General features: G+C 43.2%; 1 protein-coding gene across 1 annotated transcript; it reads right to left on the reverse strand.

The window, feature by feature from the left end:
* Positions 1 to 55,756: 55,756 nt before the first annotated feature.
* RFTN2 (raftlin family member 2) lies at positions 55,757 to 219,657 on the reverse strand. The gene is made up of 9 exons (XM_073633126.1): positions 219,282 to 219,657; positions 180,931 to 181,114; positions 163,942 to 164,053; positions 145,283 to 145,550; positions 138,114 to 138,317; positions 127,228 to 127,349; positions 106,538 to 106,641; positions 66,203 to 66,287; positions 55,757 to 57,689 (listed from the first exon to the last, which is right to left on the reverse strand). The coding sequence occupies exons 1-9, from the start codon at positions 219,418 to 219,420 to the stop codon at positions 57,426 to 57,428; spliced, it is 1,482 nt and encodes a 493-aa protein (XP_073489227.1). The 5' UTR covers positions 219,421 to 219,657; the 3' UTR covers positions 55,757 to 57,425.
* Positions 219,658 to 239,933: the final 20,276 nt, after the last annotated feature.

Raw genomic sequence — 239,933 nt, forward strand, 5'->3', positions numbered from 1 at the left:
AACACCAAAATAATGTTGTCAGATGTGACAAATCAAAATATATTGAGGGAATCCCGATAAACAGTAAAGAAATAAGTTTGTGAGAAGTCTGTGTGAATATGAGCAGCAAAAATACTTAATTCTTGTCACATTATAAAGAAGAAGAGAGTGCGCTGTATTAAACCATTTTTAACATTGCAGCGTGACGAAAGTGCTGTATCAATTGCGAACGCTAATTTTACCAGACCGAGCTGTTCCGTGTCGGAATTTCTTCTGAGCATGCGTGGCCCTTTGTGCGTCGGAACAGGCCACACACGGTCGGAATTGATGCGATCGGATTTTGTTGTCGGAAAATTTTATAGCCTGCTCTCAAACTTTGTGTGTCGGAAAATCCGATGGAAAATGTCCGATGGAGCCCACACACGGTCGGAATATCCGACAACATGCTCCGATTGGACATTTTCCATCGGAAAATCCGACCGTGTGTACGGGGCACTACAGTATATGAAAGTATTAAAATGAGAACGGCTATAACACCTGGATGAGGAAATAAGATTTAAACATAATATGTATCAACAGTCTCCTGTTAAACAAGAGTACACCTAATGCAACCTACAGATAACATTCAGTGACCGAGCCTGATCATGGTAACATTTGTAATTAAGAAACCCCCATTTGATTTAAAAAGAAAAAAGAAAAAGTGAAAAAAAAAAAAAAAGATCCAACTTAGGACCGCATCCCCAGTATCCAATGTGTGCTCCCTCAAGGGGGAGAGGGCATCTGGTAGCATCCTAAAATATTAATCTCCCACGTCCTCAGGCAACTCACTTCGCCACAGGGCAAAAGCAACGCATTGCAGGAGTGAATATCATGTCTCAGCTTGTCCCATATGGTGAATTATCAGCCCAGCACCTACACTCCAAGGCCCCTCCCTCCACCCCACATCACCCGGGGAGGAGTGATTGATGGACCTGTTCTACAGAAGAATTGCACCCCTTAAGCTATGCAAGCCAGCCTAATAAACTCATATTATCAATAGAGGCCAGCGCCAGCTCCCCCTCCCCTCCTTCCGACACCTCATCCATTACCTACACCCATATCAGCCGGGTCAGCCAAGGAGGAAGGGGAAGAGAGCCAGCAGCATCACTGCAACACACACACCATCCGCAGAAATATACAATATCGGGATAGAGTCTGTCAAGTATGCCAATGCGTTTACATACTCGTAGTTTAGTCCGGTCTTAGCATTGGGAGGCACATGAATGAACAACCACTCAGCGGGCTTGCGAATGTGCGGTATGAGACCCCAAGCATGGGAGAAAGTCCCTGAAATCCTCTATTCTGTATCACTTATATCTCCCACAAGTCCGGCATGCTTGCTCATCTCCGAGCGCACTTTCTGCAAGGTTCCGAGGGCAATGGTCCAGCAATACAGTAGGCTCCGGCCACCTCCGCCAGTCTCTCATATCAGAGGACAGGCAGAGGCGTATCTAGTGAAAATGGTGCCTATGGCAAGAACTGAAACTGCGCCCCTGTCACAACATTTGAAACCTATCTTTCAGATAACCTTTAGGCCCCTTTCACACTGGGGCGGTAGGGGGCGTCGGCGGTAAAACAGCGCTATTTTTAGCGCTGTTTTACAGTGGTATTCGGCCGCTAGCGGTGCGGTTTTAACCCCCCCCGCTGGCAGCCAAAAAAGGGTTAAAACCACCCGTACAGCGCGGCTATAGCCGCGGTATTGCCACGGTATAGCCGCGCTCTCCCATTGATTTGAATGGGCAGGAGCGGTTTAGGAGCGGTGAATACACCGCTCCTTCACCGCTCCAAAGATGCGGCTCGCAGGAGATTTTTTCTTCTCCTGCCAGCGCACCGCTTCAGTGTGAAAGCCCTCGGGCTTTCACACTGAACAAACAGCAGAGGAGGGGCGGTTTGCAGGCGGTATTTTTAGCGCAATAACACCTGCAAACCGCCCCAGTGTGAAAGGGGTCTAACACAGTAACATTAGCACCCATAAATGCAGTAACATCAGCACCCATAAATACAGTAACATTAGCACCCATAAATACAGTAACATCAGCACCCATAAATGCGGCCTAACCAGCACCCAAAAATACAGTAACATCAGCACCCATAAATGCGGCCGAACTAGCACCCAAAAATACAGTAACATCAGCACCCATAAATGCGACCTAACCAGCACCCATAAATACAGTAACATCAGCACCCATAAATACAGTAACATAAGCACCCAAAAATACAGTAACATCAGCACCCAAAAATACAGTAACATCAGCACCCATAAATACAGTAACATCAGCACCCATAAATGCGGCCTAACCAGCACCCAAAAATACAGTAACATTAGCACCCATAAATACAGTAACATTAGCACCCATAAATACAGTAACATCAGCACCCAAAAATACAGTAACATTAGCACCCATAAATGCGGCCTCACCAGCACCCATAAATACAGTAACATCAGTACCCAAAAATACAGTAACATCAGCACCCATAAATACAGTAACATAAGCACCCAAAAATACAGTAACATCAGCACCCAAAAATACAGTAACATCAGCACCCATAAATACAGTAACATCAGCACCCATAAATGCGGCCTAACCAGCACCCAAAAATACAGTAACATTAGCACCCATAAATACAGTAACATCAGCACCCAAAAATACAGTAACATTAGCACCCATAAATGCGGCCTCACCAGCACCCATAAATACAGTAACATCAGCACCCAAAAATACAGTAACATAAGCACCCAAAAATACAGTAACATCAGCACCCATAAATACAGTAACATAAGCACCCAAAAATACAGTAACATCAGCACCCAAAAATACAGTAACATCAGCACCCATAAATACAGTAACATCAGCACCCATAAATGCGGCCTAACCAGCACCCAAAAATACAGTAACATTAGCACCCAAAAATACAGTAACATAAGCACTCAAAAATACAGTAACATAAGCACCCAAAAATACAGTAACATCAGCACCCATAAATACAGTAACATAAGCACCCAAAAATACAGTAACATCAGCACCCAAAAATACAGTAACATCAGCACCCAAAAATACAGTAACATCAGCATGATGATCAATATCGTGGTGACAAGTGCTGTACAGTACTAGTACCTGCTGCTGCTGCCTGGGGTGGGGTTCCAATTGTTTTTATACTCTCTGATGTCTCTTTCTTCTGGTCTCCAGCCTCCATATTCGGGTGTCAGCACGTCACACAGACCCGGCCCGAGAGACCCACCAGAAGAGAAGCTGAAGCAGCTGCGCAGAGGAGGGTAGGCGGAGCATTAGGCTCCGCCTCCCCCAGCTACTGTATCTTAGCGTAGAGTCCCGGGCAATCGCTCTGTGGCCAGACCAACTCATCTGCGTCATGGGGGGCGCCTCACCTGTCACTGGCTTCACTGTCCTGATTTCCTCATTTGCTGTGCCAGCGCCGCGCTCCAGCAGGCCGATCGTGCCGCCGGGGACAAGATTAGTGCGGGAGGCGGCTGCTAGAAGACGGGTGGGACTTTATATTTTGTGCAGGGGGGCGGCTTTTTTGCCGCTCCCCCCCCGTATGGCGCCCATGGCACTTGCCATGGCTGCCATACCCTAGATACGCCTTTGAGGACAGGTATCCCAGGGAGTGAAGAACTCGCACACCCGGGCAATACGGTTCCAGCCGTCAGGCAGTCAGTGGAAGTAAGAGCGCCATCAGCGCACTAACATAGGGGAGCAGTCAATAGGACAACAGTTCTAGGGGTAAAAGGAACCCACCGTGATCAGGCTGCAAAATGGACTTGTAACAGATAGATAGGTCATGACTCATGTGTACCCTCGTTGGAGGGCGCAGTGGGTCTTCTCCTGGAACGCTGCTGGCGGGGAGGTTGATTCCGCTGAGTGGAGGATCCTGGGCGACCCGGGGGACGCGGGACAAGAACCAACGAATTTGGAACTGAAATCGGCTTTGCCCCAAGAAAGGTAAAGAAGGCCGGTAGATCCGATGGGGCACGCAGAGTAAAAGAAGCAGTGGCACTCCGAAAGGTTACTGCCAAGGGGTATCCCCAGCGATATGTGCAGCCTTGTCTCCTGGCCAATTCCAGAGCTGGTCTCAGCATTGCTCTTCTTTGCAGTGTGGCTCTGGATAGGTCCGGGAGAATCTTGATCTCGGCGCCATCGAATGTCATGTCTCCCTGTTCCCAGGCCTTGTGGAGGATAAGTTCCTTCTGGGTATAGCGGTGGACCCTACGAGCCCATCCCGGGGTCTGTCCGGATCCGACGATCTAGGGCCAAGTGTCCTATGTACGCGGTCCAATTCCAGGGATGGCGGCGGAGCGCCCAAAACCCTCTGAAAGATAGCCACCACCGTCGCCTCTAAATCTTCAGCTCCTGTAGCCTCAGGGAGACCCTGCAGTCGCAAATTATTGCGGCGGCTGCGGTCCTCCAAATCTTCCAGATGGAGTTGCAAATCTACAGCCGTGGCTTCCTGGGTTTCCCGCGACCGCGCCAGTGCAGAGATCCGCTATGTGAGGGCAGAGATCGAGCCTTCTCCGGCATCTACTCGGTCCGAGATCTTCTGTAATTCTGCCCTGATCTCTTGGACGTCTCGAGTATGAGCCTCCTCCACTCGTTGTATGAGAGCCTCAATGTCCGACTTGGACTGAAGGACCTCAAAGTCCGCTTTAGTAGGAAGGGCCTGCAGAATGGAGATCATCAGGCATGTCGCTCATCTGCCGCGAGGAGCCTGTCATGTCTGTATGGAAGATAGCAGGAGGATCCGAGTAACAGTCCGAGGCAGTAGAAGGAGTTGAGGCAGGTAAGGACAGTGTGTCCGATTTGGCCGTGTAAGGTACACGTGGCACTGTAACAATGGCGCCCGGTGAACCCCTCTGTGAGTCCCGAAAATAGCTCCGTATACTGCTCCGTGGGGTTGATGTCGGGGTGTCGCTGACCGATGCTCTTGTCCTGTATTTCTTGGAGGTTGGCATGACTCATTGACATATGAATTAGCCGTCAGTTATGTGGGTAGGACAGGGGGAGGCCAGGAGCTCTCTGGAAACATTTCTTCACCCGTCCATTGTTAAGCCACGCCCCCCCCTGGTGTACCTTTCATCATAGGCCTTGTTGACTCCTCTCCAAATGTAGCGTTTATGGTTGTGGCCAAAAAGCTAAAATTTGGTCTTTTCACTCCAATTTACTTTTTCGCCAGAAGGTTTGAGGCTTGTCTCTGTGCTGTTTGATGTAATGTAAGCGGGATATTTTGTGGCATTTGCATAGTTTAGCGGGGGTCTGCTCTGCCACCACCGACTCCCGCACCACCTGATATCTCCGCCGGTGGCCGCCTTGCAGAGACAGACACAGGCGGTCAGCCCCTGCGCAGGTAATCTCCTCTCACCCTCTTGTTTCCCTGCGTGCAGAGTGACACTCTGCTCTTTCCCCTGCCTCCCTTTTGGCAGAGGTGAAGAGACAATCATCAGGAAGCAGCAGAAGAGAACTGTGGGATAGGAAGTCCCAGCACAAAGCAGCCTGACTGACTTTTAAGGTGACAGGACCGCAAATCCCGGGCTGCACTGCAGAGCCAAGAGAATTGTGGGAGAGACTATAAAAGTACAGGGCGGATTAGGCCCAGGTCTCTTGGCTCCCTGGATCCCCTCATGTGGAGGCCATGCTGCCACTGTGATAAGGGGATGCGGCCTACCACGCAGAATACCACATTCCAACCAGGATGAGAGGGGCCTAGCTCTGTTTGCTGTTCGTCTGACATCCATCCAGCATTACTCCGGTCGCCTGCCAACCTGTGTACTGAGCTTCACATTGGGAGCTCGATACAGCAGATCCGCTGCATGAGTGTCGCTACATGAGCTACTGTCCGGCAGGCATCATATCGGCTTGGTCATTGGTTAGAGGGCAGTCGCCCACCCTTACAAATCCTTTCTCACAGTTTCACTGGGACACTTTGCATAGACATCTCTACCTCAGGAATACTTTGCTGAACCTACTTTGAACACTGTGCAGAGACACTTTTAGCTTTCCTCATTTCAAGAAACCTATTGCTTGCTACTACACCTTATTGGATAAAAATTAATGAGCTCCTCCATGCCGGTAAATACAATCAGATCTGCAACGGGGACATTACTGTCATTGCTATAAGGGCCCTTTTACCACTCCCTTTAAGTCAGACCTCTCATTATAGTTAACCACTTCAGCCCCGGAAGGATTTACCCCCTTCCTGACCAGAGCACTTTTTACAATTTGGCACTGCATCGCTTTAATTGCTAATTGCGCAGTCATGCAATGCTGTACCAAAACAAAATGTGTGTCCTTTTCTTCCTACAAATAGAGCTTTCTTTTGATGGTATTTGATCACCTCTGCGGTTTTTATTTTTTGCGCTATAAACGGAAAAAGACCGAAAATTTTGAAAAAAAATGATATTTTCTACTTTTTGTTATAAAAAAAATCCAATAAACTCAATTTGAGTCATACATTTAGGCCAAAATGTATTCGGCCACATGTCTTTGGTAAAAAAAATGTCAATAAGCGTATATTTATTGGTTTGCACAAAAGTTATAGCGTCTACAAACTAGGGTACATTTTCTGTAATTTACACAGCTTTTAGTTTATGACTGCCTATCTCAATTTTTGAGGTGCTAAAATGGCAGGGCAGTACAACCCCCCCCCCCAAATGACCCCATTTTGGAAAGTAGACACCCCAAGGAAATTGCTAAGAGGCATGTTGAGCCCACTGAATATTACATTTTTTGACCCAAGTGATTGAATAATGATAAAAAAAAAAATTACAAAAAGTTGTCAGTAAATGATATATTGCTCAAACATGCCATGGGCATATGCGGAATTACACCCCAAAATACATTCTGCTGCTTCTCCTGAGTACGGGGACTGAGTAGTGTGGGACTTTTTGGGAGCCTAGCTGCATACGGGCCCCGAAAACCAAGCATCGCCTTCAGGATTTCTAAGGGCGTAAATTTTTGATTTCACTCCTCACTACCTATCACAGTTTTGAAGGCCATAAAATGCCAAGATGGCACAAAACCCACTCCAAATGACCCCATTTTGGAAAGTAGACACCCCAAGCTATTTGCTGAGTGGCATGTTGAGTCCATGGAATATTTTATATTTTGCCACAAGTTGCAGGAAAATGACAAACTTTTTTTTTTGCACAAAGTTGTCACTAAATGATATATTGCTCAAACATGCCATAAGCATATGTGGAATTACACCCCAAAATACATTCTGTTGCTTCTCCTGAGTACGGGGATACCACATGTGTGGGACTTTTTGAGAGCCTAGCCACGTACGGGGCCCCGAAAACCAAGCACCGCCTTCAGGATTTCTAAGGGCATAAATTTTTGATTTCACTCCTCACTACCTATCACAGTTTTGAAGGCCATAAAATGCCCAGATGGCACAACCCCCCCCCAAATGACCCCATTTTGGAAAGTAGACACCCCAAGCTATTTGCTGAGAGGCATGTTGAGTCCATGGAATATTTTATATTTTGACACAAGTTGCGGGAAAGTGACAAACTTTTTTTTTTTTTTGCACAAAGTTGTCACTAAATGATATATTGCTCAAACATGCCATGGGAATATGTGAAATTACACCCCAAAATACATTCTGTTGCTTCTCCTGAGTTCGGGGATACCACATGTGTGAGACTTTTTGGGAGCCTAGCCGCGTACGGGACCCAAAAAACCAAGCACCGCCTTCAGGCTCATAAGGGTGTAAATTTTTGATTTCACTGCCTATTACAGTTTCGGAGGCCATGGAATGCCCAGATGGCACAACCCCCCCCCCCCCCAAATGAACCCATTTTGGAAAGTAGACACCCCAAGCTATTTGCTGAGAGGCATGGTGTGTATTTTGCAGCTCTCATTTGTTTTTGAAAATGAAGAAAGACAAGAAAAATGTTTTCTTTTTTTCTTTTTTTCTTTTTTCAATTTTCAAATCTTTGTGACACAAAGTGAGGTCTGCAAAATACTCACCATACCTCTCAGCAAATAGTAGCTTGGGGTATCTACTTTCCAAAATGGGGTCATTTGGGGGGGGGGGGGTTGTGCCATCTGGGCATTCCATGGCCTCCGAAACTGTCATAGGCAGTGAAATCAAAAATTTACACCCTTATGAGCCTGAAGGCGGTGCTTGGTTTTTTGGGTCCCGTACGCGGCTAGGCTCCCAAAAAGTCTCACACATGTGGTATCCCCGAACTCAGGAGAAGCAACAGAATGTATTTTGGGGTGTAATTTCACATATTCCCATGGCATGTTTGAGCAATATATCATTTAGTGACAACTTTGTGCAAAAAAAAAAAAGTGTATTTTTCCCGCAACTTGTGTCACAATATAAAATATTCCATGTACTCGACATGCCTCTCAGCAAATAGCTTGGGGTGTCTACTTTCCAAAATGGGGTCATTTGGGGGGGTTTGAACTGTCCTGGCATTTTATGCACAACATTTAGAAGCTTATGTCACCCACTCTTCTAACCACTTGAAGACAAAGCCCTTTCTGACACTTTTTGTTTACATGAAAAAATTATTTTTTTTGCAAGAAAATTACTTTGAACCCCAAACATTATATATTTTTTTAAAGCAAAGGCCCTACAGATTAAAATGGTTGGTGTTTCATTTTTTTTTTTCACACAGAATTTGCGCAGCGATTTTTCAAATGCATTTTTTTGGGAAAAAACACACTTTTTTAAATTTTAATGCACTAAAACACACTATATTTCCCAAATGTTTGATGAAATAAAAAAGATGATCTTAGGCCGAGTACATGGATACCAAACACGACATGCTTTAAAATTGCACACAAACGTGCAGTGGCGACGAACTAAATACATTTTTAAAAGCCTTTAAATGCCTTTACAGGTTACCACTTTAGATTTACAGAGGAGGTCTACTGCTAAAATTACTGCCCTTGATCTGAACTTTGTGGTGATACCTCACATGCATGGTGCAATTGCTGTTTACATTTGACGCCAGACCGATGCTTGCGTTTGCCTTTGCCTTTTATTTTTTTCTTTCTTATCTTATTTTTAAACTGTTCCTTTAATTTTTTTATTTTTTTTTAGCATTTTTATTGTTATCTCAGGGAATGTAAATATCCCCTATGATAGCAATAGGTAGTGACAGGTACTCTTTTTTGAAAAAAATGGGATCTATTAGACCCTAGATCTCTCCCCTGCCCTCAAAGCATCTGACCACGCCAAGATCGGTGTGATAAAATGCTTTCCAATTTCCCAATAGCGCTGTTTACATCCGGCGAAATCTAAGTCATAAAATGCTCCAGACATTCTGGTCTCTGATTGGTCAGCTGACCGAATCAACGGCTGCATTCTCAGGTTCCCTGTTGGGACAGGAGAGCCAGAGAAAAACATGGAAGACGGTGGGAAGGTGGGGCATTCCCTCCCACTGCTTGTAAAAGCAGTCTAGAGGCTAGTTAGCTGCTAGGATTGCTTTTACATGAAAGCCGACCGCTGGCTGAAAAGAATGATACCAAGATGATACCTAAACCTGCAGGCATCATTCTGGTATAACCACTCAAAGTCCAGCAACATACCAGTACGTTGCTGGTGATTATTGGGCATATATTGTAAATTTTTTTTTCATGCAGCCTGTGGGCTGAACGAAAAAAAGAGATTGATTGGTGGGTATGCCCACCATTAGAATACCTCTCTTCATCCACCCACTTCTAATGATGGGCATACATGCACCGTTTATATATGCCGAAGCATGGGGGCATCCGCCCCAAAAGGTAGGAGCAAATCGCTCCTCCACCCCTGCTGCCCCAAGGCTTCGGTATATATGCTGTTTTTTTAACTGTGGTGGTGAAATCACCTCCTACAGTGCTGGAGTCACGGCTTTATGTATCGTGGAAGCAAACGCTGTTGCTGTCAAGATAAATGAATCCGCGCTGCAACTGAATGGCGTACCTGCTAAGCAAATGATGGTTAACAATAAAACAAAATAACATTACAGTATAACAGTAAGACTTACCATACCTGCAAAGCAAATACAAAAAAAACATAGTAAAAAATAAAACATTTTTTAACACAACCTGTGCCTAAAATATATATATGCCGAAGCATGGGGGCATCCTCCCACAAAAGGTAGGAGCAAATCGCTCCTCCGCCCCTGCTGCCCCCATGCTTCGGCATATATGCTGAAGTATGTAACTGTGGTGGTGAAATCACCTCCAACAGCGCTGGCGTCACGGCTTTATGTATCGTGGGAGCAAACGCTGTTGCTGTCAAGATAAATAAATCCGCGCTGCAACTGAATGGCGTACCTGCTAAGCAAATGATGGTTAGCAATAAAACAAAATAATATTACAGTATAACAGTAAGACTTACCATACCTGCAAAGCAAATACAAAAAAACATAGTAAAAAATAAAACATTTTTTAACGCAACCTGTGCCTAAAATATATATATGCTGAAGCATGGGGGCATCCACCCGCAAAAGGTAGGAGCAAATCGCTCCTCCGCCCCTGCTGCCCTTATGCTTCGGCATATATGCTGAAGTATGTAACTGTGGTGGTGAAATCACCTCCGACAGCGCTGGAGTCACGGCTTTATGTATCGTGGGAGCAAACGCTGTTGCTGTCAAGATCAATAAATCCGTGCTGCAGCTGAATTGCGTACCTGAAAACAAAAAAATGGTTAACAATAAAACACAGTAAACAGTAAAGTATAAAAGAAATTGCATATCTGAAAAGCAAACACGATAAAACATAATAACAATAAAACATTGCAGAATAGAATACAGTAAAAAGAGCAGAACAATAGAGAGAGAGAATAGAGAGAGAGAGAATAGAGAGAGAGAACAATAAAACGACAACTATTTTTGTTTTTTTTTATTCTATATATTTTTTTGTGTTTTTTTTTTTTTTTACACTTTTTTTTGTAACTGGTACCAGGTTTGGATCTCTCAAAATGCGATGGCATCTTGGGAGACCCTGTGAAAGTGTGCCTAGTCTGTGCAGTGCTGTACCCTACGCTAAAACTCAACTAGTGTATGGTAGCGTTCAAAACATTCACCAATGCAAAGACCAGGATTGTCAGGACAGGAGGGACAATAATAGCGGGTGTCACGCCTATATCCGCGCTTGCTGCAGACACGACATCTTCTTTGGGGAGCTCGTTGGGTAGGGGTACTCGGGAGGACATAAGGAAAATGCCTCTCATGCAGCCGGCTTACTGCATTTGGTTGGGGAAGGTGAGGTGGAGCACCGTCTGGAAACAGAAGGGCTCTGACGATCTCTTCCTGGAATTTAAGGAAGGATTCAGTCCGTCCTGAAGCTCTGTATAGCACATGAGCGTTCAGCAAAGCCAATTGAAATAAATAGACACTTTCTTGTACCAGCGTCTGGCCTTACGGGCAACTAGGTACGGCGCCAACAACTGGTCGTTGAGGTCCACCCCTCCCATATTAAGGTTATATTCGTGGACACAGAGGGGTTTCTCCACAACACCAGTCGCCGTAGGAATTTGGACCGTCGTGTCTGCATGAAGGGAGGTAAGAACGAAAACATTCTTATTATACCTCCACTTCATAGCGAGCAAATTATTACACTGCAAGCAGGCTCTCTCCCCCAGCCTAAGACGGGAATCTACAAACCGCTGGGGAAAGCCCCGGCGATTAGGTTGCACGGTGCCAAATGCTCCAATCTGATGATCAAACAGGTGACTAAAAAGTGGCATGCTCGTGTAATAATTGTCCATGTACAAGTGGTACACCTTTCCGAATAAGGGTGACACCAAGTCCCACACAATCTTGCCAGCGCTTCCTATGTAGTCAGGGCAGTTTGTCGGCTCTATGTGACTATCTTTTCCCTCATAAACCATAAAACTACATGTATAGCCTGTGGCCCTGTCACAGAGCTTATACATCTTGACCCCGTACCTGGCATGCTTGCTGGGAAGGTACTGTTTGAATGACAAGGGGCCAGAAAACTTAATCAAGGACTCATCAACGCAGACAACTTGATGGGACGTAAACAAGTCTGCAAAACGTTGGTTGAAGTGGTTTACGAGGGGCCGAATTTTGTAGAGGCGATCGTATCCAGGGTCTCCACGAGGACGACAGAGTTCATTGTTGTTGAAATGCATGAACTGCAAAATCTGCTTGTATCGTACCCTGGTCATGGAGGCAGAGAACAAGGGCATATGGTGAATTGGGTCAGTGGACCAATATGACCGCAACTCACTCTTTTTAGTTATGCCCATGTTGAGGGAAAGGCCCAGAAAGATCTTAAATTCGTAAACCGTAATTGGTTTCCAATCTCTGGCAAGGGAGGGCTGGGGAATAGTGGCGATGTGTTGACCAGCGTACAAATTGCTTTGGTCCACAATAGATCTATAGAGATCTTCGGTGAGAAACAGCGAATAAAAATCAAGTGACGTAAAATCAACTGTTTCCACCTGAATGCTGGGTTGGCCAGTGAATGGGGGAAGTACGGGTGCTGCAGAAGTGGTGGGTTCCCAATTAGGATTGGCGAATGCAGCAGGAAGGGCACTACGGGCATGACGGGCCTGTGTTCGTCTTCTTCTTGGTGGCAGCGGGACACTACTTGTGCTTGCCACCTCACCAGCTTGAACTGCACTTATGGGACTCGCCACGTCACCAAGTGTTACTGCAGTGCTGGATGTACGACCAGGGTGTACTAGGCCGCTGGTGCTTGCCAGTTCACCAGAAGGAATAACGGCGCTAGTACTGCTCTGCTCCATACGAGGGACCTGCGATTCGTGCACCTCAACAACAGCAGAAGAAGTTCGGGGTCTGGTACGCCTGACCTTGGCAGGGACCACAACTCCGTTGTCAGAGCTATCTGTCATGGAGTCGCTGTCCTCTACAGGATCGTATTCAGAGCCTGAATCTGACAGATGAGTGACTTCCTCTTCACTATCTGTCATGCTCAGAAACGTGTAGGCCTCTTCACTAGTGTACCTTCGATTTGCCATTTTGGGCTCTAAATTTAGTGGTACACTAGTGAGACTCACAGGTAAAAAAGCTCGTGATTGTTGGCAACTGTATCAAAACGCTACAAGAAAAACTGTTAGCGATCGCAGGGAACAGGCCTGACTCTGCGAACGCTGCAGTTATGTGTGTTTAGTGTTTTGTAAGTGAAAGTGATCGATCGATACTGCACTTGGGTAGGTTGGGCAGGGCTGGGCAGGGCTGGGCAGAGGGGCAAAACGCAGGTTCTAGCAGGTATCTGGGCTGATCCCACTAACACTGCGTTTTTGGGAACCCTAAACTGCTGGGGATGCTAGTATAGATCTGATCAGATCAGATATTGATCCGTTCAGATACTATACCACTAAGGGAGGTGTATGCTGCGTGCGTGGGTGTTAGCACTACTGGCACTAACCTGACGCTGCCTGGGGCGACGCAGACCCTATCTGACCCTAAAACTTAACTTATATCACCCGCCGGGCGATCAGGGGGTTAAACCTTTATTAGGTAATAAACGGCGGTGCCTTGACACTATAAAAAATAAACTAACTAACCAGCATCACCCGTAACAGTAATGCAGTGATCACTGGTGAAAGGGTTAACTAGGGGCCAATTAAGGGATTAAAACCTTTATTAGGTAGTATATGGGGGTCCCTGACGCTATAAAATGCTGATGGCGAACCTAAATACTTACCTCCCTAACTAGCGTCACCTGTGACACTAATACAGAGATCAGAAAAACGATCGCAGTATTAGTGTCACTGGCATGATCAAGGGGTTAACCTTTATTAGGTGGGGGTTAGGGGGGTATCTTAGACCTAAAGCGGGCTAATACTAACTGCCCTACCACTTATAACTGTCACAAACTGACACCAATGCAATAATCAGAAAAAAAAAAAACTGCTATTAGTGTCACTGTGACAGGGGGTACAGGGGGGTGATTGGGGGGTGATGGGGGGTGAAAAGTGTGCCTAGAGTGTTCTACTGTTAGTGTAGTGTTGGTGCACTTACTTGGATGTGTTCTCTCCTCGGGGCCGGAACGGAAAAGACCGACATGAGGAGAGATTACATCTCTTCCTCTGCCGTTGTTTGCGTTTCAGAGGCAGAGGAAGAATGTCATTGGGTGGGAGCGATCGCTCAGGGAAACATGCTGACTGCCTCGGGCATGGGGGGGTCCGATCGGACCCCCTGCCCGCGGGAGGCAAGTAACATACCCATTCTTTGCCTGCCTGTGCCATTCTGCCGACGTATATCGTCGTGAGGCGGTCGTCAAGTGGTTAATAGTTACGGTTAATAGTTTGGCCTGGGGTTCCCCTTTAGTATTAGTAATATCTACAAGTACTCAATAGTTTGAAGAAGGTATTTACGGATTATCTGTCACTGACTGTATTGAATGCTGTCATTTGCATAATTTTTTGAGCATTATTAAAATCACTTCAACGAAATTCTGGTTGTTTGTCCGGGATCTGGATGACCAATACCATTTTTTGAGTTCTTAATGTCTAAGTAAATTGAAAGAAACATTAATACTTGAACAGTGTAAGTGTGTCATTACTGTGGTATTCCATTAATCACATTGCCAGGTGTGCCAGAGGGGCTGAGGCCATTCCCGGGGTGTTGAAAGGCAGAGTAACGGACTGAACCAATTTAAGCAGCTCCTTCAGGGGTATCGCTACAGTAGTAATGGCTTTCTTCTGGCGACTAAATTATTGGGTGGGGCTGGGCATGACCCAGCTGTCTTGGTCCACATTGAAACAGTATACATGGAAGGTGGAGGCTCCTTAAGAATCATTTTAAAGAACTAGGCTGCAAGTTCAAGGGAAGGACCTCCAAGGTGATATTCTCTGAAATATTACCTGTGCCATGCGCAACACAGGAAAGGCAGGGGGTGATTAGAGAGCTGAATGCATGGCTAAAGACCTGGTGTAGGGAGGAGGGATTTGGGTTTCTAGAGCACTGGGCTGACTTTTCATTGGGGTGCAACCTATATGCTAAAGACGGTTTGCACTTGAATGGAAGGGGGTCTGCTGTGCTGGGGGAGAGGTTTATAGGAAGGCTGGAGGATATTTAAACTAGGATTGAGGGGGGAGGGTGAACTAGAATTACATCGGGCAGACAGGTCAGGTAGGGGTCAGACATTAATAAAGGGTGGAATGGGGATAGATGGGGGGAGGGTTATGGCAGGTGACAAGAAATTTCCCATGTTGCAAACAGCCATTGGAAACTATAGTGCCATTTGTACTACTAAAAATGATATGAAAAACACCAGAGCAAAATGTAATAATGCATTAAAGTGTTTGTACACCAATGCCAGAAGTCTGCCAAGCAAAATAGGTGAGTTGGAAGCTCTGGTGCATGAGGAGAGCTATGATGTAATCGGTATTGCTGAAACTTGGCTTCAATCCTCACATGACTGGGCTATTAATATTCCTGGCTATGCACTCTTTCGGAGAGACAGGGTAAAAAGGAAAGGTGGCGGGGTCTGTCTCTATGTGAGAAGTGATCTCAAACCAAGTGTGAAAGAGGACCTGGTTGATGGAGAGTGTGATGAGTCTGAAGCATTATGGGTGGAACTGCATATAGATGGGCGTAGTTCAAAGTTAATCATTGAAGTTTGTTATAGACCACCCAATGTTAACGAGGAGGTGGAGACTCAGCTCCTTGCACAGATGAAAAGGGCTGCAAAGGCTGGGACAGTGATAATAATGGGGGATTTTAACTACCCAGAAATTGGCTGGTGTAATGGCACTGCTGGGACAGTTAACCACTACAGCCCCTTAAGGATTTACCCCCTTCCTGATCAGAGCACTTTTTACAATTTGGCACTGCGTCGCTTTAACTGATAATTGCGCGGTCATGCAATGCTGTACCCAAACGAAATCTGCGTCCTTTTCTTCCTACAAATAAAGCTTTCTTTTGATGGTATTTGATCACCTCTGCGGTTTTTATGTTTTGCGCTATAAACGGAAAAAGACCGAAAATTTTTAAAAAAATGATATTTTCTACTTTTTGTTATAAAAAAAATCCAATAAACTCAATTTTAGTCATACATTTAGGCCAAAATGTATTCAGCCACATGTCTTTGGTAAAAACAATGTCAATAAGCGTATATTTATTGGTTTGCGAAAAAGTTATAGCGTCTACAAGCAGGGTACATTTTCTGGAATTTACACAGCTTTTAGTTTATGACTGCCTATGTCATTTCTTGAGGTGCTAAAATGGCAGGGCAGTACAAAACCCCCCCAAATGACCCCATTTTGGAAAGTAGACACCCCAAGGAAATTGCTGAGAGGCATGTTGAGCCCATTGAATATTAATTTTTTTTGTCCCAAGTGATTGAATAATGACAAAAAAAAAAACATTACAAAAAGTTGTCACTATATGATATATTGCTCACACAGGCCATGGGCATATGTGGAATTGCACCCCAAAATACATTCATCTGCTTCTCCTGAGTACGGGTATACCACATGTGTGGGACTTTTTGGGAGCCTAGCCGCGTACGGGGCCCCGAAAACCAATCACCGCCTTCAGGATTTCTAAGGGTGTAAATTTTTGATTTCACTCTTCACTGCCTATCACAGTTTCAGAGGCCATGGAATGCCCAGGTGGCACAAAACCCCCCCAAATGACCCCATTTTGGAAAGTAGACACCCCAAGCTATTTTCTGAGAGGCATGGTGAGTATTTTGCAGCTCTCATTTGTTTTTGAAAATGAAGAAAGACAATAAAAAAAAATTTTTTTTTCTTTTTTCAATTTTCAAAACTTTGTGACAAAAAGTGAGGTCTAAAATATTCCATGGACTCAACATGACTCTCAGCAAATAGCTTGGGGTGTCTACTTTCCAAAATGGGGTCATTTGGGGGGGGTTGAACTGTCCTGGCATTTTATGCACAACATTTAGAAGCTTATGTCACACATCACCCTCTCTTCTAACCACTTGAAGACAAAGCCCTTTCTGACACTTTTTGTTTACATGAAAAAATTCTTTTTTTTTGCAAGAAAATTACTTTGAACCCCCAAACATTATATATTTTTTTAAAGCAAATGCCCTACAGATTAAAATGGTGGGTGTTTCATTTTTTTTTCACACATTTGCGCAGCGATTTTTCGAACGCATTTTTTGGGGAAAAAACACACTTTTTTAAATTTTAATGCACTAAAACACACTATATTGCCCAAATGTTTGATGAAATAAAAAAGATGATCTTAGGCCGAGTACATAGATACCAAACATGACATGCTTTACAATTGCGCACAAATGTGCAGAGAACAATAAAACGACAACTATTTTTTTTATTTAATATATTTTTTTTTTTACGCTTTTTTTTGTAACTAACTTTTATAACTGTAACTGGTTCCAGGTTCAGGTCTCTAAAAATGCGATGGCATCTTGGGAGACCCTGTGAAAGTGTGCCTAGTCTGTGCAATGCTGTACCCTACGCTAATACTCAACTAGTGTATGGTAGCGTTCAAAACATTCACCAATGCAAAGACCAGGATTGTCAGGACAGGAGGGACAATAATAGCGGGTGTCACGCCTATATCCGTGCTTGCTGCAGACACGACATCTTTTTTGGGGGGGTTCGTTGGGTAGGGGTACTCGGGAGGACATAAAGAAAATGCCTCTCATGCAGCCGACTGCATTTGGTTGGGGATGTGAATGGGGGAAGTACGGGCGCTGCAGAAGTGGTGGGTTCCCAATTAGGATTGGCGAATGCAGCAGGAAGGGCATTATGGGCAGGATGGGCCTGTGTTCGTCTTCTTGGTGGCAGCGGGACACTACTTGTGTTTGCCACCTCACCAGCTTGAACTGCACTTATGGGACTCGCCACGTCACCAAGTGTTACTGCAATGCTGGTTTGACTACGACAGTGGTGTACTAGGCCGCTGGTGCTTGCCAGTTCACCAAAACGCTACCAAAAAACTGTTAGCGATCACAGGGATCAGGCCTGACTCTGCGAATGCTGCAGTTATTCGTTTAGTGTTTTGTAAGTGACAGTGATCGATCGATACTGCACTTGGGTGGGCTGGGCTGGGCCGGGCGGAAGGGCAAAACGCAGGTGCTAGCAGGTATCTGGGCTGATCCCGCTAACACTGCGTTTTTGGGAACCCTAAACTGCTGGGGACGCTAGTGTAGATCTGATCGGATCAGATATTGATCCGTTCAGATACTATACCACTAAGGGAGGTGTATGGTGCGTGCGTGGGTGTTAGCGGTACTGGAGCTAACCTGATGCTGCCTGGGGCTGGTGCATGCCAGTTCACCAAAATGCTACCAAAATAACTGTTAACGATCGCAGGGATCAGGCTGATTCCGCTAACACTGCGTTTTTGGGAACCCTAAACTGCTGGGGACGCTAGTATAGATCTGATCGGATCAGATATTGATCCGTTCAGATACAATACCACTAAGGAAGGTGTATGGTGCGTGCGTGGGTGTTAGCGGTACTGGCACTAACCTGACGCTGCCTGGGGCTGGTGCTTGCCAGTTCACCAAAACGCTACCAAAAAACTGTTAGCGATCGCAGGGATCGGGCCTGACTCTGCGAACGCTGCAGTTATGCGTTTAGCGTTTTGTAAGTGACAGTGACCGATCGATACTGCACTTGGGTGGGCTGGGCTGGGCCGGGCGGAGGGGCAAAAAGCAGGTGCTAGCAGGTATCTGGGCTGATCCCACTAACACTGCGTTTTTGGGAACCCTAAACTGCTGGGGACGCTAGTATAGATCGGATTGGATCAGATATTGATCTGTTCAGATACTATACCACTAAGGGAGGCGTATGCTGCGTGCGTGGGTGTTAGCGGTACTGGCGCTAACCTGATGCTGCCTGGGGCGATGCATATCACCGCCGGGCGATCAAGGGGCTAAACCTTTATTAGGTAATAAACGGCGGGTGCCCTGACACTATAAAAAATAAACGAACTAACCAGCGTCACCCGTAACGGTTATACGGTGATCAGTGGTGAAAGGGTTAACTAGGGGGCAATCAAGGGGTTAAAAGCTTTATTAGGTAGTATATGGGGGTCCCTGACGCTATAAAACGCTGACGGCGAACCTATATATTTACCTCCCTAACTAGCGTCACCAGTGACACTTATACAGCGATCAGAAAAATGATCGCTTAGTGACACTGGCGACAGGGGTGATCAAGGGGTTAAAACTTTATTAGGGGGTTAGGAGGGTACCCTAGACCTAAAGGGGGCTAACACTAACTGCCCTACCACACTAACTGTCACAAACTGACACCAATGTAGTAATCAGAAAAAAAAAAGAAACTGCTTGGTGTCAGTGTGACGGGGGGGGGGGGAGGGGTGATTGGGGGGTGATCGGGGGGGAGGGGGTGTATTGTGTGCCTGGCATGTTCTACTGTGTGTGTGTTTTACACTCACATTGCAGTCTTCTCTCCTCGGTGCCGGAACGGAAAATACCGAGCCGAGGAGAGATGACATCATTTCCTCTGCCTCTGTGTAGTATACAGAGGCAGAGGAATGATTCTATTGGCCGGGAGCAAACGCGAGGGGGGGGCCACGAATGGATGGCCTCCCCCTCACCTCCGATCGCCGCTGGACAAACGCCGACCGCCTCGGGCACCGGGGGGGGGTCCGATCGAATCACAGGTACTTGATTCTGCCTGCCCGTGCCATTCTGCTGACGTATATCAGCGTGAGGCGGTCGGCAAGTGGTTAAAGGGCAAAAATTTATAAACCAATTACAGGACAATTTTATGGTCCAGTTTATTGAGGCCCCATCTAGGAATGAAGCTCTGTTGGACCTGGTAATCTCAAACCATGCAGAGCTTATTACTAATGTCCAGATAAAGGAACAACTGGGTAGCAGTGATCATAACATGATTTCATTTGATGTTAGCTGTAAACAAGAAATACATACGGGAAAGATAAAAACACTTAACTTCAAGAGAGCAAATTTTCCAAGGATGAGGGATGCTCTCCAGGATTTAGACTGGGAGGGAATATTTGCATTGATAAACACAGAACAGAAATGGGAATTCTTCAAAAAGACTGTTTGAAACCTCACTGCAAAGTATATTCCCATGGGCAAAAAGTTTAAAAGGCTAAAAACAAAACCTATGTGGCTCACGGCCAAAGTTAAAGAAGCTATAAACAATAAGAAAAGAGCTTTAAAAAAATATAAAAATGAAGGAACACTAGTGTCGTTTAAATTTTACAAAGAATTTAACAGAATATGTAAAAAGGAAATCAAGGATGCAAAAATTCAAAACGAACGACAGATTGCAAAAGATAGTAGGACAAACCCCAAAAAATTCTTCAAATATATTAATAGTAAAAAGGTCAGGTCTGAGCATATAGGCCTTTTACAAAGTAATCTAGAGCGAGTGACTGGGGACAAAGAGAAGGCAAATTTATTAAATACTTTCTTCAGCTCTGTGTATACAAAAGAGCATGGGGGAGCTCATGTCCATAATGGGGGTGGTAGTGACACAGCCCTGAATGATCCACAATGGCTCAAAAGTGATATGGTCCAGAATTATTTAGACCGAATAAAGATGGATAAAGTGCCTGGACCTGATGGCATCCACCCACGGATCCTAAAAGCATTGAGCTCTGTAATTTCAAAGCCATTGTATCTAATTTTTAGGGACTCATTAATGACAGGAATAGTACCACTGGATTGGTCTTTACCAAGTAATTATAGACCTGTTAGTTTAACTTCTATAGTCGGGAAGATACTGGAGCGTTTAATAAAAGACCACATAGACGAGTTCTTGCTGGAAAAAAATATTTTAAGCAACAAACAGCATGGATTCATGAAAGACAGAAGTTGTCAGACAAACCTGATTGCTTTTTATGAAGAGGTAAGTAAAACCTTGGACAGAGGGGTGGCTGTGGACGTCGTATACTTGGATTTTGCAAAAGCGTTCAACACAGTTCCCCACACATGGCTAATGTTTAAGGTATAGTCTACAGGCTTGGAAATATCAGTTAGTAAATGGATAGAAAATTGGCTAAAAGACAGAATTCAGATAGTAGTGGTTAATGATTCTTACTCTGAATGGTCTAAGGTTATCAGTGGTGTACCCCAAGGTTCAGTGCTGGGATCCTTACTTTTTATTATCTTTATAAATAATATTGGGTCTGGGATCGAAAGTAACATTTCTGTCTTTGCAGATGACACCAAGCTATGCAGTGGAATAATGTCCTTACAGGATGTCTCCAATTTACAAGCCGACCTCAATGCACTGTCTAATTGGGCGACTATGTGGCAGATGAGGTTTAATGTTGAGAAATGTAAAGTTATGCACTTGGGGGCTAGGAATATGCATGCATTATACATGCTAGGGGGAGTACAACTGGGGGAATCCTTGGTGGAGAAGGATCTGAGGGTTTTGGTAGATCATAAGCTCAATAATAGCATGCAATGCCAAGCTGCGGTCTTTTCTTGTATTAAGAGAGGTATGGACTCTAGAGAGAGAAATATAATTTTGCCCCTGTTCAAATCATTAGTAAGACCTCATCTGGAATATGCAGTTCAGTTTTCGGCACCAGTTCTCAAAAAGGATATCGGGGAACTAGAGAAAGTGCAGAGAAGGGCAATCAAACTGATAAGAGGCATGGAGGGGCTCAGCTATGAGGAAAGATTAGAGGAACTGAATTTATTCACTCTTGAGAAGAGGAGAATAAGGGGGGATATGATCAACATGTTCAAATATATAAGGGGTCCATATAGTGAACTTGGTGTTTAGTTATTCTCTTTACGGTCAACCCAGAGGACACGGGGGCACTCTTTACGTCTAGAGGAAAAGATATTTCATCTCCAAATACGCAAAAGTTTCTTCACAGTAAGAGCTGTGAAAATGTGGAATAGACTACCGCCAGTAGGGATGAGCCGAACACCCCCCTGTTCGGTTCGCACCAGAACATGCGAACAGGCAAAAAATTCATTCGAACACGCGAACACCGTTAAAGTCTATGGGACACGAACATGAATAATCAAAAGTGCTAATTTTAAAGGCTTTTATGCAAGTTATTGTCATAAAAAGTGTTTGGGGACCTGGGTCCTGCCCCAGGGGACATGGATCAATGCAAAAAAAGTTTTAAAAACGGACGTTTTTTCGGGAGCAGTGATTTTAATAATGCTTAAAGTGAAACAATAAAAGTCTAATATTCCTTTAAATTTCGTACCTGAGGGGTGTCTATAGTATGCCTGTAAAGGGGCGCATGTTTCCCGGGTTTAGAACAGTCTGACAGCAAAATGACATTTCAAAGGAAAAAAAGTCATTTAAAACTACTCGCGGATATTAATGAATTGCCAGTCTCACAATACACATAAAAGTTCATTGATAAAAACGGCATGGGAATTCCCCACAGGGGAACCCCGAACCAAAATTTTTTAAAAAATGACGTGGGGGGTCCCCCTAAATTCCATACCAGGCCCTTCAGGTCTGGTATGAATATTAAGGGGAACCCCGGCCAAATTTTTTTTTTTTAAATGGCGTAGGGTCCCCCTCAAAATCTATACCAGACCCTTCAGGTCTGGTATGGATTTTAAGGGGAACCCCGCGCCAAAATGTAAAAAAAAAAAATGGCGTGGGGTCTCCCCAAAAATCCATACCAGACCCTTATCTGAGCACGCAACCTGGCAGGCCGCAGGAAAAGAGGGGGGGACGAGAGAGCGCCCCCCCTCCTGAACTGTACCAGGCCACATGCCCTCAACATTGGGAGGGTGTTTTGGGGTAGCTTATCGGAATCTGGAAGCCCCCTTTAACAAGGGGACCCCAGATCCCGGCCCTCCCCCCTGTGTGAAATGGTAAGGGTGTACCCCTACCATTTCACAAAAAAAGTGTCAAAAATGTTAAAAATCACAAGAGACAGTTTTTGACAATTCCTTTATTTAAATGCTTCTTCTTTCTTCTATCTTCTATCTTCTATCTTCCTTCGGTTTCTTCCTCCATCTTCTTCTTCTTCTGGTTCTTCTGGTTCTTCCCTTGGTGTTCTCGTCCGGCATCTTCCTCCGCGGCACCGGCGTCTTCCTCCCTTCATCTTCTCGGGCCGGTCCGCATCCAGCATGGTGGGAGGCTCCCGCTGTGTGACGCTTCTCCTCTTCTGACGGTTCTTAAATAACGGAGGGCGAGGCCACCCGGTGACCCCGCCCCCTCTGACGCACGGATTCTTCCCTGTCCGTCCCCCTCTGACGTCACGGGAAATGCCACAGGGAAGTCCCCGTCAAGTCCCCGTGCGTCAGAGGGGGCGGGGTCACCGGGTGGCCCCGCCCTCCGTTATTTGCTGGGGTTTTTTGCCTTCCTCTGGATCAACTGAGGGTATACAATTGGGTATATTGGATTGTACGCAATTTTTTATTTTATTTATTTATTGTTTTTAAGGTTGAACTGGATGGACTTGTGTCTTTTTTCAACCTGACTAACTATGACTCGACCACGCAGCCCATCTTCCTTCAAGTGCCTCCTTATCATGCATCTTGAAACAGCCACATCACATGTTTTCAGAAAGTCCTGTATTTCATCTGAAGTTATTTGTGAGGTTTTTTTTGCATCCTATACAATTTTCCTGGCAGTTGTGGCTGAAATCTTAGTTGGTCTACCTGACCGTGGTTTGGTTTCAACAGGACCCCTCATTTTCCACTTCTTGATTAGAGTTTGAACACTGCTGATTGGCATTCTCAATTCCCTGGATATCTTTTTATATCCCTTTCCTGTTTTATACAGTTCAACTACCTTTTCCCACAGATCCTTTGACAATTCTTTTGCTTTCCCCATGACTTAGAATCCAGAAACGTCAGTGCAGCACTGGATGAAAGATGCAAGGGTCTGTCAGGAGTCCAGAAACTCATTGACCTTTTATACACACACACTAATTACAAGCAAACAGATCACAGGTGAGGACGGTTACCTTCACCAGGGTATGTAAACTTTTTGGCTTCAGCCAAACACTAACCATGAGTGAAAGAAATGTTTTTGCATTATCATTCATATTCTCTGAAAAATGGCCAAGAAATCATAAATTCTGACAGGATATGTGAACTTATGAGCACAACTGTATATACCAATGTTTGTTTCTTTGATAAAGCATCCAGCTAAGTAAATAAATCATTATACCGTAATGCCCTGTACACACGGTCGGACTTTGTTCGGACATTCCGACAACAAAATCCTACGATTATTTCCGACGGATGTTGGCTCAAACTTGTTTTGCATACACACGGTCGCACAAAGTTGTCGGAATTTCCGATCGCCAACAACGCGGTGACGTCAACCACGTACGACGAGACTAGAAAAGGCCAGTTCAGAACCAAGTGCAGCACCCGTGTTAGTAAAAGTTTGGTGAGAGACGATTCGCGCTTTTTCAGATTCGTGGCTTTCAGATCGTTTTCTGCGGTTCAGTTTGTGCTTGTGGGTTTGTATCTGCTCTTCAGTGCGTGCAAGCAAGCTACGCGTGACTTGTCATTGTGTTCTTGCTCGTTCGTTACTGTTTTTCAGGTCGCTCTTCACAGGCCTTGCTGTTCTTCAGTGCGTTCTGTTACTTCGTTCTGAGCAGCCGACCGTTTTCTAGCCATGTTGCGTATACGTACTCCTCGTAGAGTTCGTGCTGTGTGGGGGCTTGGTGTTGGGGTCCTGACCTTGATACAAGTCCAGTCCATGAATAGGGTGGGGAGGAGTTCATGGACCAAGAATTGGTTGCTTCAGCGTGACCAGTTCTCTCATATGCCTTTGCTCCGTGAGATCCGTGAGAATAATCCTGATGATTTCAGGAACTTTCTCAGGATGACGGACCCCGTATTTCACAGTTTGTTGGCTTCGCTGACCCCCTATATCAGCAGGCAGGACACCTGCATGAGGCAAGCCATCACTCCGGAGCAAAGGCTGGTCGCTATCCTGCGGTACTTGGCGACAGGGAGAAGCCTGCAGGACCTCAAGTTCTCGACAGGCATCTCCCCCCAGGCTCTGGGGATCATTATCCCAGAGACCTGTTCTGCCATCATCCAGGTCCTGCAGAAGGAGTATATTAAGGTAAGATTTTTATCCTTTAATATCACATTTTATTGTATTTAATGTTTGATAATATATTGTATTTCTTTCCTCATTCCCTAATTACCATGATTGTAATATGCTGTGAATGTCCCCTTTGTTCTCATTCATGCTGGATTTTTTATGTAATTATTTTTTTAGTCCTTCATACATATCTGCCTTCACTTACCCCCCCAACATGCTCTCCTGGCCCTATATTCACCTCATGTAGTCACTTAACAATGTATTTTATCAGCTCCATAGTAGTGCTTTACCCCAAACACCCCCCTAAAATGTTTAGAAATGTGATTTGTGCTTTAAATGCAGGCAGAGTGCCAGAGGCTTTTCTTGTAGTGTCCCCAAATCATTTTTCTAAACCCTCCCTCCCCCCAACTGCTAAGTCAGCTGATCCCAATTCTCTATCTATCCTCAATCATCTATCTGCTGACTTTGCCAAACCCATACACACTATACCCATCTCTTTACTGGTCAGATTTCTGGATGAATTCCCCAAAGCATGTAGTGCAAGGGCCTGCCTGTATACTTTCCAATGGTACTGTTTAAAGTTTTTGTATTCTATTATTATCTTGATAGGTAATAGCAGAATGTCCAAATGTCCTCAAATGTGTACAGTGTGTATTTATATCTTTGTATTATGACACTTCTTACCTGTCCAGTGGGCTGCCAATAGTGTATCTAAGGAGGGGCTGTTCCAAGTAATACCCTGTATTTAGGCATTCATCTCTCAATGAAGTGGAGAGGGTTACCTGTCCAAGATTCCCCCCCTATAATGTTAGAAATGGCCCATGGGGGGGGGGGGAATATGATAGGTGTACCTTATACTTTGGTGTTGTTAAATTCCCCTTAATAAATGCTATCTGGAGGTTGGCCAAGAATGTTTGTGTCTAATCTGCTTGCCATGTTTATGTGCAAAAATACTAATTGATTTTTGTTTTCCTCAACAGTTTCCTTCCACGCCACAGGAATGGCAGACTGTGACCTCCCACTTTGCCCAGCAGTGGGACTTTCCTAACTGCGGAGGGGCAATTGATGGGAAACACGTTCACATCGTCCCACCACCCAACTCGGGGTCGTACTATTTCAACTATAAGGGGTTCAATAGTATTGTGATGTTGGCAGTGGTGTCGGCTAATTACGACTTCTTGTATGTGGATGTGGGGAAGAATGGCCGGAGTTCCGATTGTGGAGTCATCGCCCAGACGGAGTTCTACAGGCGTCTCCAGAATGGCAGCTTGGACTTGCCACCTCCAGAGGACAATGTGGAAGGACTCCAATTCGTCTTCGTTGCGGATGAAGCGTTTGCGCTGGGGGACCATCTTATGCGGCCATTCCCGATGAGGACCCTCACCCCGGAACAGAGGGTTTTTAATTACTGGCTGGCCAGAGCCAGAAGAGTGGTGGAGAACACATTTGGAATCACGGCCAGCCGGTTCCGCCTATTTCTGACACCCATCCATATGGCGGAGTATAAACTTAATCATCTAATCCTGGCGTGCTGTGTTCTACATAACTTTTTACGCCAACATTCTGCCAACTATGCTGGCTCAGTTGGGCCTGAGGCCAGAATTCTACATGATACAACCCTGACGGCGCTTGAAAGTGGCCGTCCTGGCTTGCCCTCCCTGAGTGCCCCTGATGTCCGGTTAAGATACCTTGAGTTCTTTGCGGGTAGGGGGGCCATCAATATGCCAGACAATTTGTGAAGCATTTATCAAATAAAAAAAAGCTAATCTTTGGTGACATTTACTGCTTGTGTTTGTTTTAGCTGACCCTGACAGCAATGTGGGGAGTCCTGAAAATGGCGTGATTGTGTAACCTTATACAAAGCACTGTTGGGTGTTATTTACTAAAGGCGTAGACACTTTTTATACTACAAGTGCACTTGAAACTGCACTGAAACTGCACTTGTAGTGCAAAGAGGATTTGCCCTTAGGAAATAACCCCCATTTTCACAGAAAACAGCAATTACATCACCACAAAAGTGTTGTAGCGTTGAGACAATAATCCACACATTCTTGATTAACAAACTTTTTAATACCTGCACAATCACATGTGCATTTAGAAAAGGTTTTTAAAACAAACCAACATGTTTGTTGTATAACAATTTTTGGGGTGGCATTATCAAAAATAGAAATGTCCATTTACGATAAAACAGGCCTGTGTAAAACCAACAAGACAAAAATCTTGAACTTACAAAGTTCACATATGGTAAAACTTGAAGGCAATATCAGACATGAGTATTTAGGAACTGTGTTTGATATTGCGTTCAGATGGGGTGAAGTCACCCCTTGAAAAGCCAAATTTGGAAGATGCACACCAATTTACGAATGTCAACATGTGCTAGCTGCCATCACGGGGGATCAAGGGACATGTTTTGTGGGAGCAACCCCTTCCTCACCGCTACTTTATTATTGAGGAAAGGGTTGCACCCCCAAAACGCGTCCATTAATCTCCCGTGATGGCAGATAGCACATGTTGGCACACTGTGTGCATCCTCCAAATTTGGCTTTTCAAAACATCGGTCAAAAATTTTTAAGATTGTAGCACACAAAAAAAGAAAGTGATTTTGTGGGGTTTTAAATTCGCCCCAAAACATCAATGATGTTATTATTTTTTTGAATAACATCATTGATTTTTTTCTTGAGGTTTTCCAATTCTAAATTACACCCCATGATCTCCCCGATCAGGATCTGTGCACTTTCTGATGTGAAGGGATCTCGATCCATAACATCAAGATCACCTAAAAAGAGAGAAACCAAACAAAAACAGGTATCAAAAATCTGCCAGCATCCATCTCTTACCTGAGTCTGTGGTCGCAGACACTCACCTGTTGTGGTGCCAATTTCCACCACATCTTCTTCCTCCTCCTGCTCAGCTTGTGTTTGGGGTATTTCCCCTTCTTCCAGAGGTGGGGGGTCTCTGGTCTCCTCGGATGAGGGGTGTCCTCTGAGTCTTCTCTCCCCTATGTAAAACAAAAATTGTATAATTAGCACACAGATATTTGATGGCAGAACTATAAATAGGAAACATTGCTTGGAAGTGGGGTACAATTGTCAATTTTAGCAGAGTTCCAAGATGTGGCTTTTTTATTGTCCTTTGTCAAGCTGCAATATTTTACCTGTTTTGTACAAGCTTCACAGATGGAGACCCCCCTATAGTATACACTGGAGCACCTGTTCTTGTGTCCCACACTAGTGCTCCAGTGTCCAGATGGGAAAACAGCTGCTGAGTGTCCTCTCCTTACACAGAATCTAGTTTGCATTTCATTCTAGTAACAAAGCCATCTACACAACCAAATAGTTTTCATACAAGTAGGTCCTAAAAAATGTAGGAAAATGCATATGGCCTAAACAATGGTGTTTTAGAGGCCGAAACAAAAATGTTTGATACGAACGAATAATGGGCCCATGAACATTAAAATTGCCATTTTAAACTGTACAACAATTAAGAAAAGCATATGGAGCAGCATGAACGTAATAAAGACAAAAAGAATAGGAACACAGCACAACTACTTACTTCTTTGCAGCACTCTCCGGATCTTTCTGTACTGCTCGGGCTCTCTTAATTTCAGGTCCGACCACCGCTTCCTGAGCTGATCTTTCGATCGTCGTACCCTGAAATTCCGGTGCAGACTTTTGACCACTTTCGCAATGATCTTGGCCTTTCTGATATTGGGGTTGGGGTAAGGTCCATACTTTCCATCATAGTCGGCCTTCTTCAGGATGTCCACCATCTCCAACATCTCCCCAAAGGACATATTTGTGGCCTTAAATCTTCTCCTTCTGGATCGGGACATGTCCGGATCCGGGCTTTCCTCCTCCTCGTTCCTGTAATTAGCACGCACCTGCTGTGTATCCGCCATGTGCTCTTCCCCCACTGCGCAGAACAAAAAGGGGCGGGGAATAGACTAGAAAGAATGTCAGGGGCGGGCGGAGTTACACGCATGCGCAGTGTGTATAAAGCTTACTACACGTGCGTATTACGTACAATCTGTGAGCGGAGGAAGGACCATTGGAGGCGCCGATCGTAAGAACGAAGGTAAGAGACATACTTGTGCCTATACTGCTTCTACATTGAGGCCTATATTGTAACAAGATTAGGAGAGTTTGGCCTGACATTAGGGTTTGTCTTGTGTTGTGTCTTGCAGTGAAAATGGATATCTTTCAAGATACTGACTTCATGGCAATATTCATTGACATGTTCAGGGAGCTGCCTTGTCTGTGGGAGATCAACCACCCACATTATAGGAACCAAACAAAGAGGAAGGCAGCGCTGGATCAATTGTTGGAAATTGTGAAGCAGGTGATCCCCACGGCAGACATCACATATTTGAAGATCCTAATTGGTGGCCTGAGGAGCACATATGTAAGAGAGCGCCAGAAAGTCCAGGTTTCGCAGAGATCCGGAGCAGCAGATGACATCTATGTCCCCAGGATGTGGTATTATGACAGGCTGCATTTTCTGGCAGGTGAGACTGAACCCAGGTCATCACTCTCCAGTCTTCCTTCCACGCTTCCTTCCCCCCCGGCTGAGGCTTCTGACGCCCAACCTGGGCCTTCCAGGCAGCAACATGTGGAGGAGCCCAGCTTGAGCCAGGTATAGCATTCCTCTAAATATTGCTGGTTGTCCAATCAATGATGTTAACTAGATGTTAGTTTGGAGTACTAATTTATGATTGTGATTGATGATGCAAAAACTAAAACCATGTCCCTTTTTCATACACAGGGATGTCTCAGCCAGGAGGTGGCCGGGCCGAGCAGGCTGCCTGATCTGCAGGTCCCTCCCCTACACCTGGAAAGAGAAAGTGGCATAAGGAGGAGTGCCCTAGAGGAGGCTGCCATAGGCCTCTTTTGGAGGGCTACAGAGGCCCTGGGAGCACCACACACCGTGGGGAGGACTTCGCTGCCATCATTGCCTGTAAAATGCAGAGGATGGAGGAGGGACAACATTTCATGTGTGAGTCCTTAATGTTGGAGGCCCTCAATAAGGGGTTGAGGGCCCAAATTACATCTGATACACACCTTTGTGAACTCACACATGGTCCTCCTCCTCCTCCTGCAGGTCCTCCTCCTCCTTCTCCTCCAGGTCCTCCTAGTCCTCCTCCTCCTCCGGGTCCTACTCCTCCTCCTGCCACATCTCCAACAGCAGAGCCAAAGCCAGGAAGGAAGCCTGGAAGGAAGACCAGAAAGTGAGGACCCTGGGTTCAGTCTGGTCGGCCAAAAGATGCAGGCTATTGTAGTACCACAGCCTGGAGACACAGATGTCATCTGCTGCTTTCTGGATCTCTGGGACTTCTGGACCAGACTGCCCTCCCTTACATATGGACTCCTCAGGCCACCAATTTTGATGTTCAAGAATTGATGTCTGCCATGGGGGTCCCAGGCTTCGCTAATTTCTGCTGTTTATCCAGCGTTGCCTCCCTCTTTGTTTGGTTCTGAGCCCTTAATAAAGGAATTTTGGTTTGAATTATACTTGCCTATGTGTGTTTTACTTCAAAAAGGACAGTTTGTTGGTGAGGATTCAGGTACATTTCAAAAATACAATGTGAAATTAACAAGGGACACCAACACGAAACAATCTCCTTGAGATTAAATAGTAAAAGATATCAAAGGTGTTGTCAGGCCCGGATTTACTCCCTTTGCCGCCCCAAGGCCGGGTCCTTCAATGCCGCCCCCCCCCCCCCCCCACACACACACACACACCACGTCCTTTATCGATGACTTCTACAATAGATCAATTAAAAATATATCTCCATACACGAGAACACTGAAAATAACTGGCTTTAATTGTACAGACTAAAAATACTTCAGGGTAAGCGCGCGAGGGGTAAGGATTTTTCGCAGGCAAATTTTCAAGGCAATGGCTGGTGTTAGTGCTTCAATCATCCCCAGCACCATGGTTGTTATGGTGTCAGGATAATTGAAACACATTATTTCTATCATTACATTGTAATATAAACTGAAATAGTTCAACTCACCATAATGCAGAATCATTGGGAGCCCTGAGCGTGTCACTTGCCACCATCTCTTGTCACTTGCCACTATGCCTGCCACCAGATGGAGATGTCACTTGCTACGCTGCCTGCCACCAGATGGGGATGTCACTTGCCACGCTGCCTGCCACCAGATGGAGATGTCACTTGCCTTGCTCCCTGCCACCAGATGGAGATGTCACTTGCTACGCTGCCTGCCACCAGATGGGGATGTCACTTGCCACGCTGCCTGCCACCAGATGGGGATGTCACTTGCCACTATGCCTGCCACCAGATGGGGATGTCACTTGCCACGCTGCCTGCCACCAGATGGAGATGTCACTTGCTACGCTGCCTGCCACCAGATGGGGATGTCACTTACAACGCTGCCTGCCACCAGATGGAGATGTCACTTGCCACGCTGCCTGCCACCAGATGGAGATGTCACTTGACACGCTGCCTGCCACCAGATGGGGATGTCACTTGCCACTCTGCCTGCCACCAGATGGGGATGTCACTTGCCACTATGCCTGCCACCAGATGGGGATGTCACTTGCCACTATGCCTGCCACCAGATGGGGATGTCACTTGCCACTATGTCTGCCACCAGATGGGGATGTCACTTGCCACGCTGCCTGCCACCAGATGGGGATGTCACTTGCTACGCTGCCTGCCACCAGATGGGGATGTCACTTGCCACCATCTCTTGTCACTTGCCACTATGCCTGCCACCAGATGGGGATGTCACTTGCCACTATGCCTGCCACCAGATGGGGATGTCACTTGCCACGCTGCCTGCCACCAGATGGGGATGTCACTTGCCACGCTGCCTGCCACCAGATGGGGATGTCACTTGCTACGCTGCCTGCCACCAGATGGGGATGTCACTTGCCACTATGCCTGCCACCAGATGGGGATGTCACTTGCCACGCTGCCTGCCACCAGATGGGGATGTCACTTGCCACTATGCCTGCCACCAGATGGGGATGTCACTTGCTACGCTGCCTGCCACCAGATGGGGATGTCACTTGCCACTATGCCTGCCACCAGATGGGGATGTCACTTGCCACGCTGCCTGCCACCAGATGGGGATGTCACTTGCCACTATGCCTGCCACCAGATGGGGATGTCACTTGCCACGCTGCCTGCCACCAGATGGGGATGTCACTTGCTACGCTGCCTGCCACCAGATGGGGATGTCACTTGCCACTATGCCTGCCACCAGATGGGGATGTCACTTGCCACGCTGCCTGCCACCATATGGGGATGTCACTTGCTACGCTGCCTGCCACCAGATGGGGATGTCATTTGCCACTATGCCTGCCACCAGATGGGGATGTCACTTGCCACGCTGCCTGCCACCAGATGGGGATGTCACTTGCCACTATGCCTGCCACCAGATGGGGATGTCACTTGCCACCATGCCTGCCACCAGATGGGGATGTCACTTGCCACCATCTCTTGTCACTTGCCACTATGCCTGCCACCAGATGGAGATGTCACTTGCCACGCTGCCTGCCACCAGATGGAGATGTCACTTGCCATGCTCCCTGCCACCAGATGGAGATGTCACTTGCTACGCTGCCTGCCACCAGATGGGGATGTCACTTGCCACGCTGCCTGCCACCAGATGGGGATGTCACTTGCCACTATGCCTGCCACCAGATGGGGATGTCACTTGCCACGCTGCCTGCCACCAGATGGAGATGTCACTTGCTACGCTGCCTGCCACCAGATGGGGATGTCACTTGCAACGCTGCCTGCCACCAGATGGAGATGTCACTTGCCACGCTGCCTGCCACCAGATGGAGATGTCACTTGCCACGCTGCCTGCCACCAGATGGGGATGTCACTTGCCACTCTGCCTGCCACCAGATGGGGATGTCACTTGCCACTATGCCTGCCACCAGATGGGGATGTCACTTGCCACTATGCCTGCCACCAGATGGGGATGTCACTTGCCACGCTGCCTGCCACCAGATGGGGATGTCACTTGCTACGCTGCCTGCCACCAGATGGGGATGTCACTTGCCACTATGCCTGCCACCAGATGGGGATGTCACTTGCCACGCTGCCTGCCACCAGATGGGGATGTCACTTGCCACTATGCCTGCCACCAGATGGGGATGTCACTTGCCACCATGCCTGCCACCAGATGGGGATGTCACTTGCCACGCTGCCTGCCACCAGATGGGGATGTCACTTGCCACCATGCCTGCCACCAGATGGGGATGTCACTTGCCACGCTGCCTGCCACCAGATGGGGATGTCACTTGCCACTATGCCTGCCACCAGATGGGGATGTCACTTGCCACCATGCCTGCCACCAGATGGAGATGTCACTTGCCATGCTCCCTGCCACCAGATGGGGATGTCACTTGCCACCATGCCTGCCACCAGATGGAGATGTCACTTGCCATGCTCCCTGCCACCAGATGGGGATGTCACTTGCTACGCTGCCTGCCACCAGATGGGGATGTCACTTGCCACCATGCCTGCCACCAGATGGGGATGTCACTTGCCACCATGCCAGCCACCAGATGGAGATGTCACTTGCCATGCTCCCTGCCACCAGATGGGGATGTCACTTGCCACCAGATTGGGATATCCCTTGCCATGCTGCCTGCCATCAGAAGGAGGAGGGCGGAACAGCGGTGCGGGCAATGAGAAATGTCATCTCTCTCCCCCGCTGCCGCACCACTGACATTACTAGCTACTCTCGATTTTTTTTAAAATGGCGCCAGGCGGCGCAATCACGCTACTGCGCATGCGCCGCCCGGCCGAGCGCTTACGAGCTTTCCCGAGCCCGGCCGGCTTCGGAACGGCGCATGCGCAGTTGCGTGGTTGGCTCGCGGCCATGTTTTCTATGGGCACTGGTGCCCATAATAGACTTAAATAGGCAGCACGAAAGGGGGGGCAGCCGCGAAGTTGCTGCAGGAGCGGCGCCGCCCCTACACCACTGCCGCCCCGAGGCCTGGCCTCGGTGGCCTTGTGGCAAATCCGGCCCTGGGTGTTGTGGTAACTTGACACACAAAACACACACAAAAATATTCTGGAGTAAAACTAAAAATAACATTAAACAAAGATCAGCCTTTGAAAAAATACAAACATAAAATCTAAAATAAAAATGGCTTTAAATAAAAAAAAAAAAAAAAAAAATTATTTATGTCAGATGTGACAAATAACAATATATTCAGGGAATCCCAATAAAAAAAAAGAAATAAGTTTGTGAGAAGTGTGTGTGAATATGAGCAGCAAAAATACTTAATTCTTCTCACATTATAAAGTAGAAGAGAGTGCTCTGTATTAAACAATTTTTAACATTGCAGCGTGACGAAAGTGCTGTATCCATTGCAAACGCTAATTTTACCAGACCGAGCTGTTCTGTGTCGGAATTTCTTCTGAGCATGCATGGCACTTTGTGCGTCGGAACAGGCCACACACGGTCGGAATTGACGCAATCGGATTTTGTTGTCGGAAAATTTTATACTATAACAAATACAGGGGAGATGGGGGGGAGGGGAAAACCCAATAAAGGTGGGTTTAAAGGGGTTACTCTGTGCAACAATAACAGAATCATTATAATAACCAAGATCTTCGATTATATTGTTGCACAGAGTAACCCCTTTAAACCCACCTTTATTGGGTTTTCCCCTCCCCCCCATCTCCCCTGTATTTGTTATAGTGAGCAATACGGTTACAGCAACAATACCCTAACGGGTTAAGCACAAGGTACTGGTTATCGCGACCATAGTGACCCAGTACAGGAGATACTCACGTTACCCTCTGTTCCCAACCCCCCAACCCCATTTCCCCTTGCTAACTTTCTTAATGTACTAATTTTTGTGACTACTAGGGTCACTTCCAGTGAGTTCTCCACAACGAATAAAGTGAAGTATCTGAACACATCTGTCCTAATAAATAGGGATATTGCATTTATGTTAGGTGAGGAGATTGATCAGGAAATAAGGACCGCTTTCCAGTCTGACCCAAGCCATTCACCAAGGAGACGAAATAAAAAATAAATTTAAAGAACATAAGAAGCTCCTGGTAAAACATTTAAATCGAAAGTGGGATGTGTCATCTCTGGAAACCTACATATCCCACAGAATAGTACCAAGAGGCTTAAGAGAAAAGACAATTCCAGCAGAACATCTCCATACAGAAAATTTCCTTCCTAAATGGAAGGAACTCTGTATTAACCACGGACTAGCCGTTATGCGATTAATAGTGGAGGAGGAGAATATCCAACTCAAAAGCATACAAGAACAGATACAGGAAAGCGCCCGTGGTTTAGAGATCTTTAAAGACTGTGAGGAATTTGTCAAACAAAACTAAATCCTTAAAAAAGAAATAGAAAAAACACAGCTCAATTTAAAGATCACTAAACAGGGGAAATTTCGCCGTGACCTGGCCGACTTTGAAAAAGACGAGGTATTTGACCTAACGACACGCCGAGCACGCAGTAGATCACAGAGGCGAGGACCCCGTAGGCAGTCTAGACCACCACGTAGTAAATCATACAGTGCTTCTGACGACGACATCCCTAAATCGGTTACTTTTTTAGATCAGGAGGGGGAAGATCAAACAAAAGAGCGGAGTCCACCCCCACAAACCAAAAAAGGACCCAGGAATACAAAACCCAACAAGGCAGACAGGGAACGGACGTATACCAGAAGCCAAAAGAAACAGTAACCCAACTACATACAGGACAAGTGGCCCACTACGGGGGGGATATGAAGGTTGTTAATTTATCTGACATGATACTAACCCCCGACCACATTAGCTTACTTCAAAAAGGCATGATCTTCTCTCCAGTTAATAACATGGACGAATTCATAGTCTTCAAGGACATTACACTGTTCTTGAGGAAAGTATTCTCACAGCAACAACGGCAACAATATTAGAAATAGATGACCAAAGAGCATTGGAGATCCTAAATTCTTTGTTGGAAGAGAATGAAGGACCACTAATGACAACCGCCCCAATACCGAGACAAGCCAACCTAAGAATAAGGTCACAAAAAATGCCCCCTCTATCGAAGAATAGGTGGCTAAAGCTTTTCTTGGATATGGTACAAACCGACTTGGCCAAGGTTGACTGGACTAAACGATCACCAGACAACCTGACAGCAGGTGAAAGGGCAGCCCTGATGGACCTCAGAAAAAGAGGTAACATCATAATAAAGAAGAGTGACAAGGGGGGTAATGTGGCACTCTTGAACCAACAGGACTATGAGAGGGAAGCAAAGCGCTTGCTAAATGACATCACCACTTACGAAAGACAGGATGGCAACCCCTTTCCAGTATTAGTCCTTGAATTAAATAGGAAACTATCGGAGGCAAAAGACGAGGGATTACTAACTAATTGAGAGTTTGAACATCTCCTAGTGAGGGAGTACAATGTACCCACCTTTTACATTATCCCAAAGGTCCATAAAAATTCAAAAAAACCACCAGGCCGACCAATCGTATCGGCCTGTCAGGGACCTTTGGAGAGAGTGGGACGCTATCTGGACTCCCTGCTACAGGACATGGTAAAAAACCTGAAATCGTTCGTGCAGGATACTAGACACGTACTGGCTAAAATCACTGAAATTAATGCGTCCGTGCAGCTGGAAGGGAAACTCTTGGTTAGTGTAGACGTCGAGTCTCTCTATACCTCGATACCCCACTCCAAGGGACTTCAGGCAGTGGAGTGGTTCCTAAAAGAAACTTATCCAGAGTCAGAACCACAGAATGAGTTTTTGGTTGAGCTCTTGGAGTTCACTCTGCACAATAACTTTTTCCAATTTTTGAGCTCATACTATCACCAAATACGAGGCACCTCCATGGGTGCCGCGTGGGCACCAGCCTACGCGTGCCTCCACTTGGGTCATTGGGAAGAGGAGGACGTCTATCCCTCTATGATGTACCACAGCCACGTACATACGTGGCTGCGGTACATTGGTGATGTCCTAATGATCTGGGGGGGCAGTCTTGACGACCTACATATGTTCATGAATTAACTAAATATTAATGACCGAAATATACGGTTGACGTACAACTATGATCTGAAGAGACTGTCTTTCCTAGATCTACAGATCACAATTGAGGAGGGTCAACTTGGTACCTGTACATTCCGCAAGGAAACGGCCGCCAATACGCTGCTGCAAGCAACTAGTCACCATCCCCATTGGCTAAAAAATGGGATACCAGTGGGGCAATTCCTTCGAATCAAAAGGAATTGCAGTAATGCAGCTGATTATAGACGGGAGAGCAACGAACTCTATATGAGATTTCGAGAACGGGGATATTCCCATAGGCAACTCAGAAGAGCAAGGAAGAAGGCAGCCATTAGAAGTAGGGAAAGCCTGTTATATGGAACTAAAACTACTGACGTGCAACCGGCCCAAATAAATGAACCCGTGTGAGTTATAACGGCTTTTGGGTCCCAGTGGAATAAAGTACATTCCATCCTTCAAAAACATTGGAGGATCTTGACCAATGCCCCTGAACTCGCCAAAATAGTCAGCACCTCGCCAAAGATGGTTGCACGACGAGCCCCCAGCTTGGGCGACATGCTGATCCAGTCTGAATTCGTTAAAGAACCTGACCCCACCTGGCTATCCCAATACCCACGTACAAAGAGGATGTATCCCTGTAATAAGTGCCATGTGTGTCCCTTTGTCCACAGAACCTCCAACTTCACTGATGCATTGAATGAGAAGACCTACGAGATACGGGACCTTATTAACTGCTCAACGTCACGAGTAATCTATCTAATAACGTGCCCATGCCCTAAGATATACATAGGCAAAACTAAAAGACCACTCAAAATACGCATTGGCGAGCACCTACGTGAAATCAACACAAAAGGGAAGATACCAGAAAAACCTCTTGCTAAACACTTTGCCCTATGCCACCGAGGCTCTTCAGAGGGACTGACAGTTAAAGGGATCTACGCATTGAAATTACCCACCAGACGAGGTGACTTTGACCGCATACTTCTCCAAAAGGAGAAGTGGTGGGTCTATAAGTTAAAGTCCCTTGTGCCGGTAGGGTTAAATACTGATGAATGAGGGTTGAATACTTGAATTTACAAGTGTTCTTGGAACCCTAAATATAACGCTTGGACCTCAAGGAGCACTATTAGTCCCTCTGGTTATAAATATTGGTGCTACCAGTGTTGTTTTCCGTTTGGTGCTTGGCCTTTGCCTGCTTTAGAAGAGATATGGGGGGTGGCATGACAAGGTAAAATAGAAATGAGGATTAGCCTATAGAATAAACTAATAGGCATGATATGATACAATTAACCCTCAATATTTATATTTTTTTCCCCCCTAAAAAAAAACTACTGTATGAGGATTTCTGATTTGGTGCTTGAGCTCTGCCTGCTTTAGAAGAGATATGGGGGGTGGCATGATTAGGCCAGATAGAAATGAGGATTAGCCCATAGAATAATTCAATAGGCATGACATGATACAATCAATCCTCTTTTTTCCCCCTAGAAACTTCCGTTTTGCTACTTTTTCAACTTATGAATAGACACAATTACTTAGAAGCAATACCAACCAGTCTTAAGCTAGCTAATTTGTATGCTAATTTGTACATGTCACCGTCTTGCACGTAACACTGCTGATCAAGCACTTCACCCTGTCACAGGAGATTTTTCCCACGGTACTTTTGTCTGTCTCGTCACAGTCTATTATCTCCTCACCTACCTTTGCCATTTAGCATTCTAGCCCTGATATTCACCATTTATTAGCGTCTATCATACGCGATGGTGTACCTTAATTTGTAATATCTCGGCAGCTGTTTCAAAATTAGGAAAACAAATAATCCTAATACCAGCCGATAGGCCGCAAGGAACAACCAACTATTACTTGATAGGACAATATCCCTTCGAGAGCCTTTTAAGATTTTTCATTGGCGGCAACCACCGAAAAATACACAATAAGAAGGGAGTGTGGCTAACCGTCCAATGAACGTCCAAGAGGAAGCTACGTCAGTGAACCACGGCGAAACGCGTTGACGTCACAACGCTCCCCGGTCCAGCGTTACGGGCTGAGAGGAGAGTGTACGGCGGCTTATCCTAGCTGGATACTTTAGCTAGCGGTGGGCTCCATAAGCGGCGGATACCAGACGGATACTATACTGACTAAAGGTGTCTTCCCAGTACCGGGATTACCGCAGCCAAAACCCCCCGAGGAACCACCATAATAGCACCGACTGTTGGGCCCAGCAGCCACCTAAGGGATTCCCAATGTGGGACAAGCGAAGCACCGACATCCAAGCCTGGTGGATCGTACTGCCAAGGAGTTTTGCAGTAATGGAGTAGATGGTAACGTACAGCCACTTTAACAGGATTGACAGTTTGCAAGTTACAATCACATACTGCATTATGTAACCGTCTCTAATAACACCTATTAAGAAGTGCTGATTGCAAATCCATGATCCTACTTTTCTGCTTGATTATTGTGTGAATCAGGAACCTGTATACTTGGACAAGGATTGACAAATGATTCACTAATTGCCATTCAGCCATTACTCACATACAAGAGGGATTTTTTGTTTGATTTTTTGATTTTTTGTTTCTTTACCCTCCTAACACGATTCTGGATACTGCTCTAACCCAAACCCAGATCCAATTAGATGTGAATAGGCTCAGTTTACCATCCCTCAGGTTTATCACAGGTGCTCCCACCCCATTGCACTCTCCTTCCACACTTGCATTATACCACGTATGACCTTAAAAGCCAAAATTTAAATGATATAGATCCATTGATCTAGGGGTACCTATACACCCCTATTCGGCTAATTGACAACTTTGATGGTCATCAGGGTATAGTGTAATACGCCCTGACCGGGTAGCTTTTACATGTTGTCCTTAGTAATGTTAGTCTTGTCTGTCTTGTTACCAGTGGCCGCAATCATATTATATTTGTGTTCAATTGCATTATTTATCCTTAAATGTGATTTTATATGTTTAAGATATTTGAATAAAACAGAATCATTTTAATAACCAAGATCTTTGATTATATTGTTGCACAGAGTAACCCCTTTAAACCCACCTTTATTGGGTTTTCCCCTCCCCCCCATCTCCCCTGTATTTGTTATAGTGAGCAATACGGTTACAGCAACAATACCCTAACGGGTTAAGCACAAGGTACTGGTTATCGCGACCATAGTGACCCATACTCACGTTACCCTCTGTTCCCAACCCCCCAACCCCATTTCCCCTTCCTAACTTTCTTAACGGAAAATTTTATAGCCTGCTCTCAAACTTTGTGTGTCGGAAAATCAGATGGAAAATGTCCGATGGAGCACACACACGGTCGGAATGTCCGACAACACGCTCCGATCGGACATTTTCCATCGGAAAATCCGACCGTGTGTACGGGGCATAAGTCCCCTACATATGAACAAGTTCTGTTCTGAAAACACGTTCATAAGTCCAATTTATTTGTAAGTCAAACAAAGTTAGCCTAGGTACCCAACTAACACAATCTGCCCAATAAATTACTGTAGAAAGTTTATAACGCATGTCAATAATAAATGGAAAAAGGTTGAAATTCAAATACAGTACGGTATACAGTAAAGTACACAGAACCATAACCACTAGAAATGTGAACTAACTCACACGATTGGACATGCAAATGCATTTTCGTATCTTTGAAAGTTTGCAACTTGAAGGTTCTTATGTAGGGGACTTACTGTATCATACAATCTTATCAGGAAATGTTCTGCTAAAGTGAATATTTAAATGAGTCCACCTGCAAATTGTTATATACTGCATATGTATTCCTATAAAATAATTTGTACATCCAAAAACGAACTGCTCCAGTATACAGTGGGGCAAAAAAGTATTTAGTCAGCCACCAATTGTGCAAGTTCTCCCACTTAAAAAGATGAGAGAGGCCTGTAATTGTCATCATAGGTATACCTCAACTATGAGAGACAAAATGTGGAAACAAATCCAGACAATCACGTTGTCTGATTTTTGAAAGAATTTATTTGCAAATTATGGTGAAAAATAAGTATTTGGTCAATATCAAAAGTTCATCTCAATACTTTGTTATATATCCTTTGTTGGCAATGACAGAGGTCAAACGTTTTCTGTTAGTCTTCACAAGGTTGTCACACACTGTTGCTGGTATGTTGGCCCATTCCTTCATGCAGATCTCCTCTAGAGCAGTGATGTTTTGGGGCTGTCGCTGGGCAACACGGACTTTCAACTTACTCCAAAGCTTTTCTATGGGGTTGAGATCTGGAGATTGGCTAGGCCACTCCAGGACCTTGAAATGCTTCTTAGGAAGCCACTCCTTTGTTGCTTGGGCGGTGTGTTTGGGATCATTGTCATGCTGAAAGACCCAGCCACGTTTCATCTTCAATGCCCTTGCTGATGGGAGGAGGTTTGCACTCAAAATCTCACGATACATGGCCCCATTCATTCTTTTATGTACACGGATTAGTCGTCCTGTTCCCTTTGCAGAGAAACAACCCCAAAGCATGATGTTGCCACCCCCATGCTTCACAGTAGGTATGGTGTTCTTTGGTTGCCCAGCATTCTCTCTCCTGCAAACACGATAAGTTGTGTTTCTACCAAACATTTCTACTTTGGTTTCATCTGACCATATGACATTCTCCCAATCCTCTTCTGGATCTTCCAAATGCTCTTTAGCAAACCTCAGACGGGCCCGGACATGTACTGGCTTAAGCAGGGGGACACGTCTGGCACTGCAGGATCTGAGTCCCTGGCGGCGTAGTGTGTTACTGTTGGTAGCCTTTGTTACGTTTGTCCCAGCTCTCTGCAGGTCATTCACTAGGTCCCCCCGTGTGGTTCTGGGATTTTTTCTCACCGTTCTTGTGATCATTTTGACCCCACGGGGTGAGATCTTGCGCGGAGCCCCAGATCAAGGGAGATTATCAGTGGTCTGGTATGTCTTCCATTTTCTAATTATTGCTCCCACAGTTGATTTCTTCACACCAAGCCGCTTGCCTATTGCAGATTCAGTCTTCCCAGCCTAGTGCAGGTCTACAATTTTGTTTCTGGTGTCCTTCAACAGCTCTTTGGTCTTCACCACAGTGGAGTTTAGAGTGTGACTGTTTGAGGTTTTGGACAGGTGCCTTTTATACTGATAACAAGTTCAAACAGGTGCCATTAATACAGATAATGAGTGGAGGACAGAGGAGCCTCTTAAAGAAGAAGATACAGGTCTGTGGGAACCAGAAATCTTGCTTGTTTGTAGGTGACCAAATACTTATTTTCCACCATAATTTGCAAATCAATTCTTTCAAAAATCAGACAATGTGATTGTCTGGATTTGTTTCCATATTTTGTCTCTCATAGTTGAGGTATACCTATGATGACAATTACAGGCCTCTCTCATCTTTTTAAGTGGGAGAACTTGCACAATTGGTGGCTGACTAAATACTTTTTTGCCCCACTGTATATACTTCCCAAAAGAAATGGCTACTTTGTTCTGAAATAATATTACACAATATACACAAAACAATGATACATTATTATAAATATGCTAAAAAGAGAAAAAAAGACGCTCAGTTATCCTCCTCCGCACTGTCAGTCACTAGCTCTCTGCTCTGCCCCTGCCCCAACTGTGTAGCTGAGAGGCTGAGCCAGCTGCCAGTCCAGACATCTGAGTGGATACTGACTGTAAAGTTGGGATCTTTTCCCAGCCACGGCTGGCTGAGTGACGTCAGCCAACAGCGGGTTTTAGCTTGCTGTCGACTGAAAATGGGTCACAGGAGTGCAGAACGAACTGCACTACATTGATTCATAGGAGAAGTAGGCCCAAAAAAGCTTTGCCCATACTTAACCCAAAACCAACAAAGTAAGATATTGCAATTTACCAAACATTCAATGTGGTGGCCGCATTATTTTTTTTTCTTTTTTTTTGTTTTTTTTTTTGTTGTTGCTTTTTTCCTTCTATTTTCACCTAGTGATCTGCCCAATAACACACCTCAGTAGAGACACCGTTAGAAAGCAGCATTGTCAGTCTGGGGGGAGCGGAGTGTTAGATGTACTAACAAATTTAGACACACTAACAAATCGAAGCCAAACTCCAGCTCACACTTTCTAAGCAGTTACAGCAACTGGTGTTTTCCTTTTGATATAAAGGTTTTACATAAATAACATCTGATCATTGTAAGCACCCCTGCCAGTGGTAAATAGTTTGTTTCAACCCTATAATTGCTACATTTGTAGGACAGTTTGTTCTTTTTTATGAACAACAGACTTACTAGTAGGATCACCAGGTGAAAAAAAAAGAAAGAAAGTCTAAAAATATAAACAAATGCAGCCACCACATCTAACAATTGGTAAGCTACAATATATTAAATGAATATATTAAATGTTTGCTTTTGGGTTTAATATCACTTTTGGAAGTCAAAAACATTTTTCAAAAATCCATAAAAGAGCTCCTGAACAATAACGAGCTGCTATAAAATAGGTAGGATTGTACAGAGGGAGAGGTCTATACTGTGGAGGGATGAGTCTATATTGAGGGGGAAGTAGACTGTGTTGAGAGAGGGGGACCTTTACTGAGGGGGAATTAAGGGCTGTGGGGGAGAATGTGTATTGGGGCTCCTTATGTTTCATGAAAAAATGTCCAGTATCCTCCACGACTCCCATGCCAAATTTCTTAAGGTGTGTTCCCCATGGTGGTCCAACACATTCTCTATGTTACATCCGACTAGTGTAGGACTCTAAATTTAATTTGACCCCCTCTCCAGCCTGGGGGACCTTTCTTTCTCTTTCCCACCTGCTCTTTGTCCCTCTTTCTTCCTCGTCCCGTTTCTGGGCCTCTTGCCCGCCGCTCTGTTCTACACCTACCCACCCACCCCCACTGTTGTGCGTGTGTGTGTCTTGTTTTTTTTTTTTTTTAGTGCTTCCCCCCCCCCCCCTTTTCATTTTTAAATTTTTTTTTTTTCTTTTTTTTTCTCCCTCCCCATTTTGCAGACAGCTCCTCTCCCCCTTGTCTACCTTAGCCCCTGGGTCTTAAGGCTCGGGCATAAAGCACTGACCCCCGGCCTAGGCTTGCGTAAGTTTATGATCTAAACCCTCATAATATGTTTTATTATGTATTTTTACATGAACTTCTATCTTATGTTTCATGTCTATATCCCCTGGGGGGAGGGGGAATTTATACTGGGAGGAGTGCATAAGTTTTTGTTATTTTCTGTACCCTGAACACTATGCGTTATGCACTTCTGAGCCCTGCACTCTCTGCATTAAACACTCTCCTAAGCCCTGCACTTTCTGTGATACACACTCATGTCTCCTGTGTTCTTTGAATTACACACTTCTGAAGCTCTGCACTCGCTGTGATGCCCATTCCTGACCACTGCACTCCCTGTGTTACATACTCATGCCCCCTGTACGCTGTGTAATTCATACTCCTAAGCCCTGAACTCTGGACACTATGTTGTAAATTGTATACTCCTGTCCACTGCACTCTGTACACTGGGCTTAATATGACATACTTCTGACCACTGCACTTTTTTTACATTATGTGCTCCTAAAGGTAGGCTGTGTGCAGAAAAACATATGTAATGGAAGAGATCCATTTTTTTTAATTACTGTTCTGAGATTTGTAAGTGACTGTTAGACTCTTGCCTGTGGCCAGGGCTGGCGCCAGCATAAGGCAGCCAAGGCGTGCCTGAGGGCACCAGGAGAGGGGGGGGCGCCAAAGTCAGGGGTTTCCCAAGAAGTCCTAATGCTGTGCCAGCCCTCCTCTCATCTCAGCCCTCCTCTCACTCACACAGGCAGGCGGTGCAGCAGAGCCTCGGGCGTTGTTAACTTCAGCTGCTGTCTCCAGACTCCACTGACTTCCACGACTGTAGCTCCTCTCCCGAGTCCCAGCCCTGCCTATTCCATTCCTCCTCCTTCTCTCTGACAGGTGCAAGACAGGAAGAGTAAGACAGTCTTCCTGAAAGACTAGAGAGCCCTCCAGGATCGCTATGGCAGCATAAAGACATTCCCTCCTCCCACCTGATAAGTGTTCCTATATACTAGGAACACACGATCTGTCTTCTCTCCCCTGAGAGGACATGGATATGTGTGTTTACACACACACACACACACACACACACACATCCCCATTTCTGCTCTGTCAGGAGCGATCGCGAGTGCACCGGCGGACATCGCGGCCGCCGAGCGAGTGCCCCCCAATCCTCTTAAAGCGGCCGCCATATAGCTACGGCGATTTGTGCATGGGAGCCATTCTGCTGCCGTCAATGGGGAGCTAATGTTCATTGAGGGAACCATGAATGCCAACATGTACTGTGAAATACTGAAGCAGAGCATGATCCCCTCCCTTCGGAGACTGGGCCGCAGGGCAGTATTCCAACATGATAACAACCCCAAACACACCTCCAAGGCGACCACTGCCTTGCTAAGGAACGCTGAGGGTAAAGGTGATGGACTGGCAAAGCTTGTCTCCAGACCTAAACCCTACTGAATATCTGTGGGGCATCCTCAAACGGAAGGTGGAGGAGTGCAAGGTCGTTAACATCCACAGTTCTGTGATGTCATCATGGAGAAATGGAAGAGGACTCCGATGGCAACCTGTGAAGCTCTTGTGAACTCCATGCCCTAGAGGGTTAAGGCAGTGCTGGAAAATAATGATGGCCACACAAAATATTGACACTTTGGGCCCAATTTGGACATTTTTACTTAGAGGTGTACTCACCTTTGTTGCCAGTGGTTTAGACATTATGGCTGTGTGTTGAGGTATTTTGAGGGGACAGCAAAGTTACACTGTTATACAAGCTGTACATTCACTATTTTACATTGTACATTGTAGCAAAGTGTCATTTCTTCAGTGTTGTCACATAAAAAGATATAATAAAATATTTACAAAAATGTGAGGGGTTTACTCACTTTTGTGAGATACTGTATGTAGAAAACATATGCATGAAAAACCTAATCGAAATACAACAATGTGTGTGTGTGTATATATATATATATATATATATATATATATACACATACACATACATACACATATTTACATACAGCGGGTAAAACAAGTATTGAACACGTCACCATTTTTCTAGGAAAATATATTTCTAAAGGTGCTATTGACATGAAATTTTCACCACATGTCGGTAAGAACTCGTGCAATCCATACATTTAAAGAAACCAAAACAAGTAAGTTTAGAAATATTGTTATGTGTAATAAAATGGAATAACACCAGAAAAAAAGTATTGAACACATGAAGAAAGGGAGGTGCAAAAAGGCATGGAAAGCCAAGATACCAGCTGAAATCTATCAGTAATTAGAAAGCAATCCTGCCTCTTGTCAGTACAAATTAATATCAGCTGGTTCAGTCTCAACGGATGGCCTTTAAAAAGGTGCCGCATTACCAAGGTATCACACAAGAAACATCCCACGATGGGTAAAAGCAAAGAGCTCTCTCAAGACCTTCACAACCTCATTGTTGCAAAACATACTGATGACATTGGTTACAGAAGAATGTTCCAGTGAGCACTGTTAGGGCCATAATCCGGAAGTGGAAAGAGCATTGTTTCACCATAAACCAGCCACGACCAGGTGCTCCTCGCAAGATTTCTGACAGAGGAGTAAAAAATATCAGAAGAGTTGTCCAAGAGTCAAGGACCACTTGTGGAGAGCTTCAGAAAGACCTGGAATTAGCAGGTAGAATAGTATTGTTTCAAAGAAAACAATAAGTAATGCACTCAACCGCCCGCCATGGCCTGTATGCACGCTAATCACAAAGGACTATATTGCTGATGAAAAAGCATGTTGAAGCTCATTTAAAGTTTGCTGCACAACATTTAGACAAGCCTGTAAAATACTGGGACAATATAGTCTGGTCAGATGAGACCAAAGTTGAACTCTTTGGATGCCATAATACACACCATGTTTGGAGGACAAATGGCACTGCACATCACCCCAAAAACACCATACCAACAGTGAAGTTTGGAGGTGGAAAACTTCATGGTGTGGGGCTGTTTTTCAGCATATGGTACTGGCAAACTTCATGTCATTGAAGGAAGGATAATGGAAAAACACACCAAGACATCCTTGATAAAACTCTGCTGCCATCTACCAGGATGATGAAGATGAAACAAGGGTGGACATTTCAGCAAGACAATGATCTCAACAGGACAGGGAGGGAAAATGGCTAATTGGGCCCAATTTGGACATTTTCACTTAGGGGTGTACTCACTTTTGTTGCCAGCAGTTTAGACATTAATGGCTGCGTGTTGAGTTATTTTGAGGGGACAGCAAATTTAAACTGTTATACAAGCTGTACACTCACTACTTTACATTGTAGCAAAGTGTCATTTTTTCAGTGTTGTCACATGAAAAGATATAATAAAATATTTACAAAAATGTGAGGGGCGTACCCACTTTTGTGAGATATTGTATGTAGTATAAGTTTTGGAATGCTCATGCGGCCAACAATATGTTGGTCGTACAATGCGTCAACTTGCATGAAAAAATGCATTGCAGAACATATTAAAAATATAGTATTATGATTTGAGCAACATAGCTTGTTATTGCATTTTAAAACAAAGATCCATTTAGCCTCCGCTTTTAGGGGATTCTCCTTCCTGGAGAAGGTCAAATATAGTGAGAGACCTCTCCAGAAGGGAAAACAAGATGGATCCATACTTTGGGGACTATGCATCCAGCAGGGTTGAATATTGAGTTAGATAGCAACTGTTTTAGAAGCGATAATAAATTGGTCTTGTATGCATTTTTATGTATCACTTTTATTATTGTTTTATTTATGGTTTATTGGTATTAAAAAGGATGTATTTAGATAAGGTGCTGATCTGCATTATAGTGTTTTTTTTGGGACAGTGTATAAATGTTTGAATATTATGAGGAAATAATTTTAATAATAAATTGGTTATAGTGAGAAGTGTTATTTTTGCATATGGGGATTTTTAAATATATATTTACATTTTTATAAATAAGGTTTTATATGTAAATATTTTAGCATATATATATATATATATATATATATATATATGAACTTTTTTGAGGTTTATATATTTATTGCCATTTATTAATATTCCTAATATATCTTGGGTACACGCTATCTGGATAAACTATTTTATGCTGCATGTAGGATATGTAATTCTTATTGAATTACATATTAATTAGAAAAAGAGGGGTTAATCCGCCATGTTGGGATGAGTTAAGATCCAGAGAAGAAGTAGTAAGAGCGACTGGCGGTTGTGACAGAACTGGAAGTGACGTCACATAGGTGGCCGAATGAGGTGGTGAGGGTCGATAGCTATCTGTGTTTGGTGTTGCTCTTATGTATTGGAAATCGAGCTATGTGGGTTTTACAGATGTGCCTGTGATAAGAAAGTCTCTAGTGAGATATGTTCTAGTAAAATAAAGGTTTTATTTAAGTTTTACTGCACTATGTGGAGTGTTTATTTCTTTCATGTGATTCCTGGCCATTATTGCCTGCTTTGAATTTGTGGAGTTCAATAGAGGAGAAGAGGTGTGTGGAGATTTCTATTGTGAGTGTGTATTGCCGATCTGATAAATGACAGACAATATTGTCTGGTGAGTGTTCTACCGTAATTGAGGAGTCTGCACAGCATGATTACTATTGGTGTGGTGGAAGAAGACATCCATGTTTATATTTATATTTGGTAATGTTCACTGTATATATTTGTTTATTGGTTTATATGAGTTATTCGTTATATATATATATATATATATATATATATATATATATTTATTAACTTACTATTGGTTACTCTTTGATTCTGCACACGGGTTTTATAGTGGCGGCAGTGGAGTAACATATATACAATTGTTATTTTTTAGCACATTTAATTTTTGGTAGGAGATTTAAGCGCGGAGTAGGGGTTGTTTTCAGATTAAAAAAAAACACTTGTTATAATACTGTTTACTGTTTGTTCCATGGTTACAGTCAAACTTTAACGCCTATATTTCTAGTTTCTTAATATTAAAAAATATTTATTTTTGCTATCACAGGATTTGGTATTTAAAAATGTGTTCCATAAGAAAGTTAACATTTAACTTGGAAAGGCTGACTGTGTGAAGCTGATTTATTCAATGGGTTGGGATTCTTCACTCAATAAATTGAAGTTTTGTTCATGTATTGTATTTCAAATCAAATGTAGATGGAATAGGTAAACTGGATTTTGCTTTTCAGCCAATTGTGACATTGAAGTGAATTTATTGTTTAAATATTATCGGCGCGGTCCGTGACTAGCAATGCCGGATTTGAGAACGTATTATTTTGCTTCACAATTAATTGATTTACATTTGTGTTTTTTCCCTCAAATCCCGAATGCGACAGTTGCAATCGAGGCAGCGGTAGCTACCTCATATGAAACATTACTCACTATTGTCTATAGGAAAGGGATTCCGGGAAAGTAGGGGGGCTGCATAATCTCATTACCAGGGTAGATTTTCCATTTATGTGCCCGTAACTTGGGAGATGCACACTTATACAGGTCCCCTAATAATCCGCTCTGGTTAAACCCACTGTTGGGTGAATTTCATAAACTGTAAGGAGGAGTGCTGTGGGCTTGGTATGGGATGGGATTAAATATGTCCATCAGTTATATGTGGACGGACACTTCTGCTTTTTTGAACATTTACGTAGGGTATTTGGGGTTCCCAGTATGTGGCACTTTTAAATATGCACAGTTGCATCACGCTGCTTCCACCCAATTTGGGGGGGCTTCTGTCCAGCTTCACAACTCAAATTTGGAAAGGGCTTTGTTAGATTCAGATCATACTAAATTGTTTTCTCGGTATTACACGGTCCTGGATACTGGTAATTCTGCTCTGATTGAGAGAGCCAAGTTCCGTTGGTCTGCCATTGTTCCGGAGTTGTCAGATGAACAGTGGAGTGAGGTGCTCTCTACATATTTAACCACAGTTATTGCCTCCACAGATAGGATAATTCAATTGAGATACTTACATCAGATCTATTATACGCCTGCACATCTTTTCCGCATGCGCAAGAGAGACACTGCCATATGTCATCAATGCCAACTGTATGAAGGTACTTTTTTTAATATGGTATGGGAGTTTTTGAAGGCGAGGCCTCTTAGGTCTCATGTGACAGAATTTTTTTGCCGATAACTTTGGCTTTCTCAATATATGTAGCCCCCTTCTTTGTTTACTGGCTGTTATTGAGGATGAGGAGTTGGACATGGCTACTAAATTATTCCTCCGACTCATCCTCTTCTATGTTCGAAAACTTATAGCCAGGAGATTGATATACAGGTAATCCTTGACCTTGGTATTGTAGAAGAAACTGATTAATGCAGAGCTTCCATTTTATAGAATGACATATGAGGCCTGCAGGTCTCCTAAAAAATTTAGGAAGATATGGTTCCACTGAATAGATTCTATGGAAACGTTGGCGGATGGCCTTGACATCTAGGTAAAAAAGGGGCAGTGTCATGGTGGGAGGTGGGGCTTAGCAGGGGGACTGGAATTGGAGATCTGCACACTCAAAAGGACTGCTGTAGTTCATTTCATGTTTTTTATTCTATACCTTTTTTTAGGGTTAAAGTAAAATACCAAAAATTACTGCTAGACTGGTTGGATGATACATGGTCCATGTCTGTCATAAGGGGCTTGGAGGGTGAGTAATAATCCTTTGTATACTATGTATTTCCCTCTTGTTATTTCCATTTGGATAATGCTTCTGCCCTCTTGGGTTTTTTTGGACCGATACTATCATATTTCTGTGAAGCTCTGTACTTTTTGTTGTCTAGTGTCAATAAAAATTTCTTGCAAAAAGATTCTCGGCTTCATTAGTGAATCAACTTCACTTAGCAGGGAGAGTTATCCATTTAGTACCTTTACATATGCATTGCTGTATAAATATTTCTTTAGATTTTGTTAAAATTGATTCCCACCAATGACATTTTATTCAGTTTTGTTCCATATACGGTCACATTTACAACTGTACAACATATTATTCCTTTGTTACAACTATTAGGTTTCCCTCCCAAGTTACTCCTTGCATTCAATAAGTGACAGAGGACTTGCAGTGAAAGTAATGGATCAATTTTCCATGGCTAAAGACAAGTTTGTTATCAAGCTAGTTTGTCTAAGGCTACATCTGGGATCTAAGTTATCAAAGCGGAGTTCCAGCTGCAAACATTTTTTTTTTTAAAGTCAGCAACTACAAACACTGCAGCTGCTGACTTTTAATAAGGACACTTACCTGTCCAGGGAGCCTGCGATGTCGGCCCCCCTGAGGCCGAACCATCCATCGGATCGGGTGCAAGCGCCGCCATACCAACTAAGGGAAACCAGGAGAAAACGCTGGTTTCCTACTGCACATGAGCAAGTCGCGCGGCTCTTCCTGAACGGCCCCGTCATCTTCTGGGACACACTGAGGTCTCAGAAGGCAGCAGGGGAGAAGAGGACGTGATTCACTGGGCCTTGGTGATGCTGGGGTGGAAGTACACAAGGTACTTCATAAAAGGTAAGTAAGGGAAAAAAAACTATCCAAAATTGAGTGGTGGAGGGGTTGTCATTCCTTTAAGATAAAGTTGTAAAAGTGGGTGGAACTCCACTTTAACAAGTGTCTAAAACACACCAGTTCAGGATATTTAGTTTCAATTCTCTAACCTTTAACAATTATTATTTGTCATAATGATATTTCTTTTTCACCAATAAGTGCTTAAAATATTGATCATTATTGCTAATAACACACACATTATAACTTGTCATATTGAGACTATTGTAAGAAACTTGTTTCATTTTCATAGAACACCTCTTCAAATTTTCCTGGGAGCGTCTGCCTACTGATGATAATTTTTACTGAAATAATGGATTTGCTTCTAAGTTTTTTTCCTGCCCAACAAATAGGCTTTTTGTTTAGAACCCATTCAGACCTTGGTGTCCTGTTTTTGGCAGTACAGCGCACTACAATGCTTAGTGTGTTACTGCACATTGTGGTGCGCCGCAACACATGTGCATGGAAGCTATGTTGCCTTAGTGCATTTTGCCCTTCAAAATGAAAGACACCACAGTGCAGTAAAGCATGTAACATGCATTAATGTGCATTGTGGTAACGTGTTACTGCTATGCACTGCAGCCATGCTACAACTTTCTAGGAATGACACAGATCAATGAATAGAAGACGAGTGGATGACTGATAACTCCACCCCCTCCATTCACAGATCCCATGAATCATAGACACTTTAGTACAGCTTCTATGAATGGCGGATCTGGCAGGAAAGGGTGGGCATAGTCGAGTCTTGATCAGAGTTCCTAACAGCCCCTTAGCTGTACTAATGTCTGCTGCACCGGAAGATTACAACGGCAGGGGCATAGGATGGAGGAAGATTTCTGCTGAAACAAGAAGAACCAACCCTAGGGACACATACTAACTGTAAGTTGTTTCCCTATTGTTGATGTTTATGTTTTTATATTTAGCCAAACTTGGGCTTTAAGAATTCATTTTAATTTAGTATAATGGAGCTTACCATGTCTCCAGCACAAGCAATTAGCATTGCCATGAATATAACGATATCTGTACTTTACTGTTTATTAATGTATAAAACAGGAAATTACTCTTCTAACAGTTGTTTTTTATCAGTTTGTTTCTCTGATGACACTAAAATATAAAACACAATGCTATGTGAGACTCTTCAGATGTATCGCTAAATGTATGTTTAATGTATAAGAAAAATTCCAAATGAAAGGCGTTAAAAAAAAAAAACAAAAAAAAACAAAAAAAAAAAAAACACTAGAGAAAAAGATATATGCTTATGTTTAAGTGCATGCTTTCTTGCGTCTGGAGCTGAAACAAGGTGTTACTGAACATTAGCTGTGAGACCATACATAGAGCATTATCCCCACATACCACAAAGTTCACATTCAACACACAGCTTATACATTTAGTACTTCACACCCATTCGGCCACACTACTGAGCCAATACCACAGCATCTGATTTCAATAAAATAGCAAAATGATGTAGTCTTTTATAAACCAGGATTTCTTTAAATTTTCTAAGTTTAGTTAACATCTTTTTACAAAAAGCTCTTGTAGATCGTTAAGCATTTGCAAAAATCATAAACATTTTGCAAATACTTAGTTGACAGCAGCTGCTGACATAAATATAGAAATTGCTTAGTTTATGTCCCATTTAGAAAAAACTAAATTGCATTTAGGTGGCATCAATTCCTTGGAAGGGTTTTTGCTTTTGGCGCTGAGTTGTGCTATTGGGCCTTGTTTATAGCATTTTTCTGATATTTTGCAAATACTAACAACAATCTAATCCTATGTGATTTCATACTAGAAAATTCACAATCTTACAGTTGGTTTCATCACTTATTCTTTCACTAAACAATATTGTGGAGTGTAAGGCCCCTTTCACACTGGAAGAGTCAGCCAGCGGCTCCTCCTGCTCAGCAGGGGATTTCTCCTGCGATCCTCACTGTGCAGGCAGATGACAGGTCTGTGTCCGATTTTGCTGATGCTAAGCAGACACAGACACAACTCACTGTTCTCTATGGGCTGTCGGATGGAAATGGACCATTTCCATTCGACTTTCATCCGATCCACTAGACAGATGGGGAATGGATCACCATCCACCTGTTTTTAGCAGACAGGATCGGATCCTATGTCGGCAGGTGTCAACCGACACATGTCCATTAACGTCCGCCGCTCCATAAAGAGCAATAAATGGTCTGAAAAACTGACATGCAAACTCGATCAGTCAGTCAGTGTTAAAAGGGCCTAAAGTTGACCATACACAGTTATTTTGAGTGAGCGAGTACAGCCACTGATTAAAATTTGGCTGGTTCCTGCTGAACTAGCCAAAATACGATCTGTATATCTTAAGGGTGTAATTGCTTTGAAGGCCAAAATACAGATTATGAGGATGGAGTGAGGGAATAACAAACATTAGTACAGCGTAAGAACGGGCAGAGTAATGTTGGTGAAATTTATTTTGCCAGTTCAAATTGCCAATGGTAATTTTTGCAAGATTTTTCTACAGCAAAATTAAGAGTTTTTTGAGGGGTGGTATTTAGGTAGTTTAGCTTATTTCGTTTAGTGTACTTGTATGCACTTTTTCTTTTTTTTAATCATATATTTATTGGTGTATTTGATCAAAAGTTGCATAATGCTATTTCATTTTTTTACTTTTCTCCACTGTCTGTTCATTTCTGTGAATAAAATGTAAATTACTTAGGATAATGAGCAGCAGTTTTTGGCAGAACAGCTCCAGGATAGTTTTTATAGCTAATGTGGTGTAGTCCCTTGCGCTATATTGAGTTTCCGGACTGAGTCAATATCAGAATAAAATAACTAAATTTTGAAAAATGGTAAAAGAACGTGTAAATAGTGATGATGTCTCTGTGGACTGCAGCAAAATCAAAAAAGTGTTCACATAAACTCAACATAATAATGATAATAAAGTGATTTCGCGCTTCAAATCTATCACATGAAAGCATAAAAGTACTTGTGCATACAACTTATAGTGACTATATAAATTAGGTGTGTTCTACGAATGTATATCAACAGTGCAAGCATAAAAAGTGCAAAGTGCTAATAAAAGTGATAATCCAAAGTGCTGGTGTGTATAAATGAATCAAAAGTTCATAATGTGTTTCATCCACTGGGATCAGATATTGGAGGGGAGGGGTGATGGTGATATCCTTTAAAATGGAGGGATCCGGTGAAACTGGGCTCTCTAAACTCTCACCTTAAGTAAGATGAACTTAGGCATCAAACAGGTTCTGTACTGAATGTTGTATGATGTGATTCAGGTGGGGCTTCTCTGATAGGTTTTATATATCGGGAGGATCATTAAAACCATCAAAAAGATGAAAGGGGGGGGGGGTTGCCCACCTGGGCTCCACCAATTCGGTGGGGTGTATGGGGAAGGGAGAGAAAGAGGCCTCCAATAGTGTAGTATAGTTATATAAAACGTTGAAGTCACGAGCGGTGACGTAACGCGTAGGGCGTGGCAGAGAGCAGACGTAACCGGAAGTCAGTAAGGAGGCGCCTCAGACGCCGCTCTTATCCATCATTTTGCAATTTATGCTGTTTTTATTCGTTTTTAATGTAAGAGACCACCCTATTACTTTAATAAACTCCGTTTTATATAACTATACTACACTATTGGAGGCCTCTTTCTCTCCCTTCCCCATACACCCCACCGGATTGGTGGAGCCCAGGTGGGCAACCCTCCCCCCCCCCTTTCATCTTTTTGATAGGTTTTATATATCGGGAGGATCATTAAAACCATCAGAGAAGCCCCACCTGAATCACATCATATAACATTCAATACAGAACCTGTTTGATGCCTAAGTTCATCTTACTTAAGGTGAGAGTTTAGAGAGCCCAGTTTCACCGGATCCCTCCATTTTAAAGGATATCACCCCTCCCCTCCAATATCTGATCCCAGTGGATGAAACACATTATGAACTTTTGATTCATTTATACACACCAGCACTTTGGATTATCACTTTTATTAGCACTTTGCACTTTTTATGCTTGCACTGTTGATATACATTTGTAGAACACACCTAATTTATATAGTCACTATAAGTTGTATGCACAAGTACTTTTATGCTTTCATATGATAGATTTGAAGCGTGAAATCACTTTATTATCATTATTAGTTTTTATAGCTGTTTATGCCTCTAAAATACACAAAAAAAAAACACCATTCTTTTTGGGAAAATTACAACAGAGTTTCACTAATCACTACCTCAGTGAAACAAAGAGTTGTCTACTGCAGAGCTAAACTTCAAAGTTATGAATTGCTTCCCAATGCTACTACCCATTTGTTTATTTATGAATTAGACTGAGTATTAGTATTACAGTATGGCAATGTCTAGTCTCATTCACACAATACTTCTCTTCCAGTTTCACATAGGTGAAATAGGTCACTTCTCCCATGATACTGTAAACACAAGGACCTGCACACCACATGTGACCAGTGATAAGATGCCTCTTTGCATTACATGTCAGAAAAAGTGTAATAAACAAACTGGCATTCACTTAATTGGGTGGCAACCCTTTTGTGCATCTCACGTGCTAAGCAGTCTATACATGATGGCAACTTGATTACATGATCCAAAGTTCCAGATAGTTCAGTCTGAGTTCAAGTCCTGAGTCTTTTTTTTTTTTAATTAAAAATACTTCTTTTGTCCTTCATTCCTTTTGCTTCATCCAGAAGCATTATAAATACTTGCTTAAATGTTCAATCCAGTTAAAATATTTATACAGTATATAATTCAGTTAATTATGTTGCCTTAGTCAAAGAGAACTTCTTTTAACACTTGTTTAAGTACATCAATATAAGATGTCTGAATTTGCTTTCATGCTTATTGTTTATGAAATAATGTACACATTATGAGCATCTCAAAAAAATAAACTCTAAAAAAAATATAGGAATTATATGCCAAACGGTTTGTAAAATAAGAGACATGGCAGTGGGAGAGGCACTTACAAAGCCTTGTTATGTACTGTGTCTCGATGTGAAGGTGGTTATTTTGTGGTAAAGGCAGGGTTTTTCATTTCATTTTAGAACATCCAGCAAGAAGAATAGAGAACAGCACAGTAGTGACATCACAGTATCTCCTGAGACTAGCTGTCAGATGCAGCAGTGCCTTGGATCTAACACTGCATTTATAGAGCTATGAGGCTGTATGTACAGGAGTGCCTAGCTACCCTCACCAGAAAATGCACCATTATTCTTCACGAGGAATTCAAGAGACACTTAATTTAGGGTATCGTTTAGGCACAATTAACATTTCTAAATGTTCCTTCAAAACTGCACTATTTTTTTTTTTGCCACTTTAAGTTTAGGCTGTAATGTACATGGAGCATATGACTCAGAAAAGTACAGCTGGCTGTGCAGAAGAATGCGCTATATTCCTCCTTAATCATATGTACTGTGGCAAAATGTGTATCCTATGTACTATAAAGCCCACTTTTACTATTTCCATAAATGCATATAGTAGAAATACAGGTACTGTATTTTGGTTGCAGCACTTGGAAGCATGATGAATCCTCTTAGATGCATTAACTATTTCGATATGCAAGGTTTATAATACTTCTAGATGTGTGATCCACCCTCCCCAAATTACTATGTGGCTGTATAAAAGGAGGAAGGTAAAAGCACCCCTTCAGGTTCTATAGGCTGTGGCAGCACTGTGTCCTCTTTGCACAGTAGCTAGCAAATCTTATGCGTGCTCTTAACGCTTTCTCTCCTGTTAAGCTAAATAAGTACTCCTCTCTCCAACCCATAAACTTTACAATGCAGGTGCTTTTCCAGCAAGCCTCTTTTCAAACTTCGGATGACATAAGTTAAAGAGCTGAACTAACGAACAATCTTTTGACTTCTGGGGAAATGGTTTTATATGTGATTTCTTTAAAGATACAAATCCTTTTGTTGTGGAAGGAGATGGTATAGAAAGAATTGGATTTAGAGCATGTATTCACATGCAGGTGACTTGGGTCACGGCTTCTTCTTGTTCATACTGCACATCATCCAGGTCTCTTAGCATACTATCATTACTGCTGAAACCAGAAAAACTTCCAAAATGCTGATTGCTGTCTGTATTCCAGTATTGCTTGGAAGAGGAAAGATGTAACTCATTTGATGGTTGCCCAATTTCAAAGCTTCCTGGAGTCTTCTGTCCAATGCTTCTGCTGGTTTTGTTATTCCTCTCTTCATTTACTGTGTGTCTCATCGGCTTTTTCTAAAAAAAAAACCAAAAAAAAAAAAACGTAAACATTACAATTCTCTGCTTAGTGAAACGAGAAGAATAAATGTAAAACAGAACATACTAAAACGCATTAAACATCTACTGTGGTTCTGGTTAAAACATTGATAACTGCCGGTGTAATCCAGTGCATGTACGTTCTGTGTGCATGATAATGATAGGTTTTGGATGGTCCTGGCACCCTTCTGGTGCCTGTACATACTGCAGCACTCATCCCTCACGCTTCTTTCACATCACTAGGTAGTGAATCCAGAATCAGGCTGACAGCCCCTGCATTTTTAAAAAAAAGTCAGCATTGGCAAAATCATCATAATGTAGCTGTAGCGACACACTTGAAGGAGCCCCTGGTTAAACTTTGGGTCCTCTGTCTTCCGCCTCGACCCCAAGAACAAACTCAGCCCCTCTGACACACCTGGTTAAAAGGGGAGACCTCTGCAACCACAGATATAGACACAATTGGAAAATACCCTGCACCTGGCTGTATGTTACTATAGTAAATGCACACACACCCGTTAGTGATAAGCATATACAGTATCTCACAAAAGTGAGTACACCCCTCACTTTTTTGTAAATATTTTATCATATCTTTTCATGTGACAACACTGAATAAATGACACGTTGCTATAATGTAAAGTATTGAGTGTACAGCTTGTATAACAGTGTACATTTGCTGTCCCCTCAAAATAACTCACACAGCCATTAATGTCTAAACCGCTGGCAACAAAAGTGAGTACACCCCAAGTAAAAATGTCCAGATTGGGCCCAATTAGCCATTTTCCCTCCCCAGTGTCATGTGACTCATTAGCGTTACAAGGTGGCAGGTGTGAATGGGGAGCATTTGTGCTAAATTTGGTGCTCTCATTCTCTCATACTGGTCCCTTGAAGTTCAACGTGGCACCTCATGGCAAAAAACTCTTTGAGGATCAGAAAAAAAGAATTGTTGCTCTACATAAAGATGGCCTAGGCTATAAGAAGATTGCTAAGACCTGAAACTGAGCTGCAGCACAGTGGCCAAGACCATACATCAGTTTAACAGGACAGGTTCCACTCAGAACAGTTAATAGATACCAATGTGCAATCTTTAAGTTTCACATTTAAAAATACAAATCATTCCCAATACAGCCCTTGTATTAGGGGACTGGGTAATAAATATCAAAAATGCAAAAAAAAAAAAAAAAAAAAAAAAAAAAAATGAAAAAAATAAGTGAAAAAACAGTCCCAATAATAGGTGCTTAGTTCAACTAAAGTAAATAGATTAAGTGTTGCTAGATGCGTGCTTGATAGTGGATCTCCTTCACCAAATCAATAGCAAATCACCCAACGTGAACAGATGTCAAGGCTGCTTACCAGATGTAGTTGACTTCTTTAATTAAAAAGAAAGTCAAGTACCGCTTTGGCAGGATAATGCCTGCTCCCGTATGGATAAGGCTGGAGATGCACAGGAAAACTTCACTTCCAGACCAGTTATACTGCTGCAGGTTGGCTCCCCTGTGCGAGCCGTCGTAGCTGTACGTCGGCTCGATGCTTTAGCAGGCCTGGTCAGGAAGGGGGTAAAATTCTTCTGTGGCCCGGGCAGGCAGCCCGGGCTCCCTCAGTAGCCAGTTCTGGTGCACGGTGTCCTCTCCGGCTGGAAGTTGTCCCCAAAGCACTGTGTACGTGTGTCACCTCTCCTCTACTACCTCCAGGTCCACACCCCTCCCGTGTCCAGTTCTGCCCTGGCCACGGAAGAATTTACCCCCTTCCTGACCAGGCCTGCTAAAGCGTCTTAAAGAGCCGACGTACAGCTACGACGGCTCGCACAGGGGAGCCAACCTGCTGCAGTTTAACTGGTCTGGAAGCGAAGTTTTCCTGTACATCTCCAGCCTTATCCATATGCGAGCAGGCATTATCCTGCCAAAGTGGTACTTGACTTTCTTTTTAATTAAAGAAGTCAACTACATCTGGTAAGCAGCCTTTACATCTGTTCACGTTGGGTGATTTGCTATTGATTTGGTGAAGGAGATCCACTATCAAGCACACATCTAGCAACACTTAATCTATTTACTTTAGTTGAACTAAGCACCTATTATTGGGACTGTTTTTTCACTTATTTTTTGCATTTTTTTTTTTTTTTTTTTTTTTGCATTTTTGATATTTTATTACCCAGTCCCCTAATACAAGGGCTGTATTGGGAATGATTTGTATTTTTAAATGTGAAACTTAAAGATTGCACATTGGTATCTATTTAAATTTTCATTTGCAAATATTATTACAATGCACTAAATGAGCGCCCCCTTGTGTGTATGTATTTTCAATCTAGGAGTGGCTTTCCACTTTTCTAGGGGAGTAGCCTAATTTTTTTTACCTATTTTTCTATTATATATTTTTTTATTTCACTTTGGCGCGGAGGGTCTTTGTATTTATAATTCCACTCAGAACAGGCCTCTCCTTGGTTGACCAAAGAAGTTGAGTGCACATGCTCAATGTCATATACAGAGATTGTACTAAGTAGTATTTGAGAGAAACTACTTAGGATGGCCCACCTAGATGTGCCATTAGGTGAGTTGGAGTCGCCCTCTACTAAATTTATAGGGGGAAGGATCAGCGTGTTGTGAGTTCTTTGAGTAGAGTACCGTAAGTCAGACTTTTTGGTGGGTGAATTGTTCGTTTTTCCCATTGCTCTTTGGGCTCAGATGGTTCTGGTATAGCAGCCTCTTCCACCATAGAAGGTTGAAGAGTCTCTGTGTCTTCTGCAGTTAGGGAAATCAGAAGATCCTCCTGGCCAATGACTGGCTCTGTGGTATGAATGCTGGTGCCTCAGGCCTGAACGTTCCAGTATCCACTTCTCTAGAAGAAAGAAGAGTGGCGGTTTCTAGACTTGCACAGCCAGCCCATGCCCAGTTCTTCATCCTCACTGTCTTCTTCATCTGTGTTCAGTGGCGCAGACTGAGACCTGGTTATTGGACATGATCTCTGAGGTAGTTCGCGTAGGCTGTGGATCTGGTTGATGAGGCACATGAACTGCTTCTGATAGTGGCAGTAGGCGATTACGGTGCCAGGTCTTTAGTGGGCCCGTACTTCCTGTGGGGTAAAGTCTTCATCTGTATACACCGTATGCAGGAGTGGCAGTATCTTTCAACTTCAGCCCGCATACAGGCCCAATAGAAATGGTCTTGCACCAGTTTGAACGTTCTTTCAGGCCCTAAATTACCATGGTTGTCATGTAAGGCAGTCAGTAAGTCTCTCTATGCTTTTTCGGCAGGAACTGCCGCCACTTATGTTCAGGATCATCCAAGGGGACCACCCCGTTGCGTAACTGCAGTCGATCTCATTCCTTGTTTACTAGTCATGATTCTTTTGGAGAGTCTGTTAGCAGTAGATCTGAGTGTTGGCCCTCCAGGGCCTTCAGTGTTAGACTACAGAGGGGATCTACCATCTGGTCCTTTAAGTCCCCATCTGCAAGCTTAGGTAGGCTGTCGTTCCTAACTTGGGACGTATTACAGTACTATTTTGGGACACCTGCCACTGAGACTGATGGCTTTGTCCTCAGTTGTTCCTCTTGCCTGATGTTCCACTTCCTGACACAAGGCTTGTATCCCTTCTGGTGTCAGTTGAGTCCACTCTTCAGAGGAAGCCCCTGCCTCATAGGGTCTCCTTAATAGGGCATCAGCATCCCAGTTCCCAACCCCTGGACTGTACTTTAAGCTGAAACAGAATCCTGATAGGGCAGCCAAACACCTGTGCCCAGTGGCATCCAGCTTGGCGGTGGTAACAATATATGTGAGCGGGTTGTTATCGGTCTTGACTTTGAAGTCTGCACCATGCAAGTAGTCTGCACCATGCAAGTAGTCATTCAACTTTCCACCACTGCCCACTTCAGAGCCAAGAATTCCAGCTTGTGAGTAGAATAGTTCTTCTCAGCAGATGCAAGACTTTGGCTCACATAAGCAACAGGCCTCAGGTGTCCATCGTGTTCCTGATACAGTACCCCACCTAGCCCGTCTCCACTGGCATCCATATGCAGTGCATGCAGGTTGGTTGGATCAGCATAGGCTAAAACAGGAGCAGTAGTTAGACTCCACTTCACATGCTGAAAGGCTTGCTCACACTGGTCGGTCCACTGCAAAAAACAAGGGGATTTGTCTGGATCACCGTTAAAAATATTAATTGTTAGAAACAGTTAGGCCGTCGCTAGTTTGAAAATTAATCTAATCCACATTGATAACCATAGGACGCAGTTCTAATCGCCCTAATAGCATACAGACAGACAATAAGAGAATGAAGTTCTCTTAAGAGGGCAAAATTAGACCACTAGTGATGATACAAACAAGCTTTATTAAACAGAGATAATCACAAGTAATTTAGAAAAGTTGGTTGGTCCACTAGTCTTGGATTGACTCCTGAGACTTCCTGGGCCCTCCGGGTTGTCTAACCGGCCTTGTTGGGTCTGGATCCTTGTCATCATCCTCATTTTCAATAATTCATTAAGGGGCCAAAGTATTTTAGCAAATCCCTCGATGAACCTTCTATAGTATGAGCAAAACCCCAAGAATGACCTAGGCTTCATTACGTCAGTCTTGGCCAAGAGGTGACAGCTTCCAGCTTCTGAGGGTCAGTAGCTAGTCCTTCAGCAGAGACAACATGGCCTAGGTAATTAACTGAAGGCTGGTAATACTGAAATTTTTCCAGGGTCAGCTTCAACCCCTCGTCATGGAGTCTCTTCGGGACCTTCTCCAGATGTTCTTCATGCTCTTCGAGGGTTTTGCCAACACAATGATATTGTCAAGGTATACCAGCACTTTGATCAGGTTTATGTCTCCTACTGTCTTTTCCATCAGTCTTTGAAATATGGTCGGAGTGCCAGACAGACCCTGAGGCATCCTGTCGAAATTGAAGAACCCTACTGGGGTGATAAACGCTGTCTTCCCCCTATCTTCAGGGTGCATGGGAATTTGATAGTATCCACGCTTCAGATCCAGCACACTAAACCACTTTGCCCCCAACAGGCTATGCAGGGCATCTTCTATCCTTGGAGTGGTGTACTGAACGGGGATGGTCCTCCTTTTGAGCATCCGATAATCGATGCACACCCTCAGGGACCCATTCTTCTTCCACACCACCATTATGGGGATGCATAAAGGCTCATAGACTACCTGATGATGCCTGATCTCTTCAATTCTGCCAGCTGCTCAAATTTGCTAGGTCCCCCTAAGGGACTCTTTCCCTGAATGTATCACGGGCAGCGCAGAAGCCAATGGCTGTGTGAAGTGAAGGAAGGGGAATCCTCATGATAGCCTGTTCGGCGGTCACCATGACAACACGTTTCACTCAATGGAGCCTTGTCAAGTCACATTGGCTTTGGCGCTGCCCATTACGTCATCCCCAGGTGCCTGGCTGAGTAGCCTTCTCCATCCTGTTCTCCCTGCGTCCACCGGGCAATGGGAGCCCTCTGTAAGGTTTTGGGCCTCCACTGTGGTTTCTTTGCGTCCTTTACTTTGGAGCTAACTGCTGAGGATGGGCACCAGGTTGGCTTCCTTACCAGGGGCCTTCTGAAGTTTCCCGCTGGTTTCTGGCGTTGGCTTTCAGACTTGGGTGGACTTGAACAATCACTTTGGTAATGTCCCATTCCTCCGCAGTTGAAACAATCCCCTCGATTCACTGGTTTCATGGTAGAGATAACCCAACGTCACCTAGACAAGCTGATGCTGGCCTGGTTGCAGTTTTCTTGCCCTCAAACATAGCCTCTTCCTCCCTCTCAACCCTAATGAGTTCAGGATGCTTTAATGACATGACATTAGCTGAAGTCTTTAGCTGGATCCAGACCAGATTGGAGCATAGAGAACCTCTTAGGATCTGCTGCATTCTAGCTTGATCTATGGTTGAAGGTTCCATTCCCTTCTTTAATACAATTTGGTTTAGCATTTTGTTTAATCACCAGATACATATACTCAGACAGGTGCTCACCCTGGCATTGGAGGGCATGCTCAAATTTGTAAATCAAGTCTGCAGCCTTCTCTGTTCATACAAACCCTTCCTGCAACATGGGGAGGTAGTCATAGGCTCTGCAGTGAGTTTGACTGAACTTAGCTTCTGCAGCAGCTCCTATCAAGCTCTCAGTGATGTGCTGTTTCTTTTGGGCTTCTGGCACATCCCATTCTTCCAGTGGTTTAACAGGACGGGTTCCACTCAGAACAGGCCTTGCCATGGGTGACCAAAGAAGTTGTGTGCACGTGCTGCCAGCATTGCTGCAGAGTTTGAAGGGGTGGGGCCTTAGCCTGTCAGTGCTCAGACCATACGCCGAACACAGCATCAAATTGGTCTGCATGGCTGTCGTCCCAGAAGCCTCTTCCAAAGATGATGCACAAGAAAGCCCGCAAACAGTTTGCTGAAGCAGACTAAGAACATGGATTACTGGAACCATGTCTTGTGGTCTGATGAGACCAAAATAAACTTATTTGGTTCAGATGGTGTCAAGCGTGTTTGGCGGCAACCAGGTGAGAAGTACAAAGACAAGTGTGCCTACAGTCAAGCATTGTGGTGGGAGTATCATGGTCTGGGGCTGCATGAGTGCAGCCGGCACTGGGGAGCTACAGTTCATTGAGGGAACCATGAAAGCCAACATGTAATGTAGACCTAATGAAGCAGAGCATGATCCCCTCCCTTTCGGAGACTGGGCCGCAGGGCAGTATTCCAACATGATAACAACCCCAAACACACCTCCAAGGCGACCACTGCCTTGCTAAAGAACGCTGAGGGTAAAGGTGATGGATTGGCCAAGCATGTCTCCAGACCCTATTGAGCATCTGTGGGGCATCCTCAAAGGGAAGGTGGAGGACTGCAAGGTCTCTAACATCCACCAGCTCCGTGATGTCATCATGGAGGAGTGGAAGAGGACTCCAGTGGCAACCTGTGAAGCTCTGGTTAACTCCATGCCCAAGAGGGTTAAGGCAGTGCTGGAAAATAATGATGGCCACACAAAATATTGACACTTTGGGCCCAATTTGGACATTTTCACTTAGGGGTGTACTCACTTTTGTTGCCAGCGGTTTAGACATTAATGGCTGTGTGTTGAGTTATTTTGAGGGGACAGCAAATTTACACTGTTACACGAGCTGTACTCTCACTACTTTACATTGTAGCAAAGTGTCATTTATTCAGTGTTGTTGCATGAAAAGATATAATAAAATATTTACAAAAATGTGAGGGGTGTACTCACTTTTTTGAGATACTGTACATACATACATACATACACACACACACACACACACCCCATTACAGTGTGGTTGTAAAGTGAGTCCGATTAGTACAGATCAGACTGGATTTCTCGGTCACCCTGTGTCCCTATTAGAGACACAGGCTAACTTGGACATAGGAGGTGCATTGGGAGCTGAAACAAGAGTTTCCCAACCACCCCAAGGGATTCTGGGTTCCCACTGGCACCCGTCACAAACAGTACAACGTATAAACTACTAAACTGTCTTACTGGCACTGCAGGGGTGATATCCCCACAGCCGCACTGTCCCCTGGCTCACAGGTCACAGCTTGGGGATCTGATCTCTCTCCCTTGCAGTAATGGCTACCTTCTCTCTCTTCCTCTCTCTCTCTGGCTGGTGATGCTGAGCACAATAGCTCTCTCTTCACTCTCAATCATGTCCCTCAGCACTGTCCTCTCGCTCCTCTCTGGCTGGCTCAACACCAGGGGCTGTTGTTGCATGGTCTCTCTCTCTACCTTACAAACCACCACAGCCTCCTCACACTTCCTGAAACTCCTTTTTTCCCCAAGGTCCTCTATGTCTCCTCATGTTCAGGAAAGAAAGGTCAGCATCTCCCTATCTCCATATCGTGGCCAAAAGGAGAAATTGCATGACAAATAGTCTTACATTGCTCAATAGCAAAATGCTTGTTACATATCCTCACAAGTTCACTTTAAACAAAAAAATAAGTAGCTCTAAAAAATTTAAAAAAGCACTTTTTCTGCAATACTCACCACCTCTGTGTACAGCATAGCTGGTCCTCTTCTGGGCTGAATAATGCCCAGCATCATTCAAACTACTTCCTGTAGGCCCAGGCCACCATGGACACCCTCCTTTGGGGTGTATCATTACAGACTACTGCATAGAATGTTGATCAAATGTCAGGCTCCACTCTGTACAGAAGTAAAGATCACCCACCTCCAACACCAGAGGAGGAGAGGAATAACTCATGGGGGGAGATTTACTAAAACAGGAGCACTCAGAATCTGGTGCAGCTCTGCATAGTAACCAATCAGCTGCATGAGATTCAGTGTGCACCAGTTATAGTAAATCTCCCCCATGATGTCAAGTGGCAGGTCTAACAAATGCAGGATTTAAGATATGTACAATGGGATGTTTTGAAAAATAGATGCATGGGGCTTCATGGGGGCAGGGTGTGTGGCTCTTAAAACTTGAACTTAAGCTTAAACTTGAAACAAGGAAAATGTGTCCTGGATTCAGTCACAAAATACAATCTTTACTTGGGTGATAACTTACCTCAGGTGACTGAACAGCTGCATGTGCATGTGGAATAGCTGATCTTTGAAGAAATATGATTTGTTTGGTAGTCAGATTTCCTTCACTAAAACAATAAATAGATAATGTTAGTTGCATAGCTCCCAACTGTCCCTGATTTCCAGGAACTGTCCCTGATTTCCATATTATGTGGGCCTGATCTATATAGTTGTATAATAAATGCACTATCATTCAAAAAGTTTTTCCCAGTGCTAAACTTCATCCATATTCTAATTTGTTGCATTTATAAATTTCAAAGGCCAATGTAAAGCAATAGTAGTGGTAAAAAAAAATTGTTTATTTCTCCTTTAAGGGGCATGACAGAGGTGTGTCCTATGCCTACATACTTTTGATAATAGGTGTCCCTCATTTCCCTCTCAAAAAGTTGGAAAGTATGTAGTTGCATAATATTTACATTACATAATAATTATTGTACAGTATATAACTAACTACAAAGGCTCTCTTTTTTTCTCCTCTTTCCTACCTCAACTGTCATGTAAAAATATACAAATGTACCCAGCTAGCAAATGAGAACGGATTTAAATCCTGCCTTTTAATTTAGATCAATAACAGATGTCTCTGACGCATTAACTTGCAAATACACATGGAAGCCATGCAATACATTGGAGGTGTCTCAGAAAGTGTGATTCCTACAATATATAACAATATGAAAAGCGATGAGAACATAAAATATGCATTACATAAATTATATACCACTGTGAATGCCCAAGTGACAACGTGTATGACAAATAAAGATTGGTCCATCCTGAAACAGTTCTAGATAAACTCTTCTCAAGAAAGATTATTCTTTCCACCATGAATAAAAAGTACTCTAGTGGTCAAACACCTCTCAGCACAGCAGATTTGGACCCACCAGACAGCAATGCCTCTCTTTTTACAGATTGGCATATAACGTTTATACAGATGGTTTCCACCTAATATGTCTTCTGGTACTGACTCTCCTGTGGAGCTCCCCATATGGTAAACTAGAAAGAAAAAGGGGCATCAATAGTGTAAAACTGTTTAACTAAAATGTGCGCTATTTGTAATAAAAACACTCACAAGAAGCTAAAACATTCCAGCATTACTAAAGTGACTCAGCCTGCATGATGTATTATGCCAGAAGGAACATTAAACAGTTTTTTAGTGTCACCCGATGTCTGCAGCATCACTTCCAATAGGTCACTTGTGGCACCATCGTTGACATCACATCCAGTTGCCACTCGACCAGAACCTCTACGTTAAGTCGGAATAGATTAAATTTTGGGTGCTGGTTGAGTGGCAACCAGATGTCACATCAGAGATTGTGCCAGAAGTAATGTATTGGAAGTGACACAGTGGATATCGGGTGAGACGGAGACTACGTTTTAATGTTCCTTCTGGTATAAGACATCATGCAGATTGAGTGACTAGTAATGCTGGAATGTTTCATCTTCTTGTAAGTGTATTTTAATACAAATAAAGCACATTTTGGTTAAATGATTTTACACTATTGGTGACGCTTTTTCTTTCTTATTTACCATATGGGGAGTTCCACAGGAGAGGAGAGTCAGAACCGGAAGCCATATTAGATTGAAGTCATCTATATAAGCGTTATATGCTAATGTGTTAAAAGAGCGGCATTGTTGTCTGGTGGGTCCTAGTCTGCTGAGCAGAGGTGTTTGACCATTGAAGTACTTTTTATTCACTGTGAAATTGAGAAAGGGGACCGATCCCCTGTTGGTCAACCCTAAGGCCCCTTTCACACATGCGGACAGTAGGTCCGTATTTCATCCATCCGTTTTCGGATGAAATACGGACATACATGCATCCCTATGGGATAGCAGGTGTCAGAGGATGTACATCCGCTAACACCCGATGTTGTCCGGCTCCGCTCTTGTCCGATACTGCGGACGGAAGAAAATCCTATTTTTCTATCCGTCTGCAGAGCGGATCGGAGGAACACGGACAGACGGTCCGTGTTCCTCCGATCCCCCATAGGGGAGAGCGGAGATCTGACAGGGCGGTCCCTGCACAGTGTGCGGGTCCCGCCCTGTCATCTGCCTGCTCAGCTGGGGAAAGCGGAGCGATCCCCGCTGAGCAGCGGATAAACACGGGGCGGATCAACACGGATCTGTCCCGTGTGAAAGGGGCCTTAGGCTAAAGGGCCATGGACTATCTCTGTACCAATTTAGACAGCAAATAGACAAGTTTCTAAAAAAATTAAAATTTTTATCTATACCAAACAGGATAAAAATAGGAAATCCCAATACATCATAACAGTTTCAGCAAAATTATATCAGAGCATTATAAAAATACAGGACACGATACTAGGTATACCCCACTAGGGAGAACCGAGGTATAGTGGCTCCTCACAAATCATGTATTCCTCAAAATGTTTTGCGGAACTCTACCGCTTCATCAGGACCATAGTATCTGAAATTGTTTAATAGGGTAAACATAAACATCAGAATCAAGCATGTGATAACATAATACACAATGTGATCATTGCAAATACATGGGGAAAAAAAAAAAAAGTTGAGCACTGCCACTTATCGAAAAGACCCACACACAACTGAGGTCAAGGTACCACCAATGTTCCCCTACGGTGAATGAGGGGGACTTATACATGTGGAAGGATATGATAACTGAGGTAAGAAATAATAAAACCAAAGATTCCAATAAATATGGGCTCATGAGTCAGTACAAAGGCAATAAAAATGGGAGAGAGAGGGGGAAAAAAAAAGGAAAGGGAAAGGGAGAGGGGAGGGGGAGAAATGGAAGGAGAGGGGGAGGGAAGAGGAAAAGGGGGGGTGGAAAGGAGGGGGAGGGAAAAGAGGGGAGGAGAGGAAAGGGGGAGGGGGTTGGAAAGGAAGGAAGGGGAAGGAAAAAAATGGGGAATGGGGAATGGGAAAAAAAACACAAGGAAATCCTAATTGCCTGGTTGATCAACCTTCTTATCCAATAGGTTAATCAATGATCTGCATCTAATGGGGGGGGGGACATAAAAGCACAGTAGTCCGATCAAAAAAGTATATTATATATATATACTTTTGTGAATGTAGGAAGAAAAAAGGAGCATAATAAATACACTATATGTGACTGTATAAACATGCTAAACCCACATCCTAAATAGGACAGTGGGCTAGTATAATGAATAATCATGTCACAGAGGTAACAAAAATGTACCCAACTGGCTAATAGAAAAAAACATTTCTGGAGCAGACTTCCAGTGCTAGAAGCCTGTTTAAATAGTCCCCAACCCCGAGCCATTCACACGTGCCGTACGTCGGCTATGTGTGACGTGATCGGGTCTGATTTCCTGCATTGCGCATGCGCAAACAATCTGGGGTATACCTAGTTTTCACCTATTAAAGTGTAATGAAGGTGTCCTGGGAGGACCATATTGCTGACTTGCAAAAAACCTCAGGAGACACTCAGCGCTGAGCTGTCCACAGAGCTGGCACTGCCCTAGTTAAATGTGTTCTTAAGACCTCCAAAACAGGATGGCCTTGAAGAGTAGGCTCTTTTAATTGTCTTAACAATCTAGGAGGTGACTGAACGTGTTGATGCTGACTGACCCTGCCTTAAGCCACGCTGGAACCAAGAACATATTTCAGCTTTCCTGAATGAAAAGGTAGCTGCCAAGCAGGTCACCAGCATTAGCTCAACATCCAGGGGGATGTGGTTCTCTCACTCAACCAAGAAAGACGGCAAATTGACTTCCTGGTTAAGTTGGAAGGAGAAAGACACCCCATGGATAAAAGCAGTCTGGAGTTTTAGGACTATTCTGTCAGGGTAGAACGTTATGTGAGGCCCCTTGAGTACAAAGCCTGCAGTTCTGACATCCTTTTTCACAGAGGTTGTAGCAACCAGAAATACGGTCTTTAGGGTTTGCAGAGTGTAGTCATGAAGACCTCTCTGGTTTTACACAAGGTAGGCACTACCTGCACTGAACATGCTTGACTTGGTAGCCACTGCCTCTCAACCTCCATGCCATCAAAATTAGTCTCTTGGAACTGGATGGCAAAACTGTCCATGAGAGCGAATCCGTCATCAGTGGAAGCGGCAGTGGTGATTCAATGCTTAAGAGTAGGAGAGAGAGACACTAGAGCCTCCTAAGCCAAAATGGTATATTTGCAATTATTGATACAGGAAGCTCCACTGACAGCCTAAGAATTCTACCCTTCCACTGCTGTCTAGGCACAGTACAAATCTTGGTCCTCTTGCTAAAAGGAGTGAATAACAGAAGTGCTTTGAACACTACGCGGTTCAAGAAAATTCAATACTATTCCTCATAAGCTTAACATCCCATGACTTTGAGCAGCCTGCTCTTTGAAATGCGTCCCCTAACCTTTCTAGCTGGGGTCTGATATGATAATGTTTCATCTGAAAACAATTGGTCAGTTACGAAGAACCAAGGATACTCCGGCACTGTTCTGCTGGAAGAGATTTCACTCCCAAAGCACCTTTGGCGTTCTCTATCAGAGGATGGAAATTCCCTTGCGGAAGTTCTACTGAATTTTTCCCGTCACTATTGCAGACAGTAAGACCTTGGTGAATGCCCTGGGGGGGGGGGGGGGGGGGGGGGGGGGGGGGGATGTACAGACCGAAGGGGAAGGACTCAAGCTGGTAGAGGAATTGAGGATGAATTGGGAAGTAGGTGTCTAATAAACCTACAGGAGAATCCAGTCTCCCAGATTTATGAATAATATAATTGATTGGAGGTTTTCCATCTTGCACGACTCCTGTGTTGCTTGTCAAAATCTTCTTTTTTTTTTTTAAACTTTAGCACTGGGCACAGATTACCTGGTTTTTATTTATTTTTTTTTTTTGCTAGGAACAGAGGTGAACCGAATCCTCGTCTCCTTTGGGTAACCAGAACCTCCACGATTGTTTGTTTTTTTTTTTGTTTTTTTTTTAATCCAGCTACAAACTGGACCAGAATTTTTTACTTTCCATCAACTCTGGTAGCCTGGCTGACTGGTAGAGATTGAAAGGTGGACTTCCCACCGGTCAATGTTATATGATCGTTATGCTCATTGAATTATGCCCCTGCATGGGTGAGTTTGTCATGATGTTATACTTTTTCAATAAAAATTATTGTACCAGAAAGGCGGACCTCCCTTAAACTTCCACCAATGTCATGCCAATATAGCTGATATGGCCCACTGATCCTGAAGGTTTCCCATCCAGGTGTGTGCGTAAAGCTTTGCACAGGCACCCCCTGGATTAGTGCACCCTTAAAAAAGGACTTCCGCTGTTCTCCTAAGACAGGAGCCTTAGATCGTTAAGGCTTCAATAATGAAGATTGGGTACTTCTCCAGTTCGTTTACTAATCTTCTCCCCAGTCCGTAGGATTTTGCCTCCTGGTATCTACTTGGGAGTCGCCACCTGTATGCTGGACCTTCTGGAATTTGTTTTTTGTCAGATGATATTCGCCCTGACCTGCTAATGGTCACCCTTGAGATGGCTGTATACTGTCTACACCCAAATAGATTGGATCTGTGTTCTGGTGTCTTGCACCATTTTTTTTTTGGCAGGATCCACCAACCATGGCTTCAGTCATAATGCACTTCGTGCCGTGACGACGGGGAACACCGCTCTTGAAAAACATCAATTGACGTCTGACACATCCACCACAGAGTATGCCGCCAATTTCAGCTCTTACAAAGCTGTTACCACCTTGTCTCTTCACTTCTTCCAGACGGGGTTATTTAACCACTTAAGCCCTGGACCATTTGGCTGGCCAAAGACCAGAGCACTTTTTGCGATTCGGCACTGCGTCGCTTTATAACTGATAATCGTGCGACGTGGCTCCCAAACAAAATTGACGTCCTGCTTGTATGACTGGTTCACTGATTTTCCCAGAAGTCTGCACCAATATAGGTGTCAGATTTTTTGGCATCCACTGCAATAAAAATGTCATATTTGATGCGATTCCCTATTGGGAGTATCTTGTCTAAAGGGATTGTGACAGACCTAGCCGGGACAGAGGCTGTTGGAGAGGACTGAATGCAAGCCTGTTGCCTTTTGATTATGGGCCCTAGCATTTGGGGGAATGGTGCTCTCTGTGAGCTGTATGCCTGGGGACCCTGGGGTTGGGGTTACTTTGGATTCAGCTCCATGTCCCCCCAAAACACACAGACTCTGGGAACCCTTTATATGCCATATTAGAATGATAAGACTGAATTATACTGTTGGGACACATCCTGTGAGGAGATGCTGGTGTCATCAACTCCAACTACCTGTGTTTATGTTAACTGAATGAGCTGATCACATTGTCCTCTATACAATGTAGGAGACGGGACGACTCCTATTGGAGCTGCTGCTATTGTGAGAAGGTGTCCTGTGATAATTAACTCAGTCTGGGCAAAAGGTCATGTCTCAATCACCTAGGCTGTATAAAGGATTAGTTAATTAGCTCATGTTAATTAGGTTACGTTTGTATTGTTAAAGTAATATTTTCTCCTGTATATAAGACTATATTCTGGTTCTGAATAAAGTGAGTTCATGTTAGCTACAAGCAAGTGTCGCCTTGTTTTGTGCTCAGAGAGGTTGGAATAGCTGATATCTGTATACAGACTGGGAGGAAGTGGTATATGACGGAAGCACTCAAGCGGAGTGTGGGACGTTCCATGACCTTGGTGGCAAGCAGCGGGAAAGCTTCCTGCAGTCTGGGACATCCAAACTTCCATCTGGATCCAAGGTCCAGATAGCAGGAGAGGTACAGATACCAGCCGCCATGGATGAAGAATTCAGAAGGAGGTTGCGAGAGATGCAGATACAGCACAGAGGACCAGTATCGGAGCAGGTCCTGCTGGGATGGTGTGATTCTATTCGCTGCAAACTCTGGAAGGAAGCGCTAGCCCGTGAGAAGTGACACCAGGGAAAAGTTCTCCCCTCCATCGAGGAAAGGTACTGGTTTTTGGGAGAAAGACCACACAAGAAGCAGACAGCTGAATTAAGCAGGCTGGTCTGGGCAGAGATAAAGCTGGATGAGAGCTACAGAGCCCTCCGGTGGCATGTATCCCAAGCATGTCCCTGGATAGCGGATGACAGCCCAACGGAAGGCTTAAGCTACGGCGGCTTGGGACTGTTGTATGTGAAGCTGACAGGGGACTCTAACTTTGGGAGTGATTTGGAGTGGCGGGTGGACGAAATCATGGATTTCAGAGAAGGGCTACTGAACATTTCGGAAGTGCACTGGGCACAGGAAGATTTGGAGTTTCTGGCCGTTCAGGAATGGGAGCTAGAGATCGCCTACAGACGGCTGCTAGACATTGCTCAGTGCCAGGGCTGGGCTCCCTTTGCCTGGGACTATCAGGAAATACCAGCTGACAACCCAGAAATCCTGGCTGAAGAGTCGGCAGTGTGGCAGAGCAATAGTGCGCTTTGCCAACCTGCCCCGCAGCTATGGAAGCAGAGGTCTTATGGCGGATGCAGCAAGTGCTGACTGACCTTGATGATCCTGTTTCTGCATGGGATGATCTTGGATGGAGGAATGTGCCTGTCTAGCAGCATGCCAGAGAATCTGCAGTGGAAAATCTGGAGATTGCCATCCCCAAACCTGAAGTGCTGACAACAGGGCAGAGCTCTGCTAACCTCTGCCCAGCACTGATAGCATCTTCTGGATTCCATGGACAGGAGATGGTGAACCTCCATCCCCAGACACCAGTTGCAGAGACAGGGGATTTGATAGACTTTTCTGCTGAGGAAGAACCATCGGGTGAGCCCCCAGCAGAAGAGTTGGGATTAGGGCCAAACTTCATTGCGCTCTGCTCAGCACTGATGGCATCTTCTGAGTTCCACGGACAGGAGATGAACCTCTATCCCCAGACATCAGTTGCAGAGACATGGGATTTGATAGACTTTTCTGCTAAGGAAGAACAACCTGATGAGCCTCCAGCGGAAGAGCTGCTATCAGGGCCAAAGTTCACTGTGCTCTGCCCAGCACCAACAGTGGCTTCGGCCTTCTTGAGAGAAGAGGTAGTCGGCCTTTCTCCCACAACACTGACAGGGACATGTGATTTTCTGCCAGCAGCATCTATGGAGTTACAACAAACTTCTCCAGCTGAACATCTGGTAACTGAACAGAGGGTCCAAGACCTTTGTCCCACACTTTTAGCAATTCCAGAGACTGAGGATTTGATAGACATTTCTGTAGAGGAGGAACCACCTAGCAAATCCCCAGCAGAAGTGCTGGCAACCGGACAGAAGGTCCAAGACCTTTGCCCCACACCTGCAGCAATTGTGGAGGCCCAAGTTGAGGAGGTGGCAGTCTATCGCGATCTGCAGATCAGGATCCAAGGAGAGAATGCAGTCATAACCTCACAACTGCAGCTTGATCTGGTGTCGGTGGATGGGGCTTCAGTTCCCACCTGTATACCCCAGGGATGCTGGGCAGTCGGCCCAGATCCCCAACAGCAGGATGGAGTGAGCTCCGTCCCCCTGTCTTCTCTCCAGCGGCAGACAGGACTCCAGGGAGAAGGGCCAGTCCAGGCCTCTCCCCAGCGGCAGATATGTTCTCAGAGAGGCAGAGGTTGGCTGGGTGAGTAATACTCTGTTTGGAATAATTTATTTGGGGTACTGTGGGTACAGGCAGAAGAGGACTGGAACTACTGACTAACTTCGGAGTCAACCCGTCTGGGGTCTCCTCCTGTGTTAGTCTCCTGACGAAAGGGGAGAAATGTGACAGACCTAGCCAGGACAGAGGCTGTTGGAGAGGACGGAATGCAAGCCTGTTGCCTTTTGATTATGGGCCCTAGCATTTGGGGGAATGGTTCTCTCTGTGAGCTGTATGCCTGGGGACCCTGGGGTTGGTGTTACTTTGGATTCAGCTCCATGTCCCCCCAAAACACACAGACTCTGGGAACCCTTTATATGCCATATTAGAATGATAAGACTGAATTATACTGTTGGGACACATCCTGTGAGGAGATGCTGGTGTCATCAACTCCAACTACCTGTGTTTATGTTAATTGAATGAGCTGATCACATTGTCCTCTATACAATGTAGGAGACGGGACGACTCCTATTGGAGCTGCTGCTATTGTGAGAAGGTGTCCTGTGATAATTAACTCAGTCTGGGCAAGAGGTCATGTCTCAATCACCTAGGCTGTATAAAGGATTAGTTAATTAGCTCATGTTAATTAGGTTACGTTTGTATTGTTAGAGTAATATTTTCTCCTGTATATAAGACTGTATTCTGGTTCTGAATAAAGTGAGTTCATGTTAGCTACAAGCAAGTGTCGCCTTGTTTTGTGCTCAGAGAGGTTGGAATATCTGATAGATGTATACAGACTCGGAGGAAGTGGTATATGACGGAAGCACTCAAGCGGAGTGTGGGACGTTGCGTGACAGGGATGCAGACCCTGCCACTTTCCTCAGAGTCCTGCAGGTGCAGCAGATGGTTGATAATTATGCAACCACTCCCATTAGACTCACTCAGCACACGGGCTGGTTATTGTTGGTGTGCCAGCATCTGCAGATGCTACAGTATGTAGGAGCACTTCAGATCTAGATCTAATTTTCGGACTAGAGCCTCCTTGAATGTGACATGTTTTGCCAGCTACATTCATGATGCATCCATCAACAGAGGAGACTGCAGCAGGTTGACCTTTAGCTTTTTCAGGGTATACAGTTTTGACAGCCTGTTTATAAGGGCATTTTTTTCCGACCCCATCAATTCTTCCTGGATTAACTCTTCCAATTGTTCAGTGAAGGAAATTAGTACTTTCTAACCTTGTGCAGAGTTTCCTCCATTTCAACCCAGGCAATTGCATCCTTAGCTGCCCTTGCAAAATTTAGGCAATCTTCAAAGCTTGTGGCCCCTTTAACGTTTTATTCTCATGACAAGCTTTCCTATTCGGACACCACCTACTGGCTCTGGTTGGAAGTGCTAGTCAATTCATGCACTGTAGCTTGTCAAGCAATGACGTTCCACCACGAATGCAGCAACCATTAGGGCTAGTAATCTGTGGTATTTGTAAACGGGGAGCAAGCAAAATGAGAGGTAAGATGATGACATTGATCAATGTTGCCTGTATGTCTGCGCTTGAACGGTGACTGTTCTGGCTTTTAGCAGGCTCTCTTCACCTTGAGGTCCTTGCAGGGCTGTATAGTACTTGTTTCAGGAAAATTTGACATACTAGCTTGGCAGGCAATGACTTTCCACAACAAATGCAGCGACTATTAGGGCTGGTAACTTGTGATGTTTGTAAACGGGGAGCAATGATAATGAGGGGTAAGATGATGAGCTTAATCAACATCGCCTGGATGTCTGTTCTTAGATGGTGACTTGTCTTGACCGTCAGAAGGCGCCCTCCATCTTGTAGTCCTTACAGGACTATAGATATTGGCTCTCTTTTTCTCAATCTTCACTACTTACCTAATCCCTATACCTTAAAGGCAATGGGTGGTCTGACTGGACAGCGTTTCCCATAAAAACAGAGCAAAGCAGCAGACTGAAGTGAAAAAACAGCATAATGCTAAGTCTCCACTATTGCGACCTGAAAGTCGCACGATTTTGCCGCAAATTTGATGTGACTCGAAGCAATGCCTGTGTATACTTGAGGTCTATGGACACACATATGAACGGTACTCATTGGAAATCATGGGTTACGGCTTGTCATGTGACTTTGCAGTGACAAGTCGTACAAGTGGAAACTGAGCCCAACACAGTGATCCCAGAGCAAAACACTGAGAAGGAGATAGGAAAAACACAGGTGAATGCCATAAAAAGGGAAAACATACCTGCAAACAATGACCACATAAGCATCCAGCATGCATGAGTAAAGAGCTCCACTATTTGTTGCCCTAAAACCATTTAGAACTTACATTTGCAATTAGTGATTATATCAGTGCCTGAGCATGTTCAGATCACCATCCTGGAAAAGCTCTAGCCAGGAAACACAGAGGCCGCATCACTTCCTGCCTCTCATGCTCAGAGTGTACTTGCACTGCTGCAGCCATCTTGGGAATAGCAAACATAACAGAGAGAAAAGTAGAAAAAAGCATATGGAAAGAAAAAGGAAACGCTGTCACTTACGTCAAAGCTTGTTTAAAGCTTTCTTTGAGAAGCCTGCACCACCAGAATGGGGCTCCAACCATATAGCTCATTTAGAGACTGTAGAGGAAGGACTTCCACCCAGGAGAGGCTGAAATATGCCCCCCAGACCACCAGAATGAGGTTCCAACCATATAGGCTCATTTAGAGACTGTACAGGAAGGACTTCCACCCAGGAGAGACTGAACCTGGCTGGGGCGACAAACGGTAAGGGATACCTCGCAATTTCAGTCCTGATCAGGTGAGGAAAAAAAAAGGGAGAATGCTGTGAGCCGGGTCTGTCTTTGATTTGTAGTTAACCAGTCCTATCAGGTTGTGGGGGCGGAGTCACAACCCATAGTTACATAGTAGGTGAGGTTGAAAAAAGACACAAGTCCAACCTATGTGTGTGATTATGTGTCAGTATTTCATTACATATCCCTGTATGTTGCAGTCATTCAGGTGATTATCTAATAGTTTCTTGAAGCTATCAATGCTCCCCGCTGAGACCACCTCCTGTGGAAGGGAAATTCCACATCCTTGCCGCTCTTACAGTAAAGAACCCTCTACGTAGTTTAAGGTTAAACCGCTTTTCTTCTAATTGTAATGAGTGGCCACGAGTCTTATTAAACTCTCTTCTGCGAAAAAGTTTTATCCCATTGTGGGGTCACCAGTACAGTATTTGTAAATTGAAATCATATCCCCTCTCAAGCGTCTCTTCTCCAGAGAGAATAAGTTCAGAGCTCGCAACCTTTCCTCATAACGAAGATCCTCCAGACCCTTTATTAGCTTTGTTGCCCTTCTTTGTACTCGCTCCATTTCCAGTACATCCCTCCTGAGGACTGGTGCCCAGAACTGGACAACATACTCCAGGTGCGGCCGGACCAGAGTCTTGTAGAGCGGGAGAATTATCGTTTTATCTCTGGAGTTGATCCCCCTTTTAATGCATGCCAATATTCTGTTTGCTTTATTAGCAGCAGCTTGGCATTGCATGCCATTGCTGAGCCTATCATCTACTAGGACCCCCAGGTCCTTTTCCATCCTAGATTCCCCCAGAGGTTCTCCCCCCAGTGTATAGATTGCATTCATATTTTTGCCACCCAAATGCATTATTTTACATTTTTCTACATTGAACCTCATTTGCCATGTAGTTGCCCACCCTATTAATTTGTTCAGGTCTTTTTGCAAGATTTCCACATCCTGCGGAGAAGTTATTGCCCTGCTTAGCTTAGTATCGTCTGCAAATACAGAGATTGAACTGTTTATCCCATCCTCCAGATCGTTTATGAACAAATTAAATAGGATTGGTCCCAGCACAGAACCCTGGGGAACCCCACTACCCACCCCTGACCATTCTGAGTACATTTATCACCACCCTCTGAACACGCCCTTGTAGCCAGTTTTCAATCCATGTACTCACCCTATGGTCCATGCCAACGCACCTTATTTTGTACAGTAAACGTTTATGGGGAACTGTGTCAAATGCTTTTGCAAAATCCAGATACACCACGTCTACGGGCTTCCTTTATCTAGATGGCAACTCACCTGCTCATAGACCCATATGTATGCTGCCATGATGCACCAGGAAAATATTTTTGGATCGAATGTTTAATCTACTCAGACGTAAATCACATTTGCACTTGCATATTGAATACTTTAAACAATATGTAAAGGAAGAAACCTGTCCCTTGGGTTTGAGAGTTCAGGTATTTCCGACCATAAAAAGATACACTCCCAGCATTTAAAAAAATCATGAGAGAAAATCCTCACCCAATGCAGCATCGAGGTGATAAAATCACTCATCATCCAATATACTGTTGATATGACATCACTTGATGGTGAAATTGATCAGTTAAATTCCCAATACAAACACCTCTTAGACGCCTCAAATTTCTCCACTACGTGGAAGTAACGGTTAGAGGTGTTAAATAAAGATATTATTGCCAAAATACAGTCCAAATTTGTCAAGGACAAACTTGCATTCCCTAAAATGGTAAATAGTCAGATAGAATGGTCGGGTATAAATGGTCGTGCAGAAATTTAGGTAAAAGGGGGCCCCCATGTGAGCCCCCCCCCCACCCCATGGTCTCATCCTAGATCATACTGAATCAGATTAATCTTTGTCCTCTTCTCTTTCCCAACAGACAGGTCCACGATTTACCGGCTCACAAGCATCTAAATCCTGACGTCATTTCACCGGCGGAATCCAAAAAGGGGAAAAAAAGCATCTACTAAAAACACATAAATCGATACATGCACAGGGTGAACACTTGCACTCAGGTAATCAGGTTACTGGTGGTGGTATTTCTCTCTCTTCTTCCACACTACATAGTGTAATTCCCAAAGTATTGGGATCTTCCTTATTAGCTTCTAAAACACTACATACTGACACTGACTTTTTTTTAGACCTGGCAACTCCAGACCCAAAAAAACAACAGAGCACTTCAATAACCTCACACACCTAAATATTATCAATCTCACATCTACTGAATTATCTCTGGATGAGATATCAGTGTTGCAATTGGGCTTAGGATTTTGCCCCTTAGATTCACTACATGTGACTGAGACTATAAAGGATCTTTATCTATTTGCAAGGAATCTAACTTTTAATTTCATCTTTGACAAGGACAGACAAAAAGCCCATTTAGAACGAGAACTGACAGAATGGACTAAACACTTCACAATGGAAGAGTTTCGTACTCTTCGGGACTTGATGTTGCTATATGAGGAGGGAGCCACTAAGAGTGACCCAGGCTCCACCTTGGTTGACTCTCTGGGCACTGCACCCTTTGACTTAGTCCCTGACAGCCGACCACAGCTTCAACCCACGACTTCCAAAATATTCAAGCCTAAATCACGTAACTTTCCAGATTTGATGACCTGCCCTGCCATTTGGGCGTTTTTACATCAGTCCATTAAGGACATAAAACACATAAAAATCTTCATTTACTTCCCGGGAGACCCATCGTCTCTGGGATTGGATCTCTGACTGACAATGCCAGTAAATATGTAGACAGTTTCCTTATGCCCCATGCTTTGGGTTCACTCTCATATATACAAGATAAAATTCCCAGATCCTTCTCCACTATGGGTTCCCCAGTTGTACTCCCCTAGTATGCATGATGCATGCATATTCTTATCCCCCAGGTGCATAACTTTACATCTATCAACATTAAACCTCATTTGCCACACAGTTGCCCAATTAAACAGTGCATTAAGGTCAGCTTGAAAGTTGGAGATATCCTGTAAGAACGTTATTTCACTGCATAGCTAGGTGTCATCTGCAAACACTGAAATGGTACTTTTAATCTCAGACCCTATATCATTTATAAAAGGTATTAAAAAGTAGGGGTCCCGGGGCGTGGCCTGACGCATGGAGTGAGAGGACGTGCTTTGCCTCAGCTCCCGGACCCCTCGGCTCTACAGGGCGTTTCTGACCCGAATCCAGCTGTTATAAAGGACTCCAATGGGTAAAGCTAAGTACCGGGACCAGCAGGGAACGGGGGGATCTCGTCCTGGAGGGGATTTGGGGAACTTTTTTACCCGATCTTCGGCCGCGGCCCAGCGCCAGCCGAGATCCAAGATGGCGTCGGCGCCTCCATCCCCAGCCCGCTCCGAGTCAGCCCTGGACTCTATGGCCTGCTCCCAGGCATCCCACACTCCCCCTGTGACTCAAGCCTCCCCTCCCAGACTCTCTAGGTACCGTTCCACCGCATCCGTGGGCTCTGAGGATGGCTGGGACCTAGAATCTCAGATGAGATCCCTGCACAGCTACATGCGGTCTCTCCCTACCAAAGCTGATTTTGAGCAGTGTGTACACCGCATTGAGAAAACCTACAAACAGGAGATATCAGAGCTTAAAAGGGATATTGGAGTACGTTTTGAGGATATTGAAGCCACAGCAGAGACACTCCATACTTCTGTTCAGAAGCATGAGGAAATACTTAACTCTCACACTACCATGCTACAGCACCTTGCGTTCCAGCAAGATGACATCGAAAACAGAAACAGGCGTAATAATATCCGCATACGCGGCATCCCTGAATCAGTAGAACCTAAGGACTTGAGGGCGGCAGTGACAGCCATTTTCAATCAGCTCTTACAATTACCCAAAGATAACCCACTTGAATTGGACCGGGTTCACAGAACCTCAGGACCCAGAAACCCTGATCCCTCATTTGTTCGTGACACGCTCTGCAGAGTGCACTTCTACAACATTAAGGAATCCATCATGCGAGCCGCCAGCACGCAGGACTCAATTCTTTTCAATACCACTCCAGTGATGCTGCTTCCTGACCTTTCACGTCTAACCTTAACCATGCGGAAGGCCCTGAAGCCTCTCACACAGCTCCTTCAATCACGCCAGATGAAATACCAATGGCGCTTCCCCTTTCAGCTGCGAGTGTTCCATGATGGTAAGACTGCCACTTTCCGCACGCTGGGTGACCTCCCTGCATTCGTGGGCACCCTGGAGCTGCCACAGGTGTCTTTGCCAGACTGGCCCTTCTCCCCAACTACACCAGGCCTGCCGTATATCCCTCAGTGGCAGAAACAAAGCCGCAAACACTGTCCTGGATCTTCACCTCGCATAGATCCTGATGATTGATGCCTTATGGTCCTGCTGGGTATTCACTCTTTTGCCTGTCTACATGAGCAGGAATACCTCCTGCACCACCTTGGATCTCTGAAGATTTTCTTATATTGAGCCTCTGTTGAAGGCCTTCACTCTCCCACGCCTCTTCTAGCAAGCAGCTCCTGTTACCGGTCTTTCTTCACCTGGAAGATGTTAACCTTTTCTCTCATGTTATGGTTATACACGTTCTGTGGATTTTTTTTTTTTTTTTTTTTTCCTCATATTTTAGAAGATACCAGGTTCCTCTGCAAAAAATTGCTTAATGGCTCACAAGCTATGTAAGGAAGATTCACCCCGGTCTCCTGGTACTGTTGCGGTCTCCACCTGCCCTGAAACTGCCCCCGCAGTTTCTCCTGTTTCTCTACACCAGTGATCCCGGCTTGCTACTTTTGAACTATCATTTTTCCTTTTTTTTTTTTTTTCTCTTTTCTAACCAGGGACTGGTACACCTGTTTGCATCCTACCATTGCTTTCATGGCACACTCAGTTTTATAATGTTGTATTAACCTTTGCCTTCCTCCATCCTGATTTTGATTATGATTATGTTATTTCATTATTTATACCTACTACTGTCTATCACATTCATATGTACAGCCTAGATTCTTTTTTATTTCTCCCACATATTATTGGCCCTGTGGTCCCCGGGGCTCCGGGAGCTCTCGCCATGCTAAACACTAACCCCCCCTTAGGAATACTCGGTGCTTTTACTTTGCACCGTACCATGGTTTCTAGATGTTTTATACATTACAGTTCTTTGTATTGTATTTCATTTTCTTTTTTTCAATTTTTGATTAACTGGTACCACCCTGTGGTTTACCCTACTTCCATCAGTATATTGTCTAATTTGCAAGGATCGGGGTCCCAGTCTCCCTTCTCTGCTCTTTCAAGGACAGATTGTGATACTAACCTAACAATTATGGATTCTGGGACCCTCTTCCTCTCCTCACTCTCTCTCCCCTTTCTTTCTCCTCCCTTACTCCTTTCTAGTATTAATTCTATACCTCTCACATCTCCCTCTGCTCACTCCCCTACACCTATCCCTTCCCCTCCCACTCCCCCCCCCCCCCTTTTCCCCTCCTCTGCTGGCTGGGGCGGTCTTACAAGGGACTCCCATGGTTTCTTTTTTCTCCCTTCCCCCATTATACCCTCCTTGATATGGCCACTACTCCACCACTCAGTCTAGCCTCCTACAATTGTAGAGGCTTTAATACCCCACAGAAACGTAGTCAGATCCTCTATCACTTCCACAAACAGAAAACTAATATTCTCCTCTTACAAGAAACTCATTTCAGGACTGATTCCATACCCATGCTGCGCAGTCGATACTACACCACCTGGTTTCATAGTACCAACCCCGCTGCAAAATCCAAAGGGGTTTCGATTGCATTCCATAAGTCCTTTCACCCTGAGGTTATTGACTCATATGTTGACGAACATGGTCGCTTTATATTTCTCAAATTAAAATTTAATAACTTTCTCTTTACAGTCGCCAATATCTATGCTCCAAACACAGATCAGGCGCGCTTCCTATCATCCACCCTCACCAGACTGACCTCTTTTGGAGGTTCTAGTGTTATCGTTGGAGGCAACTTCAATGTGGCTCTCTCCCCGTCTGCCGACACCTCTACTGGTAAGTCTTCCATGTCCACGACCTCACTTTCTCACATAAAATCTCTATTACATTCTTATCATCTAGTGGACGTGTGGCGTATTCATCATCCTACAGACAGAGATTACACATACTTTTCTATAGCACACAACTCATATAGCAGACTAGACTATTTTCTAATTTCCCAATCTCTCTTAGATACACCTTTACAAACCTCCCTAGGACATGCCCTCTGGTCTGACCATGCCCCTGTTTATCTGTCTTTCGCCCGACCCCCACACTCACGAAGGGGGCACTCCTGGCGCCTTAATGATAATCTCTTACGGGTATGCATCGCTGAAGTTACTAAAGCCATCCATAACTTTGGAATTGATCACGTAGCAGATACAACTTCTCCACTCAATCAATGGGAGACCCTGAAGTGTGTGGTCAGGGGCGTTCTGATCCAAAACGGTTCTCGTTTGAAAAAAATCAGGTCTGATGAAATCCGGCGCCTCCTGACCAACATTTCAGACCTAGAATCCCTACACAAGTCAAACCTAGACCCCTCCATTTTTGTTGCCCTTTCCAACTCCCGTAGGGACCTACTCCAATTATTAGACTCACACTCTCTCATAGCTAGGGACTGAGCTCGGAAATCCTACTACTCCATAGCAAATAAATGCGGTCAACATTTGGCACGGGTTATCCATCCCAGGGCTCCACGCCTCCCTATCCCTTTTATCACTAAATCGGACCAGACTAAAGTTTACAGTTGCAAAGACATATCCACCACATTTAAAGACTACTACGCTCAGTTATATAATCTCCCTCAAACCTCCCCTCATAGTTCTTTGCCTCCATCCCAAGACCCAATGCAGACCTACATAATGGAAACGGCACTACCTATGATTGACCCCCAGGTGTCCGCGGACTTGGATGGCCCCCTACTGGAACCGGAGTTCCTGGGCGCCATCAAGGAACTAAAACCGGGTAAATGCCCAGGCCCCGATGGCTACTCTCCGCGGTTTTATAAAACCTTTGCACCATTGTTGGTACCGTATCTCACTAAGGCTTTCAACTCCATAAACACCACCACGCTCCCCTCCAAAACACTCCTATCAGCTAATGTCTCCATTCTACCGAAACCCAACAAAGACCCTTCCCAATGCAGCAGTTATCGCCCGATATCTCTATTAAACATTGACCTGAAGCTCTTCGCCAAAATCCTGGCTAATCGCTTCTCTCCCTCTCTACCCGGGATCATACATAGGGATCAGGTGGGTTTTGTCCCGGGTAGAGAGGCACGGGACAACACTACCAAAACCATCAACCTCATTTCTTATGCCCAACGCTACCATCAACAGATCTGCCTTCTCTCCTTTGATGCCGAGAAGGCTTTCGATCGGGTTAACTGGCGTTTCCTAAAACTCTCCCTTGAGCAAATCGGGTTGGGATCCCCTTTCATCTCCAAAATTATGTCACTATATTCTCATCCTTCTGCTTCGGTTCTGGTTAATGGTACTTCTTCAGCAGCATTCGATATCTCCAACGGGACTCGTCAGGGCTGTCCCCTTTCACCCCTCCTTTTTGTTATAGTAATGGAACACCTTGCCTGTGCCATTCGCCAAAATGACTCCATACAAGGTATACACACTCCATCTGCACACCACAAGCTTGCACTATACGCCGATGATTTACTCATCTACGCGCACCAACCACATATTACCCTCCCTTCCTTGTTCTTGGAGTTTCAACGTTTTGGAAGTTTAATTTTAAACTCAATATCTCCAAGACGGAGGCACTTAATATCTCTCTCCCTGCTCTCACTCTGTCCTCCCTCAAATCCAATTATTCTTTTCATTGGCAGTCCAAAGGCATTAAGTATTTAGGCGTAATCATACTGACTAACCTATCACTTCTCTTTACACTGAACTACATCCCCCTCCTCTCCCGACTACGTAAAGATCTTGCCTCTTGGGGGGGGGGACAGACCCATACCCTGGTTTGGACGCATAAACACCCTCAAGATGGACATCTTACCTAAATTGCTCTACCTATTTCAGACCATCCCGACTGTAATACCCAAATCCTTTTTCTCTACTTTGCGCTCTCTTTCCATCCGCTTCCTGTGGAATAAAGGATTATCGAGAATCAATTTCAAGTTACTCACCCGGCCAAAATTGCAAGGGGGCACAGGTCTACCTGACTTTGAGCTTTACTATAAAGCCACATTAATAGCTCGTATCCTTGACTGGTTCCCACGACCTTCCCAAAAAGCTTCGGTCATGGTTGAACAGGATTTGTCCCCCGTGGACCTCAGGGCCCTACTCTGGGGCTATAAACGTAACTTATCAGCCTTGGTTGATTCATCACCTTTAACTACAGCTGCCCTTGTACTTTGGTATAAGAGAGGTTTATGCGAGATCCTATCTTCGGACCCATCTCCCTTATCACCACTCTTCGATAATCCTGCCTTTCCACAAGGCATAGGGGCTCATGCTATTGGCTCTTTCTCCCGCTCCTCATGGCTCAAGCACACTTCTTCGTTCGGTCGGACAATGGAACACCAAATATTCCTCCGGGAAATCGAGACTGGCTCACTTCCATCCACCTTTCCACCTTTACCAAACATCTTTTCACTTCCTCCCAGGTTCATCGCCCGTTGACTGACTTTGAACATCTCAGTTCACTGCAAGAATTACCTAGGCACTTGCTATCACATATATATATAGTCTTATTCAATCTCACACAGACAGACCTACCCACCTACACTAGAGCATGGTCGGCAGACCTGGGAAAGACCATTTCCAGAGTGGATTGGCAAACCGCATTCCACTTTGCTCATAAGTCCTCAATCTCATGCTACTCTCAAGAAAAAAACTATAAGGTAATGGCAAGGTGGTATAGGGACCCCGTCTCACTACGAAAAATTTTCCCCTCAACTTCATCTATTTGTTGGCGTTGTTCTCTCACAACAGGGTCGTACCTACATATCTGGTGGGAGTGTGATCGGATCCAGCCCTTATGGAATCAGGTATCCCAGGTGTATGAAAAAATTTACGATGACCCTTTACACTTGACCCCCGAAATAGCTCTCCTATCTATCTTATCAATAGCCTCTCAAAAACGCGATCTTTTACGTTTCTTCCTGTCTGCTGCTCGCCAACTCATACCCCTTTTTTGGAAGACGACTATCCCCCCCATTTACTCTCTGGACTTCCACCATGAATGATATTATGCGCATGGAGGAGATGCTAGCGCTTGACAATGACACCTACGAGAAATTCACGATATTGTGGTCAGTATGGCGACGCTTCTCCTCCTCAGATGCGCTGTCTTCATTGCTTCCCTCCTCCCAGATTATAGCTTCCCCAACAAATTTGAATATCCACTGATCCCTTGACCATGTCTGAGGATTTGGGGTCTCTCCTTTTCCGCCCCAGCCAGCGGAATCCCCCTACTATTCCACCCCTCCCTTCCCCCTTTCTCTTATCTGTTTCTTTCTCCTTTCTTACTTCCTTCTTTTTTCTGATTTTCTATCTAGATACTTGACATGATTTATTTATATTATAATTTACTTAATAACCATCAGCCTAGCTGTGGGCGATAGCCATTTTGCTCGCTGATTGTTCTCTCAATGTACCATATCTCATGTCAACTGTATTATTTTTTCTGTTGTTTATCACAATAAAAACATTTTCAACTCTAAAAAGTAGGGGTCCCAACACTGAACCTTGGGGTACACCACTGACAACCTTAGACCATATAGAGCAAAAGAATTAACCACTACTCTCTGAATTCAGTCTTTTAGCCAGTTATCTATCCATTTACAAATTGATCTTTCCAAGCCTTTAGACTTTACCTTACACATTAGCCGTGTGTGGGTAACTGTGTCAAATGCTTTTGCAAAATCCAAGTATACCACGTCCACAGCCACCCCTTTGTCCAAAGTTTTACTTACCTCCTCATAAAAAGAAATCAGTTTTGTTTGACAACTTCTGTCTTTCATGAATCCATGCTGTCTGTTGCTTAAAATATTTTTTCCAGCAAGAACCCATCTATGTGGTATTTTATTAAACTCTCAAACATCTTCCCAACTATAGAAGTTAAACTAACAGGTCCATTGTTACTTGGTGAAGACTTTGATCCCTTTTTAAATATGAGCACCACATTGGCTCTACGGCAATCCAGTGCCAATCATTAACAAGTCCCTAAAAATTAGAAACAATGGCTTTAAAATGAGAGAGCTAAGTTCTTTTAGGATCCTTGGGTAGATGCCATCTGATCCAGGTGCTTTATCCATCTTTATTCTGTCTAAATAGTTCTGGACCATATCACTTTTGAGCTATTGTGGATCATTTGGGGCTGTGTCAATACCATCCCAATTATGGATATGAGCCCCCCCCCCCATACTCCTTTGTATACACAGAGCTGAAGAAAGTATTTAATAAATTTGCCTTCTTGTCCCCAGTCACCCACTCTATGATTGAAGAATTTTTTGGAATTTGTCTTACTATCTTTTGCAATCTGTCGTTCGTTTTGAATTTTTGCGGCCTTGATTTCCTTTTTACATATTCTGTTATATTCTATATTTAGCCTTTTAATCTTATTCCCTTATTGGGAATATGCTTTGCAGTGAGTTTACATACAGTCTTTAAGAATTCCCATTTCTGTTCTGTGTTTATCGATGCTAATATTCCCTCCCAGTCTAAGTCCTGGAGAGCAGCCCTCTTTCTTAGAAAATTTGCTCTCTTAAAAGTTAAGTGTTTTTATCTTACCCGTATGTTTGTTGCTTACAGCTAACATTAAATGAAATCATGCTATGGTCACTGCTACCCAGATGTTTTTTTATATGAATATTGGTAATAAGTTCTGCATGGTTTGAGATTACCAGGTCCACTTCAAACACAAGGTAAACAGTACAGCAAACAGTACTAGACAGGGTACTAGGCAAGGCACCGAGAAAGGGAGGCGGGCTCCCACAACTTTTCCACAGGCTATCAGTACTCGGCAATCTCAGCGGACAGATCCCCCATGAGTAGCACACGGGTAGCACACGAATAGCAGGAGCATCGAGGCAAACAGACTAGCAGACTAGCTATGCATCAGGTATCAGGCATCAGGAGTTAGGGATTAACACCAGCCGTTGGACATCAGGCATTGATTGATCCGAGCGGAGCTCCAGTTAGTGCCACTCCCTCCCACTCTCACTCTATACTAGGGAGGTGTTACTGTTTACTGATGCCAAAGGGTTCTCGAGCAGCCAGGAAGTCGTTTGGCACCGGCCCCGTCATTCGAAGTGCTCTGCCTACTGGCTTCTATCCTCCACGATTGTCAGTAAGCTCTGAGTCCCGAAGTCTTGCGATACCTGCGGTGTCTGACACCTGAGCTACTGACTGTCGAGTCTCGCCAAGTGCAGAGTTTAGCCGAGAGCCGAGAGTCGTCGAGTAAAGCCGACTACCACAGACCACTACCGAATGCTGAGCGGATATCAGTTCTCTCTGGCTCACTGAACGAAGATACTGAAAACCCGCAGTATCCGACCACGAACACTGGGAAGGAAGCTGGTTTACAGACCTTCCAACAGACCGTCAGTCGCCAAGCACAGGAGGAGATCTGGACAGGTGAGCTTATTGGGGAGCCTACTGGGGTGCCCATACAGGAACCACAAGGAAAACATCAGTACATAAATTGGACACAAGAGACAAAAAAGGGGGTTAATAGTACTAATAGCACAAATACCAGTATGCAGACTGGGCAAATAGGTGATGGACTTCCAAACCAGGATAACCAGCTTATACATCAGTCTGCACACTACGCACATTGTACACTGGAACCTGCACCAACAGACTTTACAGGACTAACTGGTACAACTGGGCCTGTTGCTCTGGGTGTGCTATCTTTGCCAGCTGATCTGGGTACAAAATCCTTCCTATCCACATTGTCTACTAAGGCAGACATGGATCACATGACTGCTACTCTGCAGCAAGTGCTTAGAGAGGAGTTTAAGGAGGTCAAAAGAGTCATTGCATAGCCTGACCTTCAGGGTAGACACCATCGAGCAAAATCAGACTGCAGCAGAACAAAAAAGATCTTGGAGGCTAATTTAACAGCACAATCACATTTCTTATATACCATCCGACTCCAACTGGACAATTTAGAAAAAAGGAGGAGGAGAAACAATTTAAAAATCCGGGTTATCCCTGAGACCACAACAGCTAAAGAGTTGCACCGTACTGTTATGGCTATATTAAACAAGATTCTGGGAAGAGATCCAACAGCAGACATTGAGTTAGAGTACATCGAATACAGGGTATGGCTCCTCTGACCGAGGGATACCCTGTGTAAAGTGCACTTCTATATTATTAAATAAGAGATTATCCGTAAGGCATGGTCATCGGGTACTGTTGATTTTGACCGAGCAACTATACAGATTTTACCGGATCTTTCAAAATACACTCTACAGATGTGCAGTACCATGAAGCCTCTTTTAGATAAACTACGTGAAGAAGGTGCTACATACAGATGGGGTTTTCCTTTTTCCCTGTACATACAGAAAGGCCAACAATCTTTCGGACTACGTGCGCATGCCCAACATGTTCGCTAAACTGTCAATGACACCTATTTTGCTGTCTGATTGGACTGACACTGACACTGGATTGATATAGTATGATAGAATTTAATTTAACAAATATGCATTATTAGTAATGAATCCCAAATGATGCTCCTAACAATGTATCAAACTGTCTGTTCTTCATTCTTGTCTGCACTATAACTGTCTAAGAGGCGCTAGATCCGAACAGAATTGGATGCCAGAACTCCCTCCCCTCCCTCCCCTCCTCCCCCCCCCTATTCTCCCGTCACCTCATCCCCTTTTTTTCTTTTTTTTTTCTCCTTTTTTTCTGTGCCCCCATGTGCATTGTTTTCCTAGTTTCCCTCTCCCTCCCCCCTTCAGCCCACTTTGCCCACATTTTGGGTGGATGTGTGTGTGTGTGTGTGTGTGGGGGGGGGGGGGGGGGGGAGAAGAAAAGGGAACATTTTTGGTAATGACAATTCTAATAGGAATGGGGGTTGGGTCGAGAAAGGAGAAGGAAAATATCTACCCTGTTTCCCCGAAAATAAGACCTAGCGTGATTGTCGGTGATGGCTGCAATATAAGCCCTACCCCCCAAATAAGCCCTAGTTAAAGTCCTTGTAGGTCTTATTTTCAGGGTAGGGCTTATTTTCGGGGAAACAGGGTAGGGCTTATTTGGGGGTAGGGCTTATATTGCAGCCATCACCGACAATCACGCTAAGTCTTATTTTCGGGGAAACAGGGTAGACTGTACGGAAATGGTACAGATACATTTTTTTAATTTTTTTTTTTGGGGGGTGGCGGGAAATCAATGGGGGATGCTTTGATATTATTTAAATGGTGTACTATGAGGGAAAACGCTGTGAAAAGCTACTCCAAAGAAGTGAGAATATTGGAGGATGGGTATATATGAGGGGGAGGGATTTACCCAATTGGGGTCATTGGTTTTGACAGTATAGTCGTACAGCTCTTTTTTTTTTCTTTTTTTGACTTGTATATTCAAATAAATAAGAAATGGGTATGCCCTTATACAAATAGGAAACTAAATATAGGTAATCATATAGGTAACAATAGATGATGTAAATGGAGTATAAGGCCTGAATATTTAGGACCCATTATGAACCTATATAAGTACAATAAGGATAATAAGTCTTTTTTTTTTTTCTTGTTGGTTTGAACTGTGTGTTTGATATTCAATTTAAGTTGTGGGCATTAGGATAAAGAATCGGATGTGCCATCTATGTTAATATGATCTGAGCGACCTCCTTTTTTGGTGTCTCTCTCTAGTTCCTCCACATAGGAATTTTGCCTCCCAGTGCTATCCCTTCCTGGACCACTCTAGGAGGAGATTGCAGGGGTGCGCAGGCTCAATTAGAGCCTCATTAGTAGTTTGTTGCGTATATATATTCTGTGCTTTATTTTGTGTGTTTTGTTTTTTTTTCTTCTCTCTCTCCTTCCCCATATCCACCTGCACTCGCTCTGGTAGTACACAGGAGATAGATCTCAGATTTCACTATGACCAATGTGCGCTGTTTATCCTTAATTGCTAATGGATTGAATATACCGGAAAAGCGCACAATGGTCCTACGTGAACTCTGGCGTATGTGCACACAAGTGGTATTCATACAAGAAACCCATTTTCAATCTGGGAAGATACCAACATTTAAGGATGAAAGATATCCACAGGTCTTCCACAGCACAGCCCCAGACTCCAAGATGAGGGGGGTGAGTATCCTGCTTTCTGGGACTGGTGCCATGGTCCTGCATTGATCAGATGAGCGATCCGGAGGGACGCTATCTTTTTCTTAAGGGCGATTTAGCTGGCCGTCGAGTTACCTTAGCGTCTATCTATTTACAGAATCAGGCTCAGCTGAGTTGTCTGAACGGAATTCTCAATAATTTACAGATTTTCATGGAGGGTGGACTTATACTGAGTGGAGATCTTAATGTGGCTCTTGACCCTCTACTGGATGTTTCAAAATCCGCTACACATCTATCCTATCAATATGTTAGACGAATAAAAAAAGCTCTACAATCTATGTGACTTGTAGATGTTTGGAGAGTATAGCATCCAGTTGAGCGCGACTATCCTTTCAATTCGGCGCCACATAATAGTTATTCTCGAATTGACTATGTATTAGTATCTCAATCTCTACTACCAGCGGTGGTAAACTCCGTAATTGGGACACAAACGGTGTCAGACCATGCTCCGGTGTCTATAGATCTCCAGCTGATTAAGCCGGCCAATAGACCATGGACAAGGAAACTTAACGAATCGTTCATACAGGAAGGTCAATCTCAAAACAATCTTACCAGTGAATTGATTGGAATCTTTAATGAAAATGACACAGATGAAATCTCCCCATTTACTATATGGGAAACGCACAAATGCGTTATGCGAGGCATATTGATTAAAAAGGCGACGGAGATACGTAAAAATAACCAAGCTGCGTTTCAGGCTCAATTAAATTTGGTAGCAGATTCAGAAATTAAACAAAAAAAAAAAAAATCACTTTCACAATCCATAGCAATAGATCTTAGGCTACCGCGGGAAAAACTATCTTCCCTGATGAGACAACAGACCAGTATACAGATACTGAGAGCCAGAAATATACATCATGAACAAGGGAATAAATCAGGTAAACTGCTGGCCCACTCACTTAGGGAAAATTCACAGAGAAACTATGTCCCACATATAGACTCTGATGGAGGGAATCGTATCTTCGAATCTAGTAAAATTGCAGAGGTCTTTCGAGAATATTATCAGTCGCTATACAATATACAGATGAATATCTCATCAGATCAGATGGTACAAAAAAAACAATTTGAGATTATCTTGCCTCCTCAGGTCTACCATCAATCTCCGATGATGAGTCCGAAGCACTAAATGCGCCGATATCAATTGACGAATATATGAGCGCAAATCAGTATGCTTAAGCCCCATAAAGCTCCTGACCCCGATGGGTACACAGTAGTCTGTTATAAAGGCATTTGCTTCTATTCTAAGCCTGAGATTTATAAAAGCATTTAATTCCCTTTTAGAAGACCGACCTTTACCGAGAGATACCCTCAGGGCACATATTGCAGTTATTCCCAAGGAGGGCAAGGACCACGCCCAATGTAAGAACTATAGACCTATCTCATTATTAAACGTTGATTTAAAAATTTTTACATGGATATTAGCTACAACCTCTCCTTCAAATAGTCATCCACCCGGATGAGGTAGGCTTTATGCCTACTAAAGAGTCAAAAGATAATACTATTAGAGCTCTAGATATTATTCATCTGGCTCACTCTCATAAAATACCACTCTGTCTGTTATCTTCTGATGCAGAAAAAGCCTTTGATAGGGTGGATTGGATATTTTTGAAGGAGACGTTGACCCATATTGGAGTAGGGAAAGCATTTGGTAAATGGATAGAGGCTATATACTCTGCCCCATCCGCAGCAGTAAGAATCAATGAGGTGACCTCCTCATATTTTAATATGAGCAATGGTACAAGACAGGGATGTCCCCTTTCCCCAATGATTTTTATATTAACCCTTGAACCATTTCTGTGACATGTTCGACAAAATATTGATATTCAAGGCTGTGCGATCAATAAAATAGAGCATAAAACTGCGGCTTTTGCAGATGACAGTTTTTTTTACTTCACCAGAAACCACGCTACCAAATCTTTTAAATGAGTTTGATCGCTATAGCTTACTTTCAAATTTTAAAATCAACACTCAAAAATCAGAGATATTAAATATTACATTGTCAATTACACGCATACAGGCTCTTCAATCGTCTTTTTCCTTTCCATGGGTGTCCTCATCTTTGACATATTTAGGAGTCAAATTGACCTCCTCAATAGACAAAGTTTTTCAAGCAAATTTTCCACCGTTACTACGGGAACTCTCTTCCGATTTGGAAAGATGGAATAAAGGTCCCTATACATGGATGGGTAGGAATACTATCCTTAAAATGAATATTCTACCAAGCTTATTGTACCTTTTTCAGACTCTGCCAATATTGTAGCTATTCCAGCATCCTTTTTGAAATCATTACGTAGTGCCTTCATTAGATTTATTTGGGCAAAAAAACATCCCCCTCTTTTCATATATTGGCTATGTCAAAAACCCAGGGGGCGTATGGCTTTTCCAGATCCGATAAAATACTATAAAAGCAGCACACCTTGCAGGGTACTTGCCTGGTGTAGAGATGAGGGACATAAAATCTGGGTAGCGATTGAACAATCATGTACGGAGATCCCACTTCGATGCCTGCCATGGCTACAGCTAAGATCACTGGGAACTTTAAGATATCACCCCCTGATAGGGGCAACCTTAAAAGTAATCCAACAGAGTCATCTTTTTTCAAAATTTGATGGGGAAACCACTCAGCTTCATCCAGTTTTGGGAAATCCACTATTTCCTCCTGGCTATACAGATAGTCGTTTCAAACAAATTATGCGACATGGTACATTTCGATTAGGGGACTTTGTTGAAGCATCAAGGCTGAAGACCAGGGTGGAAATGCAGTCACTGTTTTGTCCGCCATTGGATCCATGGCAGATGCAACAGCTTACCCATTTCCTAACCTCCCTTAACAGGGGGGAGAGATCGTTTAAACACACATTTGGAAAATTTATGTTTGCTAGAAAAGCCCTCCGTCCATGGGGTATCTGAGGTATATAAAATACTAAATGCCGCGTACACATGATCGGACTTTACGGCATACTTGGTCTGGTGTACCGGATTTCGTCGGACGGTTCGATCGTGTGTGGGCTCCAGCGGACTTTGTTTTCTCAAAAGTTTGACGGACTTAGATTTGAAACATGTTTCAAATCTTTCCGACGGACTCTGCTTTCTAGCGTACAAACCGTTCGTCTGTGCTAGTCCGACGGACCCAAACTGACGCATGCTCTGAAGCAAGTACAAGACGGAAGCGCTCGGTCTGGTAAAACTAGCCTTCGTATTGAAGCTAGCACATTCCTCTTCTGTGAACTTTTAATACAGCGCATTCTTTTTTTCCTATATAATGCGAGAAGGAGGAAGTTGTTTTGCTGCTTATATTCACACAGAGTTCTCACAAACTACTTTCTTCATGATTTATCCTCATGCCATGACTAATATGATATTTTTTTAAAAGCCAGATCTCCAGAACTAAAGTAGCAAATTTTTTTTGGACTCATCTTTATTTTTTACAGATTTTAACAATATAGATTTTACAATGTGTGCTAAATTATACAAAATGTTTTATTTTATTTTTTTTTGTTTTTGGATTTTGAGTTTCAAGTTACCACAATAACCTTAATTGTTATTGTTTTAATGAACCTTAATGAGTTTGGTGTCCCTTGTTAATTAGACGTGGGGGGGTTATTTTAAAGAGGCAAAATCATTTTTCACTACCAGTGCAAATTGTACTTGGAATTGCCCTGAAAGAGCATTTGGAAGTGCATTCGCTGTGGATCCGAGGGGCACATGCAAGGAACCCCAAAAAAAAAAAAAAAATTCTCTTGCACATGATTGTATGATGAAATCAGCAGAGCTTCCCCTCAGATTTACAGTGACTGCACTTCCAACAAGTGCACTTGCAGTGCAATTTATCAAGTGCACTTTGCAACAGCAATTTGCACTTGAATTGCAAAATGATTTAGCCTTTTGTAAATAACCCACATATAGTCTTTTTGACCTGTACCTGCCTACTCACAAACCAAATGTCCTTTTTGAATCAAAACACATAGTCAATGTAAGGTAACGAAAATATCCATTTATTTTGGTCAAAACAGAAATGAGGAAGGCAACACTGGAGACACTTTTGGAATGTGTGAAGCCTTTTGTCCCCCAGGACACACATCAAGTTAGAGGACAATAAAATTGGTATCTTGCGACTAGGGAGCACAGTCAGAAGTCAGACCAGACAGAAGCCAGACAATTACTTTCGACTCTTCCGTGGAGCCTTCCCTGCACGCTGCCCTGCAGCCTTCCCTCAACGCTTCGCTGCAGCCTTCCTTGGAGGCTGTGCCTCTGGTGGTGTACTTGGGGCAGGAGGAGGAGTAGCAGGAGGAGTGGCTTCATCTGCTATATATGTTTTTGCAGTAAGCTCCCCTCTCAAGCCCTTCTGATACGCTTGAAAAATCAGACCGTCACAGAGGAGGCATTGCCCCTTTTCTAGTTCCAGCAATCTGGTGGCCATACAGGTTCCATACGCCTCTTCCGCATTGGGTGGTGTGCTGAGGATTTGGCTGGCTTCGCGAATGAGGGCTAGTGATTCCTCCTCTGTTCGGGTCATCTTTCTGGGCCTTTTGGTGGTAATGTGGAGGGGAGGCACCTGAAACTTCGTGAGGCTTCTACTGGGCCCAGCCACGGCCTCCTCCTCTATACCTCTGGGCACGGACTCCTCCTGGGTCAAAAAAAAAAAAAAAAAAAAAAAAAAAAAAAAGGAGGACATACCGGTAGTTGTAATTTTTGCTTACGCAATCACACACAATTTTCAGCTCATGACTTGCAAATATAATTCTAAACAAATAATAAAGGCTATCTTTTTGACCCCACCATTATTCTAGCTGCTCACCAATATTTGAAGTATATTTTTGGTCACTACTGTCTAGTGATATGTCTACATATTAATAATTGTGATGAAGTCATTTTTGGTGAAGCACTTCAAAAATGTTTAGGTTTACATCATTAATATTTACACAATCCCAAATTCACCAAAAAAAGTATACCTGGCTGAAGCTGGGCACATCCACTTCATCAAGGATGAAAGGGCCCAGTTCTTCTTGGGACTCCTTAGCTGGGGTGGAGGGAAGGCTGGAGGGAAGGCGCGAAAGTGATTGCCTTGCTTCTGTCTGGTCATCCAGAAATCGCATTTTTTGGTAGTACCACAGCTTGGGGACAATAAACCTGGTCTGCTGCTGCTCCGGATCTGCGCGATTCCTGGATCTTCTTGTGTTCCCGCCTGTACATGTTGAGCAAGATACCAATTTTATTGTCCACAAACTTAAGGTCTGCCTGGGGGACTCGAGTCTTCACAAATTCTAAAAGTGTGCCCAGTGTTGCCTTACTTACATCTCTATTAAAATACAATGGGTGCTTGACCTCCCACAGGTTTCTGTTTTCTTGATACAAATCAAGAAAACGTGTCAAAAATTCTTCCTCCTTAAAAAGGATTTATTTTTGCTGAAAGACAAGACACAAGATAAAAACTGTAATGTCAGTCCAAACTCCCAGTATTATATTTGGCTCAATCTAGGGTACACACATACACACAACACATTCACCAAACACACACCCACGTTTAATCTGACCTTCGTTTCTGACGCTCGCTACTTCCGCTCGGACATATGTAGGCCAGCGTAATAGCTTTATATACACTGCGCATGTGTCATGCTACGCCTGCGTCGCCCGCCCCTGACATTCTTTAGTACGATTTGTCCCCGCCCCTTCACTCTTCGTTGCGCAGTGGCAGGATATAGAGAAAGATGGTGGAGAGATTCTCTGCAAGTAGCGCGGAGGAAAGCCAGGAGCCACAACCATCTAGATCCAGGAGGAGATATAAGGCCACCATATTGAGAAGGGAGGACTACGGTGGCAAAAAAGGACCAAACACCCGACCCAATATGTGGAAGGACAAAATAATGTCCTCAGTTGTCACCGCTCTTGAACAAAAATTTGGCACTAAACGGCCTAAAGAACAATTGAGGAAGTGGTGGTCTGACCTCAAAAGTAGGGAGCCTGAACAATATTGGCGAATAAAGAAGCTACTTAAAAAAGTAAGTACTTGTTGTGTGTTCCGAATGAGATACTTAACTTGCATGCTGATCCATATGCTTTTCGTTTATATAGCATCGTTCGTAAAGACCATTCTTTTGAAAAAACATATGATACTAAGAAAATGACGGGTTTTTTTTTTGCCAAATATAATGGTACAGGGTTGGACATACATTTAGGTCTTGATATTTTGTCGTATTCCAAAAATGTGGTGATGTTGTGTAGATGTGTTTGAAAATATAATGCTGCTTCAAAAATGATTCAGTGTAATGTAAGGACAGGACACAGCAGCTGTTTCCACATCTGGACTCACGAGCACTAGTGTACTATGTGACACTAGAGAAAATTTTGGGGGGGTAATACACATAGGGGCTCCAGGGAATACTTGAGGTCTCTGCATCTGTGAAACTTGCATGAAAATGTGTATTGTTTGGCATTTTTGGGCAGAGTGAATCTTAATCCGGTCTTCAAAATTTTTGGTGCCAAAAAATGACAATTGTCCACAACTTCAAACGAACATTTCATATTCCTTTTTCAAGACTGAAATATCACTGTGTTTTAACTATACCTTTTGTTTAATTAAAAGACTCAGACAACAGTCCAAGGATCCCAGGACCCCCCCAAGTCACTAGCCTGAAGCTGAAATTATCCCAAGCCCCAGTCCAAGACCACGCCCACCCGACGAGCTGGAGGAAGGAGAGGTGGAGGAAATGTGCGATATTTCCACCCCACCAAGTGAGTGACTGACACCCCAGCTTAAGTTCATCTATTTAGGCATGCATATTTTACAATAATTTTTTATCCACAAATTTTAGGTGATGTTCTGGTTGTGGAAGGCCAAGCGGCGGAGCCATTTAGCACAGACAGTGCACAAAGACTCATTGGCCAGATAATGGTGTGGAATGGCCAAATTGATAGAATGCGTGACCAAATTGACAGCATAAGAAATTGGCTGGACAGCATGCAACAGGAAATGAAGAACATGATTGATTGATGTTTTGGGCAGAATCTAATAACTTTTTGCCTAAAAACATCAATCATGTTCTTCATTTCATTATCAAGTTTTATTTTTCTAAAACGTTTTAACTTGCTAAATACTAATGTAAAAATTTTGCAGATGTACACGGTGTGTCATCATGTGCTATCTTCCATCAGGGGATATCAATGTACTTGTTTTGTGTTTGCAACCCCTTCATCAGAATAATGTTAGTTTGTGAGATGAACAAAAGGATTGCACACACAAAACACGTCCATTGTTCCCCCATGATGGGAGATAGCACATGTTGACTTGAACCTTTTTTCACCAGAAATTGTGAGCATCTGCAATTTTTTTATTTTACATGGGTGACATCACCAGCACCGTTATTAACATGTTGAACTTTGTGAGTTCCTGTTATTTTTTGTTCTTATGGTTTTTAAAACCCTGTTGTGAAGCCAAATTTTGTAAACAATGTATATTTTCTACAAATATGCCTAAACTAAAAAAAATATTGTTAACAAAGGAAAAAAAAAAAAAAAAAAAAAAAAAAAAAAAAAAAACCCACACACGTTCAAACAAAATGCACCTTTCAATGTGCACACAGTAAAATGTTTTTACTACTACAATGTGTATGGCTTATTTATCAATAACAGTGACAAAGGGCCTTATTAACTAAACTTGCCACTACAAGTGCACTAGGAGACAGACAAAACTAAATGCAAACAAGAATCAAAACAAGAGATTGCTGCCAAAATTTTTTTTTTTCAAAAAATCTTAAAGATCTTGTTGCATTGCAATGGCCCCCCGACCATTAAAATAATTGACATATCTGTCACGCACTTCACGGGCGGTTTGGGGGGCCAAGCCAATACGGCCACTTTCCAGGCCTGTGAGTGGTTCATCAACACCAATTCCGGCCTCAGGCCCAACAGAAGATAGATATGTCAAAGAATGACGTCTCAAGAAATTATGCAGAATGCAGCAAGCAAAGATCACATAATTGATTTTGTATTCTGCTAGATTTATTGCGGAGAGGAACAAACGGAACCGGCTGGCCAGAATCCCAAAGGCATTCTCCACAGCTCTTCTTGCTCTGGCCAGCCGGTAATTAAACACCCTCCTCTCAGGGGTGAGTGTCCTTTGGGGGAACGGCCTCATCAAGTGCTCGCCAAGAGCAAACGCTTCATCAGTGATGAAAACTGAGGGCAGTCCATCCACATTCTGGTCATCAGGTGGCAATGCCAGGCCACCAGTCTGGAGACGCTGGCACAGCTCGGTCTGTGCAAAGACTCCTCCGTCAGACATCCGGCCGTTCTCCAATTGTGCCGAGACCACCGCCATCAAAACTACACTATGGGACCCCTTATAGTTGTAGAAATAAGACCCCGAATGGGGTGGTGGCACAATGTGGACATGCTTCCCATCGATCGCCCCGACACAGTTGGCAAAGTCCCAATGGTCAGCGAACTGGGAGGCCACAGTCTGCCATTCCTGTGTGTTCGAAGGAAACTTTGGAGTCAAACAAGAAAAAAAAATATAAGTACTTTTAAACATAACTTGGATATCAGATTACACAAAAACATTCTTGAACAACAGCAGTTGAACATTATTAATATGTGTTATTTTTAGAAAAAAATAAAATAAAGGCCCACTTATAAGATTACTCACCCCCTCTGATGGACCATTAATCAATTTGTATGTGGGGGGAGGGGTACTAATTGGGGCCAAGAACACACCTGACAGTTACAAACATTTGAGGGGGTGGGGGAGGGTAAAACAGTACAATTGAGCTGACAATATACATTGTTCAAAGGACTATAGGCTAGAGGTATAAATGGACCCAGGATTGCATGGTGGGGAGGTTATTGAAGGGAAATATGCATGTAGGCCAAAAAATGATTAAAGGTAAAAAAAAACAGGCATGCATGAAGATAAAGGAGACATTCCCAGCATATTCAAAGTATGGTAATTAGGTAACGAGGACATTTAGACAATACATTAAATACATATCATGTAATGTTAAAGGATAACAAACTTACCTTCATATAGTCCTTCTGCAGGACCTGAATAATAGCAGAACAGGTCTCTGGGATTATGATTCCCAGAGCCTGGGGGGAGATGCCTGTCGAGAACTTCAAGCCCTGAAGACTTCTCCCAAGTCGCCAAGTAACGTAAAGTGGCAACTAGCCTCTGCTCCGCAGTGATGGCTTGCCTCATGCAGGTATCCTGCCTGCTGATATAGGGGGTCAGCATAGCCAGCAGACGTTCAAAAACGTTGTCCGTCATCCTGAGAAAATTCCTGAAATCCTAACGGATCAAAGGCATGTGCGAGAATTGGTCACGCTAGCGCAACCAATTCTTCATCCATGAACTCCTCCTCGCCCTGTTCATGGACTGGACTCGGGTCAAAGTATTAACCCCAACACCAAGTCCCCATGCAGCAGGAACTCGAGAACGAGTACGTCCAAGCACCATGGCTTCAAAACGGTCGGCTGGTCAAACAAACAAACTTAGAACAAACGCACTGAAGAACAGCAAGGCCTATGAAGAGCGACCTGAAAATCAGGAACGAGCGGACCAGAACGGCCTGCTAGGCAGGTTACGAGCTGACCAACACGCACTGAAAAGCAGATACAAACCTCATAAGCACAAACTGAACCGCAGAAAACGATCGAAATAAGCTGAAGTGTGAAAAGCGCGAATTGTCTCTAACCAAACTTCTACTAACACGAGATTAGCAGAAGGAGCCCAAAGGGTGGCGTAGTGGGGCTTGAACTTCTTTTCTAGTCCCATCGTACATGCTGTACGTCACCGCGTTCAAAACCATCGGACTTTTGGAGTGATCGTGTGTGTCCAAGTCCATCCGTTTTTAAGTCCGGCGCACCTAGCGTACAAAGTCCGTTGAAAAGATCACCGGACCAAGTATGCCGTAAAGCCCGATCGTGTGTACGCGGCATAGTAGATCCCCCTGAAGACTTTGTTCCAAGATTCTTTTTGAAATGGGAGAGATTTAGATATTACATTTTCTAAGGAGCAACAGAGCTACATTTTATATTTTGCCCACTACTCCTCAACAGCTAGCAAATACCAAAAGTTAGGTTATAAAATTCTTACAAGGTGGTATAAAGTTCCATCACTATTACGAAAAATGTATTCAGAGAGGACGAATACATGCTGGCGGTGTGTAGAGTCAGAGGATAACATGCTCCATATCTTTTGGTCATGTCAGAAGTTAGTGCATTTCTGGTCTAAGGTGCGAGATACTGTAAGGCAATTAACAGACTACGACTTGGGGACTGACCCAACAAGATATCCTCTCCATTTTCTGACCTCTCAAAACGCAGATATCGGAATTCTTTGGATGCTCATCTTTTGAATGCGGCAAAGGCCTGTATCCCGGTCGTTTGGAGACAGGAGTCACCACCCTCGATCTCGCTATGGTTTAAAAAAAAAATAGCTGATATATATGCCATGGAAAAAGGTATTGCAATTATACAGGGTAAGGAGGAGAAATTTAATAAAAATGGAATCCTTGGTCTCTTTTGGTATGCACCAGGGAATACGGATGTGCGCTTGGAGAGGGGGAACGGGTGAGGTCTTGGGGGGGAGGGAAGAGAGTGAGAGAACTTCATTAAATCCTTTAGAAAAGCTTCTTTTCCTTTTTTTTTTCCCCTTTTCTTCTCTCTCTTTTTGTCCTCCTCCTCTGCTTATTTCTCTCCTCGGTAAAGAGCATCTGTGAGATAAGTGGGGGGAGGAGGAGAGAGGAGAGGGAAAACGTGTGCGTGTATGTATATATGTATATCTATATATCTATGTGTGGGTATATATGTATGCGTGAATGTAGTCCATTTCTTTCCTTTTAACCTGTTGGATAGGTTGGTCAATCAGGTAATTAGGATTTCCTTGTGTTTCCCCCCCCCCCCCCCTTTCCATCCCCCCTCCCCATTTTTCCCTCCCTTGCCTTTCTATCAACCCCCCTCCACCTTTCCTCTCCACCCCCCCCCCCCCCTTTCCCTCTTCCCCCCCTATCCCTCCCATCTTTTTTGTACTAACTCATGAGCACATATTTGTTGGAATCTTTGGATTTATTATTTCTTACCTCAGTTATCATATCCTTCCACATGTGTAAGTCCCCCACATTCGCAGTAGGGGAACATTTGGTGGTACCTTGACCTCAGTTGTGTGTGGGTCCTTTCGGTAAGTGGCAGTGCTCACCTTTTTTTCCCTATGTATTTGCAATAATCGCATTGTGTATTATTTTATCACATGTTTGATTTTGATGATTATGTATACCTTATTAAATAATTTCAGATACTATTCTCCTGATGAAGCGGTAGAGATCCGCAAAACATGTTGAGGAATACATGATTTGTGAGGACCCACTATACCTCAGTTCTCCCTGGTGGAGTATACCTAGTATTGGTGACACACATGTATAGTGTTCTGTATTTTTATGATGTTCTGATATAATTTTGCTGAAACTGTTATGATGTATCAGGATTTCCTATTTTTATCCTGTTTTGTATAAATAAAAATTGGAATTTTTATAAACTCGTCTGTCTAAATTGGTACCGAGATATTTCATAGACCTTTCGCCTTAGGGGTGACCAACAGGGGATCGGTCCTCTTTCTCAATTTCACTTCATATTTTGGATGGCACCTTTTTTCTACCCTTAGGTAACCAACTTTATTAGAGGCCAATGCTTTTGATACTTTTTATTCACGGTGGAGAGACTGAACTTTCTTGAGAAGAGTTTATCTAGAACTGTTGCAGGATGGACTAATCTTTATTTGTCATACACCTTGTCACTTGGTCTTTCACAGTGGTACATATTTTATATAACGCATATTGTATGTTTCCAGCGCTTTTCTTATTGTTATATTGTGTTACATATTTTGGGTATATTGAATTGAAGGTTGCAGCGATATTGCACATTGTATGAATATTATTTTTGGGCTATTGTATGTCTGTAGAGCTGAGTTGGGTAATTAGATTTATGGTTCCTACTATAATTTATTGGATTACCAGCATTTAGGACATATATAAGTTTTTATACTGACAGTATAATTAAAAGAAAACTTGTCACAGGGATATATTGAGGCTGTCATTGCTAATCTACTCCTGTAAGGCAAATACTGACAGATATTTCTGCAGTTAAAGGGGACCTATCATCCTTTTAATGTTTCAGAATATAGCTAAAAGAAATCAGCTTAGGGACAATCTTATCGAAAGGTTTTTAATGTATTAAAACTGTTTTTACGTATAGTTTGTAATTGTCGGTGTGCATGTGGATAGACATTTTGATCTTATCTCATTGCTGATTGAAAAAATAGACTCCTAGCAAAAATTGGTAGCCAGAGACCATGTGATCCAGGAGACCTAGGATGGGAGCTGGAAAACAGCATTTTTTTTCATGCAAAGCAAGAGGTATTTTTTTTACTCAAAATAATATTGTAATTTGGTAATGCAGACACAACGAGGTTGATATACTAAGGGGGTTGATAAATGCAGCTCAATTAATTTTAAGAATACTCACATTAGCTATTCAGGCATGTGAAAAGCAAAATCGTGTTCATGTTGAATTACCCAGTCATGTGAAGATGAAATGAGTAGTATGGGAATTTGCATTTCATATGATTAGAAAATTGATGTAATTTATCAGCCCTAAGTTTTAATAATCCAGGGGAAGTATGAATTTTATATCAGCAACACTTAAAGAAGCACGTACTGTCCTTCATGTTTTTGCATGTTGTTCCTAGAAATAAGTGGCAACTATCTCAACCAAGTTGGGCAACATTTTATCTTTAGGTTGAAGCTTTTCTGTGTGCCAGTAATAAAACAAGATTAGGTGAAACTACACAAACTGGCAACTTTTTTTTGTTATGGTTACTTACATTTATATAATTATTTGGCGATTTCTCTGTTAACTAAGAAAAAGACTGATGCAGATCATAAGCATATACTTGCAACACTATTTCACAAGAGGCTGATATAACAGTGTACTGTTAAAGTCTTTAGAATACTAATATACAGACACATAGACATGACAAAAAGGTTATCTGAAATTATTTTAACCTTTAGTGAAGCCATTGCATTTATTATGTATTAGAACTGATTTACTAAAGAAGCAAAGTGAATGCTCATGTAGCTTAGTGACTAAAAAGTAGTTTTCGTCTATTTGCAGGGGAAATATACAGCAATATTGCCTACCTTGTGAGCACTTAAGTATTTACTGTATTCACTTAAGATGGTCATGCATGGGAAGAATTTAGAAAAAAAAAAAAAAAAAAGGATTTTGTTTGATTTTCTAATAAATAATGGTGTCAAATTGACAGCCACTTTTTGGACTGACACCCGTCTATGAACAAATGAAATTCTAACAGTGAACATGGTTTTCGTTTGTGAAATTCAATTAATTCCAAAATCGAATGTTAAAAGCAAACAAACTTTTTAAGTAACTTCGAAAAACATTCATCAAGTCTCTGATGGCAGTATCCAATGTACTGACATGATTTTTTGTATGAACTTTTATATGAAAATCTACCATTGTATAGCCAGCTTAAGTTAAAGTGGTTCTAAAGGTAAAAGTTTTTTTACCCTAATGCATTCTCTGTATTAAGGTAAAAAAAAAAAAAAAAAAAAACTTTTAATAGTGGCTTACCCCTCAGCTCCCATAAATACTCACCTGAACCCAATCTCAGTCCAGTGCTTTGCACGTCTGCAGCAGCTCCTCTCCCCTCTCCTGGCTCTGACAGGCTTGTCTGAAAGCAGCTGGATCCATTGGCTCCTGCTGCTGTCAGTCAAACCTTTCAGCAGAGAGCGGGGTCGGGGCCAAGCCGGATTGTGTGTCTAAAAAAAAAAAAAAAAAAAAAAAGACACAAACAGCCCAGCTTAGGATCGAGAATGCACGAGTACCCCCATGGGAAGCCACTTCCTACAGGGGCACTCGGTGAGGGAGGGGCCAGAAGCACCAGCAGGAGACCTGAGAAGAGGAGGATCCAGACTGCTCTGTGCTAAAACCATTGCACAGAGCAGGTAAATGTAACATGTTTGTTGTTTTAAAAGAAAAAAAAATATGTCAAGCTTTACAAACACTTTAAGTGAACATATTAAACTTTAGCAGCAATGGATGACTACATCTGGTCTTGCCCTTATGGCACTGGTTAAAGATAGACCACTTTTGCACTAAATGTCAGTGAGCACCTCACAAACAAGGCATGTAAAAAGGTAATTTCCATAAAGGAAGGTATCCACTGTATAATTGGATGGAAGTAAACATAGAAAGCGCCGCCTCCCCTTTCCATCACCACCACCCCCTATTCATGCATCTGGCCCCTTTCAGGATGCCAGGCACATATTTTACAGTGGCAGGGTTTTTCCTCTAAAGCACGGAAGCCGCCGTGATCCACAGGAGGGGGAAGGAAGAAAGCTGACCACTTCATAGATGGGGTAAGTGTGGGACTTTGATGTTTCGACCGTCCTCCCGAGGGAGGGGGGGGGGCTGTGCTGAGTGACCCTGTGCAGATTACATGCACCAGCACCGTACATAGTGTTTAGGTGTGCCCAGACACACACCTAAGATCAGTAGGCATAAATTCACTTGGAGCCAATCACTGCAGAGCTAGGGGCTACATGTTCCTAAGGTTTAGAAGAGAGCGTGGGTTTGATTGCTAACTTTGTATTTGCTTGAAAAATCTCTTCCAATGTGACTCGCAAATATTAAACAAAACAAAAAAATCATAAATACAAACTTACCTGTTATATTTAATTATTGGGGTAGGTATGACACATGTAAGGTACCATCCAAATTCAGCCAGTGTATGCAGCAAGGGACCATAGTCAGCTTTAAGTTCAGAGCCCTAGTATGACATTTATTAATAAATATATTAATACATTTCACTTTTAACGATCCCAAGAAGAATGTGCATTCATAAAAACAGAGTATTTTTTATATCAAATAATTTTGGCCTTTTTAATCCTTTTCTGGATTTCAGAGCTCCTGATCACCTGCAACCTTGTGCTGTCATATCTAATACGGTGTACATCGATGCATGGCAATTCTCAGTGTGAGTTTTCTGATGTGACAATAGTAGACTACGACTGTGTAATGTTGATTAAAAAGGCCACGTGTCTCTATCCGAAGTGGCAGGGAAACAACACAGGAGGAAAAGAGAGAGACAGAGCAGTCACCAGATACCAGGAAGTGTCTGAACAAGGACCTTCATTGCAACATCAGCAGGTATTATTCAAATAAAATATTTATTTACCGGTATATTCAAAATTAATTTTGAAACTATTTAAACATGTTTAAGCCGATATGGGATTTTAACCACTTCGTCTCCAGGCCATTTTTGCTAGTTGGCACTGCACTACTTTAACTAGTGATTACGCAGTCATGCAACACTGTACCTAAATGAAATTTATATCATTTCTTTTCACACAATTAGAGCTTTCTTTTGGTGGTATTTGATCACCACTGGATTTTTAATTTTTTGCTATATAAAATGAAAAAACATTGTTTTTTTTTAAATGTTCAGTCTTTTTTCTTTCTATAAAACATAGCAAATACATTTTTTTTTACAAAAAATCTAATTTCTTCATAAAATTTTGGCCAAAATGTATTCTGCTACAGGTTTTTGATTATGCAAAATCACAATAATTGTATATTGATTGGTTTGCATGAAAGTTAAAACGCCTAACTATGGTATATATTCTGGAATTAAAAAAAAAAAAAAAAAAATGTTTATACTATTAATGGCAGCAAAAAATGACTTCTAATGGTACTGCAATAGTGCGTTGGGCAATCTGACACTAACTGACGCTGGGGGGAACCGACTGCCACTGACATCACCAGTGACATTAATACAGTGATCAGTGATAATACTATACACTGTGGCTGTACTAATGACACTGGCTGGAAAGGGCTCAACATCTAGGGCAATCAAGGGGTTAAATATGTCCTCAGCTATGTGTAATGTGTGTACAGTGTGCTACTTTTGCTAAAACTGACAGATTGCTCCCTCTGTGCAGAGCTCTGTGTTGTTTACCAACACAAGAGCTCTGGGCTGTGACTGCACACAGCCAATCAGCAGGTCCCGGCCGTGAATCATTGGCTGGAACTCCTGCTGTGTGCAATCACAGCAGGTGCCAGGCAGGGGCAAACATGAGCACGCCCCTCCGCTTTGCCTACAAATACATTGCGGGTGGGTGGTCCCTAAATGGTTATCGATAGTGGTTATATATACTTTATACTGTGTGGAAGTGATTTCAGGGATTAAAGTGATTGTGGGGGGGGGGGGGGGGGAAACAAAAACACCCTATCAGTTTGTATCAATTAAGGGAAAACTCAGTTAAATCTTATCCCTAAATCTTCCAAGGAATCACAAATTGTAGAATTTTTTTTTTGGTAAATCATATAAATATCTTCAATCACAGTTTGCAAAGTAATGTACATCAGTTATGGTAAATAATGGCTAATGAAAAGCAGTAGCTATAGTACTCTCCGAAACACATTTGTTTCTGATATACTACAGTATTTCCACACCTGTTTGGAAGACAATTTTTTTTTTTATTCAGGAAGAGTTTAAAAGGCAATATGAGGGGGTTAGCTCGGCAGCGGGCGTGTGTGACCCCCTAAATGGGTTCACCACACAAAATCAGGCACAGCAGACTGCATTGCAGGTGAAAAAAAACAAAGGTGTGGTTTATTTATGCTATATGCAGTGAAAAATATAACAGCAAAACAAAAAAAAAAAAAAAAAAAAAAAAAAAAGGAAGGAAGAAATCCTGGTCAGTTTGACCGCTTACTACACACATGGATTCCCTATCTAACATCTGGGGTGCCAAGGTTCACCATCACTGACCTAGGGCATACATATATTTTCCATCCTGGATGCAACCAGGTGATTTTACCTGCCTGCTGTTACATACACCCCCCCCCCCCCTCTTGTTTCGACCTTGGGGTTGGAACACATGCAGTCAGGCACACATGTACTCGAGACAAAGCATCCACATTCCCCATTTTAATGCCAGGGCGATGCTTTACTGTAAAGTTGAATTCCTGTAGGGCCAGGAACCACCTATTTATCCTTCTATTGGTCTCTTTGTTTTGAGCCATCCACTTTAAAGGAGCGTGATCAGTAACCAGGTCAAAGTGCCTACCTAGCAGATAGTACCGAAGGGAATCTAGAGCCCACTTCACTGCTAAACACTCCTTCTCAATCGTGGCATAATTTACCTCATGGGACTTCAATTTCCTGCTGAGGTAAATGACTGGGTGCTCTTCCCCGTTCCAGACCTGGGACAACACTGCTCCCAACCCAACGTCTGATGCATCAGTTTGTACAACAAAGTCCTTAGAGAAGTCTGGTGAGTACAACACTGGCTGGCTACATAAGGCTGTTTTTAAGGACTGGAATGCTGCTTCAGCCTCTGGGGACCATTTAACCATGACAGACTCTTTCCCTTTTGTCAGGTTGGTGAGGGGCACAGCCTGAGAAGCAAAATGGGGAATGAATCGCCGATAATAGCCAGGGATTCCCAGAAAGGCTTGTACCTGCTTCTTGCTGTTAGGACGTGGCCAAATCTGTATGGCCTCGACTTTATTGACTTGGGGCTTTATCACTCCCCTCCCAATAGTGTACCCAAGATATTTGGCCTCCTCCTGTCCAATGGTACACTTCTTTGGATTGGCCGTAAACCCAGCTTCCCGGATAGAGTCTAAGACTGCTTGCACTTTTGGCAGATGTGAGACCCAATCCGTGCTATGGATAATCACATCATCCAGGTAAGCTGCAGCATACTTCTGATGGGTCCTCAGAATCTTGTCCATTTTCTGTTGGAATGTTGCTGGTGCATTCTGTAACCCAAACGGCATTCTCTTGTATTGGAACGCCCCATCTGGGGTTACAAACGCAGTTTTCTCCTTGGCTGACTCGGCCAGGGGAATTTGCCAATACCCTTTGGTGAGATCGAGAGTTGTCATGTATCGGGCTGTTCCCAGCCAGTCGATCAACTCATCTATATGTGGCATGGGGTAGGTGTCAAATTTTGTAACTTTATTCAATTGTCGAAAATCGTTACAAAACCGCCAGCTCCCATCAGGTTTGGGCACTAGTACGATAGGACTGGAGCAGTCACTCTGGGACTCTATCACACCCAATTCCAGCATCCTTTGAACCTCCCCCCGTATTGCCTCCTGTCGGGCCTCTGGTATTCTATAAGGTTTTAGTTTTACCCTTTCTCCTGGCGGGGTGATAATGTCATGCTCTACGCCAGATGTTTCTCCCGGCTGCTCAGAGAAAATCTTTGTTGCGAAGTACAAACTCTTTAACCTCCTGTTGTTGGGGTTTCGATAAGGTGACTGCAATTCCAACCTCAGGAACTAAGCAATCAGACTGGGCCGGTGACAAAGTCTCTGCGACTAGGGATTCCCTATCCCTCCAGGCTTTCAGCAGATTGACATATCTGTTCCGGCTTTCGCCTTCCTGGATGTCTGACCCTTTATTTCACCTCGCTCACTTTTTCAATGATTTTGTATGGACCTTGCCATGAATTTGCTTTCAACCGTAGGGACTAGCACCAATACCCTATCCCCCGGGGAAAAGTACGGGTCTTGGCCCCACGGTTGTACACTCTCTGCTGTGCTAACTGCGCTTGGGCCAAATGTTCCTTTACGATTGGCATTACCTGTGCAATTCTATCTTGCATCAGGGCGACATGCTCAATCACACTCCTGTGGGGAGAACTCTCATTTTCCCAAGTTTCCTTGGCGATATCCAGCAGCCCTCTTGGGTGTCTCCCATAGAGTAACTCAAAGGGTGAGAAACCCGTAGAGGATTGGGGTACCTCCCTAATGGCAAACATCAAATAGGGTATTAGACAGTCCCAATTCTTTCCATCTCTATCCACCACCTTCCTTAACATTTGTTTTAGGGTTTTGTTGAATCTTTCAACCAACCCATCTGTTTGGGGGTGATACACAGACGTACGTAATTGTGTCACTTTGAACAACTTGCATAGTTCTTTTATAACCCGGGACATAAAGGGTGTCCCTTGGTCCATAAGCAGTTCCTTACAAATACCCACGCGGCTAAAAACAAGAGATAGCTCTTTGGCTATGATTTTGGCTGAGGTATTTCGAAGAGGAATCGCTTCCGGATAATGGGTGGCATAGTCCAATATAACCAAAATGTACTGATGCCCCTAGCTGACTTAATTATTGGATCTACCAAATCCATTGCGATTCTCTCAAAGGGGACCTCAATGATAGGAAGAGGTACCAGCGGGTTACGGAAATGTGGCATAGGTGCCGACTTCACAATAATTTTCTGTTTCCTTCATGACCCCAGGCCAATAGAATCTCTGCAATACTCTCTCTCTGGGTTTCTCTGTCCCCAGATTACCTCCAAGAATGTGCCCATGGGCCAATTCTAACACCATTTTCCTGTAAGGTTTGGGCACCACAAGTTGCTCAATGTTTTCTTCTGCCCTTTGAGCCACTCGATACCCATACTTCACTGTGGAAAGGGACCTGCTGTAAGTGCAAGTCTTATCTGGGTTCACTAACTCGCCATCTATTTTCACCATTTTCCCGTGCCTTTAGTAGGGTGGGGTCTGTTAACTGTTCTGTGGCAAAATTTTCCCTGTGAACCTCGAGATCCGAAAAAACTCCACAGACAGCATGTTTTCACCTGAGGATGTTGACTCCTCCCCAGTTTCTCAAGTTTCTCCCACCAATACCGACAAGACAAGTCCTCACCACTCTCAGAGGAATTCTGGTTATCATCTTCCTGGTCTATAGGGGCACCAGTGAGGGGCTCAGGACAATCCCAGAGTTCCCAGAACTTTGGAAAATCCCTTCCCACAATGGCATCATGTGGTAAGTGAGACACTAACCCCACCTGATGAGAGAGGTTACCTTTGTGGGTCTCAAAAAACACTGAAGTTACAGGATACTCTCGGGTGTCCCCATGCACACAAATTACAGCCACCTTGTTATTCCCAGAGACCTCTGTAGTAACTAATTCAGCTTTTATCAATGTCACCAGGCTACCTGAATCCAGCAACACATCAACATTTCTACCATTAATACACATTTTACATAAATGTTTCTCAGGTCCCCGAATGGCAGTGCATGCAACTGTCGCAAACAGCGACTGACATCTGTCCCTTACAAAGTCACATTGCATAGGTTCATCAACTGGGCAATTGGCTGCAATATGTCCCTCTTGCTGGCAGCGGTAGCAAATAATCTTTTTCGCTGCCTCTTGCGGCCTGGGCTGCTCCCACCAGACATTAGGTTGAACCCCCACCCTCTCACTCTCTCCACCCTCACCCCTTGGAGTCATCTAACCCACCACTGGGAATGGTCTGGTCTTAGGGTGGAAAGTCCGTGAGTCCCTGGAAGAGGTGGTCAAGTTCTCTGTAGCCAAGTACCTCTCAACCAGATCCACAAGCTTATCTGCAGTTTCTGGGTCTCCATGGCTTACCCACTTTTGGATGGCAGTAGGAAGAGCTCTCAGGAAACAATCTATAACAACATGTTCCACAATGTTTGGTGCGGTCAAAGTCTCTGGCTGCAGCCACTTCCTGCTCAGGTGAATGACATCATACATTTGAGACCGGGGGGGGGGGGGGGGGGTATTCCCAGCCAGAAAGTCCAGTTATGTACACGCTAAGCCCGGACAGCCAGGGTGACACCCAGCCGTGCCAATATTTCCATTTTTAGCACCACATAGTCTTTTGCTTGGTCGGGCTCTAGGTCATAATAGGCTTTCTGCGATTCCCCCATTAACAAAGGGGCCACCAGTCCAGCCCACTGCTCCTTAGACCACTTTGTGGTCAAAAACATCTCCAGATCATCCTCTCCAGTCATTTTTGTCAGTAAACGGCTCACACCAAAGCATGCAGTATTAGTGGAACCACTTGCCTCACTGGTCTGCGGACGTTGCTGCATTAATGTCTCCATTTGTTGTTGGAGTCAAAGAAACAAACAAAGGCGCCTCTAAGTGCAGAAGATTAACAATTTTAATGCCCCAAACTGGGTTAAAAACACTTACAGAATAGAAGTGGTAATCAGGCACATCATAAGTGAAGCTGCATTGGAAGGGGTCACGGTCAGAGGAAGCCTTCAGAGGGGATGGATGTAGTCACTGAAAACAGCGGTGTGGGACACAAGGAGCCGCTGTGAAGCCGGCGTCGTCAGCATGGAAAGACGGCGAACCCGGAAGTGATGTCATCCGCTGAGCGGCTCTGTAACCAGCCTGAACCGCAAACAAACAGCCTGGGCGAGGATGTGATGTCATCAATAAGGGACGCGTTTCGGAACCATCAATCGTTCCTTTTTCAACCTATGGCCATACTGATGACTGAGAAGGACATATATACACACCCACTAGTAGTGGATTGGCCGGGGGGCGGGGGCAGCAAAAGTTTAATAACGATGAGTCCATTTAATGCATATGAATGAGTGTGAATAAATAAATACCTGCAACAGCATTCTTAAAAACATTCTAAAAAACGGGGCAAAAGAAAAAGGAGAAGTATAATAAAATAAGAAAAGGAGTTTAGAACAATGGGAATTAAAAAACTGATCTATAAAATGTCTAACAGTGACCGGTCCTAGAACCTGCAATGCACATAACAGAATGTGGACAATGAGAGCAGGCAGGATGATATCAATATTAAGCTGTAGACCAAAGGGGGACATACGTGACAATAATACTATCAATAATTTATCGTATAAAAAAGTGTTTAAAATGGAGGGGTTCACATGAGAATAATAAGAAGGGATATTAGAGGAGAGGAGCCTAAATTATTATCTACAGAAAGGAGATGTCATGTTAAAGTATGGCACTAACTTCAAAATCCTCGTTTAACCCTCCAGGGGCTAAAACATTTAATAAAAATATCAAATACATTTCTCTGTGGCATAGGCGTCTATAACGTTCAGCAGGGGGGAGATCTTTTGGCATTGCCTCAATGATCCATACTTTAAGGCCACTCGTGGACTTATCGGTGTGAAGATAATGTCTGGGGACGCTATGGTTATCTAGTCCACCTTCAATTAAACGGCGATGTTCTCCAAACCGTTTCCGTAGTGGCCGGATAGTGCGCCCTACATAAAATAGACCACAGGGACATGTGAGGCAATATATGACATGGTCAGAAGAACATGTGTGAAAACCCCTTATTGGATATGTTTTACCTTTGACGTGAAAGTCTTTCTGGCCATGTATCACAAAGCTGCAAGTCTTGCAGAGGGGCTTACGGCACTGATACATCCCAGAAATAGCTAGAAACGTGGGCATGTGGTGGCCCGGAGGCAGAGGTTTGGCCCTGAGTTTGCTGGTCGCTACCTTACTTTTAATGTTGGGTGCCTTTCTGTAGGCAAATTGAGGTCTGCTGGGCAGAGTGGGGAGTAGATGTTCGTCTTGTAGTAGCAGAGGCCAATGTTTTTTGATAATATTTTCCATTTGTTTGTGTTGGGTATGGAATTGGGTGATGAATCGTAAATTATCTTTCTGAGTATTGGGACGTGGGTGAGGGTTCTCAATGGGCGATGTGCTCTTGTATTGTTGATAAGCTGAGTCAACAAGATCAACAGGGAAGCCTTTTTCGAGAAACTTAGCTTTCAAAATTTCACCTTCAGTGTCATAGTCGCTCTTCAGAGTACAGTTCTTTTTTAGCCTACAGAACTGACTCTTAGGTACATTGTTTAGCCATAGGGGGTGATGACAACTTTCATAGTGGAGGAATGAATTTCCAGCTGTAGGCTTGGTGAAATTTTTGGCATGGATCTCTTTACCTATCCAAAAAAGTTCAAGGTCCAGGAAGGCTAACTTATTTTGATCAATGACGGAGGTGAAAGTAAGGCCCATATTGTTGGTATTACAATATGTCACAAAATCCGAGAATGTTGATGCATTGCCATCCCAAATGATGATCACGTCATCTATATAGCGGCCATAAAAAACAATGTGGGAGAAGAAAGGGTTGTTGTTCCATATATATATATATATATATATATATATATATATATATATATATATATATATATATATATATATATATATATATATATATATATATATATATATATATATATATATATGTGCTCCCAATGCCCCATGGTGAGGTTCGCATACGAGGGTGCAAAATGCGCCCCCATAGCTGTCCCTTGTAGTTGCAGAAAGAAATTGTCCTCAAATTTAAAATAGTTATGACTAAGACAGAAGGAAGTGGCTTCAACAATGAAGGAAGCTTGTCTTAGATTTTGATCAAAATAAGTTTTTAAACACTTTTTTTATACGATAAATTATTGATAGTATTATTGTCACGTATGTCCCCCTTTGGTCTACAGCTTAATATTGATATCATCCTGCCTGCTCTCATTGTCCACATTCTGTTATGTGCATTGCAGGTTCTAGGACCGGTCACTGTTAGACATTTTATAGATCAGTTTTTTAATTCCCGTTGTTCTAAACTCCTTTTCTTATCTTATTTTATTATACTTCTCTTTCTTTTGCCCCGTTTTTTAGAATGTTTTTCAGAATGTTTTTCAGAATGTTTTTCAGAATGCTGTTGCAGGTATTTATTTACACTCATTCATATGCATTAAATGGACTCATCGTTATTAAACTTTTGCTGCCCCCGCCCCCCGGCCAATCCACTGCTAGTGGGTGTGTATATATGTCCTTCTCAGTCATCAGTATGGCCATAGGTTGAAAAAGGAACGATTGATGGTTCCGAAACACGTCCCTTATTGATGACATCACATCCTCGCCCAGGCTCTTTGTTTGCGGTTCAGGCTGGTTACAGAGCCGCTCAGCGGATGACATCACTTCCGGGTTCGCCGTCTTTCCATGCTGACGACGCCGGCTTCACAGCGGCTCCTTGTGTCCCACACCGCTGTTTTCAGTGACTACATCCATCCCCTCTGAAGGCTTCCTCTGACCGTGACCCCTTCCAATGCAGCTTCACTTATGATGTGCCTGATTACCACTTCTATTCTGTAAGTGTTTTTAACCCAGTTTGGGGCATTAAAATTGTTAATCTTCTGCACTTAGAGGCGCCTTTGTTTCTTTGACTCCAACAACAAATGGAGACATTAATGCAGCAACGTCCGCAGACCAGTGAGGCAAGTGGTTCCACTAATACTGCATGCTTTGGTGTGAGCCGTTTACTGACAAAAATGACTGGAGAGGATGATCTGGAGATGTTTTTGACCACAAAGTGGTCTAAGGAGCAGTGGGCTGGACTGGTGGCCCCTTTGTTAATGGGGGAATCGCAGAAAGCCTATTATGACCTAGAGCCCGACCAAGCAAAAGACTATGTGGTGCTAAAAATGGAAATATTGGCACGGCTGGGTGTCACCCTGGCTGTCCGGGCTTAGCGTGTACATAACTGGACTTTCTGGCTGGGAATACCCCCCCCCCCCCCCAGGTCTCAAATGTATGATGTCATTCACCTGAGCAGGAAGTGGCTGCAGCCAGAGACTTTGACCGCACCAAACATTGTGGAACATGTTGTTATAACCCAGTTTGGGGCATTAAAATTGTTAATCTTCTGCACTTAGAGGTGCCTTTGTTTGTTTCTTTGTGTCATTATAGAGCCTGCTTCAGTCTTTTAAAGCTGCTGCCCTTTTTGCTGAAGATCATGCCACCATCCCTACCAACACTTTCCTCTTCATTTTGGACTACCTACTTTTAATAGAGACACTATCTGGACTACGTTAGTCCTGTGCGCCCTATATACTTTTTTATTTTTCATTTGTTGTTGGAGTCTCTGCTCTTGCTTTTGTAACAGGTCTATGAAGCTGGCCTCAGATTGCTGCTGGGCTTGTTGCCGAGCTTCCAGACTCTGCAGGTGAGCTTGCTGCTGAGCTTCCAGACTCTGCTGCAAAGTTGCATTTGTCTGCTGCTGGGCTGCAAGGCTCTGTTGTTGAGCTGCAAGGCTCTTTTGCAAACCCGCCTTTGTCTGCTGCTGATTTGCATTTGCTAGAGCCAGCTGTCTCAGTATCTCCTCCATGATGGCCTTAAAAAAAAAAAAAAAAAAATTCTCCACCAACTGTGAGGGGGTTAGCTCGGCAGCAGGTGTGTGTTACCCCCTGGATGGGTTCACCACACAAAATCAGGCACAGCAGACAGCATTGCAGGTGAAAAAAAACAAAGGTGCGGTTTATTTATGCTATATGCAGTGAAAAATATAACAGCAAAACAAAAAAAAACATGAAAAGAAATCCTGGTCAGTTTGACCGCTTACTACACACGTAGATTCCCTATCTAAGAACTGGGTGCAGCCTTGTGCTGCCCCAGTCCCTATCTCTCTTTTAGAAGTTTGCCACACAGGCGTTAACTCACCACACAGGATAGATCCCACACTCCCCAGTCTACACACACAGAACTGGTTCCAGGATGGAGCCTCTCCCTAAGCATTCTGGGTTTTTTTGTATAGGTCTTAATGAGCCCACTCACTTCAGCTGGGCTCATTAACTCTTCCCCTGCAGGACTCCCAGCACTCCCCCTAGTGGTATAAGTCAGCATAAAGCCTAAACCTAGGGCATACATATTTTCCATCCTGGATGCAACCAGGTGATTTTACCTGCCTGCTGTCACAGCAAGCATATACGATAGATATCATAACAAAACAGATATGTCCCAGCATACAAGAAATACAGAGATCTAAAAGAATCGTCACTTCATCAAAGACAATCTAGCAAGGTACATATACAGTAATGCAAATAAGAGAAACAGTGCAGCTCTAAGAAGGTGTGCAATCACAGCAGGTGCCAGGCGGGGGCACGCATGAGCACACCCTAAACCAGGCAGCGATATACGGGTGCATCGCTTTGGCTACAGTGGCTGCCCGTCCGCAGTACATTGTGGGCAGGTGGTCCCTAAGTGGTTAATGATAGTGGTTATATATACTTTATACTGTGTGCAAATGATTTCATGGGTTAAAGGTACTATGGGAAAAACTGTATCAATTTGTATCAGTTTGTACTTATTAATTAATGGAAAGCACCCAGGTAATTGCTACCCCGCACCTCTGGCCACACACAGTACTGCATACACCAGCGCCCCTGCACCCCTGTCCACATACAGTATTGCATACACCAGCAGTGGTTGTGGAACAAATCAACTGAGTTTCTATTATTTCTTATGGGGGAAACTCGCTTTGATATACGAGTGCTTTGGATTACAAGCATGCTTCTGGATGAATTATGCTCGTAATCCAAGGTATTACAGTAAATGTCTTCAATCACAGCGTGCAATGTAATGTACATCAGTTATAGTCAATAATGCCAATGACAGGTAGTAATTATAGTAATCTGCAAAATACATTTGTTTCTGATATACTATTTTCACACTGTATGGAAGACATTTTTTTTATGGTACAATATTTTTATTGACATAAAGGAAAAAAAAGGAAACCAGATGACAAATAGTATGTTATAGACTAACACTGACTCTCAGGCCGGCGGTCCGTGCGTTATGCCAGAGCCTATAGACCCAGGGGCTAAGGTAGGTAAGGGAGAGCAGAGCTGTCTGCAATAATGGGAAAAGAAGAAATAAAACAAAAAGGGGGGGGGGGGACTACATAAAAAACGCACACGCACAACAATTTAGGTGAGCGGAGAGCTGAGTGGAGGCCCAGAAACTGAACGAGTAGGAGGGGGGCAAAGAGGAATATATGAATATAATCATTGGACAATTTCCAGGAACAGACAGAGTTCTCACAATCCTTAGGATTAATGATAAATGAAAAGGGAAAGAGAAAACTCCTTTCAAATAAGTAGGATTTTTATGGAGATATACAATATCATTCAAAAGTGAGTACACCCCTCACATTTTTGTAAATATTTTATTCTATCTATGTGACAACACTGAAGAAATGACACTTTGCTACAATGTAAGCAGTGAGTGTACAGCTTGTATAACAGTGTAAATTTGCTGTCCCCTCAAAATAACTCAACACACAGCCATTAACCACTAGAGATCCGTGCTATAGCCGAATGACGGCTACAGCGTGGACCTGCTTTGTCGGGACTACGTCCATTGATGTCGTCCCTTACACGAGCGGCCTGCGCGCCCTCTGCAGGGCGCACGCAGCGCACTCTGTGATCAGCGAGTCTATGAGACTCGCCTGATCACAGATCGGAGTCAGGGGTCGATCCCGACCCCTTACCACATTATCAGCTGTCAGCCAATGACAGCTAATCTTGTGATGTCAACAGAGCCAGTAATAGGCTATTTTTTCAAATTTTTCTCCTCGTGCTGACAGCGTGAGGAGGAAAAAAAAGCCGATCACCAGTGGCTGTGAGAGGGACATCAGTCCCGATCACGGAGATCTAACACCAGATCACCAGTGCCCACCTGTGCCCCCTGCCAGTGCCATCTAGTAATAGACAGCAGTGCCGCCTACCAGTGATCACCAGCGCCACCCATCAGTGCCCACAGTGCCACCCATCAGTGCCCACAGTGCCACCCATCAGTGCCCACAGTCAGTGCCTCAACAACAGTGCTGCACATCAGTGCCACCTATCAGTGCCCACCAGCGTCACCTATCAGTAAGGGCACTACCATCAGTGCCGCCCATCACTGCCTATCAGTGCCGCCCATCAGTGCCTATCAGTGCCGCCCATCAGTGCCCATCAGTGCCGCCCATCAGTGCCACCTATCAGTGCCACCCATCAGTGCCACCCATCAGTGCCACCCATCAGAGCCCATCAGTGGCCATCAGTGCTGCCTTATCTGTGCCCATCAGTACCGCCTTATCTGTCCCCCATCAGTGCCGCCATATCTGTGCCTATCAGTGCCACCTTAACTGTGCCCATCAGTGCCGCCTTAACTGTGCCTATCAGTGCCGCCTTAACTGTGCCTATTCGTGCCCATCAGTGCAGCCTATCAGTGCCCACCAGTGCCACCTCATCAGCGCATATCAATGAAGGAGAAAAATTACCTGTTTACAAAATTTTATAACAAACTATGAAACGTGATTTTTTTTTTTTCAAAATTTTCCATTTTTTTTTTTGTTTGTTTAGCAAAAAATAAAAATCCCAGCTGTGATTAAATACCACCAAAAGAAAACTCTATTTGTAGGAAAAAAATGATAAAAATTTCCTTTGGGTACAGTGTTGTATGACCGGGCAATTGTCATTGAAAGTGCATCAGCGCTGAAAGTTGAAAATTGGTCTGGGTAGGAGGGGGGTTTAAGTGCCCAGTAAGCAAGTGGTTAATGTCTTAACCGCTAGCAACAAAAGTGAGTACACCCCTGAGTGAAAATGTCCTAATTGGGCCCAAAGTGTAAATATTTTGTGTGGCCACCATTATTTTCCAGCACTGTCTTAACCCTCTTGGGCATGGAGTTCACCAGAGCTTCACAGGTTGCCACTGGAGTCCTCTTCCAGTTCTCTATGATGACATCACGGAGCCTGTGGATGTTAGAGCCCTTGTGCTCTTCCACCTTCCATTTGAGGATGCCCCACAGATGCTCAATAGGGTTTAGGCCTGGAGACATGCTTGGCCAGTCCATCACCTTTACCCTCAGCTTCTTTAGCAAGGCAGTGGTCGTCTTGGAGGTGTGTTTGGGGTTGTTATGATGTTGGAATACTGCCCTGCGGCCCAGTCTCCGAAGGGAGGGGATCGTGCTCTGCTTCAGTATGTCACAGTACATGTTGGCATTCATGGTACCCTCAATGAACTGTAACTCCCCAGTGCTGGCAGCACTCATGCAGCCCCAGACCATGACACTCCCACCACCATGCTTGACTGTAGGCAAGACACACTTGTCCTTGTACTCCTCACCTGGTTGCCGCCACACACGCTTGACACCATCTGACCAAATACATTTATCTTGGTCTCATCAGACCACAGAACATGGTTCCAGTAATCCATGTCCTCAGTCTGCTTGTCTTCAGCAAACTGTTTGCTGGCTTTCTTGTGCATCATCTTGTGCATCTTCCTTCTGGGACGACAGCCATGCAGAACAATTTGATGCAGTGTGCGGCGTATGGTCTAAGCACTGACAGGCTGACTCCCCAACCCTTCAACCTCTGCAGCAATGCTGGCAGCACTCATACGTCTATTTCCCAAAGACAACCTCTGGATATGACGCTGAGCACGTGCACTCAACTTCTTTGGTCAACCATGGCAAGGCCTGTTCTGGGTGAAACCTGTCCTGAAACCACTGTATGATCTTGGCCACCATGCTGCAGCTCAGTTTCCAGATCTTGGCAATCTTCTTATAGCCTAGGCCGGATCCTCAGAGATAAATGTATAAATAAAAGTGCAGCGCTGGATAGTAGACCAATATTTTAACAAGTGAACATAATGTGTATGCTTACACTAATGTAAAGTATATATAATTAATCATAATCAAAAATATCCAGCGAAAAAGTAGTCCATACCTAATTAATGTGTTAGAGAAAATACGTGCATAATAAAACACATAATGTGACAACAAAAATGTTCATAAGAGAAGGTGTCCCAATGAAAGAATTCCAATACAAGACCCTGGGTCTGTGTTCTCCACCACTTGTGCTGCCCGTCACCTTTCAATAGATAATGGAGGCTTACCAGAAAGCCTGCGACTGCCCTTCTCAGGGGGGTCAAAACAGGCTTAGTAGAAACGGCAGGGACACTGTTAAGGACTCACTTCCCTCACAGGTAACCAGCTGGCATCAGTAAGGAATAACTTCCATAGCACACTTCCAGGAAACAAGTTCTGTGCACCGATGGATGAACGAGGGGACAGGAGCTGCACACCGATGAATAGCCACTTCCACAGCATTCGATGGATTATCCCTGGTGGTTCAGTCACAGCTCCGCTCACAGTTCCCGGTCCCTTCCCAGATGTTGCTGTCAGGACAGGTATGCTTCGGGTCATTGTCCATCTGCACTGTGAAGCGCCGTCCAATGAGTTCTGAAGCATGCTGAATATGAGCAGATAATATTGCCTGAAACACTTCAGAATTCATCCTGCTGCTTTTGTCAGCAGTCACATCATCAATAAATACAAGAGAACCAGTTCCAGCCATACATGCCCACGCCATGACACTACCACCACCATGCTTCACCGATGAGGTGGTATGCTTTGGATCATGAGCAGTTCCTTTCCTTCTCCATACTCTTCTCTTCCCATCACTCTGGTACAAGTTGATCTTGGTCTCATCTGTCCATAGGATGTTGTTCCAGAACTGTGAAGGCTTTTTTAGATGTTGTTTGGCAAACTCTAATCTGGCCTTCCTGTTTTTGAGGCTCACCAATGGTTTACATCTTGTGGTGAACCCTCTGTATTCACTCTGGTGAAGTCTTCTCTTGATTGTTGACTTTGACACACATACACCTACCTCCTTGAGAGTGTTCTTGATCTGGCCAACTGTTGTGAAGGGTGTTTTCTTCACCAGGGAAAGAATTCTTCGGTCATCCACCACAATTGTTTTCTGTGGTCTTCCGGGTGTTGCTGAACTCGCCGGTGCGTTCTTTCTTTTTAAGGATGTTCCAAACAGTTGATTTGGCCACACCTATCTTTTTGCTATCTCTCTGATGGGTTTGTTTTATTTTTTCAGCCTAATGATGGCTTGCTTCACTGATAGTGACAGCTCTTTGATCTCATATTGAGAGTTGACAGCAACAGATTCCAAATGCAAATAGCACACTTGAAATGAACTCTGGACCTTTTATCTGCTCCTTGTAAATGGGATAATGAGGGAATAACACACACCTGGCCATGGAACAGCTGAGCAGCCAATTGTCCCATTACTTTTGGTCCCTTAAAAAGTGGGAGGCACATATACAAATTGTTGTAATTCCTACACCGTTCACCTGATTTGGATGTAAATACCCTCAAATTAAAGTTGAAAGTCTGCAGTTAAAGCACATCTTGTTTGTTTCATTTCAAATCCGTTGTGGTGGTGTATAGAGCCAAAAAGATTAGAATTGTGTCAATGACCCAATATTTATGGACCTGACTGTATATCTAAAGCTAAAACTTTTTTTTTAGTTTGTATGAGTAACTGGAACCTGAATTTTCTGTGTGTAAGTGTAGTGGCTGTTTTGACTACCTTTTATTTCGAGACTTACTGCCTAGATTTCATGGACTCAGAAACATTAACAAAAAATGCTATCAGAGTCTAGTGGGTGACACGTATAGACTTATCGATTAAAGCAAAGTAAAAATGTTGTGGTGTTTGTAAACTGCAGTTTACTTTGTCAAGCTGGCAGCTGATGAGAAGATGGCAAAGCAGCATATTCTACCTTTTCCCAGGAGATGTCAGAACTCTGGCTGATGCTTACAGAATGTATATTGCATCTCTGGCTGGGGATTCACAGTATATTTTTTGTCACTATAGGCAAGTATCCAGAAAAATTCTGACAGCTTTTGAAGTTGAGAACAAACATGCTGCTTAGCTATTTAGCTGCCTTTTCTTGATGAGTTGATAAGGTCAACAGTAAAGGGTGGTGTTCTTGCACTCAATGGTTTTCTCGGGTGCCGACATCGCTGGACCCCAGGACAGGTAAGTGTCCTTATTTTAAAAGTCAGCAGCTGCAGTATTTGCAGCTGTTGACATCTAAAAAAAAATGTTTCGCTGGACTCCCTCTTTAACTAGTGTAACTAGTGTAACTAATCAGAGTTCATGCTCTCTGAATAAATTGTGTATTGTAATTGTAGCACCCTGGTGTTTAGGCAGGGTTGCTAGTAAATGTAGTTTTGCCAGACAGTAGTTGCCCTGGTTAATGGTTAGTAGATCCACTGAATCCTCTCTAGTTCTGGACTTGCTACACCTTCTCTCTTCTGTCGCTAGGTGGCGCTATGCTGGTGACATTAGATAGACAAGGGCTTAGAAAGGTCAGGTTACGAATGGATGGGGTGTCTCAGCCAATGGTCAGAGGTTTCTTTAAGCCCCTTGGCCTGCTGGGAGAGCCTATTTATTTGGGTGGAGTCAGGGGATCGGGGTACTCTGCCACCTGGATGGCTGTCTGGGTGGACGTGTGTTATGCTGCCCCGGGCTGTTAGGCCGGAATCCTGAGGCCTATCCCGGGGACATCTGGCTGCTAGGCTGTCTGAGGGCCTATCCGGAAGCAGGAAAAGCAGCGCAGGGTTGGGACTGCAGGATTGGAGTCCAACTAAGAGTAAAGGTTTGGACGGGGAACCAGTTGTGGTTGGAGGCAGAGGGGAAGCTGTCGCCACTAACGGGCCATCCACCTTGTTACCGGCGATCACTGCGAGTAAGTTGAAGCCAGTACCAGAGCAGTCTTCTTACCAGCCATAGACGCTGAAGAAGTGGGAAAACTTCAGCAAGTGCCAAGCCAGGAACCCAGCGGGACAGCAAAGGTGACGCTTGAGGAGCATCAGTGAGTGCCAAGCCAGAGACCTAGCGGGTCAGCAGGGGTGACGCTTGAGGAAGATACCGAGTTATGGAAGTAGAAGAGCTCAGGGGATCCAGTGGCGATTGGATCTGGAGGTCTAGTGATAGATTGGGAGCTCAATGAGTAAAAGTCTACAATGAGAGACTGTAGAGTGCGAGGAGAACTATTGGTAACACAGAATAGTTAAGTACAATACCGTTAGTGACTGTTACAAGATTTGTTGCCATAGGAGACAACAGTCCTACCTATACAGAAGTGGTATCTGGCTTGGAAGCCTTCCACTGTATAGCTGTCTACCTATAGAAGTCTCTGAGTCTTATCATTGCATCTACTTAAGGGTGTCCTGGCCCTAACCCGCTCTCCCACAGTTCTATTAGGAGTCAATAAATCTCTTTTGCATTCAAAAAGTGTCTGGCACCCATCTTGCCTCACACCTACCATGCCTTGTAACTCACTCTACAAAGACAGATGTAAGCTATCCTTGACTCTGGAGGTCACCATTAGGCCTTTGGAGGTCCGGAACCTTGCTACATAATGATACTCTAAATGGTTGAATTTAGCTTGGCACTCCAACGCATTGCACAGTATTTTATTATGGTATTTAAAATTTTACTATAGCGTAAGTTGTGGTAAGCTGTGTTGTTAAAAAAGAGGATCATGCATTTTTTTCTTCCGTTTGTGGTGTATTGGCAGCTTATTCATAATGAATGGGCTACCTTATTGCAATGCACCTTAATGCATCCCAACATTTTAGCACTTCTCTATCCCCTACTGGCCATGCATGCTTCACACCATGTCAGTCACCAAAGAGTTGAATGGACCTCCTGATACTGCAGATTTTCTGGAGAAAGCCCCATTCATCAACGGTAGCCTACTGCAGAAGCAGAGCCACTAGGTCACGCCATGGCTGTCACATCTAAGTATGTCTGAATTTGGAGAATGTAGTGTATGTGCTCAGAAGGGTCGGGGTGGCATAGATATACAGTATCTCACAAAAGTGAGTACACCCCTCACATTTTTGTAAATGTTTTATTATATCTTTTCACGAGACAACACTGAACAAATGACACTTTGCTAAAATGTAAAGTAGTGAGTGTACAGCTCGTATAACAGTGTAAATTTGCTGTCCCCTCAAAATAACTCAACACACAGCCATTAATGACTAAACCGCTGGCAACAAAAGTGAGTACACCCCTAAGTGAAAATGTCCAAATTGGGCCCAATTAGCCATTTTCTCTCCCCTGTGTCATGTGGCTCGTTAGTGTGACAAGGTTTCAGGTGTGAATGGGGAGCAGGTGTGTTTAATTTGGTGTTATTGCTCACACTCTCTCATACTGGTCACTGGAAGTTCAATGTGGCACCTCATTGCAAAGAACTCTCTGAGGATCTGAAAAAAAGAATTGTTGCGCTACATAAAGATGGCCTCGGCTATAAGAAGATTGCCAAGAACCTGAAACTGAGCTGCAGCACAGTGGCCAAGACCATACAGCGGTTTAACAGGACAGGTTCCACTCAGAACAGGCCTTGCCATGGTCGACCAAAGAAGTTGAGTGCACGTGCTCAGCGTCATATCCAGAGGTTGTCTTTGGGAAATAGATGTATGAGTGCTGCCAGCATTGCTGCAGAGGTTGAAGGAATGGGAGGGGTCAGCCTGTCACCGCTCAGACCATATGTCGTACGCTGCATCAAATTGGTCTGCATGGCTGTCGTCCCAGAAGGAAGCCTCTTCTAACGATGATGCACAAGAAAGCCCACAAACAGTTTGCTGAAGACAAGCAGACTAAGGACATGGATTACTGGAACCATGTCCTGTGGTCTGATGAGACCAAGATATACTTATTTGGTTCAGATGGTGTCAAGCGTGTGTGGTGGCAACCAGGTGAGGAGTACAAAGACAAGTGTGTCTTGCCTACAGTCAAGCATGGTGGTGGGGATGTCATGGTCTGGGGCTGCAGGAGTGCTGCCGGCACTGGGGAGCTACCGTTCATTGAGGGAACCATGAATGCCAACATGTACTGTGACATACTGAAGCAGAGCATGATCCCCTCCCTTCGAATACTGGGCCACAGGGCAGTATTCCAACATGATGACCACCCTAAACACACCTCCAAGATGACCAAGCTAAAAAAGCTGAGGGTAAAGGTGATGGACTGGCCAAGCATGTCTCCAGACCTAAACCCTATTGAGCATCTGTGGGGCATCCTCAAACTGAAGGCGGAGGAGCGCAAAGTCTCTAACATCCACCGGCTCCATGATATCATCATAGAGGAGTGGAAGAGGACTCCAGTGGCAACCTGTGAAGCTCTGGGGAACTCCATGCCCAAGAGGATTAAGGATGTGCTGGAAAATAATGTTGGCCACACAAAATATTGACACTTTGGGCCCAATTTGGACATTTTCACTTAGGGGTGTACTCACTTTTGTTGCCAGCGGTTTAGATATTAATGGCTGTGTGTTGTTTTGAGGGGACAGAAAATTTACACTAGTATACAAGCTGTACACTTACTACTTTACATTGTAGCAAAGTGTAATTTCTTCAGTGTTGTCACATGAAGATATAATAAAATATTTACAAAAATGTGAGGGGTGTACTCACTTTTGTGAAATACTGTATATGTGCATTTATCAGAGAATAGTGTAATGGGTTTGTAGATAATTTCTTTCAGTTTATTGTGGTCAGGACTAAAAATACAATTGTAAAGTAAATGGATAGATATGATAATTAATATTTTCAAGCCAGCAGGTAGAGCTTTAGGCTTTTTAATATGTTCTTGTTTTCGTGTTTCATGTTTACAGAGCTCAAAGCATTGACTCATCCTTCTCACTGCTGAACATTGATGACCAAAGTTTCCATGAGAGACAGATGCCTACAGATGCACTCTACAAGCTGTATATAGAAATCACATAGTAGTCTGAAAATTCTTTGTCTAACATTCAAGTAGAAGAATGGTCAAAACTTTTTAGGCCATACTTCTCCTGGGGATCACAGGAATATACCTAGTTCGGCAAGTAGAAAAGACTACATATTTTTTTTTCTAAGTAATATAAAAGAAAATATAATATATGTATTACCTCAAATACAGTCCATTGTTCTACTATGATTGCATCATTTCCTTTGTTTTTCGACCCTGTTAGTTGGGCAGCTTCATCCTCATAGATTAATAATCCATCCAATGATTTTGGTGACAGGTCTCCTAGAATAAGAAAAAAGAGCAATTAGCTCTGGGGGTGAAACCGCCCAGTTTGTGGATACAGAAGAAGCTTTTGCGTAAAACTCACTGCTCAAACCTTCAAGATTAAGAACATCCCCAATTCGCCCTATGTTTTTGACCTACTTTGAAAAACTAAACTTTGGTAAGTTAATTGTAAAGCATGGAGACAAAACACATTTTAGGGAAACTTTATTAGGTCAGTTATATGAAAATATATGATCTGCCGAAATAGGCATTATTTTCTATATCTATTGTTTCTGACTTTCTGTACCAGCTATGTGCACTCTCTTAAAAAAACAAAAAACATTTACTTCACACAGTGATGAATTTGTTGTGTTACAATCACACTGCCTGTGATTCAGTATACCAGGAATGTACACAAATTAAGGAGCAAACCTAATTACAACAAGAAGGATTCTTATCAGGAAGGAAGCCAATAGTGGAATGTTACTGGTGATTTCTCTTCCTTTATTTCTCTTCACAGTACTATCAAAAGTCATCAGCAATGGTCTGTTAATGTTGGTAAATTGTATACTTGACATTTTTTTTGTCTGCTAAAGCATATAGTAGGGCAAAATAAAAAAAAAAAACATATGCAGTACATCTCTTCTATGGGGGAAAGGGGTGTATTTATAGTAGTTTTTTGCTCCATTTAGTGTTCTTTGTATTTTTCCCTTTTTATGTATTTAAAAAAAATCAAACCAAACAAAATCAGGTCTAGGATAGCTTAAAAGGAGCTTCCAACATATGAGCCATTTAAATACCATTTGAAAGCCACTACAAAACAGCCATGGATATAGACTGCTTGTGAGTGGTAAGCAAATAAAATTAAATTTGTGGGCACTGCTTAACCAACTCTTCCTTTCCAGGCCCTTTTTCAGTTGTAGTACTGTAATAGTTTGCCTGACAATTACTCGGTCATTCAACACTGCACCCAAATAAATATCTATATCCAAATTAATATCCTACACAAGTACTGTTTACATTTGTGATCAACAAGGTTAGAGGTAATCATAGATGCTCATGCTCTGTTAGCCAATGATTGCCTCTGTCTAATGAGGAGATATCTAAAAGGATATCTAAACCCAAAAACAACAATTCTAAATATTGCTGTTTACCATTTCTTAGATGTGGTGGATCCAATACATTTATTTTTCAGGCTAGGAACATTTGGAACAAGTACAGAAAATACCTGTTGATCTGCCAGAATGCAGAATCCTTGTCAGTTCCTATGAATTAAAATGAGATATCAAACAATGTTATCTTTCCTTCAAGCTATCTTCTGCAAACTACTAATTCCCCTGCCCTATATGTAATAGAGGTAAAGAGAGGAAGACATGCTTGTAGTCCTGCCTTGGGCTCAAATCATGGGCACCCCCATAGATACAGTGGAGGAATGAGTGAACCCCCCCACGAACAGGAAAGTTATCCCAGCTGGACTCTGCCAAATTTAGATCAGTGTATGGCCAGCATTATTCTCAGGATTAACAGGTAAAAATAAAGAGGGAAAAGCCGGATAAAGGAAAAAACTAATGCAGCCACCACGTCTAAGGACAGGTAAACTGTGTTATATTAAATGTTTACTTTTGGTTTAGATACATTACAAACAATAAGGATTTTACAGGCTAATTATACCTAGTAAAGAGATGACAAGCATAATCTTAGAAAATCAAACAAAGACATTTTGCATTTATGTAAAGGTTCAGTAACCAATAGCAACCTATTAGAATTAATATTTCATTAAAATAAAGTACATACAGTTGTGCTCATAAGTTTACATACCCTGGCAGAATTTATGATTTCTTAGCCATTTTTCAGAGAATATGAATAACACAAAAACGTTTCTTTCACTCATGGTGTGTTGCGTTTGTTACAATATGATTTTTTTTTTAATCAGACATAAGATACGTGGGACATAACATTACAATAGTGGTTGGTCATAGAGATATTGTCAGTTTTTTGGCTTGAGTAGATTTCTTAAACAAATCCGGTTTCATACAATGGGGTTAGATACCATTGTTGTATTACAGTTTGGACAGGCTATTGTCTCTATAGCTACAGTACACAAGTAAGAAATTTACTTGTTTGAGGTTTTTTCAGCTCTCAAACTGAAAGAATGACTGTTAGATTACTGTCAGGTGTTGGCTAGATTAGACAATGGGTACGTAGATACAGTTTTTAACAGTCCATTGTCTACACAGCTACAGTAAACAGGTATGTTTTCTGTTGTTTGGTAACTATGGTAAACAGCCTGGCACATAAAAGGGGGATTCAGGCATAAGCTAGGGACACACACACACAGACACACACACCATCATGCTGTAACATCAGAAGCCACCCATGATAGAAGAACAGTGCCTGATGTTCCAGAAGAATCATTGCCAATGGAGATCACGAACATACAGTAACAGAAGATAAGTAACCTTTAAGTGTATTTGTACTATTATAGACCATAGGCTGTTCAGTTTGCTAGGCATTTTCCTTGTTATAGATATCTGTCCATCTTGTATTGTATTCCTAATATTGTAATAGTTTTGTATGTACAGCATCTTTGTATAGTAAAAGCACATTTACACACTGCAGAAATCGCAGCTTCCTTGCTTATACCACAGAGTAACCTTGCTAGATAGACGCAAGCAAAACACATGGTTAGTGTTTGGCTGAAGCCATTTATTATCAGTCAACTGTGTTTGCTCTTTTTCAATCATAATCACAACAGAAACTACCCAAATGACCCTGATCAAAAGTTTACATACCCTGGTGATTTTGGCCTGATAACATGGGGGGTCCCCCAGGGTTCTGTGCTGGGACCAATCTTATTTATTTTGTTCATAAACGACCTGGAGGATGGGGTAAAAGGTTCAATCTCTGTATTTGCAGACATTACTAAGCTAAGCAGGGCAATAACTTCTCTGTAGGATGTAGAAACCTTGCAAAAAGATCTGAATTAATTGGGTGGGCAACTACATGGCAAACCAGGCTTAATATAGAAAAATGTAAAATAATGCATTTGGGTGGCAAAAATATGAATGCAATCTATACACTGGGGGGAGAACCTCTGGGAGAATCTAGGATGAAAAAGGACCAGGGGGTCCTAGTATATGATAGGCTCAGCAATGGCATGCAATGCCAAGCTGCTGCTAACAAAGCAAACAGAATATTGGTATGCATTAAAAAGTGGATAAACTCCAGAGATAAAACGATAATTTTCCCACTCTACAAGACTCTGGTCCGGCCGCACCTAGAGTATGCTGTCCAGTTCTGGGCACCAGTCCTCAGGAAGTATGTACTGGAAATGGAGCGAGTACAAAGAAGGGCAACAAAGCTAATAAAGGGTCTTGAGGATATTAGTTATGAGGTAAGGTTGCAAGCACTGAACTTATTCTCTCTGGAGAAGAGACGCTTAAGAGGGGATATGATTTCAATTTATAAATACCCTACTGGTGACCCAACAATAGGGATAAAACTTTTTCGTGGAAGGGAGTTCAACAAGACACGTGGCCACTCATTAAAATTAGAAGAAAAGAGTTTTAACCCTAAACTACGTAGAGGGTTCTTTACTGTAAGGATGTGGAATTCCCTTCCACAGGCGGTGGTCTCAGCGGGGAGCATCAATAATTTCAAAAAACTATTAGATAAGCACTTGAAAGACCACAACATACAGGGATATACAATGTAATACTGACATATAATCACACACATAGCTTGGACTTGTGTCTTTTTTCAAGCTCACCTACTATGTAACTATGTAACTATATGTAACATGCACCCAATTTGACACAAAGGGGTTTGAATGGCTATTAAAGGTAACCATCCTTGCCTGTGATCTGTTTGCTTGTAATTAGTGTGTGTGTGTGTGTAAAAGGTCAGTGAGTTTCTGGACTCCTGACAGACCCTTGCATCTTTCATCCAGTGCTGCACTGACGTTTCTGGATTCTGAGTAATGGGGAAAGCAAAATAATTACATGTAAAAACAGTGCAGCGCTGGACAAAATGAATAAATTATTATCAAAGTAACTAAATACAGTGTAAGTGAAATAGTGATAAAAAATCAACACTACATACAATAAGATGTGCTTAAATTACCAAGCCAAAAATAGTAAAAATGGTTCAAAAACAGTGAAAAAGTCCAAGAAAAGTCCAAACTTGATTGCATATATAAAGAGCCTGTTTAGAGGATCCCAGTATAGTATTCCAATTGAAAAGTGCTGCCCGTCACCAGGTGTAAGTAGTAGACAAACCTCCCCAAGTGGAAAACAGAGAGGACTTTGGATTGGCCTTCCTAACCACCTATTCAAGCCAACATTGGGCCATTAAAAGAATTATCAGAAAACATTGGCCAGTTTTAAAGAATGATCGGGTCCTGGGGCCTTTATTGTCAGATAAACCTCGGGTTTTGTTTAGAGGAGCCACCAACTTCAGACACATTTTGGCACCTAATGTACCAGACCCCCCCACACGTCCCAGTTTTTTGGGGACCTTAAGGGGTTTTCCCCATGTAGGAGGTGCAAGGTTTGTAGGGTTAATACATTAAACGATAGGAGGTTGACTGAATTCACCTCAGTAAACACGGGCCTCACATACCCTATCAAATCGCTTATCACCTGCACCACCAAGTGTGTGGTTTACTTACTAAGGTGTCCTTGTGGGCTAGAATATGTAGGACGCACCATTAGGATGTTGCACGTGAGATTAGGTGAACACATCACCAACATCAAACAAGGTTTTGATAAGCACAGTGTCTCTAGACACTATGACCTTGTGCATAACAGAGATCCCACGGGCACCACCTTTATTGGTATCGAAAAATACGTCCCCCATTGGCGTGGCAGTAATGGCAAGAGAGCTATTTCCAGATCCGAGACCCACTGGATCTATAAACTTGGCTCTCACGCCCCCAATGGTTTGAACATCGAATGGGACATCAACTGTTTTATTAATAACAGTTGATGTCTCTGCGGATGATTTCAACTGTTTTGCGGGTTATAGTGGCTGTCCCTATGGACGATAGGTTGATACACCATATGTGCTTTGCTCTGTTGAGATTATGTTATAATGATTATTTCCATATTTTCTATACCTTATATATCATATATTTTTTATATATATTTTCTATACATTCTTTACATATTTCCATATGTTATTTGGAATTTCTATTCATATCATTTATTCATGATTTATTTATATCTTGGTGAAGTGATCCTTCCTTTTTTAAGTAGAGGTGTAGGGCATTCATTCTGTTCAGTGGCTAGGAACATCAATAGCCCTGGTTACAGAGTGTAATGTTTGCCTACTAGTTACAATGCACGTTTTACTTTTAATTGTCCACTAGATGGCATCCGTTGCATTAGCAGGTCATACTGCTTGTTAAATTAGCCTTTACCTCGGGCAATTAATGCCTTGGGCTCTCTTCATTTTACTAGATAGGCTATGATGAGCCTGCAAGATGACTCATTGTATCTCTTAGCCGTGTTGTCTTAGCCAATAGCGGCGCTTTATGTAGCGCCGTTTGGCTATTTAATGCGCATGCGCATACGCGATTACGTACCCCTGATGACGTCAGTTGTGACGAAACGGCCATAGGGTCACAACGTGAACTCGTATCGCGCATGCGCGATTCAATTTTAAACAGCGAAATAGCTTTTTTTTATCTTTGATTGTTTTTTCTGCTGATTTTTACTCTGCATTTGTGCCATGTATACAGCATTTACTTGGAATTTTTTTTAAATAAACCTATTTGGCAACCTACACTATGAGAATCCCCCTTTTTTCTTCAATGCGGTTCACCTGCTGAAGTGCCTGAACTTTCAAGTTACCCTGTCACTTCACTGTCTGGAGCGTTCTCAGCCTCCACTAAGGACATTCCTGGGAAGGAGGAAGGAGGGTCGATGACCATCAGCTTATGCCTTATCGTGAATTCTTTGGTGATCTACTAAGCCTGTATTGACCCCCCTGAGTAAGGGCGGTCACAGGCTTTCTGGTAAGCCTCCATTTTTCTTACACCTGGTGACGGGCAGCACTTTTCAATTGGAATACTATACTGGGATCCTCTAAACAGGCTCTTTATATATGCAATCAAGTTTGGACTTTTCTTGGACTTTTTCACTGTTTTTGAACCATTTTTACTATTTTTGGCTGGGTAATTTAAGCACATCTTATTGTATGTAGTGTTGATTTTTTATCACTATTTCACTTACACTGTATTTAGTTACTTTGATAATAATTTATTCATTTTGTCCAGCGCTGCACTGTTTTTACATGTATCTATTGCTTCTTGCCCTTATATCGGGGTTATAGTGTCCAGCAGCAGGACCTCTATCACGGTAGAATTCATTTATAATATTCATTGAGTTTCATAGCACATGCACCTAGCGCAACCCTTTTTTTATTTTTATTGAAAGCAAAATAATTGTCAAAGGATCTGCGGGAAAAGGTAGTTGAGCTGTATAAAACAGGAAAAGTATATACAAAGATATCCAAGGAATTGGTAATGCCAATCAGCAGTGTTCAAACTCTAATCAAGAAGTGGAAAATGAGGGGTTCTGTTGAAACCAAACCACAGTCAGGTAGACTAACTAAAATTTCAGCCACAACTGCCAGGAAAATTGTTCGGGATGCGAAGAAAAACCCATAAATAACTTCATGTGAAATACATTACTCTATGAAAATATGTGGTGTGGCTGTTTCAAGATGCACTTTCAATAAGGAGGCACTTGAAGAAAGATGGGCTGCATGGTCGAGTCGCCAGAGGAAAGCCATTACTACACAAATGCTACAAAGTATCCCGCTTACAATATGCCAAACAGCACAGAGACAAGCCTCAAACCTTACTGGCACAAAGTCATTTGGAGTGATAAGACCAAAATGTAGCTTTTTGGCCACAACCATAGACGCTACATTTGGAGAGCAGTCAACAAGGCCTACTGTGAAACACGGAGGTGGATTGCTGATGTTTTGGGATGTGTGAGATACAAAGGCACAGGAAATTTTGTCAAAATTGATGGCAAGATAAATGCAGTATGTTATCAAAAAATACTGGAGGAACATTTGCATTCAACAGCCAGTAAGCTGCGCATGGGACGTACTAGGACATTCCAACATGACAATGATCCAAAACACAAGGCCAAGTCGACCTGTCATTGGCTACAGAAGAATAAAGTGAAGGTTCTGGAGTGGCCATCTCAGTCTCCTGACCTCAATATCATTGAGCCACTCTGGGGAGATCTCAAATGTGCAGTTCATGCGAGACAGCCCAAGAATTTACAGGAACTGGAGGCTTTTTGCCAAGAGGAATGGGCAGCTTTTCCATCTGAGAAAATAAAGAGCCTCATCCACAAATACCACAAAAGACTTTAAGCTGTCATTGACGTTAAAGGGGGCAATACACGGTATTAAGAACTGGGGTGTGTAAACTTTTGATCAGGGTCATTTGGGTAGTTTCTGTTGTCATTATGATTTGAAAGGAGTAAACACAGTTGATTGATAATAAATGGCTTCAGCCAAACACCAACCATGAGTGAAAGAAAAGTTTTTGTGTTATCATTCATATTCTCTTAAAAATGGCCAAGAAATCGTAAATTCTGCCAGGGTATGTAAACTTATGAGCACAACTGTAGTTGCAAAAAAGTATCACGTGTGGTGTGATTTTTTTGGAATCATTAGTATGACAAAAGTCCATGTATGAAGAGTATATATGTACTCTACTGTATGAAGCATGATTGTGATCTTACATGCTTGAAAATTTCAACAGTTAACAGATTTCTGTTTTGTAAACATCACATTCCCGGCTATCCTGTTAAAGGTCATTGCTGTTAACTCATTACAGATGATTATTTTATGTTATATACAGCCAAAAGTTTTTGAGAATGACACAAATATTATTTTCACAAAGTCTGCTACCTCAATTTTTTTTTTAATGGCAATTTGCATATACTCTTGGTATGGCCTGGTGTCAAGAAGAGCAGCTGAGGACTGAGGTAAAATCATTGACCCTTTTCGATTGTTTGGGGCATCCGGAAAAAACCTTGTCTGGAGAAGAAAAGGTGAGCGCTGCCATCAATCCTGTGTCATGCCAACAGTTAAGCATCCTGAGACTTTTCATGTGTGGAGTTGCTTCTCAGCCAAGGGAGTGGGCTTACTCACAATTTTGCCTAAGAACACATGACTAAAGAATGGTACAAAAACATGCTCCAAGAGCATCTTCTCCCAACTATCCAAGAACAGTTTGGTGATGAACAATGCCTTTTGCAGCATGATGGAACACCTTGCCAAAAGGCAAAAATGATAACTAAATTTTGGGTCCATGGCAAGGAAACTCCCCAGACCCTAATCCCATTGGGAACTTGTGGTTAAATGCTCAAGAGGCAAGTGAACAAAAAACCCCCCACAAATTCTGAAAAACTTCAACCACTGATTATGCAAGAATGGACTGCTAATGCCATGTACACAGGCTCAGACTTTTCAGCAACAAAAGTCCGGCGGCCTGTCCGACGGACTTTCGACGGAGTTACGACGGACTTTCGACGAACTTTCTAACGACCGGACTTGCCTACACACGATCACACCAAAGTCCGACGGATTCGTATGTGATGACGTACGACCGGACTAAAATAAGGAAGTTGATAGCCAGTAGCCAATAGCTGCCCTAGCGTCAGTTTTTGTCCGTCGGACTAGCATACAGACGAGCGGATTTTTCGACCAGACTCGAGTCCGTCGGAAAGATTTGAAGCATGTTCCAAATCTAAGGTCCGTCAGATTTTCGACCGAAAAAGTCCGCTGCAGGTCCGATGAAGCCCACACACAATTGAATTGTCCGCTGGACTCGGTCCGTCGGACCAGTCCGGTCGAAAAATGTCTGCTCGTGTGTACGCGGCATAACAGTCACGAAGTGGCCCAGAAGTTGATTGACAGCATCCCAGGGTGAGTTTCAGAAGTCTTGAAAAAGAAGGGCCAACACTGCAAATATCGACTCTTTGCATAAACCTAATGTAATTGTTAATAAAAGCCTTTGACACTTATGAAATGCTTGTAATTATACTTCAGTATACCATAGTAACGTGACAAAAGATCTAAAAAACACTGAAGCAGCAGACATATAAATTAATATTTGTGTAATTCTCAAAACTGTTGGCCACGGCTGTAACCATGTGACTTTGTAACCATGTGGCTGGTCCTGTGGGTCAAGAGAGACTAGAAGTAGCTTTAGCCCCCATTCACACTGGTGTACAGCTTTGAAATTGCACTACTTTAGCGCAATTCCAAAGCTGCACATCAGTGCAAAGCGCTGGCTGGTCAATCGGGACACCCAGTGAGACAGGAGATCCCGCTAAAGCCATGGAAGACGGCAGGAGGGGGGGACATCCACTCCCGCTGCTTGTAAAAGCAATTTAGCTAGTTAGGATTGCTTTTACAAGAGAGCCGACCGTCGGCTCTAATAAACGGTACTGGGATAATGTCTTTAGGCATCTCGGTATAACCACTTGAAGTCTAGTGGCATACAGGTGCATTGCTGGTCATCAAGTGGTTTACAGAAAAAGACCTTAAAGTGTACGGTATTAATGACCAGGCTATAAGCATTTAGTATAAAATATACCTTCCATAACCTTTTTATCTGCAGGCAAAAATGAATCCTCAAAGTTCACAGCAGAAGCACCAAAGTTTTTGAATTCATTCTCTCAACAGCTCACCCTGACCATGAACTACTATCAATGTTTCTTTTTTTAACTTCAGTTCAGCTTTAAAGCGGTTGTATACCCGCTGACATTTTTTTTTTTTTTTACCCCTGTAAGGCAAAAGGCATAATGAGCTAGTATGCACCGCATACTAGCTCATTATGAAATACTTACCTTAGAACGAGGCGTCAATATCTTACCTGGTACACGCCGAGGTAGCTGACATGTTGCCTCGGCGTGTCTTCCGGGTATCGCGGCTCCAGCGCTGTGAGTGGCTAGAGCCGCGATGTCGTCACTCCCGCGCATGCGCGCAGGAGATTTCTTTCCCGGCAAGGTCCGGCAGCTGCCGGGCCTTCAGCCGAGAATCCCCTGTGCGCATGCGCCACTGCAGTCAGCGGCTCATAGCAAGGGGAATATCTCCTAAACCGTACAGGTTTAGGAGATATTTTTTTTACCTACAGGTAAGCCTTATTATAGGCTTACCTGTAGGTAAAAGTAAAAAAATAGACTATACAACCACTTTAAAAGAGAAGTATAGATTTAAAAAAAAAAACATTTATGCTCACCTAGGTGGATGCATCATTGATCCGATGCTGCATTTGTCCCCTGCAGTGAGAACTGAGCAGAGAGCGGTAACTGTCAGTCACAGGGTCTCTGCTCTGCCCCTCTAGCGCTAACTAGAGCATTGAGCTGTGGAGGGGTGGGAGGGGCTGGCTCAGGCTCCCAGTGGATCTCTGAGAGGCTGAGCCAGTTGCTGGTTCGGGCATTTGGGTGGATGCCGACCATATGGTCAGGATCTTTTCAGAGCTTGGACCGGCTGAGTGACATCTGCCAACTGCGGACTTTAGCCTGCTGATGGCTGAAAATAGGTCATAGGAGTGCAGAACGAACTGCACTCCTGTGACCTACAGGAGAATTATAGACAGAAAACCTTTGACTATACTTCTTCTTTAACTTCCTTTATTGCTTGTTACAAATACTTGATTGCACATTGCTGCCCACAGTTACACTTTAAGGGTTTAAAAAATAAATTATAGACATAGAAAATAAGAAAGTAAAAGAAAAAAACACTTACCTCGTAATGTTTCCCAGTGAACAAAAGAATCAATTAAAGAAAAGCCTTGCTTGTAATAAAACGTTGTCATTTCCAGCCAGTCAGCTTCAAGTGCACTGATTGTCGGGCCTTTTCTACAGACCTTCATAGAGAGGTTGCCTTCAATGTATTTGTAGCAAGCTAGATCATCATCCAAAGCATTAAATACAGCATATAATGTTTTTCCTAATGAAAAAAAGGAAAGGGACATTTTCATGTATCCATTTTGTATTTTTTTAACTGTTTTGCATTAGACCTTCTAACATATTGCATTATTTTATGCTAATACACACATAGATGCTCTAACCCCAAAAGTCTTTAAGGTAACTGATTGGGGAATTAATGCTTAATTCTTTCCAGATATCCAAGCCTGTGAAGAGGACCACATAATTTCTTCCATCTCACAGTCTGGCAACAAAGTTACATGTAATGTATAGGGCCATAGTGTGTGACTGAAGATGCTCACAAGAATGTCTTATGCAAGTCTATGAGAGCTTACTGCGCAGGCATGGGCAGTAATGAGAATTGGAATCTTGGTGAAAACGAGGGACAGGCCACAGCTTTCCTACTTGGGTAAGTAAATAACTGTAGTTATGTGGGAGTTGGGGCTTACTATTACCCTCAGTAAGCCTTGATATGGAGCCAAGACAGACATTAGTCTTAGAGATCTGACAGATAGGCAGAGCAACAGGGGAGCACATGGAAGGTAACCATTCAGGGATGGGGGCTGGCATGTCAAGAGAACCTGTCACTGTGCTCTGAATGAGCACAGTAACTAACAAAACACCTTTGGGCCACACTAAATATTTCCAATCAGAAATGTTTTGTGAAGTAAAATTCCATAGACCATGTGGGGAATGAAGACAACTGTACCTTTTTCCATGTAATAAAGCAAGGCGCTAGATTATTTTTGCTGTGGCTTGATTACACAGGTTTTCCCTCATCCTTCTATATCTCTATTTTCTTCTCTGTTATTTTCACTCTTCTTTAGTTAACTTTGCCGCTACTAGATAGTACTTTGCATGTACCTAAGAACTATATACTTTTAAGCTTGTAGTTTTGAATAATGAAAATGGATTATCTTCTAACCATCCATTTATTCGATACATGATATAATAGTGATTCTTGCTCTACAGTAAGGTTCATAATGTGTTTGATGCAGGTCACCTATGTGACATGTTTTAAAAGAGATATTTATTCCCATATTACACATGCCATTTCTCGTAAACTTTGAAAACCAGTAAGGTTTTTTGTAACAGATAAACTGTTAAGCAGGAACTCCAGGTGCATATTTTAATAAATAGTTGAAAGTACCTATATGTGAGGTGATTCTGATTCAAATACCTCTTGCACACTACACAGCCAAAAGGGTACTTCCACTTTTTCCTGGTATATCAAATGTACTAAAGAATACAATTAATATACATGTGTAGCACAAATACAATAAATAACCAGAAAATATATTATATTATATTATATTATATTATATTATATTATATTATATTATATTATGCTCCTTCTCAATAAACTCCATTCCCTTGGCCTCCAAGATTCTGCTCAATCCTGGTTCTCTGCCCATCTATCACAGTGCTCCTTCAGTGTTACCTACAACTCTGTCTCCTCCTCTAAATTGCCCCTTTCTGTGGGGGTCCCCCAAGGTTCTGTTCTTGGACCCCTTCTCTATCTACACCTCCTCCCTTGGTCGCTTGACAACTACCCACGGCTTCCAATACCACTTATACGCCAATGACACCCAAATCTGTCTACACCTCACCTCACTCCTTCAGTTTCCTCTCGTATTACTAACTGACATATCAGCATGGATGTCACACCACTTCCTTAAACAAAATCTATCTAAAACTGAGCTAATAATATCCCCCCCCGCCCCTGCCCCCCTCCCTGACTTTTCTATCAAAATCAACAATGCAACCATCAGTCCTTCCCCTCACTCCAGGGTACTAGGTGTAATCCTAGACTCTGACTTGTCATTTCAGCCTCAAGTCCAATCGCTGTCAAAAGTTTGTAGAATTCACCTCCGTAACATCTTTAAAATTCGCCCCTTTTAACAATTGAAACCACCAAGCTCCTCATTCACTCCCTTGTTATCTCTTGCCTTCACTATTACAACTCCCTTCTCATTGGCTTGCCTCTCCATAGGCTATCCCCTCTTCAGTCTATCATGAATGCTGCTGCCAGACTTATCCACCTTACCAACCGCTCAGTGTCTGCCAACCCTCTCCTCCAATCCATACACTGGGTCCCAATCACCCAGCAAATTCAATTCAAAATACTAACCACAACATACAAAGCCATTCACAACTCTGTCTCGAGCTACATCACCAACCTTGTCTTCAAATATCACCCAAACCATTCTCTCTGCTCTTCTCTAGACCTCCTACTCTCAAGCTCTCTCGTCTCTTCCTCCAATGCTCGTCTCCAGGATTTCTCCAGAGCCTCTCCCATCCTGGAACTCGCAACCTCAACCCATCCGGCTATCCCCCACTCCTTGCTACCTTCAGGCGATCCCTGAAAACTCATCTCTTCATGGAAGCTTATCACATCTTCAACTAATCTTTTACCACTTCCATCAGCTCATTCCCCACAGCTACAACCTTTTGTACCACCTGCCCCACCCTATTAGATTATAAGCTCTTCTGAGCAGGGTCCTCTTAATCCTCTTGTATTATATTATATTATAACTGTATTGTCTCCCTTTTATATTGTAAAGCACTGCGTAAACTGTTGGTGCTATATAAATCCTGTATAATAATATAACCAGTAGTAGTTAACACACTATTACAAAATAAATTACCGCAATCCAGTTTAATGTGGGCATAAGAAAAATGGAGACTTTCTAAGCAATCACACATGAATTACCACTAGGGGCCACTTGGAACTATGGTTGAACAGGCTTACATATTGGAATATAACAAACTGCCCACTAGAGACCAAATGTTAGCATATTCAACATATGAGCAGTAGATATTCACCAGCCAGGAGTCACAATTTAATAATATATGCCGGCCACAAGAAACGCAGTATACAAGTTAGATTGTGTCAACATAGAATATCTATTAAGAAAGTCGCCGCAATCTAATTATAATCATGAGCTATGAGAAAATGGCGGCGATCGCCGCTATAAATAATATGGGAAGTACGTCAGCCAATCACAATTCCCAGAGGAAGTAAGCAAGGACTCTTGCAGCACAGGCTTAGGATGGGGTGAACGCCGGGAGCCAGGGCTGCAGATTCGGTCTCCAGGTAATGTTATCACCCCTCTTTCTATAAGCATATCAAGGCGTGTTTTTATCATGAAAAATGTGAGTGCAAATCTATGCGGAATTTAAGTTGCAATAAACCTATTTTAAATGTTATCACACTATTGCAAGCTTCTATTGTTTTCCACATGTGTTATATGTGAGGAGACTGCTGATAGCCAGGAGGAAGCAGTGGCTGTTCACTGCACTTTAATCAGGAGGAAGGAGTGATCCTTGTATCAGCATTTAAGCCAAAATTAGCCACCACAGGGGGAATTATAGGAGGATATTTTCAAGCTGATAATAATATTTATCACAGGCTTTTATATAAAGCCCTTAAGGTGAGGGTACATCTGGTGGAGGGTGTGTGCACACTGCATGAAGATATCATCACCATCAACACGTTTTATTTTTTTGTTTTCATAATGGACTATTGAAATATTATATTATTAAGGATTCTTGTGCAATACACGGAGCATGTACATTTTATTTATATATTTTTTTGGACATTTATAAATTACTCTTGCATCACAGGATATCTTTTCGGGTCATTTATTGTATTTGTGCTACACATGTATATTAGTTTTATAGTTATTTAATTTATTTTACTCCTTAGCGCCGCACATTTGTAATACTAGTTTGCATTGTCACATTATAGTTTGGGAAGTGCTGGCAGCTGTTTTTTAGTTTAATTTTAATTTTAGATTTTTACTTTAGGGGAGGAGTTTTGGCAGCTCACAAGGTATTACCCACTCCCACTTTTTCCTGTTTCATTTTTACATAACAATGAAGTTGATTCAATTTGAGTGGAGGGAACTGGAGTGGGGTGGGAACACAGAGTGGTGAGCCAAGAAATAGGGTTTCACGGGGCTGACTATGCAGTCTGGATTACAGGACAAAAAGCTAGAGTGATATTCCCATTCCCAATTCACCGTATTATAATTATTTACTGTAACGTCTTCAACAATACAGAACAAGTGAAGTTGAATGTGACTTACTACTACTAGCCAAGTAATGTGCATTTGTATTCATTGTACATTACTATTTACTTTACCAAGCACTTCCCACTTCCCATACTCTGTACTAAACCCATTTAATGATCAACAGATAACAGATTGTGCTGCTCGGACTCTGTATATTTTACTATGCCAACAAGTACACACATGCTTTAAAGCTGTATGCAGGAACCCATCGTATTTACTTCCTTGCAATTCCACTGCTGATAATAATTTTGGAAACCCACACAGCTTTTTACTATGTCACTGAAGCCATTCACCTGTATATTTTGCACTGGTAGAGGTTCTTTAAAATGATTTTAATCGTGTCCTGTGGTCTCATGCAAGTTATGTGAATTCTCTAGGCAACAAAGTGAATTAATCACCAATTTGCAAGATTTTTTTGTGCTTTATGAAGTGTTCCAAAAACAGTAGAGAAGGATTGTTTCTATTTGGTCATGGACGATTTTTATAACTCATTTTAAACTGGCTCGCCAATGGCAGCTGAGAACAATTACTGTAGGTATACATATATTCTAATTATTTAATCTAATACTTTTCAACTTATATGACTCTCACAGCCATGGCAATCCCATAAACTGTAATGCCGCATACACACGAGCGGACTTTCCGGCAGAAAAGGTCCAGTGGAACGAATCCGTCGGACATTCCCATCGTGTGTGGGCTTCATCTGACCTTTTCTATCGAAAAAGCTGACTGACCTTAGAAATAGAACATGTTTCAAATCTTTCCGACGGACTCGATTCCCATTGAAAAAAACATTTGTCTGTATGCTAGTCCGACGGACCGAAAACGGTAGCTATTTACTAGCTATTGAACTTCCTTTTCTAGTCTGGTCGTACGTCATCACATTCGAAACGATCAGACTTTGGTGGGATCGTGTGTAGGCAAGTCCGTTTCGTCGGTACTCCGTCGGAACTCTGTTGAAAAGTCCTTCGGAGTTCAGTCCAACGAGAAGTCCTCTCATGTGTACGCGGCATAAGGGTGTTTTCCCCTTTGACATACATAGACGTCCTTCTGTTTCAGTGGTTATATTGAGTTGATGCCTGCACCTACAGGCATCAACCCGGTATTGTTCTTTTCAGCCAGCGATTGCCTGCACTGTAAGAACAATCATAGTGGCAGTTTAGCCGCTTGATTGTTCTTACAGGCGGCGGGCGGGGACATTCCCCCCTCTTGGCGCCCTCCAGTGCTTCTGCTGGGTCGCCCGTGCAATCTGCGAGCTGGAGAAGGAATCAGCTGCCGGTGAAAGTTCACCATAGAGAATACCGGTGACCAGATGGTCCCAGGGAGTCTCTATGACTCTCGGAGATTCGGGTGCAATGTTATATCTGGACTGGCAGTTGTAAATACTGCCGTGTACTAAGCTGGAAAGCCGAGTTCGTTCCTTTTTTTTTCTTTTTCTTTTTTTTTTTTTATCTCATGCTTTTCACCCTAGAGGAGAGATGCTTGGGGACAGGATATTGCATATATATATTTTAATGTATGATAAATTGTACAGTTATTAACTCTGTTTTGTTTATACATACACTAGATGTGTTGAGTCACACACAGAGAATAAAGCCCTGAAGAAGCGGCGTATACCGTGAAACATGTTGACAGATCCCGTGTAACATGCGTGATACTGTATTTGATGTTTTTTTGATACGCATATGTGCCTAACGTTGCCCCTTTATTTTCTCTTTTGTATGAATATTGTATGAATTAAATAATAATAAACTTTTTATATCTTTATAAAGATGACTGATGTGTATATATATGATATACCGCAACATACTTATGGGGACCACCACTTAAAAGCCCATCTCTTTTACACTTTCTATTTTGAGGGATGTGGGGTCTTATTGACCCCAGATCTCTCCATAAAGAGGACCTGTCAGGCACTATTCCTATTACAAGAGTTGTTTACATTCCTTATAATAGGAATAAAAGTGATTAAAAAAAAAAACAAAGTTTAAAGGGAAAGTGTAAAGATATAAAAAATGAAAATATGCGTTTGCACACAGAAGCGAACGCATATGTACGTCGCTCCCGCATATTTAAACAGCGTTCAAACGAGACCAATAATTCTGTCCCACGAGCTCCTCTGTAACTCTAAACAGGTAACCTGTAAAAAAATTTAAAGCATTGCCTATAGAGATTTTTAAGTACCAAAGTGTGCACAATTTTAAAGCATGACATGTTAGGTTTCTATTTACTCAGTATAACATCATCTTTCACATTATACTAAAAAATTGGGCTAACTTAGCATTTTTTTTAATTCATGAAACTGTTTTTTTTCCCCCAAAAAATGGAGTTTGAAAAATTGCTGTGCAAATACCATGTGACATAAAAAGTTGCAATGACCGCCATTTTATTCTCTAGGGTCTTTGCTGAAAAATCATATAAAATGTTTGGGGGTTCTGAGTAATTTTCTAGCAAAAAGATGATTTTTACATGTAGGAGCTGAGTGCCAGAATTGGCCCGGATGGCAAGTGGTTAAAACGTGTGTGTGACATAAGAGAGCATGAGCTGGCAGCAGATTACACCTGCAGAGGGATGGGAGGAGGAGGTCACAAGATTGGATCTCAGAAGCTCATGTTGGGCTTGTTGTCCTCCACTAGTTGGGGGGGGGGGTCACGTCCGCATCTCTGAGGGGTTCAGGCTGGGACTTGTAGTCTGTCAATTTTGGGGGATATGACCCTCCCAAAAGTGAAGGACTGCAAGTCCCAGCCTGAACCCCTCAGAGCTGAGGATGTGTCACCCACCCTCCACCCCCAACTAGTGGAGGACAACAATTCTGCAACAAAATAAAGTAAACATTTTACAATCTATGCTGTTTAAATTGCGGTAAATGTTAGTTTTGCATTGCTCTGATTATAATAGAGGTAGACTTTACCTTGACATTTTCTTGATTTATGCAAACTGCCCTCATCAGAAAATACAGTGCCTTGTAAGTGTTCACTCCCTGGATGAATATCTTCATCAATTCCACTTTCGGAGGAATGGCCACTTAAAGTACCTTCTTTCCGATTTTTATAAACATCATCAGTACCATTTCTGTTCTGCTCTGCGCTTTTTACATCTGCCAAGGTATTTGTGGTCTGATGAAAGTGCTTTGTTAGAAATCCAATAAATCTCATGCCTTTTCGGGATGCTTCATTGACCTACATTAACATATGGTTGGAGAGGTTGATCGTATAAGATAAGTATGGAATTTCAGTTAGAACAAAGTGCAAAAGCAGATCATGAAGTGCAAAGTAGAAGACAAATACTTTAATTTCTCGCTAAAAAGATTTAAATCTCATTTAAAATTAGGGATAATCTATTATGTTGAAAGAATTTAATAGTTTCAGGTTACAAACAAACACAATTTTACAATTTAACAATCATTTTGAGGGAATGATCATTTTTGATTGCCAGCTAGGTCTTCTGCATACAGCGTCTCTTTACACTGTTAACAGAAAAAGGCCAACATTTTGTGCAGAAAGCTAGTTTTTAATCACATTAACAAACTGCATCAATATAGACAGAGAATACACCCCTGCCATGTCCCCATTTACACAGCTCATGAAGAATCAATACAACAAAAACTATTTGCTAATCCCACAAGGTTTTTTCAAATACTTTTCTGTATTTAGACTTGCCGAAACATTACTTTTGGTCATTAAACAGTACTTTTTGTTTTTAATTCTTAAGTTATGATCTTGTTGTTGACAGTGTTTATTTAACCTGTTAAGGACTGCCCCACGCAGATATACTGAGGCAGGGTGGGCGTCCATTGCGAAATCACGTACCTGATTTTGATGCATTGGGTCTGGGGCCCATGCTCCCGCTGTGATTGGACACAGCGGGAGCCAATCAGCGTGTCCGGCGGATGCGATGTCTGCCGAGACGTGCTGATCGTTCTCAGTAGAGGCAGAATGCTGTTCCGTGGGAGGGGAATATGGAGATCTTGTGTTCCTGCTAAGCAAGAACACAGATCTCTGTCTTCCCGTCATAGCACCTCCCCCACACAGTTAGAAAGCACTCCCTAGAAACACATTTAACCATTGGGTTGACCCTGATGTTAACCCCTTCCCTGTCAGTGTCATTAGTACAGTGACAGTGCATTTTTTTTACCATTGATCACTGTATTGGTGTCACCGGTCCCCACAAAGTGTCACTTAGTGTCAGATTTGTCCGCTGCAATGTCGCAGTCCTGCTAAAAATTGCTGATCGCTGTCATTACTAGTAAAATAAATAAATCAATAAAAATTCAACAAATATATCCCATTGTTTGTGGACGCTATAACTATACGCTTATTGCGATTTTTTTTTAACAAAAACATGTAGCAGAATACAAATTGGCCTAAATTGATGAATAAATTTGATTTTTTACATTTTTTCATTGGGTATGTTTTATAGCAAACAGTACATTTTTTTTTTTTTTTCAAATTTGTCGGCCTTTTTTGTTTCTAGCGCAAAAAAAATGTATTTGGGTACAGCGTCGCACTACCACGCAATTGTCAGTTAAAGTAATGCAATGCCGTATCGCAAAAAATGGCCTGGTCATGAAGGGGGTGAAACCTTCCGGGGCTGAAGTGGTTAATGCATACAAAAGTATACTCCATGATAAATAGTAATTTTTTCATAAAGTTCTATAAACCACACTAAAAACAAGAAAACTGAGTAGGAATGATGAATTTGCTTCAAACAGAGAGATTGTACAGCCAAATGAGGGACAGCTGGCATTAGCAACCTTTGTTCCGTCAGGTCCAGTGGCCAGGTAAGTAAGCCCAGTACCAGGATTTTTCAATTCAAAGGTGCATATTTTTCTGAAGCAGGCCTAAACCTAAATCCACCCAAAGTTTACAAAAACTGCTTTAAAATAAGAACTTATTCTGTTGCATAACCAGTGAACAAAATCTCTGCTCCAGTCTTCAGAGATCAAGCTATTTTCACTTTGTGCAACACCACCTTCCCTCTTCCACAGCATAACAAATGAGAGGCTAGGGCAGTGTTTCTCAACTCCAGTCCTTAAAGCACCCCAACAGGTCATGTTTTCAGGCTTACCATTATTTTGCACAGGTGATTTGATCAGTTTCACAGCCTTAGTACTTAACACAGCCGTTTCATTTGAGGGAAATCCTGAAAACATGACCTGTTGGGGTGCCTTGAGGACTGGAGTTGAGAAACACTGGGCTAGGGTGTCAATGGCATTACTTTCTGACATTTTTTGAGATATTCATGTGCTACCATGTGCTACAATTTGCTTATCAGCAACATCACTGAGTAGTCTATTAAAGAAGGGTAAAGAAGAAAGCTTTTGAAATTGCACTTGGAGAAGATTTAAAGATAGAACATTGTTTACAGCAGTGGTTCTCAACCTGGGGGTCGAATGACGATTTGCCAGGGGTCACCGAATCCTGGACTATTCCTGAAGCCCGTACCACTCTCCAGCCTTTTTGCAGTCACCCAGCAGGGCTGTCCCTGGAGCCCGCGGCCATCCAGCTGGGCTGTTCCTGGAGATCGCAGACGCCCATTGCATGGCTGGGAGGCAGAGACTAGAGGTCAACTGACTGGTGAGAAATGTGAAGTGGGAGGGGCTGGAGGATTTCTCCTAATTTCGGCATAGGTGTCACTGCTACGAGACACCACAAAGACACCACAAAGTCAGAGACATAGTGAAGCCGAAGACACAGTGAGTAACACTACCCGTGATTATAGTTGCCATTAAAAGTCCCCACTACAGTTCTCAGATCAGCAGATGACCTTGATCACGAGCACCTAAGTTGGCTGATCAGAACTCCCCCCCAACACTGCCACTGATTCCATTCCCTCCACCCCTCCACCAATGAGTAAGAGAAGGAATAAAAATTGAGAATACATGGAAGGGAGAGGAAAAGAGGGGGAGGAACCAAGAAAAAGGGAGGGAAAGAATAAGAGAAAGAACAAGAAAGACGGCTAGAGAGAGGGATGGGGAAAAAAAACAAGAAATTAGCATCGAGAGGGATAAAAGGGAAAGAGAGGAGAAAAAAGAAAGAGTGGTACATCCTCTAAAATGTACCATAAGGGGTTTTAATACTGTACAAGTGGAAGGGACTCAGGGAGCACTATATGTCCGTGGGTTAGGGGCGTCTTGCCTTGGGTGCTGACAACCCACGCTGCAAAAATAATTTTACTGTCAGGGGTCCCCACAACTCGGGAAATTTTATCAAGGGGTCACGGCACTAGAATGGTTGAGAACCACTGATTTACAGTATGTGCTTGGAAAATGCAAAATTCATGAAACTGTATAGAATTTGTATTCCCCTTTTTTTTATAGTAATTGCTAAATAAACCTACAGAAAGAGTGCATTTCTTTACATTGTTTTTTTTTTTCTCAAACAGAAGGTTTTATTAAAATTGAATAAGTGTATACAGTTCCAGAGCTCACACAGCAATTTACATGGCAGATGTCACATCTTACATATGTATTAGGATGAAGAACGAAAAAAAGGTACAAAAAAAAAAGGGGGTACATACTCCATTACATCGGATGAAGAGAAAACAAAGAGGAGAAAGGAGGAAACATAACCTCTCATCAGAAAAATCCTTCTGTGAGCTATCCACATTCCTTCAATGGATCATTTGCTTATCACCTCTTAGCATACTGGCTAGTTATATAGTGCATAACATATATCCCATAAGAATTGAGGCTAATAAGGGCCACCTTTAGAATAAGCGATCATATATCAAATCTATTGGCGCTAGACCTGGTGTATCCAACCATGGAGCCCATAGTTTCTCATATTTTTGTGTCGCTCCCCTGTGCTGGTATATAATTTTTTCCATACGGATTGTGGCCCCCATTTGTGTAATCCATTCTTGTACCGTGGGAGGACACGTGGACCTCCAGTGCCTGAGGATAAGCAGGCGGGCCTGAAACAAAGCTCTTCTGATAGCCTGTCTAAGGATATCCTCAGTCAGTAGATCATCCATAATCCCCAGCAAACATGGTTTGGGATCCAAAGGTATCACTATTTGGAAAACTCTATTAATGGTGTTAATGACCTCGTTCCAATAGAGGTGCAATTTTGGGCATCTCCACAGGAGGTGTATGAGATCTCCATGGTCTCTGGAGCATCTGGTGCAGGTGGGATCAGTGCCCAAACCCATACGGGCCATTCTAGCCGGTGTGTAGTGCACTCTGGAAATAATATAGAGCTGTGAGAGCTTTTGAGCAGCGTTTAATGAACACGTGGAAACCGCCAGCAAGGCTTCCTCCGACTGTTCCTCCTCAAAGGAGCCAACATCCTGTTCCCAGTGGGACATGACCCTCAGAGGCGCGTCCCCTAGGAAAAGGTTCAGAAGCATGGTATAGCAGTCAGATATAAATCCTCTATAAGTGGTTATGGCAAGTAGGTGGTTGAAAATAGGAGTGGGTTGCAGGTTCCAAATATCGGGGCCCCTTTGTGCATCTATTGCATGTTTAAGTTGTCTGTAATAGAAGAGCATAGAGCCCGGCAATTGAAAGGCCTCCCTGAGCTCTGAGAAGGGTCTCAATTTACCGTCTCTAAGTTTGTGGACCATATGGGACACCCCGTGCCGTTGCCATTTGGGTCCATAGGGTATTTTAGCTATTTCTGAATAGTGATTGTTTTCCCAGATGGGGCTATACCTGGTGAAGCCCTCCACCCCCTGCAGCATCCTGACCTTGTTCCAGATTTTCTGCATAAGTGCATAAGTTGGGAAAAGCTTATTAGATTTGTTATATTGTAAGGCCTCTAATCCATCCACTACCTCTCTCCTGGAAGTGAACCGGAGTATGTGGGCCGAAGGGTCTCTCAGGTTCATCTCCAGGTCCTCCCCGGGACCTATGGCTCTAGCAATGTGCTGTAGCTGGGAGGCCAAATAATACACCCAGGGGTTAGGCAATGCTAAACCTCCATTGTCTTTAGGACGTTGTAGCTGCTCTAGTTTAATTCTAGGAGGCTTTGAAAGCCATATAAATGAACGGAAAAGGGAGTTGATGATTCTAAACTTTTTCAGAGTAATAACCATTGGAGAATTGTGGAGCACATATAGTAGTTGTGGCATAAGAATCATCTTTATTAAGTTTATTCTGCCTACTTGGGACAGCTTTAATTTACTCCACACTTTGACCCGATCACGACATCTATTGATCAATGGGGTTAGATTAAGATTCACATAGTCCAATATATGGGCTGTAATCTGTATACCCAGATATTTGAAGGATGTCGAGACTGGTATGTCCTGCATATTTTGTTGGGTCGTGGGCGGGTCACGGTCCAGAAGCAGCAGAGAGGACTTGGTCCAGTTAATAACTAAGCCTGAGTATTTCCCGAACTGTCTAATTACTCTCATTGCCTCTGTCAGTGAGTTAGATGTATCACCCAGTAGCAGCATGGTGTCATCTGCATACATAATTACCTTCTCCTGAATGTCTCCGTATCTAAAAAGTTTTTGAGCATAGTACCTCATGTCCTTAGGGTGATCAGCGGAGCCATCCTTAGAGCCTTTCAGCTGCTTGTGCTGTCCCTCCTTCAGCTTGTCACGTTTCTGTGTGGACGGCGGAGCGGCGCCATGTTGAGGATCCATCCTGGAGCCTTCTCCTCTCTGTCCACGGGTCATCATGCCCTCCTGTTACACCGGAGTGGGCGCGGAATGTGCAGGGGGTTCAGGATCAGGATCACTGCGGGAGCTCTGTGACTAGACGTCTGCTCACATGCCGCGCTGGCCACGCCCCTCTTTCTTTACATTGTTATCACACTTTGTAATGGATGAAACTGTTGGTCACAATGATTCTGATTGCAGTACAGTCCTGACTGCCCAGGGGAGGCAAGTCACTAAAATGTTGCATTAGGGACAGATCTGAACTGCAGCACATTCTAGTACAAACAGAATTCACAGAGCTGTGTCCCTGTGTCTTCTTATGCATTACAGCACATATCCACCATAGAGATTTGTGCTGCTTTTGCAAAACATGATGGCTCTTTAAAAATGTATTTAGAATACATTCATCACCATCACAGACATTCCAATACAACTCTTGTAATGCCATTTCTATCAAAATTGCCTTTGACTGGAGAATCCACAGCTATGTAAAACACAGTTTAAAGCTGATTATTTGGTAATATGCAGAAGCCGTTATGGCTGATGATCAAGGGTCTCCAAATTTTCAAAGCAAAGGGCCAGTTTACTGTTCTTCAGGGTTTAGGGGGGCCAGACTGTGGCCAGTTGTAGAAGAAAATGCCCCAGGAGAAATAGTGCCCAATGTTGGTATCAATGGGAAGAATAGTGCCCAATTGATGGTGTCAGTAGGGGGAATTGTGTCCCATCATTGGTGGAATAGTGCCCCAAGGGCCAGATAAAGGCAAGCAAAGGGCCACATTCGGCTCCCATGCTGCAGTTTGGATACCACTAATCAAGACTCTAGATGGGAGATCTATCCATGAAGTCAGTCTTTGGATCCCTGCCAACTGTTACAATAGCATTTTACTTTAGGTCAACAAAGGTAGACAAGTTTATTTACAGCTAGGTACAAAGAGGTATTGTGTTTTTAACAAACTTTTTTCTATCCAAAACCAATGGAACTGTATTGGGAGGGCATAATGTATGCACATATATTTATTAAACTGTAATGAATTATGGGGCACCTGTGCTGCCTAAAGTGGAATTCCAATAAAAAAATTAAAATCTGCCCTTGCTTAGTACTGTATGTAGAATAACTAAGAAATTATAAACTGCGCTAAAACAAAAATCCTAAAAATAAAGTGAGATGGTAGTATAACCTAACATCAGCAAATATTTGAAAATATTTAAAAATAGTGATATAAAGTCCAACTCTTCAAAATGGTAGGATGTTCAATTTGAATGTGAGTAATAATCCAAATGAGCTATGATTGCTCTTACCAGAAGTATTAGTAATATGAGCGGATGGCAAAAACCCTGCCAGGGCCTTTAGAGTGGTGGACCAGTCAGCAGCGTCCGTCTTCAAATTAAAAACCCCTCAATGGATGCAGGAGAAAGAACAAACAAAAGAAAACTGGCCATAGTGTAGTATATCAAAATGTTAGGCATGGACAGACAGACATACCAAACACCCTGGTGTGCACATAACAACACCCAAAAAAAAGGAGGGGAGGGAAGTGAAAAAACCCCACCACCGTGGCTGTAGAATGTGCTTACCGACTCACGGTGATAAGCAGGCTTTATATGAGTTGGAAGCGGATCAAAAGTAGGTAAGGAACACTTAGATACGTCCACATTAGCCCGAAGTCCACATCATCAGTACACAACCCAGAATACAAATGATAAGCTTTCCATGGTGAAGTACGTTAAATCAAGTTTAATAAATAAAGTATTGCACTTACAGGATAAAAACACTTGTATCGCGTAAAGTATAAGTTGCCGGCCGGCAAACAAACATGGAAGCGAAGCTCGTCCTACTTCCTGGTCTCGTGGTAGCGTCGCTGCGTGCGTACCCAGACGCGTTTCATCATCAAAAGGACGTTCTCAATGGGGACGAGCAGCGCAGAGAGCCACCACCAATATATAGGCATCCAAGCCTCGTTCTGAGTCACAAGCACGGGGACGCCATCTTAGATATGGGCAAAAAGCCTTGTTTTCCCTAAAGTGTGTGCATGGCTGAAATTTGACAGGAACAAACTAGACCGCCATAATGGATATGGGCAATTGCCCTAACTATACCGGGACAAGCGAACAGCGCACCCCAATTTATACGCACAAAAAGGACAAACGTACCCGGGAACATATACAGCAATTCAGCCAAAAATAAAAAATTATTATCAAAGAAAAATAAAATAAAAATAAAAATGAAACCTATATATAAGACGCAACCGAATCCAATCTTAACTGATAAATTGTGACCCAAAAAATATGACAATAATAGGTCTCATAAAGAGAATGAATAAATACTATAAAGGTGTATTCACACCTTCTAGCAGGTGTAGTTAAATATAAGGAGTGAATAAAATAAAAATAAAAATAAAAATAAAAATAAATTTAAACAAATTTAATTAAAATGGGGTAAATCCAACCTCTAGTGTAAATTCTATATGAAACAAAAAAGGGGGGGGAAGAGTGTGGAAAAAAATTCCATTATTATATATAATACCAACCATGGTATATATATGTGCAATTTGGTTGCTATAAGTGACCACAAAAAGTGATAAAGCGTCCCTAACAAAAAAGGTAAATTAAAAAATATAAAATATAAAAATATAAATGAATAGTAATTTTCATTATTTATCTAAAAGTACAAAAAACATCATTATACAAAAAAAGTGAACCTAGCGTCCTCTAGCACGTATCTCAGAACGAGTACACATCTCATATACAGACGCATTCAGAAGTTGAAACATAAAATAAAGTAAAACTAAAAACAAACTTAAGAATTGTCTATAAAAGCGTTAACATCCGTATCGATGTTCAACCCATAAGGGGCATATGTCCTTAACCTATGGATCCAGCTCATCTCCAGCTGGGATATGCCCCTAATTACAGCGCTACCCCTCCAATGGGGTCTAAACCTATCTATCCCCAAAAAAAGGGTTTTTGAGGGGTCCCTATCATGTACTAGTAAGTAGTGCTTGGACACTGAATGATTCCTAAACCCAGTAATTATATTAGTGATGTGTTCATTAAGTCGCACCTGGAGAGGTCGCTTAGTCCTGCCCACATATTGAAGGCCACATGGGCACTGCAGCAAATAAACGACTCTCTCCGTGGTGCAAGTAATGAACGGTTTGATGTTATGCGTCTCTTGTGTGCTTGTAGAGGTAAAGAAAGTAGTCCTTCTATGGGAACATGCATTCAAAGTACAAACCCTGCATTTCCTACATTGGTAGAAACCTGTCAGTTGATCAAAGAAGGTTGGTTTGGTAGTTGGAGGATTTAAAATGTTGGGGCCAACTGGTTACGTACGGAGGGCACTCCCCTGAAGACGACATGAGGCCTATCTGGCAGGATGTCATTAAGAATTGTGTCGCTCTTGATTACATGCCAATGCTTATAGATTAGATTTTTAATGCTGTTGTGTTGTAAGGAAAAGGACGTAACAAAAGGGACGCCTAGACCAAAATGACCCCTACCATCAGAGCTCTTTTCAGCAAGCAGGTCATTTCTATTAACACGTTGAACGTTCTCAAGGGTTCTATCAAGGGAATCCTTAGAGTAACCCTTCTCCAAAAACCTCTCAGTAAGGACCTTAGTTTGTGCAACAAAATCCACATGGCTGGAGCAATTCCTTTTAATCCGAAGGTATTGGCTCTTTGGGATCGACTCCAGCCATGGGCGATAATGGCAGCTATCGATTGGTATGAACGAATTCCTATCGGTTTCCTTGAAAAAAGTGGACGTGATCAACTTATCACCATCCACAGAAATTCTAAGATCCAAAAAATTGATAGTGGTCTGGCTTATCTCATAATTCAATTTAATCCCAATAGAATTAGTATTAAGGACAGATAAAAAATTTTGTAAAGCCAGGAGCTCGCCATCCCATAGGAGGAGGATGTCATCTATATATCTGGCCCATAGGACCAGCTGGGAATTATCCTGGGCATAGATGACATCCTCCTCCCATTTCCCCATAAAGAGGTTGGCGAGACTAGGGGCGTACTTAGCCCCCATAGCCACCCCCACATCCTGTCTATAGAAGTTGTTACCAAACCAAAAGTAATTGTGAGAGGCGGCATACCTTAATAAATCAATCACAAATGATATTTGAACCTGAGCAAGATTAGAGTCCCTAATCCAATAATGTTCAACAGCCTGAAAACCCAATACATGTGAGATGTTGGTATACAAGGATGTCACGTCGGCAGTGACTAGCCACATACCTGTACAGTATTGGACCCCATTAAGTAACTGGATAATGTGTTTGGAATCCTTAACATATGAGGGCAACCTCTGTACTAGAGGCTGTAAGAAAAAATCAATATATCTGCCCACCCGGGACGTCAAAGAGTCAATACCACTGACGATAGGACGTCCCGGGGGGCAGATGGGGTCCTTATGTAATTTAGGTAAGTAGTAGATGGTGGGGGTACGTGGGGCCGTAGGTATTAAATATAGGCACTCCTTCTCCGTCAGAACCCCCATCTGTCTGCCTCTCTTTATCAATGATTTCAAAGTTTTCAGATACTTAGCTTTAGGGTCAGAGGGGAGAGGTGTATACGTGGTGGTATCATCCAGGATCCTGTGCATTTCTTTCATATAATCCTGTCGGTCTAGGACGACAATCCCCCCCCCCTTATCTGCTGGTCTAATGACCAAATCTTTGTTATTACACAAAGAATTCAAACCCTCCTGTAGGGTTTTATTAAGTCTGGCCTTCTTGACTTCTAATGCTTCCAAATCTCTAAGAATACCATCTCTGAAAACCCGTAAGGCCGGTGCCAGTGTGCCTGGAGGGTTAAACAAGGAGGCATTTCTCAACCCTGAGTGGGTAATCCCCATATCAGTGACCTCAACACTGCTGATGGGATGATTGGCCATATATCTTTTAATGCTTAGTTTCCTGACAAATTTATGAATATCCATAAAAGTTTGGAATTTATTGAGTTTAGTGGGGGGGACAAACTTAAGCCCCTTGTCCAATATAGCTTTTTCAGAATCAGTTAATATTTTAGAACTAAGGTTGAAAATCCCTGTACCAGCTACATTCTGGGCTTTTTGTATGGCTCGTATCCGCCTCCCCCCTCTGACTCCTCTCCTTTTTCCCCCAACCTTTTGATGCCTTGATTTGGTTTTTGAAAACCCCAACAGTTGGAATCCATGGGAGCAGAAGCACCCGTAGGGGGCATCTGTCCATTGGAGGTTGGATATGGCAAAGTGGGCGTGTTATCTCCATTTTGATTAGGGTTCCTGTCAGGGCCCTCTCTATCCTGCAAAGGGAAGAAAAAATTAGAGGTGGGTATATTGGCCTCCCATTGCGTTTCTGTCATCGGAAACTCAGGTCCTGCTTGTGGGTAATCAGAGTAACCCCTACCCTGAGTCTTACACACCTCATACTGATTCGTAGGGCGCCCTCTACCCCTTTGGTTATAGTAAGGGCCCCAACCCCTACCTCTCTGGGGAGGTGGTGTCCTGTACTGGGGCGCATACCCCTGCTGATACATCATGGGGTTATAATCTGAGGGTTGAATGTATCGAGGAGGTCCACTATGTCTTGGTTGTCCTCTAATGGAACCCCTATAATTGGCATTATTAGTCCTATGTGGTGACTGTCTATAGTGTTCATTCCCTAAATTAAAAGGAATTGCTCCAGCCATGTGGATTTTGTTGCACAAACTAAGGTCCTTACTGAGAGGTTTTTGGAGAAGGGTTACTCTAAGGATTCCCTTGATAGAACCCTTGAGAACGTTCAACGTGTTAATAGAAATGACCTGCTTGCTGAAAAGAGCTCTGATGGTAGGGGTAATTTTGGTCTAGGCGTCCCTTTTGTTACGTCCTTTTCCTTACAACACAACAGCATTAAAAATCTAATCTATAAGCATTGGCATGTAATCAAGAGCGACACAATTCTTAATGACATCCTGCCAGATAGGCCTCGTGTCGTCTTCAGGGGAGTGCCCTCCGTACGTAACCAGTTGGCCCCCAACATTTTAAATCCTCCAACTACCAAACCAACCTTCTTTGATCAACTGACAGGTTTCTACCAATGTAGGAAATGCAGGGTTTGTACTTTGAATGCATGTTCCCATAGAAGGACTACTTTCTTTACCTCTACAAGCACACAAGAGACGCATAACATCAAACCGTTCATTACTTGCACCACGGAGAGAGTTGTTTATTTGCTGCAGTGCCCATGTGGCCTTCAATATGTGGGCAGGACTAAGCGACCTCTCCAGGTGCGACTTAATGAACACATCACTAATATAATTACTGGGTTTAGGAATCATTCAGTGTCCAAGCACTACTTACTAGTACATGATAGGGACCCCTCAAAAACCCTTTTTTTGGGGATAGATAGGTTTAGACCTCATTGGAGGGGTAGCGCTGTAATTAGGGGCATATCCCAGCTGGAGATGAGCTGGATCCATAGGTTAAGGACATATGCCCCTTATGGGTTGAACATCGATATGGATGTTAACGCTTTTATAGACAATTCTTAAGTTTGTTTTTAGTTTTACTTTATTTTATGTTTCAACTTCTGAATGCGTCTGTATATGAGATGTGTACTCGTTCTGAGATACGTGCTAGAGGACGCTAGGTTCACTTTTTTTGTATAATGATGTTTTTTGTACTTTTAGATAAATAATGAAAATTACTATTCATTTATATTTTTATATTTTATATTTTTTAATTTACCTTTTTTGTTAGGGACGCTTTATCACTTTTTGTGGTCACTTATAGCAACCAAATTGCACATATATATACCATGGTTGGTATTATATATAATAATGGAATTTTTTTCCACACTCTTCCCCCCCCCTTTTTTGTTTCATATAGAATTTACACTAGAGGTTGGATTTACCCCATTTTAATTAAATTTGTTTAAATTTATTTTTATTTTTATTTTTATTTTATTCACTCCTTATATTTAACTACACCTGCTAGAAGGTGTGAATACACCTTTATAGTATTTATTCATTCTCTTTATGAGACCTATTATTGTCATATTTTTTGGGTCACAATTTATCAGTTAAGATTGGATTCGGTTGCGTCTTATATATAGGTTTCATTTTTATTTTTATTTTATTTTTCTTTGATAATAATTTTTTATTTTTGGCTGAATTGCTGTATATGTTCCCGGGTACGTTTGTCCTTTTTGTGCGTATAAATTGGGGCGCGCTGTTCGCTTGTCCCGGTATAGTTAGGGCAATTGCCCATATCCATTATGGCGGTCTAGTTTGTTCCTGTCAAATTTCAGCCATGCACACACTTTAGGGAAAACAAGGCTTTTTGCCCATATCTAAGATGGTGTCCCCGTGCTTGTGACTCAGAACGAGGCTTGGATGCCTATATATTGGTGGTGGCTCTCTGCGCTGCTCGTCCCCATTGAGAACGTCCTTTTGATGACGAAACACGTCTGGGTACGCACGCAGCGACGCTACCACGAGACCAGGAAGTAGGACGAGCTTCGCTTCCATGTTTGTTTGCCGGCCGGCAACTTATACTTTACGCGATACAAGTGTTTTTATCCTGTAAGTGCAATACTTTATTTATTAAACTTGATTTAACGTACTTCACCATGGAAAGCTTATCATTTGTATTCTGGGTTGTGTACTGATGATGTGGACTTCGGGCTAATGTGGACGTATCTAAGTGTTCCTTACCTACTTTTGATCCGCTTCCAACTCATATAAAGCCTGCTTATCACCGTGAGTCGGTAAGCACATTCTACAGCCACGGTGGTGGGGTTTTTTCACTTCCCTCCCCTCCTTTTTTTTGGGTGTTGTTATGTGCACACCAGGGTGTTTGGTATGTCTGTCTGTCCATGCCTAACATTTTGATATACTACACTATGGCCAGTTTTCTTTTGTTTGTTCTTTCTCCTGCATCCATTGAGGGGTTTTTAATTTGAAGACGGACGCTGCTGACTGGTCCACCACTCTAAAGGCCCTGGCAGGGTTTTTGCCATCCGCTCATATTACTAATACTTCTGGTAAGAGCAATCATAGCTCATTTGGATTATTACTCACATTCAAATTGAACATCCTACCATTTTGAAGAGTTGGACTTTATATCACTATTTTTAAATATTTTCAAATATTTGCTGATGTTAGGTTATACTACCATCTCACTTTATTTTTAGGATTTTTGTTTTAGCGCAGTTTATAATTTCTTTGTTCTGATTGGTGTTGTCGCACTGTTTACTGCTGCTTATCCCTATATGCTTCTAGCGCGGAATTTTTTGTTACTTAATGTAGAATAACTAAACCTTTTATATCATCCATTATCTTAATTGTCTAATTAGAAACAACAGCCTAATATAAACAATCAGCAATCTTCTGTGCTTTACGGACAATGGTGTGCCTGTGCAGCTGAATGCATACTTGCCAACTGTCCCGAATTTCTCAGGACATTTCTGGGATTTAGACCCTTTTCCCGATCTAATCGTTTCCCGGGAGATGTCCCGAGAAATTCATTTTTCCCCGATTTTCGCTCCCGGCCGCTAGAGGTCCGCGGCCGTCAGAGACGATGTCTCCGCCGGCCGCCATTTTCAATGAGACCGTAGGCTGGCTACTGATGGCTACAATAGAGATTGAGCTGCGGCCAACCCCCGGCCTGCTCTGCCCCGCTGCCAGTCTCTGGGACGGTTATGGAAAGGGGCGGGGGATGGGCGGCGCCTCAGCTCAATCTCTACTGTAACCATGCGGCTCCGCTCGACCAACTTTGGGGCCGTATAGTCTGGATGTCACAGGTAGGGGGCGGTCTGGATGTCACAGGGGGGGCCAGTCTGGATGTCACAGGGGGGGCCGGTCTGGATTTCACAGGGGGGGCCAGTCTGATTTTCACAGGGGGGGCCGGTCTGGATGTCACGGGGGGACAGTCTGGATGTCACAGGGGGGCTAGTCTGGATGTCACGGGGGGGCCAGTCTGGATGTCCCAGGGGGGGCAGGTCTGGATGTCACAGGGGGGCCAGTCTGGATTTCACAGGAGGGGCTGGTCTGGATGTCATGGGGGGATGGTCTGGATGTCATGGGGGGCCAGTCTGGATGTCACGGGGGGCGTATAGTCTGGGTGTCACAGGGGGGCCGTATAGTCTGGATGTCGCGGGGGGCCGTATAGTCTGGATGTCACAGGGGGTGGGCTGTATAGTCTGGATGTCACAGGGGGGGTTTATAGTCTGGATGTCACAGGGGGGGCCGTATAGTCTGGATGTCACGGGGGGGCCGTATAGTCTGGGTGTTACGGGGGGGGCTGTATAGTCTGGATATCACAGGGGGGGCCGTATAGTCTGGATGTCACGGGGGGGCCGTATAGTCTGGATGTCACGGGGGCTGTATAGTCTGGATGTCACAGGGGGGGCTGTATAGTCTGAATGTCACAGGGGGGCTGTATAGTCTGGATGTCACGGGGGGCGTATAGTCTGGATGTCACAGGGGGGGCTGTATAGTCTGGATGTCACAGGGGGGGCCGGTCTGGATGTCACAGGGGGGCCGGTCTGGATGTCACGGGGGGGCCGGTCTGGATGTCACAGGGGGGCCAGTCTGGATGTCACAGGGGGGGCGGTCTGGATGTCACAGGGGGGGACAGTCTGGATGTCACAGGGGGGGCTGGTCTGTATGTCACGGGGGGCCAGTCTGGATGTCACAGGGGAGGGCTTGTCTGGATTTCACGGGGGGGGGCCGTATAGTCTGGATGTCACGGGGGGGCCATATAGTCTGGATGTCACAGGGGGTGGGCTGTATAGTCTGGATGTCACAGGGGGGGTTTATAGTCTGGATGTCACAGGGGGGGCCGTATAGTCTGGATGTCACGGGGGGGCCGTATAGTCTGGGTGTTACGGGGGGGCTGTATAGTCTGGATATCACAGGGGGGGCCGTATAGTCTGGATGTCACGGGGGGGCCGTATAGTCTGGATGTCACGGGGGCTGTATAGTCTGGATGTCACAGGGGGGGCTGTATAGTCTGAATGTCACAGGGGGGCTGTATAGTCTGGATGTCACGGGGGGCGTATAGTCTGGATGTCACAGGGGGGGCTGTATAGTCTGGATGTCACAGGGGGGGCCGGTCTGGATGTCACAGGGGGGCGGTCTGGATGTCACGGGGGGGCCGGTCTGGATGTCACAGGGGGGCCAGTCTGGATGTCACAGGGGGGGCGGTCTGGATGTCACAGGGGGGGACAGTCTGGATGTCACAGGGGGGGCTGGTCTGTATGTCACGGGGGGCCAGTCTGGATGTCACAGGGGAGGGCTTGTCTGGATTTCACGGGGGGGGGCCATATAGTCTGGATGTCACGGGGGGGCCATATAGTCTGGATGTCACGGGGGGGCTGTATAGTCTGGATGTCACAGGGGGGGCTGTATAGTCTGGATGTCACAGGGGGGCTGTATAGTCTGGATGTCACGGGGGGGGCCGTATAGTCTGGATGTCACAGGAGGGGCTGTATAGTCTGGATGTCACAGGGGGGGCCGGTCTGGATGTCACAGGGGGGCCGGTCTGGATGTCACAGGGGGGGGGCGGTCTGGATGTCATGCGGGGCCAGTCTGGATGTCACAGGGGGGCCAGTCTGGATGTCACGGGGGGGCCATATAGTCTGAGTGTCACGGGTGGGGCTGTAAAGTCTGGATGTCACGGGGGGGCCGTATAGTCTGGATGTCACGGGGGGGCCACATAGTTTGGATGTCACGGGGGGTGGGCTGTATAGTCTGGATGTCACAGGGGGGGCTGTATAGTCTGGATGTCACAGGGGGGGCTGTAGAGTCTGGATGTCACAGGGGGGCTGTATAGTCTGGATGTCACGGGGGGGCCGTATAGTCTGGATGTCACGGGGGGGGCGTATAGTCTGGATGTCACAGGGGGGGCTGTATAGTCTAGATGTCACAGGGGGGGCCAGTCTGGATGTCACAGGGGGGGCTGTATAGTCTGAATGTCACGGGGGGCCAGTCTGGATGTCACAGGGAGGGGCCGTATAGTCTGGATGTCACAGAGGGGCACCAGATGTAAGGAGGACTGATGGGGACACAGATGTAAAGAGGACTCTGGTGATGGGGACTCAGATGTGAGGAAGGCTCTGCTGGGGACTCCTGATGTGAGGGGGGCTCCGCTTGGGACTCCTGATGTGAGGGGGGGCTCCGCTGGGGACTCCTGATGTGAGGGGGGCTCCGCTGGGGACTCCTGATGTGAGGGGGGGCTCAGCTGGGGACTCCTGATGTGAGGGGGGCTCAGCTGGGGACTCCTGATGTGAGGGGGGCTCCGCTGGAGACTCCTGGTGTGAGGGGGGCTCCGCTGGCGACTCCTGGTGTGAGGGGGGCTCCGCTGGGAACTCCTGAGTTGAGAGGGGGCTCCGTTGGGGACTCCTGGTGTGAGGGGGGCTACGCTGGGGACTCCTGATGTGAGGGGGCTCTGCTGGGATGACTGGTGTGAGGAGGGCTCCTCTGGGGACTCCTGGTGTGAGGGGGGCTCCGCTGGGGACTCCTGATGTGAGGGGGGCTCCGCTGGGGACTCCTGATGTGTGGGGGGCTCCGCTGGGGACTCCTGATGTGTGGGGGGCTCCGCTGGGGACTCCTGATGTGAGGGGGGCTTCACTGGGGACATCTGATGTAAGGGGGGCTCCGCTGGGGACACCTGATGTAAGGGGGGCTCTGCAGGGGACATCTGATGTAAGGGGGGGCTCCGCTGGGGACATCTGATGTAGGGGGGCTCTGATGGGGACATCTGATGTAAGGGGGGCTCCACTGGGGGCACCTAATGCAAGGACGGACTCTGCTGGGGGCACCTGATGCAAGGACAGCCTCTGCTGGGACACCTGATGCAAGGACGGACTCTGCTGGGACACCTGATGCAAGGACGGATGGCTGGTGGCAGGCGACGTGGCAGGTGACACACTCAGGGATCCCACTGATTCAGCATTATGGTGAGTTGAATGATTTCATTTTACATTACAATGTAATATTAGAAATAATGCACTCACTTCAATCATCCTGACACCATAACAACCATGGTGCCGGGATGATTGAAGTGCTAACACCAGGTGTTTGGAGTATCTTTATCTGCTGATTGTTAAACTTTCTGGTATACACATATTTCCATTGTTGTGTAGGATCTGGGGCTGCTGTCCCTCCATCCCTCTCCCCCCCTTTCCCTCTCCATCCCTCATTCATCTCAGACTCTAACCACACCCCCTTTGAGCCACACCCATTTAAGACACGCCCACTATTTCGCGTAAACCACGACCATTTTTCACCGTGCTCCGTGCGCCGCATTTTTACTTCCCCCTGTGCCACACCCACAAGCTCATGCCCCGCCCCCTGATTATAACAAGACTCCGCCTACAGCCAAAGAAGTGTCCCTAAATTTTTTTTTACAATGTTGGCAACTATGTGAATGTGGCTGCACACAGGCACTTCCTGAAACCGTTGTCAGTGTCTGAAATCATCACATCACATCTCCGATTAGCCCTACCAGCGCCCTGCCCAGCCAAGCACCATCGGTGATGTCATATGCTTGATCACAAAGGTCCTTAATCATGAGAGTGCTCCAATAGGAATGTGCTGCAGCTCCTTCTATCCTCATAGCTTTGACACACCCAATAGCCATCCAGCCTGAATAAACTGATAGTCATTGCAGTCACGTGACAAGAGGTGTTTTAGAGAAAATAAGGTAGAAAAAAACAGTGCATTTATGTGAACCATCCACATAGCAAAGAGTAAAAGTTCTGCTTGACATGCATTTTCATGAGTTTTGCTGCATCAGAAAGGGCAAGTGTGAATAGGCCCTTAACAATGCTCTACTTTAACTAAAAATAAAAAAAATAAATAAAGTGTTAGCCATAGATACACTGTCATTTTTTTTTTAGGTTAATACTAAGGTGATTACCATATTCAAAACTTCTTCAAATCTGCAATATCAAGTGAAGCAAAATAAGTTAGTGATTACCTTTTCTATCAGAATTTTCACACCTTCATTTGTGAGTGCTTCATACATTGACATCCATTCCTCAACAACAAGGCTTGCTCGCTTTTGCCCTGTGTGTGCGGTATGTTGTTGACTGAGAAAAACAAAAGTGAATTATTTATATATGTAGTTAAAGCTCATAATAATCAAATGTTATTTTTTTTCTGGCTTAGAAAAATTATATTATCCTGTTATCTTTATACTTTGTATTCTAGCATATTAAAAATATAATGATCCTAATAACATTTTATTTGTAACCATTCCAGTATGTAACCACCCGTAAATGGGTGACATTTGCCAAAGTAGTCTTATGCATGCCATTTTAATCATGGCAGTGTGTATGTTTGTTTATTGCACATGCAATAAACAAACATCTTTAAGCGCTATTTCCCTTTGCACTCTGAGCTATAAAAAAAGGTTTCTCTCTACAATCTGTAGATATAAACACTCTTCCACAGTTTACATATGTAGCATGCTTGAGTAGTGCTGGCATGTTGCATTAGCCTTTGAATATCTCTAGTGCTTTGATAGAGAGATCTTTGAACCCCAGAAACCAGCTCCACTTACCCACTGTATTAATTACAAAGGGTTTCAACCCAAGTGTTTAAATTATTCTACATAAGAAGGTTAGAGTTACAGTTATAAGGCATTTTTTCATGCATCTCTATGTGTTTTCTCATATAATTCATGAAGATTAATTAAAAAAAAAAAAAAAAGTAATCAATGTGCGCTACATTACTACACCAAAATGTGATAAAAACATGTACTGTATGTCTGTAGCTTATGTGTGTTAATGTAATGGAAAGCTTACTTCAGTGGACTGACCTAATAAAGACAACATATACTGATTGAATAGGGAGGTTGCCATTTCTGACCTCTCCTCTTTTAGACTACTAGCTACCTGGCTATCATTCCAGCCCAAAGACTTTAGTTATGCTGAGGAACAGACCTGGACTAAGTATGCATATCAGGAGAGCCGACTTCATTCTGACTATCGAAATGGCATTCTTGTTCTAAGTCAGTGACTCAAAAATACCGAACCCAGAGACAATCAAACAATTTAGAAGGGTACCAGTAATGACAGCCACCAAATTTCTGTCAGTACGGTGTCAGTTAAACCTGTGCATTTTTCTTTAGGTGTTTAGGTCACAGTCGCCCTCTCTCCTGGACTCCACAACCCAACTCTCAGTTTCCTTATGACCTTGCACCTCTACAGTTAACATTGCCATCCTGGGTGGGAAAAAGGGAGAACCCTGTTTTTGGGCCCCCTTTTCCTTCATGGGATTGCGGAATTGGCTGTTTTAATGCCCCCACTGCATCTTTGGCATGTGGGGCGGGGGGGCTCCGTTATAGGTAATGTGACTCCCAAGAATCTTCTAGAACTCTTGGGGGTCCCTATATAAAGAGACTTTTTTCCACAGGTCAAGACCAGTCGCCTGAGAGGTAATCCTCTGTAGAGCTCCCCACCTACCCTGCCTTGTCACAGCCATTATTACATAGACGTGCGCAAAGGGTGTACCAGGTGTGCCTGGGCACACCCTAATCACCCTGTGTGGCACAGATGCCCCCTGTTTAAACGCCTGATATTTCAGCAAAGCCCCCTAACAGGGCTTCTAATTTTTTTTTTTTTTTTTTTTTTTAGATTAAATTAAATTAAATTGGGGGGGCGTGGCTTGGACGTTTATGTAGGCAGACGTGCTTCACCTCAGCTCCTGCATCCTGGATTACAAATCCTGTAAAGAGCCACACATACCGCCGCAATAGACTGGATACTTCGCTCCCGGAGTGGAGCTACCCCCTCTAAGACACCCGGTCAGCATAAAGGCAAAGCAGGGATGCAGAAAACTAAACCGGAGAGTGATCCCGCCGGCGGAGCGGCCCAACATGGCGGACCTCCGTTCCAGCAACGTGTGGGGAAGGGGTCCTATGCCGCTGCAGCAGCTAAACTGGGTCAATATGCCCACGACGGCAGGGCAAGATCCGGACAACATTCACAGTCGCCCAGCGCTGGAAACTCGGCAAAGCACAGCTCTCCTGAGAAATCCACCTCAGCTAAACAACATGTGCCTGACAAGATGGCGCCGACGGCCCAGGGGAACGCAGTGAGTACACCAACCTCTCCTATTACCACCTCTGACCTAGCTAAGCATCCTGATATAGACTGCTCAGAACCCTCACTACAGGACATTCTCACAGCAGTGCATTCATATGGCTCTTCTATTACTGAATTGTCAGCAGATATTAAAAGTGTGAAAGAGGGTCTGTTGCATATAAGGCAGGATATGCAGAAGCTCAGGGAGAGAACCACTGCTTTGGAGGGAAGAGTGAGCTCCTTAGAGGATGAAGTACCCCCCATGGCCCAAGAACTGCATAATATCTCTATAAAACATAATGAAACAGCAGATAGAGTGGAAGATATGGAAAATAGGCTACGAAGGTCAAACATCCGGATAGTTGGTATGCCTGAAAAGGCTGAGGGGAAACATCCTACTGATTTCATTGAAACATGGCTGGCTGATACTTTTGGGAAAAATAACTTAACTCCATTCTTCTCAGTGGAAAGAGCTCACAGGGTGCCATCTAGACCACCGCCACCAGGGGGCCACGACAGACCATTTCTGTTGAAACTCCTACATTATAAGGACAGAGACATTATACTTCGTCTAGCCAGACAAAAAGTAGATATGGAAATACAGGGTTCTAAGATCTCTGTTTACCCGGACTTTTCAGCTGCTGTTCAAAAACAGAGAGCAAAATTTACTGAAGTTAAAAAAAGAATGAGAGCCATACCATTGATGTACTCCATGTTATACCCGCTAGGCTGAGGGTGGTGGCGGACGGAACAGTCCATTTCTTTGACAGCCCAAATATGGCTGTGAGCTGGCTGGATCGACATGAAAGACGCCTAAGAGGAGAACCGCGAGGTCAATCACCCGCCTAATGATTTCCTGGAAAATATATACCTATAATCCTTTGCTCATGATTGTTTATATAGGAGCTTAAGAAGAGCAATAACTGACTTTACTTCTTAATTTCTACTTTGCACCGTCACGTCTTGTGCCTTAAGATAAGATCACAGGGCCCTAGCCCTCACTACTACCCCCCGTGTAGCCCTGCGGGGCAACCACAAAAGTTCTCTTTCAGGAATGCCTGAGTTGGTTATGGGCAACATGTTTTTTCTTTATGGTTTTTATGTTTGTCCTACTTGTATTGACTACACTGTTTTTCAGTCTGGATTATTCGGACTGCACTTCCGCAAGTCCCCAAGCTGCATGCCTCCGTTTCATTCTGACACAGCCAGAAATAGCACATCTCTGCACATGGATGAACATTGTCCCCCATCATGTAACAACTCAGGTAACCTTCGGTCATGGTCGGGGCGGTGTGCTGTCTGGGTATTGAACACAGATAGGCGTGACCACCTGGTATTGTACCCCCCAGGATACAATGAGTAATAAGAGAGACACAATTCTTTCTTGGAACATTAGAGGGTTACATGATCCTACAAAGAGAACTGCACTATTTACTTACCTCTCTCAACAGAATCCCACTATCATTTTTTTGCAGGAATCACACCTTACCAGTGACAGTATACACTTATTACGTATGTCTAAGTTTCCGCAGCAATACCACTCTATTCATACTAGATACTCCAGGGGAGTGAGTATTCTGTTCTCTAGGTCCACAGCATTTAGTAAGCAAGACGCAGAAATAGATGCCGAGGGCAGATATATCTTTTTGATGGGTGTATGGGAATCTCAAACATGTATTCTTGCCAATATATATATACCTCCGCCTTTTACATTAACAGTACTGCAATGTTTTGCTAGATTTTTGTCTAAATACCCTCAGTTGCTGGTGTACGTTCTGGGGGATTTTAACAGTGCAATGGATTTGTCTTTAGACATACGTAAAAAATACTGTCCACAGGGACCTAGACTCTACACCCCGCTGGCTAAATTTATGGGAGAACTTGGACTGATAGATATATGGCGACGTTCGTCTCCTCTGCAGGCCCAGTTCTCCTGTCACTCGCTGACGCACTCAACTCTATCTAGAATAGATTATGCTTTTGGTAATGAGTTAATTTGTCGCTATGATCCGAAGGTAATATACTTGGCTAGAGGGTTGTCTGACCACTCTCCGGTGCAGCTTAGTCTAAACCTCCAAAAAACTAGTATGCCTGTACACTGGAAACTGAATCCATTCTGGCTCCAATTGTTCACAAATACTGAACATATGCAAATGAGCATTAGCAATTTTCTTGAGGATAATAAACATTCAGCTGCACCTGGGATGGTCTGGGACGCCCTGAAAGCGTTTATTAGAGGGATGTGTGTAAGGGAAATTAGTACAATCAAGACCAGGAGTAAACAATGGGCTGAGGATGTCACTAAAGGGGTAGACAGAGCAGAGGAGGTATTTCTGAAGGATCCTAACTCTGAAAATGAACGGCAGTGGATAGATGCGCACAAGTTATCCCGCTCTGTACACCTGCAACAAGCTAATAATAAAAGATTTTTCACAACCCAAACATATTTTGAGGAAGGAGAGAAAACTGGGCACATGCTGGCAGTGATAGCTAGATCACAAAACCCCTCTCAAATTATACATAACATAAAAACTAAAGCGGCATTAATAGTGACTGATACACCAGCCATACTGCAAGAATTTTCCTCCTTTTATCAGGATTTATATTCTTCCAAAGTTTCTTACCCAGAGGAAGAGCTGACACAGTTTCTGGAATCCATTACATTACCCAAACTCCAGAGTATAGATAAAAAACTTCTAAACGCACCTCTCTCCCTAGAAGAAATACAACTTGCTCTAGCCACGTTCCCCAACTCAAAAGCTCCAGGTAGCAAAGGTATACCGATCGAACTATATAAAAAGTTTGGAGGAATACTTTTGCCAGAATTACTCCACACACTCACAGAAGCAATTAAATCGGATTCCTTGCCGGGATCTATGTATGAAGCGGTGGTAGTGGTAATTTTAAAACCGGGGAAAGAACCTGATCAACCGGAATCATACAGACCCATTTCACTTCTGAATACAGATCTGAAATTTCTTACGAAAATTATTGCCATGAGGATTTCCAAAGTGGTGTCTAAACTGATACACCCGGATCAGGCCGGTTTCATACCAAACAGGTCCACGGCAAATAATCTAAGACGTCTCTATCTTAACATGCAAATTCCCACAGATAATCAGGGACAAAGAGCTATACTATCGTTAGATGCCGCTAAGGCATTTGATAGCGTGGAGTGGGAGTACTTGTGGAAAGTATTGGCGAAGTTTGATCTGGGAGACACCATAATCTCATGGATCAAAATGTTATACAAATCACCTAAAGCTTGTATCAGAATTAATAACACACTATCATCGTCATTTGATTTATACAGGGGAACCCGACAGGGCTGCCCTCTGTCGCCTTTACTTTTCGCTTTGGCGGTTGAACCACTGGCGGCGGCTATAAGGGAAAACACAGAAATAGTAGGCTTTAGGCGGGGAGAGACGGAGGAAAAAATAGCACTATATGCAGACGAAGCACTTTTATTCTTAGGTGACACATCCACCTCTCTGATTAAACTTATGGAACTGATTGGGACATTCGGAAACTTTTCCGGATTTAAAATAAATTGGGATAAATCGACAATACTACCCCTTGATCCACTAGTAGGATCCCTACCTCAAATAGCCGAACAAATTAAAGTAGTGGATAAATTTAAATATTTAGGCATAATCATACACCCTAATTTGGATCAATATATAAAACTAAATATAGACCCACTCCTTAAAAAATTTAAAGAGAAGCTTGTCAGTTGCACACGGCTGCCCCTTTCTGTGGTTGGTAGGTGCAATCTGATCAAGATGATCTGGAGCCCACAACTGCTGTATGCACTGCACAACGCCCCTATCTGGATCCCTATCCATGTGTTCCGAAGATGTAATACCCTATTCCAAGCACTGATTTGGAGGGGACAAGTCCCAAGGATTAAACTAGAAACACTACAGGAGATAAAGGACTCGGGTGGATTGGCGGTCCCAAATCCATTTTATTATTTTATAGCGGCTCAACTGCAACATTTAACGGGCTGGCTTCACCCTGAGTCTTCTGATCCTATTCGGAATATTGTGAGTACACAACTATCTTGTGATGGTCTTGTGGAGTGCATAGAAGCAGGCGAGTTAGGAGCATTGATACAGTTCCCCACTCTACTACTCATTGACAAAATTTGGAACAAAACCAAACAGCATCTCCAATATGACGGATACACAAACTGGTCACGAATATGGAATAATCGTAATTACCCAGAATTGAATAAATTGGAGAATTTCTCTAATTGGGGGAGAAAGAGAGTTCAATACATTCCACAATTATATTTTGGGGGGGTTTTACGAGATTTCCAATCAATACGCTCAGAATTTAATTTGCCAAACACCTTATTTTATCAGTATTTACAGCTTAGACATGCCATAACAGCACAAAGCAAAACTTCCAAATGGGAACTGGTCAAAACTGGGGTGCTTACACAACTAGTTACATCATCATCCCGGAAGGGACAAATCTCCGCTATATATGGCTCCCTCATTAACCATGTATCTAAGGCAATGACTTATGGTTGTAGAAGGGGCTGGGAAGAGGACATAGGGGAAATTTCAGACGAGGAATGGAGCAACATTCTGGAGAATGTACTTAAGGTGTCCCTGTGCTCCTCTCAAAAGCTCACTCAATTATTTATTATTCACCGTACATATCGCACACCCGAAAAATTACATAAGTGGCACAGGAGAGTTGATCCGCTATGTCCTCGCTGTCTTATTGACAACGGTACACTTATTCATATGCTATGGAAATGTCCAAAGTTGCAGAGGTACTGGGCTTCAGTGATAAACACTATTAACAGTATATGGAATATCAAACTTATAAATGACCCTAAACTTTGTTTACTGGGATGGTTGTGTCAGTACTAGGATCCCTTTAGGACCCAGCACAACTCACCTGACACAGCCTTTACCTGGGAAACAACAATGATTGGCCAGCTCACCTTTAAATAACTTGCATCAGCATTCAATCATTGCTCGTGTTAGAGTTTACCTTGTGTTTGATCCAGTTGATATCTGCTCTGTGTATTTCGTGTATGACCCGGCTCGTTTGACCCTGTTTGCTTGCTTCTGATTCGGTACCGTTTGGACTCTGATCTTCCTGTGTATGACCCAGCTTGCCTAGACTACGTTTTTGCCTGATACCACTAGTACCTTCATCTGCAGCGGTGAACTACAAGCACCAGACATCTATCCTCCACCTGCAGCGGTGAACTACAAACACCAGACACCATCAATCCTCATCTGCAGCGGTGAACTACAAGGTCCAGCAAACATCTACCTACATCTACAGCGGTGAACTACAAGTCCCAGCTGACCTGCTCTGCTCAGACCTGCTCATGGTATATGCTCTTGTTCTTTGAACTCTTTGCATAATCAGAACACCTGAACTGTTACCTGTTATATGCTCTAGCCTGACATTAACACGAGCCATACATAATAAAGGAAACCTATCATGGATCCTGAGCAGGCTCAGTTGTTTGCACAGGAACTTTGCCGCTTATCCCATCAAGTTCAGGAAATGGCCACAGAGCTCACCAAGGTGCAATCTCCTTCTATTACCACTGCTACAAAAACTCCATCTGAACCAAAAATTCCTTTGCCTGACTGGTTTTCTGGTGACCGTAAAGGGTTTTGCAACTTTAAAAACAGCTGCAAATTATATTTCAAGTTAGGGCCATCCTCGTCTGGCCCTGAAACTCAGAGGGTTCAAATCATTATCTCTCTACTACAGGTTGACCCCCAGGCTTGGGCCTTTAACCTGGAACCAAACCATCCAGCCTTGCTAACAGTAGATGCCTTCTTTGAAGCCCTAGGGTTGCTTTATGATGATCCAGATCGTGCTGCTACTGCAGAATCAACCCTGCGTAACTTAAAGCAAGGAACTACCACAGCTGAAATGTATTGCTCAGAGTTTCGCAGGTGGGCCCCGGAATCTGGCTGGAATGATGCAGCACTCCGCAGCCAGTTTAGAATGGGCCTTTCAGATGCAATTAAGGATGCTCTGGTCAACTTCTCCTACCCAGCCTCACTGGAGGAGGCTATGAGTCTAGCCATTAGAATTGACCGCCGCCAGCGAGAGAGGAGACGAGAACAAACTACAGCTGTGGCAAACTATATACCTCCCTTGCCGCCTGACTATTCCACCTCCAGTGCCAAATCTGAGGAAGAACCCATGCAGTTAGGCTCCACCCGGTTATCTGCCCAGGAACACACGCGCCGGCGTAACATGGGACTCTGCTTGTATTGTGGCCTCAAGGGTCATATGCTCCGTTCGTGCCCTACACGTCCAGGAAACTCCAGGACCTAGGTAATTGCAGGGAGGTTACCTTAGGTCTGCTCTCATCTCCCCAGGGGGACAATCGTATTCTTTTACCCGCTGTCATTCACTTTGGGACAGGGGCTCATGAACTGCTGGCCTTGGTAGATTCTGGAGCCGCTGAGAATTTTATTGATAAGACTCTGATTACCTCTTTGTCCTTGGAAACTCATGCTCTAGATTGCCCAGTCCGCCTGATTTCCGTGGATAATCGTCCTCTCTCACAAGATCTAGTGCTCCAAGCCACCAAGCCTTTCCAGTTACAATTGGGGGCTTTGCATTGGGAGAAGACTTCATGTCTTGTCATTGACTCTCCATCCACTCCTTTGATCCTAGGCCTTCCTTGGCTTCAGAAGCACAATCCTGTAATTGACTGGTGAACAGGAAATATTCTGGCTTGGTCCAATCAGTGTAAAAAGAACTGCATCCAGCACCCTGTTCGACTGGCTACCTGTCAAGTGGGAATGGAACAGATTCCACTTTGTTATAAGGACTTTTGGGATGTGTTTTCTAAAGGGATTGCTGACACTTTACCACCTCATCGCAGTTATGATTGTCCCATTGACCTCTTGCCTGACACTACACCTCCTCGAGGGAGAGTCTTTCCACTGTCTGAGCCAGAGAATCTTGCCTTGCAAGAATACATCTAGGAAAACCTAGCTAAGGGTTTCATCCGTCCCTCCACTTCTCCCGCAGGAGCAGGATGCTTCTTTGTCCCAAAGAAGGATGGGGGACTGAGACTTTGTGTTGATTACAGAGGTCTAAATAAAATAACTGTTCCCAATCGGTATCCTCTTCCTCTCATCACAGAATTGTTCTCTCAAATCCAGGGAGCCAAAATCTTCTCCAAACTGGACTTAAGGGGAGCCTATAATCTGGTGCGCATACGTGCAGGTGACGAGTGGAAGACAGCCTTTAACACCAAGGATGGTCATTATGAATGTCTTGTCATGCCTTTCGGTCTCAGAAATGCACCAGCTGTCTTTCAGAACTTTATGAATGACATTTTCCGTGACATGTTGGGTCGCTTCATGCTTGTATATTTAGACGACATTTTGATATATTCTCCCAATCTTGAAACACATCAGAAACATGTCTGCTCAGTATTGGCCCGATTAAAGACTCACTCCCTTTTTGTAAAGCCTGAGAAATGTTCATTCCATGTTAAACAAGTACCTTTCCTAGGCTACCTAATTTCTGACACAGGCCTCACCATGGATCCAGCCAAGATTCAAGTCATTTTAGACTGGGCACCACCTTCAGACCTGAAGGCAGTTCAGCGCTTCCTGGGCTTTGCAAATTTCTATCGAAAATTCATTAAGAACTTTGCCACCATTGCACATCCCATCACCTCTCTCACCAGGAAGACTCCAACTACCTTTAAATGAACTACTGAAGCCCAGGCAGCCTTCACTCAGTTAAAGAAAGCCTTTACCTCTGCACCAATCCTACGCCATCCTGTTCCTGAGCTACCTTTTATTGTGGAGGTAGATGCATCTGAATTAGGGGTGGGGGCGCTTTTGTCACAAAAGGATCCTGTAAATGCTGCCATCCACCCCTGTGCCTTCTTGTCTCGGAAATATTCCCCAGCAGAGCGCAATTATGATATAGGCAACAGAGAACTTCTAGCCATAAAGCTCGCTTTGGAGGAATGGAGACATTGGCTGGAGGGAGCTCGCTATCCATTCATAGTTCTGACTGACCACAAAAACCTTGAATACATCCGTTCTGCTAAAAGACTGAACTCACGTCAGGCCAGGTGGTCATTGTTCTTCTCCAGATTTGACTTCACAATTTCATATTTACCAGGACCAAGAAACATTAAGGCTGACGCCTTGTCTCACAGCTTTCTTTCAGAGTCTCCTCCTCCGCTTCCTCCACAACCCATTATCTCTGAGGATAGGATTTTGGCTTTCACCCAGACTGACATCTCTGAGGCCTTGTTACCTGCACAGGCTGAAGCCCCTCCCTCCACTCCCTCCGGTATGCTTTTTGTGCCCCTGGCTCTTCGTTTGCAGGTATTGCAGCAGGTACATGCATCAAAACCTGCAGCACATCTGGGGTTTAGACAAACTTTTGAGATTATCTCTCACAACCTCTGGTGGCCATCGATTAGGCTGGATGTCTTAGCCTTCGTCCAGGCCTGTGAAGTTTGTGCCAGAAGCAAGAGCAGTACCTCTAAGCCGCCTGGTCTCCTACGTCCTCTACCAATACCTACCTGTCCCTGGACCCATTTATCTATGGACTTTATCACTGACTTGCCTCCGTCCCAGGGATGTTCCACGATCTGGGTGGTGGTAGACAGGTTCAGTAAAATGGCCCACTTTGTTCCGCTTCCGAAACTTCCATCTGCTAAAGAACTGGCATCTTTATTCATTAAACATGTTTTCAGGCTCCATGGGGCACCAATCAACATTGTCTCAGACCGTGGCTCTCAGTTTATAGCCCAGTTTTGGAAGGCCCTTTGCTCTCAGCTGGGGATTAAGTTATCATATTCTTCAGCATATCATCCTGAGACAAACGGCCAAACAGAAAGGACTAATCAGACTCTAGAGAAGATGGTACGTTGTCTGATGGCCAATGATGAGGTGGAGTGGGTCAACGTCCTGCCATGGGCAGAGTTTGCCTTTAATAACTGTGCCAGCACATCTACAGGGACCTCTCCTTTCTTCTGTGTTTACGGATTGCATCCTCGTGTGTGCTCCTTTGATCTTCCACCCTCTGTTGTGCCAGATGCCAACACCACAATAGAAAATTTCTCCAAAATCTGGTCCGATGTTAATCATGCTATTTCTCGCTCTGTGCTGGCTTTTAAGAAAATGGCGGACAAGAGGCGCTCAAAGGCACCAGGATATAAAGTTGGTGACAAAGTGTGGCTATCATCCAGGAATCTGTCCCTGCATGTTCCATCTAAAAAACTTGGCCCAAAATTCATCGGGCCCTATGAAATTTCGGAGATTGTTAATCCTGTATCCTATAGATTAAAACTCCCCCCATCCATGCACATTCCAAATGTCTTTCATGTTTCATTGTTGAAACCTGTTCATTCCAGCCTCCAAGTAAATGAACCAGAACCTGTGGATGTGTTGGACAGTCAGGAATATGAAGTGGCATTTATTCTTGATTCCAGACGAGTGCGCAATTCCTTACAATATCTCGTTCATTGGAAAGGTTTCGGCCCAGAGGATCGATCTTGGGTCCCAGCTCATGATCTTCATGCTGACCGACTTAAGAAGAAGTTTCATCTTCGTTATGCAAGTAAGCCTGGGGGTGCAGGAGCAACCCCTCGAGAAAGGGGGGGTACTGTCAGTACTAGGATCCCTTTAGGACCCAGCACAACTCACCTGACACAGCCTTTACCTGGGAAACAACAATGATTGGCCAGCTCACCTTTAAATAACTTGCATCAGCATTCAATCATTGCTCGTGTTAGAGTTTACCTTGTGTTTGATCCAGTTGATATCTGCTCTGTGTATTTCGTGTATGACCCGGCTCGTTTGACCCTGTTTGCTTGCTTCTGATTCGGTACCGTTTGGACTCTGATCTTCCTGTGTATGACCCAGCTTGCCTAGACTACGTTTTTGCCTGATACCACTAGTACCTTCATCTGCAGCGGTGAACTACAAGCACCAGGCATCTATCCTCCACCTGCAGCGGTGAACTACAAACACCAGACACCATCAATCCTCATCTGCAGCGGTGAACTACAAGGTCCAGCAAACATCTACCTACATCTACAGCGGTGAACTACAAGTCCCAGCTGACCTGCTCTCCTCAGACCTGCTCATGGTATGTGCTCTTAATCTTTGAACTCTTTGCATAATCAGAACACCTGAACTGTTACCTGTTATATGCTCTAGCCTGACAGGTTGGATGAAGAACAATACACTCCTCATACGTACACTGCCATCTTGAGGACCCTATTCTTAGCTAGGAAGCTTATTGCCAGAAAATGGATATCCACAATGACTCCTACAGTGACGGAGTGGATTGCGCCTGTAAATGACTCTCTGATTAGAGAACAACTCACATATAAACATAGAGGCTGTCCAAACAAATTTGAAAATATACGGGATCCCTGGCTAGACACACCTGGACTGGCTCCATTGAGCTTGGTCCATAACAGAATCTTGGGTGGTAGAGTCCATACAGTAGGAACAACAGCATAGGCAATAATAGAGATCAGGATACAATGATGCTGATCTAGAGATGAAAAACCTTAAACCGTATATGTGATGTTTTTTACTGGAACAGATGTGAGGTGGCAGATGGGTAATGCGGAGGTCAATATGTACATAGTTGGCCTAGTCTAATAATAGTTATTGTTGACCCCGTTGGGTCCGGCGGAAGGGAAAATAAGGAAAGGGAACAAAACAAAAATTTAATTGGAAAATGACCAATAGAAGTTATATAGAACAAATAACGACTTGCAAAAGTCATAACTATAACAAATGCATCGCACAAGTATATCTAATTTAACGATAATGATGGTTGAGTGCCTTATGTGGAATGTGTTGATGTATTTAGTCATGTCACATAATATTGGTTGTTCTCATGTAATATGACATTGAACTCGATCTGTATGCTGGAATGTAACCACTCGATTTATTGTATTCAATGGAATTTATTTTCAATTAAAAAAAAAGATCTGATTTAGCCCTCATGCACACAGGCTGTTAAAAAAACGTTATGAAAACGCCAGTATCTTTGCAGTGATTTTTTTTTAACTTTTTTCAGCGTTTTTCAGCGTTTTTGCAATAGCGTTTTTGAGCGTTTTTGAGCGTTTTCCCGCGTTAGCGTTTTTGAGCGTTTTTTTTTTTTTTCAAATTTTTTTTTTTTTTTTTTTTCAATGGATCAAAAACGCTAAAAAACGTTGGTGAATTACGTTTTTGAGCGTTTTTGAGCGTTAGAGCGTTTTTACAGCTGAAAAACGTCTCTCAGAACCCACTGGTCCTGGGTTTTTTTACAGCTTAAAAACGCCTATGCCACTTGCAGCTCAAAAACGCCTAGGTGGGCATGAAGCCATAGACTAACATAGACAGGCCTTTTTAAGCTGAAAAAAAGCTCAAAAAAGCAGCTGTAAAAACGTCCGTGTGCATGAGGACTTAAAATTAAATTAAATTAATAAAAAAAACAAAAAAAACAAACAAAAAAAAAACACAGTCCACTGCTCTACTGACACCATCAATGTATATACTCATGCATGTGTTTGAGCTTAAAGGTGCACACCCTAATGCAATAGGCTGTGCACACCTATGCATTATTATGTGATGTGTCACCTTTGTTTTCCAAAGTGAGACAGTGGAAGAAAGTTTAAGGCTGGTATTGAAAAAGGCTTGAGTCATAGTGGCGGAGCTGTTTTAAGTTGATGGATTTAAATTATAAATTATTAATGAGCGTTCTTAAAGTATAACTAAAGGCAAAACTTTTTTCTAGTTTTGGATAGAGTGTAGAAGAATTAGAACCCCTGTCAGTTTGTAATGCTCTCTGTGTCCCTGTTTTGGAGATTCACCCTTTTTAGTTGTCCTATGTACCAGTAGCAGGGATTATAACCTTCCCTTACTCTATCCAAATTAAAAAAAAATAGTTTTGCCTATAGTTCTACTTTAATAACGTTTACATTTTTAAAAACAATAATAAAATGCTGCAGACAATTTTCATGCACTAAATTGTATGCACTAAATTGTATGCTTGTATTCTTTTATTTGCCTGTTGTCTACAATTTAATGTTCACTGGCAGGGCCGCCATCAGGGGGGTACAGCCCACATTCATGTAAGGGGCCCGGTCATTCCAAGGGGCCCGGATGTCCCGAGCGACTCGGGCCCCCAAGGTATTTTCACCCGCTGCCTGACAGCCACTTTCGGTCTCTCCACCACACTTGGCATTGCAACCAGGGCAACGCCAAGCTCACTCCTCACAGCGCCGCCGATTAGACGCCTTGAGATGCACTTCTGCTGGGATTGGTGGAGGGGGAAGTGGGCGGAAACATTTCCGCCCAGCTCCCCCTCCACCAATCGCAGCAGAAGTGCATCCGGAGGCTTCTAATCTGCGGCGCCTGTGAGGAGTGAGCTTGGCGTTGCCCTGGGAACCAGGAAGTGTGGCGGAGAGACCGAAAGTATGGAGGGTCTTACCGTCTCACAGGAAGAGGACTGAAAGGGGGGGGGCTCCTGCTGGTCTCATCTGATGTTCTCCTCCTGCCGCTCCCCGCAATGACAGGGCTCCATTCTACCCCTTTCTGCATCGATGTCCTGGCTCCTCCCCTCTATGCTGGTGAGTAGCTGTGTCTGTACACACATCCATGTACTAAGTGGAATGTTAATGTTAGGCCCCTTTCACACTGGGGCGGTGCGTGCGTCGACGGTAAAGCGCCGCTATTTTTAGCGGCACTTTACCGTCAATTCTGCGGCGCTATTCGGCCGCTAGCGGGGTGCTTTTAACCCTGCTAGTGGCAGAGAAAGGGTTAAAACCACCCGCAAAGCGGTGCTGCAGTAGTGGTTTGCCGGCGGTTTAGCTGCGCTGCCCATTGATTTCAATGGGCAGGGGCGCTTTAGGGGAGGTGTATTCATCGCTCCTAATGCGCTGCAAAGATGCTGCTTGCAGGACTTTAGCTGCGCTGCCCATTGATTTCAATGGGCAGGGGCGCTTTAGGGGAGGTGTATTCATCGCTCCTAATGCGCTGCAAAGATGCTGCTTGCAGGACTATTTTTCCGTCCTGTTAGCGCACCGCCTCATTGGAGAGACAGTGAAAGCCAGTGTGAAAGCCGAATGCTTTCACACTGGAGCGTTGCGCTTGCAGGACAGGAAAAAAAAATTCCTGCAAGCAGCATCTTTGGGGTGGTGCGGGAGACGTGAATACAACGCTCCTAATCCGCCCTGCCATTGAAAACAATATGCAGCGCTGCCGAAGCGCCTGCAAAACCATTCAGCAGCTGCACTTTGTGGGTGCTTTTAACCCTTTTTTGGCCACTAGCGGGGGTTAAAAGCACCCCGCTAGCGGCCTAAAAGTGCAGCTAAAGCGACGGTAAAGCGTCGGGGGGGGGCCCAGACCGAATGTTGTGTAAGGGGCCCCAAAATTTCTGATGGCTGCCCTGTTCACTGGCAGTCTGACCCCATGCTGTGGCCTGCATGTGAAGTTGCCACATTTAGGCTGCTGATTTCCTCTCATCAACACTACAGTCTCAATGGGCACAGTGCATTCTTATTCCTGATAGTGACAGTGACAGAGACAAAAGGCGCACCTCCAGCTATGCTTCAGGTGCGGCCGGGGTGGAAGTTGGCAGACCCTGTCACTTGTCAAGCTGCCTGGCTGTGGAATTGTCTATGGGGTCCTGTACCTGCAGCCTAGCCTACAGGACTTCTGCCTGCCTTGAACCAGAAGCCTCCCCCCTATGCCATTCTGGCTTCTTATTGTCTTCTCTCCTTACTGTGAACTGTCTGGTGTACCTGATGCTGCAGGAAGGTCACCCCGGACGTCCACTTCTTCCAGGACCTAGCAAACTCATTCTGGAAGAAACCTGCAAGCCCCCCATTCTGTGGATCATCCTGCCTGTATCTCCAGCTGCCCAGGACTATCAAACACCTACAGTGTGAGTTCTTTAATCCTTGTATTGTGCCCTTGCTGTGTCATATTGCCAAACGGTGATCCTGCTGCTTATCCTTGCTGTGCCCAAATTACTGTGCTGAGACTCTGGACTTTCACCTCTATATCATATTGCTACCCTGGGATTCTGCTGCTTATCCTTGCTGTTACTGAGTTGCTGTTCTGGGACTCTGGACAGTCCAGTGGCTGGACAGGGGAAGGAGAAGCAGCACAAAGATGAGCTCAGCACCCTGTCGGTCTGCTTTATCTTTTTATCAGCATGCTTCTTGGCTCCTTGTGCTGCGTCTTCCTCTCCTACTCCAGTCTGCTGTATAGGGACTGCAAGAGCCTGATACCAGGTCAAATTCAGGTAATTACACTGCTTGCATTTAAAAAATACTATACATTTAATAGTGTAATAATGAATGCAGTGCTGCATTAATTTCTCTTTTATGTCTGCTTATGCCGCGTACACACGAGCGGTATTTTCGACCGCACTGGTCCAACGGTGTATCCGACGGACTTTCGGCGTACTTCCGACGGACTTTCCGAACAAATGGACTTGCCTACACATGATCACACCAAAGTCCGACGGATTCGTACGTGATGACATACGACCGGACTAAAATAAGGAAGTTGATAGCCAGTAGCCAATAGCTGCCCTAGCGTCAGTTTTCGTCCGTCGGACTAGCATACAGACGAGCGGACTTTTCGATAGGAACTGGGTCCGCCGGAGTTCCAACGTAAAGATTTGAAACATGTTCCAAATCTAAAGTCCGTCAGATTTTCGACCGAAAAAGTCCACTGCAGGTCCGATGAAGCCCACGCACGGTCGAATTGTCCACCGGACTCGGTCCGTCGTACCAGTCCGGTCGTGTGTACGCGGCATTAGAGTTTAGCTTTAAATGTTACCACACTGAAGAAAGCAAGCATGATCTAATAGCTGGTAGAAAGGTCACTTACCTTAATTTAAGTCGATACAGTACTACTCGATACAAGTAACTAATAGGTAAATGTCTTCTACGACCACTAGACACAATAACTGGATGGACTGTAGCAACCGTATAGCCTCTTAAATAGTATTCTTCCACTTTACTTGGAATATCAAGTAAAGATTTTATCCTAATAGTATTGATGCTCAATGAAGCTAAGAAAGAACAGCAAAAAACATTAAATTATCATAGGGATACTATATGAAAATCATTCAACAATGTAAAACGTTTGCCATGTGGAGGTCAGCTAAAAGATAATAAAGACAGCCTTATGTGAAAATGGGTGTTAAATCCAATAACATTAAAAACTAAACAATTCATAAAGAAGGCTTTGCAAACAACTTTGTTTTCTAGATATATTTCTGCCTTATATTTTCATGTGCTTCTGAATGACCGTTTTTTTCTACACACGATTTGGAAGACTTTTTGTCGTGAAAAATATATTAATTCTGTAAATATGTTTTCCTTTTTTAGATATACTCTCATACTAGGTTTCTTACAATCCAGATTTCCATCTTACGTTAGAAATCTTTATCTGTCACTAATTCCCAGTACACACGATCAGAAAATCATACGAAAAATACAGATTTTGGAGCGATCGTATGATAATGTGATCGTTAGTACAGTTAGTACAGATTAGTCCAATCAGGAAATCAGTACAGCTGTTGTTCAAAGATCAATACAAATGCATTACAACACATGACATCACTTCCATTTTTTTTCTGTCGTACGCAAATTTTCGTGACTTTAGTAAACTCAGATTCGATCTGAGATTAGCATGCAAAAAAAAAAAACAAAAACAAAAAAAAACCGGACAATTATTTGTCCAATAATCTCATCGTGTGTACCGGGCATAAGGGTACAGACTGATTATGAAATAATTTTCACATTTGAAATAATAGCCTTAACTTTTCATCCAGTATTGACATCAATAAGCACACTTTTCAGGCACTCTGAGCATGCATACTTATGCCAGTATCTGCTTGAACTAAAACTATTGTGCCACACATCTCGTTTACTGTTTATGGCCAGCTTAACAAAGTATAACTTACACAGCTGAACTGTAAGTTAGACCAGTGTTTCTCAACCAGGGTGCTGTCTGGGTTACCCGAACGATGTGAGCTCAAGACCCAGTTTTCCCTGGATCAGCGCCATGAGTCACCATGGTGCCGGCAGCACCATAACAACCAATGACTCTCTAGGGCCAGGAGGCACAGCATCATTTGTTCCTCTGGTGATGTCAGCTGGCTTGCATTCAGGAGAAGACAGAAGTCCACCTCCTCCAGACCTCCCCCACTTCTGGCACACTGCCATAGCCAAAGAGAAGGGCTCTGATGTGAAGAGGGGACTGTGTGATTGGGGGACTCTGAGATGGGATGCCTGTATAACTGGGGGTAGGGATCTCTGATGGGGGACTGATATTTGGGGTATCCTGTAATTGAAGGACTCTGTGGTGAAAGGGGGGGTCTTTTATGTGCTGGGGGGACTTGTGTATAGGGTTGAATCTGATGTGATGGGGGGCCTCTAATATGATTGGGGACCACTAATGTAATGGGGAACCTCTGATGTGATCAGATCCCCCAGATGAAGGCACGTGATCCCTGTGCCGAAGACACGTAGGGGAGGGGTAGGACGGAGCTGTCAGCACGGAGGAGCAGAGGAGAGCACACCACACCGCACGCCATACGAGGATTGTTTGTATACCACACTTTGGATAGGATGGTGCACTCACGCACCTGTACATTGTGAGTACCCATCTGACGGGAACTATATTTTACTTTTAATAAATCCCTGGCTGTATTACGCTATGTAGCTTTTTCTTTCTTTCATATGAAACTATTGATATCATCTGAGAGGGTTGGAGTCTTCATCAGCATACCCTGTATGAGCCCAGGAGTGGCTCCAATGCGTGTTTAGACACTGTTTAATTACCGTGTCACATGCTTAGAGGTGAGCGCATGCACGATTGGGGGTCACAGGAGAGCACTGAAGCATGCTTTATTGTGTACACCATTAAGGAGAATCACGATGGACACCTATTTTTATGGACACTGTATATCTGCACTTTATGTTTGCTATCTGTGAACTGACTTTTATTTGGATGTTGACACTTGATTGTAACACAACCAGCACCTGGATTTTATATTCATATGTTTATTTACATTTTCTTACCTTTTTGCATGGTGCACTTTGATCATAGCCTCACAAACGGATTGCACTTAATATTGCTTACTATATATATTTGATTTATATTGACACTTATAGGTTTTATAATATTGATTCTCTTTACTCAACACATACGGCATTTATATTATATTTTTATTTAAGTTTTTAGCGCAGACACAATTATTTATATACTTTTAATCAATATACGCTAATTGGGATTTTTTTTACCAAAGATATGTAGCAGAGTACATATTGGCCTAAACTGATGAAGAAATTAGATTTTTTACATATTTTTATTGGATATGTTTTATAGCAGAAAGTAAAAAATATTGTTTTTTTTTTTCAAAACATCAAACGCTGCCACTGTGCCATCAAACGCTGCCACTGTGCCCATCAAATGCTGCCACTGTGCCCAAATGCTGCCACTGTACCCATCAATTGCTGCCACTGTGCCATCAAATGCTGCCACTGTGCCCTTCAAATGCTGCCACTATGCCCTTCAAACGCTGCCACTGTGCCCATCAAACGCTGCCACTGTGCCCATCAAACGCTGCCACTGTGCCCATCAAACGCTGCCACTGTGCCCATCAAACGCTGCCACTGTGCCCATTTAAATGCTGCCACTGTGCCCATCGAATGCTGCCACTGTACCCATCGAATGCTGCCACTCTGCCCATCAAACGCTGCAACTGTGCCATCAAATGCTGCCACTGTGCCATCAAATTCTGCCACTGTGCCCATGAAATGCTACCACTGTGCCCATCAAATGCTGCCACTGTGCCCATAAAATGCTGCCACTGTGCCCATCAAATGCTGCCACTGTGACCCCCCCGCCCGCCGTCTCCCCAGCACTTACCCTGTCTCGGTGGGGCAGCGGGTGATGACGGTGAGTGGTGTCCTCCGAGCGGTGTCTTCCATGTGTCTCCTACCATCAGGCATCCAATCACAGCGTCTGTCGTTTCAGCCAATCAGATGACGGGTAACAGACCCAAGCACTTGATTGGCGGAGAGGCAGTTCAGTGTTTTCATTCATTGTTCTAACATACCTCACCTGGGTGTACTGCGAGAGCCGAGCATGACGCTCGCAAGTCACCTTTTTTTTACGCTTATTAGAGCCTATGGCTCTAATCAGGTGCTTCAAAAACAACCCCCGTCACTGTAATTCAGGTGCCCGGCCCCTTTTCGAATACGGGGTGGCCATGGATAGATTTGTGCATGAATCTATCCATTGGTCATAGAGAGGGTGGCTGGAGAGAGGGGGCAGCGCCTGTGTGCCCTTATGGACGCACCGCCACTGGATCACAGGATCCCCGTGTTTTAATTAATACAAGGTGGAGAGAAGGGGCAGTGATGTCACGATTTACACCTTGTCCAATCAGAGAATGCCTGCTATTAATTGAAAACATAATACAAAGCATTCTTTGAATGACAGAGGTGGTGTGCAAGTGGCCCCCTGAAGTCAGTGAACAGGAGGGAGGAGAGGTATTATCCATCAGTCAGAAACTAGTTCTGGTGACGCTCGGGACAACCAGGGATTCCCAAAAATATAACTTAAAACTTAATGGTATTTGCCCATCAGTTTTTGCTGCTTCTGGTCAAATCTTTGGGTGAATGTTTGAGCCAATTTTATTGAATAATTATTCATTAATTCATCTGCTAGCATTAGCTCTCCATGGTGCTGAAGATTTGTGTGTTTAGAAGGGTTAAATGTAATTTAGGAAACAATTTGTATGACCCTTCCCCCCTTTCCTCCCTGGCACACCAGGCATGCAGATTGGTTTTCTCATATCAAAAACGCTGCAAGCTTTAAGTCCCCTTATATGTTAACACCACCCCACATGCTGGGATTTGCTTTGAGAGGGGCCTTGCCTAAACAGTAGGGGCCCCCCTCCCAAAGCACTGATGCTAATGGGCACCAGTCTCTTCAGCCCATGAGGGGCAGAGATAAAATTATGGTTGCACAAAATGTAAACACCTCTTATGCAGCGTACACATGGTCGGACTTTTCGACCGGACTGGTCCGACGGACGCTGACGGACCAAATCCGGCGGACAATCCGATCGTGTGTGGGCTTCACCAGACCTTCAGCGGACTTTTCTAAACGCAAATCTGACAGACTTTAGATTTGGAACGTGCTTCAAATCTTTACGTCGTAACTCCGCCGGACCCAGAAATCCGCTCGTCTATATGCTAGTCCGACAAACAAAAACCGACGCTAGGGCAGCTATTGCCTACTGGCTATCAACTTCCTTATTTTAGTCCGGTGTATGTCATCACGTACGAATCCGTCTGACTTTTGTGTGATCGTTTGTAGGCAAGTCCGTTCATTAGAAAGTCCGTCGGAAGTCTGGCAAAAGTCCGTCGAAAATCTTTCGGACAGGCCGTCGGACTTTTGTTGCTGAAAAGTCCGACCGTGTGTACACAGCATTAGTGTTACTTGTACTATTTATTAAGCAGAGGGCTAATGGGCATTCTAAATGAACCCTCTGCGATTTCCAAAAGAGCAAAATACATGGAATTCATAAGGTATTAATTTGCATCTCTGCAAAAAAGTATGCTATCGGAAAAAAAAAGATTTTACTGTCAAAGGGAAAATTTATAAAATCACTTATTTCTATTACTGCTCTTCAAATGTTATGATGTACTGTTTGGCCTGCTCATGTGGGTAACACCACATGGACAGGACCATCAGAACCCTCAGAAAAAGATTTGGCAAACATTGCCACTTTGTAGAGGATGTAGTGCAGGGGTCTCCAAGCTTTCTAAATAAAGAGACAGTTTATATCCTTCAGACTTTAGGGGGGGCGGACTATGGCCGACGGGAGAGGAAATTTTCCTATCATCAGCGCGAGTAAACATTGCCACATTTGGTATTAGAGCGAGGAGCAGTGCCCCATCATTGGGAGGAATAGTGCCCCATCATTGGTGTCAGTGGAAGATATTAATAGGAATGGTGCAGAGCTAAAAATATTAATGTAAAAATGTCCCAAAATAAATATGGTCAAACAAAAGTCCTCTCCGTCAGGAAGAAATAATACTCTAATCAGCAAGATCCATATTGAAAGGAGACACAGAAGAGAGATGAAAACACCGTCACCAACACCCAAACAAACTGACCCATACCATCAGTGTATGGGTTATACACGTGTGTAGAAAAAAAGGCAGTCTTCATAGAATAAACTAACGATCTTCTAATGGAGTAGCACCAACATATTCCCCTCTGAACTAAATGGAAGGCTTTAGATCTCCTTTTGGTAGCTGGATATTAAACCAAGTATACTCCAGTATGCATATGCACCTCAAGATCGTGGTACGTAGGGAATAAAAAGAAAACGCTCATTGCGCAATCTCCATAAACAAGGATGATTTATTGAAAAGATAAAAACCACTCACATTTAGTAAGAAGATATACAGCAGTGTGAAGCGTCCAGTTCTTCTAACCACAAAGATGGCCACCGTGTCACCGTCCCACCACGTCCTGCGTCACCAGTCTCTATCATTGCCCAACGTTTTGTCATCAACATGCGTCTTCAGGGGCGTAGTTATGACGCAAACTGACGTGTATTTATAGGAACAACAGAACTGGACAGGCAGAAATCAGAGGACAGGAAGTCTTCTAAACACAAAGATGGCCGCTGTGTCACCGTCCCACTGCGTCCTGCTTCGCCAGTCTCTATCATCGCACAACGTTTCGTCATCAACATGCGTCTTCAGGGGTGTAGTTATGACGCAAACTGACCTGTATTTATAGGAACATCAGAACTGGACAGGCAGAAATCAGAGGACAGGAAGATATTGTGGGAGATATTGTTCCCATTGTTGGTGTCAGTTGGCAGAATAGTGTCTCATATCAGTTGGGAGGAGTAGTGTCCCAAGGGCTGGATAAAGGCAGGCAAAGGGCCGCATTCGGCCTCAAGGCCGCAGTTTGGAGACCACTAATGTAGTGAATAAGCATACTGTGCCTAGGCACTTCCTGGAATATCACAATAAGTCATTTGAAGGCCTGTGGTTATGGGTCATAGAGGCCATGTCCAAAGGCCTTTCTCTACCTTAGTGTTTCTCAACTCCAGTCCTCAAGGTGCCCCAACAGGTCATGTTTTCAGGCTTATCATTATTTTGCACAGTTCATTTGATCAGTTTCACTGCCTTAGTAATTACCACAGCCGTTTCATCTGAGGAAAATCCTGAAAACTTGACCTGTTGGGGCGACTTCAGGACTGTAGATGAGAAACACTGCTCTACCTGAACAATTCAAGAGGCTCTATCAACAGGAGACTTTTTGAATCTACACACTAGATACCTTGGCTCTTGGTGGTTTAAACAAAGAAATACAGGTCAGCACCATATTATAAATAATCCCTTGAACAGATCCTTTGTCATACCCAGCCTTAGAGTACTGGTTTCTATACAGGCATAATAAATAGAGGCATCTGACAATCCCCATTTTTCCTATGTTATTTTTTTAAAGCCAAAAAAAACCAAAAACTTTTTCTCTCTTTCTAGAATATTCTACATATCACCATTAAGATAAAACTATACAGTTTTTCCTCCTAAACCACACCTAACAACTTCTTCAATGTTAGTTGAATCCTCCCTTTTTTTAAATGTTGTATCAAGATTCTTTGGATGTATGCATGTGTATATTTGGCTATATACTGTACATAATTATATGTGCATGTTTTCTTTTTTCATTAGAATATTTTATCTAACTTTTTCAGTGTTATTTTCAGCTGGATCGTTTTTGTCCAACTAGGGTAAATTAGAGATTTATATATATGGCATAGTAAGTATAACCATGTGAATATATTTGCATAAAACCTTTTATATAATTATTTTATCTAGTTTCTTTTTTTACTGTTATGATGTACCTACTAGGTTAGTCTAAATAGTTCTTTTTGATGCAATGTTTCACTATTTTGCTTTTATATTTGTATTATTTTAATTTTGTATATATGTATGGTGATTGTATTGCATTCATAAGAGATTCTGCACATAGAATACAATTTTTGCTCTCCCATGACCCAGAGTCAGCCTTTAGCTGACATCATAGAGCTGCTCCTGGCTCTGGAAGGAACCTGACCATTTTGCAGAGCTTACCCCCTCTCCATTCCAGCGCTCCAATGACAGTCACTGCTCACTGATAATGTGATCGCTCAGTTCTCTGGCTTAGCCGGTGGGGGACATCTGCAGCATCACAGTGAAGCTGTAGACTAGACACATATTAGCAGCTTTGGTTTCTGTGGAAAATTTCCAGGCCATCTAACCCCTATCTTCTCTGCAACTCCAAAACGATACTTAAAGCAGAACTAAACCCAAAGTTTTAATGGTTTCCCAAAACAGTCACAATCAAAGCATGCCGTGAATGATAACTGTCACTCACATTTGTTTTTGCCCTCAACAAAATCAAATGGCTGGTGTCATAACTGATCACATGTGCGGCACTAAGGAAACTGCAGATCAAACAGAGGCTACTATGGCAGCTTCCTTAGCTGTAAAGTATGGTGTGATTTAGTTCCAATTTAAGACCAGGTTCATATTGGTGCACTGCAGTTTGGGTGCAGTGTGACTGTATATGTGTTTTATATGTGGTTTTAAGTGCTCTTCCATTGACTTCTATTAGATATCATCATAGATGCAGCATGCAGGACTTTGATGATGCACTTTCATGAAAATGCAGGGCCTAATAGAAGTCAATGGGAGTTCATCTAAAACCTTGTGTAAAACACACATAAATCTTGCTGCACCCATACCGCAGAGTGCGGGTGTGAAGTTGTTTTTTTTAATAAAGTACTTATGCTGTGGCTTTTTTTAGCCCAGCAATAATAGCAACTTCCTGTTTGCACTCAGCCAACAATTCCAGTGCAGGTGGGTATGTGGCAAAGTGTTTTAGCTATGTATTTGCCATCTATAACAAACCATGTTTTTTTTTTAGAAGCGTTGAAAGGCATTACATACTAAACACATGCTTTTACTCTGTCTGCTTCTTAATAATGGATGATAATCTATTTCATTCTGTTTCTTTATTGTTACATATTGTTACAGCTTCTCTTCTGATTGTTTTTTTTCTATTCCATAAATATTTTATTGCATTTTCACAAGTACAGCAGCAGTTCAGAATAGAACAATACATGAATGAGTAAACAGGTTGCATAGCTATAACCACAGGTTAGGGTGATAGCCCAGATTAGTACTTTTAAGAGATAGGTTTGATTTCCTCTAGGAAGATAGTGTGCATAATAAATAGGGGTATAGTCCCATAATATCCATAAGGCTAATTGCCTTTGGTAAGTTGAAGCAGAGCATATTATATTGAAGTTTAGGCCATTTGTGGGGGGTGAGGAATGGTTCTAATTTTGGCATTTGGAGTCCACATATGGAATCTAGAGCCTGGGCATCCAGTAGGGTGTAATGGGTTTGCACCCCTTCAGATGTTTGGGGAACCTGTGGCAGAGTAATAATTAATTCCCTTTTTCAGCTGTGAACATCCAAAGGTGCAATGGCCTCTTGAAACCGCAGACCCCGCTGTTGGCCATTTAATAAGGCAGGCAGTGATGTGGACACTCGAAGAAGGAAGTAAGCAGATAAGGAGCAGGCACTGGACTGGCACACCAGATCTTAGTGGTAAATAAATTCATTAACCTCTGTAGGCCTAACCTGTAGGGAGAAGGTTGTACAAGCTTATGTTGCTTTGGAGACATTATATTTTTTATGTTTAGAATGAGTGCAGAAGGTTAGATCCTCTGACATGTTTGCAAACTATGTCACCATCAGTGAGATTTCTGTGCAATGCCTGCCCTCAGACACACTAAAGGAAGTGAGTGAAAATCTTCTTTAAATAAGGGGAATTTTTTACCTTTTTACAGTAATCATCTGAACAGTGTCACCACTGGAAGGTATTGCCTGGTCCTGTTGACAAATCTAAATTATGGATTCCTCCAGACTTTCTGTCCTGGAGACAGTGCTCATCTGGACAAATATTGATTGTATCTGCCCAACAGGGACACGGATAGCCATGTATTAAACCCTTCCCCATTTTATTAAAAATTTGACAAATACAAATACAAGTACTGATCAAAACCATTTTCATATAAATAATTAAACAAATGGACTGGCCACCTGGCCAAACCAGGAATTACTTAGCACACTTTTTTTAAGATCACTTAAAGTTGTTGTAAACACTTACATACACTCAGTGAAGTAACTAGCCTCGGGTGATACACAGAGATTTGATAAGGTTGGAAATAATGGGTTAGAGTTCTACTTAAAATAGTTTTTCATTTCTCTGCATAAATGTGTACGTGTCAGTATATGTTGTAAGACGTAGCTTAAGTCTTTCCAGATGTGTAAGACCAGCATCATGTATGTTGAAATTATACTGCTTGTTACCTTATATGGAAATTTGCTCAAACTGATGCTTCTGTAACCAGTCTATAAAAGCCCCAATAAAGAGCCGACAGGTTCAGTTGACAGTACGGGACCTTTAAGGCTCGGATCTGATATACAGAAACTTTCTGATTCTGTGTCTTACTCCTAATAGAGCTAAATTTGGCAAAGCAATATAAACTAGAGGCAGTTAAGTTGAAAACTGCACCTAACATTCTGGCGCCCGGAAGCAGGGACACACCGATGACACTACAAGAGGTGGATGAATTGGACTGACGGAACAAAAGGACAGGCATTCCGGGAACCACAGATTGAAAACCTGCGCAGGTAAGAAAAAGCTTTATTTTTCTTATATTCTGTGCTCCCCTGATTTGTGCCTATCCGTTCTGTCAGTTACGGTTCTCCTGGTTTTAAAACACCAGCCTCTGTAGTGGTGAGTCTAGAATTACTGCATATTTTGGTTTATATTGCTGGAATTATTTGTTGTTTGTTGTCTGTCTGTCTTGTTGAGAAAGTGAATGAGCCTTGCCAAGGTTGGTATGAATTGAAAGAATATCATCCCAATGAGCAAGGGAATGCGCATTTCGGGGGGTCTGACGCTTAAGTTTGATATTCAACTTAATTCATAAACCATAGACGGGTTGAAAGTATAAGCCCTGTCTGCTCCATAAAGCAGGGATAAGAGTGTATGAGAGGGATACCAGATACGGGGGGGGGGAATGAGGTCTCCATAAAGCCCGGAGATCTAGTCGGATACCTGGTCACTTAAAGGAATGCTTGTATATGTTGTAGCTGTCAGTCTGGTCATAATATTTGTCAGTTGGCTAGCATATAAAGTAATTCGATTTCAGAAATCTCATCCTGGAGAGGTTTTTAGTATTCTGGCACCCTAGGAGGAAGGCAACGAGGAACCAGTGTAGCTTTTTTAGTATTTTGTATTGTACACTAAGTGTCCCACACGCTACCTAGGCACGGACTGTCAGAATGGGCCAGCAGAACACGAAACCCCGTCAGGGAATTGTGGCACATTATACGGTGCCACAGATAATTACAAACATCTATGGGAAAGATGAAGCATAGGACTTAAAGGATGTCCTTCGTAAATTTAAGGTGAAAGGAGCAGCGGGTTTAGACCCGGATGTATGGAGTGAAATAAAAAGGGACAGACAAGGAGAGGTGTTAGAGAAGCAATGGATGCGTCAGGTTCAATGCTTAATTAAAGTCTCAAATAGAGCGAAAGAAGAGGGGTGGAAATATAATCCAGATTGTGATGGTTGGGATATGAAAGACAGAAGAACAAAAAATGTTGAAATTTTAAATAATCTTAGCTCAGCCATCCCACCCCCATATACTGACATAGAACGTAAACCACACAAGATATATCCTGTACTTGAGGGTAGAGGATGGGTTTGTCAGGTTTGTAGACCACAAAAACCTCATTCAGAAACTGTAGCCCCCGTACACACTGATACATGCATTATAGCAAAGCCAGCTGCTTTCTGTAGATTTGTGACACAGTTAATGAATACACATGAAGCAACCTGGCAGGATGGGGAGGATTTATGCAGACATAAAATGACTCTGACCCTGTTTAACCAGTTTATGACCGACCTGCAGACTGAGCTGAGGGGGATGGCAATTTAGAGACAGGATGTCAGACACATAGACTCAAGGGCCCCTTTTATTGCTAGATTAGAAGATTTCTGTCAGGCAAAACAACAGGAGAGGGGGTCAATATCACTCATGAAACAAATGCGAGGACAGACTGTATCGGAATTTTACTTATCTATGGAAAGTATGATGACAGATGAGGGATTGGATTTGGCTCTGCCAGTCACGATCTGAGCCTTCAATAGACAGTTTATGGAAGGATTAATTCCACAGATAAGTGAAAGACTGAAAGCCTGCACACCACCCTTAATTTGTTGCGATTTTTGGCAGAAAAAGGTTGCAAGGTTAATAAGAAAAAGTTGCAAGTGTGTCAGAAAAAAGTTATCTTTTTGGGACATTGTATATCACAGGGTACAACACATCTCACTGAGGAGAGGGTTCAAGTGATAAAGGGAATGTTACCCCCACGAAATTTCAAACAATTGCATATGTTTTTAGGTATTGTGTCATATTGTAGACAATGGATACCACACGCTAGCGTTTTGATGCAGCCATTATACGATTGTTTGAAAATTGTACCGTATATGCTTACAGAAGTAGCTTATGAGTCGTTTGTCACTTTGAAAAGGTTGTTGATTTCTGCCCCGGCTATCGATATTCCAGATTACACCAAGACATTTTATTTGTACATTGCTGAGATCACTGGACACGCCACAGGTGTTTTGACACAGGCACATGTAAAACAAAGACCCGTTGCTTACTTTTCAGCAGCATTAGATCCAGTGTCCAGAGGTTCACCGTCCTGTGTACGGGCGGTAGCAGCGGTGTCGATAATCCTAGCTAAGTCATCAGAGATTGTTCTAGACAATCCAGTTGTAGTGCACACTACACATGATATACATGCAATCTTGTCTCAAGTTTAGCCCAAACACATTTCAATGGCTAGGCAATTAAGGTTATAGTGTACTTTACTTTTACCTCCAAATGTCACTTTTCAGCGCTGTACAACCTTAAATTTGGCCACCTTTTTGCCTCTTCAGTCACCAGATTTGGCAAGGGGGAATAATAGTGCTAATAAGGAAGAAGAAGAGGAAGAAAAAAAAATTCTCGAGAACCTCTGATAAGAGAGGACATTCTAAAAACAATGGACTTTTGATTTTTTTTTTGACTACTGATGAAATAATTTATCCATCAGATATGTTGCAGTTTTTATATATCATTTTTATGTGACAGGATTATATCAAGATGAGATATTTTTTACACATCATTTTTTACATTCATATATAGTGTATTTTCAGAGTTGAAAGGGTTAAACATCCCTACAATAGAGTAATTCTAGTTAGAAGGAACATCTGGTGTTAATTAAGACAGAGTACATTTTTTCTTAAAGGTACATGTTACAGATACACCAATCTTAAACGCTGAGCACACTTTGTACATAGATGGCAGTAGGTTTGCTGATGACAAGGGTAAATATCACACAGGGTATGCTGTAGTGGCTGATACACAGGTAATTGAAGCACAGCCCTTACCAGCCCATATGTCAGCACAAGAAGCAGAATTAAAAGCTTTAGAACAAGCCCTAGAATACTTAAGAGGACGAGAAGGGAATATTTACACTGACTCTACCTACGCTTATGGTGTAGCGCATGATTATGGCCACATATGGAGGGCTAGAGGTTATCTGACAGCAGCAGGTACACCTGTAAAACATGGAGAAGGGATTAAGAGAGTCCTGAAAAATCTTCAAAAGGTTAAACGAGTGTCCATTATGAAGATAGCGGCACACACTAGCGCAAAAACAATTGAGGCAAAAGGAAATGCATTTGCAGATTTGACTGCAAAACAGGCAGCTCTAGGGGAAGGAAGCCCTGAAACTTTAGCAGCGGTAGAGGTGAGTATCCCAGAACCAACATGGCAGCAGTTGAGTAAATTACAGGAGCAAGCAGGGGAGAGCGAGAAAGATAAGTGGGTCAGGATGGGAGCAGCACCAGACCTTGACAATGTATGGAGGGAAGGAGGCAAAGTATGCCTACCTGCCTCTCTGTACCCAGCAATGGCAGCGGCAGTTCACCTACCCACACACGTCAGTTCCAATTCCATGTATAGGATTGTGAACCAAGGATGGCTCGCCCCTGGATTCAGTAGTACTGCAAGAAACTACTGTGCAGCCTAGCAAATCTGTCTCCTGAATAACCCAGGACAGAGAGTAAAAACCCCACGAAAACACCAGGTTCGGGCCCAATACCCCTTCCAGAGACTGCAAATTGACTACATACAAATGCCTAAGAGCGGCCCTTTTGAATTTATCCTCGTGTGTATCGATTTATTCTCAGGTTGGCCCGAAAGCTATCCAGTAAAATCAGCTACAGCAAAAGTCACAGCCAAGAAACTGATCACTGAGTTAATACCTAGGTTTGGTCTTCCTGAAACAATAGAATCAGATAGGGGGATACACTTTACAGGAGAAATCATGCAGAATGTGATGACCATGTTAGGGGTTCAACAAAGTTTCCACACCCCTTACCATCCACAGAGTTCAGGATCAGTGGAAAGAGTAAATGGGACAATAAAGTTGAAAATACAAAAAGCCATGCAAGAGTTAAACAAGCCATGGCCAGAATGCCTGCCTTTGGTTTTGTTCTCCATAAGATACACTCCAACAGGGAAAACAGGATTGTCCCCATATGAAATACTTTTTGGGAATACACCTAGATTAGGTCTATACTTTCCACAGAGTATGCAATTGCAATGTGATAGTTTGACTGCATATGTGATACAATTACAACAACGTCTAACTAAGATCCACAAAAGTGTGTATTCTTCTCTTCCAGACCCAACTCAATAGCAGGTACACATACACTGCTACCAGGAGATTATGTATATGTTAAGAAACACACCAGAAAGAAATTGGAACCTAGATTTGAAGGTCCTTATCAAGTGCTTTTGACCACAGCCACTTCAATGAAATTGGAAGAAAAAAGCAGCCTGGATCCACGCATCACACTGCAAAAAGAGTCTTGAACCGAGAGAAACAGAATGAAGATCCTTCTAACTATGATAATAGTGCTTGAATGTTTTCAAATGTTTGTTTATACATGGACTCCGGGTATCAATGTAACAGTTCATGAAAATAGTACTGATCTTAGATGGGTAAATCAGGATAAGAGTATAACACAATATCCTTACTACGAATGGTATTTTGTACCAGTAAGGAAATGGGAAAACACAACAGGAGGATATATATATAATGGCAACATTATGGTTTCAATATAAAGATAGAAGACGCTCTACCCACCATCTTCGAATCCTCTGTATTAACTCCTATTCCTAGATCTTGCATAAATGTTTCGGTATCACAACAGAAAACAAAAATCAAATTTAATGTAACTTTTCCCCAGCTACCAGAATGTAGGTATCGCCGAGAATGGTATGATACAGTTCTGGGAGCTGCAGGAACTGGAATGGGAATAATGAATGGGATACAGATGGAAATGATACAAAATAAGTGGAAATGTGCAGGAAGTCACATAGCTGATAGTTTAATAATAACAAGCAAATGGTTACCTACAACATTCGAAACACAAATTAGTCAGGTACAATTAACTAAATATCTCAATATTATGGTTAATCACACAGCACTAGCCAGTCTGGAGTTGTGGAAAGAAAATCAGGAGTTTATAAACATTACTCAATGTGCTTTTTCTACACTATCTTATCACATTCAAATTAATAGAGCTCGAGATGAGCTATGATTAGGGAATTATCGCACTTGGATGAACTATTTCAAGGGTTTAAATTTAGAAAGTACATGGTTTGAAGTACCAGGAAAAGAAGTTGAATGTGAGGAAAGATGGTGTGCTGGAAGGTTTGATGTATACAAAGTGGAGGAGGTCCAGGTAATGTGTAAGTTAATAGTAATGCCACTCCTGATAGGAAAGGATCTACCTGAATTTTGGTATCCTGAGATTTATGGACACTATGTAGATACACAAAACATGACTCATGATCTAAGTTTATGTGCTAAAACTAATAAGGGAATAGTCTGTGAAAGAAGTTCTCCAGTCTATGAACTTTGCTTATTGAAACATCAATCTAACATATGTAAGTTTCAGAGATTACCAGTAGGTGTAGGAAACAGATTTATGGAGCTAGGAACACAACATATTTGTTTAGTCACAAATGATCAGGAAACTATGGAAAGTTTAAATAAAACGGCCCCTTTTTCAGGATGCGTAAAGAATGTTAAAATGCTTAAATGGCAAAATGACACTTTCCTTTTTGAACCAGATGCACATAGAATATTTAATCTAGAATGGACGGTAGATAATCTTACTGATACTACTCCTTTTATAATATCATTAGAGCCCTTACGACAAATCTTAAATGAGTCTGAAATACTTAGAAAACACATAGAGACACAAGAACATACCCTTCAAAATAATCTAATATCTGCGGTTATAGATAAAGGGAAATTAATACATTTATCCAAATAAGAGATGAAACAACACATCATTGGTATGATGTATTTGCTGGATAGTCACCCACTGCTACGGCAATTTTTAATTGGATGCTCAATCCGATACTTATTCTAATTTTAGCTTTTGTACTGCTTACTGTGATAAACTGTTGCTTATATAGGAAGATTAAGGCACAAACAGACAGAATGGAAAGAGAAAGGTATTAGGAACTCTAATGACAAAAAGGGTAACTTGACATCACCCCTTTTCTATTCTCTTTGCTTATAAGATGCAGGTATGGATTTGAGGGATGAGGGTAAATAAAGAAGACTTATCCTCCTCTGACAACCCGTGGTCAGGGATAGTACTCTTTGAAGTATCGGCTGTTCACTTGTTTGCAAGGACCCAGAATCGTGGAGGGGATGATGTCAAAGGGGGAAATTGATAAGGTTGGAAATAATGGGTTAGAGTTCTATTTAAAATAGTTTTTCATTTCTCTGCATAAATGTGTACGTGTCAGTATATGTTGTAAGACGTAGCTTAAGTCTTTCCAGATGTGTAAGACCAGCGTCATGTATCTTGAAATTATACTGCTTGTTACCTTATATGGAAATTTGCTCAAACTGATGCTTCTGTAACCAGTCTATAAAAAGCCCCAATAAAGAGCCGACAGGTTCAGTTGACAGTACGGGACCTTTAAGGCTCGGATCTGATATACAGAAACTTTCTGATTCTGTGTCTTACTCCTAATAGAGCTAAATTTGGCAAAGCAATATAAACTAGAGGCAATTCAGTTGACAATTGCACTTATCAGATTAAACAAATCCTCCCACATAAGTTGTACCTGTTTATTGGTAGCCCTCTCAGTGCAAAGTACAGAATTTAAACAGCTTGTCTGAGCTTTCAAAAAGTGGGGAATGAAGAGCTGAAGTTACACTCTGCAGATCTAAGTGAAGAGAGCTGAGAGCTGATTGGAGGGATGGCTCAGCAGGGATGAGTGTGTGACCATGCCTGTTTGAAATTTTGATCAATTTCTATCGAACAAACAAATTAGAAAACTTTTCTCAATCAGTGACTGCAGCTGCTGATTAGTGTGTTCTAACAGTAGCAGGTGCCACTGTCAGAATATAATGTCCCGGCAGGATATTGTGTGTGTGGATGGAAGGATCCCTCTGGCTAAATGGAAAAAAATGAGCTGTGTTTAGCCAGCTTTACTCTTTCTGGTGGGCCTAGTCCAGTTAATACTTTACTTTGTTAGGACCTAAACAGGAAGAAGAAAAACTTTGTAACTAACAGATCTATCCCATTCATTCTTTGCATAGCTTCACACTATTCATTTTTCTTTACCTGCTCTGATCCAAATCTATGAACATATACAGTCTTTCCTCGACAACAGTTTTACCTTCACATTGTAAGAAAAACAGAAATGGAAGGCGCGTACACCTAGTGCATTACCAAAGATAATTTAATAATAAAAATGTTTTATATAAAAGTGGGTACTCACAAAATGCAACTGACAAAAGGCCATAAAAACAATGTATGGACATGCACAGAACACGGGGTACAGCTAACGCGTTTCGGGGGCACACCCCCTTCCTCAGAGCTAGGCTAGTCTCTTTCACCATGGGCAAGCGCTTTTATAGGTAATAGTGGAATTGAAAATTGTGTGTCAAAAAAAAGAGCCACACCCTCAAAGGGGCGGGGAAGAAAAAAAATAATAATATATACAGTGGGGACAGAAAGTATTCAGGCCCCCTTAAATTTTTCACTCTTTGTTATATTGCAGCCATTTGCTAAAATCATTTAAGTTCATTTTTTTCCTCAATGTACACACAGCACCCCATATTGACAGAATAACACAGAATTGTTGACATTTTTGCAGATTTATTAAAAAAGAAAAACTGAAATATCACATGGTCCTAAGTATTCAGACCCTTTGCTGTGACACTCCTATATTTAACTCAGGTGCTGTCCATTTCTTCTGATCATCCTTGAGATGGTTCTACACCTTCATTTGAATCCAGCTGTGTTTGATTATACTGATTGGATATGATTAAGAAAGCCACACACCTGTCTATATAAGACCTTACAGCTCACAGTGCATGTCAGAGCAAATGAGAATCATGAGGTCAAATGAACTGCCTGAAGAGCTCAGAGACAGAATTGTGGCAAGGCACAGATCTGGCCAAGGTTACAAAAACATTTCTGCAGCACTTAAGGTTCCTAAGAGCACAGTGGCCTCCATAATCCATAAATGGAAGATGTTTGGGACGACCAGAACCCTTCCTAGAGGGTTCCTAACCCTTCCTAAATTAATTTAGTATTTCCTAGTGGTCCAGTTTTGTTAGATAATTTTTTGTTATTTTTTGAATTTTTATATTCAATTTTTGAAAACATTTTTTATTTTTATTTTTTTTTCTTCCATCTATCTTTGCCCATTCATGTCCATGGGGACAACGTTGTACTGCTCCTGAAGATGTCACGTGTCTTCAGGTGTCTTCCCGAGTTTCCAGGAAGTGGATTCCCCTTGGCACTGAGCTGGTTCCCTGGGGTCTGGTAAAGTGTTCACTGACCGGCGCACTACAGCAGGGATGATCCTGCTGGCATCTGTTGGGGTTTTTTCCCCCATTCCTGGTAATTAGGGATGAGCTTCGAGTTCAAGTCGAACTCACGTTCGACTCGAACATCGGCTGTTCGCCAGTTCGCCGAACTGCGAACAATTTGGGGTGTTCGCGGCAAATTCGAATGCCGCGGAACACCCTTTAAAAGTCTATGGGAGAAATCAAAAGTGCTAATTTTAAAGGCTTATATTCATGGTATTGTTATAAAAAGTGTTTGGGGACCTGGGTCCTGCCCCAGGGGACATGGATCAATGCAAAAAAAAGTTTTAAAAACTGACGTTTTTTCGGGAACAGTGATTTTAATAATTCTTAAAGTGAAACATAAAAACTGTAATATCCCTTTAAATTTCATACCTGGGGGGTGTCTATAGTATGCCTGTAAAAGGGCACATGTTTCCCATGTTTAGAACAGTCTGACAGCAAAATGACATTTCAAAGGAAAAAAAGTCATTTAAACTACTCGCGGCTATTAATGAATTGCCGATCCGACAATACACATAAAAGTTCATTGATAAAAACGGCATGGGATTTCCCCACAGGGGAACTGCGAACCAAAATTAAAATAAACAAATGACATGGGGGGTCCCCCTAAATTCCATACCAGGCCCTTCAGGCCTGGTATGGATATTAAGGGGAACCCCGGCCAAAATTTAAAAAAAAAATGGCGTGGTGTCCCCCTCAAAATTTTAAGGGGAACCCCGCACCAAAATTTCAAGAAAAAATGGCGTGGGGTCCCGCCAAAAATCCATACCAGACATCAGAGCACGCAACCTGGCAGGCCGCAGGAAAAGAGGGGGGACGAGAGAGCGCCCCCCCTCCTGAACCGTACCAGGCCACATGCCCTCAACATTGGGAGGGTGCTTTGGGGTAGCACAAGGGCCTCATCCCCACAACCCTTGGCCCCCAGATCCCGGCCCTCCCCCCTCTGTGAAATGGTAAGGGGGTACCCTTACCATTTCACTAAAAAAGTGTCAAAAATGTTAAAAATGACAAGAGACAGTTTTTGACAATTCCTTTATTTAAATGCTTCTTCTTTCTTCTATCCTCTATCTTCCTTCGGTTTCTTCCTCCATCTTCTTCTTCTTCTGGTTCTTCTGGTTCTTCTGGTTCTTCCTCTGGTGTTCTCGTCCGGCATCTTCCTCCGTGGCGTCGGCATCTTCTTCCCTTCTTCTCCTCGGGCCGCTCCGCATCCATGATGGCATGGAGGGAGGCTCCCACTGTGTGACGCTTCTCTCTTCATCTTCTTGTCTTCATCTTCTTTTCGGGCCGCTCCGCATCCATAATGGCATGGAGGGAGGCTCCCGCTGTGTGACGCTTCTCCTCTTCTGACGGTTCTTAAATAACGGGGGGGTGGAGCCACCCGGTGACCCCGCCCCCCTCTGACGCACAGGGACTTGACAGGGACTTCCCTGTGGCATTCCCCGTGATGTCAGAAGGGGGTGGGGTTACGTAACGGGTGACCCCGCCCCCTCTAACATCACGGGGAATGCCACAGGGAAGTCCCGTCAAGTCCCCGTGCGTCAGAGGGAGGCGGGGTCACCGGGTGGCCCCCCCGTTATTTAAGAACCGTCAGAAGAGGAGAAGCGGGAGCCTCCCTCCATGCCATTATGGATGCGGAGCGGCCCGAAAAGAAGATGAAGACAAGAAGATGAAGACAAGAAGATGAAGAGAGAAGCGTCACACAGCGGGAGCTGAAAAGAAGAAGATGAAGAGAAGAAGATGAAGAGAGAAATGTCACACAGCGGGAGCCTCCCTCCATGCCATCATGGATGCGGAGCGGCCCGAGGAGAAGAAAAGAAGAAGACACCGCGGAGGAAGATGCCGGACGAGAACACCGGAGGAAGAACCAGAAGAACAAGAAGAACCAGAAGAAGTAGAAGATGGAGGAAGAAACCAAAGGAAGATAGAAGAAAGAAGAAAGAAGATAGAAGAAAGAAGAAAGAAGAAAGAAGATAGAAGAAAGAAGAAGCATTTAAATAAAGGAATTGTCAAAAACTGTCTCTTGTCATTTTTAACATTTTTGACAGTTTTTTTGTGAAATGGTAGGGGTACTTTCACAAAGGGGGGAGGGCCGGGATCTGGGGGTCCCCTTGTTAAAGGGGGCTGCCAGATTCCAGTAAGCCCCCCGCCCGCAGACCCCCACAACCACCGGCCAAGGGTTGTGGGGATGAGGCCCTTGTCCTCATCAACATGGGGACAAGGTGTTTTGGGGGCTACCCCAAAGCACCCTCCCAATGTTGAGGGCATGTGGCCTGGTACAGTTCAGGAGGGGGGGCGCTCTCTCGTCCCCCCTCTTTTCCTGAGGCCTGCCAGGTTGCGTGCTCGGGTCTGGTATGGATTTTTAGGGGAACCCCACGCCATTTTTTAAAAAAATTTTGGCACGGGGTTCCCCTTAAAATTTATACCAGACCTGAAGGGTCTGGTATAGATTTTGAGGGGGACCCCACGCCGTTTTTTTTTTTAAATTTTGGCCGGGGTTCTCCTTAATATCCATACCAGACCTGAAGGGCCTTATATGGAATTTAGGGGGACCCCCCACGTCATTTTTTTTTTTAAATTTTGGTTCCCTGTGGGGAATTCCCCTGCCGTTTTTATCAATGAACTTTTATGTGTATTGTCGGACCGGCAATTCATTAATAGCCGCGAGTAGTTTTAAATGACTTTTTTTCCTTTGAAATGTCATTTTGCTGTCAGACTGTTCTAAAAATGGGAAACATGCGCCCCTTTACAGGCATACTATAGACACCCCCCAGGTACGAAATTTAAAGGGATATTACACTTTTATTGTTTCACTTTAAGCATCATTAAAATCACTGCTCTCGAAAAAACGGCCGTTTTTAAAACTTTTTTTTGCATTGATCCATGTCCCCTGGGGCAGGACCCAGGTCCCCAAACACTTTTTATGACAATAACTTGCATATAAGCCTTTAAAATTAGCACTTTTGATTATTCATGTTCGTGTTCCATAGACTTTAACGGTGTTCGCGTGTTTGCACAAATTTTTTGCCTGTTCGCAAGTTCTGGTGCGAACCGAACAGGGGGTGTTCGGCTCATCCATACTGGTAATTCTGAAGCTGTGTGTGGTTTTTGGACACCTCTGAGTGCCCACCCCCCCCCCCCCCCCCCCGCAGCCACTTCAGGAATGTAGAGGTGAGAAATGGATTGACCCATTTATCAATCCTGTAACCTTTTTTGCTTATGTGTTCCTACACCTGTATTCACTTGACTAAATATAAATGAATGTGCAATATATCATGGATTTGAATGAATTATCATTATTTATTTATGTATTTGTGTATTTATGATGGAGTTTTTTGTTTTGGTTATAAGTTTTTGATATGGATTCTGACGTTTTTTCATTAGTGCAACTATTTTTATATATATATTAATAATTTTTTTATTTTTTTCTCCCCCCTCCCCCCTTCAAGGGCGTGGCTCTTTTTGACACACAATTTTCAACCATTCCCTTGCCCATGGTGTACGAGACTAGCCTAGCTCTGAAGAAGGGGGTGCGCCCCAAAACGCGTTAGCTGTACCACGTGTTCTGTGCATGTCCATGCATTGTTTTTATGGCTTTTTGTCAGTTGCATTTTGTGCGTACCCACTTTTATATAAAACATTTTTATTTTTAAATTATCCAATGCACTAGGCATGCCTTCCATTTCTGCTTTTCTTGTAATAAATAAAAAATAAGTACAGCCCTACATTTACCACTACGTCAAATCCATGAAATTAGAAACTAGCGGTTCAGATTGGAAACCAGTAATTACACCCTTCTTAGGAAATATGCAGATGGTACCTGTCTTATTTAAACCTCATACAGACAAACCTCTTTAAGGCCTTCAGAAAGAAGGTTGTGGATGCCTATTAGTAACAAGGGATTTTCAAAAAATTATTGAAAATTAATAATTCCCCTACCTCTGTCTATTAAGAAAATTAGAGCAAGAACGTTTGTGACTGAATCTATAGGCAGCATTAAGCCTTCTTAAACAATGTGCTATTGACTGTGAAGTAAAGACAAAGTTGTTTAGCCATAGCAACAATATATATGTTTGGTACAAACTGAAGACATCATTTTAGGAGAAGAAAAACATACCATTTATGGTAGTGGAAATTTTATGATCTGGGGTTACTTTGCTGCCATAGGTCCTCAGCAGCTTTCACTCATTAAGTCAACTATGAACTCTGCATCATATCAAAGTGTGAATAACAAGGCCTGGGGATGATCATGTGTTTATTCCGAATGAGTTTAGGTTGGTCCTGGAAGTCAGCTGTTATTTCTGGACCAATGAGCTGCAGACAGCTGACGTACACAAAGGGGTGATGATGTTCTTAACATCATTGACTTAATATGCCAACATGGCCATATTAGGTTATTGCTATTGTCGTCAATTGTTATTGTTGATGTCAGTGATTTCTGTTAAAGATGGCAATACTAGCTACTAAGGCCATGGCCTCCTCACACCTGATTTAAACCTCTAATTGCCCTACTACCATGTCACAATCACGTGCTTTGCACGACAATCGGTTTATATCAGGTGGTGAGGAGGCGATATGTCAAACACATCAGATCACTTTTCAGAAGAGCAGCAATGCCTGCTGCACTTCTGAATGAGCCCTTAGTTGCATTCTGCAGCGGCACCCTTAGGGCTCATTCACACTTTAACCACTTACCGACCACTGCACGCGAATATACGTCGGCACAATGGCAGCGGTGGGCAAATGGGCGTACCTGTACATCCCATTTAATTGGCAGGGCTAGCGGGCACGCGTGCCCGCCGCGTACGGCGTGACCATGCCCGCAGGACCCTGCGGACTCGATGTCCGTGTCACGGAGCCACAGAATGGGGAGATGCCTATGTAAACAAGGCATTGCCCCGTTCTGCCTAGTGACATGACAGAGATCACTGCTCCCTGTCTTCGAGAGCAGTGATCGCTGTCTTGTGAGTGGAAGCCCACCCCCCCCACAGTTAGAATCACTGCCTAGGACACACATAACCCCTTGATCGCCCCCTAGTGTTTAATCCCTTCCCTGCCAGTGTCTTTTACACAGTAATCAGTGCATTTTTATAGCACTGATCGCTGTATAAATGACAATGGTCCCAAAAATAGTGTCAAAAGTGTCCGATGTGTCCGCCATAATGTTGTAGTCACGATAAAAATCGCAGATCGCAGCCATTCCTATTAAAAAAAAAAATTCATAATAAAAATGCCATAAAACTATCCCCTGTTTTGTAGACACTATTACTTTTGCGCAAACCAATCAATATACGTTTATTGTGATTTTTTTTACCAAAAATATGTAGAAGAAAACATATCGGTCTAAACTGAGGAAAAAAATTGTTTTTTTTATACATTTTATTATAGCAAAAAGTAAAAAATATTGCTTTTTTCAAAATTGTCGCTTTTTTTTTTGTTTATAGCGCAAAAAATAAAAACGGCAGAGGTGATCAAATACCACCAAAAGAAAGCTCTATTTGTAGGAAAAAAGGACGTCAATTTTGTTTGGGTGCAACGTCGCACGACCGAGCAATTGTCAGTTAAAGCAACGCAGTGCCAAATCACAAAAAGTGTTCTGGTCAGAAAGGGGGTAAAATCTTCCGGGGCTGAAGCGGTTAAGTTGGGTAAAACCTTGCAGTTGAGTCACGGTTTTACCGCCCCCATTCCCTACCCCCTTTAGCTGCTGAGGCTGCAGCCAAATGTGTACACATGCCACAGCAAGAATTAAGCCTCCTGTTGCTTTTGGTGGGTGCTACCACCTGCCGATTGCTACCCATTCAAGTATTGGGGCCAGTGTGCAAGTGCCCCGAAACTGCCTGCTTCCACGAGGTCAAAGGGGTTAAAGCAGGTGGTGAGAAAGCAACACAATGCTGCCTGATTTAACCCCTTGTTTGCTGTATTGCACAAGGTTACAGGGTACTTGCAGAGCAGCCTCATTCACTTGAATGGGTCATGCTTGGCAGGTGTTACGCCCGCCAACCATAACAGGGCGTATAACTCCTGCTGCAGCTGTGACATGTGTACACCCCTGTCCACTGCAGCAAAAAGGGGAAACAAAAACACGTCTTAACTATGGGGTTTTACCACTCCCCAAACTGCAAATGTACCCTTACTGTTCTGAGCCCCCTCTAAGGCTACTTTCACACTGATGTGCTGTGGTTTACCTGCACGGCAGATGCATAGCAGTGGGTTAGCTGCACTTTTCCATGGACTTCTATTATAATCTGCAGGTGTGGTGCACTTTCTGAAAGTGCACCAAAACTCCTGCAGGATATAATAGAAGTCTATGGCTAAGTGCAGCAAATCTCCAGCAAGCCCACAGGAAAGCTGCAGATACACTGCACTGCACCCGTGGTGTGGGTAAACCGCAACACATCAGTGTGAAAGCAGCCCTATACTATTATGTCCAGTGTATTGCTTCACACTGACCTGTAGATCTCTTCTTTCCTGCTGTTGGCACCACTCTGGAGACTGCTAGCTGAGATACGAGGTGGAGTGCAGTTGGTATCCCTCCGCATGGGACAGGAGGCGGCAGTACAGAGGAGGCATTGGCTTATGCTGTTCTTGCTTCTGTAGCAGGCATGTTGTAATGCAATTTCTCCTTTTGGCCACAAGATGGAGACAGAGAGATGTTGAGTTGTCCTTCCAGAAAACTCAGAGACACAAAGCACACTGGGAAAAAGAGGAGTTTCAGGAAGTGCTGATGTAAATGAGGAGAGGGAAGTGCTGAGGTAAATGAGGAGAGGGAAGTGCTGAGGTAAATGAGGAGAGGGAAGTGCTGAGGTGAGAAAAAGAGAGAGAGACAGATTTTCCACACAGCACTACAGAAAGAGTGCTGACAGGAGACTGAAGAGAGGGAAGTGCTGAGATGATTGAAAGAGAGAGAAAGACAGGTTTTCCACACAGCACTACAGAGAGACTGATGAGGAGATCTGAGGAGGGCTGTCTGAGGATAGTGGTCTGAGGTACCAGCATCTGATTGAGGGGAGAGACACACACTGATACCAGGGACTGTGTGACCCAACAGAGGGAGGGAAAGCCACATTTTTCTTGAGACTACCAGGGAGAGTTACTGTGAGGTGAGGGGATAGAGGACAGGAGTAGTGAGGTGATGGGACTATGCCGTGGAACTCCACCTAAGAAAGAGAGGGCCATGCTGTCTACCAGCATGTGAGAAAGAAAGAGCCACGCTTTTCCCAAGACTGCTGCCAAGAGACTGAGGATAAAGGAGCCAGGAACAGTGTAACCCACATGGTCCTCCACCGTTCAGTCCAGGGACCCTGCTCAGCAACTCAGCGCCATCCACCCCAGCGGAGACAACCCACACAGCGCTTCAGGGATCACAAGACCCATCCAGGCGTCCTGTTGGCCGTTGTCCCATCACCCTGCCAGTTCAGCTACCAGCCATCCTGATCGGCCAACAGGAGGTGATCCAGTGCCTTACAACATTGCCAGAAGCCTAAACCAGCATTTGGGACTTCCGTTGTGTCACCACCCAGAGGATTGGTGAGCGGGTGTAAACCCAACATCTTTCTTAGCACAGTAAAGATACTGCATGCAGTCACCTATTCCCCTTTCTACTGTCAGAGGATGCTTGTTTGTACCTGCCACTTTTAGCCATTCTGTTCTTACAAACCACTACCTAACGGAATTTCCTAGAGGATTACTGTCTCACTTTTGATTGATTAAACCTACTCTCTTTACAAAGGGCCCCAACGTTTGCTAGCAGAAGATACTAGTACCCTTTAACTCAGGACCTCTAGCATTACAGAACTGTGCTTACTGTACCTGTTAAGCCATTTCTTCTTTTTGTATTGTTACTTTCAATGGTGTTTGTGGCCCAGAAGGAGCTGAGAAGTTGATAGATCTTCTCTCCTCCTTCTCAGCATCTGTGTTATGGGCATATAGATTGCTGCCCTTTTCTAAATTTACAGTTGCTAAGTATTGAAGGTTGTTTTTTCTAATGTATTCATTATTTGCAGAAAGGTTTAACAGTGTTGTAAGCTTCCATATGCTTTAAACTGTGATAATATATTTAATTTATTTATCACTACCAGGTGTGTGTCTGTTTTTGGTGATAATCCACAGCCAGGATAACAGTATTTTCCACATGTGTCTTTAAATGTGTTTGCAGTAATTTAATTTAACCAGGTATGCCAGACGGGCTGAGGTCATTCTTGGGGTTGAGGTGGAGATTAGAGAACCCAAATTTACCAAGCGGCTCCTTCGGGGTGGTGCTACACTTCCTACTACAGCTCCAAATTTACAAGTAATCACTCTGCATTGCACTCTGTTTGATGCTCTGGAATAACTGGTGACCAAGCCCAAACAGCTATCTACCAGTCACCAGTCCATGATCTACTGGAAGATCGTGATCTACAGGTTGCTGACCCCCGTTCTCTGTCCTGGGACCTCTGGCCCTGGGAGACAGCTGGTGCTACTGAAGATCTGTTGCTGTTGGGCCTCAGCAAGTGCTTGGCAGGAGGGCCTGAAAGACATCTTCTGGAGGACACTACATGAGGAAGCTGGGCTGGAGAAGGACCCCTTTCACTGAAGAGTGTTGCAAGGAAGCTGGTTGGAGAGCTGTCTCTAGACATCATGAGTAGAACCCGTTGCCTAGAGCTTCAGGTGTGCCTGTACTTTGGAGTTTAGATGCCAGAGATTGCTACATGGACTGCTCTTAGAGTCTCAGACTGGCTGGCTATCCCCTCCACCTCCAGCAATACTTAATGCTGCTAATAAAGAACTTTGCTTGAGAATCTGTCCTCCTTTACCCACGTTTGTTGGTGTGCTCTGAAACTGGTATGTAGGGTGGCAGCCTCTGAACAGGTAAGTGATACCTGTATTATTTCAAACGGCTCCTCCGGGGTAAACGCTACATTTAAGTTAATAGATGTGTTCAAACTTTGTAACTATATGCGCAACAATGCTAATTTTTATTCCTATAAAACTGCACTAAAGCACATATATATTCAAATTTAGCATCAGGTCCACAAATCTTTATACACTACGCCAATACAGATGGAAACAGTCACTTGTGCTCCAACATATCAAACCATCACCATCACCTCTTTGGATAGTTACTCACAAAACTTTCAGGTTGGATTCAAACCTATTTATTGCAGCAAGATGTGTTATGTGCATTGATGCTGTGCTGTGTTATTCTTTCTAAATGGCATCCCAAGACACCTTGCCAATGGATCTGCATTGCAGTGCACCACAATGCACAGAAACACACTGCTGTGCATTGTAGCATGCTGAGTTTCTAAAAATTGTGCATGACAGTTTTTCCCTTGTCCTGGTGCATTGGCAACCAATTCATTCAAATGGGCTACCTAAAGAAAATGAATGTTAACGTGTGTATGCTAACACAAGGCAATGAAGGGAACAGATGGGAGTCCAGCATCTGATCATTCGTGTGTGTTACTAATGTAATGGGTCTTTGCCGTTGAAGCTGCTAAGCTCAGAATATTTTGCAATCTTCTCTGTCCTCTGGATCTTGTTTAAAAATGTAAATGTTACTAAAGGCTTCAGGGAGTTAGGAGGCTACAGGGAGTTATGGGTCATGCCCGTTCCTGGGTCATGGGGACAGCATTTCCCTGTTCCTTCTGTAGGTGCTACTCTTCCCCTAGTGTATAAAAAAGTGGCGAGTGGAGTAGGCTGGGCATTATGTCCTAGTAAGGACTGAAGCAGAGGGAGTTCCAGTGTAGCTTCAATGGAAACTTGTGCTGCCCTGTATTTTAGGATGAAGAACTTGGTTTAAGCTGGCCATACATGATACAATTTTCTTATTCAATTTCCTTTAAATTTAACTTCAAATATGCAGTGCAAGGGCCTGCCTAATTTCATACATTGAAAGAGTTCTGAACTCCTATTATATGGTTTTGGTAAATCTAAAGGAGAATTGTACAAGAAAATTGTATAATGTATGGCCAGCCTTAAAAAGCTTTCCCCGGCTGGGTCTAGATGGGCTCAGCTAAGGATATGGGAATCAAGAATACCCTGCAATTGGCAACCACTAGAGGCAATAGGGATATATTCAGCGCTGACTATAAACAGGACAAAATCACAATAAATGCTAGCAGACACTCAAAGGTAAATTCAACAGCACCTCTCATGTATATAAAAAGAAAAAAACAGTGCTGCGCAAATATTAAATGTCCATATAAAATAGATGCATAGATTTGAACAAATCTGGTGTAAGGGTGAGACCAGCGGTGAACACTGAAGACGACAAGGATCTCTACTTCAGTGACTGTGATCCCTCGTCCACAGATAGATGGCCCCTCACCTTAGCGATTCGACCTGCAACAGGTCACAGAGCTCATAAACTATACAGCGGTTGGAGTGGTCCAGGTAATAATAGCCATGTTTTCAGCACTCATCAAGGTATGGGAATGTCATGTATGCAACAAAAAATAACAAATATAGTGCTCTCTGCATGGACGTTTATTAAAATTGAATAAATAAAAACTCACTTACACAGACCAGCACTCAGATCCGAGTGCCGGCGAAACAGCGTGTGATCGTATCGTAAGCAGATGGCCGCGGGTGATGTCATGCGTTCCTAACCCCCGTACGTGTTGCGTCCGAAGGCGGGACTTCCTCAGCATGGGGCTGGATACGCATAGACGGCCCGCTTTGTTTAAATAGATGCTTTGTTTAAATAGATAGCCATAGCAACAAGAATATGCCAATCAAAAAATTCGATGCAACGGTCGAAAGACACCCCATAGGCTGCAAAGAATGAATAATCTGCAATTTCGGTCTGCCTCCACATATGGCACAGCGCAGATTAATTAAATAGCAACACACTACATCGTTCCTCAGATCTAAATAATGACATAACATCTCAGGACACTGAGGAGACAGATATTTCTCCAGAACATGTCCAGGACAAAATAGTCTCCTTATTCAAAAATTGGCTAACTTGTTGCTTATTTCAGATAAGGGAATAAGAATATAAATAAAAGAAAATTCAAATTCAAAATTTAAAAATCGCATATAAAAATCGCATGTAAAAATCGCAGACGTCAAGCCACGGCCATCATAATGACACAATCAGGTCCAAAATTGCCACACTGAAATTAAAATAACAATACAAAAACATTTATGTAAAAATATTATACATTAAAAGGTATAATCAAAACAAATTTTATCTATTAGAAATAAAACAATTTAAATCAAAATCTACATTCATTCCTGCTGGTGATAAAACCTTGGTTTCGTAAATCCAGAAGGATTCCCTACGGCTCAGCTGTCTAATGTAATGGCCACCTCGCCAGTGTCGGGAAACTTTTTCTATCCCCCAAAACTTGAGGCATTTACGTAGGATCCCTTTGATGGCAAAGACGAAAGTTTAATATTGCTGATATGTTCCCCCACTCTTACATGTAATGCTCTGGAGGTGCGGCCCACATACTGTAGGCCACAATCGCACTGAAGCATGTAGACCACCCCTACAGATGAACATGTCATTAAGCCTTCAATTTGGTAGCATTTGTGGGTGACATTGGAAACAAATTCTTTACGCCTTTTAATATTTCTGCTAGCTTTTCGGCAAGTGGCGCATTTACCACACACATAAAATCCGGACAATAAGCTGAAAAGCCTATTATCCGCAATTTTGGGGGGGTCAATAACCCCTGGTGCCAACTGGTCACGTAGAGAGGGGGCTTTTCGGTAGATAAACCGGGGGTGTTGGGGGAGGACCGATCCTAAAGTTCGATCACATTTTAAAATTGGCCAGTGTCTAGCTATAATTTATAATAATATTATAATCCAGTATAACACGATAGCCAGTCGTATTGTCTTCCACCTCAGTGGTTTTAACCTTATCAGCCACAATAGTACTTCTATCTGTAGACAATACTTTAACAATCTCAGAATCAATCATAGATTGTGTATACCCTTTCTTTTTAAACCTAGTTGCTAAAATTTGTGATTGTGATACAAAATCACCTTCTTATCTTTTTAATTGGCAACCACTGACTAACACGACTAGATTTAATGATTCTTGTGTGCCTGCCATTGCAAGATGAAGTAAAGTTACCAAAAAGCAGCATGGACTCATCTCTGTTATTATTGCCATGAATGACCTATACCTGAGTAGGAGAATATTCACCTGGTAAAGCCAGGAAGAGCGGGGTGAAGTGGACTGGGTACTGGAAATGCAATCACAAAGTGAGTATGTTGCAGTTTGAGAGTGTTCATATATAACTCTCTTTGGGCCCACAACAGCATGAGTTTAGACTGGGTGCCTGCTGGCAGTACCCATTAATAGAATGTAGGTGTAATGTTCACTTGGCCCCATCCACAAATATATTACTCAATAGCCTCAAAGGGTACAAAAAATCCACTTTGTGAGCACCAAATGTCAAACCCAGATATTACCTTGTAAAAGTAGCAGTGCCATGACTGTGCTGTAGATTACTTGTGCAGACAGAAGAGTCCTGAGAGTTGCCCAGCAGGCCCCACCCACTACAGGCTGTCTGCAGAAAACTACAGGAGGGATCAGAGACAAGACCAGTCATCTTGCACAAGTAGAGAGAGCAGCAGTGGCCGTTCTTTATTACAGGAAGCTCTTGCATAGAGGCAAAGTTTCAAGCTAGATTATTACACAAATCTGGAAGAAATATACAAAGCAAACCAAGATTCAGGTAAGAATACACATGCCTTTTAATATTTAGAAAATATTTGCTTATCCCGGAGTTCAGCTTTAACAGACCAAAAGGAAGCAAATAAGAGAAGTTCATTATTAGGTCTTACATAAACTTTAAACTGTGTGGTCATTAAAAATATGCCAGTTTCCCTGATTTGTTGGCCTTGTAAAAATAAAGGGGTTGTAAACCCTCATATTTTTTCACCTTAATGCATCCTATTCTCCTAGGGGGTTATCTGATGTGGGGAGGAGCTGCAAGAGCCACCGGGGGACCCCAGAAGAGGATGTTCAGGGCCACTCTGTGCAAAACGAGCTGCACAGAGGAGGTAAATATGATATGTTTGTTAGTTAAAAAAAAAACAAACAAACCCTTACAATCACTTTAAGGGTAATAGTAATCACCACAGCATAGTATCTTTGCATGGCATTCTTTAAAATTTACAGGAAGGAATAACACAGGGCGGATGTGTAGTATTTTCTGCATTGTAGGAAGTTACTGTTTCCTATCAAGGAGTTGAATGGTTTAGTTCATTGTCTGCCTCTAGTTCAATAACCAATTTTCAGTTCAATGTTGTATATTCTACTCAGTATAAATGTAATTACAGCTCCATACAAGTCTAGTAGTAAGCATATTTTACAATGTGATAGCTTTTCATGTATTTATCTGTTTTATGAATCACCTTTATCTGTCTGATTATTAAATTGCTACGGATGACCATGCAAAATTAAATAGGAATAAAGCAGAGAAGGATGTCAGGAGATTTCTGGCAGGAACGGATACCTATTTTGCAAGTTCAGTCTTAAATAGCATTGTAATGTTTTCTCCTGTGCCAGTTATTAAATATTGAAAGGGTTGCAAGCCATATATGGAGGCACCCTATCTATAGGAATAATGGTCCTGTTTATTGGTATGCTAGGCTTTTCCTTTTAAAGATGAGTGAAACAAGCTTAAGGCAGATATTAAACTCAGATGGATTGATTTCTGCTTGGATTCCTAACATTTTTGGCTCTCCAAAATATCAGGCATAGAGGCAAGTGATCCTGCTAAAGAGGAACTCCACTACCCCCCCCCCCCCCCTTACATACAGTATCTCACAAAAGTGAGTACACCCCTCACATTTTTGTAAATATTTTATTATACCTTTTCATGTGACAACACTAAGCCTCGGTTCACACCAGAGGCGGCACGACTTGCAGGTCGCCTCACCGAGGCGACCTGCACACGACTGCCGGGGCGACTTGCAAGACGACTTCTGTATAGAAGTCTATGCAAGTCGCCCCCAAAGTAGTACAGGAACCTTTCTTCTAAGTCGGAGCGACTTGCGTCGCTCCGATTAGAACGGTTCCATTGTACAGAACAAAAGGCGACTTGTCAGGCGGCTAGGTCGCCTGACAAGTCGCCCCCGTGTGAACCGAGCCTAAAGAAATGATACTTTGCTACAATGTAAAGTAGAGAGTGTACAGCTTGTATAACAGTGTCAATTTGCTGTCCCCTCAAAATAACTCAACACGCCAATAATGTCTAAACCGCTGGCAAAAAAAGTGAGTACACCCCTGTGTAAAAATGTCCAAATTGGGCCCAAAGTGTCAATGTTATGCCTGGCCACCATTATTTTCCAGCACTGCCTTAACCCCCTTTGGCATGGCGTTCACCAGAGCTTCACAGGTTTCCACTGGGGTCCTCTTCCACTCTTCCATGGCCATATTACAGAGCTGGTGGATGTTAGAGACCTTGCGCTCCTCCACCTTCCGTTTGAGTATGCCCCACAGGTGCTCAATAGGGTTAAGGTCTGGAGACATGCTTGGCTAGTCCATCACCTTTACCCTCAGCTTCTTTAGCAAGGCAATGGTCGTCTTGGAGGTGTGTTTGGGGTCGTTATCATGTTATTATACTGCCCTGCGGCAGCACTCATTCAGCCCCAGACCATGACACTCCCACCACCATGCATGACTGTAGGCAAGACACACTTGTCTTTGTACTCCTCACCTGGTTGCCGCCACACATGTTTGACACCATTTGAACCAAATAAGCTTATCTTGGTCTCATCAGACCACAGGACATGGTTCCAGTAATCCATGTCTTTAGTCTGCTTGTCTTCAGCAAACTGCGGGATTTTTCGTGCATCATCTTTAGAAGAGGCTTCCTTCTGGGGCGACAGCAACACAGACCAATTTGATGCAGTGTGCAGCGTATGGTCTGAGCACTGACAGGCTGACCCCCCACTCCTTCAACCTCTGCAGCAATGCTGGCAGCACTCAAACATCTATTTCCCAAAGACAACTTCTGGATATGACTCTGAGCACGTGCACTCAACATTTTTGGTCGAACATGGGGAGGCCTGTTCTCAGTGGAACCTGTCCTGTTAAACCGCTGTATGGTCTTGGCCACCATGCTGCAGCTCAGTTTCAGGGTCTTGGCAATCTTCTTATAGCCTAGGCCATCTTTATGTAGAGCAACAATTCTTTTTTTCAGATCCTCAGAGACTTCTTTGCCATAAGGTGCCATGTTGAACTTCCAGTGACCAGTATGAGAGAGTGAGAGCGATAACACCAAATTTAACACACCTGCTCCCCATTCACACCTGAGACCTTGTAACACTAATGAGTCACATGACACCGGGGAGGGAAAATGGCTAATTGGGCCCAATCTGGACATTTTCATTTGGGGGTGTACTCACTTTTGTTGCCAGCGATTTAGACATTAATGGCTGTGTGTTGCGTTTTTTTGAGGGGACAGCAAATTTACACTGTTATACAAGCTGTACACTCACTACTTTACATTGTAGCAAAGTGTCATTTCTTCAGTGTTGTCACATGAAAAGATATAATAAAATAATTACAAAAATGTGAGGGGCATACTCACTTTTGTGAGATACTGTATATGGCCAGCGAATGCAGCATTGTTTGGTATAAGCTGCTGCTCTGTCTCAGCACTCCAGGTCCATGCTATCATCTTCTCATCCGATGTCATGAAGGGGCTGGCTGTCTCTTCCTGGTTATTGTAGCCGATCCCTGATGATACGCCATAGCGCATGTGTAGTGTGGTGGAGATCAGCCAGTGCATAAGCAGCTAAAATTGCTATGGGATCTATGATGACAGTATTCTAAGGCTGACCATACAGGTTAAATTTTCTGGTATAATTCTCCTTTAGATTTACCAAAAACCATATAATATGAGGTCAACAACTTTCAATTGTATCCAGTTAGGCAGGCCCTTGCACTACATAGCTTAAGGTATATCTAAAGGAAAATTGTACAAGACAAATGAACATGTATGGCCAGCGTAAGAGGCTTTGAATGTGGGGAAGGGGTGTGGAAGGCAGGGAAGGGGATGTAGAGGACATCATTTTTGCTTAGGTGAGAAAACTATAAGTGCAGGTCCAGGTCCCATAGAAAAGGTACTTAACCCCCCCCCCCCCCCCCCAAAAAAAAAAAAAGTTTCATATCATATTCAATTGTGTAACAGTGGGGAGGAGGAGGAAAATTATAGCAGATTACAGAGTGGAGTGAAGGTCTGCTTTAAATATATTCCTTCAATTTTCCACTGTTGGCCAAAGATTGAAATATAAGTACTACGTCTTGCTTGCATCCACTCTTTTTTTACCTAAACACACAAAGGTGCCCAAAAGAAAATACAGGAGAATGTGAATACTGATCATGTAAGGAACTGATAGCTTACAAACAGCTTCTTTTCTTTTTTTTCTTGGAAGCTGCAACTATGGGGCAAATGGGTAGCAAATGGCAACAGTATAGAAGGCAATGCTAAACAACGTTTTTTTTTTCTTTTGTGGAGCATCTAACTGAAGGAACAGCACAAAGGACTAGAGACTGTCGAACACATGGGGGAAATGCATATAAATCGAATATATACATGTATCTTTGACTTTATTTCTATAAACTTTTTAAAGAAGTAATTTAGGTATTTAAGTTCCTTAGATTAGTATCTTGACTCCTTATCTCAAGTGGACACATGCACACACTCTGGTACTAACAAACAAACAGGACAAGGAAGGAGCTTTTCTGAATGTTTTACTAACACACTTTTGCCAATGGCAAAACTGCAAGCTCTTCCCCAGAGTAAAGCTATCTACAGAACTTAGGTTGTGCATGCTTGTTAATGAAAGATTGGTCTTCAAACATTTAAGTCTGCAATGGGAGCTTGCATGTTTGCGTCTATGCCTATATAGGGAGGGGGAGCTGAAGGCGCCAGTTGTCTTGTGGAGGAAACAAAAATGATCGGCCAGGAAAATCCATCTGATGATCAACTTTCTCCCAGGCAGGCTCCTTGGCCAGGATCATGTAAGGGCCTACAAACATCCAAACTATTCCTGCTGTCGGCAAAAGTATGCAAAGTACCCAGTCACCACAGTTAAATGTCTGGTACAGCAATTTCAGCAAAAAACAGACTTTTGATATGTAACAGTTTTGCTCTATTCAGAAATTACTTTGGCCAGTTTTTTCAGTCAGATTTTTAGAGTTTGTAAGTAACACCACAGACTTTTTATATGGTTAGGAGACAATGGGAAAAGCATTATAAACAATATCCATTCACAGATTCCAATGCACAAATGAGCTGTGATTGTTTATGCCACTGAATAAGAAGTGTCAAGCATTAGTAACTGGCACACATTGCAAGTTAGCTATTTTTTTTTTTATATGTGAGCAAGCAACACGAGCAATCTGAACAAAACTAAAATGAAGCAATCAGCTCCAGTGCTCAGAAAATAGCAACTGTTGTGGTCTTGCAATTCTTTTATATAGATATTAAGCCTACTTCTGACCTGTTCTTTAGCCATGGAAAGTAACAGGTCCACTTTAAGGCCTCGTTAGGATGGGCACCGGCACCTGTATTGTGTGCAGGAGGCATCTGCATTGCCATCTGCATCCGCCCCCAACTGCGTGCAGGCAGCCCATGTAAGTGGGTATAAATACCTCCTAACTTTCTGAGATGGGAATGAGGGACACCTATTAGTAAAAGTATGTAGACATAGGGCACGCCCCCTGCCATGCCCCCTTAAAGGAGAGATTTACAAAAAAAATTATATGTTAAAGCCCACAAGCGCTTTTTTACCACTACTATTCCTTTATAGTGGCTTTTGACATTTACTAATGCAGCATTTATAATTCGGTTTAACACTGGGAAACACTTTTTGATAAAAAGTGCATTTTATATACAACTCTATAGATCAGACCAAAATGAGGGACTATTGAGGAGGAAAGAGGGACAGAGGGACTTTGTTCCAAATCAGGGACAGTCCCTCGAAATCAGAGACAATTGGGAGCTATAGGTATATACTATAGACCACTTCTCCTGCATGGCTGCCAAATTTTCACATGCGGCTGTGTTCAAGCAGCCATTGCACCTGCATCTACTTTTATAGGCTGCTTGCATGCAGCTAGGGGCAGATGCAGACAACAAAAAAAAAAAATCTACTGCATGCAGTACAAGGGCAGCACCCATCTGAACAAGGCCTAATATTGGCCACACCAGCAGCACATACTCAGTCTCCCTTCTCTCCCACCCTGCTTTATTAGGCCATCGGGATGTTTTAGAAATACCCAGTACTTTTGAATATGGGGGACATCGGACTCACTCCTTTGCTTCCCTCAAGACCACACTGGTGCTTGGCTGCTCAGGTACCCAGTAGCCCCACGTGTGGGCAAAGAGAGTACTCAGCACTGTGCTAATCAAAAGATGTGACTTGGAGTTTACAAAGGTATCACTCTTTTCTCTAACGGTGGCCAAAATGGGTGAAGGGGAAGTGGAAAAATTGTACACATTGACAAGTGGAGCAGTTGCCATTTCAGTAAACCTATTGTTTTTCCTTGTAGGGGCAACACACAAATAGATCTAAATGATAAAACCACAATTAAAATGGCTGTAAAAAAAGGAAAAGAGGGTGGAGGGAAAGGGTGACAGGTATCATGGGAGACCACTGAACTTCAAAGTAAATGGAAAACAGTGTACATTTCTTGGGTCAGACCAACAAAAGTTTGTAGATATCTGTACTATGTGAACCTACAGTAAGTGATCTTAGCGTGACCTGTTTGGATTTAAATCAGTTTTTATACTTCCATTTTAGTATGCAAATTAACTTAGTTTGATGCGTTAAAATGCTTGTATTAACATGCTATAAAACAAAGATGTTAGTGATGTAAATTTATAATACTGATAATCAATCTAAAGCAAATCTAAGACTATCATCTGGTGGGGGCCATCAAAGGGGAAGATCTTTGTTTAGGCAAAGACATTCATTGATTGACTTCCTGAACATCACCCTTTGACAGCACCCTTGCTGTGTTTGAGTGCCTGGAGCCACAGGAAAACTACAGCTGCAGACAGTAATTTTTAGCATCAGTTTAGGTAATAGGAATGCATGGGGAATGTAAATTAGGTAACCTTAGGTTATACTTTAGGTCCAGAAGATTCACTTAGACAAAGAATGTACTCATTACATAAAAAATAAATAAAAAAATACTGAAACAATGTAATTGATGCTGAGTTGTATCTTCAGAAGAGGGCTTTTAAAATGCGTACTTTAACAAGTTTTTTTAATATGCTTATAATCATCATAGCTTGAGATGCTGATTATATTATATCTTTAGGAAGTACTGGGAAAGTAAATCTACAAAGTTAGGATTTTCATTTAAGGCAGGATAGAAGGTCTTAGAATGTATACAGAACAGAGAGGCCTATGTTCCCAGAGGGCAGCCATCTGGCCTTGTTTATTTGTGTTTCTAACTTTGTGATCTGGTATTTCACTGCGCTGCTTGGGCATCCTGGAGACGAGAGGCCTCTCGCAAAGCATGCCTTGCATAAAAAAGTGAAAAGCGAGGGAAGAAAGTGTGTTTTTCACTGTCACTTCTGTATGTGTTCCTTAACTATGCACAATATTTTACTGCTTATTCTTAAGCTGTTCTGTTAGACTGCAATAAATTACTTTGCAGTGACTTTGTTTTTAAAGATTCAAATATTCTATGTAGTGAAAGTAGCTAAGAACCGTCTTAGGACATTTTATGATGTATACAAGCGAAAAAAATGTCACAGAATTACTAATGTACTCTTTAGCGCCACAGATATAGAAAAACAGTATATTATTTCCAAGTGCTAAAAAAATGACATAACTTTTATTATTGTAGCATATAATATAGAATTTCATATTTCACAAACCATTGGAAACAATATAATGAATACCTTGATTGTGCCCCTCTTAGAATAGATTACAAATTTAATTATTTATCATATATATTTCAAAACATAATAAAACACAACAAGCATGTGTGTACTACTGTCAATGAAAAGTGAAAACCAAATAGGGGATTGTAATTTACAAACTATAATGTTAATATATGTAACGTAAATGCCATAACAGTGAACAACTGCAGCATTTAAATTATGATTGCATTGAAGTGTACATACCTTCTAAAGAAAAATCCAGTAACACATATTCATAGGCCAGGTCGGTTTTTGTCTCTACTTGTGGCCTTTTTAATGTTGAGAAAATTTTTCCAGGGCTGCTGTCATCGGAATCTTCTAGTTTCCTTAGTCCACACCCCATGGCAAAGTTTGCAATCAATAAACTTTAACACAAGAAAATATAGATGGGCACCTTGAATCAAAGCTCTTCAGTGTCTCATTACTCATCTTCCATAGTTGAAAATGTTAGATTGTGAGAATAAAGCCTGTTCATATTTGGAAGCATGGGTTTGCCCTATTTCCCATGCAGGCGGTGGGGCAGAGCTCTAAGATACAGCTACACAGACACTGAAAAGAGTTTAGCGAAGACTTTTCATGCCACGTCAAATTGCAGCCAGCCCCCTATCCTTTTTCAGTGCAGCAGACACCAATAGTCCTTTGTCCTTCTATGTATCCTCCCCTTCTGGCTAGCAGTTGGGAAGGCAATTAGGAGCTGACATATATAGGAGAACACTTTTTGGTGAGCTACTCACATAAGGAACACTGCTCTTCTGCTTCAGATGAGATCTCATACCAGTTCCTGGTCATATCAGATTTTGAAATGTTTGCAAAAGTAAGATAAAGCGTTTGGCTTTCTTGTAAACATAGGTGCCTGGAGCTCTCAATGGGAAAACATTGTATTTAACTAGATTCCTGACAATCCAGTATATACACAAACTACTGTAAACACTATAAATATGTGGAGCAAGGTTTACAGCAAAATGACTGTTACTACAGTTTCCAATGTTTAAACCAAATCACGAAAATCTCAAATAACCTTTAAGGTGCAAATGTCATTTCAAAAGTAATTTTCCAGGTTTTTTGAACTGCAGCTCTTATTAAAATATTACTTGGCGATCCTACCAATAAGGCTCTTCTTCAGGTACTTCCTGTTATAGGCTGACAACACTATGTCCCTGTCTCAGTAATGTTCCAGTGTTGTCACGCTGTCACATGGGCTTTAGATGGGATCTATAGGTAGCTGTTACAGTACACGTCTGCGGTTGATTTACTAAAACAAATAGGCTATTCACTTTGCAAGGGAAGTTGTACAATGCAAGGGAAATTTACCCAAAGCTTTGTGATTGTGGTGTATTAAAAAAAAACAGTAACAGTAAACTAGTAAATCAATCACATTATGTAGACGTGGTTCACTTTTATCACTATCAGGAAGTCCAGCCATGGCTTGATTGTATGCATTTAGACAAGTAGTAACTGCAAAGAGGCTGCAAGAGATCAGCAGCGCTTAGATGCAACATAGCAATTGTTCATTGTACTGTAAATATGCAAAATTAAAATTTGAACTGGAACAGCCAGAATCTGAAGTAGATGTGCATGGCAATCCATCAGCTTCTTGCTTATTTTCAAAGCTTAAAAGTAGTACTAAAGTCTAAACGCTTTTTACCCTATTACATACTCTGCACTAAGGTAAAAAACACCCCCACTACCTATCTACCCCATCCTATCCCAAAACACTTACCTGAATCCATGTCACCACCATCGGCTCTGACATTGCCCCCCTCATTTCCTGGGGAAACTGAGGGCAGTGGAGCCAAAAGCCTGTAAGGAGGGATAGTGGGTGTGAGTTTCCGGTGCTGTGCTTGTCTATGGACTTGAACAGCTTGGCGCGGGACATGCTGGGGGCACCTTAGCACTTGGCTTCCTACAGGAGGCACCCGAATGAGGGGAGAAGCCTACAACACTGCTAGAAGAAAATAAAAGCGACATTTCTGTGCAATATTGTTGCACAAAGCCAGTAAGTGTTACCTCTTTTTTTATTTATTTATTTTTACAGAAGAACATTTTTTATATTTGTATAACAAGATATACAGACAATACTGAAGAAATTACACTTTGCTACAATGTAAAGTAGTGAGTGTACAGCTTGTATAACAGTGTAAATTTTCTGTCCTCTCAAAATAATTCAACACACAGCCATTAATGTCTAAACCGCTGGCAACAAAATTGAGTACACCCCTAAGTGAAAATGTCCAAATTGGGCCCAAAGTGTCAATATTTTGTGTGGCCACTATTTTCCAGCACTGCCTTAACCCCCTTGGGCATGAAGTTCACCAGAGCTTCACAGGTTGCCACTGGAGTCCTCTTCCACTCCTCCATGACGACATCACGGAGCTCGTGGATGTTGGAGACCTTGCGCTCCTCCACCTTCCGTTTTTGCGGATGCCCCACAGATGCTCAATTAGGTCTAGAGACATGCTTGACCAGTCCATCACCTTTACCCTCAGTTTCTTTAGCAAGGCAGTGGTCATCTTGGAGGTGTGTTTGGGGTCATTGTCATGTTAGAATGCTGGCCTGCGGCCCAGATTCCAAAGGGAGGGGATCATGCTCTGCTTCAGTATGTCACAGTACATGTTGGCATTCATGGTTCCCTTAATGAACTGTAGATCCCCAGTGCTGGCAGCACTCATGAAGCGCCAGACCATGACACTTCCACCACCATGCTTGACTGTAGGCAAGACACACTTGTCTTTGTACTCTTCACCTGGTTGCACTTGACACAATCTGAACCAAATAAGTCTATCTTGGTCTCATCAGACCACAGAACATGGTTCCAGTAATCCATGTCCTTAGTCTGCTTGTCTTCAGCAAACTGTTTGCGGGCTTTCTTGTGCATCATCTGTAGAAGAGGCTTCCTTCTGGGACGACAGCCATGCAGACCAATTTGATGCAGTGTGCGGCGTATGGTCTGAATACTGACAGGCTGACCCCCCACCCCTTCAACCTCTGCAGCAATTCTGGCAGCTCTCATACTTTTATTTCCCAAAGACAACCTCTGGATATGATGCTGAGCCCATGCATTCAACTTCCTTGGTCGACCATGGCGAGGCCTGTTCTGAGTAGAACCTGTCCTGTTAAACCGCTGTATGGTCTTGGCCACTGTGCTGCAGCACCAAATTTAACACACCTGCTCCCCATTCACACCTGAGACCTTGTAACATTAACAAGTCACATGACAGCGGGGAGGGAAAATGGCTAATTTGGCCCAATTTGGACATTTAACGGTGTACTCACTTTTGTTGCCAGCAGTTTGGACATTGATGGCTGTGTGTTGAGTTATTTTGAGGGGACAGCAAATTTACACTGTTATACAAGCTGTAAACTCACTACTTTACATTGTAGCAAGGTGTTATTTCTTCAGTGTTGTCACGTGAAAAGATAGAATAAAATATTTACAAAAATGTGAGGGGTGTACTCACTTTTGTGAGATACTGTATATAGCAGACAACAGTTCTTACATCATCCAAGAGGTAAGGTCTCTTCAAAAGGTTGGATTCCAGAGCCAAAGGTAATAGGAATTGAGATGTCACTGCGTGTCACAGCTGTAGAAACTGAAAATACATCCAGTTGGGCAGGGAAAATTTAGACTTCAATTTGGGAAATTGCTCCATTTTCTCTCCCCTCTATGACATTTTTCAGGGCAATGAACCCTTTGGCAGCCCACAAGTGGGGATCTGGCAGTCTTTGATGATGGGGGAGAGAGGGGTTACTCCAGAGGACAATATGTGGTGAAAACATAGATTTGGTGTGATACTTTGGTGCCAAACTTGTAGCATGGCAGGCATAAGACATGTCATCCGAGTATGGGATTGAAGGCCTTGGAAACACCAAATTACTAAGGGTAGCTTAGGAACCCAATAGCACTGCCTCAAGAGTTACTGTAGGATTATATATACTATATATTTGGACTGAGAGAACCACCACCTGACCGTTACCAGCACCGCAGCCCAGTAATATAATTAAGAAAAATTGTGGAAAAGTTGCGCTACTGGTGAATCATAAAAAAAGAAAAAATCAGCAGCTAGCATCAACAACATGATAAGTTTTGTATAGAAATATAAAATATAAAATGCAGCGCTTATGGAACACTGACAACGCCCAGGAATCAACCTTCGGGGTAAGTATTCAAATAGTGAATCAAAAAATAATATGTGAATAAACACTGAAAGTGACAAGTGCATAAATAATACCAAATACACTCATAAATGACACTAGCAAATATTAAAAATACATGTGATAATAAACCACAAAGTGAAAAATAGTGATGAGTCTATAGTAAATAGAGCAGACATCTATAAACTCCTATGTAGAATGACGTAAAGTCTATTGCAAAAGATGGTAGAAGATGTCTCTTCTAATGATGCTAAATGTAATAATGTAACATCTATGAAGGGAAATGGAAGGAGATGTTTCTTCCAATAATGGTAAGTATGGAAAAGGCAGACTTCTCCGTGCAGCAATCCAAAGTGCATATCTGGGACAACAGAGAGAATGAATACTCTTACACCAACAGGTGGACACACCTGTTGGGGTACACCCAAGAACTTACACCCTTACACCCATACAGCGGTGGGTCAAACTAGCATCAGACCTTCTTTTCAAACCGACTCTTCAACGAGGACCCTTGTGATACGATGGTATGTGCCTGCGTCTGTATGGAGAGGGATCAGGGTGGGTGTTTCACACCAAGAAATCCAGCTGATAGGAGTTCGTAGTCCTCAAAACGACATCGAACTGCCAGGTGTTTACAGTCCTCAAACCAACATCAAATCAGCAGCACCAATCATGAGAAAAAAAAAGGGAAAAGAAGGGCCTCCAGTGCAAATAAATCCAGAATAAAAAAATATTTATTCAATAAAATCCAAAAGTAAAAAACATACAGACCATCTATCCCGATGCGTACATGTAAGTGATCACAGAAAATATGAAAAAATAGCGTGGTATAAAAGCACAGCAGGCTATGAACCCGACATGTTTCGAACGAGAGTTCTTCTACTGGAGCATAAAACCTGTTACTGAATACCATGCTGATATAAAGGATCATTTTCATCTGTTAATAATCTCTAAACTCTAACAGCTGGTGCTTGCTGACACTGAAGACTGCAATATCCAATTACAAGTTCTCGGTGTCCACCAGCCCCTCCTCGTCGTGTCATGTGCTCATCTCACCAGACTTTTCAGCCAATCCAGGGTGAGGAGCGCCGTCCTGACGTGATCATGTGATCACGCCACCACCGTATGACATCATCGCGCACCGTTACAGACGATATCTGCGCTCCAAACCTCATGTTGATTCCAATACACGGAAGCCACATTCAGATTGGCTAGGCAGCAGCGGAATACTGACCAAACAAGGCGCTCCAAACCCCCAGTAAACATCATATGACCGCACAGTCATCAATAGCCACGTCTGACATAAACAAAAAAGAATTTCAACGGACATGGATCGAGTTTGTATGTGAGCCCACATAACATCCCGAGGGATTAACTTCTCACAATGAATTATCTACAATAAACGATCTATGCAGTAAAAAACATATATAAAAAATTATGAAATAAAACGTCTTTAAAAATAGCCTGTAATAGCCTATGGTAGAACATTCTGTGCAATAAATACAAATGTAAAAGCAATGACATGAAACCCCATAAAAAATTACAAAGCGAAAGTAGATGCTAGGGGCAAGGGTAGTTGCAATGTAAGACAGGGGTCGAGGGAATATATAATTAGAGAAGGGTAATGACACCTCAACCCCATCCCAATAAGTCCAACCCCCATAACAAAATGATGGTGACCCCCTGCTATTAATATCCCCCCATTAACATCCTGAAACATCTATCATCACATATTGTTGACAAAATGGATAGCAAACATGGAAAAGAGTTATAACATATACACTAATGCACTTTCCCCTGAATCTGTCAAAAAAATATAGGAACATGACGGTGACCTAATAATTACCTCAGAAAGAAAAGAAATAGGCACTAATTCAGGATGTATTGATGAACACGTTAATATCCCACTCGATATTTAACCCATAGGGGGAGTAACACTTGAGCTGGTGTTTCCAGAAGGTCTCTAACTTAGAGACTCCCCTGATATGTGATCCCCTCTCCAATGTGGAATGAATTTGTCAATTACCTGAAATTTAGTACCGATGGGATTCTTGTCGTGAAACTGCAGATAATGCCTGGGAACACTATGATTTGTGAGACCTTGTTTGATAGAGGCAATGTGTTCATTGACCCTGACAAAGAATGATCTGATGGTACGTTCCACATACTGCTTTTTACATGGGCATGTAATCAAGTAAATGATATAATGTGTAGCACATGTAGTGAAGTGCTTCATTTGATAAACAGTAGAGGTGGTGGTAGATTTGAAACATTCAGATTTTCTCCGTCCACAGATATTATGTGCACAAACATTGCATTTCCTGCATGGGTAGTATCCCTTGGAATCCTGAAAAAAGGTTGGTTTCTTTGGGGGATTAATCACATTGTGAGCAATCCGGCTCCTTAGAGACGGAGCTCCCCTATAAATGATCCCTGCTTTGTCTGGGAGTACTGGACCCAGAAGTGGATCATTCTTCAATATATTCCAGTGACGATTAAGGATGCTCTTAACTTGTTTATGCTGTACCGAAAATTGTGTGACAAAGGACCATTTGAACTTAGTATCCGGAACCCATTTAGGTTGTTCAGTAATAAGCATATGTCGATCAAGTGAGGAGACCTTACTGATCTCCTCATCAATGATCGAAGGAAGGTAACCTTTCTCAACAAAACACAGCTTGAGGGACTGCGCTTGCCTAAGAAAATCTGGTAGATCTGTACAATTTCTTCTAATCCACAGCAGTTGACTGTGGGGTATGGATTCCAACCAGGGACTGTGGTGGCAACCGTCAATAGGGATGAACCTGTTGCGGTCAGTCGGCTTGAAAAATGTTTTAGTCACAAGCCAATGATCATCCACGGAAATCTCCAGGTCCAGAAAATGAATGGTAGTGGAACTGACATCATAAGTCAGAATGATCCTCATTTCATTGTTATTTAAAGTGGCCATAAAGTCGTGTAATGATTCCTCATCCCCTTTCCATAGGAGAAGGATGTCGTCTATATACCTGGCCCATAAACTCAGCTCAGGTCGCTGCAAGGGGTAGACGACATCCTCCTCCCATAGGGCCATAAAAAGGTTGGCAAGACTGGGGGCAAACTTGGCCCCCATTGCCACACCCTTCTTCTGCAGAAAAAACTGGTTGTCATACCAGAAATAATTAGACTGTGTGGCGAACCGGAGCAATTCCATAATATAGCATTGTTGGACCACTGGGATCTGTTTATTGGTAGACAGGAAATGCTCAACTGCTAGTATCCCCAATCTATGTGGAATGCAGGTATAGAGTGCCGTAACATCGGCTGTGACCAAAAGAAGGTCATCATGGTAATCAATCCCCTCCAACCGGCGTATCGTGTCACCCGTATCTTTAAGATAGGAAGGAGTTGTTTGTACAAGTGGCTGCAGGTGGAAATCGATGTAACGGCCTATATGGGGTGCAAAACAAAAAGCAACCAGTTGGGACTTTATATGAGAATGCAGGGCTACCACCGCCAGGCGCCTCCATCCCTGTTAATTAATAAGGAGAAAGGAAGGTGGGACTTTATATGAAGAATGCATCCCTGGAGAAATCACGATATATATGAAAAATGGGCAGTACTAGGTATAGTAAAACTATGGGCATTGATGACAGCATTGCAAAACAACAATTGGCAGTCAATGGTTTATTGATATAAAAATAACAATAATAGTGATAAGGTCAGGGATTTAATTTAGAGTTCTCACTTAATATAATGCCTACGTGTAAATCTCTTATGAATGTAACTTTTTGTCTGTTGAACTCAATTGAAGCTGCTTTTGTTTTCTTGTAACTGTATTGCCATGGTGTTGAAGCTTGTGTTCGTAGCCCAGGTGACTCCTGTTGTTGTTTACCCTTGCCCTTTGTGGGGTTGTGCTGATGCTATTGTTTGTATAATTGCCTATAAAAGGCCTTTGAAAGAAGTAAAAGGCAGCAGTCCATTATGCTCAAGAACTGATACACGGATTTCTGACTCTGTGTCTTAATTCCTATAGAAGCAATAATTTGACAAAGCAATATAAACTTAAAGCAACTTATTTAAAAGTTGAACCTAACATTTGGCGCCCGGAGCAGGGACTCACCGATGATACTACAAGAGGTGGCTGAGCTACGCTGATGGAACAAAAAGGAATAGGCATTCCGGGAACCACAGATTAAAAAAACCTGGCCATGTAAGAAAAAGCTTTATTTTTCTTATATTCTGTGCTCCCCTGATTTGTGCCTATCCGTTCTGTCAGTTACGGTTCTCCTGGTTTTAAAACACCAGCCTCTGTAGTGGTGAGTCTAGAATTACTGCATATTTTAGTTTATATTGCTGGAATTATTTGTTTGTTTTGTTGTCTGTGTCTGTCTTGTCTGTCTTGTTGAGAAAGTGAATGAGCCTTGTCAAGGATGGTATGAGTTAGAAGGGGATTGCCGAACTAAGCAACGGAATGCGCCTTACCTCACATGATTGGGAACTTGAGGGCTTGTGAGCTTGGGGGTCTGACGCTTATGCTTAACCTCACATCTAACTCATAAACCATAGACGGGTTGAGAGTATAAGCCCTGTCTGCTCCATAAAGCAGGGATAAGAGTGTATGAGAGGGATTCCCAGATACGGGGAGGGAATAAGATCTCCAAAAGTCCGGAGATCTAGTCGGATACCTGGCCACTTAAAGGAATGCTTGTATATGTTGTAGCCGCATTTTTGTATATGTTGTAGCCGCATTCTGGTTTGTTATTGGGCTAGCATATAAAGTAATTATTTGTTATTGGGCTAGCATATAAAGTAATTCGATTTCAGAAATCTCATTCCGGAGAGGTTTTTAGAATTCTAGCACCCTAGGAGGAAGGCAACGAGGAACTAGTGTAACTTAGCTGGTTTGTTATTGGGCTAGCATATAAAGTAATTATTCATTCTTGTATATGTTGTAGCCACATTATATTGTACACTAAGTGTCCCACACGCTACCTAGGCAGGACTGTTAGAATGGGCCAGAGGAACACAAAACCCCGTCAGGGAATTGTGGCGCACTATACGGTGCCACAGATAATTAAGAACATTTATGGGAAAACCGAAGCACAGGACTTAAAGGATGTCCTTCGTAAATTTAAGGTGAAAGGAGCAGCGGGCTTAGACCCGGATGTATGGAGTGAAATAAAAAGGGACAGACAAGGAGAGGTGTTAGAGAAGCAATGGATGCGTCAGGTTCAATGCTTAATTAAGGTCTCAAATAGAGCGAAAGAAGAGGGGTGGAAGTATAATCCAGATTGTGATGGTTGGGATATGAAAGATAGAAGAACAAAAAATGTCGAGGCTTCCAGCTCAGCCATCCCACCCCCATACACTGACGTAGAACGCAAACCACACAAGATATATCCGGTACTTGAGGGGAGAGGATGGGTTTGTCAGGATTGTGGAGCACAAAACCCAGAATGGGCAGCAGAATGTGTGCATTGTGGGGCACAAAAACCTCATCCAGAAACTGTAGCTCCCGTACGCACTGATACACGCATTGTTCAGGTAAACAATCCAGAATTTGGACAAGCAGCCCATCCAAATGCCCCACCTACTGTCACTCGTAGAATGCAAATAAGGACTTGGGCACCATGGTCGGCAGACACCCTTATGGCATTAATACAGAGCGCCCCAGACCCGGTAGCAAAGCCAGCTGCTTTTTGTAGATTTGTGACACAGTTTATGAATACACATGAAGCGACCTGGCAGGATGGGGAGGATCTATGCAGAAACAAAATGACTCTGACCCTGTTTAACCAGTTTATGACAGAAATAGGTCCACACAGACCTGCAGGACAAGTTGATGGGGAGGGCAACCTGGAGGCAGGACATGTCAGACATATAGACTCAAGGGCCCCTTTTATTGCTAGATTAGAAGCTTTTTGTCAGGCAAAACAACAAGAGAGGGGGTCCATATCACCCATGAAGCAAATGCCAGGACAGACTGTATCGGAATTTTACTTATCTATGGAAAGTATGATGGCAGATGAGGGATTGGACTTGGCCCTGCCAGTCACAATCCGAGCCTTCAATAGACAATTTATGGAGGGATTAATTCCACAGATAAGTGAGAGACTGAAAGCCTGCACACCAGAGTGGAGGGCAACTAGAGATAGAGGGACGTTGTTACAAAAAGCGCAAGGCATAGAGGCGGACTTAGCAGAAACCAAAGGGAGGAAATCTCATGCTATCAACGCACTCGGGGGTCCCCAAGAGCAAGGTAGAGGTTCCTTTCGCAAACCCCTTACCTGTCACTACTGTAACAAGATTGGTCACATCAGACGCAACTGTAGGAAAAGAATAAGGGATGAAGGAGAGGAAGGTGTTGATTCTCCAGTTAATCAGAGAAGGAACCAGCCCAGGGACAACAAAAATAGTCATATCAGGCAGCAGGGAGATGGTCCACGAGCATGACTCACCCCGGTTTTAGAAAAATCCAAAACAACAATGCTTAAGACAAATATAACGGTTGGTAATAAGAAAATCTCTTGTTTAGTCGATACAGGAGCTTCACGCTCGTTACTTTCTGACTCTGAACTACTCCCTGGCCAAAAATCACCTGACACTTTACTAATAACTGGATATGATGGCATTTTAGCCGACGCCCCGCTTACAAAACCTCTGAAAGTTAAAGTAGGAAACCACATGTTCCTTTCACGCTTTCTGGTATCCAGAGGAGCCCCCACTAATTTGTTAGGAGCTGACATTTTGCAGAAAATAGGAGCTAACATTACCTATCACCCAGATGGCACTGTCACCTTAGCTAGAGGGGATAATCAAGAACACATGGAGATGTGTAACCTAATACAATACCTAGAGGAGGAATTGGAATTGTCCGGCCCACCTCCTTCAGACTTAGATCAGATTTTGTCGTCCCTTCCAGGAGAACTATGGGAGAAACATCCAGCTGATGTTGGACTTTTGCCCATACCTCCGGTTACCCTACAGCTGATTCCAGGAGCAGTGCTTCCCCAACAAAAGCAGTATCCACTTAGTGCACCTCAAGAGGCAGCCATAGAAATGCAGGTCCAATCCTTCTCTAAAAGAGGTAAAATCACCGGCAAACACTCCCTTGTACCCGGTTAAAAAGAAATTAGTAGCCGGTAGTCCGGTTAAGTATAGAATGGTCCAAGACCTTAGAGCGGTCAACAAAATACTAGCCCCGATGACACCTTTAGTACCCAATCCACATACATTACTGTCACAAATACCATCAACCAGTATGTACTTTACGGTTATAGATTTAGCGAATGCTTTCTTTTCCGTCCCGCTTGCTGAAGAATGCCAACTTTGGTTCGCATTTTCAATAAAAAATCGGCAACTAACCTGGACACGCCTACCTCAGGGTATGGCGCATTCACCTACCTTGTATTCGCAAGCATTGCAAACGGTGTTGGGAGAATGGGTACCACCAGATTCCTGTGTATTGTTACAATATGTGGATGATTTATTGTTATGCTGCCCTGACAAGGAAACTTGTTTGGCCACCACCCTTAATTTGTTGCGATTTTTGGCAGAAAAAGGTTGCAAGGTTAATAAGAAAAAGTTACAAGTGTGTCAGGAAAAAGTTATCTTTTTGGGACATTGTATATCACAGGGTACGAGACATCTCACTGAGGAGAGGGTTCAAGTGATAAAGGGAATGTTACCCCCACGGAATTTCAAACAATTGCGTATGTTTTTAGGTATCGTGTCATATTGTAGGCAGTGGATACCACATGCTAGCGCTTTGATGCAGCCATTATACGATTGTTTGAAAATTGTACCGTATGTGCTTACAGAAGTAGCATATGAGTCGTTTGTCACTTTGAAAAAGTTGTTGATTTCTGCCCCGGCTATTGGTATACCAGATTACACCAAGATATTTAATCTGTACATTGCTGAGATCACTGGACATGCCACAGGTGTTCTGACACAGGCACATGTAAAACAAAGACCAGTCGCTTACTTTTCAGCAGCATTAGATCCAGTATCTAGAGGTTCACCGTCCTGTGTACGGGCGGTAGCTGCAGTGTCAATTATCATAGATAAGTCATCAGAGATTGTTCTAGACAATCCAGTTGTAGTGCATACCACACATGACATACATGCAATCTTGTCTCAGGTACAGCCCAAACACATTTCAATGGCTAGGCAATTAAGATTACAGTGTACCTCCAAATGTCACTTTTCAGCGCTGTACAACCTTAAATTTGGCCACCTTTTTGCCTCTTCAGTCACCAGATTTGGCAAGGGGGAATGACAGTACTAATAGTACTAGTGAGAAAGGAAATGAGGAAACTGACACTCTCTTGTTTAAGGAAGTAAATGAGCACGATTGTTTTCAGCTCATGGAACAGGAGACAATGGGATTCCCACATGTTATAGATACACCGATTTTAAATGCTGAGCACACTTTGTACATAGATGGCAGTAGGTTTGCTGATGACAAGGGTAAATATCACACAGGTTATGCCGTAGTGACTGATACACAGGTAACTGAAACACAGGCCTTACCAGCCCACATGTCAGCACAGGAAGCAGAATTAAAAGCTTTAGAACAAGCCCTAGAATACTTAAAAGAACGAGAAGGGAATATTTACACTGACTCTGCCTACGCTTATGGTGTAGCGCACGATTATGGCCACATATGGAGGGCTAGAGGTTATCTGACAGCAGCAGGTACACCTGTAAAACATGGAGAAGGGATTAAGAGAGTCCTGAACAATCTTCAAAAGGTTAAACGAGTGGCCATCATGAAGATAGCGGCACACACGAGCGCAAAAACAATTGAGGCAAAAGGAAATGCATTTGCAGATTTGACTGCAAAACAGGCAGCTCTAGGGGAAGGAAGCCCTGAGACCTTAGCAGCGGTAGAGGTGAGTATCCCAGAACCAACATGGCAGCAGCTGAGTAAATTACAGGAGCAAGCAGGGGAGAGCGAGAAAGATAAGTGGGTCAGAATGGGAGCAGCACCAGACCTTGACAATGTATGGAGGGAAGGGGGCAAAATATGCCTACCTGCCTCTCTGTACCCAGCAATGGCAGCAGCAGTTCACCTACCCACACACGTCAGTTCCAATTCCATGTATAGGATTGTGAACCAAGGATGGCTCGCCCCTGGATTCAGTAGCACTGCAAGAAACTACTGTGCAGCCTGCCAAATCTGTCTCCTGAATAACCCAGGACAGAAAGTGAAAACCCCACGAAAACACCAGGTCCGGGCCCAATACCCCTTCCAGAGACTGCAAATTGATTACATACAAATGCCTAAGAGCGGCCCCTTTGAATTTGTCCTCGTGTGTATCGATTTATTCTCAGGTTTGTCAGAAACTTATCCAATAAAATCATCTACAGCTAAAGCCACAGCTAAGAAACTGATCACTGAGTTAATACCTAGGTTTGGTCTTCCTGAAACCATAGAATCAGATAGGGGGACACACTTTACAGGAGAAATCATGCAGAATGTGATGACCATGTTAGGGGTTCAACAAAGTTTTCACACCCCTTACCACCCACAGAGTTCGGGATCAGTGGAGAGAGTAAATGGGACAATAAAGTTAAAAATACAAAAAGCCATGCAGGAGTTAAACAAGCCATGGCCTGAATGTCTGCCTTTGGCTTTATTCTCTATAAGGTACACTCCAACAGGAAAAACAGGATTATCCCCATATGAGATACTTTTTGGTAGTGCACCTAGATTAGGTCTATACTTTCCACAGAGTATGCAATTGCAATGTGATAGTTTGACTGCATATGTGATACAATTACAACAACGTCTAACTAAGATCCACAAAAGTGTGTATTCTTCTCTTCCAGACCCTAATTCAATAACAGGTACACATACGCTGCTACCAGGGGATTATGTATATGTAAAGAAACACACCAGAAAGACATTGGAACCCAGGTTTGAAGGTCCTTACCAAGTACTCTTGACCACAGCCACCTCAGTAAAGCTGGAAGGAAAACCTACCTGGATACACGCATCACATTGCAAGAAACAACCCGAGAAAACAACATGATGAAATATCTACTTACATATTTTTTGTTGAAGATTGTTGTTTTACAAATATATGCATGGACTCCTGGTATTAATGTACTTGAAGTAGAGGAAACAATGACTTTCGAATGGAGCATAGATGACCCTAAAGTGGCAAATGTATCAGGATATGAGATAAATAAGGATTACACTGTGGGTAATTATACTGTTGAAGGACATAGGCGACTGTTTCATGTAGATGTAGGTATAGCATGGATACAGGCAGACCCCCTCTCAGAAGTAACTGTAACTTTCCAGTGGAACGATAATATGGGTTTCCCCTTTAACAATAGTAAGAACCATAGGTGTCATAAAATATCCCTTTCACAGACATGGAAACAAGCCCGGGAACGGGTAGTGGGACAAATGTACCAAATATTAACAGTCATGGCAGAAGGAGGGAATATAACCGAAGGGATGTTTAATCTGACAGATATTACCGTTAATCAATCCAGTACTTTCCTCTGTGCATCTTGGTGGAGGGAAGAGAGAGTTGATGGGTGGTACTGGATGGCACAGACCTATGGGTTTCACATACAAATGGAGGAAGAAGTAACGCCAACAATTGAATCTTCCATATTAACACCCGTACCAAACACTTGCATAAATGTATCAACATCACAACAGAAAACAAAAATAAAATTCAATATCACCTTTCCCCCGATACCGGAGTGTAGGTATAAACGAGAATGGTACGACACACTATTGGGACTGACAGGTACAGGGATGGGAGTTTTAAACTCGGTCGAAATAGAAGAAATGAACAACAGATGGAAGCATGCAGGGGGACACATAGCTGACAGTTTGACTATTACAAGCAAATGGTTACCCACCGCTTTTGAAACCCAATTGCAAGAAATACCCCTATTACAATTTTTGGGAGGGTTAATAAATCACACGATAGGAGCAGAGCTCCAGCTGTGGAATCAAAATCAACAGTTTGTAAATTTCACACAGTGCTCTTTTAACCTCTTATCCTATCATATACAAATAAATAGGGCCAGGACTGAACTACAGTTGGGAAATTATCATACCTGGATGAAATATTTTAAGGGTTTAACTGACGATGGTGTATGGTTCCAAGTAAAAGGGGATAAGATAGAATGTGAGGAGAAATGGTGTGTAGGAAGGTTCGAAGCATACCGGGTAGCAGATGTAATGGAAATGTGTAAAATAGTGGTCATGCCACTAGTAATTAAAGGCGAATTTTGGTATCCAGAAATATATGGGAAATATGTAGATAAAGGAAACAGAACCCATGATTTAACTCTATGTGAAGGAACCAATAAGGGAATGGTATGTGGCAGAAGTTCCCCAGTATATGAACCTTGCTTGTTAAAATACCAAACTAGCATATGCAAAATGCAAAGAACACCGATAAATGTGAACAATAGATTCATAGAAATAGGACCCCAGCATATTTGTATCATTACTAATGATAACCGCACCATGTCAGCATTAAATAAATCGGCGCCGTTTGCGGGATGTATAAAAAAGATTAAAATATTACAATGGGGTAACGACACCTATCTTTTTGAACCAGACGCCGATAAGATATTCTCTTCAGTCTATGAGGTACATAATCTCACTGACACTACACCCTTAATAATTTCTTTAGACCCACTAAAACAGGTTTTGGAACAATCAGAGTTGTTAAGACAACACATAGAAACACTAGAACATACCCTACAGAATAACCTTGTATCCGCAATTATTGACAAAGGTAGACTAGTGCATCTTTCCTCACAGATACAACAGGATACTGCACCACATTGGTGGGATATATTTAGTGGAATGTCTTCTACAGCAACCAATACCTTTCACTGGTTGTTAAGTCCAATGGTAATTATTATTCTAATATTAATATCACTTACAATCACGAATATATGTGTATACAGGAAAATAAATAGGAAAATTAGGAGAATAGACAGGGCATACCGATAAATGTGTATTGACATCACCCTTCTCCTATAAAACTCCTCTTCTTGAATTTTAAGATGTTGGTAATACCTAGGGGGATGGGTTCTACCCCTCTGACAACTAGCGGTCAGGGAAAGGACTCTGGGGAAAAACTGACTAGAACTTATTCATGAGGACCCAGGGGGAAGGAGAGGATGATGTCAAAGGGGGAAATTGATAAAGTCAGGGATTTAATTTAGAGTTCTCACTTAATATAATGCCTACGTGTAAATCTCTTATGAATGTAACTTTTTGGCTGTTGAACTCAATTGAAGCTGCTTTTGTTTTCTTGTAACTGTATTGCCATGGTGTTGAAGCTTGTGTTTGTAGCCCAGGTGACTCCTGTTGTTGTTTACCCTTGCCCTTTGTGGGGTTGTGCTGATGCTATTGTTTGTATAATTGCCTATAAAAGGCCTTTGAAAGAAGTAAAAGGCAGCAGTCCATTATGCTCAAGAACTGATACACGGATTTCTGACTCTGTGTCTTAATTCCTATAGAAGCAATAATTTGACAAAGCAATATAAACTTAAAGCAACTTATTTAAAAGTTGAACCTAACAATAGTAATAATAACATAATAAAATAATGACATAGTAAGTTCATAATGTGAAACATTATATAAAACCAAGTACATTGGATAAATTGGTATAACAATGGTAATAATAATGACAACAACAATAATAGCATAATGAGTTCATATCACGCACATCATAGAGAGCCATTTTCATAAAAGCGTGTCTCCCTGATAAAGAACTGTATCTTAGTTCATTGGTGCGATCCAATTGGTAAATATGGTGAGTGTTGATAAAGTACAGTATGAGCAGAAAGGCATCTATTGGCTCTAAGCGTTTCGTGGAGACTGCCACTCTTCAGGAGCAAGTATGAGGTAGATGTCTATATGTATTGAAACACATAGTTAATTTATAGAATAAAATAAAAATAAAATAATCATTGTTGTGGATAGGAAGAGGAGAGGGGGAATGACCCCAATTTACCACAACTACTTACAGAAATGTCAATGGGACTAGGTGAAGGCGTGGAGGGCCGGAAGGCCGACCGGAAGCAAACATCAGTCCCGGGAGCTGAGGTGGACAAACCCGGGCGTAGATGGATCGCCAGAGGGAGATAATGCTCCCCAGGGAGAGGCCCCCATGGGTTAAGAAAGGAGAAGTAGTGGTGTACCACGGGAGTGTGACTATCTGTGAAAAAGGAAATATAAAGTGAAATAAGTAGGGGTATGACAATAGATGTGTTACAAAAAGTGACCGGTAATAATGAAAATATTAGTAGAACAAGTAAAACTTGTGGTACAAGGACCATCCAGTGATATAGAAATGTCATGAGTAGTACCTATGGTGCAGGGTATGGGGGTAAATTAGAACCCCCCATTTAATTAACAAGGGTGAATGGGAAAGGTGTAAAATGCTAGTTAAAGTGGGGTTCCACACAAATTTTCAACATTATCTCTAAGCATTCTCTTCCTTGCCTAGATGCTGACATGCTGTGTAAAAAAATTTAAATCGCCGTAATTACCTTTTTTTTTCTAATCTTCTTAGCACTTCCTGGTTTTCCTCCCATGGGAGTAGGCGTGTTTCTAGCCTCTCCCAGACCTCCCACAGTTCCCTGGGAGCTAGTCTCAGGCTTCCCAGCATGCATTGTGCAACAGCGTCATCACAACATCTCGGTGAATGCTGGGAGCACAGCATTCACCGCATCCAGGAAATACATGCTTGTGGGCTTCAAATGCCCACAATGAAGATGGAAACCGCCTTCAGTGAATTTTATAAGTTATTCATTACAACGAAATCGGACACAGGCGGACTTATTACACAGAACATGTGAGTAGATAATCATGAAAAGAAAAGTTTGTGAATGAACTCCAAAAAAAAAAAACGATAGATAGGTGGACCCCCGCTTTAACCCCAAGGCTGGGGAATTAATACCCAAGATAGAGACAATTTAGAACAAAGCCGTGGTGTTGAAAAGTAAGAGATAAAAAGTGGTACAAAAAAGATACCTGGGTTGCAGTGAAATTGGTGGAATCCAGAATACATCATGACCATGGGGGTGACAAACCCTGAAGGGAGCATAAATCTACTATGAGGAGTATATATACACTCCAATGAAGTGGGGAGTGTCCACCAGCGTCACGCTAGCGGCCAATGAGAGGAGAGGGCGCCAAAATGACGAGCGGCAACCGCCACCCCCGTCCGGCGTCAATCACCTCGTGGAGGACATAGGATGTGAACACAACGTCGCCGCGTCAACGTCACTGGTGTGCGACGGTGCGCAGGCAGCGTAGGAGGCGTGATGCCAATGCGCAATTGGGCGCCCGCCCAGTCCCCGAGCGACCCGGAAGAGGAAGAAAGGGGAGAGGGATGGCCCCAGGAGTGCATCGCAGCTCCCGGAACTGGGCAGGCCCCGGCCGGAGTAAACCAGCCCAAACCACAGCCCAACCCAGCAACCATAGCATACCAAGTAGCCATAACAACATGTTAAATAGCATAGCTCAGCTAAACGGGGTGTAACGGAATCTATCCCGCTAATGATGGGTCTCCCTAGGGGCTAAGTGGCATTCTTATGTACAATGGGGAGATAATACATAAAGGGGATATGCGGAGCCACTGGTACTAAATAATCTCTCTCCTTTTTGTCTAGGATCCCTTGCCGGAAACCTTTTTCCACCAAGTCTGACAATTTTGCCTTTAAATCTTTAGTGGGATCATTGGGCAATGCCATATACGTGGTGTCATCGCTCAAGATCCGACACATTTCAGTGTGATAATCTTTTTTATCTAAGACTACAAGGCCTCTGCCTTTGTCGGCGGGACGGATTACAAAATTCTTTTGCTCGCACAAAGACTTGAGGCCTGTTCCAAAGTTTGGATGATCATATACCCGTTTTTTGGGCAGCGATTCCAAATCTTTTAGAACTAAGTCTCGGAAAACCTTAATAGATGGTGCTGTGGCACCGAGGGGGGGTTAAAAAGAGAGGGATTCGATAGGCCAGAATGTATGACACCATCATCAATCGTAGTGATAGTCCTGGGTCCAGAAGGATTAGCAATAAAGTGCCTCTGTACATTTAGTCTTCTAATACATTTATGGACGTCGACAAACGCCTCATATTTATTCAATTTTTTGGAGGGGGCAAATTTCAGCCCCTTGTCCAAAACACATAGCTCTGCATTCGAAAAAGTCACCTGGCTCAAATTAAAAATTCCACTGGCATTTATTGTCTTTTTCTTTTTCCTGGCTCGCCTCCCCCCTCGGGCACCTCAATTGTTTCTACTCTTCGTTTGGGGCCAGTGAGTTCCCGGGGAAAATCCTCATTGTGGGAGGGACCAGGATATGTTTGATTACAAGTATATGGTGACCTGTCATATTGATCATGCTCCCTTTCCATGTAAGAGTATTGTGTTTTGTGTTTGTCTCGATGAAATTCCTCTCTCAAGGGTGAGGATCGGTTGTACGTACGAACTGGAGTACGGTAAGAATGATACTGTTCCTGATAATGTCCCCCATATTAATTACATTGGGGTATTCTATCCTGTATATGTTGTTCTTGGTATCCTTGACTTTCATTCCTCCCATATTGTGGGCCTCTGTTTCTACTTCTCCCGCTCCTTCCTCTGTTCTGATGGTAATAATTGTCTCCAGGAGGGTAGCTGGGAATATGACCCCTCCCATTTTGTCCACTATACCCCTTAGGGGCAGAGGGATGTTCCACCTTTCCCATTAGTGGTGCTCGAGTGGTATGTGGTGCAGGTCCTGCTGAATTCCTCCCTGTTGAAGGGAGTGAGGTATCCATACCTACTGGACCTGCAACCTCCACTGATGTTAAGTTATCTTTTTTCTGCCAGATGAAAACTGAATTGCTCCTGTAATCATTAACATCCCGTGTGTATTTTTTCTGTTTTTTGGTACGCTGTTCTCTCTCTTCCTTTTCCATATGGCTCTTTAAATGGTTGAGAGGGAAGTGTACTCTAGTGTAGGTTCATGTGGGAGGAGCTGATCTCTCAACTCCTTGATTTCTTTATCTATATTAGACAATCTTTCCCTTTTTTTATCAACAAGGAAACCTAGGAAACTGATACCGGCCACGTTAAAGTACCGAAACCATGCCTCGGTCTCCATATCGCCCTGTTGGGGGTGTATATCCCATCTTAGACCTCTGGGGATCATGCGTTCTTTGGAGTATTGCTCCAGGAACGCTATGTGCCATTGTAAATGGATCTCTGTAACCATGAGGTTTTTAAGCCACATGAAATTACCTCCCACTTCGGTATCAAGATTAAGGGTAACAAAAACCCCCTCCATACTGAAGGAGTGAGCAACTCTGTATTCAAACACATCCATATTGAAATGTAAGTGAAACAGTGGCAGCAACAATCAAGAATCAAAAAGACTAACAAAGAAAAATTGTGGAACAGTTGCGCTAATGGTGAATCACAAAAAAAGAAAAAAAGAAAAAATCAGCAGCTAGCATCAATAACGTGATAAGTTGTGTATAGAAATAGAAAATATAAAATGCAGCGCTTATGGAACACGGACCCCCCAGGAATCAACCTTCGGGGTAAGTATTCAAATAGTGAAGCAAAAAATAATATGTGAATAAACACTGAAAGTGACAAGTGCATAAATATTACCAAATACACTCATAAATGACACTAGCAAATATTAAAAATACATGTGATAATAAACCAC

Source organism: Aquarana catesbeiana, linkage group LG06 (genome assembly GCF_042186555.1).
Source record: "Aquarana catesbeiana isolate 2022-GZ linkage group LG06, ASM4218655v1, whole genome shotgun sequence".
NCBI lineage: Eukaryota > Metazoa > Chordata > Amphibia > Anura > Ranidae > Aquarana > Aquarana catesbeiana.

What these genes read in the sequence shown, in the direction of transcription:
- RFTN2 (XM_073633126.1), bottom strand. Translation starts at nt 219,420, where the DNA reads ATGGGGTGTGGACTAAGGAAACTAGAAGATTCCGATGACAGCAGCCCT. An exon ending in AACAATGGACTGTATTTGAG is followed by an intron (nt 106,642 to 127,227) that starts GTAATACATATA and finishes ATGTCATACTAG; the next exon opens with GGCTCTGAACTTAAAGCTGA. An exon ending in CCAATAATTAAATATAACAG is followed by an intron (nt 66,288 to 106,537) that starts GTAAGTTTGTAT and finishes TTATTGTTTTAG; the next exon opens with TGAAGGAAATCTGACTACCA.